The 271049-nt window shown below is 33.1% G+C and overlaps 5 protein-coding genes and 1 long non-coding RNA gene across 10 annotated transcripts; 4 read left to right on the top strand and 2 right to left on the bottom strand.

Moving 5' to 3' along the window:
• Positions 1-463: 463 nt before the first annotated feature.
• LOC110995602 lies at positions 464-12531 on the bottom strand. The gene is made up of 10 exons (XM_045631380.1): positions 11865-12531; positions 11610-11788; positions 11049-11139; positions 9303-9459; positions 7787-7934; positions 6576-6720; positions 5637-5790; positions 3572-3707; positions 2790-3112; positions 464-2529 (listed from the first exon to the last, which is right to left on the bottom strand). Exons 1-9 carry the CDS (start codon positions 12168-12170, stop codon positions 2791-2793), a joined length of 1638 nt encoding a protein of 545 aa, XP_045487336.1. The 5' UTR covers positions 12171-12531; the 3' UTR covers positions 464-2529; position 2790.
• A 904-nt stretch (positions 12532-13435) lies between these two features.
• On the bottom strand, positions 13436-14715 carry LOC110995598 (transmembrane protein 147). Its single transcript, XM_022262846.2, has 4 exons — positions 14531-14715; positions 14304-14445; positions 13927-14049; positions 13436-13849 (listed from the first exon to the last, which is right to left on the bottom strand). The coding sequence occupies exons 1-4, from the start codon at positions 14605-14607 to the stop codon at positions 13502-13504; spliced, it is 690 nt and encodes a 229-aa protein (XP_022118538.1). The 5' UTR covers positions 14608-14715; the 3' UTR covers positions 13436-13501.
• A 14773-nt stretch (positions 14716-29488) lies between these two features.
• LOC123689786 lies at positions 29489-39610 on the top strand. Its single transcript, XR_006750674.1, has 4 exons — positions 29489-29610; positions 33409-33762; positions 36905-36965; positions 39482-39610. It is a non-coding gene; the product is annotated as an uncharacterized LOC123689786 (long non-coding RNA).
• Positions 39611-49723: 10113 nt separating this feature from the next.
• On the top strand, positions 49724-184675 carry LOC111001509 (silk gland factor 3). Of its 4 annotated transcripts, XM_045631479.1 has the most exons (8): positions 49724-49812; positions 121933-122095; positions 137182-137247; positions 178383-178430; positions 182652-182872; positions 183094-183430; positions 183586-183968; positions 184052-184675. In XM_045631479.1, the coding sequence occupies exons 1-8, from the start codon at positions 49798-49800 to the stop codon at positions 184286-184288; spliced, it is 1470 nt and encodes a 489-aa protein (XP_045487435.1). In that variant the 5' UTR covers positions 49724-49797; the 3' UTR covers positions 184289-184675. The 4 variants fall into 4 exon arrangements, with proteins under 4 accessions (XP_045487435.1, XP_045487436.1, XP_045487437.1 ...); XM_045631480.1 differs by lacking the exons at positions 49724-49812; positions 121933-122095 and adding an exon at positions 126856-127014; XM_045631481.1 differs by lacking the exons at positions 49724-49812; positions 121933-122095 and adding an exon at positions 127021-127140.
• Positions 184676-186082: 1407 nt separating this feature from the next.
• Positions 186083-194031, top strand: LOC111001507 (syntaxin-1A). 2 transcript variants are annotated; one of them, XM_045631466.1, is made up of 8 exons: positions 186083-186242; positions 187252-187362; positions 189530-189623; positions 190640-190885; positions 191594-191667; positions 191991-192128; positions 192461-192571; positions 192699-192843. In XM_045631466.1, the coding sequence occupies exons 1-8, from the start codon at positions 186207-186209 to the stop codon at positions 192813-192815; spliced, it is 927 nt and encodes a 308-aa protein (XP_045487422.1). In that variant the 5' UTR covers positions 186083-186206; the 3' UTR covers positions 192816-192843. The 2 variants fall into 2 exon arrangements, with proteins under 2 accessions (XP_045487422.1, XP_022127123.2); XM_022271431.2 differs by lacking the exon at positions 192699-192843 and adding an exon at positions 193695-194031 and having other exon boundaries at positions 186089-186242.
• A 5006-nt stretch (positions 194032-199037) lies between these two features.
• On the top strand, positions 199038-250505 carry LOC111001510. The gene is made up of 16 exons (XM_045631463.1): positions 199038-199091; positions 205406-205517; positions 233780-234198; positions 234896-235102; positions 236417-236521; positions 237027-237195; positions 238300-238410; positions 241757-241858; positions 242686-242838; positions 243164-243311; positions 243821-243966; positions 245410-245514; positions 246403-246492; positions 247204-247314; positions 247814-248043; positions 248451-250505. Exons 2-16 carry the CDS (start codon positions 205472-205474, stop codon positions 248595-248597), a joined length of 2289 nt encoding a protein of 762 aa, XP_045487419.1. The 5' UTR covers positions 199038-199091; positions 205406-205471; the 3' UTR covers positions 248598-250505.
• The last annotated feature ends 20544 nt before the right edge of the window (positions 250506-271049 follow it).

Here is a 271049-nt window from a genome sequence, read left to right as displayed (position 1 = left end):
CGTACCTGCGTGAGCCATGTCTCCTTCCCGCTCGCACACTACGCACTTAGTACCCGCCAATATTTAAAAAAATCGCATTAAATACCATTATTTTTTGGAAAAGAAAATGTTTTCATGGAGATATTATTTTACGGAGGAGTCGCTTGTACTAAACCTGTTTATAGAGAAAACTGTTACATGTATAAAAAGCTTTTCTTATTTCTTTGTGGTATGTAGAATAATGGTTGCAATTTCATATCATAGCCATAGACAACATTGGTAAAAGTCACCTGGGGACTTAGTCAACATACCTTATCAATAGTGTATGTAGAAAGTCGAAAAATTTATATGAAAATATGTCGACGCGAGCTGTTATTAAACCCTCTGATTTCACGTCGTTATCTTTGACTAGTTAACTATTTTTTTCTATTGAATATACTTTTTTCTCCATTAATTTTAGGTAAAGGGTAAAAATAATAAATCATAAGTTTTGGTGTTTGTATTATTAAAAGTTAACAATGACTATCATTATACATTATGGTTTTACATTTCTTAATCTAAACGACTCTTATTACTAACAAAACAATAACAACAACTTATGTAAGGCCACATAGTTCATACAACATTATCTATGGTACAAAAATATAAAGCTATTTATAACAATATTTAATATATAGTGTCTCTGCCATATATTTAAAAAACAATATCTGTAAGATGACACAATAAGTAAAATTGAAACTGACTCAAGGTTGAAATTAGTTTTATATATTTATTTATTATTCACTTCGAAGTTCATTTGGTTGAATTTGTAGAATCTTTTTCAAGAACTGTTTTAATAAATAAAGTGGAATAGACAATTTTGAATATACAAGTGGGTCCGTCGTCCATAGACAGCAATGCCATAGGGTTCACGAATGCATTTTAAGACAACATAGGGGTGGTAGGTTTTTGAAATATCGTATCCTACCACAGATATAGACGCAAATGTAATAAGAACGCCATCTAGTAACAAATTCGGGGTCCTATCTGTCTGATATATTAGATTAGACTAGATAATTGTTTTTTGTACAGGGCAGCTGCAGTTTCAGCACAAGTAACGATATAGTCTGTGCGAAAAGAAAACGTCATGATTTGAGCTGTCTTAAATTACCTTTTTTGTTATGTTGGCAGCATTACGTCATTATAGTTCGACATAAATCTTGATACTTGAAAAATGTATCGAATTCTAGAATGTTAATAGTTTGTATAACCGCCACGCAGTTTTCTTTCCGCAGATTCTACATGTATTTTATATTAAACGTATGTTAGTACTTCAATTTTATTCCAAATACACATACATACAAACATACATACATATCAGGGTGTTCTTTTACACAAAAATATACCGCTACGACTATTGCGATAGTACGAATTCGATTTTACGTATTGTCCGAGGCTTCTGCCTTTTAGTGCACGACTCCTACAATCCCTTTCACATCTGTTCAATATTTATTCATACTAATATAGAGGTAATGTCTGGATTTTTATTATTTTTACCAATAGAAAACCACGTTTATGAGTGTCATATATTAAAAAATAACGATGGTGGGACAAAAACGCCTCGTCTCGCAGGTCACAAGTTCGGCGCGCTTGCGGTGCGATGCCGCGCATGTAATTTGTATGTAGGATGACGTTGCAGCACCGCTGCGGCGCCGCACCGCAGCTTTACCGCATCGTGTGGCCGCGCTCTAACCATGATGTATTGAGTTCAAGTGAAAAGATGCCCACCTAAGTCAGTCACACATGTGAAATTATATAAAAACAAGTCTTTCGCCGTGTATGTCTGTCTATTCGGGATAATACCAAGAATTACTGCACGGACTTCATTGGGGTTTTCACCAATATCAAGTGAATGTATGAGGTAGGTATATCATTTTTCAAGGTCACGAATACCAGTAAAGTAAGTTTTTAAAAACTCTTATTCTATATCTACAAGACTGACAAGTTGCATTGTACAAAAATTTCCACATTTAATACAAACTAAACAACTAAACAAGACTGATGTTACGTTTACATAGACAAAACCTGTTCTCTACGGTATAAAATATCGTAAAAAGTTTCAGTTGACCTGAGGTTTAACCTGCGATTCACTTTAGGTGTGAATCACTACCGCCAAACGATGTATGGGGATGGTCACGTGACCTAACTAATGAACATGTATTTTTTTATTATATACTAAAACGTTATTACGGCTATAGACAACACGTAGACGACTTCTGCATTCCACAGGTTAAGTTTGATAAATAATGTTAATCGAGTTTAAAACTGATATAAAACTTTTGTTAATACGCGTACACCAAATGCAATATTCCCATTCAATTGTTATTTGAGTCGTACTTTATAACGACAAATGCATAATTTATTTTATTGTAGATTTTGATCCTTCGTTGGGTCACGTGACCTTGAGTTTAAAGTAGAAATTTCAAACACCTGACACTCCTTGTTGGTCCCGCATAAGGAATCTCGCCGCACATGGGCGATTGGATTAGTCATATGCGTCAGGCATTCTCACTGAAATAGCGAAAGTATAATTATTACAAACACTTTTAAAAAATCTGATTAATGCAAAATTAAATGTTGAGCGGTGTTTTGTTTTAGAATTTAGCGGGTCCAAATCGGTAGAATTAGTTTATTTAAATTAATTTTACAGATTATATATGTTTATAGGGGATATATATTAGGATCATAGTGTCTATACTGACTGAAAATTATGTCATAAAATAGAAAAAAATATAAAAAAAAAATTAGAAAAAGTTATACAAAATAATTACCTTATATAAAGAAGAGCTGTTCCGTCAAATAGGCAGGATTTTCACGCACGTATGCGACCAGTTCCGAAGCTGCCTCTTGAAGTACTTGCAATTCCTTTTTAAGCTCGGGGTTTTCGGGAGGAGATTGGGGGGCTTCGACAGAAGGAAACCGGTTAAGGGGGGCTTCATTTGAAGATCGATTTTCCTCATTGGGGGTCTGGACAGAATCGGTGGGGAAAAGAGATGGATCGAGATCTCGAAGCAAGACTAGCGCGTCTTGGGGCAACTGATAGCTGCGGTATGGGGTCACTGTGGGTACTACGTCCACTTCCAGACCGGATACACTGAAAGTCAACGGATATAAGATATAAATTTTGAACCTATTTAAAACCGATAAAAAACTAATTTCATAATAATAATAATACGACTTAGCGTTTAATTCATTTGAGTACTCTAAGTAAGAAGTAACGGGAAAGATATAAATACAATATGAAATGTATGTTTTTTAATATTCTGCTTTTTTGCTCAAGACAAAACACAAAAGTTTAACAATATAAATTATTTTAAACAGCTGTCGATATCTTACATTAACGATAATGGAACAGAAACTTCATATTATATTTGTTTTATAATATTTAGTTAAAATGCGTATGCGCGTACGTTGTTTATACGGACATCGATAAGTCGTTAAAAACAAAACTCGAATTGAACTCCTCCTCGCTTTTAATAAGTAGGTTAAAAGACAATTAACACAATTTAGTAATTACATATTTATATTATATATTAAATAAAATATTACTCACGTGATCTTATAGAACTTGCGATACTGCGCGGTACGGTGCGCAGTTTCGTTGAGAAGCCGCAATGCGAGCGTCACCAACTCATCAGCACCATGTGGCTGACGGTACACCGCAACACTGCCTAGGAGTGGATGTTCAGCTATTTGGAAAACTTATATTTAATAGTATATATTTAAATTTTTTTTTGTTTTTACACATTAAGGTGAGACGATTTTTTGAAACGACTGACGTATACGTATACAATGACTGTGCGCGTTTTTAAAACAGTAATTTAGAACAGTCTATGTAAGTCAAAATCCAATTCTCATTTCTAAATCTCAATCTCAATCGCATGACGGACTAAAGTTGCACTTAGTACTAAGTTCCGACTCTGAATCTTAAGATAAAATCCTATACCTCATAAGCGTAGTAACGTACACATATTTATTTATTAACACTTCGTTGCAAGTATACAAAAAGGGATACTTGCAGTGAAAAAAGGAGACCAACTTATCGCTTTCTAGCGATCTCTTCCAGGCAAACAGTGTGAGAAAAAAAATAGATAAAGATGAGCACAACTTTTAAAATTCTTAAGACATCATAAAATTTAAATCTGTTATAACGACATCGAAGGGCCTACTCATAGTTGGTCGTAAAAACCGATAGTCGTAATAGCCGACGATGTTGTTATTAAGAACCTGAATTAAGAAGAATAGAATTCAGCCGGGACCTTTGATTTCGGTCAATATAATTGGGATTCTAAACGATGTCGTCGAAATCGATTTTGACTGTATTTATTAAGGGAAAATAAAACTATGAATAAAAACTTATAGTACAAAGCAAATTAATTAAATGTAAAATTGACAATAACAGAAAAGGACACATGAATTAAAGTCTACATAGGGGGGCAAATGAGCCTGCGGGCAAAAAGGGCAGTCATCGCAGCCCATAGACACCCATTTTTAGTAGATGCGTTGCTGGCTTTTGAGAGAGGAGTACGCTTGAATTTTGAATAGTTGGAGGTCGTATCTCTCAGGGAAGACCCCTACCGGGAGTCGATTCCACAGTTCGCTAAACATTTTAATATTATTTAAAACATTCATCAATCACAATATAAGTATTTGATATATTTCAAACGTAGTAGGTAATGCTAGTACAATAAAGAGTTACGCCCAAACCCAATAATTAATCCATAAGATTGAAAACAATCTGAGATTCAATTACGAAACAATTCAATTACAAAAAATGAGCATTCCAATAACAAAACCTTACGAATACAATCCATTTTTGGCGATGGATACAATGCAATCTCTTCTACACTCGTATTTGATAATCAATATAAACCTAATAAAGTAAATAAAACCGTACAAATAACATTTAAATATACATGTCTATGTTAAAAACATATCAAATAGCTTTTTTATTTTTCTTTAAACTGGTGTAAGTTAAAATCTTAAGATAGAATATTAGAACAATTAAACTGTCATTTTCATACAAAGGTCTATCCACATACACCGATCCGACCTACCATGGATGTCGATTGGTTAGTGGCACACTTTTATCAATATTTAAGATGTCTATCCCCGATTGTCAAAAATGGATTGGGCATTGGAAGAAAGAGAAGTTTGATTTCCATATTTACTACTAGCGACCCGCCCCGGCTTCGCACGGGTGCAATGCTGATACTAAATACACTATAGAAAATCTGTGAACGTTGTATATAAAAATGTGGGTTATCCATAAGAGATAGACATATACCATCACGGACTTTTCTGTAGACATTTTCAATGTGTACAATACTTAGTGCATTATTTTGATAAAACTCGTAGAGTTCAGCCTGCGTTTGCAATATAAGTGGAAAAAATGTAATTATTTACGACATCACATTAGAAACCTCAAAAATAACAGTACTTCTTCACTATTTAATGGATGTTATTACACATATAAACCTTCCTCTCGAATCACTCTATCTATTTAAAAAAACCGCATCAAAATCCGTTGCGTAGTTTCAAAGATTTAAGCATACAAAGGGACATAGGGACAGAGAAAGCGACTTTGTTTTATACTATGTAGTGACAAAGATACTCACGCGTAAGATCCCCTGTAGCCCGATGCAGGTGTTGCAGGGCAGGAGTCTGCAATAACACCAGTCGTGTATCAGGTGACGTCACAGCTCGTCGCATCCACTCACCTGCAGCACCTGCGATTGTCGACCAGCGTTCGGGACAGTACACGTCATACACCTGGAAGATTTATTTTTGTATTTATTTAAATCACTTAATAAAAGATAACAAACAAGATGGCAAAATATATACAAACTAAGGGAGAATTGAAAATAAAGTTAAAATATATCTTGCGCTTAGGGCCTCTGTTAGGCGAGACTATTATCCAGAAATCACTCATAACTGAAGAATTAAATCAACTCATTTCATATAAAATACCTTTTTAAAATGAAATCTTTTAATATATACTAAAAATTGAACAAAAGAGAACTCAAAAATGAAAAATAATAATTACATTAAAAAATTTCATCCCCAATGAAATATTTAACTAAAAATGTTTTTTATTTGTTGTAAAAAATATGACTCTATTATGAAATGGTTAAGGCTTTTTTAGATTCTATTAATTTATTTTTAATAAGGTTGAGAAGAAGTAGATAATATTATGAAATAAAAAAAAAACACGCCTACTTTTTGGACGTTTTTGACTAAAGCCAGTTTCTTTACGATGTTTCCCTTAACCGTACGATCAATTGTTAAATACGCATAAGGTTCGCACCTAGGAATTCAAAGATAAGACTCGCACGCTGAGGTCTAGGCCAATACTGCTTTAATATTATAACTTGCCTATAGGATTAGTACATTATTTGTATTTTTCTATTAAATGAGTAATAAGTTACTTAAAAATAATAATTAATTAATATAGTAAAAAGTTTGAAACCAAATCAAAAAGAACTTTTTTTGAAAATTGAAAGCTTTTCAAATTGTTGACTCATACTGTAAGTATGTTAAAAGAGTCAATTTATTACCGGGTCATCAGTGACACGAGCTAAGAGCGTTCTTAATGCGGCTGCAAGCCTCATAACGTGCGGGCAATCCCTTGCGTATACGAGCACTACGCGACCGCGACACGTTCCTGCCGAATTCCGCTTCCATACTGATTGCATTATCCATCTAAAATGAAAATCATTCCTTATAAAAAATATCTAAAATTAAAAAAAAAAATTTAGTATCATAATTATTGTCAGTTTTTTATTTCATTTAAAAAAACAGAAAGTTATTTACTTAATAATTATACAAAAATATCGCTTAAAATGAACAATAATTATGATACATAATTGATAATTGTATTATTGTTATATAAAATTTTAAATTAAATAAAGAAACAAATTAATATCTTTGTTTTTGTTAGATTAAAATTATTTGTTCCACTAAAATTTCTTGACCACTTGACAGTGTCATTAGAACAAATATAAGTTTAATTTAAATTGTCATCTTACTTTTTTACTATTATTTTATCTTTGGTTCAATGAGATTCTTAATACAAAGGAATTTCAGTAATTATTATTTACAGGAAAATTAATTTAAATGTACTTGCATCAAGCCACATTTGTCCATAACAAATTAATTATTTTCAATATTTTGTAAAAATTAAAAACCTAAACAAAATTTTAAAGTTGAAGTTGCCTTCCATATTAGAGACAGAGGCATAAAAAATAAATGAAGAAATAAATCAAGCTATCTCTTATAAAACCCAATTTTAAAAGTAATCCATTTGTTAAGTATGACATTTGTGTGTAAATTTGCATAACATTTTTTTTCCATGATTTTATAAAGAACATATCGATATTTCAAAATTATATAGTTTAGGTTTAAAGACATTTATTCTCATAATAGACATTAGTCACTTACATGAGAACACTTATAGGCTAACGGTAGAATTTGAAAAAAAAACACTTTTTACATTTTTGGAGTCTATTATACCGCAGTATTCCCCCAACGCTCAATGTTTTTTTGCGGTAATTAGTTCTATACTTAGGTAGAATTAAATTATGAGGGCGTCGTGAACTGCGCTTTTGAATTTGATTTATTTTAGTGAATGTAATGTTAGTGTGTATGTAGTCATTTAAAATTTTATAGATTATGAAGCTGGTATTGTATTGAAATAATTGTTTTATATTCATCAGTTTTGTTTCTGTGTAGATTTTTTTTATTATTATTTAAGCATGTATACACTTACTGCATCCAAACCCGTTTGCTTTCGATACGGCGACAAACTAGCCCAAGGGCAACGGCAAGTGTAACAGCGAATGCAAGAGCTCCACAGGTGATCCATAGCAGCCCACTATTGTCATGTGTAACAGGCACCGGATTCTCTGGTTTATGCTCTGAAATTTTTTTACAACCACATACAGTCAAAATCTGTTATAACGACATTGAAGGGACTACTCATATTTAGTCGTTATAACCGATAGTCGTGGCACGGTGCGGGAATGGGTCAAGAGACAGTCCGAAGAAACAACCGGGGCGACAACTAGGATGTTCTTGCCCGACCCAGAAGCTGCGTACAAAATCGAAAGGACCAAAGGGTTTAACCCTATAATGACCCAAATTTTGACAGGGCATGGAGCCTTCGCGGAATACCTCCACCGTTTCAAAATAAAAACGAGTCCCGCATGTGAATGCGACGAAAACACAATACAAACGGTGGAGCATCTCCTAGTGGAGTGCCCCATATTCGCCATTCAAAGGCACGATCTGGAGCAGACCGTGGGGATGCGGATGACACGCAATGTGCTGCCCGACATCCTTGCGGGGCACAGGACGGCCCTGGAAAAATTTTGCGAGCGGATTCTGGGGAGGACGGGAATATTCAACGGCGCCCGGAATATTGTTACGCCCTGTAATTAATTCAAAATGACCAAAATGTTGCAGCAAAAAAAGGACCCTGATAAGCAAAAGTCAGGGGTGGGTTCGCAGCTCCATTATAAAAAAAAACCGATAGTCGTAATGGCCGATAACATATTTATTAAGAACCTGGGACCATTGATGTTGGTCAATATAACCGGTATGTTGTTCTAAACGATGTCGTCGAAAACGGTTTTGACTGTATTATATGTTACAAAAATATAACATTTAAACCCTACTGAAACACTCTCAAACATGTTTAATATATTTTTATCAAGTCTGCGGAAGGAGATCCAGCGATTATGCGAAATATGATTATTTTCTATGCGTTTCGTTCATTGACTAAAACTTTTTTTTTTTCAAGTATCAAAATTACTGTCAAACTATAATGATCTAATAGCGTTGTCAACTTATGAAGATCATTTTGCACTGCAGCCATCTCCAATTCCTCATCGGTTAAAACTGTAAAACTATTATATCTTTGACATTCGCTTACGTAATATATAAATATATATACGCAGAATAGTAAAAATTCCCGAATAGGCCCACTATTCTTAGGATTGTAGATGATAAACGTAAAATTGATTTACCCTCGATTAACTGACGATTTTGTTAGAATCCACCCTAAGAGAACTACATCGGAACTTGCATACAAAAATGGTTTTAGATGTTCTGTTTGAAAGAAATCAATATTTAATACACAGAACATTAATTTAACAGGATAACAACTGGAAATTTTTACTATACGTATTATATATATCTATATATATTTGTTACTATACGTATAGTATAACGCAACAATTACTTCTACAAATTTTCCTATTTTGAAATAGTTTTGTGGAACTAACCAAAGCTGTACTCTGTGATAGAGTTAAATATCGATCCAGTTGTCCAAGGTGCCAAATGTTGGAGTCGCATCCGATAGTCACCATAGGGCACCCACAAAGAGCACACTACTTCAGTTTGCCTTCTGCCTACTACAGTACAATTGTTGGTTACGTCTATCTGAAAAATATTTTAAAACTTCGTTAGAATTTTGTATCTATACCTTTTTTAAAATTAAGAAAACATGTTAAACTAAGTCGATCGCTTACATATTTATACATGTTTTAGGGTTTCTGGAAAGCTTAAAATATTAAATTTTACTGAAGAAATGTTTAGGATATCATATTGTCGAAAGAGATTTTCAGTAAATAACTTGTTAACTATATGTTCGGGTTGTATACAACTATGGATAATAATGTATCAATTATGAAGGGTTGTAAACTGCAGCTATTTCTGCATATGCGAAAAGTGGTTAATGTCTTAGTAATTTAATGAAAGACGCTATCAAATCCTACTATTTCATGCGTATCTGTAACGATATTTATTTCGATACGAATTGGAATACTAAAGAAGTGTTGATTGCGTTATGCCACTCTTATAATAAACAATTATATCTAATCTATAACAGCCAAATCTCAAAAACAGAGGCTATCTGTGAAGGGAAGAATTGAGTGATACAGTCTGTATCGGAATAAGGAAGGAAGGTTTTCTTGTTTCTAAACTTTGTGCCAGTGAAAAAATTGTATAAAACTTAGTATTGCGTATATATTAACTGTGATTAACAAAACAATTTGTCTCCAATTATTATGCAGTAGAGTGTGTGTCGTTAAATGACGTAATCACTCACATTAGCGTTATTACCCACGTAGGAGCTATCAATGATCTGACCTTGATAGATGATTATTAAATTACTCCATACCAGAACAGCAGTTAAAATATATCGCAGTATGCTGCTAATATACTATATTAAAATCCAATTCAATTAACACATGAATATTATTTAGATATTTGCTGTATTATTTCATTTCTTAGGAGAATTTTTTTATTTTGACTGAGGGTACTTTATAAAGACTATATTTTTTTAGTTTATTTATTTTTAAGCTATTGCATAGATTTTATCGCGGGCTTTGAGCGCGGCGACCGAATCAAGAAATTCCGTAACGAAAAAAAACCTAACACTGATCGGTGACGTAGCAAGCGCGGCCGGTGCAGCCGGTACTCGTGAGAGTGAGACGGACTTTATAGGGGTGTCTGAGTGTGGTAGAGTGGTAGATTGAATTAATATCAAAGATAAAACTTGCATTAATATCATAGAAAAAATAATTATATTTTCATCAGTTGCTAAAAAATGCTATGCAATAGCTTTACCGCGGCAATCACCGAGTGCCACACGTTCATTATTTTCATATTGTTCACAATTTACTATTTCCTTTATAGCCACTATTAGTTTTCTAAAGCATTGAGGAAAAAATTACCAAAATTAATTTTAGCAAAATAAATGATAATAAATTATCGGTTAAACTACAAAATGGATAAACCCACAATCATCAATACAAATGTATAACATGTGTTTAAATGTTACTCTTTTATGATAATATACTATATAACAGTTTTAGAAGAAGCCCTTTATTTTATTTTATCTGTTTTAGATTGTTATGAGTATTACTATATTTTTTAACGAATACTTATCAAACAGAACTGGCAAGTCACAAACATACAACAATAAAATTAAAAATAGTATGTGACTAATTAACATAGACAACATTTACCGGAGGTTGACCAGTTGAGTTCCCAAACAAATCCATTGAATATTCTGAAGCTGGTATGTAGCTCAGGAACCAGTGAACAGTCAGATGCTCACTGAAATATAAATCTTATATTGCACACAATGCCTTTATTTGGAATGAGTCTAACAGTGTATTTATATTTTTATCACATTATTTTCAAAATATGTTGGTTAAGAGCCTATGTAATAAAGCCATAGTATTTTAGTATATAAAAGTACTTTCGGTCACTGGCATTCTGAGGGCGAGATAAGAGAGACACACAGAAATGTGACGAGAGAGAACTATGACTCCTGTATATATCTAATGTAATATCTATGTAATTCAATACATTTTTGACATACAAAAGTCGGAGTTGCGCCAACTGTTTGTATGTTGTATGTTTCGCTTATGAATTTTACTGTGATTGATAACATTTTTTAATTTTTCAAATAACAATACACAATAGCTCAAGTCTTAGCAGTTTCTGGGTATCATGGGCTCTTAAAAAATATCAGCATAGAAGAAGTTAATAAATGCAATAAGTGGTATAATTTGAATACTTACCCATTGCTTTGTGTATTGACGGGACTTTGGCTTTCTGTAAATTGTTGTTTTGAATATTCATTTTTGGCATAAAAAACATAATCACTGGGACTGGTACTGTTATTTCCATGATGAAGTAAGGTCTTTATGTGATAACAAGTGCCATTAAATATTAGATCCAAACTTGTTGAAAAGCACGCCTGGAATATTTATAAATCATATGTAAATAAAAACTGCAACGTTTCTGTAAATATTCATTCATAAGCTTAAACTTACATTTGTACAGTTGAGATCCATATCCAATCTTCTTCGAAAGAATGAGTGTTGAGGACCTCTCATCATAAGGCTATATTTTTGGCATTCATTCTCTGACCTATTTTCAATATACCTTAAAGTGAGTTCCCAACTTGTCACCTCTTTATCACTCTCTGTACACCAATTAATATTATAACGTCCTGCAACATCTTTGCTAGGAATAAAAGTCAATTTTGACTCGGAATTATTGCTACAATTGATATTCACATATTCCGCATAACTTAGGAACCCGTTCAACAGTACAAGTACCAGTACCGTTATTATCATTGTTTTATTAAAGATTCAGTCCATAGTAGATGAAGATACGTCTTCACACGAGGTCTAAGAAAACTTATGCTTAAATACAGTAAGAAAGCCCGTGTTAAAGGTTATCAAAAGGAAAATAAGTCATCTAAATCACGGACAAAAATACATAAAACGCCACATAGCATTGGAACGAGGAGAATCCTTTTGTATATACGTTCACGCCTAATTCACCGCCTTTTCTATGTTTTTAGAAATCTAGAAGTAATATTAAAATTACTAAAGCAATTATCCTGTTTATTTATTTGTTTTAAGTTTTCTAAAATTAAAAACACTACACTATTAAAATGTAAACAAGATTTGTGAATAAACTTCTGACAATTGACAAAACGTTGCGAGAAATGAGAATTGACCGTAGGTATGGACACAATATAACTACAGAACATGAGAGAGAGAGATTTCAGATTAGGAATACATCGACGTTTACAATGCGATACATTCTCTACGTTGCGAGAAATGAGAATTGACCGTAGCTATGGACACAATATAACTACAGAATATGAGAGAGAGAGAGAGATTTCAGATGATTGCGATACATTCTCTAGAATCTAGATTCGATGCTTTGAAAGTATTGATATACTCGATGTATTTATGTTTTATTATAAAACATCGAAAGGATGATAAAGCTACCTATAAAAATTGAACACTATACAAGGTTACATACAAATCATACAATAAAAAATACTGCAATGTGCTACTGAAAAGGCATACACTTAGCATCTATCAAGTGTCACATAAAATCTATCAAAACGAGATTAGGTTAATTTCGATTATTCTAAAACTTTCAATTTGTGTTTATATTTTTACTATTGTTTATTTTTATTAATAAAATAATGATAAATAAAATAATAAATTGACGGTTTTTATTTCTAAATGAATTCAAAAATAAGGAAAAATCAATTTTTTATGCAGAATCACATCCCCTGTACAACTATTCGTTCAACATGACCAATCAACAGAAATATTGTTGGTTACATTTTTTTACCTATTTCCATAGATCACTCCTATTGATCATAGTGTTTCACTGAAAATAATTTAGCATCCTAATGATATATAATGAAACATTAATATAATCAAATCTATGATTTCTATTTTAATGTTAGTGTAAATATAAATTCAGTGAGGAAAAAAAGGATAAATATTAATTATTATATATTAAAGAATTTTTAAGGAATATTATTTATTATGTTAAAGTAGCATTTCACCTTACACCAATTTAAAATAAAATATCATTCATTCACACACTCTAATTTAAGAGTTCTACATCAATTAATAAATAATGTACTATAAAACTATTACATTCCAATTTGCTGTGCCAGCACAGCATACATAGCTAATGCTGTTAAACCAACTGCAGATGCATGTATTGCTCGAACTGCCAACAGGGTCCAGGCACTTAGAGATAAAACACTTGCCACTGCTTCTTCAAACAAATTTCTATATGGAGACAAAGCTAAAAGGGCCATAACAATTGGGTAGTGTTTTTTTGGCAAGTCACTTCTTGTCCACAGCCATACTAATGCTGCTGTTGATGCATGTTGTAATAGTGCTACATTTGATTCAGCACAAGATCGCACATATTTCCAATCAAATTCAGAACCACGAGCACCAACCCACAATAGAACACTTCTTGTGACAATTACCTGAAAATGATTTTAGCATTTCTAAGTCACCCTTTATTTGCAATATTTTTACAAATTATATTGTAAAGCATGATTACCTCAGCACTTGCCCATCCAATTGCTGCAGTTAAAATTTTTGCATGACCTTTGCCAGGTACAGAACTGATTGCAAAATACAAACCAAGTAGATCAGCCAAATCAACTGTGGCTTTCAAAATTTCCTGAAAATTAAATAAGCATAATAAGTAAAACAAACAGAATCTAAGTGCTGTCAAATAGGTGTTAAGTTTTTAATCTGGTCTTTAATCCAAGATTCTAATTTATTTCAAGGTTTTCTTTGTAAGTAAGTATTGAATATATATTTCAGAATCTTAAAAACTGTTCAACTTTCAATACTCTAATTAAAAGAAATAGGATGCAGGCCTCACTTATCCCAGTAAAAAAATTGAAAACTAAAATTTGTAGGAATACATACTAAGAAGACATCATATTCCCCAGAAGCATGAGTGTTATCATAGTCTGGAAAGAAAGTAGCAAGAAGTAACATTTTACAAAGCTGAGTAAATATGTAGAGCCCTCCAGCATAGATACACTTCGAAAAGGTAGCATATTCTGATCTGAAATGACACAAACATCAAATAAATTTAGACAAATTACTTTTATTTAATTAGGCTAACCTTGTTATGAATTTATCATTCTTACATTCCAGAAAATTTGTATGCCATATGATATGGTGCGTAAACCAAAGCCAGACAATTACCGAAATGGTATAAAGTCATTATTTTATCTGTACTAACTACCACTATTATAAATCAAGTATTTTTTGATTACAGCTTGTTATTACTTGCCGCTCGTCTCCCAAAAGCTCAAGATTATAAGTACTAAGTAGGTTGTTCAATGTTCTGTCCGATCACAGATGTCTTCTTCACATACCTGTCATGTGTCAACCATCAATGTATTTGAGTTTGACAATAGCAGATAGCAACTAATAGTCAAGAAACAACAACAGTCTCTCTATTTTATTTGTGGGCATCAACTCAGATCACAGATTGTTCTCAATTATTAAGAAATTAAATTTAATATGTACATATTTCATTTCTGAATGTATATAAAAAAATATTTTTAATAGTTAAACGTATAAGTCAAAACTGTTAATTATATTCTCAAACCCATGTCCTACTTATTATGATACTTATAGGAAAAATATAGGTTACCATAAAAAAAATTGAAAAGAAAAGATATAAATAGTTCGCGTAAAAAACCTTTGACATTGTCTGTAAGCCTATAATATTGATTATAGGTTTATTGACAATTTGCAAAAAACTGTTTCAAAGCATAGCTATTAGCTTCATGACATAAGAAAGTATGGAGTAAGAAGTAAATGTATGAATTATGGCATAAATTTATAAATAGGCTATTATATATGAATATTGAATCATAGGCCCCAATAGTTTTCTATTATATGTACAGTATAGACAGGACTCCATTTTTGTAATTTAAGAATATCATATTTAGTTTATTACTCCAATGTTGTTTATGCCTTTGAGGTGAGAGGAATTTTTCTCTTTGATGTAATATTAAAAAGAACCTATAACAAAAAAAAGATTTAACTTCAAGGCATGAATTATAATGGAGTTTTTCTATATATTATTTCTATATACCTAATGCATTCGAATTTAGATTTAAAAGGCTGTAAGTGTATATGAGTTTTTAAAATTTTTGTTTACATTATGTGTTATCAATCATTTATTTATTATTGTTTTTTGTATCGCAATACCTAGGTGTCCTATTCAATAGTCTTAAACAAGCCTGGTATATAGCTACATATTTAGGGACCCAAAGAAAGGGATGCAAAAGAGGGGTGCGACAGCAAAGGGGTAACTTTTTTAACCCTTTAGTTTTTACAGCACACGCGCAAAAGGGGTCATGAGTTTGTTATCCAATAGCAAAAAAGAGTTTTGTGAATTTAGATTTTATTTGTCCGGAGTATAGTTGGTTCTCTCCGAGGGACCCGAGACAGGCTCCGTTGGACTGCAGTACTTCAACGACTGTCATGCTTACAACCTGTCTGTTATTTGCATAATAATTATACATTTATCTTTTGTAATGTACTACAAATCAGTCTTGAAGAAATTAGTTTGAATGGTGGAGTGTAGTGTGGATTTGGTGAGTTGAATTTTTTTCACTTTGTTTAAATTTTTTGTCAAAAATTAACGTTCTGTATTCATTTGTATTGTATAACTTTTAAAAGGGTATCTAAATAATAATTAAAATGACTTTTTACTTGTGTTTAAAGTACCTTGTGTTTTTTTGCCATTTAGAGCATATGCAGGTTTGTTTCATTATTGCTTTGAATTTTTAATCTAAATTGCTATACAGTTTTGTTTGGTGGTCTTATGTATCCACCAGAACTACATTGGTCTGTATTAAATTGTATTAGGATTTCTATTTTATAAACTAAATTGAGAATGTAAGATAATAATAATAACAAAAATCTACTGGTGCCAATATATTGTTCAATACACTAATAAACACATATTTAAATGATTATTTAAATAGTTTATATATTTAAGCTAGTTTGATAGGTTTCAAAATAAATAGTTATATAAAATAACTGTTTACTTTATTGAATACATGTAAAAAAATATTTTTCCCACAATTATTTTTTGTTTAAATTTCTAAGTACTAAATAAAAATATGTACATGTTTTTTAGTACCTGGTTCATATTTATTTATGAAATAATTTCGCTACAGTGCTATGAAAACTGCCCAGGGGTGTTGGGACAGGAGGCTGCTCACCTACTTGCCTATTATATTCAGAATTGATCATGAAATACAGACATCTGAGGCCCAGTCCTAAAAAGACAGTAGCGCCGCTAATTTATTATTACGTAATTAAAGTTCTGTGTTAAAAATTCTGTGTTGCAATGCTGTACGCACAATTATTTACTAACATATATATGAAAACGGGGCAATAAAAACCGATCATCTTTACGATTGGACCTTTTTTTCAATAGAACGGGGCAAACGGGCAAGAGGCTCACCTGATGTTAAGTGATACCGCCGCCATACACTCAATACCAGAGGACTCGCGAGCGCGTTGCCGGCCTTTTAAGAATTGGATCTGTGTACAATTTTTTTAAATGTAAATGATTTCTACTCAAAATATTTTTCAATCGAACGTTTTAGTAATTGCTAGAAGGGATATTGAAAATTTGGATGTCTCTAATCCAAGGCCAAAGAAATCAACGGCCATAATATCTCGTATAGACAAGATTTTCCAACGCAAGATTTTAACAATAAGTTGTATAAAAAATAGAAGTATTCAGAGTATACGGCTCACGTCAACCCTCCATTATAGCTTTGTCCACTCACAATGGCGATAGAGAATAAAGAATCGAGGCCATTAGGTAAATTTCCTTATTCATTTTTTTGCGTGACACCCTCGCAGCGTGTAAAAAGCGGGGAAACTGTTATTTATCATGTGGAGATGCTCTCGAGATCTCAATCTTGAGATGGCGTGAGTTTTTTGTTTAGGTTAATCCCTGTCGTTCAAGGATAAAGCTTGGAAAACCGTGTAATTTTTGGAAAAGCTTACAACATTTCCACCGACCTCAATAAAGTTACTTACCAATCCAATGCAATTTAATATTTTTAGTTTTTGCAACCTTGTTAAACAATTTCTGATATTTCGTGAATAGGTGTGCTATAGAAAAATGATTTCAATTTGGGGAAGTTCGTGAGTCGTGCATTATTCGCGTCACGCACAGTGCAGGCGAGTGCGGCCGGCGGCAGGCAGATAAGCGTGTATTGAGAAGGTCCGCGCGGGGGTCTTATCGGAAACGGCTTAGCGTGACCCCATGCAAACTCCCTAATGCGACATTCCTCACCGGCCCTCTTGCACCCTCCGGCGATCGATCTCGATGCAAAACTGTCCTCTCGGTAGGGAATACTAGTTTTGTTACTTTCGTCTAATATCCCCTTATTACTTTAACTTTTATCTACGTATTATTTTAGCAGTTTCGTGGGATATAAACTTAGTGATTAATGTGGCTATGAATTGTCGGTCTCAAGTTAGATATTATCTGTTATTTGCTGTTATGTTATATTCAAAAGATTCGGAGATTTCGATATAAATTTTTAAGTGCAGACAATTTAAGAATAAGCAATTAGCAAGCAGTACAAAATAAGATCGCTAAAAATTTCATAATAATTTAAAGAACCCGATTTGTAAGCGCTCTACCATCGTTTCGTAAACATTATATTCTCAAGAACGAGCTTCATTCTTTATGTATAGGATACCGACGAGCGAGCATAGAATATTTGGTGGCTGATCAAAAAGTCCAATTTGGTTTTATATGCCACTGAATATTGAGCGACGGGCCCGTATATTTTCCAGACGGAAATCCGATAGGGAATGTAAAGTGTAATAACATTATTACTGTAGTTTTAGTATAGCATCAAAGGCATTATAAAAAAAGGTTTGAAGGTGTTACATGTAACTAACACATTATTTGATGTACTTTCAAATCGCCATAATGTTTATAGTGGAAGTAAATCCCCTTAGTTTCGAGTCCTTCTCCGACTTCGGATTAGAGAGGTTTGATATATGGCCGCGGGTGGCGGTAAATCAAATTTTGATTGCTATTTTCTTTGTGGAAAGTCGGAGTTGTCCGTTGGGAGATGTGGTGTAACGTGGGTTAACCGATCCCAGGACGATCAAACTTGCTTTATGTGTACGCTACCGCTATTCGGAAATCTTTGTCATTTTTGAATCCGAATTTCAAAGTATAGGCCTACATACATACATTGGCTGTGTTGTAACTTATTACTATTATCTGTGAATAAAACAAACAAAGATAGGAGGTGTAATTAGAATTCCAAGATACTCTTTGGAAAATTCTAAACATTTTTGTTTGCAATAAAGTTACACTTAGTGAACGTAGCAAATTGATACAAATTCTCTGGTTTACTTAGGGCTATTGAAATCAAATTTTGTTGGATAAGTAGATTTGAGTGAAGTCGGATGAATCGAAGCGGTCGCGGCTCGTGTGATCCAATTGTACCACTCGGCCTTCGGAGCTCGATCAAATTCCGACCTTTAAATATTTGAAATGGTAGAGGGTGGTAGGATGACCGAGGGAAATATTATTACACGTGTTTTCTATTTTGGAGCAATTTATGCATAATTGACACGATGAAGGTTTTCTATAGTTGGAACTTTAATAAACTATGAACTACTGAAGTACTGAGATCCTTTAATTAAAATATTTAGATCTACATGCGAATAATAATAAGCGTGGCTAAAGGCTAAATCACATGAAAACTTAGGCTTATCTTCTACTCTATATTATGTAGTACTCGAATAAATAAATAGATATTTAATTCCGAAATAATTTTCTTACCTTTATTATAAAAAATCGTATGTGATACGGGGAGGTTTTAGAAAACAGATAAATAATACTTTATATCAATTGAATCGTATCTAAACGATAAAGGTTTGGTCTGTACAAAAGGTGTGGGTAGGGAGTTAGGGGGATAAAAAAGGTTCCCGAAAAATTCGACCCTTTTTATACTAAATAGGCAGCTAACACGGCCTGAGTGGAGTTTCAATAGATGCTTTCTCGGCGGAAGAAGCGACCTGTAAAAAATCGAGGAGTTCGCCCTGTTACCTACATATACCTACATATAAACACTACGTGCCTCTCTGATCCTCTCGCATTTCCTTTTATTTTTTACGCGTACCCTTCGCTGAGGGATGAAAGGAATTCTTTTTAAATTGGAAATGTTTTCTAAGAGGATTACGATTTGTGAAGGTTCGCGACGATTTTTGTTCAAAGGCTCGTGTTACCGAATAGATTTTCTTGTATTTGCTATAAAATGTCGAAATATTTGACGGTAATTGAAAAATCACTTTGTGTCTGTCAAAGTTTTAAACCGTAAATTTAAAACCGTGCCCGCTCCATTTATTAAATAACACGTAATAAAATGATTGTAGCTGCCCAATTAGAACCGCTCATATTTCTATAGTCAACTAATAATGCCACACACTCCCACGACACGATAATCCGAACAAAAAATATAAAGTAACAATCCAATATGAGTGACCATTACTTCGATGTACAAAAAAGAAATTGCTGACGAAGCTTTGTAAAGTCGTTTATAAGTGCAAAGAAAAAAGAATTATTTTTGCACAGCCAAAAGCATAAATGTAAAGTGTGGAACGATTATCCTGGCAGTAGTGCACAATGCAGGGGATTAAGTTTAAATTTTCACATCGTTTCCGATCCCCTAACATTGGACTCTGCGCAATTTGAGAGATTTTATATTTATAGACCAAGACACGATCACTTATTTAGGTAATTTACCTATAGGTATAAAAGTCATTAATAAAGTATTGAATATTCTCTCAGCTAATTTACTATACAATAGTCATATAAAACCTACACTTAGGCAGGCATGATATAAATAAAATTGGTTAAATCAAGATTATTATTGAAATTATAAGCACGATGCGAAAACTGTTTAATTTGTTAAGTAGCTTAGATGGTAAAGCATAATATATCGTAGGTATATCCAGAAGTTTTAGGTTCGATTCTTAGTGAAACTATAATTGCTTAGGAGTAGAAGGATGATCACGCATTTGGGTATGATCAGTGAAACAGACGTAGAAAGATATCTAATCCCGGCCCTATTTAAGGGTCACAGGAATTGAAACATCAATAAGTAATATAAGTAATCTAATTTTAAAATGTAAATTTATATTATTAACAGAAAACGATATTGAAGTATTTTCAGATAATACCTAATCCATAGCTCTTGGACTATATTAGATTTAAACCAGTAAAACCACGCGAGGGTGTGTTCGAGAAAGAAATATTTTTCTAATATTATCTACATGGGGAGTGGGCCGTCCGTCGTTTTAAATTGTAATAGAGTTCACACCACACGTCACAATACTCGATGCATTGTGACAGGTGCTCAATTTACTTCCTTCGAGGCACGTATAAAAACACGGATGTCTATTTAACTAACACTAATTTAATGGATTACAGATGTCGTATTAGGTTTTTATGGAAAGCTTATTGAGACATCTGTCAATCGACCCGAGTAACATGTCCTGTAAAAGGAATTTTATGTGATAATAAGCTCATTTTACTATTACGGCTACATCCTGGAGAACCATTACTTGCATGATGGCGGTCGTTACAAGATATGATTTTGAGTCCGCGTGTTGCCAGCCATCAAAATATTTTATTCGAACATAATGCTGAAGCAGCCTTGATTTCCTTTTAATGCTTATATTAAAGTTTCTTATATTCTCTTAATGGTTCTAATACACGAGACTAGGGATTTTGGTATAAGTGAAGTGCGTTACTAATATTGAAGATTTTACGAATTGTATGTACTTCAAATGTTTCGACAATGAAAGTGTTCTCTTTTTAAAGTAAAAAGTAATAAACATAGATCACTGATTAGCAATAAAGTGGATAGGTATTGGGTTATTAACGCAACTGCGAAATGGCCGCGAGGCGTGACGCACTTAAAGTTTTATTGTTGTTTCACGGCGGATCTACAGCACCAACTGCTCTCACCGAAGATCATAACGTCACGCTCATTTCTACACGTGTAAAAAGTATTAACTGACAAACTTTATTATTCCTTGATATTGTCCGATTGCCTTTCACAATAAAACCACTGGCATACAACGAAGCGCGTACTCAGAGCATAGCAATGTATCGTAAACTTTAGGTTTATAATATTGATAGGATGGGGATACTCCTACATGATGAAGAATAGCTATAGGAGTGAGACGGATGAGTAAAGGGTTGTGGACACATTAGCGATAAGTGATGGATGACCCTCTAACTCGGCAATGCCATTAAACTAATCATGTGTGATTTACTCTATCAGAAACTTGATATAATGACTAAGACATTACTTTGCGCTACAAGGCAAGTCTTTTGTGATGCTACATTTTATATATTAACATTGTATGCAAGCCATCTTTGCTCCACTCGGTCTAAGGCAGTGAATTCAGTACCAACATTGTGCATACATATTATCTACGTTTAAGTTGAAATAATATATACCAATTATCAATGGCGCTACAACCTTTGTCAAGTCCCATAGATCTCTATCTCTGATCTGTGATCATTTCTAGTCTTTTTTGGGTCTAAGTCATGCCGGTTTCCTGACGATGGTTTCCTTTACCTTACGAAAAGTGTTAAATGTATGAGAATGAGAAGAATGTCCATTAGTACACAGTCAGGAAACGAACCCCAGGGTTGAGAGTCGCACGTTTTAACCACTAGACCAACACTGCTCGAAGTTGAAATAATATAAATAGGCGCTTTACATCTCAGTTTCGAGTCAGTTAATAACAGTCATAATAAAAAAACGACAAAAATATCTTATATGTTCGGTCAATAAACGACTGATTTAATTAATTATTATTTTTTTTTTCCAATTACGTCTTTTATAAAACGACTAAGTATCACTGTGACAAAGATTTTTTATTTGTAGTTGCATCTCAAAACCTCTCATGTTTCTACTTATAATATTTTATCTATGGTAATTCGTTAGTTACATTTACTGTGTAAAATGACGTCACCTATTTATCGATAAATAATCCTTAGTACCGAGTGACTAAGTAGCCGTGTAACATGATCCAATAGGCAGCTAATCTATCATTTCCATTATCATAAAGAAGCGTTAAGAAATATCTGAAAGCGAGGTCTTGATAAATACACCAGTGATGACTTGGCGCTGTTCAGCCGTGCGAGTCTGACTACGGGGGAGGATGTCACAAATTGCCCCACACAATTTAATTTTACGTAAATTGTTAGCAAATCAAACTGGGAATGTAAAGAAAAAAGAGAAAGGATTTCGATTTGGTGATTGCAATCCCACTAAGAGAAGTTTTAGCCTCGTGGCTTGACTGTAACACCTGATGTCGTCTGTTTAAACTCTTGGTTTAATTTAAATACCTATGGGTATTAATATTTGAGCAGAGTTGGCCTAGTTCCTTTTCTCGGCCTAGTGGCTCCAGTGTGCGACTCTCATACCTGAGGTCGTAGGTTTGATCCCCGGCTGTGCACCAATGGACTTTCTTTCTATGAGCGCATTTAACATTTGCTCGAACGATGAAGGAAAATATCGTGAGGAAACCGACATGTCTTAGTCCCAAAAAGTCGACGACGCGTGTCAGTGTGGAGGCTGATCACCTACTTGCCTATTAGATTTAAAAATGATCATGAAACAGATTCAGAAATCTGAGGCCAAGACCTAAATATTTACTTACGGTGAGAAATGTATCTTTCACCAAAAGATGGTCGTAAAACTTATACCTACCGGAATGTAAATAAGACAGTTTTTGTCTACGTATATTTATCTCGCTGGAGAGTGGGGTCTGCGCAATCCATTAGAGATGAAAAAACACTTGAAATTCAGCCACTCATACAATATACATCGCGGTTGAAACATACTTTTTGTGGACACGCTCAACTGCTTTTTCCCAACGTTTTTACCTGTCATACATTAATATTTAAGTAAAATTTTGTTTGTTGTTGGTTTTTAAGGTGCTCTTACAGGGTTCATACGTCATACTCGTATCTATTAAGTTATCCAAATTTCATAAAAATCTTCAAAGATAATGAAGTAAATTTTACGAGCACCCAATATGGAATACAATGCCAACTGAACCTAGTATTTTAATAATAATTAACTTAAATAAAAAATAAGGCACAGCTCCATACTCTTATTATTCTTCGCATAAAGGTACATTTGACCCCGCGTCGCCGAGGGATTTTGTGGTGTCGGAAAAAATTGATGCGACTTATCTCGCGTGCGTGTTTTAACTTCGCTCCGCAATGTTTCTTTTAGTTTATGGTTTATTTATTCTCCAAGATGTGTTCAAGTAGTCTTTGTTTTCATACTTTCGTTAATAAATAACTGAATAAAATTGCGATTTAATTTACCAGTCTCTAATAGATTGTTAGTCCTTTCCATTATTACTAGTTCAAAATTTCTGTGAGGAATATTGATTATGACCATTACGTAATATTTAATCAGAATACATTGACTTAAATTCTTCTATTATTTCCTACCTACCCTAGTGCTGCATCGATCCATAAGTCCATCTTAGCATTCACTGCACCTCGCTTATTACGCATTCAATGAATAGGGACTATTCGGGGGAAGTTCCAACTTGTGTCAGCGAAACGTGCTTATCGAAAAAATCAAACACACCCAATATAATGAATGAAGCTTTATGTGCAGTATAGGAATGATTCTTCATCATTAAACTCACTTTTTACTCATTATAATTGTAATCTACGCTGATACGAAGCATGCGTTATGATATCGGATTGCGGTCAACTACGTGGCTGGGCGTCCGTGATCGTTTAGCTATAACGAATGGCTGTTAATGCAGTTTTATGTGCATGGCGCCTATGAGATATCGCAACCCAGCTCCTACATACCTACCGCTCCATACTGCCGCCTACATGCCCATGTCTCGACGGAGAAAAACTCCCAGATAGAGTTCTCATAAGCTGATTAAATACGCGTGTTGAATTCAGAATTTTATATTACCTTTGCGTTCATTTTAAGATTGAAATCGTATGTTTTATTCCATACAATTTCCGTTTATATAACACTTGATGTTTTAATATGTAATATTGTATAAGTAATAGTTAGACAACGTGAATTTTTATGTTTTTATGTGTATTCGCTTCCCGTTTGTTGTATATAAACTATTACTGTATAGATGAAGATTAAGATAAAAAAGCAGGAATCGCAAATCGTTTAGTGCCACACTATTGATCGGCAAAACGAGCGGACACAACAACTCCTCAGCCAACGTTCAACAAGATCCTTGAACAGATTGCGTCTCTTTTTTATTGTATCAAAGTATGAAAATAGCAAAAAATTCTATATAACTGTATTCATCAATGATCGCGATATAACTTTTCATAGATTTTAGTCGTTTTTTATTTATTTCTTTAGCAAAGTATTTATAAAACAAGATGAACCGCCATTATAACAAGCAAACCGTTATACTATGTTACCATTTTGCAATTATGTTGGTCATTAAACTAACATAATAACCAAATAACATCCTTTTTATTGCAATGAATACAATTAAAGTAGCATGCATAGCAATTCTTTTGACGATGGAACTAATTAAAGGCAATATAAAATTCCTGGGTTAGAATCTAGATGATATTTATGCAGTGTATGGAAGCGGGTCCTTTGCGGCGCCGACGTCACCTGTCATCCATCAGTCTGCGGGCTGTGCATGCGCATACCGCGTATATTCGCCTACAGCACACATGCGCAGATGCGGTAAACAAATTCAAATTTAACGGTATCGTGTGGAATGCAAGAAAAGTTTGCATTCCAATGTAGATGTCCGGAGCCCGGATCGGTGACGGTTGCGAAACATAAAAGGGATACAAAATTTGAATGGAATGCCAGATGCGGGGCGAATGATTATAATGATAATTGCCTAGGTCAGTCTCCAGGGCTGTAACTAAAGGTGTGTTTATCACTAGAGTAAAGTTTAAAATAGTCAAATTAACAATTCTCAATAAAATAGTAACACCGCTTTTACAAAACTCTTATGTGATTGAACATAAAGTATTTATTATAAGCATTGACTTTATTTGTAATTTTGACGAATCACGACGGCTCCAAAATAAAACAGCTCCTGAAATATGTGGCAAAAAATTTGAGATGGAGCCGTGATTCGATAAATTTACCAGTTTATATTATACATATAGGCATTTTTACAATTAGAGAAATTTATTTGAAAAGAGAATATGTAGAGATTTTTGTAAAAACTTTGTTTAAAAAAGTTGTTTACTCACTCGGATATTAGAAATATCTATAAACCTAACATCAAGATTGTTACCGTCTACCTTGTTATAAGAATTGAGCTTCATATGAATACTGACCTAAGTTTAGTTTGTCATCAATATGCTGATGAAGCCGGCTCTGCGCTGTCCAAATTAGCATACCTATTCAGAGGCGCCGACCGACCCGTTTCTATCGCTACCTTCAAAGGGAGCTAAGAACAATCTCGTTTAAACTCAACATTCTATTATACAGTGCTGAAAACTGTCTATGATGAAAAAATACGATATAGTATACACATTAATCAAATAAAAACGTTTTTCTTGGCAATTAAATGAAACTATGTTTTTAATTGCGTTTAAAATTCAGTCAACTTTCATGAAATTACTGACAGATTTTAAAAAAAGAATATAAAATTAATCAATAGAATCGGCGTTTCCTTAGTTATGGATCTTAGTGAACAAAACTCTTTTCTAAGAACTTTCAAAATTGTGTCTATGATGATGAATGACAAAACAAATTCGGCAGTTATTTCTATATATGAAATTATTGTTTTTTAATAATAATACAACACACCAATTAAAAAGTCAATATAGACATTGGTATTTAAGGTTTAAATGTTAAAAAAAGCGGTCGAATTATTAAAACTATTCGCTAGCCTTAATTATAGATTGGCTGATGCAATTTCGAACTATTTTTAGCATAATTAGCATGGATAATACCAGCTGTGTCAGCTTAACAAAGAAATAACTGTACTTTTACCACGGTACAATAAACTCGTGCAAATATTCTTTGTTCTCGTGAAGTAATCATATTTGAAGCGCATTATTTATCATTAATTAGGAGAAAGTTGTTGCCACTTCGCAAAAACACATTATATCGTTTAATGCGAGCACGTAAAGGGCAAAACAACGGTAATTATCACTGAATATATTCTTTGTTTATAGTTATTATTCCTAAAATAATTATAGAATAGAATTTTGAGACTATTAAGAATTCATGTTTATGTTTTGTCCATTCTATACAAGTTTTTTACAATTTTAGAAGTGTGTTTATTGTCCAAATGATTTGTTTAAGCCCACATTTATGTAAATGTCAGAAACTGCCATGTGTATGAGTAAATAATTATAATAAGTATATTGTTTAATTTAAAGGTTATAGTATTGAAAATAAAGTTTTGCGAGAGTGTATTAGTGTTTTACTATTGAATTAATAAAAGAAATCAATTGTATAGAGGTAGTTGTGTGATTGTGAAGTCCGGGGGTCTCTCCCTGTCACATTGTAGGGACCCTTCGTCTGGTCGTCTGCCGAATTGCAATACATTCTATAAATGTAATTGAGGTATTTTATTTATTTCCAATTTTGTATTTTAAAAGGTAGGTTCTTAAAGTGAGCATTTTGTCATGAAGATTCTATTATAAGCATGTTTTTTGGGCTTACGACTAACATTTTTTATTGGTTTAAAATCATTTCAACAATGCCATTATGAACATTTTCAAAAGTAAGTCATTGAGCTTTTTTATTGATTAAATATAATTAATCTAATCTGTACTCGTTTTTATTATTTTTAGTACATATTTTTAATTTTTTCCCCTTCATACCACGAGCGATATGATATTGAACTAAATTTTGTATAATAAAATTTAAGTACGCATTGTAACGTAAAATCCTTATCTATAGAGTTGATAGACAATAAGAATTCAGGAAATAAAAGCAACCAAACTGACTCTACAGAACTGTCATTTAATTGGGAAACAATATCGAAAAGTAATTGTAAAAGTAAGCGCGCGGTGTTTGCTTGCGGAGTTTGCCCGCGGGGTAGTTCTCGGGGCCACAATTTAATTACCAAATGGATTGTTATGTGACCTCTGAAGCATGTACACTTGCTAACAAGCTTCTTGTACAGTTACCTAATTGCTTTCTCTAAAGATTCAACTTTAACAGAGTTACCTTCTGTTTGAAGGTTTATATTTATTTCTCAAGGAATTGCTATTAACAAAAATCATAATAGCTTTTGTTAAAGCTACTTTACAATTAAACATTTCCTTTAATTCCTTTTATCCAATCTGAAATTCCCGAATTAAATGACAATTTTTACACAATTTTATCTACTTGTTTTAAAATATTATTTAAAAAACGTCCGTCATACACTTATATGCGTGAAGGGAAAAAAGAAAAGACATTTCACAGATAAGGTGATTTAATAGAGTGGCGGAGATTTTTGGAAGTTCTTCTCTTCCGTTCACACCCTTGATTTGAGAACTGTGGTTAAATTTAAAATTATGTATTTATTTTTGTCGTTTATAAGTGTACATTACTACCTAAATGAATACATGATTTGATTTGATTTGCTGCTTCTAAGTCTTATTCCTTCCTAAAATACAAACCTAATATTTACATCAACAGTTCTCCTATATAAGAACAATGTAACAATGGTTTTACTTATAAATTCAATGCTTAAGTTATGTCGAAATTGTATGGCTGTTAAGCTAAAAAATAGTTTTTATCACCCCGAAACAAAGGTGGAACGTGTTTTAAGAACTTAATAAAATTCTTCTTATTCAACTTTCCAATACAATGTACGGACAATTGGTTTTCCACGCTAATGAGCGAATAATTGATACTTCAATACATCATTAATATGCATGAGGTTAATGTTATTTTGTCGTTGGCTTGATGGACGATGCCAATAGAACAATCGATCTACGTAATGTATGTCTTTATCAACACTTTCATCACCTATTGTTTAAGCATTTTCTACAACCTATTTAAGTGATGAAGTACCAATAAAACACTTCCAGATCACTTACACTGAAGTAAACAATAATTATATTTAATTATTACATCAATACTTTGACAAATGATTTCGAGTCGTTTCCGACGTTTATAGAAAGTGTTTATGTAATGATATGCGTATCGACGTTATAAAACACGATTGCAAATACGACTACTATATTATTTGAACTAAGAATTATTTAGGCGATTTCAGGAAATAAATCTTTAATTCTAATGATGAAGGAGCGGCCTACCATGTTACGTTCTTATAAAAAGGTTAACGATGTTGGTAATAGTAAAGAACAATCATCCTCCCTCGTTATTTTAAACAATTCAATAATGAGGCCCGCGGGCCCTGAACAAAGGGAATATAGGGTCTGTTCTAATGAGGTATGGGGGGAGAACGGTCAGATCAAACACTATTTGCTCTGGGCTACCTATTACGATGGATATTGTAGAACTTAAATGTGGAATAGATTTACGAAAGTCATATCATATGAAGATCAAGTCATATTAAAAACAATTTCATTCCTTTCGTGTACAGTATATATCAGATATGTAATCAATAATACTATTTTGTTTTAACGAATTCTTTCTTTAACTAAAATGCGGTTTAAAATCTAAGTTTCTATATAAATGAACCCCCGTTTTAAACTACTATATATCTAATGTAATCCTAAAAGTATTATCTATAAGTATTAACCCTAACTCATTGGGGCGCTGTACATATTAGCATACGCAAGGTGAGCCTATCCGCGAATCAAATTGTAAAATGACACTTGATACTTCGCTCATCCCATTGCGCAAGTCTGACTCAGCATCGGCCAATCACAGAGGCCTGTATGTAAATCGCATGTAAATGTATATTCAAATCAGTTTAAAATTACACCGCGCATGCACGGGGCGACGTTTTTTATTGGCGTTTGGCTTAGGGTTATGTTTGGGCTGCTTTGATCGAAGGGATGTACCCTAACCCTTTGCAACCCTTTTTTGGCAGATGTTTTTTATTCGGCACGAGAGCGTCACTGGCGTCGCGTGCGCTTAGAAAGTGATTTAAGTCACGCGCACCTGGAGTACTTTTTGTGAGCTTTGACGTGTGTATTTTGCGAGACTTATATGTGAATAATATCAGGCGTTTTGTATCATATGTAAGTAGCAATTACGATAATGTGTTTTATTCTGATGTGTTAGCTAACAATTTAACTAATTTCCTGGCAATGGGGCGGGCGACAGCTAATATTGGCAAAGTGGCGCGTCCGCAAAGGAAGGTGCGGTATTTTATACTGCAAACAATATAGAAAGCTCAAGAAATAGACATGATATGTGTACATTTTATTGGTATATTTTATATACTGATTGGCCGACTTTCCGACAATTGTGTTTGGTTAGAGATAGTCTGGCTCATGTTTGTAGTCTGTTTTGAATGAAAACAGACTACAAACACAACATGCGTTTTAAAAACAGAAAATTTACTTCAATCAAAATTTATTAGTACAAAATTAGTTATGGTTAATAATTATACGTAATGCTTCTGTGACTTGATCTGCAATTTTTATTAAGAAAATAAATATGGCGTACATTCTTGTATTATTTATGTAAATATTGTTTAAAAACAAAATATAGTGACGCAAATTCATAGTAATGACTTAAATGTCTCGGAGCGGAAATGGATGAAGCCATTGTGCACACCCTACCGTGATCTATGTGTGAGGGAAGCGACCACCGACTATTTCAAACTATTATGATGACGTAACACTTTTATTTCTATAGTAGCAGATAACATGCTAAAACAATAATCACCTGATGGTGTTTTCCATATGATTTTTGATGTTTTGTATGATGATTTCATATTTTAAAAGAGTACCGAGAGGTGTTACGTAGGCTTTTTCTATCGGCCTTTAGGATCTGTCTTCGTTGCCGATGATGTCTACCGATTCAAAATTAATCCCGTGGAATAAGTGACCTTATATTAAATAGTAAACATATTTTTATAGTTTTAACCGTTGCAAATGTCACAAAAATCTTCTCCTGATCTCAACTGGTTTAGTTTTTATTGCTTTACCTTACTCTTAAGTAAAATACTTAGTCCAATTTAACATATTTAATTTAAAAACAATTTAAAATTTTATATACATATGTTGAATCGACACACCTAAACTGTGTAATTAGCATGATTTCATTTGTATAAGTACATATTATGTTGCGGCCTAAAAAGGGCTTCCGAAACAAGAAAGTTTCAGCTATCCCAGTCCTGTGCCACCTCCTTTCTATAGTTGCCTTTAAATTTTATAAGTACCTTAGCTTGTTTAAATGATTAATACTATACTTTTCTAAGTATCCATATTAATTTAGTATCATAGATAATCTTTATGATTATCCAAGTCGAACTCCTGACTAGCTGCTTCAAAGGCCACCATCGAGATAGATAGAGAAAGCTTTGCATTTTTTTAATCGAGTGATAGAATCAACTTAGTCCAACTGGGAAGAGTCATATTTTGATTACTACATTTAACCCAAATAGTAAAATAAAACATTAGTAGAAATTCGTTTCAATTCGACTACCTACCTAATATGTGTAACTTGTGGGTAAGACAATTGTTTTGAAATTCGATATTATTTTTTATGTACGCCAAAAAGTGCGTGTTTTTCCCTATTGACAATCACTTAGCGACTATTTTATGTTACATAAAAAATGTGTAACACAATATTCATCTCAATTTTCTGTTTCCTCTTTCCCTCATCTTTGACTCTAGTATATGTTACTTACATTTCCAAATTATTGCTTCTAATTTTCCATCCACCTTTTTTAGAATTCAGATCAAATGAATAACTAACGAATAAATAATGAAAAAAGCAATAAAAATACTAATAATTACTAGTGTGTACTTGAAATCGTATATGTTATTTCGATTATTTCACAAGTAAATCTTCAATTAGCATAACTTCTAGTTTCGATTCCCAACAAGTAATGCTTAGGGTTGGTAAACAGATAAACTCAAAACATTACGAAACAGCTAAATGCGTATTGTTGTTTTGTCTAAATGTAAAAAAAACATCCTCATTAGCTCAACCTGAAAAAATCTTAATTTTTTTTATGTAAATTAGATGATCTAGTAACTCGATATTGGTAGAACAGCTCCCCAATGTCTCATATGTCTACATATTAAGAAAAAACGAAAACAAAGTATGATCCAGTATATTTCCCTCAAAGGCAGTGGGATGGGGGCCGGTAGGAGGCAACCCTTTCCTCCGAGAGGCCATCTATCACGGAGCGAAATGTATTTTAATCCACTACCCTCGCTTCATGATATGTGAAAAATGACTCTCACTCACACACTCCCATGATATGTGTGCTTTTAATGACATCGCTAAATGTGCAAAAAATATACTTTGCTCGGTAATAGTCTCGGGTGATTTAAAAAAAACCTTTTTCAAAATTGAAACTCCACTATGGACTTATATGGTATTTATATAATTAGGAAATCGTCTATAGGTAGGTAGTATGTTCATTTCAACAAAAAATTTGATTTGTAAAGAATTAAAGAAAATCTTGTGAACCAAACTAATTTGTAATATTTATCCAGCTCTAAAGCAGTTTTCTGAATTTTCTATTCTTCATACAAATATTAAAGATATGTTCAAGTTTAATAGATAGAAACGGTCTCGTGAGGCCGCCGGATTCCTGTTTCCATCAATCATCCACAAGTTGTGCCCTCGCTGAGATATGAAGGCTCCACTAGAGCCAGTCATCACCCTTTGGGAAAACTCGGGAAATTCGCTTTGACGTAAAACGAGGGAAAATGCCGTTTTAGTGGCATCTATGCATGACTTTATGATTGACTGCCGAACGCGGTTTTTTGATTTATAGTTTTGCAGCGGACACGTTAGGCCATAAGCCGACTAAAATAGTAATATTTATGGCTCCCAACAACATAACCGTGAATATTTCATGAAGAGTAACATTGGACATAAAAAGGTACTATTTTGCATTTTACGATCACATCTCAATAAGAGCAGGGTCTGACCCCGGGGTCGGGCGTATGATAATAATATTGAATGTTTTATTGCGTAGCTATCTCCAGGATTACTGAAACATCTGTCCCGGAAAATTCGCTCTCGTCGCGTGTGAGGGTAGATAAAAAAACTGCAATAACGTGGTGTCATAACAAAGACTATGCCGATAATACTATGATTAATACCCGGCGTTATCTCGAGAGTGCAGGCTCGCCGCCCTCTCGGCCGCGGCTCAAACGATCTGCCATCTTCGGACTCCTTCAACGCATTCTCAGTTTTATCTTAAAGACTTTAGACTTATAGTCGCCAAGCTAGCGGTTAAGGTATTCTGGAACCCAACATAAGAGTAACGGATTTCGCATAATGCATATTATATTCGAGGGAGGTCAGCGAAGGGGATGTCAAATGGAAGGGGGTAGGAGGGGGAGGGTCAGTGCGAGGACCGCGTGACCGCACGTCTTTTGCACGCGACAACCTCTCAACATTTTTTTATTATTATTGCGCTTCGATGGAATTTATTTCGAGGGTCCCTGATATAATAGACACGCTTGTTTAGTTTGCGATTTTGAATATTTTTAAATTGTGTGGAATATTTAAAGTTTGGGTATGGAATGAGGGAAATATAATAGCGGTTATAATTGGTTTTACGGGACATTGGGTCGTGATTAAATAAGCGATCGATGGGGCCATAAACAATGTTAATGTAGGCTTCAGCGGCAGGTGCCGTGGAATATTGCCTGCGTGCCTCATAATTAATTACGGGAGCTGAGAGTCCCCTTAGCTTTTGGAAAGGAATACGGAATACAAAGAAATATACTTTTGTTTACTTAAGCGACACATGCAACGTCAACGAACTTTTAAACCTTCTCGATTATAACTAATTATAATATTTTGCTTCTTTAGAAGATGGTTATTTTATTTTTTATTTTCAGGTATCAATAGACCGTTGCTGACCAAAACATCCGAAGAAAATCACTCTAAAGTCACTTATGTGAGTATTAAATGTGTTTATTTAAATTAGGTAATTTCCATGTTTCATCGATTATTTTGTTAATTCCAGTGTGACAAAGGCGGGAAGAGGGCTAAGCGGAACAAAATGAACATAATGAATATACATCTGTTATGATACTATGCTCGTTATTTCCAAAAGTTCTACTTGGAAATTGACAAAATTTTACAAGAGATCTTATACATTCTTGAAGAAAAAAAACATGGTACTGTTCTTGAAATAGAATCAGACCCCAAGTCATATTCAGAAATACAAAGCCAAAGGACTGTATATATTGGTAAGTATCATTTGACGACCATTAAACTATTTCTAATTATAATAATATGTCCATAGAACGGTCCCTACAGAAACGAAAGCTTACGAATTATTCAAGAAATCAAAGGGCGGTTTGGTTTATTTTCTAGCTAATCTTTTATGTAGTTAATGCAATACATTGGAGTGAAATAAATGTTTGAATGAGCGCGATGTTTAATTTTAAATGTACAACTAATTTTAATACTGTCATAGTAATTTACGATACCTACATATTTAAATTAAATATTAATTTAATAAATTATAAACCTATTGTTATACGTTTAAAACCTGTGAACACACAACGACGATCGTAGATCTTTTCTTCGCTTCAAAGTGTGTGTAATGTCGCCGAGCATTCTCTACGTCGACCATTTTACTATAAACTCTCTTTATTCATTCAGTTCCCCCCATAACAGCCCAAGTTTAAGCTTGTCGGAGAGCGCGGGAGATCAAGATATATTGGTGATGGTTCGTACATATTTCTGCAATTGATTAGGCGGGGGCGGTTGTCATGGCAACGGGCTGCAGTAGGGTCCTTCTCCCTAGATCTACACAACTCATTGTACAGTCAGGATCCACTTTATTCCATATTGTGCTTTAATATTTGTTGTTAGAGTGTAAAATTACTTGTAGGCATGCATTCACGAAACCCCTTTATGACACGCGAGATCTTGTAGTTATTGTCTTTCTCTATGCAATTTAGATTGTTTATTTCATCATAGATCTGAGCATCAAATGCTGAATTATATATATATCAGGAATTTTAAAGCAAATATTTTTGAATGCAAGATATTTCTCTCATTACAAATGCAAGAAAGGTCTTTTACTTTCACACTAAAGAGTTGCTCCTTAGTAAGTTAATTATTAGTCGTATATTAACTCTACAAAAAAATATTACGATATCATATGTATGGCAACATAATTTAAAAGAAACGATGTCTCAGCCAATTTGTCACGTGAAGTATCCCCGTATTGCAACGGGCATGCAATAAACATACTCAAAGGGGGTACTCCGAAGTATTTCAGTATTGGCAGTGCGCGAAATACCTGCTATTAATTGAAATGGTCTGATTAGAAGCGCGATTGTCTCGTGAAATACGCGAGGTCGCCGGTTAAAGTTAATTTCTTCAGCGGGGTAATCCGCCCTCTAATTATTACGACCCCACTCTGGGAGGAGGCACCCAGACCCCACTTGGGGTAAATTGATTCCTTGTGACTAAGCTTCACTACGTGATCATTTATTATAAAGAAACTTTTAATTAATACTTCAAAATTAATTAATCTTGAGTAACAATTCTAAGGTCTTGACTCTGTATTTACAATACCTAATTCATAGGTTTTTTATGATTAATTTATTTAAAAAAGCTTGCTTTTGGTTACTTAATAAAATACAATATGGGACAAACACGTATAGACAAATATAACATATACGAAGAGATATAAAAAATTTAAAACTAAAGGAAAATCGATTGCAAGTGAGTTGAGAGCAACTATTGACATCCAGACATAACTATGTAAAAAAAAATTACCTAGGGTTAAATTATAATACTATAATTTTTCTTGTTATTATATCTGTAACTCCATGAAAATTTAATATGTCTGTAAAAGGTATAAATTATTTAATGATAATAGCTTTTACAATGTTAGCATGTCTTATTTTTATTTACTAACTTTTATCTAAAGAAATGAGGACCTAGGTCAACAAACTGAAGTGTCAAAGCCAGCATAATTACCGAGGGTGTGAGACGGAGAAAACTAACAAGAATTTAGTACTTCTATATCTTTCGCCGTTTCAAAACATCTCGTCAATGAACGGGACCCTAAAGTCTTTTATTAAAATTAAATTACAAATAAAACATTACTTACTGATTACTGATAACTAAATCCAAATTAATTATAAATTGGATATTAAGTACTCCTACACCTATATTTCGCTTTGCAAATTTAAATTCTGTGTTCGACCTTCAAACTTTAACAGTGTCAAAATCCATTAAATTTTGTAAAGCACGGGAGTCAAACTTAGTGTTCAGTCTTGGTTTTGTATATTTTCCTATTAGCCCAAGCTCATCGAATACAAAATTTCTGAAAATCTATGAATTCATTTTTGTTTATGTGCCTCTGATGTGTATAATGAATCAGAATGCGCTGCGTGCGAATAGTACAGTTGGCACCCCTCAGTATTCATCTCATCAGTTTATGCAAATATGTGTAAATGTGTGTAGGGCGGGCAGTGCGGGGCGGGCGGGCGCTATCGACCGGCGCATGCATAATCACTCTCCCCTCGAGCAACCCTCACTAATCACCTCTGTTTGTTTTGCCTACGTATTGCGAGTATCGATTTTTTGAATTGCAATTTTGCCTCAATACATAACGATTTATTTCTTATTTGGTTCTACTTCAATACGATGTTATATTATTAAATTATTGTAATATTAATATTAACAATATTCCCACTTGGTGTCAAAAGTATTGGCTGTAAATCAACTACATACAACAGATAATGATATCAAAACAAAACCTAGTTTCCAGTTAAGAATTTAAGTGTTGATTCGTTCTCCAAGTATAAGTTAATTTATATTAACGTATCTAGTGTTGTAAAGCTCTAAATAAAGCACAAGCTAAAGTTAAATTTAATTAAAAACTGACCACATCTTTATTAGAAGTTTAACGTCTTGGGTTTATGTCTCCTGAACAACATTAAACATTATCAACGCTTTTAAAATGAAATATTGTATGGCGTTATTAAATGCATTTTATATCCATAATAAGCTCGTTTATTTTACACTTCAATTTATAATATTAAACTACAAATTCTTCTTAATATGTATAAATTCGTTCGTAACATATATTTCATATCTTAACCCATTTATTTTATTTGTTCTTGCATTTTTTTTTGATCTAACATTTATACAGCCATTTGTCATATACATTAGATGTATGAATGTCAAATTATCATTTTAATTGTAATGATAGTTTGACATTAATTAGACAGATCTTTTGAATAAATTAATAATAGAAAAAGTTGTTGTTTTCTCTTTTATCTTTTCATCTGCTTCGTCGATATTAGCGTAACGCAACAGAATATTACTGTTAATTAAGTACATGAATACTATTTATTATTTCAGCTTTGCGGTATGTGCAGCTATATTCTTGCTTATCAACGGGTACATCATCTCTGATAATTAGGTGAGTATAATTATCCTCTGGGTTCTCATATTTAGTTAAAGTAACTAAATAACTACATACGAATTCGTTATTTTGCTACTTTTAAAAAACAATTATTAAGAGTGTATGAGGTAACAAGAATCACCAAGCAATGTTTTGCAAGCAAATTCCCATCTGCGGATTTTTCTCACATTTTAATAAGAAATTCAGCGTTATTTCATAAACCTGTCGTTTTAATGTAGTAGTTATCTAAAGTAGTATGTATTAATGCATAACTAATGAATCTTTTATAGTAAATTAACAAAAACCTACTAAAACCTTTTCAGCTGTTCACTGTAGTCTTAAAAGTATGTAAGGTATGCATTTATTGCATTGTCTCAAGAGTTACGTTGCGGGGAATGTTTCAGCTCCTGGGGAGTTTTGGGGAGGAATGGGGGGCAGTGCATTCCGCCCGGCCAATATTATACGGGCCTAGTTAGCGCGCACTGATATTAAGAATTCCACAAAGTAGGGTAGATCGGTGACAGAGCTAGCCAGCCCGTTAGAAAATTCAAGTGTCTTAGTTGGAGTTGGTATAATATTATAGTTGGCTCTGGTGCCTCCAATGAGCACAAATTTTTCTTGCACTGATGTCGTGTTATTCGAATGACTAAATTTAGAGTTGAGAATAATCTCGAACTAAGATTGCGTTTTTCACAAGATGTTTTTGACATACGGGAGTCACGCTTAACGCAAGTGTTGTGGTAGAGCTGTTCCCCTGTCTGTACACACCAACATATACATACAAACTTGTGCTCAAAGTAGCCTCAGTGCAGTCTGAATAGAGTCAGCACTCCTGTTTAAACCGATGATAATTTATTTATTTGTTTAATACTCTTAATCGTTTATCAAGATACAATCTAAAGGAAACCTCATGTTGAATTACACGAAGTGAAAACAATTTGACAGATCTCGTAACTTATGAAAAATCCTATGAAACCAAAGTCTGAATTAACTTTATACACGGTTAAGTCAAAATTGTCACCTATAGATACAACATTCAGCCATGGATCATACTAATCTGATAAATCTGAATTTGATGTTACGTCTTGGGTTTAACATTGCTCTGTGGAATAAGATTGGAGCTCGGGCACAAAGTTGGTAATTGAAAAATCTTTGCAGTGAGCAGCCTCTCATTCCCCTTGCCCCTCTAGCCCCCTCGACGCTACAACCGACTCAAATTAAACAGCACTAGAATCACATATTACACTACTAAACTTTCATTTTGGTCCATGTGTTGGAATTTCTATAGCCTTATGTACCCCTGGTGCCGGTGTAGGTAGTTATTTTCTTTCTAAGAACTGGATATGTTTTTACAAAGTTTAGGAAATTGTACGGTATTGTGCAAAGGTAGTAGGCACGGCATTTCTATTAATTTCTTATAAAATATTTTTATTACATATAATTAATGCCTCCCATTTTATGTTATAGTATAAAAATTATAAAGCTGAACTGGCTTGAGCGTTGTGCACCAATGTACTTTTCTTTCGCTCTGCACTTTGTTCTTACGATGTAGGATGGTATCGCGAGAAAAAGGACATACATTAGCGCCATAAATTGACGGCGTGTGTTAGACACAAAAGGCTGATCACCTCGTTGCCTATTAAGCAATGAACGATAAAGACATCTACGGCAATACCTAGGAGTTGTTAGTTGCTTTATTTTTAATTATGTCAACTTTCTCCTCACTTAGTTGTAAATCTTTCTACAGGAAAGTTATTAGTCAGAAATATTAATTTTATCAATTAATTATCTTTTCAATATATAGAATTTTGTTTAATTGACTATTTCATATGTATTAATGGTATTGTCACGCCCTGTTTTTGATATATTGTGCTACCTTATCAAGCTCGTGTAAATATAATACTAGAATCCTTCATGTTAATATAAGCGCGTCAAAATACTTCGTAACTTATCATGAATAAATCTGGAAATGTTTATGATGTTTTGCATAATTAGTAGACATACCATTAGATATTGAATTATCAATCAAAAAAATTATTTAATGTACAGTCCTTGTTCACATACTAAGATTAACTTAGAACAAAGCTTAGATTCACACAAGGCCTTGGGGGTTGAAGTCCCTCGCTTATCTGTTAATACTAATTCCTACTAAGAAGACTCATTAAATACAACCATAACAATTTTAATCTTCAAATCCTGTAATAGTTATGTACTTTAAAGTACCGTAAAAGTCCTGTTACGCCTACATCCATAGGTGGGTGAATTATATAATGTCGCGGCCCTCCCTGGGGGGGTATTGGGTGAATAGTGGGGGAAGTAGGGGGTTGGCCATTCGTCAGCGCTCCGCAGAAATGTTTTCATTTTTATTTCATAAATAAGGGGCAGAATCTCACCCGAGCGTAATGAGGACTGCAATAACGCTGAAAATGCTCTTTGTGTATTTAATAAAGTGCAATATATGACGTGTACTATGCAGAATATTGTGGATATGTAGATATATACATAGGCTTATTATGATTTTATTTTTTTTCTAGATCCGGAAACCAATATTTCAAATGGGTTGACGATGAATGTGATAAAAGACAATGAATGATGATGAATAAGCGGATGCAGAGATTTCTCTCTTCCATGACCCTTGACAGGAACTTTATGCATCTAAAAAGGTACTGTTTAATAGTAAAAGTTTTTTTATTTTTTTTTATAGAACAGGCAAACAGGCAAACGGGCAAGAGGCTCACCTGATGTTAACGATACCGCAGCCCATGGACACCCTCGATGGCAGAGTGCTCGCGCATTGCCGGCCTTTTAAGAATTTGTACGCTCTTTTCTGAAGGACCCTAAGTCTTATTCTTTATCATTAATATCGACCGTATATAAGTTACCATAATTAATCAAAGTATGTATTAGTTTTTGTTAAAAACCATGTCTGACATATATGTCTATAAACCAGAGTCTTTACACCAGACCTGTACCCCAATAAAAGGGTGCTCTTAAAGAGAAATAAAATTTTCATATTTGTATCACCACAAAGTGCCCCAAGCCAAATCTAATATGAACATCAATTGAGCTTCAAAATCTTGTATGGAAAGTCGCCGCGGGTCGGCGGGTCTCCCCTTTTGATTACGATGTAAACAACTTACTACATTCCGCAGCAAGTGTTTAAAATTGGGTTCTTAAAGCTGGCGTCGCAGCCGGCGGCGTCCCGGAGCAAAGGGCGAAGCGATCGTCTCCCCACCGACATATTGCAAACATATTCCTCGCTTGAAATTTATTGTAAATCGCGACGGGCGGGGATTTGAATCCCCTGTCAATAAAGCGAATGTATTTCGCTCCGCTACACGCCGCCGTTGCTTGCCTTCGCTTTTTTTCCGCCCGCCCTAAAGCCTCCCTCCATTTCCGATTTTATTTATCTAAGGTTTTCCATTTCGACGTAATTGTGTGAGTTGTGCGATTGTTGCTAAAGTGAATATTTATTTGGGCCCAGTTTGCTTTCCATTTGCGCTGTTCGTCATACGTAGCGATAGTTGTGCTGCAGATTCAATTTGTGGCGGAGACATGTGACCGCCTGATGACGTTATCAATAAATGGATCGCTACTGACTGCTCCTTATATTTTCTTACAATAAAAATATCATATAATTCATATTAAACAGGAACTTCTATGCCGTACTTATTGCTTTCTCACGTTCGGGTTCAAGTTATCAGCACGATATATCTACCTTAGAGAGAGTAGAGAAGTCGTTTATACCTGCGTAACAGAGTTTAAAAATATACACCAAAATCTGTACTTATCTATTTATTAATAAAAGTACACCACTTCTTATATAAGGCATTTACTACAGTATGTTACAAGCTATTCTAAAATAAACATGTGAGTTTTAAATAACTCAATTTTTTTAAATAAAAACACGCTACAAAATTTTAGTTTTTACAAGTATCTTTTTCTTTACAATGCGGCTTACGCAATAAATAAAAATTATTATTAACAATGTTTTTTTTTTAATTCAGCCCACTACCGAATACATTGAACTCTAGATAAGTAGTTAATGTACTTGATTTGGAACCTCCTTGAAGAATTTACTTCAGCATTACTTAAGTTAGTAAAAGACGACGCGAGCAAATGGATAAAAATAATCTAAGGCAAGGGCAGTACAATCAGCATTAGTCAGAATATATTTCGCGTAAATCTTTGACGGTGGCATTTTATGTTTATCGTAAAAAACGGTGTGAGGCGAGTGAGCCATAAATATAGGTCGTAAACCACCCCCCACCCCCTCGCGAGGAAATTCCACCCACTTACAATTCATTGGTTTAAGAGTAGAATATTATGAATAGTAACAACTATTAAAATAGCAGTGTTGGCCTAGTGACTCCAGCGTGCGACTCTCATACTTGAGGTCATAGGTTCGTTCCTTGGCTGTGCACCAATGGACTTTCTTTCTATGTGCGCATTTAACATTTGCTCGAACGGTGAAGGAAAACGTCGTAAGGAAACCGACATGTCTTAGACCCAAAAAGTCGACGGCGTGTGCGTGGCGACGGGGCAGGCACTAGAGGCTGATAGCCTAAAAATTAAAAATTTATCATGAAACAGATTCAGAAATCTGAGGCCAAGACTTAAAGCGGTTGTAGTGCCACTGAAACCATATTTTTAAATATCTGTTAAGTACCACTGTGTACGTCACACTTTTCATACACGTATCAAAGCCAGAAGAAATTACTACAATGTCCAATCTTACTAACAATATTGCTCAATCACCGAATAGGAGAATAAACATTAGTGGTGCAAGTATAAAGTGTTCTTTGAATAAATATACTTCATAGACGCCTGCGTAAAATGAAATGACTGGCACATTAGTGAATGAAACTAAATGTTATGTATGTAAGGGTGATAAATTTGTCTCAAAAATCCTTGTCCAATATATACTCAGAAAGTATTTTTTTTTTTATAGAACAGGGGGCAAACGGGCAGGAGGCTCACCTGATGTAAAGTGATACCGCCGCACTAATGTAAAAGTAATTGGAAAGACAAGATTTTCTGATTTAATAATTCAACTTACAGTTGAGATATCTATGTGGACACATTCTGTAGGAGTCATATATGTAATGGTATATAATGTTGAGATGTATTATTAATGTTACTATTCCGTCTTCTCAATTTTTACTGTAACTAGTGAACTACATTATCATGACGCATTCATTTCGAAGTTGTTGTATTATAAAGCCCCTGTTTTATGCCATTGGGGTAAAGTTTTATGTTTGCATGATCAGCTTTATTTGTATTTATTGTTTTCGACATTAGGGAGTTTGCGGCTAGCTACGGGATTCTGCATGATAAATTTTTAGACAATTTCTTATTCTGTCTCAATAATTTCTGTAAGGCCTAGCATATTTCGAGTTAAAATATTAAGACTAATAAACAGATGATTATTGAATAATATTTTGTGCTTTATCACAGTTATTTCAATATAATCCAGACCACAATGTAATTTGAACTGTCTCCAAATATAGCATATGAGTTCTGAATTTGTAACCGATTCATGAAGTTTTTCAGTATTTCTTTTACTGGTAATGAAGTTATCCATAATATTGTTGTGTATACTATTTTAGATAATATAAAATTAAATCGATTTAATACATTTTTCAGAAAATAAAAATGCATCGTTTGAAGGAAATCACAAATATGAGACTCGCCAATTCATTTGGATGACGCAACAATTTTATTCAAAAGGTAATGTACGCTTTTTTTTAATTTCTTAAGTACCTTAAGTACCACAGTGTAAAACTAGAAGCCGATGACTCACAGGAAAATGAAAATATCGTAAAGAAATTAGCATCTCTTAGCTCTAAACATCAGGTAGTCAGGAATAAACGGCTGATCACCTAACAAAATTAAAAACCGTGGTAATCCCTTATCTGAAAAGACGCCTGCAGATTATTTTGTATAAAAGTTTTTGCGACCTTGAACAAAGTTTTGCTTCACTAAATTAACATAAAACTACATCTTCGACCTATCGGTAGACCTTTTACAGGAACCACATTATCTATATTTAACTTTACCTATTATAAGGATATTTCTTTACATAATTCCCAATCCGTTTAGCTTTGTATCATAAAATGCGCAATATCATCACATTATGGTTGACGCATATGACCTGTGGTTAGCAAAACCACGTTGCGATTGCCTTTAGATCCGGATACAATGATATAACTTCACCCAAATATTATATTGCTCGATTTCTGTACTGAACAAACTCTATGCACGAGTGGAGGAGGCATAGACAATCAGGTTTTTGTCGACTCTTTTGAAAGAAAAAACACACTAGGATTCCCTGAGTTAATGTGGGCAGCTAGTCTCTTCCATTTGACATATTAATTACTTTTATTTACTTGACGTAATCAATTCTACTAAACACAATTTTATGATTAAACTACTATTACACAAGAAGACTTGCTTTCGGTGTTAGAACGGGAGAGGTTTAGAAGATGTTGCTTATCTTTGTTAGTGATTGTATAAAGGCTGGAATTGATAGTGGTGAAATTGAAAGAGAAGAAAGTTTTGGGCTAAAAAGTGCGTTTTTGGTTATTTTATATGTGAGTGTGCGTTGTTTATTTGTTAAAGTGTTGATCGTGAGTCATGAGTGAGTTGATATTTTAAATACAACTTAACCTGTCATGTTACTGCGCATTTAACACTCGCTCCAACGATGAGGGATAATTTCGGGAGGAAACCGGCAACCTAAAAAGTAGACGACGTGTATCAGGCACAGCAGGCTGATCACCTAATTGCCTATTAGAAAAAACAAATGATCACTAAAAAGATACAGAAATCTGAGGGCCACACCTTTAAAGGTTGTAACCCTACTGGGGATTATATTTTAAATATATGTGATTTTTCTAGCCTAAGTTAAGGTTTAAAGTTCTTGTTTAGTCTAGTAGCTTTCCAATGAGCTATGGAAGTATATTTTATGCACCTTAGCAATGATATTCTTAATTTCTTTTTGACAACCCTGCTTCAATCTTGCGAGTTTTGTCATATGTGCGTTAACAGAAAATCAACATATTTAAATGTCTTGCACTAGAAATTTTACGAATGTTCCAAGAACATCCTACTGTTAATTAAATAAGGACTGTATAGATAGGAATTACACATTTAAGTATATATTTACATTTCTTCAGTTGTACCTCATCCATATTAAATGTTTGAATGTAGTCCGATTGAAGACGATTCTCTGTAAGACAAAGTGTGTTATTTCTCGCGGCTCCCGTGGGGTTTAGGGCAATCTAGGGGGTGAGGGCTTCCTCTGTATAGAGGGGGTGTTGTAATATTTTTACGAGAGAGTTTTATTGTCGGCGCGCGATAAATTTGTCATCGCTTTCGGCCCCGCTGAGAGTTGCAACTGCATAAGCGGAGTTTTGCATTGTTAGGGCTTGACCAGACAAATTTGTGTGTCCCAAACTAGCTTATATCTACTACATCACACACATTAAATGTGTTCATTACGCTCTACGTTTTACTTTATTCTACGCAGTTTCCGTTATACTCACGATTTCTGCTTATAGTAATGTGTAATTAATAGAAATTAAATTAAAAAGTCTATAATTATTACAATTATAGAGAATTTTTTGTTTTGTCAAGTTATTAAATATTATTTATACGGTGTTATTATATTTTTATGCTAGTATTAATAATAATTAATTACGTAATATTTGTTTTATAATTGTAAAGACTGTGGTATATAACCTGAAAATATAAAATAAGGCTGAATTTTGTATTTCCATTGACCCTATTTCATTTCAAACATAGAAACTCTATATGTGATTGCTTAATCATGCATTGCTCGACGCTTACTGAGCCAACATTTTCATTTCATTTGATTCCTTATTTTTTCTCGCCTACTATTTCGATACATAGGTATAAAAAGATTTGCTTTGAATAAAAATATGGTTTGTATGCTCCTGCAATCTCCCACTTAGATATGATACGGAGGGTGTATCTTGTTCATGGATATTTTACCTTATCTAACTCCAAACTCCCTTACGCTACTCTGTTTAAGTAAAAATTTTCCTTCATAGTTAAGATCACACCCAGACGTTAGGAATACGTCCTGTGCCTTATAAACAAAACAAAGCTGTGGCCTGGGAAGTCGTTATCTGTGTCGTGATAATTAATTTATATAATAAAAGACACCCAGACAAGTCGCATTCTTCTTTCTAATCATGACACACGCCGTCGATTTTTCGGTCTAAGGCAGTTTCTTCACGATTTCCTTTACCCTACGATTGAGTTACATGTGCAATTGGAAAACCATTGTACACTGCCATCGACGTATTCACGATCATAGAGTTCTGAAGCACACATAGGCCAGCACTTGTCTAGCGAAGAAACAACAGAGGAATAGATAAAAACTGCCTGTTATATAGTTTAAATGAAAAAAGAATATATTTTGAAGGACAAAACCGTCAACAGCTGTTTCAAGTCTATGAATACGTAAATATTTATAGCAAATAAAATAAATTACATTGACATTTTTGTGTAATTATATTCTGATTTAGAATTTTTGTCAATAACATTTTGGTCCCTTTTTATCAAGTTGAATTTTGACATGCGAGTTATAGTATGCAGATATACACAGTAACCCAATATAAAAATCTATATTCGGATTAATAAATATTTTTTTAAATTTATTTAAATAATTATAATTAAAGAATAAATATTCAATTATTGGTTTTTTTCGCTTTCTCAAGCCAAGTATATAATCGAACTATTTGCGTACCTACACACTTATGGGGATTTCACCGAAACAATTGCATTACAAATATTTGTAAATCGATTATAATTGTTCATTCTTTTATTTTCAGGAAAGGATGAGCAGCTCGAAGATGGGATTTGGTTACAATTTCTAAGGGTAGCAAAATTCTATAATAATAATTTTAAATTAATCTCTACGATGCGAATCGCTAAAATCACCTGTTCATACTAATTACACTAATTAACTACTAAGTTTGTTAGAGATATACAATCTTTGGATTTGCGTTGCGTTATACAATACATATAATACGAAGTATTTAAATAAATTTGTTTTGAAAATATTTAGAATTTTATTTTATAACAAATTACATTTATAAACAATTTAACATTAATTAAATACTCTTCCGCCTCTTTCTCTAAAATTGTGATTATGCGATCACAGAAAGGGACTACCTTGAATGCGTTGGAGTTTCACCCTTTCGCTGTTGAATGGGTGAATCACCCTATCTACATGTGTCGCCCAACACGATTTGCATCGTTCCTAGTAAAAATAGCGAAAGAGTTTCCAATTATTGAAACACCGGCAACGCACTCGCGAGCCCTCTGGCATTAAGGGTGTCCATGGGCGGCGGTAACACTTAACATCAGGTGAGCCTCCTGCCTGCTTGTTCTATAAAAATAAAAAAAAGCGTCTCTCTTTGTTCTATTGAATAACTATGTTTTCTTTCTAAAAATAAAGAAAACATAGTTATTCAAGTGGCGCGGCTAAACAGGCATCTACTGGACTTGAGTACCGTTTAATAGTCCGCATCTCAGTTAACATCGGGTAGGGTAGGTAAACTTTATACGGTTCCTGGGTCATCGGGATTCTTTTAAATAATAAGAGGCTTTTAGTTTTATGTAGAGGCTACGGCCCAAGCCGAGGTTCGAGTCTCACAGGAGACGCCCTTGCGCAAGTCCCGGAAACCACACCCTTTCAGGCTGAGCTAAGCTCACCAAAACAGCCCGTGCTGAGCTGTAAAGGCCCTTAAGGCCAACAGCGAGATTCTATTCTAAAAAATTTGATGTAGAGAATATTAAATAGCCGCTTTCAATAGAATATAGGTAGAAATAATGAAATGTTATTAATAATGAATGCAATGTAACAGTCGAAGAAAGTGCGTACGTTTAGCTATACTTTCGGTGCATAACTCCGGCGACTTAGGATATCGCCACGCTTATGAAACAAAGAAAGACTGAGTGAGCAAATTGTACAGCCTTGGCTAGTACAGTCTGTCCAGTACTGTAAACACTGAATGGAAAATTGTAAATATAAATACGTTAACTAAATCAAGGGTAATTTCTAAAGTAAATGATAATGAGGCACGCTAAACAAATATATTTAAGTGTTTTGAATACAAGTCGAGTGGTGGTATTGTCCGCAATGACTGATACCCTGATTCATACTCTAATAAATTATCCTGATAGATTCATAGACTAGTTCATATTTGACAGGTCAATTATTCCAAATTTTTCTAGTTAGCCTTTCTAGTAGCTACATACCAAGACATGGAACATTTTGCTATAATACCCCATAGTAACTGCTATTCCGGAATAAAAACTGATTTTAAGTTTTTTCGGGCAGTTTTTCCCTAGAGTTCAAGACATTAATACAAACAAAATACTCGAATTTACCCAGGCGTCTTCAAGATTTGCCTTTAGCAACATATTTTGCAATTCACTTTTATTTATATTGATTATTCGTAAGTAAATGCGAAATTATTGCTTATGCTATAATGATTACCAAATTTATATCTAATCTATAAATCTATCTTTTTTTTTAGTTAATAATTTATCGGAAATCTTTTGTTATTATTAATTTTTACTACCAAAATTCATATAATTCTTTTCAAATCTCTTATTCAACAATTTAACTAAAAATATAATATTTAGTGCATATTAAAGGCTTAATTATAAAAAATTTATTTGTCAATACATTTCTATTGTTTTTAAATATTACTGCTCTTTGAGACAGACTACGTATACGTAGAAGCTGAGATTCAAAAAGAGCGTACCAATTCTTAAAAGGCCGGCAACTCGCAAGTTTTCTGGCATTGAGAGTGTCCATGGGCGGCGGTATCACTTAACATCAGGTGAGCCTCCTGCCCGTTTGCCCCCTGTTCTATAAAAAAAAGATTGCATAGGATTAAACAAAATAGCAAAAATAACTGTATCTTAGTTAATACTTAAATGATTATCGTATATAACAGTTATAAAAATACTCATTATGTCAAAATTACTGTATTATTATAGTAATAACATACAAAATTCGAATAAAAATATATATATTATTATATATAACAGTTTTATTAAAATATTTAACGCTTAGTCTGATTAAAACTATGAAAACGGTATAATTCTTGATATCATCAACAAATATCGAGTTATTTATTTACGATAACTTTCGCAGTATCGGCTCGGTTATCGCGGCTCAGTCAACAAAGAACATTATTTTTAAACTAACGCTTACTAATAAAATTATTGTGCTAAAGAGGCTCATTGATTTATTTACGCTTTTGGACGTAATTTTCGGAAAAATAATAAGGGACAAAGCGTAATTTTGCTTTAAAATAGCTTTTAACGCTCGTCGTTCAACATTCTGTGTATTTACTGCTACAGGTTCAGATAGCATGTGTAAATTTTCCAGCTTTTATAATAGGTATAGATTTTTTTACAATCACTCAATATTATCGATTTATCTTTCTGATTCATGTTCCCACGTAATTTGTATGAAATAATGTATTCGTTTTTCATCGAAACATAAATCTTGTCAAATGACATCACGCTGACAAACAAATTTCTATAAATAAAATATTATTGAATTTACGCAATACATATTGAAAAATTACTATCAAAATGTAAGTTTTGATCTGTATTAAAATATTTAGAAAGTTTTTATTTTTTTATCTAAACTAATATTATAAAGAGGGAAGATTTGTAACTAATTGGCTCAAGTTCTGGACTGATTTTAAATTTCCTTTCACCATTTGAATGCTACATTATAATCTAAATTTTTATCTAAATATAGCAGGCAAGCGACTTAGGCAGAAAATTAGAAAACAATGAAAAATTCCTACTAAATCGTTAATATTTTGATTAGTCAGCACCTTGATAATATTATATGTAATAATAACTACAATCGTAGACTATCACGTAGAAAATACTTGCAAAACTACTGCGCAGAACTTGAAGCCAACTTGATAACAATAAGAATTTGTAAACATTTCATTTTGGGGCTGTAAAACACAAAATCCCTTTTTTATTTTTTTTATAAATTTTATTTATATTTTATACAATTAAAGCGTGCAAAACTTAAACCCCAAAAACATTATATTTATATATTGTATTGTATTGTAAATCTTATCGGAAAATTTTCTTAAGAATTGTTTATCTAAAGAGATTTACGTAAGCGTATATTAAAATAACAAGTTAATAGAATTCATTAGAGTCGCAAAGGAGCTCTTATATGACTTAATAAAGAAACATTTTGTATTAATTAAACCTTGTTTCAAAGAAATGTTATACAAAAAATAATCAAGATAAAATCATACCAAGCGCAGTGGTAAAACTTTCACGCACTTGTATTCGAATCCCGGTACAATCCTTTCTGTGTTCACTACATGTTTTGCTTACGGTATAGAAAACTTATAAATATGTCCCAAAAGCTCACACCAAATAAAAGATCTATTTAACGGTTATAATTGCTATTCTATACCTGTAGGCTTTTAGGCTACATCTTTAGAATGACATTAATAGTATTTCATATGTATATTTCTATAAAAGATTGTTGCATTAATATTTCAGGCAGGGTTTAAATCCTATACAAAAATGTTACGTCAAACAATAATAATACATCAAACTCAAGTTTAACGACAGTTATACACCGGCTAGTCAAACAATCGCAAATATTCATTAAAATGTGTTATAAATTGATAAAGATTATCTTGATGTAGGGCCGATACGTCGTAAGATGTCCAGTTAGTTGTGAACCGGGTGTCTGACTCCATGTGAACGACACACACGCGCGTTTTGTTTGTGTTAGTGCCTTGTGTAATACGACATGGATTTGAGTCAGGTAATATTTATATATGTTCGAATATCTCTAGGAGCCGTCACACCTAGTGACGATAAAAGGATGATAAAAGGACGAAAATTTGTAAAATTGTTTTACAGTTTATTTCATTTTAAGCCTTAATTTATTTCTTGGTACAGTTATTATCTAATGAACCTATATATGTATGAGTATGTATGAGGAACCCCTCGGGTTAAGGCCTCATGTAAGGCTTGCTATCTTTCTCTATCCCTAGTTATTTGGAACCATTTGGACCCGCGATTTTTTTGATGCCATACCTCATCGAGCGTACACAGTACTGATATTTAAATTTACATACACAATATATGCGAGTTTTGTGGTGTAAAATCATGAACTAATACAGATAGCAAAACTTGTTATAATGCAGTTAATTTTTATTAATTATTTATTTAATAAACTAAGCGAATGATTCAAAAATGTACTATTTTTCACCGCACCATTTTAAACAATTATAGGTACTTCTTATGATAAAAAAATTGCTATAAAAATAAGTAAATTCGATAATTATAATTTTCAAAGTACTTTTAAAATATGATTTTAATTTGAGCCTTTTTCAACTCTTGCAACTAATTTATAAGCTTTTCGGTTAGTTCTGTCGGATACATAAAATCTTAAAACTGACTTTATTTCGATATAAGCATTATATTGGATTCATTTACTTATACTCAAAGAATATAAAAGTTACATTTAGACTTCCCATATCGTCTTAACAACAATAATATTATATATAGATAGCTTAGGTGTGTGATTAGTTGTGCAATTTAATGAGTGATAAGTAAATCAGTGGCTCTACAAGATTTTTAGATTTGGGCCTCAAATTTATACATAAGTTTCATAATCAATCTTATAGGCAAGTATTATTAACCTCCTGTGCCTGACATTCATTGACCGAACGGGATGGAGACTCGCTGTGGACGCCCTCTGCCCTACCTAGGGGTTATAGGTAATAAAGAGAAAAGAGAAAAGAGAGCCTGACATTCTCCGTCATCTTTTTGGATCTAAAGCAAGTGTTACGATGGTTTTCTTTACCGTTTAAACGAATGTTACATGCGCACATATAAAGGTAGTTCATTGATGCGCTGGGAATCGAACCTAAGACCTCAAATGAGTCGCACGCTGATACTACTAGGCTAACACTGCAGAAACGAAGAGTCAAAATACTTCCTACAAAAACTAGGGAGAAAAACTATACAGTCCACTTTTTACTCGTTCTATTTTATGACATTTGATGTGTTATAATATTCTGTACAAAGTGAACATGTGACACTTCTAAAAATACACATCTTATGCCATACAACCCATTATGTATAGTAAAATGACCAATATACGAATTAAAAAGCAATGTATTCTCATGAATCGCTCATGTTAATGCTAATAACTAAATATATTAATGAAACAATGGCCGGTTGATCGCTTTTTGTTATAAATGTTAAATTCATTCTCGTTCGGAAACAACACGGCACAACACAAACTTACTTATGTGATAATTGCTTCAGCGTTTCCGGACGTTCACATTTCTGTTTTTGTTTATAATTTTGTATTGAGAATTTCAACTTTTTGTCACTAAATGGGCGGCCTCATTCAATAGTTTATCCCTTATTGAGTTCTTGTGTCGTTTTATGGCTCGGAAAATATTGATTTGTTGTACGTTAAGTTAATGGCTGGCTTTTATCTTAATATTAATTTAGATTGCACAATTGTCGTTTTGTAAAATGAAATTAATACTTTTGTTAGATTAATAATGGCGTTTTGTATGTGTGTAAACACAAAATTAAAATAATGTCTACCAAACTTTAATTTTGAAAATTAACAGCGAGAGATAGCATCAGTGAAAAATTAATCATAAATTGATTACATTTCTTATTATACATAAAATTATATAAATAATATAGAGATATGATATGCTAAATAAATTAATATGAGCTAGAGAGAATCTAGATAGATATTATCAAAAAATTTTTGCGTCCCATACTAAAATCCAATAATAAATAAAATGTCTTGTCTCTTTTTAACAAAAAAAACAAGACAAATTTGTATTAATATACCCATATACCATACTATGTTATTAATTATTTGTATCACGCCTCCAACTAAAACGTTTGGTTTCACTAATCAATGCAAATATCAGTTTTATTAAGGATAGCAAAAACAAATAGAACAGAACCAGTAAAATTTATACAAAACACTTGTCGCTCGTATATTGAAAACCGATTGAATTTTCGCATTCATACCAACATCGTGCCACTGAAACTATTACCTTTTGACCCGTTGATCCTAAGACCTCCCGGTTTTAGCTGCTACACATACAATTTACGTTAAAGAAAAGTCTTAACTTACTTACTTAATGATAATTATAAATAGTAAACTTGCTTAAAATCGCATCTTTCCGAATCGGACATATTGAAAATTCAAAACCATTTATTCGTATAGGTAACACAAACATACATGACAAAATAATTTGTCAATGAATCTTGCCATATTTTGCACCTACTGGTGCAAGACTCCGACCTATCGGAGTAAGTATTAGTTATAGAATTGGAAGTGCACTTATGAGTATGCTTCTTGGCGTACTTGACTACTATAACATCTGCGTGAATGACACCTCATATATTATACATGGTATATATTTACAAAAAATAAAAAAAACACGTACCTAAGTATATCATTGAATACGATTTTACGTATGCTAAATTATTAAGAATAAACAATTTTAATAAAACTGTAAGCTTCTAAATGCGAAGCCCACAGTAAAAAAAACTATTCTCCGTCTAAATTCTAAAGCGTAGTTAATAAAAAAAGAATTTTGCTTTCCGCATAGTACGCCGCCACTTTCCTTGTGACAAATGAAATGTAATTCCTCTGAGTTCTTAGATGGCTTTTGCTATAATACCGGCCTGTTTACTTAAAGTATCCAAATTACTCGATAAATCCATCCAGACGTTATCTATGTATCAACTGATATGTGCTCTTAATAGATGAATGCAAAAAGTATGTATTTAGTCGTAAAGTATCCGCTTAAGGTCTCAGGCGTACGGCCTGAAGTTTATCACTACGCCAATTAAATATTTCTTAATTATCTATTTAGTATTTTTTACTTTGGCAACTCACTATCGTTAAGTGATGAAGATAAGTGTGAGATGGATATGGTATCTTTACAATTTAAGGAAACCATCTTCATTTTCCAAGCTATTTCAGGTTGCTTTTTACTTTATTACTAAAACTGATTGATTAGTTAACTGCTGAAAATATTCTTTATTGTGGCAAATTATTTGATTCCCTTTATTTTCATTTTTGGTTAAACTGTCATCAGAATAAGGCATATAGAAAAAATAAAATTCGCTAACTTTAAATGTAATATTACTAAATCATATATATTATTTGTTTTAAATATTGTTTGTTTTTAAAATATTGAATATTTTCTAACTTTAAAACTATTTAACATTACATTTAAGTAATCTGTCCGTTGGACGTAATCTATGAATAGTCGGAAGTTATTTGTTAATATGCAGATAGGTCAATTAAACTATGATATCAACAGGTGTGGCACCTGACCCACATTCGACAAACAAACAGATATCAATCATGTTTGTATAACGATAGTGCATTTCCATCGCGAATACTCACGCACTGTGCGAACCCCGATAGCCTATCAATTCATGGAGAAATATCTGGGTCATTTAGTATTTAGATTACTGTCATCTAGGTAACAGTTCCTATTAAGACGCTACGAATATGAGGTATTTCTTAAATAACTTTATAAACGCGATTTTATTAAAGAGATGAGACAGCGCTAAGCCAGACGTACGTAAATATGTATTCGATTTTGACGTATGTCAGTTATAGCTTGCGTTCACTTGTTTTTGAATAGTTAGAGAACATTTACAATAAAAAAGTTTTATTTAGATGTGTAATATTTGCCTACACCTAGGAAGATATTAGTTTTGATTATTTTTATATTTTATTTATATATATTATAGAAGAGGCTTTATTCTATTTTTAAGTATTTCACTTTGAAAGTGATACCTGTATCTTATTTTCCAAATTAAACATATTTTTACTCTTTGTTATAACGACGCTCTATTGTTCTTCACTGATGCGCAATAAAATGCTCGAATGTATAAAATTTAAAGAGTATTAGCAATGCATGAATCACGCTACAAGATTAGCTATCAATGAACTTTTTATATGTTTCTACATATATAAACCGGGATATAATTTTTCATATAAAAATAAAGTTCTATTCACCAGCATGGACGTAGTAAGGCCTGTTTTAAGTAGGTATTTATTTCCTTGAAATACAAAACTAGAATTTTTTTAGTTATCTATTCATTTATTAAGTTTTAAAAGCCTAGCCGCTTTATGCTTTAAAAATTATAATATATATAATAATTTTTTTTTTCAAAAATTATGTTAATTACTCGGCATATAACCATTTTATGTATAACACTTAAATAATACATCGTTAGGAAAACCGGCTTACTTTAGACCCAAAAGGTCTAAGGTGAGCAGCCTCTTTGCTTATTATACAAATGATCATGAAACAGACACAGAAATCTCTGGCCCAGAAATTAAGCTTAGACCTTAAAAGGTTGAAGCGCCTCATATTTTTTTTTATAAATCTTTATAGTACATAATTAAATATATTTTTGGTATATAATCTTAAAAATCTATTTTTAAAGGTATGCATGTAAAAAGTTTCGTCGGAAAACGTTATCAAAGGATTTAAAATAAAATGAATAACTACGAATTGTAAGAGATAGTAAAATGTCCGTCCATATCAGAAGGTGTGTCTATCGTGCTTATCTCTTATCATTCCTCTGCAAACATTTCGCTGACCTACTCACTGTGTTTCTTTCGGATATTATTTATATTAATATTTGAAACGATAAATATAGGCACCTAATTATAATATTATAATAAAATGTAACTTAGTTTAGCAGTTTTAAAAACATATAAATAAGAATCAAAGACACATAACATATACATATCACTCTTCGTTATGTTGCAGTTATGTAACGAGTTAAAATTTCCACTATTTTCTTTTACATGATAACAAACATACAAAATTTGGATCCTTATGTTTATAGAATCTACTTTAAATTTCTTCTACCTTACTTTAAGAATCTTTATTTCTATTACAAAAATATTACGCAGCCACATACAGGTACCTATTATTAAGCTCTTTGAGACACCAACAATGAATAAAAAAAAAATAATTAAAAAAATATCATACCAATTTACATACAAATTAATTAATAATATTACACAATAATTTATGGCCAGTCATAAAGCACGCCAAACGTCACTTTGTTGGCATTGTAATCGACGCAAGCTATTAAATAGTGGCGATCCCTAAACGTCACCTTGCAGTAGTTTGTACGAAATTTGGCAAGGCAATGTAGCTTGCTCGCCAATTAATGTATTTTCTTTTGGTATTAGATTACTATGGATACAAGGTACCTTTATATGTAGGTATAAAGTATTTTTTTTTAAGAAATATAATGACATTAATTAGGCGCAATAAGCACAGTGAGTAAACATAGTATTTGTAACATTAATTATTGTGTTACGTTGCCTACTGATTAATTGTTATAATATCCGCATTACGCGCTCGTGCATTGTGCATTGCATACCATTATCTGACCATCAGCCCCCGGAAATAGCACTTGACTATCATTTCATTCATCTGATAGGCAATTTAAATATATGTGTGTATACGGGAAATTTAAATGGCGTAATTAGTTTTTACCTAATAAAATAAGTACAAAAAAATATTTTATTTTTAGTTAATTGATAATCCATAGGGTTTTTAAAGGTATTATTTTCAATTTTTATATTAAATAATATAGTCAAAAAGAATTACACCATATTGTTACTTTAGACTCTTACATTTTTATTTTAACGTATAATGACTGTTATCATTAATCTGTGTCAATTCTAGGGAAAATTATTCATCTGTCATCACTGTCTTATAGATTATGTAAATTTTAATGTTTAAATATGTAGATGTTCTAATTTTTCATTCCGTTGTTCCATTTCATTCCTAAGGGCTATAAGAAGGCCAATAACACTGACTTGTCAAGATATAACTTGCTTGAAACTTAGATTCTGATTGAAATATAACCGTTGCCAGTTCTAACTTCTAGGGAAATTTATTCATCTATCATCACTGTCTTATAGATTATGTACATTTCATTACTTATATATCGCGGCGCTAAATCGTCTAGACCAACACAGTATTAATATAAACAAAACTCTTCTGTAAAATCTCCACAGCATAATTTAAATTCCAACGACAGTGATACAAACACTTAATTAAATGAACGACGATAAAGAAATTCAATTTGCATACTGCGCTTTGCAACGATTACAATATAACGTGTCTATTATCATTCCACGATCAATCAATTAGCATCACTTTGGCCGGTCCCGGTGTGCGCATTACCATACACATTACCATTTGAATACTCAGGTGGGCAGGGGTGAAGGCAATTAGCCAGGTTTGATGCTTGTTTATGATACATTGCTAATTGTTCGCACTTGTTTGGTGTTAAGGGGACCTTTTTGTTACATAAGTTTATTGATTCTAATGGTTTTAATTACGATATATTGTCAACTCATATTTGATATAGTTTTTAAACGATAGAACTGATTATAAATAAACTGTAAGACTTTTAGAAAGAATAGGGATGAGACTGAAAACTTTAAGAAAAGTACATATTTCCAAAAAATATAATATATGTGTAATAAAAATGATAACCTACTTGGTCAAGGATTAGTTTATTGCGTTTGAAAATCGAGAAAAAATAGATAATCATAAACATGTTATTAAAAAAATATCAACTACAAACCGTTTTATTGAAATCATAATATATGGAACAGAGTCTTTAACTATTATTGAAGATATCGGACACTGAGCATCTAGTGTTAAGTGAAACGGCGTCCTATGGAAATTGACAGAAAGCTCGCTAATGCATTACCGGCCTTTTAAGAATTGGTGCGCGACAAAAGGGCATTCAACGCTCAGCAAATGTACGTGTGGAATGTATTTGATTAATTGACAATATTATTATTTAAAACATACTGTTCCTTAGAACGAGTCGAACTTTCGAACGGGTTTTGTGTATTGTATCTCGCGCCATATCGTAAGTTCTTAAATCAAGTTATTATATCAAGCCTTTAGCTTGTCACTAGCTTTAGCGCGGTGGTGTCGCAGATTGGCGCTTGCGATTGATTTGAGCCACTTTCTCGCCCTTTATGGAGCTGGCGCTAGACGACTCCTCTTATAAGGTTATGTGTTGTGTATGATTATAGTACTTCTACTAAGGCTAATCTTACGATTCATTATTAGGCTTCTTCTTCTATCTCTTCTTCGCTTCGCTTTTAAATATCGCGAAGGGATCGCAGAGTGTGGCTTTAAGTGTGGCTTTAAGTTATGTCGGAATTGATAAATTGAGTTTGCGGTCTTCTCTTTTCGATATTTTTGAGTTTGACTCTTTTCTTTTTGACCTTCATAGGTTTTATAAATTCCGTTAAATCCTCTACGTTTGTTCAAATATCAAATTTCAATTCGATGTTTTGAAAAGGTATCACATTTATTAAATAGGTATTGATTGAAAGCCTGGTAAGTCATATGTAATGTTTATTTATAGAAATTACATACGTTTAGTTGGAATTATAATGACCACAATCGTATGCAATGTACTTAAACCATTTAGGGCGATATAGAAGCCATAGTGGAACGCATGTGCTGAATCATAGTGAGAGATATGTATGCGCGTGCATTGTTGAAATAGGCTTTACTTGTCCAACTAGTATCATAGACTTAGTGGAGGGTGGAAGGGGATAGGCGTGCCTCGTAGGCGGCGCGCGCGCTTCGCATTCGTCCGCAATGCGTTCTTAGTTTGAAATACTCGCTTCTTATTGGTCCTTGTACAATTTTCTTGAAGCTGACGCCGCGTAGGATTTGATTAATGCAATATTATTGTATGCAAATGCGAGGCTGCGTTGCTTATTATTCATTTCTAGAGGCGATGTTCCGAGAAATGTCTCAAACTGGTTGTTACTTGTTAATGAGTCAACATCGCTGGTTTCTTGTCGATTAACAAACGTGATGTTATCTTATAATATGACTTTTTATTACCTAATTACTTTATAACATGTATTTATTATTATAATGACAAACTTGGTATATCTTCAGAAAAAATAGGTAATACCGATGGGTATGCGATATTCTTGATAGCAAAGTCCTGTAAATGATCTAGCCATTGGTAAACTAATTTTGGGATTTCTTCGTTAAACACAGCCTGTAATGAACCTTTTTAAATCTGCCTTCTGGGCATTTCAACGTAATACGGGATTGAACCGAGGTCCCTTTGAACAAACGATTGAAACTATAGTTTTTATTAATAATCAATGATTAATATATTAATCGTATAAATATTTAGGATTTTAAAATACAAATTAAAATATGGCTACCTAAAGATTATTGGTTATTATTATCTCTTTGAATAGGTTTTATACGAAATTATAATGTAAAATGGTAAAATATTTAACAAATGGTATCCCTTGTACCAAAAGCTAAATTCGTATAGGTCTATTGTTTATTTTAATATCTATTAATTGCTATATTAGGAACAAGATTGAAGCAAGAGTAATATGTAAAGGAAAAAATATTCAGTGCCAAAAATAAAGAGATATTTATAGATATTTTATCCTATAAATAAGATAAGAATCATGTTGACGAACGCAATGACAGTCTAGTTACGGTAATTGAAATCGATGTCTGCGTATCGCCCCTATATATGTATATCTTTAATTTCAGAGTGAGGTGCACTACCCATACTAAAACATCATGTGAAAACTATCCTTTATGATATGAACGTGTTTAATGTTCAATTTATATTACGTAACATACGAAACGTTGGGACATGTAAACTAAATATCAAAATCGAATTTAATGCGTTCTGTGTATTAATATATAAAATTGGCATACTTATTTCTCTAGGATTGGTTGTTACATTTCTGTATCTGCTTCATGATCATTTTAACCGTTTTTAAAAATCCGAAGTTGGCGGTTATCATTTCATGTATTTTTGGGTATTTTCTAAATCTAGCTCATTCTTAATAGTCATCATAACACTTTGGACGTCCAGGAACAGCTGGTTCAACACTACATCATCAGGGATCACTTAAATACCATAATTTGCCCAAACGAAAGAAGCTTTAATATTTCTATATGTAATTTATCATCATGAATAAATTACCTGGGGTAGTAAAATTAGTTTCTTTTACTTTTTTTTACTTTCATATAAATAGGTTCCAATAATTAACCGAAAACTATACAATATACATTATATATAACACAGGGAATCTTAAATATATATAGCTGAATATTTGCGTCCTAGTAGGTAATTGTAATAGTCAATATTTATTCCAGTCTCAATACTCAATTACTTTTATAGAAAATATGTATCAATTTAACAAACAATGACCCTTAATAAATATCGAATGGGTCACGTTTGGTCGTTTAATTCTATTAATCGAACGGCGAGTGTCTACTAACTGATACTAATTATGTTATTTCTGTTTAGAAGCGTAAATATTATGATAAATTGTTTGCTTCATTAATGAAATTTCCTTCAAAATGCCTAGCTGTCAACGTTGGAAAATATTAAAATTTTAAATGACAAAGATTATTTATTAACTTTTCCTATAAACAATATAACATTGAACAGAGTCTTTTCTCTTAAATGAGACTGTAACGTCCGAACCCAATAACTAATCCACAATCTGAGATTGAAAACTATCTGAGATCAGACCGTGACAGTCGATCGATTTCCTAACTGCATCCCAATAACCAAACTCTATTTGGCGACGGACAGAATACAATCTATTTGCCGTTTACGCTCATATTTGATAAAATAAATATAAACCAAATAAGGTAAATAAAAGCGTACAGATAATATTAAAATATACAAGTTAATGTTTGAAACATTTCAAACAGCTTTTTAAATATTTAAAAAACGGGTGTAAGTAAAAATCTTAAGATAGGATATTGGCACAATTGAACTGTCATTTTCATACAAAGGTTTATTCACATACACCGATCCGATCTACCATGGATAGCTTGGTACAACAGATGGCTATTACAATCCGTCGATTGGTTATTGGCACACTTTTACTCCTTATGTTAAATATCCTTTTGTTTTATTTATTAGTTTTAAGTTAGGACAGATCTTGATGTATTGTCAAACAAACAAAATATCTTTATTCATCTAGGTTTTTTTTATAGAACAGGGGGCAAACGGGCAGGAGGCTCACCTGATGTTAAGTGATACCGCTCTAGTACTCTTATGAACGTCAAAAAGATATCGTAGAAGTTAACGAGTATATATAACAAAGTTCTCGGTTTACCGACGGAACAATTATTATTTTTTTATTGTAGGCATAGACAGGTCGCGACAACGTAATTTGATTTGCTATCTTAAAAGAGTGCCAAGACTTTTTTTACGCCGGCTTTTTCTCTCGGCCTACACCATCCTTCTTCTTTGCCGATCGGTACGGATGCCCATTCAAATTTTATGATGTGGTATAAGTGATACCTGTATCTTATATTCCAAAATATAAAAAAATATATTTAATTTATATATAAAAGATGTAATATGTATTTCACTTAACATAATATAATTTTCCTTATGAAATCGAGACTAGTTATTGATATTATACTTTTTAATCACATTCATTTGTGTCACCATGATGGTCTTAACGGAACATTGAAAGGTTTTTGTATGATAACCAGTTGAGTGCCGCTTGCACACACAAAACCTCCAATTGGTCTTCAATGGCCGCTTCATTCATACCTTTTGATTTGAAATACAAAGTTTTTATTTTGTTTTCTTGTTTCAACTTACAAAATACATATTTAGCCAACAAAAGTAAAATTATTTATTTATATATTATACACGGCAATATCTGACATTGATCAATAATTTAAGAGTACTTATTCATAAGCATTGGAGTGGTATTGTATCTACTTGAGCAGTCTTGGACTGGACTTTGTATGTGTGTATTTAACTTTCGTCCGGTAATAGAAAACATCGTGAGGAACCAAAAAGTCGCCCGTGTGTGTCAAGCATAGAGGGCTGATATAGAACAGGGGGCAAACCTGATGTTAAGTGATACTTGCGTATCAGAATAAAAGATCACAAAATAGATACAATCCTGGGACGCCAAACTATTTTTTTTTGTATCTTAATGTACGATAGCGAAATAGAACCTTTACTTACATAACTGAAACTTAATACCAAAATAATTAAAGTACAAATTTAGGAAAGTTAAAAGATAACTTTCCTAAATTTGTACTTAATTTTTTTTAAATTTTAATTAAAAGTTCTATAGTTTTTTAATTCATCATCTGCCATTCAGTCTTTCGGATTACACTGCGGAGAATGCTTCTTGGAACTACTCAATCTGATTCCGTCATCCTCTTTTAAACTACGTCCATCTCGAATCACGCTGAGTTTCAACCCTTTGTTGTTGACAGTCCAAAGTGCCGCACTACATGATTTAAATCGTAGTTATGGGAAAAGGGTTCAATTAAGCAGCTAAAGGCATCTTCTCAACAGGTGTCTGAAAGGCTGTATCTGACTTAATATTCTGTGTAGGTCAGGTTTACTAGCCATAAAGTCCAGCAAATGTTGAACACAAAAAATTATACAACTATTGCTTTATAACTCACTATGTGTTCAACAAACTAGACATAGCGACTAATTATGATAATTAATGAATTGATAAGACAAGTATTCGCTATTAATGTAGGCTACAAAAAATTATCAAATAACCTACTTTTAATAACATACGAATTAATTAAATGTTGTCAATAATTGCATCTATTTAGAATTGAGGTCGACTTAATATTAATGCAGTGTTGGCCTGCGAATGTCTTCCATGAGGTTGTGTTTAACCCCCGTCTGAGATTTAATTGAAGGTAATGATCATGGATTTTTTAAATAGCGGTTACTTAACGATTAGTATAACGTTTGTTTAGCTTAGAAATTCTATTGAAAAAGGCGTATATTAAAATCCCATATGTTCACAATCAAAATTGTATACTGCAGCGCCATCTTTCAGGCTGATTTTTGAATCTAATGCGCTAGCCACTCAAACGCAAATAATAAAAATAATTCAAATCGGTCGGTCGGTTTAAGATGAGTTCAGTGATATACACGCGTACAGTATAATTATACATTTACAAAGATATTATTAAACTTTCTTTAAGGTAAATCAACAAGATTTTGTAGAATAAAAATCGCGTATTTCACCTTTGTGCATATAATTGAAGGGAAGATCCAAGGATGTAGTACGCACTTTCTTCTATCGTCTTGTGTGTGTGCTAAATCATTGTGTATTAGATATTGTGTACGAAGATGCTATGAAAAGATGGAAGGACAAAAAGAGAACTCTTATCATAAAAACTTTTAAACATAGTATTTATTTTTTTAAATTTTAAACTTGTATTTCGTTAAATCAATAATCATTAAAAGTACTAAAAGGGTAAATACCTTGTATTTCGACGGTATCATGGCGCTGGAGTAAATCTCATAATTTGTAGGCGTAATGTCCCCCAGTGGCATTAATTCAGACATTCCGACCGTCGACGGGACGCTGTTTTTTGCGTACGCGCAGCTGCACCAAATCGAGCCAATGAGTAATTAATAAAGGCAATTTTAATACCTATTTAAGTATTATAAAGCTAGTTTGAATACTTAAAATCTCCATATTTTTCGCATGGTATAATATGTCAAACTTAATTAAAATATGTATTAGAAAGGCTTATTATATCGAGAATGCCCTAGGTTCTATTTTTTAAACAATTGTTTCCCGCTGGTTGCAACCCTTTGTTCCAAACTCAATTGGTTGGTCACAAGACTTAAATAACCTGTTGTTATTAAATAGCATAGCAGTAGAAAATAGCAGATATACGTATAAAATTGCTAGAGCGGGCTTAAAAACAAAAGAAAAATGAAAAACTCTTAATATTAACATTCTAGACTTCACATTTAAAACAGATTAAAAAGAGTTCTAAAATTGAAATTCAAAAAAGTTTTTATTAGCAATGTTTCTAACTGGCCAGGTACATTTTCAGTGTTATCTACGTATATTAATAAAAAGTAAAGTAAAACAGATTTATGTGTTTTTAAATTACTTTACTCGAGTGTTTACTAAATTAAGCTTAAAGGCGAATTAATACAATATAGTTTTTGATACAACCTGTTATATGTATTTTTGCTATTATCTTTATCTATTGTTATAAAGTTGGAATTTTGCTGGATTTTTATAAAGCAAACGTAACATAATATTTTGTAACCACACCATAAATCGAATCATAACTGCGTCATATTTGAGAAGAGCCAATACAATTGGTCTCATTAAAAAATTGTTTTTATTTTCATACTGTTCATTTAAATTTTCTTTCTCTGTGGAACCACAACTGAGCGCTTGCGACATTTTCTGCACCACCACCATACCTTTGTATATGTAAATCCCTTCAAGATGTACGTATCTTCGAAATTCTTGCGAATTCCTAAATGCCCGGCAACGCACTTGTGTGCCTTCTGGCAGTTTGAGTGTCCATGGCATCACTTTACCTTAGATGAGCCTCTTGCCCGTTTGCCTACTATACTAAAAAATCAAATTAGTAAGCGATTCGCTGATGCTATTCAGCCAGAGGGTAAAGAGACGGCATACAAAGTTTGGCCACCCGCACTTTTACCGGGAATCCAACAAAATGTTTTGCGAGTTTCCTCCAACCACGTTTGACCACCAACCAATATATTACTAATTTATACAACCATTCCGGTCATTCCAAAATTAGGATTTTCGATGTTTTGCCCAAACATTGTCTGTCTGTATTCGCTTCCTTTGTGTTGACTGACAATTTGCCACAAAGAATATTTTAACATTAATTAATAATTTTGTGTAATTGAATGAATGAAGTGTAATATTAAAACTATTTTAAAATATGTAGTTGAATAAAAAATAAAACAGAGGCGCTACAACCTCTTTTAGGCCTTGGCCTCAGAATCTGTTTCATGCTCATATTTAAATCTATTAGACAAGTAGGTGATCAGCCTCCAGTGCCTGACACACGTCGTCGACTTTTTGGGTCTAAGACATGTCGGTTTCCTCACGATGTTTTCCTTCACCGTTCGAGCAAATGTTAAATGCGCACATAGAAAGAAAGTCCATTGGTGCACAGCCGGGGATAGAACCTCAGGTATGAGGGTCGCTCGAGTTAGTTTTAGCTAAAATAGTTATGAAAGCCAATTTTATGTTTGAATGACATTTTTAGAATTTCAAAGTGATTTGTTTCATTTTGTTTATAGGTAAAGTGATAGTGTGAAATTGGGGTTCAAAAAATTGATGTATGAATTAAAAAGAGCCAGATTAAATACTTGCTGACACAGCTCTACTAGTGTAACATCACTCCAAGCCTGCGAAAGTTCATCTATGCTCACTCTTACATAATCACATTTTATATAAACTACTTATATAAACTACTACTACCTTGCTAGTAATCATTAAAATACTTGAAATAAAATATTTAATAATTTATACTTCTCCCATGGATACTTGATCATTAGCAAAATTAATGGATTTATTTATGATATACGACGGTTTTATCTTTAAACGATACTTATAATAAGCTTAACATTTCCAAATGTATCAGAAATAATTTTGATGGGAGCGAGTAATATTTTATTTATTTCTGTTCAATCGAGCGAAAATATTTTATAATTATCTATATTTATTTCACAGAAAATTATTACAAAAGCTTAAAAAAAATTAAATATAAAAGGAAATTGATTGTTACATTCCTGGGAATTGAACTAAATGCTTTTTGCTTTCTATAATATTATTGAAATGATACAACAAAGGAAATTATAAATGTTTTTGTATAAGAAATTATTAATAATTAATGAATTCCCATTAAATGTGAAATCATTTTATTCTTATTTATTAAATTTATTTGTTATTTTAATAATGAGAGATTAAATATATAAAAACGAAGCTATCAATATAAATGTTGTTTGTACTACGTTTGTACGGATCCGTGTGAACTGCACCGCTACTAAGACCTCCCTCGGATCCGAGAAAAGAGGACTTAATGTGTTAAAATACCAGCTACATCAGCTGAACCTCCTGCCTGTTTACCCTTGATACACAAAAAAAAGTCATCGTCCCAGTGAGAATATATGTCTACACGGTAGGTTGTATCATAATACTTCCTCCCTGTTTGGTTCAAATAACTGTGCTCTTAAAACGCTGCCTTATTTTGTGTATAACATGCCTAATCTTAATCACGGATGGTGTATGATTACAGGTATTGCCAAGCATCCATTACAACCGGGCACTGTCTCTCACCGACCCTTCAACAAATTGCAACACAAACAATATAATTGTAAAAGAGATAGCCGGAGAAAGGAAAGGAATTGCTTCCTTGAGTCTTTAGATAGACCGAAAGTCGATTGGAGAATGTTTTAATGAGTTTCAAGTGAATGGTGATTTCAATGGCATTTTTGTTTTCTTCATTTGATTTAAAACCCTTTATAGTCGTTCAATAACAGAGTTACGTGTATATATTACATAATTAGATGTGTGATATTTTAAAACTGAAATTTTATTTACAATTTAAGTGCCTTTGTCTCCGAAAAACACAATCAAGTTGAATTTAAAGTCCAAATTTAAAAAAGAAAAGAATTTAAAAATTTAGAGACACAAATGATTAATAAACTTACCTAATATGATTTACATTCCTAGTTGACAGTTGCGTTTTTTTATTTTGTAATTGCCTTGATGCGTGCTCTTCATAAGCCATGTTTTGCATGTAACAAGATTATACGCCTTTCAGACGACTACGTATGTTACTAATGCGTTTATATTCGTCAAAGAAGTTTTACTTAGAAATGCTAAAACAATGATAATAATTGAACAACTTTTGCTAAGCTTTCAAACTTCTAAGACATATACACGACGTACTTATATATTGGATGAAAATCTGACTTTAGCTGCTAAGGAAAAAGCATTAAAAAATTCATGTCAAGAAACAAATATTTTCTTGGGATAGATTTTCCATACAGAATTTTTTATATTGATTTTTTTACTGAACAGACCTTTGTCCACAATCCGACACGTTATCAGAGATGCTATTGGCGGGAAAACCGATGTTTTAAACCTTAGAAACTATTAAATGGGGCATGAGCTACTCGCTGTTGTCATAAACAATACAATACATGTAGTGCGGCTGAAACCTTATATTCTTCTCGATTAACGAAGCTTAAAAGAGGATGACAGAATCAGATTGTGTAGTCCAAGAAGCATTCTCTGGAGTGCATAAGACTGAAAGGCAGGTAAATTATGCCTAAACAATATTCGTTTATTAACAAAAGGATAATTAATGACAGTATAATTTGAATTGAATCATATTAGATAGTTTTTATGATATATAAATGAAAATGAAATTAATAATTTTTGAGATTTCTTGTGACGAACTCATACACGACCTAAGAGCACGAACACTGCATTAGAATAGATTAAAATACCGTACAGCAAATTGCTATAAAATAGTGCAGCTATCATTAAATAGAGAGTATAAACAACGTCGGAGTTGGTATTACCATAATTTCGCCCATACGCGGGTGCTTTATTGTGATTAAACTAAATCCAATCGAGACTGCGCTCGACTTGCGCCCGCGCAGATTTAGTGATGTTGGCACCTTATCGATAAGTTTCAAATTCAAATTCAAAATTTATTTATTCATGTAGGTAACAATGTACACTTATGAACGTCAAAAAAAGAAATATTAAATGAATTTAATTTTACATTTACTGCCAGTTCTCAAATCATTACATTACATTCATTGCCTGATGAACTATTTTTGAAAAGTAGTCTAACTTAATCAATTCAAAATATTTTAATTAAAGGTATACAAAGAAATGCTTGCCAAAACTTGTAAAAATCAAATCTCATAACACAGTTCTACCGTAAAAAGCTGTGAGATCAATGTAACACTGTTTAATTTTTTCAATACCTGCTTAGGGGATCTTCTGTCTTAATTTATTACGTAATTGGGTAATATTAACTTGGCTATCGCATGAAAACATGCAGGTATCTTTCAAGTAATTTGTACTTGTATTGTTAATTAGGTTGTAAAAGGGACCTATACCACTTTTATGTTCGTCTGCCGTGCCTCCAGAAATGCAACATACGTTTTAAATTTTGAATCTATTGTAATTACATTTTTTTAAACTTTCCATTACTTACAAGTCGCTTGTCGCGTTTTACTATGAAGCTAGACTTTGACCCTTTGGAAATTTCAAACTGTTACTTTATTTTGAACTCAGCCCCTAAACAATCTTATATTTAGTTAATAAATTATCTTAAGTACTTAGCCTTAATGTCTAACTGTCTGGTAAATCGAATATGTAAGTTGCAGTAGTTGCAAAAATCAATATAAAAGAGAAATTTAATTAAAAATTAATATTGGATTTTGAAAGTATCGATAACAAATCGAACATCACTCGTTGTGATTGTCTTGGTCGCAGTGGTGCAGTGATTGTCTAATGACTAACATTGCGCGGGCGCAGAACCACTGACCTGCACGTAACAAAATATACGTGACTATTACTTATTTGCTTAAATCAATGTGCACTTTGTGTATACCGTATTTAATTTATTATATTTTAATATCCAGCAGACAAAGTCCCTTTGCGTACATAGATTTTCTTGTTTAGATTTACAACTAAGCTATGACGGTATATACAAAATTTAGATAAAACATTTGTAAAGTAAATAAAACCTAAATATGTGATAGTTGTCTTTAACACAGATGTCAATGCATATATCACCATTGATTTTTTAGAGAGACCCTAACTTCTCTTTTTTCCTTCCTAGAAAAAATATTCTTCATTCCTCCGGAACACATTTTAGTGGGTGTGTTGCCGGCCTTTGAGGGGGGAGTAAGTAGTCTAACTTGTTCAACTAGTTCAACTATTTTAGGTCATATATCTCAGGGAAGACTCTCCCGGGAGTCAATTCCTCAGTTCGCTAGTTTGCAATTGAAAGAATTTTGATTTTAGCTAGGTTGCTTTAATTATCGATCGTCGCTTCCATGACTAAATATTGATGACGTAATCGATTAACTCGAATGAAACAACTCAAAGTATACTATTATATTTAGAACTTCCTGCACCAAGAAAATATTTCCTATAATAAGCTTTCATAAATAACCGAACCCTATCATGATAGTTAATGAAGAATGTTCAGTTGAATATGATATAGTGCAATTTGGTGGACAGCGCCGAACGTGTTATTACCATCCAGGGAACACTACGCGGCCGATACGCAAATCAACCCGCGCAGATAAATAATTGCACCCGTGACCGCTTCCATTATCTGTAACTATACACAATTACTGCCCGTCGCCTTCACGCTGCACACCACTGCCTGTCTTCCACAACGAAACTTTTTTACCACACGATGTACATTGACGGTTTCATACAGCCAGGCTTACAAAACTTCCTAATGAAACGATAATGGTCATAAAAGCTTTGAGACCACCACGTCGCGGTACCTAGGCTATTATTCGTGAAGCTCATTATAATATTAATCAATACTCTCTCATCCGTGGCTGGTATAAATAAAATCGATGCAGAATAAGGTTTTAATGTTAGTTGTGCAATACTAATACCGGGTTAATCTCCTCAAATAATAGAGGACAATATTGTAACGACATTATTGTATTTTCAGTCACGTATTGTTTATACAGAGCCTCTTATTAGAGAGTATTTTAATTTTATAGGTTTTTGTTAATTATATTGAGCTCGGTAGCCTCACCTACCGGATTATACTATGGATGCATGTCGAGCATAACAGATATGACGACGTATATTGCTGATACATTGGTATAGGTCCTTCAACATATAGGTGCAACTGAAAATTTGATATCCACAGCCATTTGAGATAGAATATATATTTTTTAATTTTCTGTTAATTCTCACACCCGCAACCACTGAGGCTTTAGTTTTAATTTTTTCCTTTAGTTTAGTCATAGTATACAAAACATAACTATGTACTTATGGTTTTCTCTCCACTACTTTACTACTTACTTTCCACGCAATGGAAGGCTAGATTTCTATAGTTATTTTATAGGCACTAGGAAAGCTCACAATCTATAGCATGTAAAACCGCATAACATTTATTTATTAACACTTCGTTGCATTACATAAAATGAAAAAAAATTAAACATAATTTAATGAAAAGCAACTGGTGGCCTTATCGCTATAGAGCGATTTCTTCCAGACAATCACTGTGAGTAAAGGAAAAAACCTGTGAGTAAATTACATAAGGTAGGCAAGAAGTGCAAAAATACATATTACAAATACGATAAGAAGGAAAAGACATACTTAATAGAAACAAAAAGAAATAAAAATAAACTAAACTGATATAGGATACAAAAAAAAATTAAAAAGTGCACATGAATCATGATATATTGTGAAGGGACAAATTATTATTGTAGGAACTAGAACTATTGTAGCCGGTACATAATTCCTCACACACGTAATATATAAGTAAGTCAAATTATGATTGTTTCAGCACCCATCACGCTTTTTAGTTGTGGTACGCTTGCAGTGCCTATATAAGACATTCATTTGGTGTGGGGGTTACATGAATAGCATTTTGTACTAGGTATAAAGTTTGTACTTGTTCCTTATATCGAATCAATTAATACTAGAAAGTGATAACCGTACACCATTAGAAACGTTAAGCTCGATAGTTTGGAGAAAGGACAAAACTGAACACTTTTTCTTTCCATCTGTCGAACAGATTTTACACTTACATATTATTTAGATTAGAAGTTAAGAGCAGAGGATGATAAAAAAGACATAGAAACGTGATTTTCAAATGTCTGATGATTTCGGAGCACTTGCCTTAAACGTAAGATAATAATATTATTATCAAAGGTTATTTTTATTTGTTTTTGATTGTGAATTGTTAAACAAATGCAATATGATTAAGAATGATAATTTTCAAGGCGTGTTTGAATACTTAAGATAACATTTAATATAGAAAAATATCATCAACAGGATTATAAATTAAAAATTAGTTATTATTTTAATGTTTTGACATTTTAATACATTTCTAAGTCTTTTTTATCATTTATAAAGTTTGGTTTTTATTACTCTTAGCAGTGCAAGAGCCGTTCCATGTCCTGCCGTTTAGTAATATAATTACCAACGGTTTGATGAAACCTGCTGGTAAAATGTCTTTTTTTAGTTATTGTAACATTTTTGGTTATTAATTAATATCTTTTTAGGTTCTCTTCAGATTTAAATGATTAACCTCTATGATAGAACGGATAGGAATGGAAGGAAGAACAGTGTAGGGAAATCCGCCAATTTCTCATTTAAAAATTATTCCGTAAACTATTATCTTAAAAGGTGTAATTGAGTTTGTTAGACTAGAGTCCGATTGTGAGCATTAAATAATAGATGGACTATGCAACACAAAATTTTCCACTTCCGACTAATAAACACTTGTAAAATACAGATGTAATAAGCAACTGGACCTAAACAAGCTAACATTCATTGATTCACTATTGGTGTAATTCCTTGCCATATTGTTCTCGCTGGAAAGCTTTCATGGCTTATTAAGGCCCTGCTTGATGGCTAGAGCGAGAAGAGCGTATCAATTCTTAAAAAGGCGGTAACGCACTCGCGAGCTCTCTGGCATTGAAAGTATCCATGAGTGGTGGTTTTACTTCAGTTGTTAGTTAGTTAACTTTTAGTTAACTTCAGATGAGCATCCTGCCCGGTTCAATAAAAAATGTCTGTTTTGTATGTATTAATTCTATTAATTCAGAGAGCGATGATTACAAGTACTGTTAAAAATTTAGTTCTAACTGGTGCCACGGTGGAACCCACTTTCGTGAATATTATTTTTTTCTATTTAATAAATAGGGTGACGCAAAGAAAAAAATAATCATTAGCTGTGAAAACTTGAATTTGGAATGTCTAGGCAAAGAGATATTTGTGGTCGGTCGGTGAGGTGAGGTTGAAGTGGCCAGTACGACAAAACGCCAATTACATATGTAAGGACCTAATATATAAAAGGATGACCTCAAACTTATCTGTTGTGTATATAAGGATAAATTAACACTTATACCTAAGAATAAATAATACAGTTGCAGTGGAATTTTACAAATACAATAAAATATTCGTAAAATTCCACTTCAAGAACTCAAGGTCGATGTTATTTGTTAAAAATATTTATTTAATTTAAATCTTGAAAGGAGTCAACAAACGTGATGATTTCAACGTTGAATGGTGTCTGTCTTGTGTGTTAACCCTATGTTGTGTGTGACTTTAAAACAGAAACAAGTCCTAGACGATATCTTGAAATTCTAGAAACAACCGTTTCGACCATATTATGTATCATTTCGACCACATTAGTATTGTGCGTTACCATGGTTACCATCTTTTTAGATGAAAAATACTTGATAACAAACATTATTCAGCTTGTTATGACTTTATGTACCTTCACTCTCATTCTTTGGTCTAAATTGACCGGACTACATAGTAATGGCAAACTTAACCAAAATAATAGATCAAAATATTAAATTAATTAATTCTCTCTTTTTGGCAAATTGTGTTTACGATGCGATGAAAAGAAACAAAGCTATAAAGAACAAAGCCACGGTATCGGCTGTATGAATATCTAAATCAAATAATATCGTTTTAATTGGCAGTATATTTCCAGTTTCCTTTTGAGGCGCTTACAGGTAATTCTCACACATTTGAATACATAAGTAATATTGACATAATCCTTCAATGCAATTAAGATAATAAAGCTGTGTATTCCAGAAATTATTTAATATTTCCTACTGTTAATTGTATATTTGCCTCTTAAATATTTCTATTAAAAGAAATCAGCGGCGCTACAACCTTCTTAGATTTGGGCCTCAGATTTATATATCTGTTTCATTATCATTTAAACAGCCTCCAATGCCTATACACATTGAATTACTTAAAAGATTTTTATGAATATAATCCTTATGTATTAGTGTAGTATTACTTTTGAATAATATATTTGACTACTACTCTAAATTGGATTGAGAATATATAAGTACTTCCTCATGGATTTGCGTCAAACTGCGCGGGCGCACAAGCTTAATAAATAAATTGTAGAAGATTATCAGCTCCCAACACGGCGCAAACTTGCAATAACTCATGTTCAACTCGCCTAGTTATATCCCACGACGTTAAAATATGGTTATAGTCTGTTTTTAATTAACTAGCTGATACTTGTGACTGCGTCCGCGAGGGTAAAAGGTTGTTATTTAAATCATTAATTATCGTCAAGTCCTCTAACATTTAGTAAGAAAACGAGCGAAACCACCCTACATCCATCAAAAGTCAAAAATAATTTATTCATATAGGTAACATAATGTACACTCATGAACGTCAAAAAAAGAAAAGAAATATAAAATGAGTCTAATTTTACATTTACTGCCAGTTCTCAAATCAAGGGCGTAGAACGGAAGAGAAGAACTGGAAATAAACTCTCCGCCACTCTTTTTAATCGCCAATTTTTTTTTACACAATGTTTTTAAGGAGCTGCAACCATTAAACCATGTTCCATATGATATCTTGAGTAATAAAGAATAATAAAATAAATTAAAAACACAGATTTGTCCTCTATCAGCAGGAAGCATGGCGAAATAGGAGCACGCACTTACATACTCGTGAGAACAACATGCAAATACGTAGTATGAACAATTAGTATCACCGCATACACGAATTCAATTACGGCCAGTCACCACAAGTAACACCCGTTCACGAGTATGACGCATGGCCAGCCATCGGCCCCCTCGCTATATTTTAGGGAGAGAGACAACCCGACGCATGGACGCCGCCACAAGCAATGACATTTAAGTGAGCATGAATCATACACATCACATCAAACTATTTATCCCAATGAAAAAATAACCCTTTAAATAAGAAGTACAATAATTATATACTAAGTTAAAAATATCATATACATACTTCTTGATAATAACTAGACCCCGTTATCTCACGCTAAGTTTGGGGGCATAATATAATAATAATAATAAAATTATAAAAGAAGGTATTTTTTTCATGCAAACTCAGTATAAACTGGAACTTACAAACCTAGGTTTGATTTTCATACCATTTGCGTGATTAATGATGACCCCCTACCAATATGTTAAGTTGTAAATTATAATATATTAATAGTTAATTATTGTATAAACAATAGGTGAGACCTTATTATTACATAATTTATTAATATATCCAGACTTCTCTAAATCTATTTGACGGATAGGATACCATAATCTTTATTATGGATTATCATACGTTTCAATATGTATAAATATTGGATACAAAACGTCTCCACCCAAACAGGTTAACAAAGTAATAGCAACCTAAATTATTAAATGTAACTTTATAAAATCCCAAACCAGCTCCTCGCTTCGTTCGCGCAATTATAATACTTCAACTACGCGTGAGAAGGCCCTTTTACTGCAAAATCTAAATATGATACACACAATTATAACCTTACACACATCGTAATAAGAACGACAACAGCAGCAACAGTCAACCAAGTCGGGAGGCCGCCGTAGCACAAATATTATTTCTAAGAACATCCACGACCCGCTTGTTTATGGACCCACCTGTATCGCTTTTATCAATTAATAGTTTTCATGCATTAATATTAATTAAACGCAATGATTTGAACGGAAATTATATAGATTACATTGCAAATTGTAAACGTATTTTATAGCCACAAATAAATTCTCTTTCGTTTTATATAAACAACAAATTAAGAAAGTATTTTAAACGGCCGCAACGTGAATTCTTAACCGACAAAAATGCGTATAACAAGTGAACCTGCGGTAGGTGGCTGCAGTTAAAATTCATTTAAAATCCACCGCTGCAAGGCAAAGAGTGCGTAAATATGAATGAAGACATCTCGGTCGGCCCCACAGTGCGCATGGGCATTGTGCCCCACAGTGCGCAGCGAGGCTCATTAATACAATTAAAATGTGGTGTCGCACGCCATGTAAAAACTACATCCCTTCCGCGGAGCTCATGTGGCGATCCACCAAAGGATTTCATGGCTGTCATGAATTTTGAATCACTTCTACTTCAAAAATACTAATGAGTTTTTAAAAATAGTTTAATTCACCGCTAAATGAAAATTACATGCAGTGACAGAGAATCAGGGCGGAGTTAATTAGGTCCGATGACCCGTACCGGTAACTAATGCTGTTAATTGTTGATAATTGCCGATAACAATCAGTGCTGGAGCCTCGCGCCGTCCGGCCGGCATTTCCTCGATTACCATGCGTACGCGTTTTTGCGTGCGTCAATTACGAGCAATCAGTATGCACGCGGCGGACGAGAGGTTTCCTCTCCTCTTCCCCCCTTGAACCACTTTTTGCCCACCCCTTCGTGGGAGCCTGGTGCTTAGAATATTGTGTAAGATGAATTTACAAGAATGCGTTGACGGTATTTATAATTACAAAGCTCTTAATGAATTATAATTACGTTTTTGTTTATAACTAGACTATGACTTGCAGAGACGAAGCAACATTGCAACAACAAAAAAATATAAAAATAACTTAGCCTCGTATTGGAGAGATATAGTTTATATTAATAGCGAGTGGCACACAACGCCACTAACAAATGATAATAAATTTGGCAATCATCTCACAGATCGGAGAGCGTTTCATCGAAACAAACGCAAAAACGTCAAACATTTAGATGATGCAGAGTCACGTCGCCTGCGCATCAATATTTCATTTATTCAAAACTACCAAAAACTCAACCATTGAATATTCGGGCGAGCGACGCGACGTGTTTGCATCTGAACGCGCTCGCTAAAAACTGCATTCAAACGAGCCGAGCATTTTGCGTCAGGGCTGACTATTTAAAAATTTTACTAGACTGAATCTATTAACTTGCCTGTCATATTTCGGCCATGCAATGTGAAGAGTGATGTGAACTTGGAGAAACTAATCGTGGTTGGAAACACAAAAGGTGGTCGTTCACCAAAACTGGTGGAAACAGATCCGGTCGAGATTTTTCCATGCATGCACTACGACACTCATATATAAACTACCGACAAGGGGAGAATGAGCAAGGGTATATCAGCTATTTTATTTTCTAACTAAAAAGATAAAAATTTAAAATACAAGAGATATTTTTTGGTCTGATCTTGAAATATAGATCATGCAAAACCAGCAGGTATGGCAGAAAAACCTTTTTCACTCCTTACTTATGGAAGACATTTTTGATTTTCAAAAAACTCAGATTTTAGTGTCTTCCTAAAGTATTTATGTTCATAATCAGAGTATATGTTAAATACGTACCCACTGCAATACATTACTGTCATTAGATACGCAAATGTTTGGTCGAGTTGTAAGCACGGGGCACGTTAAGGATTTTTTAATCCTGTGAATTTATTTCATATTCCCATAGAAGGATGAAGGTAACAACCCTACCCCCTTCCCCCTGGGTTTCAGTGCTTCATTCACACGGCGCAGAATTGACCGCAATTAAACCAAAAGCAGCGACAATCACATTGAGATTTTTTCTCTGAGACCGAAAGAGCGCACCATCTTAACATTTTATTGAGTTTTTGCCTCCACTTGTTATTGCATACCATTTATGTTTTTAATAAAATCTCATTTTATGAATACTCCTTATCACAATAATCGACACAATACTCCAAAATTTAGGTAGCTCCAACCTATCTTTGTAACTTAAACGGAAATAAATTAAATAGAGAATAGCAATTATATTAATTGCCACTATTAAGCAAAACTATTGTTCTAATATCACTACAATGTCTACTATACGTATACTACCAAAATCTATACATTATATTACATTTACACTTAATTATAGTATAGCAAACGAACCTACGAAACGCCCAAACAGGGCAGTCTTCGCAGCCAATAGACATACAATTTAGTGGGAGCGTTCCCGGCCTTTGATGGACGTATATAGTCTTTATTTAAAATAATTAGAAGTCGTATCTCCCAGGGAATGGTATGGTATGGGGTGGGAACTGAGAGTCGATTCCACAGTTCGCTATTACTATGTTCGTCATACGCCAATACTAAAGTTATTCAGTTTCTTTTGTGCAAACCTTCGTGTATGAACCTGTACTAACCAGAGACGCATAAACATTAAGAAAGGTTGTATAGGGAAAGATAAATAAAATTAACTGCTATAAGCGACTAAACTGTTTACATTCTTTCTTTATATAGAATAATGTTATTCAACCACAAAATTTAGCACGATATCTGACTCCCGTATGTTGAAATCCTGTTTTTGGTTTACGGTAGTCATACATCGTAAAAAAACATACATCTAGCAACATAAAAAAGGAGCTCTGTATATCCAAAGTTGCTCCCTTCACACTTTGAAATCAATTTTGGGAAAAGAAAAATTATTTATAAATAGTTTTTCTTTTCGTGTTTGTTATAACTTGTATTTAATTTTTCTAACATTTATTCATTTCGAACTTGTATCAATGTACATACATTGCATTGGCGTGGCTTTGTAAGTGAATATTATTATGTTTTTAATTTTACCTTTACTAATAGAAGAGTTCAACTCATTTATCCCATAACTCTAAATGTCTCTTTTAAATTAATCTTTATTTTACCTATGTTTTTGTTTCGAGTCTGTTGTGTCTACCTGCATTTTTGTTACTGTATTTGTTTTTGAATTTTTGTATAGGTACCTTCTGTGCGTTCTAGTAATAATTATTTAGTCTCTTGTAATGTTTTTTTCTCAGTAAGCGAATTTTTTTTTTAATTCCTATGAGAAATAAAGTTATTCTAACCGTATTTTTATGTGAAAGAAAGAAAAAACATTTTAATACATAATTAAAAGGATATTTACGTAAAAAGAAAATTGGCAGCTAGTCTTTTTCTTTTGACATGATATTAACATTACTTGACTATGATTAAATTTTATAATTAAACTATTTTTGCACAATGTGTGTGTTTAACATATTAGAAAAATTATTATATTGTTTTTACTGTGTAGATATATTACTCACGAATAATTTACGCAAATTGCACTTTAATATTTAAATACATTCACAACTGTTGTATCAATATGTATCTGATAGCCTATATTGGGGACAAAATCTGTTATCTGAGATGGCTATACAAGGGCTTGCCGCGATGCTTGGGAAAATTGTCAGGAATCTCAACAAAAACTGATGTATTACTTTCTCTCACATATCTCGAAAACCGTAAACTTTTCGCTTTATATTATAATTGCTAATACCCTCCAATATGCGTGGAATATTTATAAGCCTATGCCATCATTTAAAAGAAAAATACTTTTTTAATACTATAAAAGCTGTGTAATTAGTATAGCTGGTACATATTTAAGTCGACTAAAATAACGTTTTATTCAAATAAACTTTACAGTTTTTACTTTTTATTTAGATAGCTAACAACTTTTGTAAAAATTACAAAACTATATGTATGTATTAAGAAAGACGCCGGACAGATGTATTAGGCCTGTTCTTAGTAATCCTCGAATGACATTGTCACGTTCAGCTATCGTCAGTAAACCGACTTTAAAGAGACCCGATTTTACTTTATTAAAAATGTTCAAGTTACTTTTAGTTTTCCGGCATAAGAAGTCGTTTGTGATCAACAAAAACGTGGCCCAGAAATAGATTTTTTTACATAACGGGCTCTATGTCACAGAGGGCTGACACTTTCTTGCCTACAAAGATGTTAGTGATATACAGGATTAGCTGTTTGAAGCAGAAACTGATACCTGTATATGTTAATAGCGAAACTAAATTATCATGAACGTTTTTATATAATTAAATATGAAATAACTATTATGAAAATATATACAGACAAATCATTCAGATAGTTCAAAGAAAGTAATGCAGATACATGATATTGTTTGTTGTAACTAGAGCTTACGTTTTAGCTGCCTAAACACTTTCACCATCCATCAATTGCATACTGACTTCTATTTGAGCCTGCTATGATATTATGGTACGAATAATGCCACAGTAGGAACACTGTTATTATAGAAAGTCTTATTTTTTTATATAAATTAATGTTAATTAATGTTAAATAAATAAATAAGTATGTATTTCGTATGACGGGTATTGCAAATTCGGAAGAGTTGCTACATCTGACGCAGTACAATATGCTTTTCAGGAAACCCACGGCCAACCTCCAGTAATGGAGAGGCACTTGAAGAAGAAGACAAGTAAAGCCACTGCAGAAACATTGCTATCATAGAAGTCTTATTTATTTAATTATGCAATGTTAAGGAATAGTGATATATTTGATTTGATATATGTTTTAGTAGTACATAACTAAGAACAATAAACGCTCATATAATAGTAGAATTTTGTCTTTCAACTTATCAAAGCCAAATTAGTTAAAAACCGTTCTATGGTTATTTTATTTACCAATAGATATACAAATTAACAACTATTTGAAAGTATGTTCTAATTTAATTGTCTTTATTATTTAAGTTGAAGCTATGCTGGAAGCATTATGGTAATGATATAATAATAATAATAGTGATTATGGAGTAACTTTTATTATCGAGCAATAGTCGTTAATTTGTATATCTAGCAACTTTGACAAATTAAACCATTCGTATTTACGGTTTTTAATTAATTTGACTGTGACGTTATTAAATGGCAATGGCAGGTGACACTAACACCATTGATTCAACATATATAATTTTTAATTTCGGCATTCATATGAATGAAAAAATTACACAGGTAGACCACCTACTTGCCAATTATAAAAAAATACACGAAACCTAAAAGTTTGTAGCACTTCCCGTTTTATATTAAAAAAATGTCTAAAAGCTTATGCAACGTATAATCATTAATAACACTTTGTCAATCTATTTGTAAATTTTGAATAACGTATTTCTATAGGTTCATGTTTAATTCAATCGTTGGATGAGGCGCACGTTAGCTTCAAACTACATAGAAATGATATCATCAATAGATAAAAACAAACACGCGGATAATGTTTCCCAGGCGACAGTGCGACCAATCTGGTGAGTGACCGGACCTCATACATTTTCATAGAGTTAGCGAAAAACGCGGCGACATCTCGCGGTCGTAATTGATGCTGTTCCCAGCAGTTCTCTGAAGCCGACTAGATCAATGAATACCCAGCGATGACGTAGCATCACTTCGTTTCGCGGACAACGCGGATGCTGGGAGTTTATTGTCATCAGCCCGTGCAATTCATTAATATTGCACCTGATATAAAAGGCTGGTTCATATTTAAATGGATGTTTTATTTCATTAAGGGTCTGTTTCACAATGTCCGGATAAGTTCCAAATAAGCTATTTATTACTTAATGGTAGGATAAACGCTATAGTTGCGTTTCACGACTGTCAGATAGCGCGAAATTTCTTCGGAACTTTTATCTTTCGGATAATTTATGTGTTGCATAGCTATTTGGTACTTTATCCATACATTGTGAAACAGACCCTAAATATTTTTTATAAGTGGTCAACATTTTGTAATCTCTAATAAGTCACTAACATTTGAAATATTGATTTTTTATAAAAAAATTTCGCCGGGAAATGACGTTATGGACTCGCAGAAATAATTTTTCTAACGTTCAGTTGTTTTTTCTTTTTTCTGACAGTTAATACAACCAAATAAAATAACGTAACTGTTCCATCCATTCACACGTCATGCGATGACTAAGGTTATAGAGATTCACTGTTTTATATTGATATTATTTCATAAATAGTTTTTATAAGAATAGCATAGCAGCGCCTTTGGTATCTGGTATCATAAATGATTAAAATGTGTATATCTCCTGATTTTTATATGATATGAAAAACATAATATATGTTTATGAGCTATAAAAATATTCGCAAAGGTAGCCAACAATTGCTGTAGATTCCCACGGTGCCAAAACAAAATCAGTTATGGCCCGCTTTTTGCTCATGCCGCGCACCTGCCGTTTGTCGAGACTTGATCCTTGCTCTACATTTCTTCCTCGAATTTTCGCACTCATTTAGAACTTTCTCTTTTCAATCTTGAGGCGACGTTGCCCTTAGCTTAATCCTATTAATCTTGAGAATAGCCTACACATTTCATGGCTGGCGTAAAGACCGCATGAAGGAAAGAAGAGAAGAAGAAGCACGTGAGTGTATGTTGAATTATGATAATAACTGCCGCCAGAAGACACTTATGTTTCACGCACTTCGAAATTATGTTTTAATCGGGCACTAACCGAATCAGGTGCTGAGCAAAAACTCTATGTAATATTTATTATAAATCGTAAGCATTATTTTGCAAATGCATAGTACAAATATAGGTAATTACTCTCAGTAAACTATCGGAGTTTTTATCAAAGCGATTGAGTTAATTTTCGCAATCGGCCATTGACCCGTTTCTCTGTCTCATTATTCAATTAAACTGTATATAATCGCTTATCTTGTTATATCGCAAGCACATTATCGTGTTAATAATTCAGCGCGTATATATTTAAATATATTGCTAATATTGTATATATCGTTAGAGCGCAGTTTTTGCGGGTGAAACTGTATGTGACATTCCTCTTGTAACATTAACTATAAACATTTGCTAAGTGCTTGCTAATGAATTATGCGTTTTTTAGCGTCTGTCAATCATATCTATCTGGCGACTAAGGCGCCAGACTTCTCTCAGGGCTGCGCACTTTCTTCATCTACCTGTGTGTTACACGTTGCAACTTTTAATACCAGAGAATGTTCTAACATACTCCTTTATAACTTTTAGACAGATGTTTGAGTTAATCTTAACTGTTTTATTATATGCGTGACGGTTTTCTCTTAAAAAGCGCCACGTTGTAATAATCCGGAAAAAGACACGCAAGTGGCGACAGCCCATTCCTTGGCAGTCCGAGTAGTAGACACCTTATAACAAAATCGGAAAGCAGCTTATGAGAAAATTATGTACAACCCTGAACATGACATGTCTATGTATTAATATTTTCCGGGATGCAATGCCGATGCGTCCGCGCATCTTGAGCATTTGATGAGAAAGTTTACAGTATGTTAGCGCACTTGTTTTTTATTAAGTGCAACAGTTTCTTATGCACAACTGTGATGACTTCATGGAGATTTAGGTTAAGAGAATATCCTTGATTGGACGTCAAGATTCTATAAATTCAAAATAAATTTCTCCAAGGGGATTTTTTATTGGTGTTTAATGTGATACAGTGGTTTTTAAACTTTAGTTTTAGGCCATATGCATGAAGTTTTAAGTTTTTTAAGTAAATATCAAACATAAAATTGTAAGTACCTACATGAAAACCATAGCCGTTGAATTATATAGCAATAAATTGTATCATTACAATACATGGGTAACACTGAAAATGTTTAGAACTGGCCAGTTAGAAACTTTGCTGATGAAAACTTTTTATGAATTTCAATTTTAGAACTCTTTAGTAACCTAATGTTACTACATTAGGTTACTAAACTACTACTGCATTCTGTGAAAATTGTTCTGGCAAATCTAAAACTTTTGTAACACGTGAAAATGAAACTAACGCGAGAAAATTTTCGGTCAATGATTTATTATGACTTTCGTTGTGGGCTTACCAACAACCAAGATATGATAGGCTGCGATTAGCATTTCATCAATCAAACCCCATCTCGCGGGCGTGGACGTCAGATCTCATCATTAACAGCCTCTACTGAAGATCAGTACTGTGCGACGTATGATAGAGGAAGATAAGAGAGTGACCAATCAGCAGATACGGGCAAGCCTAGGCATTGGTATGAGTTCAAAAATATTACACACATTTATGCGTCATGAAGCTTTGTACCAGATGGATTCCCCATACTATAACCGATGACCATAAACACCTTCGCATGGACTGGTATCGGCAAATGTTAGATAACTTCAACGGCGGTGACTCAAATGCTCGAAGCAGGATCAGCTTTATAATGCTTCAGCGCACTCCGCAAAACGGAGTCTTGAATACTTGACTATGGAAGATATAATGAGTCATCCACCATGCAGTCCTGAACTGGCGCCCTGCGACTTTCATTTATTCCCAAGAACTAAAGATAACATTCGAGGTATTCGCTTTACGACCTTTGAAGATGCTGTGAAAGCGTACGAAAATACCATAGAAGATGGGAAGTAAGAATGGCTTTTCTCAGTGGTACCATCAATTGCGACGATGTGTAGAGAGGAACGGAGATTAATTCGAAAAACAATTAAGGTATCGGTAGAAAGTTGCCGCATTATGCCGTTTTTATTTTCTAAAGTGTAGTTAAAAGAGTAGTGGGTTGTAGTATTTTGTGACGACTCATTTAATATTGTCATTAATTAATCATTCAATTAATAGATTCGTTGCCCGTGAAGGCCTGGCTAATTAAACCAGCCTAGCCCCTTCTAGAAGCTCAGAAGTTTCCTGGGCACGTCGCATAATTCGCGGAACGAAGCTGCAGGCCTGTAAACATATTTAATTTCATATAATAATGATATATCGTTGGAAAGAGGTTAATATGTTTTTAATAACTGAAATGCTTCCCATATGGCGTAGTATGACTAACATACTCCATTCATCGTTTGTATTTACATATACATTACAAATACCGATCGGCTGCATTTGAATTTTAAATGATAAATACTATGACCTCGCGGGGTTTTTTGCCGTGTGTTATACATTACTGCTCTGAATTAAATATTGTACCGTTTATATGTGTATTCAATTATCATGCAATACTGGTGAGTCAATGGTTAAGAGACTTTCCTATCCAGGGTAGGCAAATCACCAGTTGAACTAGCAGATACTGAATTACTAGAACTCGATATTTACACCTTAATTCGGAATTTGGATTTGGTATTTATAAAGCTCTGATAAGAGACCTATGTTCCTGCTAAATGGCTCTATTCCGGAATAATTTGCAAGGCCTTAGAATCTAAGGCGCTCGGCTGATGGCCAGTCGGCGAAACGTCAGATCACTTCCCACTGGGTGGACAGAACACCTGGTGAGGGTGACTGGGAGGAAATGGATACAAAGAGCGGGGAATCGGTCCTACTGGAAATTTAAGGGGAGAAACCTATATCTGTCAGTAACGTCAATAGACTGAAACGAAAGAAGAATATAAGACTAGATACGGTAGACAACATTTAATAGATAACAAATAAAAAAAACTGTTATAGATGTAAATAATTTTAGATTTCACTATTTTAGTTACCTACTTAGCAAATAAATCATTTTTAATTTAAAATTAACGAATCAATATCACTTTGAAGTTGACTTAACATGTAAGATTACGGATTTACGAATATTTCCTATGGAAAAGTAATAAAATTATGGAAATATCAAGAACACATATTTTTTTTTGTCAGGCGGCATCGGTCATAGCATCTCTCAGTCACGTAAAGACTTAATGATTTTCATGAAGCGATGTATAAACTGAACTGTGGCAGGTGACATTAAGTCAGGGTTTATGTCACGCATTTCTTCCCTACCATTTATACATTGCTCAGGGAATTAATAGCTATGCTTTATGTGTGACCACGAACGCGTAATGTACTGCGTGAAGTATAAGTTGTCGTGGTTAAAAAGTATAGCGCGTGGTTCCCACGGCCCGCAGCGGCCGCCATTAAAGGTTCGCGTCGCACCGGGGCCGTAATTAAACCGCAAATGAACGTTAACATTGTGATTTATAGAATTGCATATTTTAAATGTGTATGTGAGAACACTAATCAGTTATTTTTTGCAAAGTCACCTCATCTAAGCATTTTAAGTAATTCAAATCAGCCTTAATTGCTTACTGGTAATATGTTAAACAAAATATTTTGTCCAATGAAAACAGATACAAAATTGTGTACAGATAATTTTATTTATTTATTTAATTACAAGTAATCTAACACTTATACATATTATTATAATACAAAATACTAAGACAATATAGAAAGCCAAAACAGATTATATAGATAAACAATTTATGTATAAAAAACCAGAAAACAAGCAAGTGAATTAAAAGACAAAGATACATTAAAAATAAAACAGAAGAATAAAATTAAAAAAAACTTAAATTTGACATTTTAAAGCAGCAAATAAATACTAAGAATTTAAAACTACTACTTAAAATATTTTAATGCCTGAAACGATTCATTAAATCACAGACAGAAAAATTCACTCTTTAAAACATTAAAAAAATTATTTTTACTTTGTCTACGATGGCGACTCGATAAAAAAGGTGTTAAAATTTAAATTTACTTTAACACAATTGTCTTGTTCTTATAGTTTCAACCATAAGTGACAGAATAATAGCTATGAGAACTATGATATATTGGGTAGTGGACTTATCAGTTTAAAAACAATTGTTCTTAAGTTTCTATCAGGTACCTAATCCGCATTTTTAAGCGAATAAATATTTTCCAATAGGAAATTACTAGTAAAAACGTAATTTGCCGTTGAAACTGTGATTACTACCATTTATTATTTATATTCACAGTTTTTGTCTGCTGTTGCTTGAATACTGTAGAAAATGTAGTATATGTGACAAGGCATACTGTAATACATTAATATATATACACAATAAATTAATCACAGTGTGAGTAGAATTAAAATATTAACGAATATGTAGTACACGGTAGTTCAAGTGAAAAGTTATTTTAATAATGTTTGCTAGTACGTGCGCTACATATAATATCAAAAAGGTGGCTCATCAGGACCCACCAAACTAACCACTACTAAACTAACTAACCTTTGTCGTCTCGTAACTAATGTATTTAATTACGAGACGACAAAGGTTTGAATATGATTAAAATCACAGTATTCTTATTTCATAAATATACACAGGCTATAGCTTACAGAAGTTATACAATTTACACAGTGTGCACAGAGCGGCATGATGCGTTGCAGATTCGATAAATAACGCGTGATACGAACCGTTGCGGTTTTTTGTGAATTTCGGGCGAGTCGGCCGCTTTGAACAGCGAAGGAATCTTTATTAGCACCTACTACACTTGTTTGTTCTTAGAAGTATTTGATACTCGCAAAAAGTATGAATAAATTGCGAACGCAAACGCGATCAAAGTGAGGGGGAGAAAAACAAATGGCCTTTATACTAAGTCATCTTATATTATTTACATATTTCTTTTAATTTGTGTTTCTTGATATTTGACTTCTTTAAATTAATTCAATTTAACTTAAAAAAATCTACGTATACGCCAAACAAATTGGTATAACATATAAGTTTTTCTAAAACATCTATAGGACTGTAAGCACGTTTTAATTAATCATAAAAAAATATTTATAAAAATCATTCACTATGAATACAATTTCTTGTTATTACTGTGCAAAATATAAAAGAGGAAAAGTTTACCTGATAAAAATGTAGTTCATTATTGTCTTTTATATACAAAATTGCATAGCGAGCGCTTGGGCGGGCGGCGCTACTCTGGGCGGGCTGGGCGGTTGCAGGCGGGCGGGTGAGGTAGACAGGGGGGCGACGGGCACCTGCCGCAATATCCTATTTATGAATAATGTTTTATTCTAACAGCGTGCGACCCCGCGCCTCCACTCGCGTTCCCGCCAGGGTTGGTAATGACTACCTAACTATTCAAATATCTACATTTAATTAATGTGAAGGGATTAAGAAAAATATGGTAAAACATATTTATAGCGGTCTTCGGTAGGAGTCATTTATTTTTAATTCATATTAACAATACTAACCAGAAAACCCTTCACTAAATCGGTATACTCGCAATATATACAGAGGACCATTACGAAAATAATATTTAAAAAGCTATTATTGATAATAATAAACCTTTTTTGTAATCTAAAAATTAACTTAAAGATGGACTAGAACGCTTATTATATTACATTGTTGTAAATTGTATAATAACTGTAACGGATAATTAGTAATAATTCTATATATAGTTACTTAACTCATGCATGAACAATCATACTTTATTTTTCTCTGCTTTGTGTTTCATTTAATGTGTACCACTTTCTCAAATATTACTTAAATCAAGGAGATATCGTTATTTCATTGGTTCAACGGCCTATCCTATTGTTATCAATAAACTTAACAATTTCAATCATCTTATCAATAATTTAACACGATTCATTAGCCAAAGATATTTTCACAAAGATATAAACTTAATTTTAAAAGTTTCATAAACAGGAAGGCTCCCATATGCGACACAATTCCTTGGAAAAGCATTAAATTTTCATTCTATAGTAAAATTGTCCAATTTCTTTCGCGTTCCGTTTTCTGCACCTCACATTATTATGATTTACTATAGCAGTTGCAACGCTGCAGACCGTTCCCCCTCCCACTTCCCCCCCCCATTTCCCCCTGGGGGGGTGAAGAGTCAGCTTCGTAATAAAGCCGGCCATATTTCACACTTAGCGCGTAATGAGCGCGCGCCCAAATAATTGGATCACGTACATAACTCATTATTACCTCGCACCTCTACGAATGTATCATTACTTGACCCCCCCGTCCTCTGAACCCTCCCCCCCGTTCCTCCCTCCCCGCTCCCAAATAGAAGTTGCAATGCGAATGTCTTATTGTCTAAGTTTGATGATAGTTAGCGAAGTCACTGAGACAAAGAGTAAGTCTAAATATAACAAGTCACGGAATCAATTCAATATGTGTAACACTTTATTTCCTTGCACTTTCTAATATGTAGATTGTAGTTGATTAAATTCGTCGATCGTTAATAAATTTACTTTCAATTGTCTTCTGAAAATTTTGTTCTCATTGAAGAAGATAAAGATACCCTTGAGCCATAGGATTCAAGTGTTAATTAAGATTAAAGTTGGCGTCTGGTAGCTTATGCTTACCTCGCTCAACGAATAAGAATCGCAATACAGCGAGTAAAATGCTGCCAGCGTTAAAGGTACTGCCACAGGGACCGAACTTTATAAATATGCTTCAGTTTTCTATGTATCCATATATAATTGGTTTTATTATAACTATGTAGCTTAAGATTTTTGTACCCGTAAAGATTATATTGTATACTAGCTGACCCGGCAAACGTTGTTTTGCCATGTTTTTGTGCCAAAAAATTAAAGTTTATAATTAACAAAAAAAACATAAGTGATGATTGTAGAGGGGTGAAAATTTAGGGTTGCATGTATTTTTGTATGGTGTATCGTAAAAAAATAAAAACGAAAAATTTTGTCTAAAAGATAAATAAAAAAATTTAGGGGTGGACCACCCTTAACATTAAGGGGGATGAAATACGCCCAATACGCACACAAAATTTCATGAGAATCGGTCGAGCCGTTTCGGAGGAGTTCGGTTACTAACACCGTGACACAAGAATTTGATATATAGGTAATATGTAACAGGGCTGCTAATATACAATGTGTACAGTTACAGTAAACATATACTTTATAACATCATGTGTGCGAATTATTAAAATGTCAAACACAAAAATATTACAGTCAAGTTAATAATATATATATAAACAAGCACTGCGCACACGCAAGTAACTTAGTGTTATTCAACTCTGACATTTGCGCCGCATATTCATAAGCCTTTAATTTCACCCTTTTTTCCTATGAATATGTAAATGGAAGAAAGTTCTCGCGCTTAGTTCGTAGCTACTGTAATTGGCCGTGGGCGCGCCGTTTTTGTTACACTAGTGATGTGCTTTTAATAGGGCTTGTAAAAACGTCTATAAAATATTAAATTAAATTTATGAAACATAGGGCAAACGGGAACGAGGTCACCGCCCATGAATACTCATTGCTAGAAGACTCGTAAATGCGTTGCCAGTCTTCCAAGAATTTGTACGCTCTTCTTGAAGGACCGTCAAATTGGTTCGAAAATACTTCACACACACACATTGAGTTGTAAGGTATATTAAACAACGTATTACGAAGCGTAGGATGAAACAGCCTGTTCTATATAGTTCCATATTTAAGTTAATTGTAGGCCATTAAGAAAATGATACTTTCGAAGAAAACATTTTACATTTTAAATGTCGCTTCTTCCTCTTTCCTGTTTACAACATTTGATATGTCAAGGACAAACAGCTTACAAATAAATTATCGATAAGGGGACATGCCTAGTACTTATTCCATTAAATAATTGTGCCTGTGTTAGCATGTGCTGCGATAAATTCATCTGCAACTGGAGCGTGCCGTGTTGTGGATTTACGTGCTATCTATATCGTTATCACGATAGCTCATTAATTACATTAATTTGTATGAAGCTGGAGGCGCTAAACGTAAAAGTTAAATGTCGAAAATAATATTCATTAAATATTTCGATAAATTCTTTTTTTAAATTGTTTTATTTTATTTATTTCTTTAACCGAAGGTTTTCTTTTGATTATTATATGTGCAACAGAAACAAGACACAGAAATAACTAAGCCTTTTTATTTACTAAAACTAAATAAATGAATAAATCTAACATGGATAGCTTGTATCGACAGATGGCTATTACATACGTCACATTATGTGTTCGAAGCCCATTAATGTACCACCCAGGTTCAAATCTACGACCTTTAGGAAGAGAGTCCAAAAGTCAATAGACCAACAAAACTCTGTAAACCAAGAGGTCATGATTATGATTGACATATAATCCAAATTACAATTAAACCTGCCTTATCAGGAAGTAATTTCTTTAACTCATAAGAGAAAGAAAAGTGCAAAGATATTCGTTTTACAATAATAGATAATTAATACAGTGCACCGGGCTATTAGTTGCGCCTGCTCCGGTGAAAGTAAGACAAAAACTGTGCCGTTAGCCGAGTTCAAGGTGTCCTGTGAGGGACGAAACTCGGGGGGTTTGAACCTATTGATTATTGATCTATAAATAGATGACTTAGTAGCCGTCATGGTTCAAATCCCATGACCAAACGTAGCCATTTTCTTATTGACAGAACTGGGTAAGATTTTAAAGTCCGTTAGGATTCAAAAGCTTTTAAATTTTTCAATAGATTTTTAACTTTTTTTTTGCTATTTAATGGGCAAGTAGGTGATCAGCCTCTGACACACGCCGTCGAATTTTTGGGTCTAAGGCATGTCTGTACTTCCTTACATTGTATCTTTAACGGTTCGAGTGAATGTTAAATTCACACATAGAAAGTCCATTGGTGCACAACCGACACTGATGCCACCAGACCATCACTGCTCACATCACTTTTTTGCTGAACTAAATCTAACTCCGAAACGTTTAAGTGTTCCTTTTTAATTCTTTATTTTACAAAATAATATATGTGTTGTTGTTACGTTAGAAAACCGCTGTTCTTTGTATTAACGCAACCATAGCAGTCTTGTTTAGGAGCGCGAAAAATGCATGTAGAAGTAGTTTTTTAATTTAGAGTTTGTGTTGATTAGCGTCAGGTTATCTAATATCTGTTTGGGTAGACTATTTATTAGCCGCGGTAGCAAATACCTCAACGTTCTCTCGCCATATACGTTATGCTCTCGATGTACAGAGTCGAACTTGCGTTACCACTCTGTAGTCTGTTCGTCGTGCTCCACTCGTTTTTTGTCACTTCGAAAAAAAGTGCTCGACTAGAATTCTTTTATTTACTTTATCTATAATTGGCAATATTTTGCAGTGAATCTACTTAACGAATACAATACAAAGTTAAAGGTGCATTTGTTAACAATATTGTGATTGCAAATTAAACATAAGCAAATTCTTTAGCAGCCGACTGTCCTAATATCTGGGTGGGATGTAGGTATGGTATGTAGGTATGGTATGTGATGATAGGAATATGTTACAAGATTTATTAAAACATTCGCTATACTCGAATGTTGTACTAAAGTATTCTTTACTAAGTACTAAAGAATTTAACATCGCGATAGCTAAATGGTCGCTACAATGTTCGTAATTAATGAAATCCATTGTATATTATTACAATTATTTTAAACAAAAAATGAACGTAAATATAGGGTCTGTTTAAATAAAACAAATGTGTGGATAATGTAAGAGAAATTTATAGGTAGAAAAGGGTTAATGTTTCCCGAGGGAGGCACGATGACCAAATGATAAGATACGACTCGCGTGAAATAGATATTGCAAACAAAATAATGGGTTTGAATATTTAATAGTATTAGGTTCTACATTCATATATAACAATTTAACACAAACACCTGAAATGTATTTCTCTAATCTATTTTAGTATAATTTTTTTACAGAATTCACCATAACAATAATTCAAATTATTTTTTGATCGTACACTAACGTTTGTAATTATTGCGAATGACACAATGTAAGAACTTAATAGATTTGTATTAGCTTGTAATGGAGCATATTACGAAGATCGTGACGATGAATACAAAGATAGCAGTGTTGTTTTAGAGTGAACATAATAGGTGGTCCTATACCAGACGATTCATACATGTAAAAAGAATACTGACAAAGGACATAGGAAGCACTAGACGAAGTCTATTAATTTTCAAAGTGTGTAAATCATTTTCATACACGAATTACACCCGAATTTTTTCTATTTGGACGTTTTATCAATATTATTTAAGCTGTAGCCAGCTTTAATATACGATTCTTACATATTGTACAAACTGTATGTAACTAATAGATATCTGAAAACATATTACACGCTGGGAGCTAAAAAAAGAATTTTTGTAATAATTTCTTTGCAACGTAATTTCAATTTTTATAGTGAAAAATGTTACACAAATATTTTTAGTTAAATTAATAAATAATAAAATAAAATAATCGTTGGCACGTTAAGACTAACCTTTAAGGCATATTTATGTATCTGTTTCATGGTCTTTTGTCAATCTAATAGAAAAGTAGGTGATCCTTCCATCGACTTTGGGTCTATGACAAGCCGGTTTCCTCAAGATGTACCGTTCAGCGAATGTAAAATGCTCACATAGACAGAAAGTCCATTGGTGCACAGCAGGGGATTGAACCTACAACCTCTGGGAGTCGCACGCTGAGACAACTTTTTTTTTCGTGGAAATGAATACCGTCCCGCGGCATGGTTGCCTGGTGGTGAAGGGTTATGTGGGACTCGCTAATGTGCATGCCCACTAAAACCCCACAGCGCCACCAACAATGGCCCGAGGTAGGACATGGTAACAGCTCAGCCTTGTCCGCATCTAGCCACGCGATCAGCCGTTAAAACTCACGGTCCTCTGCGACTCTGAAACCACTAGGCCTACACTGCTAATGCTGCGCATCATAGTTTAAAATTTCTCATATGATTTATCATTATTATGTCAGCATCCTCCAAGTGTTGAAGTCGTTTTTCGAAATGTAATATATAATAATTTCGGTTCGTAAGTCCCTTGAAATATGTATATATTTACTATGATGATAGTTTACATAGAAATATTTCAGATATTGTAATTCATTTAAAATCGCTATATTACAAGCAAAAACTATTTCTATTTTAACATATGTCTATTAAGCTAGTGACATTAAAATTATGTTTAAAGTATTCGTTAAGCTTTTAATAATTATTTTGTGGTTTTTAATGTAATTTACTTAAAGAATTTAATGGCGTATTTATATTACACGCTTATATTCATCTGCTTACAAATGGTGACAAGACAATAAACATATACTAAGGCCCTGAAAGCCTCCAAATCATAAGAAACGTCAGGCATAAAACAATGCGATTCTCACGGAACAAATGACGAACCATCGCAAAAACTTACCAAAATGTTGGAGCGGCCGAGAAAATATTACCGGCCACGACTTGTTTATGGGCCGTTGATAATATTGCTTTTTATGTCATAACAGATCATGCATGCGTTGATATCTGATTTTCCACATTGAGGCTAGTAGGGAGCATTGAGCAAGACTGTCCGATAGTCTAACGTTCTGCGACGTGTTAACACCCCTCTTTCATTTAAACGCTTAACAGTAAAGAACAACTCGTTCGGACCGTTAAGAAGTCCATGAAATTCGGCTCAAGGATAAAAACAAACCGCGTCGGCGAGTGAATCGAAGATCGTTATATAATCAGTCGAATTCACTATTCGCGGGCGCTAAAAATGCGCTCATTTGACGCATCCATTTGAATTTGTTACACTATTTACCATAGTTGATACTGTGTTATCGGCTCTGAGGTAGAAGACCCACGAAAGAGTTCTTATATTTTAGGCAAACAGTCTGACAATGTCACTGCCCAATGGCGGTGGTATCACTGAACATCAGATGAGACTCCTGCCCGTTGTTACATAAAAACATTCTATGATTTTGAGTGACGTTTTGGTTGCATGTGTTGTGCAGAGATTTATACAGCGTCATATTAGCAGCTCGGAAGATGCGTAAAAACTGGTCCATTCATATGCACGGGGAGCCGGCATAGAGGGGGGGGCAGGGGGGGCAGAGCGGTCAGTTTTTGCTCGGTGTCCGGCGGACGTTCCCCGCGTTTTATTTGTAAATTGGGCGCGCGGCGACCGCCGCTCCTAACGAGACGACAGAGCGTCATTCAAATGCACGACTAGTTTTTGTCGCCGCGCATAATTGAATACGAATAGCGGCCTCGGAATGAATCTAATGCGGGATGTAATGAGCGGCGCGCGCGCAACTTGGCGTCCTGTCGCGCGGACTCACGGTCGCTTGTCAGTCGCCGGTGGATAGATTCCTCCTATCTCCCAGATAATTATCCTACAGGATGCTGCTTAATTAGCGTCTTATAATTCAATTGATAATCACTTGCAAATATTTCCTTCATGTTTTGTCGTTTAAATCATCTTCATTATGGATTAAATGGCTTCCTCGTTTCTTTTATATTCAATGTGTGTATATGGCTGTGCCAGCATTCTTTATTACAAAGATTGTAAGTGTCGCAATGGTTTGGCGCTGGTCCAGTAACTAAAGCTTACAAAATGCCTAAAATTGTACTCTTCCGCCGTTATATTCTCACGAATCTGTTAATAAAGATATCTTGTTACTTGGTTTTGATTTAAAATCTTTTAAATTTCTGTATCTGTTTTTTTATAGAACAGTAGGCTCACCTGATGTTTAGAGATATCGCCACCCATGGACACTCTCAATGCCAGAGGGCTCGCGAGTGCGTTGCCGGCCTTTTAAGAATTGGCTGTCTATGTCTGATACACGCAGTCTTTTTGGGTTGATGGCCATCTCACTATGTTTTCTAACACCCTACGAGTGAGTGTTAAATGCAAATAGAAAGTCGTTCCTCAGGGATGACAGTCATACGATTCAAGAAATACAGATTATTAACTGCATATGAGTTTCATCATCGGACGTCGAGGCAGAATATGATATTTACAAAGACGTTCCATAACTGAGTGATTTTTAAGGCAGTTTTTTCCGCGTACCACCATGTGGAACCAGCAGCCCAATGAAATATTTCCCAATCAATTCGATTAAGCGTCCTTTAAAACGAACGAATTCCTAAAAGGCTGGCAACGCACTCGCGAACCCTCTGGTTATGAGAGTATTCATGAAGGCGAAATCACTTAACATATACCCGTTTCCTGTTCCTTATGTTCTTTTAAAAATGTAAAAATACATGAATATATTATGAGAACCAGTGTGCTAATTAAGCAAATTAATGTTTGTAGAAAAAGAATAATTTCGACTTAATAGGACAATAATGTCTTGTGTTTATTAATAAATTCAAGTTAAAACCCTTCATATGAACTCATAATATAATTAAAAAGTTGGATTATGAATATATAAATCCATATAAAATGACGACTAGTTAGAAATTAATTTTTATTATCAATTTACGTTTTTCTTTAAAAACATGTTCAGTATATAAATATATGAATTATATATCCGTAAATGAGTTCATACAAGTATGTTGCAGTGCAACAAGCAGAGGACACAAATCATGTGAACATGTGTCACTAAAGTGAATGGGTGAAGTGATTAAGTTTTTGCTGGCTGAAAGCCAAGTCGCGGGTTCAGTGCAGGAATGTCAACTGTGCTAGAAATTCGTAGGAGTATTCTTGTTCAATTGACGTTTAAAAACCACTTATCATACTTATGGGAAAATATTAAGAACTATGTGAGTCGCATAGTAAAAAAATCATAATGTATATACATAAAAGGTCTAGGTATGTTCTTATATTTGTCGGGACTGCAATGGATAAAACATATTCTTTTTTTATTTAAATATAATTTAATACGTTAGCTATATTCGAGAGCTTTGTATGCAAGACAATATCGAGAAAGCGATATACTAACAAATGGAGATTAAGCAGCCTTCAGACAAGCTAATTGCGGCCATTGTGCTGTTGAGAGACAGTTTAATTTTCACAAACGATTCAGATTGCAATCTAAGCTCACCGACTAAATTTAGATATCTATGTTCTAACTTCCTAAATCCTTTCATTGTTAAATTTAATTGTTAATAGCGTCAAACTTTTATGTAAAAACTTATTTAAAAACGGAAAGTTTTTGTTTGTCATTTGATGTTACATTCAGTAATTATTTTTTGATTTTACCTTATTATACCTATTGAATGGACTTTGGTCTTTAGCATTTGTTTTCAACACATAAATATACAGTATTTACAATATCCTTACCCTTTATTAAAAACTCGCGAGCCCTCTAGCATCGAGAGTGTCCATGGGCTCTGTATCACTTAACATCAGGTGAGCCTCCTGTCCGTTTGCCCCCTGTTCTATAAAAAAAAAGAAAAAAAAAAGAACCATTGTTTTGAAGTCTCTGTGGTAGCATTTACTTGCTGTATTGCTATAGGTACTTATTCGTTGAGCGAGGTACTCAACCACCAGGTGGTGGTGGTACCAGGTCACCGCTACTATCTACCAGGCCCCAGGCCAGGCCCTCTACGGGCCAAGATTACCTCAAAGGAAACAAAAGGACTGTTCGAAAGTCTCTGAAATTGTAACCGTTTATTTCTGGTGTTCTGCGGCCGTGACAGCTTTTGTGATTATACGAGAGAAGTCGAGACTAACGTTTCCTACCTATTATGATAGTAGTTTAATGATAACAGAACCACATTCCTTACTTATCTCTATTATAACTTGGACTAAAGATTTGTTACCATGGTAACCATTATTATTCCAATATCTACTTTAAATAAGGCACTTTTATGGTATTAATTCCATTAAGGGCCTGTTTCACAATGTCCGGATAAGTTCCAAATAAGATATTTGTTACTTATTGGTATGATAAATCGTATTTTTGCGTTTCACGACTGTCAGATAGCGCTATACGTCATGAAATTCGAAGTATCTTATTTGGAACTTTTATCTTTCGAATAATTTATGTGTTGCATAGCTATTTGGCACTTTATCCATACATTGTGAAACAGGCCCTAAATATTTTAATAGAATATTTTATGTGGTCCGTTTGCAGGATTAGTAAACGGTTTCCAATATTGCGTTGATGTGTGAAATTCTCCATTCCCAATAACGTGGTCTGCAATCATTGTAAAATAGCTCGGAACGACGTAACTAAACTGAGTCTGTTTGTATATCTGTTAATTTATTGCCTTATTTTAATTGAGTGCTGCATCTGAACGTCGGCTCATTCAATGTAAATGCGATTTTAAAGTAATGGCCTCGTCAATTGACTCTAAGACCCCTCACTTCCCCTCTTATCTTCATACGGGCTGACCAGCTTAGATTGCAATTAATTTTAATTTGCAATTCATGCTTTATAAATAACTAACGTTTCATATTAAACTCGAGTCGAAATACGTTTTGATTTAGATTTGTGACTCCAACGCAGTGGTATCGTAACTCCATGAATAGGACTGCAGACTGAAGCCATGGCTGCATAATCTTTTTCCTCGTATGGAAGTGATCACAATAAATTCTACACGTTGACCACAATTTATTTATTCATTAATGTAGACTTTTTGGTCTAATGTATTTTTTATAAAGCATTTCGGATTTTTAAACGACAGCAAAAAAGCAGTTTTTACAATCGGCCGCTGCACCGGTTCAGTCACCGGGAAAAAACAGAAAAGCCCGCGTCGGGAGGGACATAAATCGTCGATAAAAAGCCGCCGTCAGTTTTTGCAATTTCTTGTTGCGCGTAGTTTTTGTTTGCCCTGGACAAACGTGTGTTTTTGTTAAGACAATGCTCTCATCATGCGTCTGCGCGCGCGCATTTGCATGCGGCCAATCGTCTCGCGGCCACACCTTGCGCCACGCCCACTAACGGCCCGCCCCGCGACTCGCGCGCATCTCGTTACGTTAATTTCGTCCATTGTTGTTCTCACACGATGACCGCGAGTTCCCATCACGTAATCGGCAATTCGCTAGTCATCACTTGTTATATAAGTTTTTGTATGCTAATCGAACATGTATTAATGAAAAACACAATATTTATGCCAAACACATTGCTAAATGATCACTCAGCTCACATGAGTACTTATGTTAATTTTTGCCTCACCTCTAAAGGCCGACTTCCTATTCGCGAGCCGACTGACATTGATGGTGTTAATTGACCTGCCCTGTTCCATAAGAAAACAGCGTCAGGTGTTAAGGATTTCTTATTATAGTACTTTATCTGCTAAGTGTTAAAAAAAAGGAAATTATATTAACCCTAATAAATATACCTACATATAACATATACAGTAACTGAATAATTATAAAATAATTTTACTTAAAAACAACAGTTTAAATCAACTTATAGAATAAAATATATTAATAATTATTTTTAGAGCAATACTTTGTAAGTCAATCTCAAATGTACTAAGATGTTAAAATGTTTAAAAAAAGTATGAATTATATAAATCCGTATTTACAAGTTATCTTTAATAATATGTACGTATTTTACATATAGGATATGATGACGATTTACGATATAAAACAACATATTATTATCGATCATGTAATAAAAAACTTGGATGATATTGTAAGTAATGTTGATTGCAAATGTGGGATGTTGAGGGAATCCGACCCTCGGTCCTTATCGGGATCTCACCGACATGAACACGACTCATAAACATATTGCCACTCCGATAAATAATAAAAAATAGCCCCATTCCCCTATCCGACCAAAGGGTTACCCTTTACCCACATTGAAGTTTAGACCTTATTCGTTTGAGTTTAGGGTCGAAGATTGCTGGCTGGATTTTTGGATGCGCCCGGTGCCTGATTCACAGTTGACAGAAATTAAATTGCGTACCTTTGAATGGACATGCGGGTGCCAGGGCTGCCTATTGTGTTCCAATTTATTTGTTTACAACCAAAAATAAAAATATGCTATACGATTGTGGTTGTGTTCTTATTGATACTAATACTCTGTTGTATGTGTATAATGTTTTGTCAACTACACTATTTATTACGTACGTATTTAAGAATCTTTTTAATATTTAAAGAGCTGGTGCGAAAATAATGAACGACTCAAATTTAAGAGTCTTTGGAGTACCTACTCTAGGGTCGTGAGGTTCAGTGCACGAATTATAGATTTAAGTTAGCCTAGTAGATATAATCAGTGACCTTGTGGTTTCCTCACTCAACAAATAAGTATTACAATACAGCGAAGAAATGCTGAATTAAAGGTACTCTCCCAAAGGTACGAAAATTTTTTTTTTTTAATTATAAAATATTATCATTTCGTAAAATAAGAATATTGTAATTACTGTACCTATTATTTAGCTATTCATAGGGGGAACGCTGCCAGTATCTTCAGAACCTTGCCTAAAGGGACTCCTTTTAATAATATTTTTTAATTATTAAATTTTAAAATAAGGTATATAAGGTATATTTAAATATAATATACAGCAATGACTATATATTGGTGTCATTAATGACTTAATAAGAAAATATGTAGTTCAGCGTTTTGAAAATTAAAAGTAGACAGCCCTAAAGATCGGAGCCTTGCAGTGTTAACTGAATAAACATCCTAAACGTTCTTAAATTGACCGCATCCCTGACGCATCTGGTACTGCGGGAGATTCTATTAATTTATCGTTACATCATTGATTGATTATCGACACGCGATGCGACGAGTTACGAGAAAGGTTTTTACAGCTTTGTCATATTTAAAACTAATGTACTGGGTCAAGGAGATGCTTGCTGTTTATAAAAAAAACAATACGGTAAGGGTAAGACAGTATAATATCAGTTCATATTAGGGGTGGTAAAAAGACAACTTCTGGAAAAGTGTACTCTCCAAATAGATCACATCTAACTTAACATTGAGATCGGCCAAACGTCTGTGTGTCAAAAAAAACGCTTCAAGATCAAATGCTAAATAATTAGTTGGTGAGGACTCTCGTGGAGAAACATTCGATTAGGGCCATCGCCACGCCTAATAAAAGTAAGAGAACGTAAGTGAGCGAAATAAACATTGGCTAGTACAAGTATCTTGTACTAGCCTATGTATAACGCAATAATATATGCAACGATTCGTATTGCGTTGCATAGATTATTAGTACTTTTTTCAAATTATGTTCGTAGGCAATTATTTTTACCTTTATGAGAAGTAAAGGACGTCAGTTTAGATATATGGGAAATCTATTCTTAGAATCACTATTGATGTAGTATTGTTATACTCTTTATACACGACTTGTTGAGAAGACTCTTTTCTCTTAAGTTGTCTGAACTTTATCCGCGAAATTTTGTTCCGTTGGTATTGGGAAGTGATGTGGGGTCTCTCTGCATCTTCTACCGCATTTATCATGGAGAGTGTTCAGTGGAGTTATTCAGACTAATACATGCAGATGAGTTTCATCGGCATTTAAGGCAGAATACTACAATACCATCTGTATACCTCGACTTCCGTCATTTCACTGATTTTTCACCACTTTTCGACGATTCACGATTCCATTTTTGTCACCACTCTGCCAATTCTTAAAAGGCCGGCAACGCACTTGCAACTCTTCTGTAATGTAAGTGTCTATGGGTGGTATCACTACATCCTGCCCGTTTGCCTTCTATTACACGAGAAAAATATTTTTCAAAGAAATGTTTGTACCATATGGAGTTAATAAAGCTAAATCAAATTTATAAGCATTCTATGAAGCATAATAAAAAGTGGACAAAAAGGCGGTACAATTTCGCGATTATCCGCGCCGCTCGGTCTCACGCGCCCGCGCCGGAAAATTAAATAAAGATCCATAAAGCGTTAATGCGCCTGCGGACATTCGTTCCGCGAGGCTCATTCGATGCGCCCGCGACTCATCTTACATCGTTCCCGTTCTCACTGATAAACTACATAATCATTACGATTATTATTTAATACAACCTATATGTTGAATGATATAGCACTGTTGGTAAGTATATAGTCGATCTCATTTTTTTTTCTTCTTCTTTCATTCGAAGGTTGTCATGTCCTTTCAAATTTAAATTTTAACACTAAAAAAATGCGAGAGGCCATTGCCCGTGGGAACACAGAATCAGTTATCGTAGATCAACAAAAACAATAGCTATAATGTATATATTGATTCTGATATAAGGCTATAAATAATATGTTAAGTTAGTATAAAAATACGTAAAAAATCATAATATGATGTAATGATTATACAGACTGTAAAAAGACATGAGAGTAATATTGGTATAGAACAGTCGTTTCTGTGTTTACTGCACAAGTATGTACAGACTGTCGTTAATAGAATTGACCAATCATTTTATAGCGTTAAAAACATCCCTCAAATATTAAAGACAATTATTTTTGTCTAAATTCGTAAACTTTCTTGAACTTCTTACAGAGTAAGATATTAAGAACAAAATCTGCTAGTATGGATAGCGTTTGTGGTGGCAGAGGGTCAGTGATCCTTACTAGGAATGACCTAGACAGATAGAGAAATAGATGCCCAATATAAACTTGGGAAGATGAAAAGTGATACCAGAGGAAGATTGGAAAATAGTAGCAAAAGTGGGAGAAATTGAAAAATTCGAAGGAAGCCTTGACTACTTTGGAACTAGTATAAAATAATTAAAATTGGCGCCTGGTAGATAGTACAGATGACGGAATGCTGCCAGCAGCACTGCTACAGGGACCAGAATTTTTAAATCTATTGTAGATTCGTATTTTTCGTTTTTTAACTATTATTATTACTTACAGTTAACAATATTCTTAAACAACATATTAGAATATTGTAAATACTGTATACTTGTGTATTGAATATATAGATATAAAAATCTTTAAAGAACTAAAACTTAAAATATACTCTAATGATGTATTTAGTACTTTATAGCAATACATATATATACAATTTTCTTTTAATTTTTATCCATCTGCAATCAGCCTCTTGGCTTTGATCAGATTTTATTCAATGAAGGCAATTAGAGAACGTAAATCTGATATTTTTTAATTCCTTTAATTCGTAAACAACCAGACAGCTCCTTTAATTACTAAGCACTTGGCCTTTATTTAGAATTTAGCACATACATTTTCTGGAAAATTAAAAGCATTATGTGACTTATTTGGCTATTTAAATGTCTTCATGGTGAGCTGTGGGTGGTCATCGCAGCAGGTGGCGCGAGCCAGTCGGCAGTCGCGAGCGTGCAAATGGGAAATAAGGCCACGCGCGCCTGCACATTATAATCCCATTTGACGCACGACAATTGTTTACGCACCTCATCTACATCGCACGAGATATTTCTTATTCTTTTTTGTATATGAGTAGAAGATTCAATCTAATAACGGTTTAAGTAATTTCTTTTATGAAGATTATTCGGAATTAGCGGTGAACAAAAACATTATAATAATATTAAAAATAATAGGTACTTACAGTATATTTTACCTTGAACCACTACACCACAGAAGATAAATAATATATTCATAATATCTATATATAAACTTTAAGAAATTATAAGGATAAAAAAGTAATGGAGCCGGTCATCTTTGTAAAACACGATGTAATTTTTAATGTAATTAAACAGTAATATCGCTATAAAACTATATATCATATATAGCTATATATATCTTGTCGTGGCCGCAGTATATAGGGACCGCTTTCCATATTTTTGTTTGTACATCAATTAGTACCATGTGTTTGTAACAATTCTATGGTCTATGTATGATAAGCAGTATCTATAATATTCTTAATATATATAGTTGACCGGTACAATCTAAGCGCCATCTTAAATCTTAAATAAGCTTCTGTACTATTGCATCCCAAGAGTCTCATGAGTTACTCCAAAGGACTCTTTTATATTTGAGCCATTTATAAAGAATGCTTTTAATTTAAGAAAAAATATTAATGGCAAAATTCTATGTAATTGCTCAATTACAATATTTTAAGTAATAGGCAAAGAAAATTACATTCAAGTTGATTACATCCGCGTCCGAAGCATCAGTCAGCGGCGTGTGCCGTATCGTCGAACGTAATTCTATTGATAGCATCAGCTGGGACTCGAACCCGCGGCCCCTATTACTATACGGTGATATATGACTCGACATGTTAAACGTATAAATTATAGTTATACTTTTAATGATATCTGTTTATATAACCATTCGCTTTATAATATTAGTTTTTATTATGAATAAAAGGGCCCTGAAAACAGGGCCAAAATTAAACCTACTACTAGCAATGATTCGAATTTATTTATTTTAATTACATTAAACTAGAATACACATTACACTCTGACACCGTCTCGCTCGAACGTTCACACAACATAACTATCGCGCTATTCCATATAAGTCAAATGGAATCGATTGAATTTTTCATTATAATTAATAGATTTTTATATATGTTTTTATCGAGCAGTAAGTGTGTTAATTTCGCTTTGTTTAAGGACGGCGCGTAAAAGGCGATACGTTTGTGAAACTGAAACGTTTCTCTTGACTGGGAATGTTCGACAAAAAGCGTGTCGTGCTGTTAGAATAGTTCAGGTATTGTGGTAAATTTATTAGGGGACGGATCGAGGCATCGCTGCCAATTTACTAATCGTAACTCATCTGCGATAACCGTTTTGCGGCGATGAGCTCGACTTGCATTGTTCCCGAGTCCTGGATTATCGAGAACCGTCGTGCGGTAATAAGGTTAGATTGCGCTTCAAACAATATCGAGTGATGCGGACATTGACCCCTTCGATCGCCTTATGAACGTTTTCATACATTACTTATATTTTAATTTATTCACACTAACTCAACAACCAACCAAATACGTGTTTTGTTCTATCTCATAATCATACTATCAAATATATTTTTACGTAAAGATAACAATAATCATCTTTATTTATTTTTATAAATAATTTGTTAATCTATGTAATCTGTTTTGGCTTTCTGTATTGTATTAGTGTTTGGTATTATAATATATATTAAGTATGCTGTTAGATTACTTTAAATAAATAAATAAATAAATTTTCTGCACAAAACTTTATACATGATAAGTTACAACTATTTGGTAATGTATGTAAATAATTGTCATTCTTCTTTTGAGGGATAGTTATTGTTTATGTGAGACTGATGCCTGCTAAAGGTTGTGCACTTGTGTTACAGGTCATCAGGCCTCCACCATTTCGGATCGACAAAAGATAATGAAAGATATTGACTAACTTCCGCCTTTTACTTAACTATGTACCCATATTTCTAGATCAAACACTGATTTTAAAACGAATATGAGCATATTAAATAGAAAAGCCGCAGTTTTTGGGGTAATATTCGCCGACCACTTGTAATCAGTCACTTCAAACAAATTTGGCGGAGACAAATTAGAATGGGCATATTACCGAGGGCATATTCATTTGGCGTCAACGAAACTTTAATAGTCTTTGCTAAAGCCGCACGGATAATTGTTACTTGTTTTACAATTGCCTTGATTAATTCAAATAAGCGATGGAACCGATCCCATTATTCTTTAAAATTGCTAATTAGAATCTTGTGGCGTCGGAGGAGGAAGTTTGTTAGAATCGCTTCAAATTTTTTGAAGCGATTCTAACAAACGGTTTGTCTTTGAAATTTTAATAAAGAGTTTTCTAATTGGGTGACGGCCACGAAGCTTACTGGTTTTGAATAAGAATAATTATAAACTGCTTCTCTCCATACGAAGGATTAAAATATTCCAGTTGGTTCCATTAAAATACCATTCCCATGTATCGTGACGTCTGGTGGCGGCGTTGATAGTGACTGTGCAGTATTGACCGTTCCCGCCGGTCGGCTTCTCACGGTGACGACAAACTGATTGCCCACCAATTATACAATTGCTCACTTTACAGCACTTTACTGGAACTGTCGGCGCCTGGGAAATGTTTACAGATGCTCCCGTTTTGTCAGACCGCCTCCTTATTACACTTACCAGTGGCATACCTTTGATTTATAGCCAATGATTATCTTTTGTTTTACAATAAGATAATTAAGTTAGACTTGATTTAGGGCCTGTTTCACAGTGTCCGGATAAGTTCCAAATAAGCTATTTGTTACTTATTGGTAGGATAAATAGTATTTTTGCGTTTCACGACAGTCAGATAGCGCTATACGTCATGAAATTCGAAGTATCTTATTTGGAATTAATTTATCTTTCTTTTTAATTTCTTTTTAATAATTTATGTGTTGCATAGCTATTTGGCACTTTATCCATACATTGTGAAACAGGCCCTTACTCTTTTAAATGAATAAAAAAGTAATAAACAAATTATTGCCTAGATACGCCGACAAGGAAAACAATATAAAAAATTGTGTTTCCGCAAATTCTTCATCATTATAATAAACGTAGCATTCGTGTAATTTGTGTAACTATTATTTTTTTGTGAGTTACCAAATTATAGAGTTCCTCAAATTGGAGGCGATACAAATGGAGCCCAAAACCCACAAATCAGTCACAAATAAGCGGGACGCAGCCGGGCCGTACGCAAATTGTTTAATTGTCGTGTCGGGTGCGCGGGCGCCGCTCTATGGTTAGAGGCCATAAATCTAGCATGATGATCCGCGAATTATTAAAAGACGCCGCCGTCGGCTCCAGCGCTATTCATCTAAACAAATGTTAGGACATTGAATACAATTGGCGTGGGCCCATTGTCGTTCGCAATCGCAGCCGGAACCTCGTACTAGCTTCGCATTGTGCGCTTGATTCATAGCGACCGGAGCCCTTCCTGCTACACTCGGCCTTCGGTATATCGCGGCGCGCACGATCTAGCTATCGCGTCATCTGCGTGAAATATTCCACCTCGAGCACAATGCGGAGCGCCTTGCCACATAGAGCGTCTCCCCCGCACTCGAATGACTATGCGAAACAATAACGACCTGTGCCCGCGTAATTCACACCGCAATCATCATGCAAAGTGGCTCCATAGAAAATGGACTTAAACACGAGCGGGTAAGAGCTCCCGATGCTGGAGTGATATCGCAATTTGAATGCAGCGGCTCGGCGCGGGCGCAGGACAGATACGCATCGCCTTGTTAGCGCTATCAGATGCCCGCTGTAATTGGCACGGAGGCTGCCTTCATACACGACGAATAAACGCTTTTATCAATTTTAAGTATTCCACGCGGCCCGTAACTTTAATAGCCTGAATTAGGAGTTATCGCATGCTGTTTGTCTATTATTATTCTTATTCTTATCCGGGCTATTCTTTTGTTTTATTTATACGTCCTGAATGAATATTTGTTTGCTCACAATATCCTGCATTAAACTTGCTTCTATCTGAGTATAGATACCTTAATGTCAACCCCTCAAATCGACGGGGCATTTATCGATGATATCAGCCCATTTACGCTTGTGAGCTGACAGTCTGCTCGCTAATGGTAAGTGTCTCGTATAGTGTTCCACATTTGAATACAATGAATCCGATACAGCACTTCTACATTCTGTAATTGTCGCCTCTGTGGTGCGACGACACCTGGAGCCTGGTTCCGTATCCTATTAAGGACACACAACACGTATTATTGTTGCTAACATTTAAAATCCCCTTAAACAATAGCCGACAGATAAGCGACAATTTTCAATGTTAGATACAAACCCAATTTACGCCCAAACCCAATAACCATCTGAGATAGACATCTTAATCCAAATATTGATAAAGTGTGCCAATAACCAATCGACGGATTGTAATGGTCATCAGTCACTAGCTAGTATCCATGGTAGGTCGGATCAGTGTATGTGGATAGATCTTTTTATGAAAATGACAGTTCAATTGTGCCAATATCCTATATCTTAAAATTTAAACTTACAACAGTTTTTAAAATAATTACAAAGCTTTTTTAATGTTTTAAACATAGACATGTATATTTTAATATTATTTGTATTTATTTACTTTATATTGTTTATGAAATATGAGTGTAAACAGCGAAGAGATTGCATTCTATCCGTCGCCAAAAATTGATTATTTGGCTATTGGGATGGAGATAGGAGATCGATCGACTGTCACGGTCTGTTTTATTGTTAGATTGTGGATGCATTATTGGGTTTGGGCGTACAGTATATCAAATGAATTATAGTTTTGCCATGTTTACATTCATGTCAGTATGTCGCCACGAACGTTTAGCTGAGTTTAACACAGTGGCGCATTTACATATTTTCAAAGGCTGTGAAGGTTTTACCTTCTACAATTTTCATATCCTAGAATTTAATCACAAAATTATACAAAAATCATCAAGTTCGTATCTATAAGTTGATAGAGAAGCATTTTCTGCAAGTTTGCTCTATTTCACTCGTACAAAGTGTAAGCTGAGGATGCAGAGTTAGTTTACTGCTTGGGGGGCGGTTAGGTGTTTACTCTTCACTCTAGAATATTACGTTTAATATTAAGTTTGCTACACCGAATGTACAATTACAAGTTAGAGAAAAAATTCGTCGGCAAAATTTGTTGCAGACATCTATCTGTAAAACATCAGAAAAGCGTCTTGCAGATTTTTTTAATATTCCTATGAGGAAGCAAAAATATTCGGTTCCCAAATTTGCCGACTTAGGCCCCAGCCTCAGTCAGCTGGTGAATTTGTGTTTAGTATAATTGTCATGTATTTTAGAAAATATAGACAGTAACTGATATAATATACCTACTCTCTACAATATACTATAATGTGCTATATTTTAAACCACAGACTTTTAGGTCTGGCTGTCAGATTCCCGTATTTATTCCGTCATTTCTAATAGGCAAGTCAATCTTCTGGTCTGACATACACCGTCAACTTTTTTTTGATGCTAGTTTCCTCATGATGTTGTCATTCATGAAGTCATGATTCTGTTCTATGATGTGGTATCATATAATAACTATGCTACGTATTGTTTTCTCGGAGTTGTATTAATTTTCAACATTTTAAGTGTTAATTCATTATGTATACAACGATGCGACAATGAAAATAGCCGTCAATTGACGAAGGCGCCACGCCGCGACACACAGACCTCAGTATTATCTTAACTGCGATCAAAATGATGTTCGCTAGATAATATGCACATATGAATCCTTGAAACTATTTTGCGATGATTTGGACGTTATCCCACCCGGCAAAAAATTCTTACCTGTAATGGAAAGGATCCCAAACAATAATCACATTAGCATACATAAATAAAATTATTTTATATCTAGAGCGGTTTTAGAGTATACACCAAAAATAGACTTCAATTCTTATGCAAGTTTATACATTACATATTTATGTATTTATCAGTTCTATAACACCGTGTATGCGTAAACTATACAAGAAAATATGACACAAATTTTACACGTACGAACATCAGTTATATAAGAACAGTAAGCTAGCAAAGGATAAAATCAGAAAGGCCATCACAAACTGAAAAAAATATAATAACTAGAAAAAAAAATATTGACTAAATCTAAATATAATCTTTAACGTCATTAAGAGCATGATAAATAAAGATACGGTAAGTTAGAAGAAAGAAAATATGTGAATATTTTTATGAATACATATTAGTAATCAAGTTGTAAGAGCGAGATAGCATATTCACTGGACAATTAAAAGTGGCAGATAAGCGAGCCGTAGGAACGTATAGAAGACATATAATTTTACAATGCCTTTTTACCTAATAATTAATTACAAATCCGGGTTGCGAGCAAATTAATAATAAAACCCCATTTCATGCTATTAAATTATAGTCCCAGTGTTTTATGTCCCTTTTTAATCTCAAACTCTGGTATGATACACGCAAATGGGCAGGATCAGATGTAAAGTGATACCACCTATTGCCACTTACATTACAGAAAGCGTTAAGCAAATGCGTTACCGGCCTTTTAAGAATTGCCATGCTCTTGAAGAGCCCTAATTCGAATTATTGGTTCGGAAATCAGTGGGTTGGGTAAGTTAAAAAAAATTAAGACCTACTATATTTTTTTAAATATTTGCCCAAAGTACTTATTCAAAATATATATCTATTCAAGTGTAGAGTAGTATCTAATAAGCATATCGTACAGTAAATGAGTTAATCGCGTCTGTCTTCATACATTTAACAAACGCCGCCATGGCCTTGACCCTCATACAGCTGGCGTGAACCTTTATCTAGAGGACTCATTGACGGCATATTTTACTCAGTATACGTTTATATGTAGGCCTTGAATAAGCGTGAATACAAGGGAGTTTAATAGTTAGCTTATGAAGTATTGATTATAATATTGAAATAATAATAATAAAAAAGTAATTAATTTATTATACATAAAATATTTTCTATTATTGCGCTTGAGATTTATAAGTCAACACCAATAGTTGACGCTATTCGATTAATATTGTTGTGTGAAGTAATGAAGAAATGAGTGTATTGAGTGGCGCAGACAGCTAGCCTCGGGCAAAACGGAGGCGCGTTTAAACTGCTGCCCGCAGGCGACGCTACCTGCGCCGGCGCACCTGCCTTATTGCAATATTCAATTACCGGTCTCAAACTGTATATTTTAAGTTAATGTTGGCAATCTAAATTATGACGAATACGATACATTTCTATATGTCATCATTACTAATGTAATGAATAATTTTATTCCCAGAAAAACTTATCAACGTGGCATATCAAGTCATAAACAAGTAATGAATAAACAATGCAATAACATACTCGAAATTTCACGCCAAAATAAATGTTTAAACTTAAATTAGTTATTTTCATTCGTATTCCACTGAGTTAGGAGTCATTTTCAAATGACGAAGCGGGCGATGAAGGTGGTCGGTCGATTTGAGCCGAGTGCTATCACGATTTGAATACGCGTCTGTGGGCGTTTGCGCACAGGTTGAGGCATCGCCGTATCGAAATGTCGGACTCTGATTAAGCGTTTGTTTATTGCCGATCGATTTATTGGCAACTTCGGTCGAGTTCAAAGTTCTGCTCGTTATGCAAAATCGAGGCAATTATATCAGATTACACGGGGGAGTTTAATACTTTTTCTGGACTTTAACAGTTCGCTTTAAACCCCTTTTACAAAGTAAAAAACATTTTTGTAACTTCAGTATGCACTTACAACTCGCTAAAGATGTTGAAGTGAGATGTGGTCTATTAGAGGGCACACCTGTCCAGGAGTTGTCTAATTAACCGCCACCTTAACTCATAGTTTAATATGGGCTTAGGGGTCGGTCTAGGAAAAATGAAAGGGGGCCAGGAGCCAACTCATTCGATGTTTTTATAAAACCGTCCTGAGGAAGTCAAAAACGGTGGGGTGAAGCGTGCTTCTAGAGTAGCATTGTTGGAATGGGGATGACGGAATCAGGTGTAGATCCAAGGAGCATTAGTAGAAGACTGAAAGGCTTAAGCGGCTTAGGCCGCTAACTAAGCGCCATGGCGACGTCCTTACCTTTTTGAAACCTTCTTCCTTTTTTGTTTTTTCCTTCTAGAACCTTTGCGAAGTAATTTAACTACCAAACATTTCAATAGAAATTGTTTGGATACGTAGACAGCGACGTCGCCGCTGAGTTAGCAACCTTACTATTAAATGATGACACGGTATATTTGAGACTTAAGTATTCAGTAAGATTATGTTCATTTAAAACAAACGACGACATTGTATCCCTCACCGTAGCGTCCATATGTCCTTCCCTCATTTGGAGTATTTATAGCCGTTTATTAAAGCTAAATGAGGCTTATCGGTAACAGTTAAGCGAATGATGTGGGTAATTGTGTCCGACCGGCATCGACAGGGTTATGATGGATGTTTCGTTGTTAAACAATTAGCTTTGCGCGCCCAACCGTGGAGATTTTTAATGCAATTATTTAAAACAATGTTAATTAAACATCTCTGAGTGCACTTTACGATGTCATAAAACTCAGTTGTGGCGCCGACGCAGGTTTGGTTTAATTCTTCAATGTTGGTTTTAGATATTAATTAAAATCACATGGGTAAGTACTGAACCACGTGTATTATATATAAGCGAGGTATAGGCTTCTGATTCGGTATTAATGGGTCTACCATCTTGATTAGAAATCCTAGGTCGCTGAGTCACATACAAACTGGAAATTTATTAATCAAATTTCAATGATTCAGTTGAATCACATGATCACGTTGAATAGTCAACTCTAACGCCTGTTCGGAATTGCGACCAGCACACAAGATGAAAGGTAAGAACCTCGGGAAAGTTTTTTTTTTATCGTCTTAAGTTATTTCCAATTCTTATATTAGTTACAGTTAAATTAAATAGCTGGAGTAAATTATTTTTAATTACAAGCTTCCTTATCTTCTAGGTAATCTGATATTTTATAATAAGCTTTCCGAGAGAGCTTCTGTATTATAACTTTCTTACATTTATTATGTGAAAAATTTAGCACATCACTTGGTAGTTTATTATAGAAGCCCTACAACAGTTTGACCTACGAATAATTTATTAACTTTATGGATGCTATTTGTGGGAGTTTGTTCTTACTTCTAGTGTTATAAATATGATTGTCATATGAATACGCATTATATCTCCATCTCAGCTAACAAAAATGACGATACGACTTTAGAGAATCAAAGTAAAATTCTTAATAACCTTGAAGCCTAAAGTTGACTTAGGAATATTGTCTGCAACAGAATAGTTGCAATGCGCCCGCCTCGCCGTGTGAACCATAAAACATATTTTACGAGCGGTCGATTCGGACTTGATTTCATTAACTACGCTTTACCCACGAATAATATTATCCTTTTATCACAAAAAAGACCTTCAATGCGAACAACGCATAAAAATATACGATTAAAATAACAAATTAGTTCATTATAATATTTTTTCGGGTCTCAACACTTTAACAGCTCGCTAATTGCAGATGTAATCCGATTTATACACAAATAATAAAAATATTATTAACTTAAGTAATTTAGTTAAAAGCATTTTGTTAATTTTAATGTTGGGAATGCAATTATGTAAAGTTGGTAAAAAATACCAATAAAACATTGAAGATTTAAGAACATGTATAAATTTATGGTTAAAACAAGTTTTAATTATGAATCCAACGGTTTACGTGAACACTGAGGAGTCGTGACCGGGCACCGCGGCCCATGGGCGCAGCGGAGGCATGAGCAGCGCATGTAAAGTGCCGATTTAAATCTGTTAATAGTTTTATTTCGATTGTAATCTCCTTTATTTATACCCTAAGATGTACAATATTACGTCTCATTATTTTGCGATGATATTAATTTTAGCTGGAGCGCCTTATCGCCCATCGGCCGCCGCCCGCGCGAGTGAATTCACTATAGCCTTACTCTGCCTCAACTATTATCTACATAATATTTATTGCAATATTAGGTATGAGTATCTGTGTATCAATCGAAGCCAATAAATTGAATACTTCACGTACATTAATTAATTTTTAATTTGATATGGGATATGAATTTCCTTTAATTCCTACTAAAAACGTCAAGAGGATAGATCGGTTATATATCGTTATTGTATAATGTTTATTTCTTTTTATTATATATATGTGAGCAGATAAATTGGAATTGATTAATATTTTATTAGGCTATCTATATTCAAAATACCATATCGTAATGACTACGTCGCGTAGAATTAATTAAGCTTAACTATATTATAATTCCAAGAAGAACTAAGAGCTAAGAGCAGTGTTGGCCTAGTGGCTTCAGCGTGCGACTGTCATCCCTGAGGTCGTAGGTTCGATCCCGGGCTGTGCACTAATGGACTTTCTTTTTATGTGCGCATGTATCATTTGCTCGAACGGTGAAGGAAAACATAGTAAGTAAACCGACATGCCTTAGACCCAAAAAGTTGACGACATGTGTCAGGCACTGGAGGTTGATCACCTACTTGACTATTAGATTTAAAAATGATCATGAAACAGATTCAGAAATCTGAGGCCAAGACCTTAAGAGGTTATAGCGCCACAAATTTTATTTTGTTATATTATAATTCCAGCTTTGATTACTATAAGCGTACAGTGTGCATGCAGGCTCTATTGATGCAAGCAATATCTATTGTTATATATAAAGCCTTCTGTTTCGTCGTTTTATTCTTATTTTTTGAAGTTATACTTCTTTTGGTGCGTCAGGGAAAAGCTAGAGAGTAAATTTTTGCGATGTTAATGTCAAAATGTTTTTTGTTATTTTTAAATAAACTAGATAATGCGTTATTAAAACTTTTAATGTATTAAATACCTTTTTTCTATTGTTAGTGTCATTATTTCTATAAACGAATTTAATTTTTGAAAAAATATTTATCTTGTAACGCCAACTTATAACTTTTAACGCATGTAGATATGTACACACTTTTTTTTATTATAGTTATTATTATTATTGTTATTATTAATAAATTACATAAAAATTGTTTGTTTTGTTCTTTGGTGTAGGATTAGATCTTGAGTATAGGCTTCTTCCTGCGTAAATCTTTATTTTTATGTATAATATTAATGTATAATATTAATCTTTGATCCAAATGGAGTCTGAGATGATCTACATATTTCCCACGGAGTTAATCTGATTTACATGTGGGGTTGCAGTACCACAACACGCACAAGATAAAATTATTCTCACAACACTTACGTTTTACGTGTGAAAGTGTAACTTTCTATCTGATTAAAAACAATTAATCAGAACAAATCAAAACATTCAAAATCTCGAATTTAAACAAAAGTTTTATTTAAAAATTAGGTGGTGGATGCACTGCACAGGCGGTTTCGTATTTTTAATGCTCAAGAAAAGAGCTTACACATGTTTAAAAGGCCGGCAACGCACAAGGCAGCCCTCCGTTATTGAGGGTGTCCATGGGCGGCGTAGTATCACTTAACATCAGATGAGCCACCTGTTTGCCCTTGTTCTATAAAAAACATATGTCATGATCGTGATAATGACTTTAGAATTATTGGAATATCTCACTCAATAAATCAGCTATAATTTTCCACAGATTAAAATTGCCATGTGGAGGTTCCTTCAAATAATTTATGAACACATATTTAATTTATTACGATGGTAATAAATTATTCTGAATGCGAATTATTATCACAATAATTACAAAATATACATAAATATCGCGTAAATTATAAAATTGAAGAGAACGTCAGTCACAGTTTATTTATGTACCTACTTCGTTGCACAAAGTACAGTACAATAAAAAAAATAAAAAAGTATGGCACCTGATAATCTTATTGCTTTTGAGCGAACTCTTCCAGTCAACCACTCTCAGGAAATATATTTAAATTAAATAATAATGTTAGAGCGAAACTTCATAAGATTTACAATCACTTAGACATAAACAATGGAACCAAACAAAGCAGTTAAAACATGTAGACAATGATGAGGACAGTAATAAAAATGGACACTTGAATCACAATACTTTCAGTTATATTAATTATTACGAATGATATGGTCAGGTTATGCTTCTACAGATTGGTTTAAAGAAGATAGAGAAAGAGGAAAGCGGATAGGAATGGGAAGTAAATTCCATAACATCAGTACAGACCTCAATTTAGATGAAGAATTCATTAAAGGTCTCGAGTGGATTTATTTATTTATTTATTTATGATGGATTAAAACTAATATTTTATAATTCTTTGTACATTTGTTTATTTTCAGTATATATGCGAAATTACAATTATAATGCATACTAACTTACAAACCAGAAATGTATTAACTTAATATATAAAAACTTGGATTCGTCTCGCAGTTTTTCCAAGCCTGTCACAAATCACCTTTCAGCCACATTCAGTAAGCACTGCTAGAAGCATTCAGTCTGTTCTACCATTCAGTTCAAAGTCGAGATTCAAATCCAGTAAAAAATGCAGATAGACGTTGGGAGAAAAGTAATATTTACGCCAGTTTAGTCGTGAAGTTATATACGGAATTGGTGACTGCAGGCTGAGGACAGTTTGAGAGTTTAGCTCAAACAGTAGTGCATACATCTAGGATCTGAAATACTTTTCGATAAATAGTACAAAGTGGATAACCGATTACTCTGTAATTCAAAGATTCCAACTCAACAATAAGCAGATAGGAAATGGGAAAACAGTAATATGTACGCCGGTAAAGTTGCCTTAAAAACCGTTGAAGTAAGTTTTCTAGCAATCTCTAACAGTTTATATTTTTCTTCATAAGGCATCTCCATCCATATTACTGAATTTGACTCGAGTACACTACTAACCAGTGGAGCATAAAACATCAAAGCTTAATATTACCGAACTTTTAGTAGAGACATGATATCGCAATAAATTAGTATGTAGTATTGACACTGCTGTGAGGCCGGCCTTGCCAGTTTTGGCAGTGGTCAATGTCGTTTTGCAATAGGATGCAGCGGGGTATTATTAATTACAAAATGTCCTTTCAATTCAATAGAAAATTTCCTGCAATAGTTTTAACGTGATTACTAAAATATACGCAGACATTTATATTTCACATAATAATAGTTTCTGTGTAGTACATTTGAGAATAGTTGTAATTTTGTATACAGAACAATGTCTCTTTGGTCCGCTAGTATCTATGTAAGTAGAAAATATAGATGTTTTTGTAACGAATGAACACTAAAATTGGACCCAATTAAATCTATTTCTAGAATAATGTATTTCTCAGCCAAGTTTGGCTGAACGTTATATTGTCCAGAATATTTGTAACATAAATGGCCGGCCGTGAGAAGCCAAGACAGACCGCTATTAAAATCGTACCAGTCAATGTATGATGTTGATATAGCAACTATTAGTAAGTACAAAACCCATACAATTTTTTAATAGCTTGCCAAACTATTTACAACTTCCTCTATTCCATTCGTGTATAAATCATTATCTGCACCAAATATGCTGGTATCAAATTATGTGTATGATTGAATTTAATTAATAGATATCACAGGTGCAAAGCCTTAATTACCACAGTTTTGTCAGGACAGTTGCGAAATTGAAATATCTCTAAAAATCTATCAAAAATACATATGTATTAAACATACTATATTAATACTAGCGGATCCGACAGACGTTGTCCTGTCTACACGTCTTTAATTTCAAAATTTCAATTTTTAATAAGCCATTTTGATGAAAATTATTATTCAAATGTTATGACAATATCTAACGATCCAGCACATGGTCACACACGATATAACACAATGATAACAAAACTTTTTTTAAATTTCGGGACAGACTAAAATTAAAATTCGAATATTATTTAGAATTTGACACTGCGATGGTAGCGCCGTCTGTCGGATCCAATGTAAAACATTCCAAAATCAACAACAACTAATAAATTGAAAATTAATTAAAAAAACATTGTCCAGCGGACAAAATTGTGAATCTAAACCATTCCCAGATCCCCTTGAACACACACAAAAAATTTCGTCTAAATCGGTCCAGTCGTTTAGGAGGAGTTCAGTCACATACACACGCACACAAAAAATATATATATTAAGATGACTCAATGACATGTCGTGTCAAGATAGCACTTCAGACTTTAGTAAATTACTTAAAAGAAGAAAATCGGAACAGTTTGACGATTTGTTTCTAAATAGATTTATGAGTGTGCTATTTTGTGTACTAGTGTATTTGATTCTTATCTTTAAAACATATATAAACGTAATTGGCGGGGCACATGGCAAGAGGAATAGAAAAGTGGAGCAAGACTTGCTAGGGCTATAGATTATAAAGAATCTAAAAAGAGGAAGACGATTTAGAAGGTGTATAGACCACATTAAGGAAACAACAGGAAACAGGGCAGAGAGTGGCACAGTGCAGACAGTAGTGGCAGTATCTGGAGGAGGCCTTTGCCCAAAAAAGAATAAGATGATATAAAAGCATCTGAAGTAGAAGGCTATTATTAATATTTGTTCTGAATCACTGAACGACAATAAACTGTGATAAAGGTGTAGTCAATGGTACTAATGGTAGATAATCGGAGTCGCGTTGCGCATGGCAATGTTGTGGCCAGGTGCGCTTCCGAGAGACGCTTCCTTCCCTGAATCACAGGCCATTAGGGCTGTTGCGATTGACCAACATTGAAAAAGCAATTAGTCTCCAGAATATGCATGTTCAGGCAGTTTTAGCAGAGTGTAACAATTCTTACTTATGAGCCCTCTTGCGAAGTGAGTTTTTATGGACGGCGGAATCTCTTATTATCAGGTAATCTATCTCTATTACTGTTTTGAACAAAACCTTTGTAACAATAGTAACAAGTTCTGTGCTCTTTAATATGGCCAGAATTCAACTTGCGTATCCAGCCGTAAAAAAAGTGTTTCATAAACGTGAAAAGTGAATTTCCGAAACTCCCAATGAGACGGTTGATGGAGATGGCCATCGCCAATCAAATATAAGGTAACATAACCACGCGAGGAAAGAAAGAAGATTAAAATTAGAAAAAAAAATCCATAGACTTTTAAAGTAGTAGTAAAGCATTTAAAGTTATCAATACATTTAATAAGACTATTCTAAAAAGACATTGCGCAGCCCTACCCTCTGGCAACTCTATAGTCTATTGTAATAGACGCACGCGCATCCCATACAGAAGCAATCTACGTTCCGGTCACACTACACTTTGTGTTAACTTCTTAAATTGAATTGATCTTATCAAGCGATCAATAATAAAAAGACCATTATGTTTTTCTTAATACAATTGCGTGTTGTAATGATTCAGAAACATTTAAACTATATTCAATAAAAATTGTAAGAATATAAAATATTAAAGAATAATAAATTTTATTAGGCAATTATAAATTTAGTATTTTGTGTTTCGATATAATACCGATGAGGTTTATATTTGACTGAATGAATGACAAAATAGAGGGAGTATTCTGAATGTTTAAAATAAAATGTCTTCTTTTGTTTAATCTAGTTAAGAGGATAATTTCAACGGAAAATGTTTTCGATCAATATATCACTGAAATCTATTTTTGTAACTAAACAGTAATGATAAAATTAACACATAAAAAGCTTGACGTTTGTGAAGGTGTTTACAAACGTCATACGGACTGTTGCGACGCCATCTTGCCTAGAGAAGCGTTTTGGCGGGTTCTTGAAATTGTATTTATTTAATTAGCATTTTTAAAGCTTAATAGTATGATAATACATTTTGTGACAGTTCAACCACTATTAAATAATCGTAAATGCTTACCATTTAAGATTTTATACCACATTAATAAATCAAATTGAAAATATAAATTTTCAAAGAGCATATATATATATAGTGTAGCAAAAAACAAACACAAGCTTTTAAACTATTTTTTTTCAATAAAGAGGTTTTCAAAGTAATAACGAAAATTTGTCACGTATAATGTAATACTCAACGATTGTTTTACAATATTGAGTAGTTTCTCGTAACTCGCAGTTTGTTAATATTGTAACCGCGCGTGCCTGTCGCAGATTGATTCACTGGAAATACAATAATTTACCTCTAAATTGACCTTGGAAAAATTACCTAACTAAAATAATAAGAAAATAATATTTTTTTGTGGCAATTTTAACATCCACATAAATGTATTATAATCATAACTCCATGTTCACTAATGCATTAGTATCCTATCTATTAGAATACATAATTAATTCTTGTGATTTTCTACAAATTTATTTTCCGCGATGCCGAGAAAAAATGATCCTATTCTGATTTTCGTTATCTACCTTTTAAAGCTAGAATGAATCATTTATCAGCAATTAACTATCTTCCACAGTATGCACAATTGATGTTCTATCGGGTGATTTCCATCCTAGTGCCAGGGTTACATAATATCACATTACTACATGTAGGTAATGTTTTTTGTTATTTTGTAAATAAGACTTTTAGTACCTACCTCCAGTAGGAATTTCCTTTTTATTTTACATACTAGGGTTGCCTATTGCTTGTTAAGCGATAGGGCAGTCCTTTAACTAGTAACATGTGTAACCTATTTGTTATATTTTTGTTTAGGGTAACCGAATAAATGAATAAATATTTATCATTTCAAGTCAGTAAACATAAAATACTGAACCTTTTTGCATTTATTTTTATTTTGGTTAGACATATGTGACTTTTAATATGTCTCTGGTTCCCTTTACAAGTAAATAACTATATCCATATTGATTAATCAATATTATTCGTCTGTTTCCCGGAACAAAGAGCGTGACAACAATACATAATTGCTAACAAATATAAGTTAATATGTCTGTTTGTAAGCTAATCGCGTGTGTTATTAAATCACTCAACGACACCACGATGAGTTCTTCTTACTTTGACGATTCCCTAAATTATTCTCAAGCGGAATACTAATTTGATTAAAACATTCCTAGATCTATTAATGAGATCATAGATAATAAAACTTAATAGAATTTTTGATGGATATGTGACCAATTCAATTCATGTTTGTGCTGCAGAAGCGGGCTATTCGGGGTATTTGTTGTGTTTCTCCGAGAAAGTCGGCTCAGAATAAGTTAAAGCAATAAACTAATATGACACTATCTGGTCAATATATTCTTGAAGCCTTATGTACAAAAAACTTAAACGATTTTAAAACAAATGGTGACTTTCATCATTATAATACGCCTTAGAACTAATTTGAGTATGGAAATTGTATTCGTTTTTACAACAAACTCCGAAGCGAAATTAGAGAATTATCACTAAATAAATTCAAAGCTCTCGTAAAAAGTAAATTAATCAATAAAGTCGTATTTATAATGGTCCAAATCCTTGGGATTGATCTGCTCCAGTTCAAACAATTTGTATTACTCAAAACTTGGCGATTATAAAGAGTGGCGAAAAGATTATTGCCAGTTATTCTTGCCCGCTCTACGCCCTTGACTTGCGAATTGGTAGTAAAGGTAAATTTACAATTGCTTTAATTATTTTTTTTGACGTTCATTAGTGTACTTTTTTACCTATATGAATAAAGATATTTTGAGTTTGAGTTTGACATCGCAATATACTTAATTTCAATTAGTCAATAGGCAATAATCGCAAACTTTAAAAGAGGGTTCCGATGTAACGTTTGGGGGTAAAAGTAAAAGTAAAAATTCATAAATATTAATAACCAATCAGCAACAATGATGTTATCGCCTATGCAAAAATATTAATCGACAGTGACCGACTGTGGCATATAAAAACTGTCCATCTGTTTATCTGTGGTCCCGTTACTGACATTTACCTTCACCTTTCCTGTTTGCCCCCTTTGTCACGCAAATATACAAACACACATCATTCATTTGCACTTGATATTTAACACTTAATTAGTTATATCATTGCATGTCACAAATATTGTAGAAAATATTGCCAGGACACTTTCATTATTTTATCGAAATTTTTACTTCTCTTCCTACTGGAACGGAAGTAAAAATTTATGTAGTCTAATTACAAATCTTTAAATGAAGTTATTGCAATTTGAACAAATACTAAGTTTTTTTTGGAAAATATTTAAACGTATGTCCTGATTTAAATTTAAACTATACATTAAAAGTGCTTTCTATACTTATTATTTATAACCAACATTATATTTGATCAATTATAATTTTAACGTGTACTGTTATTTAGTACATCCCAGCTTCCCAGCAAGATAAATATAGCATATAATATTTTCATTAATAATACAATACATACTGTATTTTACAGGGACTATGCAGCATTCTAAATATGAGAGAATTTTTTAAATCAAGCGTTTTGCCAAAATTAATGTTTTATTTATAATTTTAGTATCGTATACTCGCTATCCGGATATAGGTTTCTTATATTTTCTATAGGGCTAACGCAAGGCGATTTAAAATAGGTCGTTATTAATTAGGTTAATTTCGAAGCAAGGCACGGTATGAATACGCACGTTAAAACCGAGCAGGTGTCTTAATTGACGTCATCGTTTGCTAATTTTTTATGCCTTATAAAGTCAGAGGGAAGCTGTACAGGAGGAGAGAAAGGGGGCAAGGGGACAAGTTTGTTTGCGGACGCGAGGCCTTTTGTTTATTCTCGAATGAAATTTTATTAGTTCTCGACAAATACCCCACATTCTTGTTTCAGAATTAAACTGAAATGCTTTTGCGAGTTTTATAGAGAGAGGTCCGTATACGGGTACTGTTTATTCTCATCGACATTTGTTTGTTACCATTCCCGGAGGATCACGTTGGAAAATATTGTTTTACAATGTTTGCATTGTATTGCAATATTATCAAATAGCTACTTGGTCAAATCGCTTGCTGGAATATAGTCTAAACAGTTGGTTTATGAAACATTCAGTACAAATCTTTGGCTGTTTTATAACAGACATTATAACATGATATGCTGCCATAGTTTCAATGTAACGTGGCTGTTACCATGGTAACCAAGGTAACAGTTATCACGGTTATGTCTTTGTTGTTTGCCGTATCTGTGACCACCTGACTCATCAATCAGATGGGTTTGACCGACTTATAAAAAACGTTGGCATTATTCTTACAACTTTCGTGTATTCTAAATATACTCGTGAATATCATAAGGCGAATTTTATTTACTGGGCTGGTCCCTTTGTCGACGTGTCGAGTGAAGAAAATTAGTTCAATTGGGTGTGTAAGAAGTGCAGTGAGGGAACTTCACAGTTATCAAATGAGGTGATGTGGAAACCGGCCCTGATAGCCACTAGCCAGGGGTAGGATATACTTCTCTTTACTTTTTTTTTACACATGAAATTCACATTGAAATTAAATTATTGTAATGTTTTCTTTTTTTATTTTGATGTAATTATTACATACCTGATTGATTATCAGCAATGTTTTGTTTTGATTTACGAGATTTAAATCCCAATAAATACGGTCAAGAAATTCACACATTACTGACCTAGAGCACGTATAAACATAGTACCGACAACTTAAGTATAAATGGTATATTTTGACCAGTTTTCATATAAGAGTTATAACATATTATGGTAATAAATTGAATGCATAAAACGATTAAATTTTGATTTATTATTTATATTAATATGATTACAAGATTTAATGAATTCAGCTAACATTGCGTACAAGGAGTACAAAATTAATATTTTATTGTGAAAATTTAAGTTTGATTATGTGTGCAATGAAATATCAATAGAGTCCGGCGGCCGAGCGGAAGTCGCTCGAGCCTTATCGAGCCGCACATTCACTCAGCCCATCCACCGCGCCCCGTCCCCCCTGCCGCCCCCTACCCGAGACCCCCTGCCTCCTCCCGGAACCCCGCGAATTTACAATGTAGGCGACTCACACCGCGATGCTTCAGCGGAGGGCGGTTTTCCCTCGCGTCGGTGTGCGTACAATTTTCTCGCCTGTAAATTCTAATGCGAAGTGCGACGGCGATAAAAAATGAGTAGCTCCAGCTCTAGCGTGAATATATTAGAGCGAGAGGGCTGGGCGCCGCCCTACGCCGCCCGCCCGCTGATAAATATGTATTTTACAGCTGAATCCTTTGTGACACACACATTGCTCACTTTACATATATATTTACATAACATACAATTGGATCCTGACAATTCTCACCATAGATAACACTATTTAGATTCATACCGTGACGTTAAATATTAAACAGAGTATAACTTTTGATAAGCATATAATAATAACAGGTATTGTAGTTACCATAGTTAGACTAAGAATATAACGAAAATAGACCATAGTTAATTTGTTTTTTTATAATTAATGCTAATAGAATTTAAATTAATAAGATATAATTAATTTCTAACACCACTTGAGTACTAAAGAAGGGTTGCTAACAATATCTAATGGCTAATTAGTTCCGGAGGGGCGCTAAGTGGTGACATAGAGGCTATAATTGCAGCAAAAAACGTTAGAACTTGTTTTTGTCGCATGTGCGTCTTTCTAATGCGACCCACACCTGTGAGGCACGAGACCAACGTCGCTAAGGGTTTCTATTCACTTGTAATTTAAACACGGGTATTGTTAGGTTACTTTGAATCTCTCTGATGTCAATAAAAATTAGATTTAATATGTTGGCTGTTGATAAATCCTTTTTGATACAGTATTACATACAAAAGCATTTAAAAAACAATACAATGTATAACTTTTTCATTTTTAACTCCGCATTTGCTTGACCACTACAAAGACATTGTACAACTTTGATGTCGCCGTCTCTTGTGCCCCAACGTGGCTTTTATTCTGAATTTTAAAAGTCATGAAAATTTTTTTATTAGTTTAAAAAAATGGCGGCCAATTCGTGTTCACTACTCTTTCTTCTGAGTTAACTATTAACTTGATAAGATTTTCTTTTCTTAATTAAAATTCAAGGCAATGTATCATCTTAAGACAGTAAGGCGAATAATAATCGCTTACGGCCTGAACGTTTCGTGTGTAATCGTCCTTAATAATATCAACCCTTGCCGTGTCACGTGGTGGTTATTTTTTATTAGATATACCTGCCACGATCAGCTTACTTAAAGGGTGCTATCGATATTAAATCAATTATTTTATTCACATTTTCACCCTACGCATTCTTCTCATTCTTAGAACACGTTTTTTCTATTAAGCGAACAATATTAATTTTGCTTCATACAAGAAGGTACATATAGCTGCGTGTATAACATTTATATGTTTAAATATTTTCATTACTGATGTATAATAATTAAGATGTATAAGATAAAAATGCTTATCTGTATCTTTTTTTTATAGTATGTTATGCACTTCTTGTTAGAAGTGATCGCTTGTAATATATAAGTATTGTATAAGTCTGCCCATTTTCTTAAAAACATATGTTATCTGAATGTGGTAATGGTGATGGTACATATAGCAAATATGACTCTTTCATAAATGGTCCTAGGGTTGAATAAGCCAATTTTGGCCTAAAAAATATCTATAATTTAATGAATTAATTGGAGTTAAAAGACTCAAAATCAATTCACTGCATGGAAAATTTATCATTAAACATAAAATAAACCAACGTTTATTTACAGCGAAGCAGTGTGTCCCGATCATGGCTGCACTACCCTGAGTCGCGGCTGCAGCGACTGCTTAATTCAGCCTGCCCATCTAATTGTCTGCCCGATTGCCCATCACCATGTCTGCCCATGCGCCCCCACTCGCCGGACTCGCCCATCGACTGCACCTATGCCGCAGGTATTGTTCAAGTCCATGGTAAGTGTTCAGTTTTGGTACTGAAGTTAATTAAGTTTGCAATGTACCGTATCAGGAAGCAGCTGCAACACTCCGAAGGTCAACAGCAGATCTGTAGGTCAGTTACTTGCATATAATTCAAACTGGTTCAAGTTAACGGCGTTCAACAAGGTCAATTTGTTCTTCATTGTCATAAATATCATTTATTACTGAAGCGTTTATTATTATGTTGCCAGTCTCAAAGGATTTAACAGGTATTTGAATTGAAACAAAGCTCATTTCAAAATAGGTAATATGCCACTGCCACTTCATTCTTCAATATTTTTATTTATATTTTGATAAATAGATAACGAATATCATATCACCTACATATATGTTTGTCTCAAAACTTAATACAAAATCTTTGAAATAGACCAAAGAGCTCCATTCTATGAAACAAATTTCTGATGGCAATAAATATTGAGATAACACAGAAAAATTGTTTCCAAAAAGACAAAAGACTGAAGAATATTTCCCAGCTATGAACAGTTTTAATTCAATAGTTTTTAGTATTTTTTTTTACTTTTTATTTATGTTTCCCATCGTTTAAATGTTCCCTAACAAACAGCAATTGATTTTATCATAGCAAGTCGGCTTATATTACCTACTCTTGGATAATATAAAACAAAAAACCCTTTGAAAATCGCACCAGTACTTTTTGAGTTTTTTCGTCACAAACATATAAACCTATACTATTATTCCTTATGAAGAAGACTGTGTAACTTGTCTTGGAATCACACCGTTAAATTATGTTTTAACATAGTTATTTTTACAAATATAGGATAACTATGAAAAACGATTAAAGAAGGATTTTTGGAACTGAAAATAATTTGGGTGACAGGGTCAAGATTAATTGACACTTCTGATAGTACACCCCAACCCTTACAGCAGCCGGCGCCCGCGCACAACTGGACAAACCATCTGACGATACACCGATATAGGGATCTAGATATATCGCTGTGCTCTGCGGTTCCACTCGAATTAATTCGGTCAAAACGATGTCCTATGGCCTAAAACTTTTCTCGGTAAATACTCTTATAATTGCAGAAAGAAAAAAACAATGTTAGAATGGTGTTGCGTAAAAATGTTATAATGGTGTTGCCTACTTGTTTGTAGATATTAATGTTACACGAGAAATTTATCTTTTTCACGCCATTTGTAACAGTATTGTAATTTTAAACAGAATCCTATTTTTTAAAATATTCTATAGTCATCTGGGATCTATATATATCCAGTTCATCTGGGATAATGTAGGGTTCTAATGGTGAAATAATTGTTTAAATCGGTCTAGTAGTTTCGGAGGTAAATATGTATGAAAAACACGGTATTCAATGCAAACAAATAAACAATCATATCTTTCCTCTTTATATTTCATTGATATAAGTAGCTGTACCTAACTTAACCAATTATTTCGCCAGGATTCTAACTTTACATAATAACTTTAAAAATAATGATTTATTATATTTTACTCAGTGTGACATGACTACATACATTTCTTATGAGCAGGACACAAACGTCCAACCCCACGAATAATTAATTAAGAATGGCCTTTTTATCCATTTCAAAATAAAAACATATTTACTTTAATTGTTATTGACCACATAATAATATAACTATTTACGCTTTCTAATTCGAATGAATAAAAAACATGTGCATTGAAATATTTTATTAAATAAGTAAAAACATATTTTAATAAATAATTATCAATAATCAATAATACATATAGTAATTATTTATTACACGCAAAATAACGCTACTTAACTGGTCTAGGCGAGAATAAAATTGGTATAATGTTGCCATATTTTATATTAATAAGGATTATTTATGTTTACTCCTATTTCGATATGAATGCCATAAGTGGAATTTATTTTTTATCGTATAATATTCATTAGTTATCGAGACTTTGGCTGTGTAAAATAAAAATGTCTGCCTTGATGACAGCCTTGCATTTTATCTAAACACTCTAAGCTGTCACAACAAAATTATATATTGAAAAGCTTTGACGACAAGAATATACACCACTCTTTGGATAATAATTTGAGGCTACTCCTTTGTTGCCCCGAGGCCACCAGACTTTTAAATCTGGCATCAGTTTCTTCATTCATATATCATTCAAACAGATATATACATTTAATAGATTAGTTTAAACGTTCTTAAATATTTGAACAAGTAGAATTCGACCGTTCCATTTTTAAAAATGTTCGACAAGTTTGCGAAACGGCTCTTCCGGTGTTTAAGTGTCTTTGTTGTGTCTAATTTCGGTTACTGCTATAAATCTGCATTCGGGGTGAGGGGAGGCCAGGTGCGGGGGCGGCAGATGTCACGCGGCTGACCCACATCTCACCTACGCATTATCAACATATTGGCACGCTTCATTTTTTTGTAGGGCACACTTTGAAGCTATCGTTAACCTTTTGCAGGTATTGTCACAATCATTAATTGTATTTAAATTTTAAGACAAAAGACTGAAGAATATTTCCCACCTATGAACAGTTTTACTTCATTAGTTTTTTTTTTTACTTTTTATTTATGTTTCCCACCGTTTAAACCAACCCTGACAAACAGTATTATCAACATATTGGCACGCTTCAGTTTTTTGTAGGGCACACTTTGAAGTAATCGTTAACCTTTTGCAGGTATTGTCACAATTATTAATTGTATTTAAATTTTAGTGCGTCTTTATTATCAAGTCTATTTTCTTATTTTTTTATACATAAACGGGCCGAAGGCTTTTCCACAATCTCATCTGAAAGTGAAGTGGCCTTTAGAAGGGCAAGCCCGTTCAGTAGGTACCTATTTAACTGCCGCTTCAATAAACCCATAATAAACTTTACAATTTGGACATGGATTAGATACAAAATTTGATTAATAATTTTAATCTGTGGCAAAAATTTTTTTTCGAAACCACTCTAATAGATAAGAATAGAAAACACAGACACAGACACAGAAAAAACTATTGAATAGATAATGCGGTAACGTATTTTTGTGTTTAAGTTATTTATTATTGTGTTTCCGTATTTCCAATTCCAAGTTAAAGCATCAAAGAATTTAACCATGATCCAGGGGAAATAATTTGTAAAAGAAACCTCTCCAAACTCCTTTGTCAGAATAAAAATAAGTCTGCCCTGGTAGTCTAAAGGTCGATATTTAGAAAACTATTCTTTACAAATTTCATTATAACACTAATCGTTTACTAAAGAAACGGTTTTCTAAAGAATTTCCCAATCTGAAATATCTTAAATGGTGGACTTAAATGGTTTCGTAATTGTTACACGGAAGCCATAACCCAAAAAAAAAATCTGGCTCATCTAACGTTAACTGATACGTGCATGGACACACACTGCCAAAAGGCTGGCAAGTGCGTTGCCGGTATTTTAAGAACTGGTGCGCTCTTCTATTCTTCTATTCTATTCATTATCTTAAAGGACCCTAAGTCGAATTCGGAAATAGATACTTAAGTTGGTAGATGTTTCTACAAAGAGACATTATAGAAAGGTTTTACCAAATTTTAAATTTAATAATTACATTAAAGGAACTGGCGAAAGGCACTACTAAATGTTTCTATATTGTGTCCCTTGATTTTGCTCTTTGATTTATGTTCGAGAACTTGAATATTTATTTATTAAGTCAATCTAAATATACTTCGCATCATAAGTTGCAAACTATAATAATATTATAATAATAATAATAATAAATAAGTCTTTATTCATTTTAAATTGGTACATTTTTCTTTTCATAGTGTAAGATTTGGGAACCCTTTTAAGTAAATATACCTGTTAAATAAATAGACTCAATTACAGGCTGACACAGGTTGCCCTTAATAACCCACATGAAGTATTTTTGAGGCATCATCCGCATCCCTATAACCGAACCATGTAGTACAAAATGATCTTAATCTCAATGGAAAATATAATTTTCTTAAGCTTAAGCATTCTTAAGAACTTAACAATTTCTCGAAACAATACCAAGTTGATGATTCTTTCCAGGAGGTGTTTAATAGGTGATATCTCTTTTAATGTGCAAGTCGAATATAATTATAATTACTATATCAGCCACGAGGATTGCTGAAAATAAATAAGTGGGAGTGTGTTGGTGTGTATTGGGTTCAAGTTCAGGCGAGGCCAACGACCCGCGTGACGTCACACGTCTTGTCTACCAGCCACAACCGCCTACACCACATTCAGCCTCTACTATATACTTTCGCACTATACCCCAAACAATCTTGTACTCAATAATCTGTAGTTATCATAAACCAAACCTTCGTCGCTTTTAGAGTATTTTTATATTCTATTAACTTTCATTTGATTCGTATTAATGGCGTTTATTTTAATATGATTATTATTTATTTATTAGTAATCATAACGTATAGTTACATTGATAATTAACCTAAAATATGTAAAAAGCTCTAAAGTTTAAATTAAAATATGAAAAAGAAAAGTCTGTAGGTATTGTCAGCGTTTTGCATACAATTTAAGTAGGTAGAGCGATAAGGAGTGTAGAACGTCTGCGAGAGGGCGGCGGAGCGGGTCGTATGTAAAACGGCTCGGAAAATCCATAACGCGCCGCGGAAAACCCTTTTAATATACGGCACGTAAATAAGCGCGGGGGCGGCGCGGTGCGGGGCGGCGCACCACGCGCTGTGATTGGCCGGTCGGGCCCCGCCCCGCGCGCGCTGAAAAACTTGCGGAAAAACGGTGCGAGCGCGCGCCAGTGCCTCTCGGACTCGCTCGGTGGGCGGACGCCACTCGCGCTAGAGACGGCGCGACCAAGGACCGGCGGCCGCGGCCGCGAAATGCCCGCGCTGGCCCTGCGCGACCAGCCGCTTGACTGCTCCCTGCGCCTGCGCGCCTCCACCACACCGACCTGGCGCGACCACCCCCACGGTCAGTCTCTGTTCTCTCCCCTACTGTTCGTTCGCGCTACTCACTTAAACGCCCGTGATAACTGATAGTGCTAGTGATCCGTTTCGATGCATCAATTTCTATTTGATTATCATTCGCTGCGCACAAGTAAGTAGAAGATTCATTCATTTTTATCGGCGCGGCTCATGGATGTGGAAAAATACGCGTGGTGGTTCCCGTGCGCGTTCAATGTTTTGAAGAATTGCTAAGTGATTATTAATTATTTACTTCATATAATGTGAGCAATCTTAATCTATTTCGGATAATTTGCATTAGACAATTTACTATATCGCACTGGCAACATATTTCCAATAAAAACATTTAAAGTGACTTCAAGTTTGACAATAAATTTCGACTTTTACTAGTTGGTCTATCACCATAGAAATCATTCCATTTGTAGTGTTATTTCTTAACCCTGCTACAAGTACCAATATGTCAGGTGCGTAATTGATAGCACACGTGGTGTTCACATAAAGATGTGTCAACAAGCCGATAAGCCGGAAGGGTTGTCCCCTCGCGATATTAACTCGCAAGAATCCAAAACGTCTTTGACCTGTACCCCGTGGGATCATTCAATTTTTCGTAATACGAGTAATGGTACTGATGGACATTCAACCCTCGCTATGTCTTTTGATGACAGTCCTTTGATAGTGCTGAATGCTCACCCCCGACAAACTTGCTAAATTATATTTGTCATTTACTGCTCATATTAATTTAAAATAATTTATGGATAGAAAAGTTGATATGAATATTAAAAATGCATTATAATTTTGAATATATGCACTATTCTATTATAAATTGTTTGGACAATAAGTTTAGTAAGTATGGCTAAGATAATATAATATAACAAAATTATTTACATTAGACCGTGAAAATTACAATTAACGTAGTGCCTACTTAATTTGATCTACTTTCATACAATTAATCAGTGGTAGCATAGAAAGTAATGACTGCAACATAGTTAAGTATTTATAGTTAAATTATTTATTGCAAAACTAATATAACAAAAAGATTTTTCTAAATGTTGTCTCTCAATAAAATCTACTTCTCTTAATAACGTTGACTTTAAAATGCAAACAACAAGAAAAATAGATGAATTTTTTAAATACTCCTAAATTAGAAGCAAACGTCAGAACATATGACAGATATGCTATATTTAATAAAGCCTCTTTTGTCTTTGTCGTTGTGTGTATTAAAAACTTGACTGCAAACGTCAACAGTATGTAAAGGTCAAAAGCAACCCATGGGACGGGAGCCCCGAATTTGTGTTATGATTATAGTTGATATCAATTACCAAATATAATCGACTTATGTCCGGTGTATGAGAGAGCGGTGAACTTTGCGGGATCACGCGAACTTACCCACGCACCTGTACACGCATTTCGATAATAATAAATAATAATAACAGTTCTCTTATTATAATTATGCCATGTGTTCTGCCGCGACCGCTATGAACAAATTTATTGTGCTACTTAAGCTTATATTCCGACAGTGAAAACCAATGAAGAAACTTAGAAACTATATTCATTGACGTTCCAGCGCATAATTAACATATAAATAACATTAAAATATGAACTAAATTGGTATTAGTTAAATAGCGATGCTAAAGACAAAAACAAATAATTAACATTATACTCTTTGATGTTTGAAACATTATTTTATAAAATATATTGTAACATGTCTTTGTAAATACTATAAATATAAATCTTACATATCGGAATAAAAACATGTACTTAATAATACACGTTAAAAGTTCTGTAGATTTTTACGAGTTATTAATTTCCAGTAACAGGCTTTTTTTATAATAACCAAACACTTAGCCTTTTATTTTATGCTTTAACATTAAGAAATTATTCAACCCAATTATCTGTCGTAATATGCATTTGCTACTAATGCAGTTTTTCATCGATTTTACAAGTATTCAATATAACAATTTTACTGAATAAAACTAATATCAAAATGGAATCATAAGATGCTAATTAACAGACAAGTAATTTATATTGTTTAGTAACTTGATCATTAACATATTCAAATTGTTGTTATTTTTAAATATTTAAGTAATTACGGAGTAGCGCATATTATAATTTTTGAAGTCGCGACGGCCGGCGCGTACGCAACGCGAGCATTTATAAAGTATTTTTGAATAATGAGAGCTGATTGCATTAGCATATTAATAAAGCCTCATTAAAATAGCTCAGCATAATGATATTCATAATGATTGTTCTGTTTCATTGTATAATGGGGTTTTTGTTCACGGTTCATGTTAAGCGATCATAAGACTGATCTAAAGCAGTTAAAATTTAAAGTTCACTGCGATTATTCTGTGATGAAACCACTAATATAAGATTTGCGTAGTACACTATACCGCCAACAACACTCTGCAAAGTAATTTGAATCTTAAATGTGAAAAAAAAGAAACTATAATTTATAATGTGCAAGTGTAATTATTAGAAGAGCGAATAAAAAATTAATTAGTGCACAACCAGCCGAAATTGTTTGTTAAAATGAAAGCTTGCTTTTTTAAGTATTTGGATAATAAAATCTGTTTTCATTAACAATTTATCTGCTTACATAATATTTATTTGACGTTCATAAGTTTACTTGTTTACCTATATGAATAAAGATATTTTGACACCATTTTGACACCATTGACACCATTGTAAACACTCGGATTTATCGGAATTTAGTAGGAGTAAAGAAGAAGGGAAATGAGCCTTATATTGTTAGGAACACCGATAGACAAAAGACATATATGACAATATTCATAATAACTTTTATTAACCAAAGACATCTTACATCTCTTCCATAAGCGTTTTAGATTTGATATATTATATTATGTCTTGTCCAAGATTTGTTTACAATCAAATCTCAGTACTAACAAAAACTGACTAATAATCACCAATTGTAATAGTTTTGTTTATAAGCCGTTAGCCACAGAAATGTGAAGTAGAAAAGTAAATGAAGAGAGTTCTAAGAACGAGTAAGTGGAGGAAAGGCAGGACAAGCCACTTGTTAACTCCCACGAAATTCCCTGCAATTATTCAGTTATTCCGACGGGGAACTTAGACACGCATACCAACTCATGTGGGCTTGAACCGACAACAATAATACGACCAATTATCAATAAATATTGTTTAAAACAAATGAGCGTTAGCCTTCATCACAGGTTTATAACCTCACCTGGCAGAATTAAAATCGGCTTACATACACAAATATCCGTCAACTAATGCATGGAAATCTTTACTCCATTGCTGTTCTGGAGCCATGAAAAATGTTTAGTTTCTTCTAACATGAGTACAATACCACATCGACCTCAGATGATCTGGCACCCCTTTACTATTAATATTAGCACAAAAAAACTCGAAAACATTCGTTCTTTTAGAATTACAGTTGAATATATTGTTGTCAAAAAAACATATAATAGTACTACGTATTTTCCTTTAGGTAATTTGCGAAATTCTGTGGTTGCTGTCTCTGTTTAAAGCATACAAATTATAGAGACAGCTATATTTTTGACCCCATCGCGTTTATTTAAAAGTTATAGTGAAACAGTATCAGGATATAATATATATAAATAAAATTGTACAATTGTAAATTTTTAATAAGTTTTTGAACGTATTAGATATACATACTCGGTTTCAGTTAAATATCTTTTGTGATAAATTACATCAATTAATCAAATGAATTATTATTTATCCTTTAAAAGTATCGAAGAGATTAACGGTAATTTTATTTACATTTAAGATTCTTAATTATCATTTAGTATCAATGAAACTATTCTAATTGCGGAGAAAATTATTGGAACGATAATATAGAAACTAATTATAAAGTCTTTAAGAACGCCATTTGTTTTTATATGTATAAATATTGTACGCTGAAGAATAGTTGGCCGAGTGGTGCGTGCGAACTTCATTCCTGAGGTCGTAGGTTCGGTTCGGGATCGGATGCACAGGCTTGGACTTTCTATATTCGCATTTAACACTAGGTACGTCATATTGGTCTATGATATATACATGTAAGAATTATCAACACGATTTCAATCTGAAGCTAAGACCAATTTAGGGTAGTAGAGCAATTGAATTATTACTATTACCTATAATTGTACGTTTAAAATAATATAATTGAATAAAATATATCGTTAGTACTGACATGTGCGTCTTCCGGAGTTTCACTTTAACATATAAAACTTATGTTATGTAAGTGTTAAACCAAATAAGGTTTTACAGTTAAAAAATAATTACACTGAACGATTTCTATTGGGTATTAAATGAAGCGGTTACATTTACCTATTTTTTTCGACACACTTTATTTGGCTCTACGTTACAATAAAATTAGTATAAGAGAACACTTAAATAATTAGGAGGGCAACGGATCACGTTATTGCTTTAAAGAAGTGCAAAACTAGAAATGACATAGAATAAAAGGTCTATAAAAAATCGTATTTGTCTTGGGAAGCCCCACAGAAGTGATAACTGAATTTAATCTCTGTTGAACTATTCATGTCGCTTCAGAAAACCTTATATAAAAAAATGACTAATATATTTTTTTATAATCTCTTTCAAAAACGGTGATAGTTTGATGTTATATGCAGTCAACAGTAAATGTCTAACGCACAATAAACCCTGAGAAGAGAGAGGGGAAAACGTCTCTCCAAAGTTCGACTAGCACTGCGGGTAAGAGTGAGAGACAGGAGAAGCCTGCGTACCACTGCCGTATGCGTAAGAAAAAGGGAAGCTAGACTAGCGCCATAACGCGTTACGTAACGAAGCGGTCTACCCTCCCATAAGAAGTTATAAATTCAAAAGAAATAACGAAAACAATTTTAGGCTATGTAAAGGACACTCTGAACACACTCTCCAGGTTTTTCGACCCATATCACTTTCTGAACTTCTGTTTTTGTCATCTTTAAAGTGTGACACCAAAATTTTAACAATATCTAACGAACCTACCAGATATACCTATTAGGATTAAATAATGAATTGTCAATTAAATAAATAATTTATTGATTTCTGTGTAACCATAAACAAAATTATTTACCGCAAAGTATATCTTGAATATTTGGTTTCAGTTAGAATGGATAAGGAAATAACACAATGTTTTATATAGAATGCACGCTGCGGCATACACTGTGTGAGATGCCAGCAAATTCCACTTTTTAGACCTACTGGTTTGATGATGGGAACCCATCTGCATACCTACCCACAGTACATATAAAAATCAGTGAGAATACACCCAATTTGCAAAAATATTTACTCGACTCTTCGCTTTCTACAGACTTAAGAGTTTGTTATTGTAGTACTGAAGACTGTCACGTGGACAAAACCTTATCATGCAGATTCTACGAAACAAAAACATCTCTTGTTTCTTTCATGTCGTCGCCTGGAGTTGTCCTTCGAAGTTAATTACAACAGGTAACATAGGAAACCGCCACAGTACGGGGTACGCCTATTTTATACCTAATTAGTTAGTTCTTTAGATTCTTTGAATATTTTCTATAAGTCAATAGTTTCTTCTGAGTAAACATTATGTTTACTCTTGACATTTGTTTCTTTATAAGATTGAAGTAAGTAAATTATTACTGAGCCAATTCAACTTAGGATTCATAAAGAAAAGAGCGTACCAGTCCAGATTTTTATTCACAAAATGTGAAGTGAAATCGCGTTTGCTATAATTAGAAACAATTATATTTCTATGGGTTATTTTTAAAACTTTAGTTTTTTTGATAATATTATTATAACTGTTTCAAAATTAATTAGCCACTTTATAGTTTTTGTTAGACACACGGCATAATATGTATAATATCGTTGTTGCTCCTTGTGTGAACTTGTGCCCATTACTGTGTCATCGATTTTCGTATATAGGGCGAGTTACGTCCGCCGACGTCATGTGCGAAGGTCTGCGTGACCCCAGCCCCCCCCCCACATGTTGAGGTAAATTAGGGGGGTAGTAGGCTGAGACGCAATTAACCAGAGGTCAATCACCCCACGCCTTACTAGGTGTTTACTGTTTCCGACCGACACATATGCAGACTTCTTCCGTTTAATAAATCGAGGATGTATTAATTTTCTGGATTATAAAATTGGACTTCAACAAAAATGCTCGACATGGTTAAATTGTTAGGTTTGCGTTCTATTAAAATAGGTTTAAAATGATTTCTATATTGCATTATATGCAAAGGAAAAATTGAATTTGGAACTTAAATACCTCGCAACTTTTATTTAAATTAAACAATTTAAATAAAGAATTTCTTGCTACTTGTTATAACTTGTCGATCAACCGATTTAGCACATCAGCGCATTTTTAGTTTTTACAGAGTGGAGAAGGTTCTATAAATTCATTGAGAGTAAAAAGTTTTCGCTCATTAACAAATTTTATGTAGATTACTCGGCAAAATTTTTTGTTACAAGATATAACAATGAACGTTATGTTTTGTTAGATATTTTGATTAACAGATATCGTTGTTCATAAGATTATATGCCCTTGATATCGTTAAAATTCAGACGTATTAAAAGATTATTCAAATGATTGTTAAAATGCTTTTCATTGTTAGGTATATATACATTTTATATTTTTTTGTATGTTTAACTGTATTCGCTGTAATAAAAAATGTATCACCTCACACAAGATATCACAATAAAACTTTTCGATTTAAAGATAGTAGTCTATAAATATATAGCACGAAGTTAGGTGAATGAGAATAAAGCGTATTAAAGTGAAGTTTGGAACAATACGGGGGCAATCGCGGGGTCGGGCACATTTCGTTTAAAGTAAACGAGACTGAGCGCGAGGGTCGCTAATAGAATTGTTGCCTCACTTCAAACGAATAAGTAATCGTCCCAAAGAATTCTCATTCGCCCGTAATCGCACCCGAAAGATAGCATCGTATTAAAGGATAGGGAAATAAACGAGGAAGGGTGGCGTTTAGTGCGCGGCCATCATTCACTGGGGCCGCAGTAAATCGCGTCGCGTGAAATAGTGCGGCGCTGGACCGGGCCGCCTTAGGGACCGGACGTAAATCCAAACAACGCGAATTTAAATCCCATTAAGCCGTTTATGATTCTTGTGGTGGCTGGTTGGGCACGCACGGGTGCGCTGTGCATGCGGAAATTGGCGACTGTCAACGCTGTCTGGCTCACGTCCCACGTGCCCGACTAATGAACCGTGAACTATACAAAGTCTGGCAAACTGCTTAGACATTCGAACGTTCTATATGTTTGAAGGGGGGGGGGGATTGAATTGCAAAACAAAAGAAAACTCGGTTCGCTTGATTGTGATTGGTCAATAGCACCTATTCTACAATCACATACACTAATTTTAAAGAAGAAACTAGCCAGACAATGCAATCGATTTTCATTTAATTCTATTTTTGGACATACTCGTATAACTACAGGTACTAGACAGAGCAAAACAAATGCAAAGAAAACTCTATCGCCTTAAACATTATATGCAGTATAAATGAACCCAACCTATTTAAGAAATTTAATTAACTAATCAAACAATTTTTACTATTAATTAAAAGCTAAATAATACAATATTAGCTTTTATTTGGTAATGGAGAAGTTATGCTTTCGTTATGGATTCAAATCATGTTCTAAAACATCTTTGCACCTTTTGAAATGAAATACGCATTTTTCTACTAAGATCTACTAAGCCGAACATAAAGAATCGTATCTTTGATAGTTTTAAAATTATTATTGCAATTGTTATATGCAAGGTCAGGGCACACGACTGCACAGGTGCGACAACTGCATTGCGAAGATAGCATCTCCCCTGGCTTCGTTTGTCGGGGTGCTTCTGTTATAACGGGACCTTAATAAATAGGTTGACCTTTGAATTGTGCGGTCAACGATCCCGAAGCCACTATATAATTGATTTGTTTCAGTTAAGCACGATAAAGCTAAGTGAGACACGATCCGTCATTTTTACAGTTTTTAACGCACGTGGCGAAAACGCAGAGGTCCCGGCTTCCATTTTAAATGGCTGTTATGTTGGTAGATAACAGTGTGGGCCATAATGCATAAGACGTTCTGTCTATGTGCATTTAAGACTCGCCCCAACGGCACGTCTTAAACCTAAAAAGTCAGTGGCGTGTGTCAGGCACATAAGCCGATACTTGCCTATTCGAAAAACAAATAATTACAAAACAGATATCACTTGGTGGCGCGTAACTGATCTTCAAACTCATACCTAGCAACCTTAACATCCAGAGTGTACTATTTTAAAACATAATAATTCTACAGTTAAACTTAATTGAGTTATAGTATATATAGTAAATAACACACTTTCTTAAATTTATTGAACCTAATGCATTAACTAAACGCAAAGCATTTGTTACATTGTATTATTCCATCGTTTAGATGACCGAGTTGCGTAAGAGATAGTGTGAATGAAGAGGCAAGAGTGTCGGTAACAGTTATCGTTAAATCTAGATGGTATCACAGGTATCGGTGGCCGGACAAACTTGCGCACGCACCGAGTACTGTGCGCTCGACCGAAACTATGCATTCGCGCAGTCTCGCCAAACGAATAATCTACGAGTTGTAGACTGTTGTTCAGGAAAACGTATGGTCTTTGCAAAGTGTTATATTATATGCAATTGTCATATGTTTCTTGTCTAAAACATCACCAACGTTAAGCTAAAGTGCGAAGGCGACGACCTGAGAAGTCACATCGTCACAGTATTCTGGGTTTAGAATTTAAACAGAGAACGTTTAGATTTTAGAGGTTTAAACCAATGACAGTTCGCATTTGAACTCTACAAATATTACAGCATTAATTGTCGATATTTTATATAAGACATTATGGGCTTTTCGATTTTGTACGCATGGGCGTTTATTTTTTAATATCATGATGACTGATGATACATCCAGACACAGTTTGACTTTAAAACTTAGGGCCTGTTTCACAATGTCCGGATAAGTTCCAAATAAGCTATTTATTACTTATTGGTAGGATAAACAGTATTTTTGCGTTTCACGACTGTCAGATAGCGCTATACGTCATAAAATGCGAAGTATGTTATTCGGAACTTTTGTCATTCGAATAATTTAGGTGTGGCATATCTATTTGATACTTTATCCATACATTGTGAAACAGGCCCTTAGATAATTTAACATTGATGATGTTTTGATGACAGATGCCATTGAACATGTTGACATAAGCCATTCAATCCCCAAACTCACAATTTATAAAACCTTTTTAATTAGGTATTGTATATTCTATGAACTTTACCAGTTATAATATGTAAATAGATAAATATGTAAATACGTGTTCATAGATAATATTTATTCTGTCTAGTCTCTGACAAGAAACAATATTCCACATTTAAATTAATGTGAAATTATTTGAAATGGTCTTATCTTGTATATTAAGACTTTTATGCTCAATTAAATATGATTTATTGAGATTTTTGCAATGGTTCGCTTAAATTTGTATTAAAATTCTATTAACCATCAAAATAGGATGTGTAACGGAAACATAAAATAATAATAACACTAACACCTCTTTCTCTATCTCTTTACGTAGACAGCTTTCTGTTTTACATATAATTTTATCTCAAATTAAATATTTAAGAAATAAATATTTAATTTGAGATAAAATTATTTATTATTGCGATAATATCGCTCTGGATAGTACCACCAGACTCCAGGATTATAGGTTTAGGTAATTCAAATTTAATGACGTGGTTATACCTTGATAATCTTATGTTCCAAATTAAATGTATTTATTTTAATATATTAGAAACAAAGAAGAATAAATCAATGACGCTACAACTTTTTAGAGCTGGGTCTGAAATTTCAATATCTTTCATTTGTATCTTGTATAGGCGATAGGCCAGTAGCTGTCTGTGCCACACGCCGTTGACTTTCCGGGTATATCTCGATGACTCCCTCACAATGTTTTCCTAAACCGTACGAGGGAGTCGAGGGAAACTCTTTTGATGCACACCCAGTGATCGAATCTGACGTCAAGAATGAGAGTCGTTGAAGTCACTACTGTCAATTTAGCTAATGACATTTGTTATTTGGCTTATTAGATATTAAGATTCCGAGCATTTTAAGGTTCATAAATAACAAGACTTACTTCAGACAATTTGAATAATATAAATCTTTCATACGTATAGTTTTTTATTATTAATCGTTATTGCAGTGTCGGGGCGTGGCGACGTGAGCGGCTACTTCAACACGCAGATGGTGCTGGACCTCAATGGTGACGGTAAGTTTTTTTTCTTAAATATTATGCTGTAATTTTAGAATTAAATTTGAATAGGGGTACGAATATAAGCGACCAAACGATAGTGTGATATGTTTGATTAAGTTTAGTCTATGGTATCGTTAGACCAAACGTAGACTTGTCATTCGATCATCATTCCGTTTGACCAATCACACTTAAGCGAACCACAGTCTCGTCTTTTACTTTAGATTCGAAACCTTATCTTTATCGGCGTTAACATCCAAAACAACAATTAAAAATTTCAAAATAAAATGTTTATATAAGGTTGCACCACCTTTTTCCCATAAAATGTTACAGAAATCTAATGTAATTTTGATAAAGAATCGTCATTCAACCAATTATACACCAACCAAGTCGACATGACAGCCAAATTGTGACCTAGAAAAGAAATTCTCCACTCTTTTGCGTTAATTTATCTATTAAGGTTACTGTGAAAGTACAAACATATTACAATAGAAAAGGTTATCAGATATAATAGAAGCCTATCAAAATAATTAATGTCATGTTGTTATCCACGTAATTTGAATAATAAGTACGTGACCCGACCTTCCTGAGCGCGCAGGTGTTTTGTGGTCGCTACTTGCCGGTTTGCCGCTCAGCGCGCGTCAAAAAAGAGGCGTAGAAATTCGTCTGTTTCATGCTTCTTTGGAGACATGGAACATGGACTCTAAGAAGCACATAAATAAATCTCAATGACAAACACCTTTCTGGTTTTCGCTGTTGGTTATTACTTAGCCAGGTATCGTAACATTATTGTAACTCAAATAATATCTAGTCATATATTTAAGATATTTGTAGTATTGATTGATGTGGATAGTATTTTATAAAATATATGTAAAAAAGTAATAAATAAGTACTTGTCTACTCTTAGCACCAACTAAACAGAGGCCGTTTGGCTCCCAGTAACTTAGCCCTAATTATCAGCTTGTCCAACGCAAGAAACGTTTTCGAAGATCCAGTTCAATGAATCGATGCGATCACCGAAGCACAACTCCGCTCCGAGAGACAAACGATTTAATTGAATTAATAAACTCCCTTTTTGCCCGCGCCCTGTGCACCGAAACATTTCTAATTTTCATCTAGGCTGGTTTTTTGTACGCGTTAATTACGAGATGAATGGAGTCCGCTCGCGGAAACGTTCTGCGGGGCGGACCCCCGCCTCTGGGGAAAAGGGGGGTAGGGGGGCTCACAGTTTTTGTGACGCGCGTTTCGTGGAACTGCCCACAGTCCACTGTCGGTTCGAATCGAACACCATTCGATTGCTTTTGAACAGTTTGATTTAAACTTTTGTCAAGGGGAATGCGAATCCGATTCGATTCTTATACATTTTGAAATGACACTTTTTATTAGTCTCCAGTCCCTATTTCCTATAAACTAACGGTTTCGGCGTCGAAAAGCTTCCTCGTCTATTATTATTGGGTCAAACCATGAATAAACAAAATTCCTTTCACGACTTATATGAATGTAAAATGGTTAATTAAAATGTGGAAATAGCTTCTCAGTCAGGTACACATACTATAACAATTATTTGTTTTTTAAGTAATTCACGCACATACTCATAGACCTACTCGCCCCTACTTTTCCTAACTCCTTACCTATCAGCTGTTATGTTACAAAATGCTAATGAAAAGGTTATTACATACGCACAATTTTCATATGTTTACACTACAATATACTACATTATGGTGTATATAACCTACTTCTACCTACATGGATGCGTTGACAAGCATTGAAACTTCCATCCATATTACCATTGAAAGGTTTCCTAAAAGGGTTTCTATTTCAATTTAAATACAGTTATACTGTAGGTTCATTTATGATAACGAACAAATTCTGAAACCGTTTCAATCACGCAATTTAGGATGTACACAAACTTATAGCATATGCTAAAGTAATAAAATAGTTACGAACCATATAACATAGCCTTGTTATAAAGTCCTCGAATACTTACAAACAATAATTTAACATATTTGTCGTTTAATAAAAGAAAAGTCCAACCCATCGCCGATCATAATTCCATCGGCGATACAAAACGTTTTATGATTTCATAAAACACTCTTAAATATGCTTGCATATTTCAATCAGTACAATCAAAACCAGTTTATGAAAATTAAAGTAATGATTTATTACATTCTTCATTATAATGAATGTTATCGTGCCGTCCGCAGTACGGATCGTCAGCGTCGTGTCACGTCCGCGCCGGCCGTGGGAGCCCTTTTTGTGTCCGGCAGTTGGACAGACATACATTCCAATATTTGTCGCCAGTCCTGCTGGTTACAATTTGGGACTATATAACATTTAGCGCGCTGAGCATCGTTTCCATACGTCATTGTAAACATTCAAAAATAAAAAGAAAATGACTTAAGTCATTTTGTCTATAAAAAGTTACGCAAGTTTTTTTTTTTAATTTGACCTAATCTCCACACAAAAATAATTATGAAAAGCATATTATTATTATATTTAACACTACAATAATTAACTTTAATATCATATGATAAACGCCAGTTAGAGCCACCAAGTTACCATCGGGTGTTTTTAAATTATTTAGGGCATTTGTTTTGTACAAAATAAATGTGCTTACGTGTTAAAAATGTTTAAAAAACTTCTAGATATATAATAAATCAATTACGTGGTCTTTACAAAAAAAGGTTGCGTAGTAACTAGTGGCTGACTGCCTAAGCGTTAATTTGATAGTTATATGTACTGATTTTAATTAAGTAACGTGTAAATAGGCAGTTGTGACAACTTGGTGCGGTTCGTAACTCGTTGTACGATGTGCACGAGCGAGCACGGTGACGTTGCATTTTATCTACAATATAGCCTTGCCCATAGATAATAAATTTGAATAATAATAAGTGTCTATGGAACATGCCAGACGTTATTCAGTGGAATCAAATTACCTTAGTTAACGAAAGTACTGTGTTCACCTAAATTACTTTTCTGTTTATGGTCTGTTATTTTGTTATTTATATCTGTTTAAATAATATTTTCATCCGCTCTAAAGTATGCCAACCTAGTTTTAATATTAAAAATTTTAAAAATATTAAAATTTAAAAAGATTTTAATTTAGTGTATATTATTCTAGTAAAATGGAATTTACTAGATATGTATTTAATACTGTCCAAATTTTAAAAGTTTTGCATGATTTTGATAGAGAATAGTAATCATTGGCCAGTATAAAAAATTGCATACCTTTGCCATAAGGGACAGGATATCATCCAGGTAGAAAGTGCGAGTCTGCGTTCAAATGCTTCTGCATTAGCAAATGTAATTTATATTAACGTATAGTAATTTGTAATATATGTAACAAAAGTATTAAAATGATTTTGTTTAATCTATTTTTGTATAGAATTTACTAAAGTCATATAGGTAAGTCAGTTTGAAGCGCAGACATTTTAGGCTTGTTAACTAAAATTACGTACGCGAACTTTACCTCACCGTGGAAGATCTGTATAAGTATCGTGCGTAGATGCATATTATATACAATAAAATACTATAAAAATACTTTTTGAAAATCGTTTATCTTTATGCAGGTGTATAAGCAGAGAAAAAAACTATTTATAATTCATAGAAATTTCGAATATTAATTATTTTGGTAACGGACAACGGTTGCGTTGGACACACATTTGCATGCGTCGGCGCAGCTACCTGCGAAATGCGCGTGGGACGTACGCATCTGCACGTTTTTTTCACTTCGCCACACGAGAACAATCAGAATATTTCTTTCAATTTCTATGAGTTTTTGTCGCGTTTTCGAATTTTTTTTGTAAAGCGATGTGTCGATAATGCGCTTCAATATTCAGCCGTTAGAAATCTTTGTCCGGCCTTTACAAAGTTTTTCTCTCGCATTTATTAAAATTACCTATAAATCACGATCGATACAATTAAAGTTCAACGGACAAGTAGATGTTAGCTCCATATCTAGACGCGTAAATCGAAGCTCTACAAAAAGAAGCGTGCCATGGGGTATCCTTGATGCTATTGTACAACGAGCTTTCTAGCGGAATTCAATTTAATACTTTTGACTACGTAAAACAAAAGAAGTGCGTTTGGGACTCGTGGTATGACCAATCACTATCAAGCGAAACAACGATTTCAAGTTTCGTATAAATTTGCGTATATCAGTCATAGCGTGATTTATGTATGGAGTCCTTATACTAATTCCTTGATATCAACATGGTAATGTAATTTTACTAAATAATTTTATTTCGTTTTTCTACCGACAAATGATGAGATTTAAATAATAAAAGAAGAAATGACTAAGTTCGTTGAACGGCCCACAAATTATTGGTGTTCCGGTCTAATAGTTCGCTCGCTAGTAGTTCACGCGACACGCGCCAATCTCTACTATTATAACTACTGTACCATGCTAAATATACATATAGAGTTTGTATAGGGTTTATCTGTTATAATTACTGAGCTGTGGAACTTTGGTTAAGAGTATATATATTAATTTAATTTTCAGATTTATATATTTGAAAAAGTCCAATTAAAAATTCGGCCTTTATAATGAGAAACAGTTGATGATTTTTTTACGTAAATTAACTTAATTAATAAAAATTTTCGAAATCTTTTTCACCATAAAAACGCCTTTAATATAAAAAAGTTATTTGGGTTTCTACAAAATTTATAAAAGCATAATTAGATAATCAAAATTAATTAATGTTCGCATCAATCACTAGTTTAATAGTGCAATTTACCTAATGTTTGCACAGATCTTAATTCTTAATTATTCAAATTTTAAATTAGGAACTCATAAACAATTCTATATCTAGATGAAACGCTGAAATGAGTATGTATTCTGGTACTGGTAAATAAATTACTGAACGATATATGTGGTGAATATTAGAAATAAAAACTTGAGTGCCTTGTAAAAGCAACATTATTTAAAATAATAACCATTATTCTTCAAAATTATTTTCTAAATTATAGTGTACTCTTAATAATAATTTCTATTATTTTACAATATTTGTGCTACAGTCGTTAGTACAAAATTATACATTCACTTTTTTTTTAATTGCCTCTGCACAAAGAGACAATTAAACATTACGATTAAGCATAACTTAAGACTAATAATTTATTTAAACCTAACCTAATCTACTAAAAAGGATATTTAACATAATAAAGTCTGCAACAACACTGCGTTCTAGAAAAAATAAGACACTCTGTTCTTCTGTGCTATTTTTTCCACTTACCACTTTTTTTCGTTAATAACTAATTCAAATATACAAAACTATTTTTAACCTATCATAATTTAAACAATTAACATTGTTTAAAAATAATTTACGATTTGTTTAAAAAGGAAGAGCTGTATATCTTGTCTCTATATATATTAATCAACTACTTAGATGTTTTCAAGTAAGTAATAAATTATTTTTTTATTTATTTTGAAATCCGTAAAATGAGAACGCTTTGTAATTTTCTGAGATATTGCAAGGAAATGCGGGCGCGGTCACTGCGTATTATGAATAGTCATAAAGATCAGAGATAATTTTCTGCGTCTGTTATGATATATGACTAGACCACCAGTGATATACAATCTATGGTGTAATTAAAAAGATTTTTAAAAATCGAACGGGTGTAGAATATGGTCCGGTATAATTTAGTCGGATTTCTAGATGTCATATTTTAAATTATATATACTCGTCATTGTTGACGGTGATAAAGCAATGTTTATGTCTCTCCGTTTAAATGTCATTGCTTGTGACGGCGTCCATGCGTCGGGTTGTCTCTCTCCCTAAAATATAGCGAGGGGGCCGATGGCTGGCCATGCGTCATACTCGTGAACGGGTGCTACTTATGGTGACTGGTCGTACTTGAATTCATGTATGCGGTGATATTAGTTGTTTATACTACCTATTTGCGTGTTGTTCTCACGAGTATGTAAGTGCGTGCTCCTATTTCACCATGCCTCCGGCTGATAGAGGACAAATCTTTGTTTTTAATTTATTTTATTATTCTTTATTACTCAATATGTCATATGGAGCATGGTGTAGTTGTTGCAGCTCCTCATAAACATTGTGTAAAATAAACTTGGCGATTAAAAAGAGTGGCGGAGAGTTTATTGCCAGTTCTTCTCTTCCGTTCTACGCCCTTGATTTGAGGACTGGCAGTAAATGTAAAATTAGAATCATTTAAAGTATATTTTGACGTTCAAAAGTGCACATTATGTTACCTATATGAATAAATGATTTTTGATTTCATTTCATTTTCGGTTGATTACTGATCAAAATACACAGCGTCGTACTCGTTATCATGGCTACCATGCTTTTCATCTGCATGCTCCTTTTTATAAACGTATTATATTCTATAAATAGCCTAAAAGAAAAGTTTTGGTGAAGGATGACTTTTCTGTATTGATTTCCCTGTTTACAACTTCCTTAGCTCACTAGTGAAATGTTATTTTGTTGGACCGAATTTGGATGAATTTTGAAGCGATTTAAATTCCAACCGCCACCTTTTTATGTATACATAAAAGGTGCGAAACAAAATTTGTATAAATACCACTGAAATCGTAGACCCAAAGGTGAAAATGGCATGTATGAACTAACAAAAGATTTGCATACGCTTAATGGTTGCTTTTTGTTATCTATTGTCAGGAATCCGAAAATCAATCATGGTTTAGAGTGCCCGTTGCTTCTTTTGCAAACAATTTATTACATTTTTTGCGCATTGTTAGAAATACTTTACTATGGTTATCATTTACCAAGACTTTTAATCATTATTTATGGCTTTTGTGTGACATTTAAAAATTCTGTCGAAATGGCAGTAAAATGTTATAATTTAAATTATATATTCCCGCTTTTTTCTCAAATGTCAGAGACCACAGATCTCCATTGGTTTTAACATATCTCTCTCGCCACATCCACTTTACTGCTACTTATCCGTTATGAACTTTTAACAAGTGTGTCCAACAAGGCCCATCCAAATTAAAAAATGTTTACATGTTAACTCATGCTCTAGTACTTTAATAAAATTAGCATGACAAGATTTGTAGAATATAATAGCCGTATGAACAATAGATTTGAACAAACAACTCACTTATTTTACGATAACGTGTATCGGGTCTATATGGGTGTATGCATTTATGTATGTGTGCGTGTGCAGTCAACCCTCAAGCAGGTATTAATGAGTGAGAGGAAGCCGGAGAAAGGGTCTTTCGTGGAGTAAAAAACAGCAAGTGCACTTAGTAGAGCGAGTGCGGATGCAAAGTAGTTTTTTCTAGTCGCATCGCAGGTCACTCGACTTTCTACCTCAGCCATTTCTTTTCATTACGTATTCCACAAAGAAGTAAATAATAATGCGTTTATAATTACTATTTAATGAATGTTATTTATGTCAAAACTGTTTACGACGAAATTGTTTGGTACAACGTACAAGTTATATCAACCAAAATCAAAGGTCCCGGCTAAATTCTATTGTATTAGGTACTTAATATTGCATCGGCTATTAAGATAAAATATTGGTAGTCTCTTCGATGTCGTTATAACAGATTTTGACATATATATACATTTTGTCAAATATATTTCAATTAATTTATCAATGTCAATATATGTCTTATATTAATAAGTAGTAGTAAATAAATAGTAAGTAGTACAAATAATAAAAAAAATAATACATATATTGAATTATAGTAGATTAATAATCAAGATATCATATTTTTTTATTTCTTGTTAATCAGAATGAGGTAAGATTTCTAACACAAAGCTGTGATCCGAACGACCACAGAGTTGAGAATCTAGTTCCTACACCAATGCCGCTCAGTCAGTGCGAAATATACTGTAGAAATGAACAAAATGAAAAATTTGCTACTCCCGTATCATCGGTCATTAGGATTTGCATAAATTATTACCACAGCTTATTGCGTGTGAACAAGAATAAACAATAGAATAACCATGTTTGAAACTTACATTGTTTTTATAGTCTGTGTTACGCGCTGCTTGTGTCAACCTTTAGATACAACTTGGCTAAGCTTTTAAGGCAAGATTAAGCGTGATATTCGATGAGAAGAATGTATTAAATTTGATAGGCTTCATTCTAGTAAGGTCTCGTTTCTGTTCCTCTCTTAGAGTCAAGGATTAGCACAAGCATATCACATGTTTGTTAAATCATAGCATGTATAGATTTGTTTGTTAGCAATAAATACTTGCTGGAACGTGTTGATGTAGTTGATGGGAAGTTTTGAGCCGAGGACGGAAAAATCGACGGCGTATGATTTGCATACTATGAACAATATCAAGAATACAAATACTAAAATCTATATCTAAACCTAAGGTTATGCCCATTGCATGCTAAGGAATGTTTTGTTGTTAAAGGCTACATAGATTTAAAATAAATATAGTATGTATGCTATAATTATTGCAGGCTTAAACTTTAAACTGAACTTGTCTAATATATCATTAAGGGTCTGTTTCACAATGTATGGATAAAGTACCAAATAGCTATGCAATACATAAATTATTCGAAAGATAAAAGTTCCAAATAAGATACTTGGCGTTTCAAGACGAATTGCGCTATCTGACAGTCGTGAAACGCAAAAATACTGTTTATCCTACCAATAAGTAATAAATAGCTTATTTGGAACTTATCCGGACATTGTGAAACAGACTCTAAGTCACCAAAAGTGACATTTAATAAAAGCAATTACCTTATTATAAGTTAAAGGCTTGCTTTGTTTCAAGTGCATAAAGATTTTTTGTGGCATTTAATATCAATGGTTTCCGCAGCGTACGTGATATGGGGATTTTAATTGGTATTTTTTACACCTTGGCACACAATGGCATTTTCATGGATCCTAACTTTCTTGAATATTCCATAGCCTATATTTATTTAAAATAATATATGTGATACGACCATCGCATTATCATTACCATTAGAGGTTAAAGAATTTTCGAAAAACTTTGAAGGCTTGTATTAAGTTTTATGGTTCTTTATTAAGAAAACCTCACCTCAGAATCGTATTGCTAAATCATAAGACACCAGGTATTTCTCGAGTTTGTAACCTAGGTAATTGTGCGTGAGTTTCCTACTCATTCCCTCATATTGTGAGACGATATAACCATCCCTTTTTGCATCGATTACAATAATAAATTGAATATGGTCTCTAAAGTAAAAACTGTAATCGAACTAGTTCTTAGTTTGACTTACATACAGAACTTAGAGATATCACACCTGTCGTATCGTAACTGTCTCGTCACCAAAAGTGTATGCAAAACGTTCAGGCCGTTCCTGGAACTGTCTACATCTGCATACGACACATTATTGCCATATACAAGCTTACACGTGTTATGCACCTATTGGTGGACCTCACTACAATTATAATAACAGTGCAAGATTAAGTTTGTTTATTTGGAAGACGAACACCAAAACTTGTCTATTTTAAACATCGGAGAGATTCTTGCCAGCTCCAGTTGCTTCATTTGGAAACTTTGCGTTCGAAAAATATGAGTTGTCTATAATTTATCCTGTATAAGAATATATATAATTTATCCTGTATAATTATAGAAATAGTAAATTTCGCGCCTTTTTACTGTAAGTTCTTCTTAGTTAACTTCTCTCTGCTGTGTGACATAATAAAAACAGTTTGGTGTACTCGATAACTTTTATTACCCAAATCCACCATTGTAACAGAAAGTGTACATAGATTACATGAATTTGGAATTTTGATTTGACTCTGATAGGTATATATCTTTATTTTTATGTTTGAAGCTTGATTTATATATATAAGTTAAATAAGAACTTTAGTGTAGGTTAATATGGTGGATAATTATTTCTTTAATACACTTAATTTTGAAATTAATTTAATTGAAGTGTAGCGACTGTGAAGCAGACTTTCTTAATTACTCCAGGGATTCACTTTTTGTGTTTGCCACTGAATTCTATGCGCAAAACCCTGAAGAAGGCGTGATTCCAGGGCTCGAACATTTAACAGGCCAAAATGAAAACATGAAAGCGTAACAAAAATATAAACTGATAATAATATTAAGACAATTCCTCCTGCTTTAACCTACAAGTGATGATGACATTTGAAGCGGAACTAATGCAATCGTTATGTTTGTCTAGTCTAGAATGAAGGGCGAAGGTCCCCGTTAGATCCCGTTAGGTCTCCCCCTGTGACCTTTAGGTTTTTTAAACATAGTGACATCAAGCAAACAAGGGTAGGACAGTTGATTGTGACGCGTGGACTGTGTGACGGTACATGGCCTCTGGTGAGTTTTTACCATAGATTATATATTGATACCACCGATTATTGTCTTGAAATGTTGTATTTGGTTATCATAGACAAACTAGGTATAATTAAGGTGTACTGTTACACGGTAGTTTGTATTTATCTTAACGTAAAGAAATCAGCGTTTTAGCGTATACCCATATATTAGAGTTCGTTCCGTTCTTCATTGTGAAATTAATAAGTTTTGCAACAATACTCTTAGGATAGTTTTATTAGGAGGACCGTAATAGGGTAAATGTTTTACAACGCAACGCAATTACCAATATTGTAACTAGATGAATAGGAACGCTTGACGAACTGTTTTTTAACGGCACACAAAAACTCTATTATTTTTTCCTTTATCAAATTAGGGATGGTTCAAAGAAGCAATTACGAGGGCTTTTGTGTCGGGGAAAGCGATCGGAGATGTTGTCGGATTGAGACGTGCTCCTAGTCACTTTCTAATTTATTGTCTTCCATAAAACATTAAAAAACAAATAAACAAAACGTAAAAATTGCGAGCCGTTAGCCGTTATGCGTCGTAAAAGCTTTCGTTTGAATACAGCTACATTCGTTTATTATGATGTTTACTGCCTTTCGCCGCACCTCACAGGGCACAGTACATTTACTGTAAAAATTATAACTACATACATTATAGTCACTACAAATACTTACGTATGGACTTATTTGTCAATATATTATGTATATGACAATAGGGAGATAATATAAACAGTATATGTATCAGTCACTTGAAAACCGAAGATTATATATTAGATAGATAGATAGATTCGTAATTTGTATAGCTACACTTGAAAACTACAATCGTACTTTTAAATCATCTATAATGTGAGGACTATTTTAGGTAAATGGCGGTCTAGTTAAATTGCAGGGTTGTAACTCGGTGAGGGCTAGTTTGACCTTTGGGTCCCGTTGGGCACCTGCGCCCGTTAGGGTCCCGCTATGCATGCATTAACCCGCTGCCCTGCAATGCCCTTTAACGGCACACTCGAATGTTGACATAACTGTTAATAACGACACAAAACAAAAACATCTATTAATTATATCGCGTGTCGTCGATCTTTAGGTGACTTCCAATCAGAGAAACTTTTTATGTACCCGAGTACTGAGAAGTGACAGGTCCTATTGTATTTGTTACGAGTCATCCATTGGCACCTCTAGTGCTCTCGATGTATGATATCTTCGTATCATAAAACCGGAAGTTAGAATACAACATCAAATCTATGTTCATTGCATTGGTGGATCAAATACTCGAAAATTATTATTTTCCTAAAAATAGGATGAAGAAGCATGTTTTAAATAACAATAGTCGCTTGATTCAAATAAAATTAAAACCAATGGAGGTAATCAATTCAACGCATATTTTTTTGTTTCTTTGCCAATTGGTTAAACACGTCCGCATTACGTTTCGTACAAAAACGGACAACAATAATACGAATTATAAAATGTATAGTGGTTGCGAGCAGGTGCCACGGTTTCCATTAAATGATAATTGAACATTTGGATTTGGGAACATATCAGATTACAATGAACCGTGCATCTCATCACGCGCGGCGAGCGAGCACGCGCGCGCGCCGATTTGTTGCGGTCACCGACGACTGCGCACCGCGCAACGCTCATTAGAAGCCGATCAATATGATCAATACAACTCGATGAAGAAAAGTTACGTTGAATGTCATTGCTTGAGCAGATAGCATGTTCAAATGCATATCAATAGATCTTTATTCTAGGAAATCGCATGGTCGATTTAACATGAAACCATTTCAATTAGTAGTCTTAGCTAGGAAGTTGTTCTTATATCTCTCTGGTACCTGCCATCAGAGCTCTTTAGCATGCAGATCTATTGGTTCTAATCCTGTAACTTCACATAATTACTACTAAATTACTAATAATACTAAATTAAAAAACTACTTAAACATGCATTTGTCGCGCTCCTAAACAAGACTGCTATGGTTACATTAATACAAACCACAGCGGTTTTCTAATATAACATATTGTAATATAATATATTATTTTCTAAAATAAAGAGAAAAAAAAGCTAATGATGATATGCGTCCCACTATTAGTAAAGGAATCGAGAGGAATCAAACTTGTGCACCATAATATCTCATCACCCGGAATATAATCTTTTTGCTAAGTATTCATACATTCCATCAGAAAGCTTTCTTCTTTATCTCGGAGTAATAGTTTTCTCGACACTGCTGGCGACCGACCTATTTGTGAAGCGTATGTAGGTAGTATACTGTGGTTTAAAATGTACTTAGTGACGTATAGTAAGAAGTGTTCTGCTAATTTAATAAAATATATTTAAAATAAATCTTTGCGTAAATGTTTTAATAAAGTTTAGCTGCCGTAAGGTGTGATGAAGTTTACGAAACCGGCATCATAATTTGATCAATGTACAATCTGCGTACTATCGGCGCTTGCGGTCGTAATTCTCATTACTAATAGCCGATCAATGTGATTAGGTATGAATTTGAGAACCGTTATATAATCAGACCAATTCTTATTAGATTTCAACCTTGCTAACGAGTGAATTAGAAGAATAATGCATTTAAATTTAGAATTCCAACTTCAAAACAGAGCAACACCAATACGAATTTTTATAAATAAATTGTCTATAGACAAAGGCATAAACTAAAATAAGAAAAAAGGATATTATGTAATTCAATAAATTGTCTAATAATACTACTTACAGTATCTTTTACGAAGAAGACACTCTCTTCTTGTTTACTATTTTCTCTACTTTCCACTGTTTAGCACTTAAAACTAACGTGCATTTACACGAATTCAGTAATTCGAATACATTTGTCCTTTTTAATATTGAGAAGACAAAATCAAGAAGCTGAATGAAAGCAGAGCATTAAGATACAGAACCTTTGATGGGAACTTTACGATAGATATGAAGTACTCGTATATGTTACCTATAGTAATGTTAGTTTTTGGCAGGTCAAATGTATTTCTGACACGTTAAATGCTATTGAAATCTAATCGAATAATGTTCATGGTAATATTTAGTTGAGTCTTTTCATCATCGGATTCCAAGGCAAAATACGAAATACCACTCGAGTCACCTCGACGTTCGTCGTTCCACAACTAAGCGTCTTTCAGACAGTTTTTGCCGCGCACCACCAATATGTGGAACCAGCTGTCCACTGAGTATTTCCGAACCAATTTGACTTAGGGTCCTGCAGGAAAAAAGTGTACCAATTCTTAAAAGGCCTGCAATTCACTTGCGATTCCCTTCTGGCAATATGAGTGTCCATGGGCGCCGTTTTACTTTACTTTAGGAGAGCACGTTTGCTATATATAAAAAAAATTAATGGCTCAAGTGTTCTAATATATTTTGACATATATTTTCATTTGTTTTTTACTGCAAAATTATACAAACCCAAATCATAAGAAAAATTTGAAATATAAAGATGTCCTTCCATACGAAAACAATGTCACCAAATATTTCTCAAAGCTGGGGTTTAAGATAAAAATAGCAATAGATATTGGAATTTACATAACAACACCGAGTTTAACTGATTACATTGGAGCTGTAATCCAAGTGAATATTATCGACGAAGTAAGTGGAGCGGTAATACGCTATCAGTACGTGATGACTAGTTTTCACACCCGACACCGCCTGAGTCAATCGTCTATACTCAGTCAATTACATAGCTACCGCCTACGTGACATAACTTATAATAGACCGCAAGTTTTATTATACTTAAATCATTGTTAGGTTTTATTTTTTATCCAGGGACTGGTTCTTGTCTTTGATTTGACATTTTGGTTCTCTTTTATTCAAAGATAATTAGGTAATTAGAGCCTTAGTCAACCACTATTTTTCTAATTGACTTACATGAAACATGACCAGGCTATAAGGACTAAAGTCTTTGCCTTTCCCTTCATAAATTAATATCATCATCTTTCTAATTGTGTGACTCTTTTAGATTTCGAACGGTTCTTAACTGAATTCACACCTAAATACTTATTTGAAAATCAACGAAATTGGAGATTTGTAAGTAAAACTAAGCTACATATGATGGAATGAATTCCATTCCAAATACCTATTATAATATTGGAAATAATTCCCATTCCCAAAGTAATTCTAATAAGAAAAACTCTAGTAATTCTTTTATAGCAAAAAAATAGAGCAAGTATGAGCATTCCAAAGATGAAATGAGTGACCGGATGTGTCGCGTGACACACTCCCGACACTCCCTCGCTTCCGCCCTGGTAACGACACTTGCATCTACACTGCAATTAGCGTCAATTTTTCAAACCTTTAACTGAGGTCAGTGGACAATTGAATGCTTGCAAGCAAACGACCTTCATAATTTGCAAACAAAAATGAAATATATTTTTCGATACAAGACTAATAGGGATGTTAGTGTTATTATTAGCTATTTAACAATATAACCGGTTAATATATAAGTGTTCAAAGGTGTATTAGACTAACTTAGAAAGAGGACATCTTGATATAGAACAAAAACTATATAGAGAAATGAATCTTAAGAATCATCGCTGCTCAAGTCAGCTATTAATTCCTACCATGCGAAACCTAGATTTGAGTAACGTTAGGTAAGGTTAATATTCATAAAGGAAAATAGAGATAATTCTTGTTAATAGTGTTTCTAATAAATCTTACATTAATTGGATTACATTATTCAAAATACAAAAAAAACATCTTAAATTTACTGTTTTTACTAAATTTTACTGTCTATCAAACGCCTTCAACGAGTTAAAACTAATTAATTAGGCTAATTATTATTTATACCACACGTCAATCTTCATACATTCACGGTTCGCATCGTTTAATTTAATAATTTTGATTTATAAAATAATAATTACGAACATATGAACACAAATTCTGTAAAACCTTACATAATACAGATTAATTGTCAAAAATAAATCATACTCAGAGTGGCTCTTCAGCAAATTAATTAAAAAAATTTATGTAGTTGCAATTATTATACATTTAATCTTAATATATATATTTCTTGTGTGCGTGTGTATGTGACTGAACTCCTCCTAAACGACTGGACCGATTTAGACGAAATTTTTTGTGTGTGTTCAAGGGGATCTGGGAATGGTTTAGATTCACAATTTTGTCCGCTGGACAATGTTTTTTTTAATTAATTTTCAATTTATTAGTTGTTGTTGATTTTGGAATGTTTTACATTGGATCCGACAGACGGCGTCAAATACCATCGCAGTGTCTAATTTTAAATAATATTCGAATTTTAATTTTAGTCTGTCCCGAAATTTAAAAAAAGTTTTGTTATCATTGTGTTATATCGTGTGTGACCATGTGCTGGATCGTTAGATATTGTCATAACATTTGAATAATAATTTTCATCAAAATGGCTTATTAAAAATTGAAATTTTGAAATTATAATTATAAACGTCTGTCGGATCCGCTAGTATAATATATATTTCATGAATTAACGGTTCGTTTCAATTAAAAAGGGAATGTATGTATGATTTGGGTTCAATTTATAGCGAAAAAAACAATATTTCAGATTCCTTGCTTTAAAAAAATGTAAAAAACTAAGTCTTTAAAATAATTTAACAAACTCAAATCTCTATCTTCTGATCCATTGGCAGCTTAAAGCACTCTTTAGCTTTAAAGAGACAAAACAGTTTCTTTATACGTATAATACAAAATAAACGCGAGATTTACATACAGTTGCATGTCAATAATATTTGTGATAGCCAATTAGCAGTAATCTGACGAAGATGACTCGTTCAACAGCCACACGTGTAAAGCTTGCCTCTCACTTGCATAGTATTTGATAGAAAATGATTAAAAAATTATCTACCGCTTTCAGAAAAGTTCAAGTTCCATCATTTTGTATTAAAATCCTGTTTTAAGCAATGGGATATTTTTAGAGCTGATTCGCGGTTGTTCTGAAATAATGTTCATATCTAACTGACCTTTCGTCTTAGAAACTATCGATTATAGGCAGTTAAACGGTCAGAAATTTCGCCTTTGTGTGGTGAATGGTTTTGACGGAAGTAAAGTCTAATATAAAAATTTTAAAGTTAAATTTGTTATATTCCAATCTACCTACTACTATTACGTACTACTAACCTTTTTTTATACTTGCGTAATTTCACGTTCTTCGATACTTTTGGATTTGATCCTCTCGGGATTTGTGTGCCGCGATATCACAGACTGCTGCGAGTATTTGTATTTGTTTATTGTCTTCATTTTAACATATTTTCGACCATAAAATAAAACTTTGGAAAAAGTCTGGGAAATTGTGCTATTCAGAAATATCACTACATATATATAAATACATAAAATTTTATATGTTATTTAGTGGTTTCTCAAAATATTCAATGCGTCAATTTATTAAGTCCCTGAAATGTTTGGGCTTTTACATTGCTGTAGAGTAAGCAATATAGTATTTTTATAAATTTGACGAATATTTAAATGACTCCTTGTGGTTAATTTGCTCCAGTTCAAACAATTTGTATGACTTAAAACTTGGCAATTAAAAGGAGTGGCGGAGAGTTGCTTGCCAGTTCTTCTTGCCTATTTATTCTGAACTCGTAGTTAATGTAAATTAAGAAATAACATCTTTAGAATAAATTTAACAATCTTTTCTGTTAGTAATTATATAAATACATGTAGGTCGCCCCTTAAGACGCACCTGTTTCTCAGTGTACAACAGGCTTTAGCGTTGTACAATCATAGCTAATTTGTATAAGTTAGGTTTGTATAAGTCAGGACAGCAGGTCTTCATACAAAGTAGCCTTCTTGAAATTGTCCAATTAATTCTAATTAGGTGTACGTTTCGGCAAACATGATAACACCTCGGATTAGTCGAAATATGTCTAGATGTGACGTCATTCCGCATTCATACTTTTGTAGTGTGCTTTGAAAAGTGTTCTAATTAGAAATACTAAGCCAAAAATTATGGCTTCCAAATGGGTGGTGGCGACTGCCGAAGAGCTGCTGCATCTGGCACAGGACGTTCACGAGACGTCCATCCTTCAGTAATGGAGAAGGCACCATAAGAAGAAAAAAGTGACGAATGTAGAAATGTTCATAACATACCATAAACATGTGTAGCTTCCTTCGTAGAGTCAATGCTGGCACCTTCGAAAACCTTCGGTCACGTGGTGATCAGTAAATAATCTTCATATGTTAGTTAACTCTGATTAGTTTAGCTAATGATCTAGCATTCACGTAATTTTTAACTGAGTATACAATTCTTACGTTTATCATAAGAAACAGATTCGTCTAATATATAAAGGGTAATAAAAATCATAATACCTACACTCATCAAAAATTCTTTATAACATAGGTCTAGTAGGTCAGAAATCTGTGGCCGCACCTCTTTGCATTGTGGCAAGCGTAGCCACAATCTAAAAGTAAATGTTTAATGTATCTTGCATCCGTTTTGTATTTTTCTGTTCCTTTTTTTAACTAAGATATTATGTAAAATTCAATTAATTTTAATGCCCCCGTGGTTGGGGATGTCGATGTGTGTGTGGGTGCAATCTGTTTTGTAAAAGCTCTCCGGAAAGAGCTTTCGGTAAACACTTTTCATTTTGAGTAATTCACGAAGGCCTTTTATCCCTTTTCCTAAAGGGTCTCGACCTCTGAAGGGCTCAGATAAAATATTGACCCTTCGCTTTTTTAATTCTAGCGCGTTACAATTGGACATTGAATATGTCCGAATACACTATTTAGACACCTGTGCCTGATTAATTGTGTTGGGCACAGTACACACATTTCTGTGTCGTTTTTAAAGTGATATCTATTTACTGACATCCATTTAGATCCTGTTCAATAAAAAAGTTTTATAAAATATTTACGCTTGTTGAATGTATCCGGATTATGTTTTTTCAACTGGATCTCCAGAAGGCCGTGAACACTATTTATATAGTTTTCTTACACGAAATGGTTTGACAGTTAAAAAAATTCAATACTAGGTGGGCCTAAGACCATGACTGAGCTATGTAATCAAATAAACATGCAAAATGGTTATAAAATAACGTATAACATACAGTTAGATAAAAACTGTTTGTAGAAGCTAGAACGGACGCCGGCGCACAATGCGAATATTATGCAAAGTTATTTACATATGACATGCTCGAGACGAGTGCTTATATAAAAATCTAATTAATCTTTTTTATATGCGGTAACTGATATAGCAAGTAATGTTCGTTCACTTCGAAAAACGTTTAATTTGCATGAAAGCTCATTTGAATACATTTTCAATCGCATTATTCAAATTTGAATTTCGAATATCGTTCGTCGTTTGCTAACTAAACTTGACGTTTCGAGTTTAAAGCTCTCATGGTCTTTCCAGCTTGCACCGATGTGTTTAATTTGAAAATGAATTTAATAAACAATATTGTAAAGCTCACAATATTGTACTTGACTATAAAATAATAACAATTAGAACGCACCCGCGGGGCAAAGTAACTCAGTTGTTTAATATGCTAATTAGCGTATTCTACTAATTATAATTATAACTTTGCCCATAAACATGAAAGCCGTTGATTATACCTCAAGATAATCGGCTAGTTTTTGTGAACGCTCCCGTACACAATTAGCGGCGACCTGTTTCGGAAATTTATTCAACATATTTCCATATAACATGCAAGTTTTGTTCTCATGTATAGCATTCGCAATTTGCCTATATACAATACACACAGTTTGACTACGTTAAAGCCTTCAATAACAAGTTGAAGCGAATTACAGTAATCAGAATATTAAACGATAATAAACTTTATCCAATAACATTAGTCTTCACACTTCTAAGCAGGTACTTAGAAGTGTGAAGGGGGCTAGTTAGGAAACTAGATCGCTTTTTCGTATTAAAAAGAAAAAAATAAAAAAATAAAATAACAAAAATCAAGTAAGACCTAAAGAGTGAGTATGAGTATGTAAATGGGTGTATGTGTCTCAGCCAAGTCTTAGGGTGAGAAGTCGTTACGTGAATTTGAAATAAGGAATTTCTGATGACAGATATTTCAGCTTTTTTATTTCTGTCACATGATAGTACGAATGGCCTCAGTTTAGTTAAAAGGCTAGGCTGTTAATTAAACGACTAATTTAACCAGTTGGCTGCGATATATGCATGTGTATTTGAGTGTGGCTGAATGTTCTAATGAATCAAAGTTCAATTCTTATACGTAAAATTATATCCTTCATCTTAATGCCATTTCTAATTAGTATTTGATAGGAATTTTATAAACTAGAAAAATTCTTTATAACATTTAAACTTAACTGTTTAATTAAGGGTATCTATAAACTAGTGTTAATAATACATTTATTAACACTAGTTAATAAATGTATTATTAACTATTAAAAATACTAAATAATGAATTTGTTAAATATATTACAGCCTAAAACCTAAATCCGTCTTCAAAAGTCACTAAATCTCTTTAGTGAAATTCAAATCTGTATTTCTATCATTTGTATGTATGCTAAGATGGCGTTTGCTCATCGTGGGGTACTGAGTCAATCAGAGTCTCCAGGGGTGCGTTTATTCCGCTTATCTAAATTTTAAATTGGGGTCCTTTCCCGCCTCTACAAGTCGCATTCCTAGCGCTCCCACCAATTCGACCGTAAGAACCCAATCAAGCTGCTATTTTTGTTGCGCACCGCCATCACACACATGACTTCGCTTTTCATTTCAGGGACCACGCCAATATTTCAAATTTTTTTTTGTTTTCTTAAAAGATATGCTGAGGTTTAAAAGCCCGTTAACATGTGATACTTCAGGATATTCACCAGACATGTGTGGATATCTAAAACTACTAAACCGAGTTTAAGTTAGACTGTTCTCTAAGTTGGAAGATGGGTCGGGTTTTGGTATGGGATGCCACCTGTTCAGACACACTGGCCCCTTCCAATCTTCATGGAACTAACAAGAGAGCTGGTGCGGCTTGTGATGCGGCTGAAAAAGCTAAAGTCTGCAAATACAGGGGTCTAGGCTCTGAATATGATTTTGTCCCATTCGGTGTCGAGACCCTTGGTCCGTGGGGTCCTAGCGCATTAAATCTTTTTAGGGAATTATCAAAAAGGTTAGTCGACATCACAGGAGAACGAAGAGCTGGCAGCTACCTCGCACAAAGAATTAGTCTAGCTATTCAAAGGGGGAACGCTGCTAGTATCTTCGGAACCTTGCCTAAAGGGACTCCTTTTAATAATATTTTTTAATAATTAAATTTTAAGGTTAGTTATTAGATATATTTTTAGTTTGTAATTGTATATAAATATTTATTAGATATAAAGTAATATTGTGTTATATGTATTACAATATCACAAGTTTGAAATGTATATGGCGACATCTAGTTGGAATATATCTTATATTATGTCGATGTTATTTTTCAAGAAAATGGTTTACATACACTTACAATAAATAAACAGGTAATTATTTTTTTCTATCCTAATAAATGGAGACAGTTTTAAACATTTTTTTTTAAATTATGTGATTATTTATTTGTTTGATGATGTACATATGTAAAAATATAAAATTAAAAATAAGGAAATAGATAAAACTATGTAGTTTAATTCCTAGGACGTAGTAACTAGTAACTCATATCTGATACATTGTAATTATTATAACATTCATATAAAGTGAAAAGTGCGTAGCTTTTTGTACGTCATGAGAATTAATGTCCCTCAACACAGGCGTGAGAAAATACTTCTCACAACTCTTCATCACCCTTCAATTACTATATTCCGACAGGCAAACAAAATTGTAAGTTCTAACTAGACCTATGCTTACAAGATAATATTGGGAATCGAGTTGGCAATCTGATTATAATTTCTAGTTTGATTTTCTTAAAGCCTTTAAAATAATATTATATAAAAATTATTTTAATATGTTCCACGCATATTAATTTAAAATAAAGTCTTACCAAAAAAACAAAACCTCAAGAAGGGCCGGGAACGCACTCGCGAGACCTCTACTATTGAGAGTATCCGTGGGCGCTATTGCAGTCTTTTACATTATAAACTAATTGCAGATCCTTAAACTTTTGACTCGTAAAAACTATGAGTTTATTGGGCATAAATCAAGAAAATAACTTATTGAAATTTTTTGGAGATATCTCTCCGAGGCTGTGAGGGCAAGAGTTATTTACTCATTAAACTCCTATTTACTGAAACTATTTGTGTAAATAACAAAATAATAAAAATAACAAAATACTTCACCTTCACGAAAGACTAAGAAGCTAACATCACCTCACCTGTTGGTTTGTGAGATCAGGTAAATATTAATTTACATCGACTATTACTTGTACATAACGTGTCAGTTAACACGAGCAAGCCAACATTCTTTTTAACAATAGAATATAAATCATTCTACTGCTCACTTATTCCACTAGCTCTCCGACCCAAAGAGTTCTCTGTCTTGTACCACACTAAATAAAATAACATTTTGTACACAATGTCTATCGCATACCTATATATCGCTATATCTTCGATAATTCAACATGAACAAGACGTTTAATGCACACAATCATACATATAGTTGAAAAATGTATAGATAAGCTAATTGGCAGACCCCCTTGGGTTTTAAACAAATTATATTCATTGAGATATGCCTAGATTTGAGAGTGCAGCTAGCGTGCTCACAGGCAAGAGGCCACAGCATGGCGCCCACGGGCGGCCGCTAATTAATTAATCATTCATTGTACTTGAACCGGTTCTGTTAATTGTATCTTCAATAATGTTTGAAGCTGTTTCATTTTATTAAAATATAAAAAGTTTAAAACCGAATTATCAATATTTATAAAGCGTTTTTATAGTTGTAATACAAGACAATTTCACAGTTCGGGGTGGTCTTGCGGATTTGCAGACTCCGGTTGTGAGATTCTGCCTTGTTATGGACTTCCACTTATCCTCATAACTAAGCCACATGCAACTACTACTATACACACTACTAATATCCTAGAACTGAACAAATTGAGTGCTCTTTTTCGGATCCGAGTGGAGCGGGGTCATAGTAGCGGTGCTCGGATCCGTGCGAGCGCCTCGTTTGTTTTTTAACCATTGCCATCGCTAGCTCTCGGATCCGAGTATTCGGCACCCAATGAGCTGTAGCTGTGGACCACTCAGATACGTAAATTGTTTTCATTTATAATAATAATAATATACATTCATACATATTTTCAAACATTCATATGTACTTAATCAAAATTCGCCATAAAAAGTTTTGGTTTCTGGCTATTACTTTGTATCCATTGTTGAAGCATTCAATGTGTTAAATAGTTCTTATTCAACTAAAAACCCTTAAAATCGTCATGATTAGAGTTGATTGCTGATGCCCTTTCCGACTACAGACTTGGATTTAAATCATATTCTAATAGCTGTATTTATTCTCTTATGTATAGTACTTACTGCCACTGGGTTTTATTTCACTGTTTTAATTCGGTGAGATAAGGTATTAAATTATTTGTAGTACTAATAAAAGATAAGGTATAAAAACTTTGTAATACTCTCGACGATTGCTTTTTGTTTTAAATTATTAAGAATAGCAAAATACAGAAAAGATTATCAGTATTAAATTAGTTAAATAATGTAATGTCTTTGTTTATAATAAAAATTAAACGTATAAAAAATTCAAAAGCTGTGTCGTTCGTATAAGTTGCTACAAGGCATTCGACCTGCGTTAATAATGTTTTTAATACATGACATTTGGCGCGAGCCGTAAATAACATTTCATATCACGAAAGTCGCGATCGAAACTCGTTATCGAAACCTTGTTAAAGTTTCAGCGATTGTATCGAATCACCAATATTGGATATTCAGCCTCTAAGCCATTGTTTCGACTAAACAATCGTATAAGCGATGTACGTAGAGGTGAGAATTAATGATGACAATTAGAGTACGTTGGAGCTAGTTAAACTCAGTGACTGTGATAAACAAACAAATAGTAGACCCTAATAACCTCTTTAAGGCCGCCGCTCGTCTCAAACGATACACAAATATTAATTATTAATGATGAATCTGATTAATGGATTATTCGTGAGAGCGGAGGAAAGTTATTGTTGGAAGTATTGCCTTGATACTTTCGTCAGAGACTGTCTAATTATATAATTTTTCCAATTATAACAAAAGATTAACTATCTCTTTCTTTGTCGGTAACTGAGTATCTTTCTTGTATCATGGTGTATAATTCAGAACGACGAAAACTTGAATTGATCGTGTCACATTTGTATGTATTGCGGTAGGATACAAATATTTCTTCGTATTTGTATCCCGTTTCCATGTAGTGATTCAAAACACTAATATGTAAATCTTTATATAGTGTAAGTCCGTTTGTAGAATTTTCATTTAACAATACTTTTGTATAACTATCATTAGGTATTACATCTATTACGATTAATTATTAACGATTTTAAAACTGTCGCATTGTGATGACACGCGGCGGAGATTCACTCGGCTTGTGGGATATTTTTTGCTCCCGTCAAAGGGTTGCGCACGCGTTGACGATTTCTATCTATTAAATAGTTATCATAGTTTTTTTAGTATCTATTTATTCGTCGTTATATTTAATGAAATAAATATAATTGTATAATTAATGATACTTAATACAGTTCTTCGGGTTGGATCTTTTTTATGCCACAATATGAATTAGACTAGTCGAAATAACGAAATTTAATTGCGCTCGTTCAATACTTATTAAAAATAAATACATATGTAATTAGTTTTGCGAGCAGTCTTGGACTAGTGGCTTCAGTGTACGACCCATCCCAAAGCTGTAAGTTTTTTTGTAAGTTATATGCGCATTTAACCTTAGCTCGAACGGTGAAGGAAAACATCGTGAGGAAACCGGCTTATACCCAAAAAGTGGTCGGTGTATGTCAGGCAAAGGAGGCTTGCCTACTAGATTCAGAAATCTAAGACCGAAACCTAAAAATATTATAACGCAATTTTTTTTAAAAAAAATTTTGTGAAGATATTTTTTGTCATACATTTTATGTGTCATTCGTACTTACATTTGATTCAATATCATTACAACGCCCTTAAAAGAGGATGCGACTATTATTCTAACAATATTAAACTGTACCTTAACGTATTTAATACCTGATATATAAGCATCTATTTAAAAAGTCATACGGCGACGTAAAGAGGTATTACAACACGGGCGGCCTTACGTTCAGGCGGCTCAATACAAAGCGGGTAATATCTTCATAAATCGATATTGCCTTCGCTAATAAAGCGATATTAATTATCTAGTATTCAAATCTGAGATGCTGCGCATTCGTGCTGCGCTCGTGACTGCCGCCCGCACCGGTCGTTGACCGCACACGACCATGATTCGATCACGTCGTGTACCCGCCATGCTGTGTTTACTACCGGTACTTGGGACTCATCTTTGGTTACCAGTGGTACTGGGTAAAAATAAGCCTTGCTTTAAAACTGAATCCCTAGTAGACTGAAAAAGTTACCTACTGATTTGATACTTATTAGTAGTTACTCTTCTCCTGTCTACTACAGGGTCTGCCACTCTAAAAGCCTGGAGCCTGATCACCTTTGTAGTTATGGTTCTTAGTTGTGGAAAAAATAAGCCCAGACAAGACGAAGATACTGCTATATATTTGAAACATTAGTAAAGCACAATACAACCCAAATAAAATTATTCCTTAAATAATAATCTACCAACGAACTCAGTTCTCTACCCCCTAAAACCACATCATCGATAACAAACATCTTAAATAGGACACATATAACACAATGTAAAAAATAATTTATAAACCGGATTAACAGACTTCCCTAATTGTTATCCGTTGAGTGAACTGATAAGTATATACAAAGTATAAAGTTCCCTGTTCCTATACTGTAAGAAATATTTTATATTACTGTCTCATGTTTTGGTGTTTTCTCTCCAATGCATATGCTTTCCCCATGCTATCTGAAACCTATACTGATTTAAGAATCGTATTGTTTTACCCTTTTACTCACTGTGTCCAGTATGCTGTTAGTTCAGTAATCGATTGTGAAAATGCCTCCATTGTACTGTTGAAATATAAAATTACTTGTCATACAGCAGATATCATCTCCCGATACCACAATGAGTCGTGGGCTATTCAGATTCCTTTGTTTGCATCTAATAACAAGATCACCGATATCGCTCGATTATATTTACCTTACAATAAACAGCTCTCACTGCGCTTATTAACCCAATTTAAAGTTACGATATTGGATATTGGTGATAAGTTTTTTAACAATGCATTTTATTTATACTGTTGTCAAATCATATCAAAATCATTTATTCATTTAGGTAACACAATGTACAGTTATGAATGTCAAATAGAAATACATTTTAAATGCTTCTAATTGTACATTTACTGCAAGTTCCCAAAGGGCGTAGAACGTACGAGAACTAGCAATTAACACTCCGCCACTCTTTTTTAATCGCCAACTTTTTTGTTTTACACAATGTTTGTAAGGAGCCATTAACCCAAGTTCCACATGACAACTTAAGTTATTAATAATTAATTTAGTTTAAGTTAATTACTTTAGATAAATAAAATAAATTAAAAACAAACATTTGTCATCTGCCAGCAGGAGGTATAGTTTTGTTAGTTTATTATTGCATTGTACAGATTTTTTGTAAGTAGTCTTGCTATCCGATGGAAGCAGATAGTCCGCTCTAGATGCTGTGTTGCTGATCACGACGCTCAGACATGAGCTGCCGACTAAAGAGAGAGAGAGTCTTGCATATGTTTCATTGATTTAGCCTCGATGCTAGACGCTTGTCATAATTTAATGTGCATTTTATTACGCATATACAAAGGCTCTAGTTTGAGATAAAGAAACTTAAATATTAGGGGCTCCTTCTTGTTTTAATACCTCTTCATTACTGAAGGTTGACCGACACTCACGTGAAGCGTGTCTAAGCTTATGCCATTGCAGCAACACATACGTAGTCACAACACCCGTTGTAAAACCATGATTTTTTCCTTCTTCCAACATGCCATTCCATTTGACGGGCTTAAGAGCTGTTAATTGTTGAAAACAAATAAAGATCTAGGACCAATCGTAATGCCTTCGAATATAAAATGCTTGGGTTACGATATATCAGTCACTGATCAAGATACTATTTTTCTTACATTTATATTTCTTTTTTTTATAACAGGAAGCGTTACCGGAATTTTAAGAATTAGTGAATCGGTAGGCAGTTGGTGCCAAATAGTGGTGTTTATTCTAAACTTTATTCTACCTAAATTGTTTCATATAAAACCCCTAAGTAAAGTTCTGCTCAATTATATTTGTTTGAATGAATAGTCTGCAAAGGCTTGCACTATACGGGCGCTTGCAAATGTCGCTGATTAAATCATAATAATTTCATAGAGTGTAGCAATGTCTTCCTTACGCCCTCGGTTTAAGGTGGATATTCGCCTGATGGCTTATTTAAATGAGCTGTAATTAGCGGATAACATCGACTAGAGTAATTGCAATATTGTTGTCACTGGAAGGCGCTTACGTAGCATTGCGTACATTTAATATTTTTAGTGCGGTGTCGGTGTCTAGCGGCGGAACTAACGACTCTTCATAAGTTTATTTAAACAACATACATGTCGTTGAATTAATGATGGTGTTATGTCTCGCCGGACGATGGCTATTGCCCAGCGTTGCGTGAACAAAGTCGTGATTATGAAAGTCATAGTTTTATAAAACTCTTGTCTTTCAGACTCTGCCCTGAGAAGCAGTGGCTTACAAGGGATGTAACCTAAAAATTCGGTCATTTGACGCAAATTATTAATATAAACGGATAACTTACTACTGACTAAATTTTTTTTGCCAACTTGGGATCTGATTGCATGGCCCCATAAATATATGATGTAATATTATGTTCAAGGTATAAAAACGTATGTTCTTTTTTATTGATATAATGTATGTGTTTAGTTTTTTGTATATCTTATTAATTTTCTATTTTATACGTTGGTGTAGCTTCTCAAGCATCAAGGTAGGTGTGTTTTTTTGGTGTTTTTCTGTACTTTTGGTTTATTTCTAAGAAAAATATTTACTTACCATACCTATTACAAAAACGTAACATACCATAGTGTGTTTAAAATTATAATAAATAAAAAATATTCTATAATATGTTGTTGACAATTGACTATTAAATATTAATAAAAAACTTAACGTAGCATCGTCAAAATTGATGTAATAAAATTATTTTGAACTGCGTGCACTTATAATAGCTGTTCGCACTTAAATAATCACCGTTACGTATCCGGGAAACGATGTGATATTTAATATGATTGCATTGTTCTCTATACTCTATGCATGCTTCACGTCATAAACGTCAATGTGTTGATGAGCTAGTCTATACACGTGTTGTAAAAAAAGCTTTAGTTAATCTCAAATTTCATTCTAAAACTTTTCAATTGTCATTGTCTTTATATAGTACCAATAACGTTATAAAATGCGTTTATGTTAAGTTATGTTTGCTTCGGAGTGGTCGCTGGGCACTCGGCGTTAACAAGTTTGGGGCGTACTTCAATCTCAGATGGGAATCGAATTTGCGCCCTCCGCGGCCCACTACACGTCTAGTGTTGTGAAGTGGCCTTTGAAATCTTTCACGCGTTAAAACGGAGGTAATCTCCTCGCCGGCCGGCCCTCCGCTTTGTTTACCTAATCATTTTATTGCTCCCTCCCGCCCCCCTCCCGAACTCATTCCCCGCGGCGCTCCCCTCGCTCCACGAATTTATTGGAAACATGTAATATCAGCCGCGACAGATGTCTGCAACCCTTGCCGCGACACAGCATCAGCCTCCGCCACTACACGATATTACATTTTATTGCAAAAAAATGAAATCCTGAGAAAATTTAGATCGCAAGCTGCGAGTGTTATGTTCTTTACCCTTAAAAAAGTGTGTCAGGGGTAGCGACGGGGCCCGTGGGGAGGGGACGGGGGGCGACAGGTCCCGCGCGTCTCCGCAGAAATCCGTTTTTTAGCACAAAACCGAAGAAACGGAACAATGCGTGACCCACTTCCCCCGGCGCCGTGGGAACGAATAACGACCGCGTCTCCGAAATCCTCGCGAATTGCGCGATAAAAAATGCATTACCCCATATTTTTAAGAGAAACGTAAAAAGCCGAGTGCATTGTTCAAAGCATATTGAAATTTAAAATGTTAGAAGGGTGAGATTTATGTCTAAAATAACGGTTTTAGCAAAAAATTTGTGGAATCAGCTGCGGAGTGTAGTAAAATTGTCGTTAACAAATCGAGCTAGGCGCGACCCGCGGTATTGGTTGCGTCATACTGACACACTCATCCCTTCACGGTTGCATCATCAGTATTAATGATCATATATTTTCTATTTGTTTATAAGACTTGCACATTAATATGTGATCTAAATAAGTTACGCTATAATATATCAATTATAAGCAATTAAGGGTTTTAAGAATGAATCAGTGAATTAAAGGTAATATGTGTTAGGCGAGTTCTCTGTGTTAAACATATATATGTACACCTTAAAACGTTTCTATCCCAGAGAAGTGCTTTAAATATAGCAAACGACGTAAAAATACATATTTTTTTATTGAAATAACAAGCATTACACAATATATTATACAAATTTAGGCCCCTAACATTCAATGAATATTTCTGCATATATTCAATTGAATATGATTTGCCGGTTTGTGGCTGTCAAAACATTTACTGTTTCAACAGGAATGGAATTTGTGATCGAGTTATATGCAATAATTAAGCTACGGAGTTCACTGCATTTAGTATGTAAATGTGATTAAAATCAAATAAAAACGTTTTGTGACAAAAGGGAAATACAGCTTTAAATAAATATTTATAATAGTTTGGAAACATAAACTATATAATATTTCTGTAACTAATTTATAATATTAAAATTATTTCAATCCAGGTCGAACATTGTTTAAGTTTAAGTTTAAGCAGTGAGATTGCCAGGAAAAGTTCGCTAATTAGTAGAATTACTTATACAGAGTATTTTTGTTAGTTTATCTATCAATAAATAAATACAAATGTAGTTTTGATGTCTCAGCTTCGTTAAACTAGTGTTTAGATCAGCCATTGTATATGTACTTTGTAGTCTGAGAGGTTGGGAGGAGTTCTCCGAGGTGAGGTATGGAGGACCGATGTAGGCGACGCGAGGCGGAGTATGCAAAGCAGGCGAGACTCCGCCCCTCCCGCCGCGCCTCGCCCCGCCCGCCGCACCCGACAATCCTAAAAAACGGCTGCCTCTCGCGAAGGGTAAAACTTTTGTCTACAACCCTTGCACGTGCGCTAACACACACACATAAAGATATATGCGTCTCCAATTGCTATTGTCAATTTTTTAACTGCGTTTTACATGATATTTTTATTTACTAATCACTGAAGCGACGGGTTTTTGCGTGGATCTCGTAAAACTTGAATATCTTTTACTATGACCACTTTTCTGTTTAACTGTTAAGTGTTTTTAAAACCTGTATCACGTCCGTGAATGTGAGTCGTGACAAGATTACATTGTTTAAATATACTTCTGTGTTGTTATAATTTATATTCACGATACCTCGATGCTAACGCACGCAGAATTATTCCGATTGCAGATGGAATCTCAATAACTGAAAAACTAATGAAAACTGATTAATATGTTAGAATATTCAATTAGGCATAAGCATATCAAGTTGAATAATAGATGATTGGCGACAAAAACAATAATCGTGTAAGGGGGGCGTAAGGAACAGTCGACCGACAAGACATGCTGCCGTCGCGGGCATAGCATTACTGTTATTTCACATTATTAGATTATGGCTGATGCGTTTTTAATGTCGATATTAAACTAGCGTCAACCTATACTCACAATTTGTTTGAATCACTTAATTTGTATGTCTTTGGGAAACAATTTGTGTTAAGTACTTCACACGTAATCATTTGGTGGTGAATAAAAATGACTGTAATAGTGTGTGTATAATAAACATGAACATTAGAGAAAACAATAATTAATAATGTCTAATTTTTATTTTGAAAGTGTAATAGTATAGTCGTTTTTGTATGTACAAAGGTAAGGTTTAAAATGGTTTATTGCTTTGTTTTTATACATATGGAAAATCTATAAATTATGATTGCTCATACGGCTTCTATATTAGCTTCCCATTCGTTTACTATTACTTCATAAATAAATCAGTACATTTAAACTGTTTAAACAAAAGCACTCTTTAGTATTGTTCTTCATAGCGTAAATATAGAATATTGGAATGATTCATGAGTAAAATGTGCAATGAAACACTAAAGTAGGAACATAAAGTTTTCCTCACAGTTTTCACGAATAAGGATAATGTATCAATATAAAGTAATCTAAGAATTGGAGGTGCTTATAAATCTGTCGTTGATTCGCAAGCTGTGCGGGTTACGGCTGTCGCGTTGCGCCCGCGCGTGCCGTTCACCTGTCGCCCCCTCCCCCCACACCCGCAAATTCCATTTCACCAACTCGTGCGTCACTCTCACTCAACGATCAAAGGGTTGTACGCACTTTCGATAGTCTGTTACCATCTGGTTACTGCATCACCTTCGTTTAGGAACACTGTATAATAGGTTAATTCGATTTTCATACAATTCGATTTCATTTTAATTGATAAAAAGCCAACACTTGGCACACTGTTAGGTACATCGCCAAAAAAAATATAACTAAGGCTATAGGCAAACATAACATACGCGAAGAGATCTAATAGTAAACAAAACAACTATTTGACAAAACAAAAAAACACTAGTAAAGAAAATAAACTTAAGAAACTAAACATACTTTAATAAAAAATATTTCTTGTATAGTTTTGAGTACATGCAATTTTTCCATCTGATGCATATTTTAATTTAACTTTGAAACATTTTTTGACACATGAATTGATTCAGGTACGAATTGCGTGCTTAGAATAACTGAGATTGTGTTTTTTAATAATGGATTAATGCATGATAAATCCTACGAGAAGTGAGGAGAATAAAACTAATTTGTTTTTATTTGTATTTTACTGAGTTTAAGATTTCAAAGGCATAGTAATGCAATGGAATGATTCTGATATAAAAATATGATTTGATCCAAAACTCGCCAAATTTACACGTCACAACACGCACATTAAATATGACAAAAACTACTAGGTACGATGTATATAGGTGTGAACCAAGCCAAACATATATATAAGTCTAAATAAGTCTATAATCTATAGCTGGTTATACTATTTTTATCTACAAAAATTTATTTAAAGCTACAAATCTTTAAACGACCTCAGTGTTCATCGTTTGTTTTTTTAATAAATTCAGTCCAGTACTGCCGAGTTTGAGTGAAAATAACGAATTCTCATGATATTTGCCATTACAGTACGAACAAGGTTCTATCTTATATAATCGTATATATAACTACCGCTTATAGGTTTCTTTACAAAAGCGCCAAGAACATTAGGGAATGTGTGTCAGTTCCATACGATCAAAGATGCCCCTTTGAGTGGACACCGCGCAAACCTTTCTTATTGAATCCGTTCAGCTGGAAAATCAAAACGTCCAATACGTGAGGCACTTCCGGCTTAAAATGCCACTCAAGTTGAGTGGGTTTACAAGAATTTGATTAGAGGAGGACGGAGGGCGAGCAAACAGTGGGCCTCTGCGCCCGGGGCGTCACACTGATGTTGGACCAGTCTGCCAAGTTGGTGTGTTTACACACCACATTCATAATGAGAGTGACCCCTGTCTGGTGCAAAGTCTGAAATTGGAAATTTCTAAAGTTTCTGTAATAAGGAGACCGAGTAGTCTAATTTACATTAAATACATACGTTATAGAATATTTAGCACTTTGAAATAAAATGAATAATTGAATTTGGCTGTGATTTTGTCAGCCGTTCAAAGTCAAGCCAACTAAAATGAAGGTAATTTTAGTTTATTTATATAAAACCCCCACGATGGGCTATGTCTTAAACATAGACAAGAAAAAAGCTTAGCGTATCCAAATTACGGAAAATATTAACCAATTTGTATTTATTTATTAAGTAAACAGTAAATATATATTATCCAAATGTAATATCTAATATTATACTAAGCGGATACAGCCTAAATTTAACAAGAACAAGAGAAAGTGTGTAACTAAAATTTCACCGACATAATGTCCATAATTTAGTTAAAATTTTGTTTGTATAAAACATTTGTGACATATGTAAGTTTATGTGTGTCTAAATACATGATAAATTTAATTCATTTCTAACCCTATCTGTGAACTGATTAACTTTATAGCCGCTATACGATAAATCAGTATAACTTTCAAAATACGGGTCATTTAATGATAATTTAGGTGCGAGTAATATTAACAGTGAAAGAGTATCTCGACGCCACGTGCGAGCAACTCCGGATCGTTCATCATCGCTTAAATTAAAATCGTCACGCGTGATGCAACAAATATCGCGAACAATAAATCACTAACCCTTTACCAACGGACCAATCACGACCCTCGTTATTTACATAAATTTACATAGCTTACCTGAAGGGTGAGTTTTAAATAGATTAGGGTTCATTTACATATGTGCTACGGGCTACGGATTGAGCTACGCGGCTACATATTAGTGTTTTAGATTTCAACGTCTCGCATATTTTAGAAGACTAATTTTTTACTACCAATGTATGTAAATTTTATAAATTTCTACGATGCCGCACCCTATAACAGATGCATAATGCTTATTTAAGCCAGAGAAAAATGTTTTTTTTTGAATGGCTTGCACTAGCAGCACCATGTAGTAGGATTTTATGGCTACTCGTTGGGATTACTATTTTTAATAAATGTATGTTACTATTAAAGTAAGACCAAAAATAGTAATTTACAAAATGTTAATTTTTTGTAGTTACGGCAACTCTTCACGAATTGAGAAGAGTTCTCAATTTTCGACGAAAGTTATTTTTGAAAAAATATTTCGTAATTTAAAACAATATCTAGTCTGTTATTATTCGTAACGTTACTTAAGAAAATTGAAACACACAATAGGAACATTAATGGCTGTGATAAGATATAAAACTTCGCGACAAAGGTTTATTTCACATTAGAGAGCGCTGCAGCTGCATCGGCTATTGATTAGCTCCCCCTCTCCACCCGCGTCTACCCCTCACCCCCTGTATCCCCCGAACACCCCCACTGCTAATGAGGTGCAGACAGGTCATACAAAAGACAATATGAGACTTTCTGTAATAGATGGTCATTTGTGTGTACTTTAGGACTTTTAAATATAAATATATAAGGTTTTATTTTTTTAGTTTAGGGTTCTCAAGATATATATTTAAATTAGAAACAAATTAAATACCACGATGTAACACGATATTTTTCGATTTAAAACATGAGGTCTTGGGTTAAAATGAGGACAAAATCTAGTAAATTCGAGTAAATTCTGATCGAATAAAAATCTATTATTTTGATTCGATATATTGCTTGATATATTATAAATGAAACTTAAACTACAGAAAACATCGATTAAACCATTAAGTGGTTCCCAAAAAAACACCTCAATAGATTTTTTTAAATAAATTCCTTATAAACAAATTAGAGTTAAATACGAGTTAAAAATATACAATTAATACAAAAAACTAAATGAAAATAAAACCTAACTTGTCATATACCTAACTTGTAATAGCATATAGCATTCTATGATAGCTTTAAAATCGTATTATATATATACGTGTATACGTATACAATAAAGTAAATATGCATTTAAAATATGTACCATGATAGCTGGAATAGTGCAAACATATGTAATAAATGTTCGTATAATGGCTAGTTTGACTGTTAATCTATTCAATTGTTATCATATATTCACACCTTATTAGCTATACCAGTTAGGTATGCTAATATATAAACATAAAAATTTAATAGCAGCACTCCATTATTATATCTAATTATATAATAATCATATCAATAAATAGAACTATTTAACTGTGTAATGATATTTAATAACTTTTATAATGTTTTGTTATTTGATTCACTTGTATGATAATTAATGCCTGGTTAGTAGACCGCTACTTTCAGTAAGCAGTTATTCTTATTATAGCATCCAAGTGGATCTATGGTGTAAAACCTTAGTCAACCATTAACATCTTATGAACAATTCCGCTGTTATAAGGCACTATACATACAACATCACTCATAAAATTTTTACGTCCTACAAAAAAAGCTTTTTAACATTGTATTTATTATTTTAGAACATAGCTGTGTACATACATTGAATTGCGAAATACGAGTAAGATAATATTGACATTGTAACAGACGCAAAAAGAGTAATAATAATAACCGAATGTAAACTTGAACTTTAAAGCGATTTAAAGGGTGAATTTTGAACGGGGCACAGAGCTCGAGGGAAGGAGGGGCATGTACTAGTTAACGAGATTAGTGGCACGCGTAACCCTTCATTCAGATACAATTGAAAATGCAAATACTTTAATCCAGTATGGCTGCCATTTCCCCCGATCTGAATACCAATCGATAACTCGCAATTCATTACTGCATTCGATAAGGCTCCCTCCGCATGCTGATTGCAACTAAAGATATGCTTAGGGCGGGCGGGCACAATGCGAGTACTCATTCTGTAAAGAGTACATTAGGAACAAAGCTAAATCTACTTTATTTACTGCCAAGAAAGTGTTTGAACATTGATTTATTTATTACTTAAGATTTGTTATGGTCAAACGTTGAAGCTTCTTGCTTAGTGATTTTTTAAATTCAAGAATTCAGTTGATAATTTTGAAAACTCTTCATCTTAGTGCGCTATAAGCCTTACATTCCATGAATTAATTCAATTTAATAAAGAATTAATTAAGAACTATGAAAATATTCATTGTAATTATATGACAGTCGTGTCAAAATATTTTTTATAAAATAACCGTAGACCTAATAACTAATTTTGTGCACAACTAAAGTACTTTTTGTCTCAATCTGTCAAAGACTGTTTCATTAAAGAATTAGCAGAAAAAAAACATTATTTTCGAATCATGAAAGAAACTGAAGTAATGAAGTAACATACTTTCGGTAATACAGTGTTATAAGACTGGTTTATTTTATATAAAACAGAGGATGAATATATATTTCACATCTTTGCAATGTGTTCTGTATACTATCTGTTCTGTACAAAATAATACCGCCGAACTAAAAAGTCATATTTTCCTGATAATATGTCTGTTAATATGTTATTTTTATAACATTAACCCTTTCCCTTAGAGATGTAAAGTATAGTCGTATATCAAGGGTCAAGGTGATAGCCCTCCGGGGAGAGTGGGGTGAATGTTAAAACACTTGTTAGCGACACTTATTGCTCCCGTAAAACATGAATTCGCGAGAGACATTTCTCCCCTCTGCCCGCCCGCCCGACTGACCAACTGACTATGATTTATGACCATCATGTTATGAATTTATGAATATAAATTATTTATAACCTTAACTAGAAATAAGTCTTGGACCTATCGTTCCATGAAATGTATTCTGTGAAACAAGTACCTGAATGGTACAAAGGTGAAAACGCAAATTTTAGAAAAATAATAATAAGATACTTTTGGGTTAGTTCTAAAATTAACCTCAATAAAAATCAACAAAAGAGCATTTAATAAAATATTGCCAAAAAACAATATTAAGATATGTGCTTCACTGACCGCAATCAAACAATCATTTAAATAACGCGACTTAAACAAAGGGAACCCGGAAACATCAAAAGAGTATGAATGTTTTATCCCAGAATTGTGGGCACAAGGAGCACATTTCTTATTCAAAGTAGCAATATATGTGCGCCTAAACAAACACGCGGCTGCAACTCAAAAGCCTCGAACCGGGACACATCTCCATCACAAAGTGCTACTTAGACTTTCAGTACCCATTGCCCACTTCACGAGAAATCGCCGATCGAACTTTCATGTTCTTATTTTAAAATTCAAAACGTTCCTTATACTAACATTTTACTGCAATACTGTTTTATCTGTATTTATTTAGGCGTTATTCATTGGAAGGTTTTGGAAATACAACAGTTTCTAGAACTTTCTAGAGATTTAACACCAGAATCTCTCAATACATAAAACAAATTAAATAAAAAGTTCCAGACATACACATAGTAAATTGTTGTCCAAATTAAATAATAAATATTGATGCGTAATTATTACGTCTCATTGTAAGATAATGAGTTCGAAGCCGATGAAGCCTGCTGTGCAGGAACGAGCTGAAGTTTAACCGATTTTTAACGTTTTTTTAATCGAACACGATATCGGAATTCGCGCATCGCGTCGGTTAGCCGAACCCGTCGTTCCCCTTTCATAGAAAAAATTAAACAGCTTTTAAACGTGCATCGCCGGGCGAAAGCATTAAAAAAATCCATCTCAGGTAATCGAAATAATGGCGAGACGCGCGAAAAAAATTCACTAAGGGGCGGAAAAAGAAACGGATTCGTACAAAAAAGTTTAATTTTTAATCGTGATGCGGGAATCGCGGCCCCGGCGCCAGTCGACCGCCGACCTTCGATCAGTGCGCACCCGCGATCTTGTGCGCTGCTACGTTCATATTCTTAACTGAGAGACTTTCAACCCTGTGCTTTTGCCGTAAACGACTTGTGCTATCACGCTCGCACGATGGTGCTTACAGCCTGCGTGCGCGCCTCTTCATCGCCATTCTGCGCGTACCGTAAGTTTCTTATAAATTATTAAGACTTTTAAAAAGCATTTTACAAAAGGATACATACATTTTGAGTTATTTACTACTTATTATTACTATATTTATTACATATTGGAATGTTTTTTTATAAAATAAATGATCAGACTTTGAGATGTTTAGTCTTACCTGTTCTACTTTAAAGATTTTTTTTACTATAAAATTTTAGTTATTTTTTAACATTGTACTTTTAAAAAATTATTGACATTTAGTATCCAAATGTGTAGTTAGGAGAAGTTCATACACTAAAATTGTATGCAGATGATTTTCTGCAGCATTTAGCATACAAACAAAACCTACTATATTAATATTTTAGCGCGTTATATTCAGCCTAATCTATATTAATAAGAAAATTATAAGATTACATGAGTACTTAATTCAACCCTTTAGCACTTTCCCCTTCCACTTGTCAAATACTTGTTTGTCGTCATTTACTTTAAATTTGTTTTTTATTTATTAACAGTTACTACTAATTTGATAGAACGCCAACAATTTGTATGATTGAAAAATGTTTTACCCTATAGTTAGCTATATATAGTAGCCCTTGTTCCTGGTATTTGTTTCAAGATCAAAATTCAAATGATTATTATTAACGCATGCACGCATATTAGTATTATAAAATATTTCTTTGGTTTCTTGATGGGCTACAACTGCAAAAAAATAAAGCCTGTTTCATTAATTGTTTAAATATATTGAAATACAAATATAGAGAGACGCATCCTATAAAAAAATCTGTTATATTGTCCTTGTGTTTATTAATTAATAACATATAAACATATATTTTAAGTATTGACTGTTCTTTAGTCTTGTGTAAAATAGTAGTTTTTTTTCCATTTTAATAAAATAAAATACGTTTATTTTGGAACATAAGATAATCAAGGTATCACTTATTCCACTTCATTAAATTTGAACCTGTAGGCATCCCTACTCATTGGCAAAGATGACAGAGGGTGTAGGCCGAGGGAAAAAGCCGGAGTAAAAAGCTCTCGGTACTCTTTTAAAAAGGCAAATCATCAAACAATACTTATTTTAAAACAAATACAGCAAATTAATAAAAATTAGCCTGCCCAGGACTAGTGCCAGGACCTTTTATCAACTAGATAATCGCTAACTTTATAGTAACCCTTTTTACACAGCTTTTTTTTATTACATTTCTTAAATTTGTTAAAAGGCAGAGATTAAAGAGCCTCTGGGATTTTATTAAAGAAGAGTATCTATTTTCCCAAAAAAGAATAATAGATAGTCTAGTACGGGGAAATTGCAGCCTGCGGTTTTTTTTTGTGCGTATGTTCTATTCTAGCATTCTTATCACTATTTTTGGATACATACATAATATTTTCATAAATATATACATTATAACAATAATAAATAATAATAAAATGAGATATGCTAGTTTTCCTCTCGAAGAGTCTCATGAACGATATGCAATTTAAATTAATGTAATACGAATAATTACCATTATATGTTTAATTACCATTGTGACGCCTTCTATAGGTATGTTACATACCTAATTAAATAATTCTACATATTTGACATTAAAATTTACTTGCACACATGTGAAGTCATATAGTGAGTGAGTATTGTAGTAAACCGACCTAACTATTAAAGTAATTAAACTTTTTAAGATTATTACCGAAATTCATTGTATATTTTTTCATACAAAAAAGGTTACCTTATATTGTATATAAAATTTATGTAAAATCTAAACAAAACAGTGTAAGTACTTAAATAGGCAATCAAATAAATAACACACACATATATATATATATATATATATATAACATAATTATTCTATCGATAAACTTAAAAAATGTGAAGACAGCAAACGTATAATCCCGATATAAAACGCATCTATTGTAATTTAAGAATGTTTCTTTAATATCTTTTTTAAATATTAGATTTGGCACAAAAAGCAAGCCTTTAACGTAGCGAATTCGATCCAGTAAAAAACTGATGACGATTCAATAAAAGAGTACAATGCATGTTTTTTACATAAATATAGTTTTTGCGGATCTGTCAGTCTATTTAATCCTACACATCCGCGCAAACGCAACTCTTCGATTATCTACCTGCCTTACTTTGATATCTTTTTGTACGGATATGTATAGAATACGAATGTCTGCACGTTACTTTTGGATTATTCGCATGTAAAGGATAGGAGAGGAATTTTGATCCTACAATTAGTAATACTTTTTAACGTCTTGTGTTTACTTACTGGATTTAATCCTAATCCAAATATAAAGTGATTAGTACAAATGATATAGGCCTCTAATCTTCCAGGCTAAGGGTAATTGAAGAGTCGAGATTTAGCGCGATTGTAAAAAACACTTTTACAATTTTAGACAAATTGAAGGTTAGCCCTATTTTCGCTTACGTCATGACTATGTCGTATATATAGGATTTGTTATACTAATCTTTGATTGATTCACTTAAAAATTATTCAACTAAAATGTCAGAATCAAATTTTCATTTTTGGTACATTTTAAAGTTAGTGGCTGGCCTTTGCCAAAAAAGGACACACAGATATCTAAATAGAATGAGATAGAAATATAAATGTGTTTAAAGGTAAAAGTATCTGAAATAAAAGGCTATTATTATTGTTCATGTTAATCAAACACTGTCATAAATTCTGTAAAAAGTAATGAGTAGGTACTTTGGTGTGTTATCACCGAATTTTTTTTAATATTTTTAAATTGCACATTTGTATTTTTTATCTACTTTATTTGTTTGTTTATCATTGTAATGTTTCCCTATAAATGTTGTGCACGCTTGTCATTGATGCACATGCATATATATTTAAAGAAAAACACTTTTTTAACGGATTATAGATATGTATTATTATATTTAAACTTATAATTATTTGTACATAATTTCAAATTTAAACCGACGTTTCGCGTGCTTTACAGCGTGCGTGGTCACGGTGACTGAAGACAAAGGTGTTAAATGTCAAAAAGTATTACAGCTGCAGAAAATGTTGTGTTATCTGTATTTATTTCCCCGGAGTTGGTATCGACTAAAAGATGTAGGGTTTTTGCAGAAATTGCTCACGGTGTCCTCCATTTTCGCGGGTTGTTTATTTTGAGATTTTAATTTGGATATTATTGGATCCCAGTAGTTATATATTGTCATGTGTTCTCTGTAAACGTTTATATGTGTTTCGTTAGTGTGCCATTTAAAATCAAATATATATTCTTTTTAATTCAAATTAGGAATAAAAAATCGATGTTATAATGTAATCATGAGGTGTGTGCGTTGTACAGCTTCGGATTATCGGATTAATTGACGGCGCGGTTATCCCTAATTAGCTGATCTGGTCAGCTGACACCGTGGGATTACCCCGCACTACCTCCGTGTACACATCAATATATCCGTTTACGATCAATTAATGCTCTTGTACCGAATAGGTTCTACTTGACAGTAGATTTACAATACTCATGCGCAATAATTATAAAACTGTTTAAAATGGATTTGATTTTGAATTAAACTTGTTATATTATTCAACACAATGTACATTTATGAAAGTCAATGAAAATACAAATTAAATGCTTCTCATTTTACATTTACTGCCAGTTCCCAAACGTCGTAGAACGTACGAGAAGAACTAGCAATTAACACTCTACCTTTCTTATAAATCGTCAAGTTTTTTGGTTTACAAAACGTTTGTAAGGAACTGCAACCTTTACATCATGTTACATATGACATATTTAAGTAATCAACTATACTAATAAAAATAAACAAAGATTTGTCTTCTATCAGCAGTAGGCATGGTGAAATAGAAGCACGTACCTACATTCTACAACGCGCAATAATCTAAGATTAAATAAAATCATACAGATCAGAGATCAGTCAAACTTCTTCATGCATGTGCATCAATGACAAGCATGTACAACATTTACAGGCTAATATTACAATGAAGAAGAAAATAACTTAAACGTAAAAAACAAACTAGATTAAAAAAATACAATTTAAAATATTTAAAAAATATTTATCTATAATAATAATAACTAATACATTTCTTCTTTGTAATTGTCACTGGTCACGGATTTATTATTTAAATTAAACGTGTCGTTCAACCGATAATATTGTTTATACATACGTCCAAAGGTTTTCTTATAGCTTTCTTATGTCTATGGCTATCGAAGCTAAGATAATCCCAAGATTAAGCCGAAGCCCGCGACCTCGCACAACTGAACACGCACTTAGTACTTATCCCCAAATTAGATTAAACACTTAACGTATATCTCTTTGTTTCAGAGGAATCCGGAGATCTCATCAAATCGCCCTCCCCGCCTCCCAGCCATGGTAAGTGTCACTGATTTTTTTTTAAATTCTGATTTACTAAAGAGTAGCTCGGTCCTTTTATTCATATGGGCTTTAAGGTCAAACGGAGACAGAAAACGGTGGTTGTTTTACATTGCAAATGATACCTTCACAACCAAACCTAACTTAATCTTAAATACACCACGGGACGAATTTATTCTCGATTTAATTAATTCATACTTAATGAAAGGCGACAAATATAATTAAATGAATGGCATGACTACTTTTAATATTTTAATATATAAAAATACTATACCAATAAAATGTTTTTATAACGATATTTGTAGGTGCTGAAGGATATATACCTTTATCGGGAATTATGTATATTTTTCACCATTTCAGAATGGCTAATTAACTGAAGCAGTTCCTATTATTTTATTTATAAACTTTTTTTATATATTAAGGCGAAATTAAAACATTAAAACACGATCATGGGGTTGTAGTGTAGTTAACTGCCACGTTACTTCCAAAATACATATGAACAATATATTTTTTGAGTTTTTTATACGAATTGCTCGCGAGATCGAGAGTATAAGCAGGTATGATAAAGGGTACAAGGTGCGAAAGACGGAAGGATTAGCGTCGTACGCGCAGGCACGCTCCAATATAAAAAGTGTGGGGTCGCATGTCGCGGCTTTTCTTAGAGAAAGTGCAAGGGCACAACCCTTCCTCGACACGAGACACAATAGTCGCACGCGAGAACATCGTATACGAAACAATAATTATGGTATCAAAAGCATTTGTTGTGATTACAAAAGATTAATCGAAGTTTTCTACCCACGTGTCAGATTGTTATGAGCTTTTAAAATTGTATGTATGCGTACTTCATACGGAGTGTACATGTATTTGAAAGAGTTTTTTGATTGCAAAATAGATGTTAAATCATAAGTAAAAATAATTTTAAACTTTTAGTTCAATTCATAACATCTTTGACATTTCGATACCTCCTAAGTATAATGAGTCAACTGACATTTTAGTAATTTTACAGGAGAGCCATTTTAAGGCAAATCGTTTATATTTTTGTGAAATCAAACTAATTCAGAATAAATTTAATATTTTTATAATAAAGATTGAAAGCTCTTTCTTTGGTATAACATGAATTTGCTGATTTTTGTTCCTAAATGCTATTTTATGTACATGACTTAGTATACACGGGCGGGACTCAATAGTGAAATGGTTTAACTACCAGTTATATTCATGTACGTTGTACATCAAAATCTATAGTTTACACCAACATATTATGGAATATGATTATCATTTAATTACTATCATCTTACTTTTGGTTAGTTTCGGGGTTTTTCGTCTCACTTAATAATAAAATATTGAAATTACATCACTTGACTCATTATACGGGGAAAGTAATTAGCTATGTTAGAATTTTAAACCTCAACGTATACTGGACTAATATAATTAATTGAGGCTTTTTCATTACTAATTTTATTTCTAATACCTTACGAAATTAATAAAAGCTAGGAAGAAGTAGACTCATTAACAAAAACAACGCATTTTTAAGAATTATAATGTATTTTTAGTTTTAACTTTTTAATTTTTAACCTTTTTGTTAATATTATTTAGCCTTACTACAAGTTTAACAATGCAACTAAAACAAATTATCAATGTAGTATCATTAAAGTTTCATAAAAAGTAACAAACATCAATAAAAATAATAGGAACTAAAAATAGGAACTTACGTTAAACAATATTATTAAAAATAATATAAATGTATAACAAAAATATATAAAAAGTTTAGGACGCTCAAAGGATAGCTTTAAACCTTATGGTTTATCAAAATAAATGAAAATTTTAAAGATTTAACGTATAAAAATCAGTCTGAATCACTGTCATCTGCTCCATTGGAGTTTTTTGAAATCAAATTATTAAAAAAAACAAATGATACTCCTTAGGAATCACCAGTGTCTTACAAAGATCCATGAAGTGTTTGTATGTACTTATTTTGGTAAATAGGAATGGGTCTGATAAGCTAAAGAAATATTATCTATGTTAAAATTCAACTCTCTTCGATTTCGTGTAGCTTTAGGTTTTTTTACACAATCTATCTACTTGTAAGCATCATCTTGGTAACTTGTTTTATAAAATAGCCTAAATGGATTTTCTGTTTTAACAACTACTTCCGTGACTTTGTTTCAAGGTATTTTAAATCCATCATTAGTAGTTGTCCAGTTGTTTATAAGTCCTTACTTTGATTTAAAGTCTTTTATTAAATCCTGAGACACTTCAATAACTTTGTATGGTTTTTCGTCGGATATGGTAAATCTAAAAGCTGTATACCATTGATAAGGCGTATAAAGCATTTTATCTTTTGTCTGTCTTTCAATTAAAGCATGTATACTGTCGCCTTCATTTTGAGTGTGACCCACTATTAGAAAGCGATGGCTAATATATATGTATACAAAACTTCGAACTAGCTAACAGATACATTAAGAAAACAATCCTATTTCTATATTTGCTTCCACGGTTGTCTGACCGAAACCGGTAATCTTTGACACCTTCACCCACCGTATCTTCTATAAACTTAAAAACACATATAGAAATGTAAATTGCACATCTCTTTGCTTTCTGTTGATGCCATGAAAAACAATAACCTTGTCGAGATCCCAGACTGAATATCGTGAGAAGAAAAGTTTCCGTTTATAATAAAAAGTACTAACGTTCCCGTGAGGTACATTAAGACTCTTTTGATGATCAAATGCTGCTGTATCTTTTGTTTTTAGCTTTCTCTTTTTCTTTTAAATGCTCTTCATGCTTTTATTTATCTGTCTGGGTAACTTGCTTGTTATTTTCATAAATGTGACATTGTTCACAAACACCTTTTTTGTGTTTATGAAAACCTATATTGATATTTGTATTAATTGATATATCTCGATACTGTCTCACGGTAGTCGCTTTAGAAGACTTCCCAAGAACATAGTTTTGTAAACCGATATTTTTGTAGTCTCAATATTATCTCCGTGACTGCTTGGAAGAAACTTATGAAAGGAGCATATTAACTTAAGTTGCATGCGCGCTGGCTGTCATTCATCGTATACTGAGCCAAAATAAACTTGTATCAATGCGTCCCTTCTCACGCCCCGCGAACACTGATACAACGTTATTTGGATCAGTATACAATGTACGATTTTAACAGATGTTGAAATTGATTTAGTATACGTGAAATTATCTCGGTAACTATAGTTCTTTTAAAAAAAAAATTAACACTAACGTGAAGATCATGGTTAATTATGTACGTTTATATAAAAAAAACCAAATACCTAAATTTGTTAGTTGACTCAGTATACTTAGGAGGTATCGATTTAACTTAAGATATATTTTAATTATAGATTATGATAATCAATATACTTTCTTAGGAAAAGTAGTTTATAGTTTAGTTTCAAATGATAGTTAAACTTAATTAGACATTATATTGTAGTCGTACATTCCAAATTGGTCTTCGCCTATACCTTCCCATCGTATTATCCCTGATGTATCTGATTAAAAGAAACAAAATCCAAAGTCTGTTTACATACAAATGCTACAAACGTTTGTATATAAGCGCATGTGCGTATAAAATTATTATAACTTTGCCGTGCAAATGTGTTATGTTGGCGCATTTTGAGTTAAAAAGGTTTCGCATTAACTATTAATTCACCCCGCTGCACCCGGTGCATTGTGATTTTTGCTGCGTCGCGTCCATTGTTCGAAATCAAATCAAAAGGGTGAAATTATATTCAATGTTAGGTACGCCTGTTGGATATCGATATTATGTATTTTATTCATTCAAGTAGCCTTTAAATAAAGTCATTATATACTTGCAATAATTAGTAGGTAAAGCGTTATTTTGTGTTTAGAGTATTATTAGAAATTATCCTCTCATTACAAAACACGCTTTACCTTTAAAGAGATATCGAGAGCTAGAATCATGCAATATTTAGCTAGATTCGACGTCTAACTGAAGGCTAAATCACTTCATTTTTATATACAACGTTCACAGATTTTCTGTAGTGTATTTAGTATCAGCATTGCACGCGTGCGAAGCCGGGGCGGGTCGCTAGTAAATGTCTAAAAAAGTTTTCATTGGTGCCTTGGAGGCAATTGTAAAAATATTTATAAATCGAAACGTATATTGTTCATATTTTTCGTGGTAGATTCTTAAGTATATTTCAAAAGCCAAAACAAAGAAATGTATGTGTGTGCTCCTGTTTTCAGACGGCTCGGCGAGCGGCGAGGGCGAGCAGAGTGGCGACGAGCGACCCCCCTCAGCTCCCTGTCGCCCCACTGCCCCACCACGCGCACCCCCTCATCCTGTCCACGCTGCCGCGCTGCTGCAGAGCGCCGCCAGCGTGGCCGGTGCAGGCAATGCGCTCGCCCAGTTGCAACATTTATTGCTTACACAACACGGCGCGCATTCTCTATTGCTACACACACAGGTATGCTATATACAAACTCATATTGTTTGTATGAAAAGTGATCCATTTGCAATGCATGAATTAGGAAAAAGAAGGGTTTTATAACTGTGACATCATAAAATAGTTCAGTATAATGTAATAAATAAATGCGTGCGTGACTCTAGAAATATTTTCTTACTTTCGTTAAAACATAGTTTTAAACTACAATCTAGATAATTTACGAATACTCTCTCTCATTTCAGGTGCAACAGGCAGTGGCGCAGGCGGCGGCGCAGCAGTTGCAGCAGCTGCAGGCACGCGCTGCCCCTCCCGCTCCACTGACGCGATCGCCGTCACCTGTATCACGTGGAAGTCCACCTGGAGCCGCAGCCTTCCTTACGCCACACACTCCAGGCCCGGGACGCGCCCGTTCCCCACATTCACACTCTCATTCACACGCGCATGCGCTCTCGCACGCGCACTCTCCTCTGCATGCGCATGCGCACAAACCACGCGCTCTAGACCCCGCCGACGACACAGCTGATCTAGAAGAACTCGAGCACTTTGCCAAAACCTTTAAACAACGTCGTATCAAACTAGGTATGAAAAAAAATTACTAGATTTAAACCTTATTTTCAAATGTGAAAAGTGAATCAAATAAAAGAAGTACTGTTAAACATTTCTTTCTCACTGTTATTATTATTTTGATATGATAAATTGTGCTAGTATTGACTATTTTATTTAATTGTTGACAGGCTTTACACAAGGCGACGTCGGATTGGCTATGGGCAAACTGTACGGCAACGATTTCTCACAAACCACAATCTCACGGTTCGAAGCTCTCAATCTGAGTTTCAAGAACATGTGCAAGCTAAAGCCGCTTCTACAGAAATGGCTGGAGGATGCCGACTCCTCGTTGCCAGGTAGCGGCGGGGCGGCTTTAGGAGCTGGTTTGGCAGAAGCCGTTGGCCGGCGACGCAAGAAACGCACCTCCATCGAGTCAGGGGTCCGTGTTGCCCTTGAGAAGGCTTTCCTGCACAACCCCAAGCCTACTAGCGAGGAAATCGCCGCGCTTGCCGACTCACTCTGCATGGAGAAGGAGGTGGTGCGTGTCTGGTTCTGCAATCGTCGCCAGAAGGTATAATTATTATGTACGATTCCTTAAAGTAAAATTGTTACTTAAAAAATTCAATCAGGTCTTATAAGTTTGCTCTCTTTCAGGAAAAGCGGATAAACCCGCCGGCGGGCGAGTCAGGTCCTGGTGGGGCCTCCTCACCTAACAGCGGATTGATGCCAGTGCTGGCCCATGGATTATCGCACGCGCATGCACACGGCGTGCTCGGCGGTGGCCCTCATGGGGTACACGGTCCGCATGGGGCGCACGGAGCCGCACACGCCGCGTTCCAGGCGGCCGCGATGCAGCCCCTAGCGCTGCTATCGCGAGCGCCGCGCGACTGACGCTCGCACATCATGTAAATACCGGCCTCTGTACATAACGGGCGACGTGCAGTGCGCGACAGACTTTAGCGACGATAATTAGTTCTAAAACTAAAGATTATTTATAGATATTGTACAGAATCTTAAAGTTCATGTTATTTTTTATTTCAATATTTACGTGACGAATTTTATATTGTATAGTGGCGTCTATTATCTGTGAAGTGTTTCCCGGCCGACGCGTCGAGTGCGGTAGGAATTAGGTAGCTGTAAGGTAGCGGATAGTATTGGATATATTTATGTGAGGCGCCCTGCGCTCTGTACAGAACTCATATCACTTAGCGCATCACGCGATGTAAGGTGGATGTGTAGAACTATCTATATGTTATAATAAAACATCATAGATCTCTATCTCTCTTCTTATTTACACCCCTCTCGTTCCACAGCATAATTTTTTTTGTAATAGTTTAATTGTGGTAGGCTAAAAGTATCGTCGGTGTTAACAACGGTAACTTCCAATAATACCTTTTGAAAACCGACAATGAATTTAAATAATTAAACGGTTACAGAAATATGTCTGCTCCATATATGGGATTTCAGGACTAAGCTCTGTGTTGTTACTTTTTGTTTTCAAAAATATTCGTAAAAATGACAGAAATTTTAAAATAATATTAAATAAAATATTATAAAATAATTTTTAAATTATTTTATAATATTTATTATTAATTTTAAAATAATATTATAAACATCTAAGATGTTTCAGAACTCTATAGAAAAATTAAGTGAATAAAAAGAATCATGTGAGCTTGTCCTAAAATTTCATATGTAGGTATTACCGTATCGAAATTTTTTTTTCAGTTTCGGCAATTATATTTTTGGAAAAAATAATACAGGGTCTAAAAATTATAGATATTCTTTTCTCTAATTTAATTTACCTTTCTCCCGACATGATTGAAAAACTAGACTTGCAACAAATACTACGAAAATGATCAAAGTGACATTAAAATATGTGATGTTGAAAAATCAAGTTGATATTATAATTATGTTATCTCATAATATTTAATGACTGTTCTGTTCGTGTATTTTATAGACTATAAATTAAAGTTAAAAAAAGTAGGCTTAGAAGAATTACAATATTACAAAAGTGTCTGAACAGGTCGAATACGGAACATTTAAAAGAAAAGAAAAGTATTCGTTGCAAGTCTAAAAAACATTATTTGTGTTAATATTAAATCAAAATATATGAATTCATAATAAAAGACTACAGAAAATTATATATATTTGTTTATTTTGCTGTACGACATCTAGTATTGTAGTATTCAAACAGTTCATCCTGAACAGCGACATCTAGTATTAATTTGTGAAACTACAATAGCACGAGGGTCCATTTTGCGTATTGTTTTGCAATAAATTAAAAGATGGCACATTGCATTCTGGACATAAAATCAAAATTTTAAAAATACTTTTACAATACTTAGACCGGGTAAACGGGTTAATTAATTAAAAGTTTATTTGTTTGATTGATTATTAGTAATACGAATAATAACCAATTTATTTTAAATTCTGCGCAAAATCATAATAGGGTTTATACGATTAGACTTTGCGGTTAATAAAACCTCAGTTTTTCTGTATACTATGGAAAAAAATTAAGTAATTAAACTGTATTTAAATTTTAAATAAAATAAAATAATTTCTAGTAGTGGTAGAGTATATATTATAAAATATATAAAAGACAATCGTAAAATCAGCAAATTTTCAGGTTCGTTGCCACTTTGACCTAGATGAATGCAAACATGTGAACTAATGCTTAGACTTCGCGCGCATACGATGCACAACGGGCAATTGAGTCGACCTTAATCTGCGCTATCGTTCACGTTATCAGTGCGCGACAAGATATCGTCGACACTTCACCTGTATAGTGTAAGTGGCTGTGGCTAAAACGATGACCTGCAAGGACCGGCTGCCGGAGTTACGACGTGTAAGTACCGCGAACTAATTCTCATAAGATAACTCAAAACTAGTAGGACGTTACTTGGCTGACCAAGAAAAATCTTAGTTTAAGGAATATCTAATATTTTCCTTAAGACACGAAATTATAAATATATAACCTTGGAAAAATGTGTATAAATATGAATGTAGGTAAAATGTAGTGACCTCATGTACACAATGACACTTCATAATAAGACGAGTACACAATATGACATATCGTTTATTCAATTTTGTTAAACTGTACTTGTTAACAATAACTTATGATAATACAATTGGTCTTTCTAAATAAGACCGCCTACTTCCGATTGCAAAATAAAAGCGCCCGCTTCGTATAGACATAATGTAGAGAAGCTCTTCTCACTAAATATGAATATTAAAATAAAAATTATTTAAACATAATAATTAAATTATGTTCAAAATCTTTTATAAGTAGTCTCTAAAAGTAAAAAAAAAATTATTTTTCTTTTAACTTTCCTCTTTAAATTTTCATCAACATCTACACCAAATTACTTTAAAATAAGAAATTTAAAAACAGAAATCAAAAAGATTAGTCACATACATATATGCTTACTTTGTCTGTATGTATGTTATATTCAAATACTTATAGTCAGGAATCATCAAGCTTTCTACTGATAGAAAGTAAATCAATGTACGATGGGTACAAATTCCATCTTAAAATAATAGTAAATGGGTATCGAATACTGAACCAAACCAGTGTTGCTACATCCTTATAGATCCTCCAGGTTTTTGTTTCTGTTTCGTGATCATTTGCTTTTCTGGGCAAAGGCAAGCAGGTGATCAGCCTTTTTCAATTGACACAAGCTTTCGACTTTGGGTGTAAGGTATCCCGGTTTCCTCACGATGTTTTAATCAATCCATTGATGCACAGCAGGGGCTCGAACCACAAGAATGAGAGTCACTTGCTCAAGCCGTAATACAGACTATTTCATATAAATCTGTGAAAATAGACAATAGATAACTATATATACCGTGTATAGATAGCGAGTTCTGCCGCTGCTAGTACAGAAAGCGAGCCATTCGATGTTGAGGGCGGGGAAACGTTGCCGCCGCCCGCCCAGCACCAACAGATACAGGAAATTATTATAGAGGTAACATATTTTATATAAATCAACAAATATATGAAATACATGTTGTAAGACTTTTTTTGAAGTGATTAACGCACTTTTTCCTTCGCTATCATGGTTCGATTCGCGCGAAGCTATTTTTCCAGATGGTTGGCCTTTAAAAATTAACAAAGACGATGTTACTTATCTGCCTCACTATGGAGGAGTTGGTTATTGTATAATATGTATGAGAGTAACACTATTTTTTTCGGTAAATTAAATTATTGATTAAATTGATGCTTACAGAAAATAGATATGTAATTAACAAAAACTACAATTAACAATAACTAGGAAAACTAAAGAACTAAAACTACCTGTACATGGTTCAAGTAAGACATTCGTATTTCCAATCAAAAAATTTTGATATATTTACGGCAAGGTAACTCTTAAACTATATTATATTATTGAAGCTATCTTACAAATAATATAATTGAAGCTATCAAACAAATGTCAGTTGAATATCCCAAATAACTTATTCATTAGATCCAATTAAAAATCAATAAATCCCCACATTTTGCATTTTTGTGGTTATTTCAAGTTCGTTGATAATGTATGTAACAATTCAAACAAACTGTTAGTAGATTCCTGATAACGATAGATATGGCTATCTGTGTTTTTCACGAAAATATTTGATTAGTTAAATGAGAACTCGTTTACATATATAACCGAATTAAATCTAGTTCACCTCTTATATACTTTTCCAATTCAACTAAAAGAAGGATTATAAACATTCTACTGATTTTAACACCAGATAATAAATAACGATAGGTAAACTATTAAAACAGTTATCAAAGAATTATAGACATGAAAAATGACTAAATAAGATGAAAATGAGCAATGTTTAGCGTTACTTGACGCTCCCAACGGGAGGCCCAAGCCTCACAGTGGGGCATTTGCATTGTTAATGGGGGCTACTCAAAATTATTAGGAATTACAAATTCAATTTTTCATTATATGTTATAAAAAAATTACTTAATGTTTTTTGTTAAAAGTTTCCTTGTTAATTTCTTTTTAAAATCTACTATTTAAGTTTTATAAGTTAATAATTATGTATGTAGAATATATATATAATACAATATTTATATGAAAGAAAGGCTAAGGGGGGGCACAAAAAAGGTTGGGAATCACGCTCTCGTGCGTCAGTACCCACGAAACGTTATATAAATAATGTAGTTATGTCCGTTTATATAAAACATATAGATTGAACAATAGGTAAACAAAAGTAAAATAAAATAAAAATTTCATTTTTTTTAAATTTGAACATTGCACTGCAAAACTAGAGCTAGCACATGTCACAAATTGCATAAAGCAGTTGATATGTACTTGAGCGAATATTATGATGACATCATTGAGATTAATGAAGCTGAATGTCAACAATCAACACTAAACTACATGCTCTCATATAAAAATAGCACTTTAACAAGCATTATTAAAATCTCTTGTGGCATTACTCAAAGACGCCAAAGACTGCGCACAGCGGAAAAAAGACTTTTGGCATTTCAAGTATTTCAAGACTCAATACAGACTCAATTAATATTTGCATAAAGAATAAGAACAACCTTGTGGGACTTTTTGTTTTGGATATAACGAAAAAGTCAAGGGAGATTTTTTTTATATAGAACAGGGGGCAAACGGGCAGGAGGCTCACCTGATGTTAAGTGATACCGCCGCCCATGGACACTCTCAATGCCAGAGGGCTCGCGAGTGCGTTGCTGACTTTTTATGAATTGGTACGCTCTTTATCAAGATCTAACAAGACTTTCACTTATAATAAAAATTAACAAATTTTAATAATGTTTTAATACAACTTCATCCTTTGTTTATATCATTCATTACCGAACACCACAATTTTCAAACAACGCTTATTAAGAAGCACGCTGGAGTTTCAACCCTTAGTTGTTGACATCCCACAGCACTGCACAATTTGGTTCCTTGTTTCTTGTAAATAGAACAAAGCAAAACTTCTTCCCCCATTCCATTTTTCCTAGACAGTTTTTAATAGGCATCTTCTGGACAGGCGTGCCCTCCAATTGGCCACATCTCACATAACATCAGGTGGGATTGAGGCCAAACGTCTGTCTACATAAAACAGATACGTATAATACAAGAAATACTGGTAAAGGCGGTATCTGCTAAATCATCGCTATTCCAGGTAGAGAAGACTCGCGCTTGGATCAATGATATAATACAGAACACTCTTCATATTCGGCGTCTGCACAGCGATCCTACCTACCATACTAACACCGGTAAGAATTCTCTATCTTAGTAGACCATTGTGGATTAAATAACAATATTTTCCCAAAACGAAAAGAACAATTGTATAAACGTGTAAAGAATTTTAACTAAGTATTGTGTCCAACATTGAAAGCTTCTATCAGTCGATGCGTATTTCTTTCTGGAAATTAAAATCTAAAAATAACAATCATTTACAATTTTCTAAATCTACATAGTAATAATAAAAATAATTAAAAATGAATAAAAAGAAATTTGAAACGAATTTAAAAAGTTTGGTCCCTGTCCCCATCTTTAAGCAGAATTTCCTCTCTATACTCATTCGTTGAGCGAGGAAAGATGCAGCTTTGGGGTGACCGGTACTATCTACCAGGGTACTTAAATCTTTAATTAGTGCACTAAAAACCCACGGCCCAGTTTTTTTCAAATTATTTCTTTAAAAAGCACGTTCAATCAATTTATTAGGTTACAATATCCGCTCAATGTTCGTCAAACATTTATGTATCATCTATATATCAATGCCGAAAATCTATGATTATTCACAAAATGCTAGTAGCTGTAAATTTTAATAACAAAAATTAAACACCTTTTTGCTAACACAAAGCCACCTTTAAGCAATATGTTCTAAGTATATAAATAAACTTTTTTAACGGCAATAATATTTATAAGTGTAATCAGAGAAATTATATTGGATTTAAATACAATATCTGTTCGCGCCAAGTATCGTTTCTGAATATCACTTTATTAAACAAATAAAAAAATAAATATAGTCTTTACTAACAATCTTCTAAGTTACATTTTATCTTATTTCTACTTTATACTTATTAACGAAATTTAGTTAAGGTAAATGTAAATATTATCATATTATTTCCTATTAGACTCCGGTTTCTTGATTGTCTTGCTTTTCAGCATAGGCCTCCCCAAGTGTTCTCCACAAAGATCTATCTCTTGCTTTCCTCATCCATATGGCTCCTGCCACCTTTTTTATTGACCATCAAATTTTCGTCATAAATCTCAACTCACGTTATAGTACTACAGGACCGGGTGGACTCATTGATAACAGCATCTAATGCGACGGGCTTGAAGGTATGCGGCGCCCTACGTCAGCTCGAAGAACGCTGCAAGTCGGCAGGATCAGCTGCGGCAGGGCGCATCACCAGACTACAGTATGCGGTTACTCGTAGATTATATGCTGATGCACTTGAGGATCACCATCGCGTATTGCAACTTCTGCGGGATCATCAATTACGCCTGTTGCATGACCAGATCAGACTAAGTGAGACATTTTTAGATGTTATCTCTTTTCCTTTCCTATTTGTTCTTGAGAATTTCGCTAAATACAAGAGTTTAATATTTTGAAGTTATACTGGGGCGTTAGTGGGAAATGATGAGAGTAAATTTTTACGATGCGCGCGCAACTGACACCCTGAAAGTTAGCTATAGTCGACTTTTTAGTTTTTTTTGTGATATTTAAATAAACATTATTTAACTACCAAATGCGTTATAATAAAACTTTCTATGTAGTACCTTTTTGTATTGTTAGTGTTGTTTTTTCTAAAAAAAATTGAAAATATTTTTATTTTGTTACGCCATAGAACTAAAACACACACACGTTTTTTAAAAGTTACGTGTGTCTTAATATGGAGAGACAGAAATGCTTACTGCAGTTTGCAGACGCAGTCATCGACCCACGCTCGCCACTTCCGGATTACAGCGATTCGATAACGGGGAATTAGTGAGGCGTTAATCACTGTACAGAGATTTTATTACTTCTACATACGCAAAATATTATTATCGGTATATCGGTGTAACCATATTGTTCCTTATTTTTAGTTTATGATATAATCGTGTTATTAGATTAATCGAAAATAAATTTGGTTAGTTCTGAATACTTACTGCATCTGTTCGGACCATAAAACTGGTTTTGTTTTTTCCAATTATTTGTCACGGTCAGTGAATAAATGCTTTTATCACATCTTTTCAGCAAATCTAAGTATAACAGACGAAGAATGCGAGCGGCTCCTAGATTCAAACAACATCTCCTTCTTTGTGGATAATGTAAGTAAATACATTTTCGAATCAAAAATAACTCTCTGTCTATTGATTCAGTTATCTCAAGAACTGTGAGAAACGTTGGCATTTCATCATAAATTTTCTTTAAAATCCCTTATAACATTTCAGAATAATTGCTACCTAAAAAAAAATCATGTCAAATAATTTCCCATATTAGAATAGAAATGTCCAGGCCTAAGCGTTGCTAAAAAGCGTTTGTTTTGTCGGCCTTATGACAAAACGTAGACTAACGATACCGTGCTATGTAACTGTAAGCATGGTAACAAAGACGTGCTACTTTAGTCTATGTAATGTGTTTGGTGGTGTAGGTAGAAGCAGAAACATCACAGGCGCGACTGGCACTAAGAGAGGCTGAGGTGCGACGCGATGATTTAGCCAGAGTGGAGGCAGCCCTGCAGAATGTTCGGGACTTGTTCGTTAACCTAGCACATCTAGTTGCCGCTCAGGTATATATCTGGTGACGTGGTAATAACATATATTTAATCGGTATTCAATCATAGTCTAGGGCTGTGAAGAAGTTTTTTAAATTGTGAAAGAGAAAACTCGCGGTGGTTTGAAATGCCTAAATGTTTTCAATTTCCCAATTTGTTTTGTATTTTTTTAATACGAAGGATAATAATTTTTTACTTACAGTAAAGTATCTATATTGAATAACACAATTAACTATCCTATTAGGCAATTATTATCTTTACAATTCATTAAAATAAAATATAGATTAACTTCTCTACTTTTTGAGATTTGATGGATTCTGAGTTCAACACTGACACAACTGTTACAGCAAGAGCAAGTGGACAGCGTAGAATATTATGCGTTGCAAGCAACTGAGCGGGTAGAATATGGCGGACAGGAGCTTCTTAAAGGGACAGTCTCCAGGAGAAAAGCGAAAAAGGTAACATACCTACAGTAAAGATCATCGTAAACTCAAACTAAATAATTAACTTTATATGTCACCAAGTACACTTTGAACGTCAACAGAAAAGATGTTAAATTGATTTTAAATTTACATTTCCTACCAGTTTGCAAGTCAAGGATGTAAAGCGGGCAAGAAGAACTGGCAAGAACTCTCCGCCACTCTTTTTTTGAATCGTCAAGTTTTCATCATACAAATTGTTTGTAAGGCAGAGCCGCCATAAATATTTGAACTGGAGCAATGTTTCGTATAAAAATCCTAAGAATTTTGGATCATTTAAATAATCTTGAAATTTATAGATAGCTTAATTATTATTAATTTACGTTTAACAAGATAATTCATGATAATTCTCTGACTCTCTAATTTCGCTTGGAAGTAGTATGACTATTTATGAAAACTTATTAAAATTTGACATGCGCGTCTTTTCAACTTCACGTGTCAGCCTCATCTTTTTTCCTTCACCGTTTGAGCAAATCTTATATCTTTAAACGAACGATGATGTTTTTTTTTCTTTAAATAACCAGTTCATATCCTTTTATTATACTGTCGGTAAGATCGAAAAAAAAATTTCATCATATTATTAGTATGTAATCCGTACTTAAATATAATTTACAAAAAACACAATTTATAAAAAAAATACCGAGCAAGCTCGGTCGTCCAGGTCCTGTTTATTATGCATGATACATTGCTGCATAGCCGAGATTCGAATGCACGACCTTACAACTGAAATGGAACGCTTCGCTTGACGAAGTTAAAAAAAAACTTTTAAAATGTATTTTAACATTGTTTGATGACTCGTACCAATGGACACGAACAAATATTTTTAGCTAAGTCATATACTTTGTGTTAGAAAAGTTTTGGCAGTGTTGACTTTAGCGTGCGACTGTCGCCCATCAGTTCATAGTATCGAACCCTGGCTGCGAAACCCTAATGGAATTGAATGTCTATGTATGTCACTTAACGTTCACCCATGTCTTACTTAGAACCAAAAAGTGTACTGTCAGGCACATAAGGCTAATCACCTACTTACCTATTTAAAGCAAAGGCTGAGGTGAAGACCTCAAAATTATCGAAAGTTATTAATTTTGGTTTTAATTTTCAGAAAAAGATTGGGTTAATACTATGTCTAACATCGGGTTTCCTCATCGTCCTCCTAGTGCTTATATACACGTAGAGATAATTTAAGAACTTATTTATTCAGCGACGAATACTTAATGTAAATACGCAAATGAAGCTAGTCATAAGTACATCCTATAGAATATGTTGCTAAATTAATATTAATAAGTTAGGTAAATGTCAGAGGTCAATCGCTATTACAACGCAAGTAACATGAATGACGTTAATACTAAGTTTATGTTAATTAGACTTTGGCATGTAAAGTTAAATATTATAGTCAATAAATGTTTTCATTAAAATATAAACTTCATATAGAAGTTGCCAAATAATATTGTAATTTAATTATATACATTTTTAAAGAAAAGGTATTTTATTTAGCCTATTTTTTAAATGTTTAGTAAATTATCATGTTTTTTTGTTAAATGTTCACCAACTTGCTGAGCAAAAAATATGTAAGAAAAAAAATGCAGCTGTTTTTGTTGTAATAAGTTGTCATAATAAAAATCAAAATTAAGATAATTGTTTATTTTTAATTATTCTCATGTGATCTATTGAAATATTTGCAGACGAAGGTGTCCATATTTTCATTTTCATTCATATTTAACCGGTAGCTGAAAGTTCAAGAAGTATTATGAGAAACAATAAATCAAACTACTTAAATTATATGGTTCTATGTAAATTTATCTAAATACAAATTAAATTCAATCATAATTACGACTCTAGTATTCTCTATTAAAATGACCATATGATATAATGCATATAGTTATCAATCAATATAGTTTTGCTAATTGAATGCTAAAAACATTTGATTTAAAAGAACAAAATTTTATTTGAAATTTATTTTGAAAAGCGACATCTGATGAGTAATTGCTTAAGTCCTGTCATTCAAGAAATTCATTTGGTTTTTATAGAAATTGTTAGATGGCAGCACTAGGATTCTCATTGGCGCGTTAAATAATGCATTATATCATAATTAACAGAAATCAACGCTATTTGACAAGTATTTATTAGTAACTTATAGTGATACTAGCGGATCCGACAGACGTTGTCCTGTCTACACGTCTTTAATTTCAAAATTTCAATTTTTAATACGCCATTTTGATGAAAATTATTATTCAAATGTTATGACAATATCTAACGATCCAGCACATGGTCACACACGATATAACACAATGATAACAAAACTTTTTTAAATTTCGGGACAGACTAAAATTAAAATTCGAATATTATTTAAAATTTGACACTGCGATGGTAGCGCCGTCTGTCGGATCCAATGTAAAACATTCCAAAATCAACAACAACTAATAAATTGAAAATTAATTAATAAAACATTGTCCAGCGGACAAAATTGTGAATCTAAACCATTCCCAGATCCCCTTGAACACACACAAAAAATTTCGCCTAAATCGGTCCAGTCGTTTAGGAGGAGTTCAGTCACATACACACGCACACAAGAAATATATATATTAAGATATAGGAATGCTTTTAAATATTTAAATGAAACGTTTTGAATTTTGAAATCCCGCCATAACGCTGCTCTATCTGTATAGTCCAGTCATTACGTACATTCAAAAAAGAAAATGAATTTGCGCTTCTCATTTTTTAATATGTTGTAGGGGATACCTAGAAAAGCTTAACTTGAGATTGTCCACCAAGCTTGCCTAGGAGCTTTCGCGGCCATGTTGAAAAAAGGGGTAAAATTTGTTTCACGGCAATAACTAGGCTATTCGATGAGATTTCGAAAATTTTTGTAGGACACTTTTTGTAGCTTTCTTTGTGCTCTACAATAACGCCCGAACCATTTTTAGCGTATCATGCATCGTTATCGAGATATCGATCGATAAAGTCAAAAATTTAGGACACAATTTTTGTTTTTTGCTTTTTTTTTCTTTGGGTCTTAATAAATATGAAAAATTGTGGAATTTTAACTTGTAGAGCATATTCAGACCTACAATTTCCTTCTTGGATTTTTTTATGTTGGACAAAAATTACGATCTCCAGCGCGCTGAAAAGTCGGTGAATCCACACTCGGCGTCACTTGGGCGTTATTGTAGAGCACAAAGAAAGCTACAAAAAGTATCCTACAAAAATTTTCGAATCTCATCGGATAGCCGAGTTATTGCCGAAAAACAAATTTTAAGCGTTTTCCAAGATGGCGGCGAAAGCTCCTAGGAAAGCTTGGTCGACAATCTCAAGTTAAGCTTTTCTAGGTATATGTTGTAGGGGATACCTAGAAAAGTAAAAAATTAAAAAATTAGAAGCGCAAATTCATTTTCTTTTATTTGCCTTTTTTTCGGAAGAAATGACTGGACTAGTAGGCAAGATTGTGACGAACTACAATTCGGGATTCTTTATTAAATTATTGATAATTATGGGGTGAGTTGATTTGTTAATGGTATCTGGTCGCAGTTACTTACAGGTATTGTTAAGAGCTACTTGAGCAACATCAGCAAGTGCTAGAAACTTCTCAAGTGTATGCTGAAGATGCGCCTGAAAGAGGGCCGAGATCAAGGATGTCCCATTCGCGATTTCACTGCACAATGTAAACATAATAAAATAGTTTTTAAAACATATTAGTTATTATAATTTTGGATGTTTAATAGGCGAATGTAAATCGATAAACAAAAACGGAGACGTTATACTATGATTGGAGAAACGGAAAGACGGTCTTTGTGTCGAGTCTATAGGTGAGGATCAGAAACAAGTCTTAGGGCGAAATTTGAGTCCCGATGTATTTGACGTATAGGAGGCGGACGTAGCGGTTAGTCTAAGTTTCTGAATATCATTTTTCTTATCTTAGAATCAAGTGAAATACGCCAATATAATAATAATAATAAGTAATGTTTTACATCAACCAACCAATGACAATTGAAGTAAATATCTACTTGAAGACTTTATAGCAAAGAAAAGGTATATAACAATAGCGGAGATAATAAAGTTAAATGAAAATTTAATTTAATGGGGGTTAATTTTGCTACTAAACATTTAGTTTACGTTAGTGATTGTTATTATTGTTTTGTGACTTTTAGGTTAATATAACTTTACATATTACTTACTATAAAGTTAATCCTATTATCCATTTGATTATGAAATTCCCGACTATAGAAATTTAAATGTCTGTGTACTCACCTGGCGCCGAATAAATCTAACAAGCCAAACAGTGGCCTACATTCTGCGATCGTCTGGAAAGAAAACATTCTTATTAAAATATTTAAAAATATATGTATTTGAGTCTACCGTCTAGATCCAGTACCTAGGCTATACACGGATGTAATTCTTAAATTAATTGTCAGGTTGTATCACACTTAACAGTCTTCTGTGCCATCTCTGATTTTGGCGACATTTTTCATCATCTTATTAAAAATAATTCACTTCCTTGCCAATATTGAAACTATGCGCAATAAAAAAAACGGTTTAAAGCCGGATTGGAACGCGCCCCTTTAAACCAGTTATATCTGGTATCCAATTATTTACTATTAAAAGTGTAAGCGAGTTTTACCTCTCTGCTCTTCGAATACACTCATATTAAAGCCGGAGCACGCATCGGGATACGGATCAATGACATTTTGAATACGGTTAAGTTTCGTAGTCTTTGGGAAGGAAAGGCTAAATAAGCTTGTTAAAAGCTAAATGTATAGACCACCGCTAGCAACTCCATCAACGCAAATTCGGCCCTACATGCTCACCTATGAGCGGGAGCACCCCATTTTCAGCCTCTTCCGCTTACCGAATACGTGATACGACGATGGTCGTCGTCGACGGCGGCGTTCCCTTGACGTTGCATAGATACGTGAGCATCTTATACCGCATTTACTTCAGAGTGTTCAGAGGAGTTGTTCGGATTAATACTCGCAGCTAAGTTTTATCATCGGACGTTGGCAGAATACAAAACGTGATGTGTACCGCGACGTCCGTTGTTCCACAACTGAGCGCACCATCATTATGTTTAAGCAGCTAAAGAATTTCCGAACCAAACCACCAACTTAAGGCCCTTCAGCTAGAAGGCGTTTCAATTCTTAAAAGGCCGCAACGCACTTGCAAGTATTCTTGGCAATGTAAGTAGCGGCGGTGTCATTTAATGTCAGATGAGCATCATGCCTGTTTACCTCCTATTATATTTAAAAAAACTAATACTTGTTAGCGAATTTTATCGCGCGTTTTTATTTTATATAATTCCTATTTAAATTACGGTTGTCGTCAACAAAAGAAAATACCAATACTAAACGGAATTCATATTCAGCGATACGTATCTATCCCAATTCACTTCCAGTTTTTCGATAACCGAAGACGCGTAATTAATCACTCGCTGCATCACGTTGAAGTGAGTTCTTTAGTGAATTGGTATAGATTCAGGTATAAAACACGTGCCTCTATCTTAACAAAAATTATGTAAAAGATTCGTTGGCCGGTTCCTATTATTCAAGGATTCTAAATTAAAAAGATATCTGAATACGCTCATATAAGTATGGCTTGGACCTTATTAAACATTCTAAAAAAGATAATATGGTCGCATATTTAATACCCATTTTTTTTTAGTTTGAGATAGCGGAAATGTCAGCGCAACACGTCACAAGATGCTTTACACGTAAGAACAGAAGAACTTACCAAAAACAGTAACAATGGCAGGAGATAGACAAATACTCCGCTTGACACAACACGACGATCGTACGACATCTTTCTAGAATATTTACGATACGATATAACCCGCTTATATACTTCAAATAAACAATGCATTTAAAGTCTTGTTTTCCATTGAAATACCGCCTTGTGCTATTTGCTATTGATGAGAGCGCAACTAATCATTAATAAGTACTATTGTTTACATTATTACACTATCATAGGAAAATATTTAAATGAAAATATGCACTACATAGCATATTGAAATGGAAAATCCTTTAGTAGAATGACATTCCATGTCTTAATAATAAAAAAGAAACTAAAATATACGTTTGTTTCAATAAATGTTATTTTACTATTTTACAACATAAATAAATGTTTAAGTTAGTTTATAGCGATTAAATTTTTGAATTGTTGGCAGGTATTTAATAAACACCTTTCTGTCTATCATTACCGAAACATAAATACAAATTAACACAATTTGGAATTCATTTTAAATATAAGTTTCTACTATCTTAACTTGTACACGAATGTTTCATAACGCACATCCGATTCCAATTTCAAACCCTCGCTTTATTTATAGTCTATGGGTCAAAATTGGCATATCCTGGATCGTATCGTAATCGTCCCTCGTGGTTCGATCAAAAGGCAGAGGGGTTAAGGGACGTGGGACGAGGGCAGGGTGAGATTGTGCCAAAAATTCAGTATCCGCGCGACGCTCAGCAAGGGAGCTTGTGTTGTGTCGTGTTCCGTCCTTCGATTCGCGGTGAGTCTTGATTTATGGGCTGAAATATTTATTTTGACAATACTGTTTTGGTTGTACAAATTAATTTATCATATCAAGATTTTTACGTAGCTTTCTAATTTCTCAGGATATCGCGAATATAACCTTTTTTATTTGTTTATTATTCTTCTTATTTATCGAATAAAATATAACAATCTAAAACAAATTACATCAATTATGCAAAAAACTTGTTACCAGCTTATATTATGATGAACTTGGCAACAATTTATGGTATCTTTTGCGCCGATAACTTATATTTGTGATATTGAACTTGCACTTAGAATAAAAGAGAAACTATTCGTATTTAATCTAGTAAGCTTGCTGCTTTTAAATATTAAAAAAAAAACTCACTAGAAAGCAGAATTTTCCGGTTTTACTTAGCTGTTACAAAATTACATCTAAATAGCGTCTTATAAATATTATGTGTATGGCATTATAATTAATTTCTTATTGTACTTATCTTAGTTATAAAGTTTACAGTATATATTTAGTATTATACTAAATTTTTATAGTATTTATACTTAATTTAAAATTAAATACCAAGTTGCCATAGCAGGATAAGGGATCCAACGCATTGCTTGTTATTGTGGAAATAATATCTATAGGATTATACTGGTAGTTGCGTTCAAAAATTTGCTCTTTCAAAGTAGATGATATAGATGAAGTTTAATATTTTCTAAAGCTTGCTTATATTTCTATTTACATACATTTCATAAAAAAACGATTATTACAGTGATTTAAAAAAGCAATAAAACCATCTCACGTTAATATATTCTGAAGTTCAAGTCTATCAATTTAGTATTGTTTCTGAATAGATCGTAATAACTCTTGGCTGATTTTATTTGAATGAATCAGATTTGTCTTAGCCAAGGGTAAATTTAAAATATCAATAAAAATAACTAAACTAGTAACTACATACAAAGTAAACAGTGTTAATTGTCTTCGCTAGTCATGACTAGTGGATAACCTAATAAAGACATTAACTTCTACATACTTTTTACCCTGTTTAAAGCATAAGCCCCTTCAAAAATAAATTAAATGGCAAATCTAAATACCCAATATAATGTGATGCAGACCTTTCATTTAAATTGTAAACGACCTTCATTAACATAGCGTTGATTCAGATGTAATCCTTGTTAATACCGTTCCGAGAGGTCCCCGGGGACAACAGCCCAAATCCCTCGCACCCGTTGACAATTTGACATAATCTGTGCAGCTGTCAAAATTGACACTTGCCCATTGTAAGTTGACGAGACAGTGCGCCAAAAAAATTGTGGTTTATTTTTAATCGACTTCATACCGACTTCATACCATACTGTATGACATATAATTATTTTTCTTAATTTGGACTCCAAAAATTTGCCAACGGGGAAACTTATAACTAGTACATATTGAAATGAATTAACACTTTAAACATTTGTCGGTTTGATAAAAAATACGGATTTTATAAACATGTATATAATTGTTAATAAGTTAGGGTTATATGTGTTATGTATATACATCCATATTTACCTACGTTACATTAGTTAAATAAATAATTTAGATATAAAAACATGTTTAAAATTAAGCTATTAATGTTTTTGGTATTTATGTTTTCATTTGTATGAACGAGGCATGTAAGGTAACATTTTACCAATATATCAAACTGGGATATTTCCGACAGCAACTTGTAATTTTACTAGAAATTTCAACCCTGGGATTTCACCCATACGGATCAAAACTACGAAAGTTAGTAGGTAACTTCTTCATCCTAAATATATCTTAAATTTTTAAATTATAAAAATTAGTATCTTTTTACAAATGATTAGCAAAATTAATGATTACATTGTAAAGAAAATACAAGCAAATTTTTTACCTAGTTTCTAGATTAAAGTTATTCTATTGACTTAAGTTTCTACAATACTTTTGTTGATCTTTCGTTTTATCCAGAAGTTTTTTTTTTTATATAGTGATACTGTCGCCCATGGACACCGATTCCAGAAAGCTCGCGAGTGCGTTGCCGACCTTTTAAGAATTGGTACGCTCTTTGCTTGTAGGACCTTAAGTCGAATTGGTTTGGAAATATTTCAGCTGGTTCTACAAAGCGATGATGAAGATGGAAAATGGAAAATGTAAATTAAAATCAGAATTTTTAGGTGTATGACTCAAAATTCGTAGTTCGTAATTTACGTAGTTATAATTGTATCTATGGTCAATATAGATAGTTCTACCTAGATGTCCAAGTAGATCAGTTTTGGCTTTGTTTTTTTGACTCTTTTTAATTATAATTTTAATTGATTAAATACTTTAAACTCTTTTTTAAGAATTTAAATCGTTTCATAGTAGTTTCCAATGGCTTGATGGATAAGTCGTTAAGTAGGATTTTACTAAACGTTACTTAAGTGCGATTATCTGCTTAGGGCTTCATACAATCCTGATATAACTTAAGTAACTTCAAAGGAATTTTAGGGCCGATGTAATCTTATGTCCGGATTTTCGATGTTTACCTAGAAACTAACTGATTATTTGCTTTTTTATAAGAGAACCTAGACTTTTTTACCCCGGCTTTTTCTCTCTATCTTCTTTGCCGATGAGTAGGGATGCCTACAGGTTCAAATTTAATGACGTGGAATAAGTGATACTTGTCTATCTTATATTACATAATAAACGTATTTTATTTTTTATTATATTTTGAGATGAAAGAACTTTGAATGTGCATGCAACATGGTGAATTTTAGGCGGTATCAGGTGAGCGATCTGTCTATTGAAGTTTTGCATGGTTGGTTTTTGGTTGATTAAGGTGTTGAATATGTGAACTTCCGAGGTTAGGAAACCAATATGAGCACAAGCGAAAATTGTGATCCTTGATTTTGAATAATTAACGTCACACCTTTATGATAAAATGTCGCCAATTAACGTCTCCTTTTTGTAAAATACAAATTTTTAAAATAATATACCAAAGTAATAAATTAAAGATCAAAGTTAGACCTTCAATATTTTGAAGCCAAACGCTTCTTAAATGTGATATTTTTCTACAAAAATATCTTTATTAAAAACCTTTTCTAAATATTCTTATAGACGCCTAATGTATCAGGGACGAGATCACAATAATCAGTACATCAACTGAAGTTTTACCTTTAAATTATAATAATCATTAAAACTATCCTACTATTATTAATCTTAATTATTATTGTTTTAGTTTATTTTATTTCTCAAAACAGGTTGCATAAATAAAATTTAACTCCTGGATTTTCAATACAACCCTTATGCTAAGGCCACTTTTTCCAAATGGTTTGTGTCTTAGATATTTTGTGAACAACATCCATCCAACCTTCATCCTGAAGGATGATATGGTGCGTACAATTGAGGTACTCAATAACACCACACCACTAATGGAGGAATTGACCAGAAGCTGACATACAAATCACAACTGCTATTAACATTCCCCTTTCAGCAGACTTTAACCTATGAACTGGTTTAACTTACCTTTCGCAGTCAGGATTTGAAGTTAAACTAAATTCCGTATATCAAAATATTTTATCGCGGTTGAAATTAACCTTTTGTAATTCAAATAGAAAAATTCAGCATGTCAAAAAAGATTATAGCGTTTTCAGCAGCCCAGGAACTACATTTCACCGTCAAACTTTTACAATGGCCGACTGGCAAAACTTTATATTTGGGGAATTAAAAATATAGCGTATTTAGAAAAATATCGGCGGGGACAAAATTAAACTCGGAGCAGAAGTTGGGGCGACCTTACCTTAATTGGTTTACGAAACAGAAAATACGTCTTTAAGCTATTTCAGCAATATCATCTGTATTTGTCACACAATTCACGTATAATTGTAATTTGGAATAGCTCCAATTTAGCAATTTGTTTCTAATTTCATTTCGTTTCCCTAAAGCGGGGTTACAAGTGAGGATTCGTCTACAAAGAGATTAGCTAAGCTGAGAAGCCTTTGCGAAGGTCGCGAGGCACGATTACACGGATTAGCTAAACGTTGGTTATGTGATAAGTTTAAAACGATCTTGACTCTTAACTAATGTTGAAATGCTGTTTAAATATGGAATGATTTACATCCAGTTTGTTGCGGGTAGTAAAATAGTTAATTTCCATAAATTTGTGTTCCCATCACAAATTTCGTCAGTCATAATATTTACAGAAAATGCAGACAATGGTAACAACACCCGATAGTCAACCAAGTGAGACAATTAAACCACCTCAATGGGTGATCTACACTGATTTAGCATTGCCATAATACTTACTCAAGCTTTTACTGCTGCATGGGTGGTCAAATAAGCCCTTTTTAGAGCTGCACCCCTTAGTCTGAAGTAAATTTTTCGACATGTTAATCACGTCTATAGGCTTATGCCCGAACCCTATAATTAATCCACAATATCAGATAGAAAACAATCTGAGATTGTTAATTATCAGACCGTTACAGTGGATCGATCTCCTATCTGCATCCCAATAACTAAACCAATAAGCCAATACATTTTTGGCGACGGACAGAATGGAATCTATTCGCTCTTTGTAGTCCAAAGGTGTATCCACATACGCCGATCCGATCTACCATTGATAGCTTGTATCGACAGAAGGCAATTACAATCTGTCGATAAGTTATTGGCACACGTTTTACATTTGCCTTTAAAGTAAAAAAGCAGACAGAAATCTGACGTCCCTATTGTATAGTAATACAACTGGATCATGATTGTTACTTTTGTTGGTTAATATATCTATAATATAACAGATAACACTACAATATATTTGTTTATTACTTATACTCGTTATATTATTTATTAACATTTCTTTGCTAGAATTGGCAATCTTATCGCTTTCTAAGAATCTTTTCTATTCACTATATCTATCTATCTATATTCCAATGTCACCTCTATCACAAGTGTCCAGTCTTGCCGTTATTTCGTACAATTTCCATTGCATTGTAACTATTGCAAATAAATTTTGTCTTGTATCGCCTTATTTATCAGTTAAATTAACGGCGAACCATCTACTGCACCTTTATTGCACTTGTTACAACTTAAGTGCGCCCATAAACAGCGCCTCTAAGTTGCGATCTAATCTCCTATCTTTTCTTTTGTGTTATTTTTTAAAATTATTTAAAACAAAACAAAATAAAGGTCAAAGTCGAATATATTATATATAAGTTCTAAAGAAAAGAACATCAAAAAAAGTAGCTGGCTGACACTGGCCAGTGTCAAGAGTCTTTCAGCCGAAATATGTCATAAATGCGATTCATGATATTTTACTTAATAGATGTATAATAAATACTAGCAGACTCGGCCAAGCGTTGCTGTGACTAAGGTTTTTATTATTTTACATAGTAGTAAACTATTCAAGGGAAACGGTAGAAGAACTTATGTGAAACGTTGGTTTTCTTAACACAGCGCCATCTGTTAGAATTGTATAAAATAATAAACAAATATTTGCAATAAAATAAAATTTCGACTATAATAAAAGATCTAAGCTATCCTATCTTTTAAGTTGGACCAGACTGCTCACGGTGTGTCAATTTAATTTAAAATCGGTTAAGTAGTTTAGGAGTCTATCGCGGACAAACATCGCGACAGGAGATTTATGTATATTAAGATTAGGGACAGTAAAACATAGTTTATTATAGATAACTACGTATTAGCATAGCCATATCATCGTTACTAGTAAAACAATATAGTAAACATAATCTGAAATAGTATAATTATAAGTTTATAATAGTGTGGTGGAACCACAAACTGGACGAACAACGTCGAATTTGAAATAATTAACTCAAATACTAAGGCAAATTACATAGGTACAGATCATAACAATATACTGACTCATTAAGTCATTACAATGCGCGATACCTTGAAACATCGACGCGCCATGGATAGCCGATGTAAGAAACGTATTTTAAAAGATAATTCTCATTCGTATACAGGTTGTATATATATAATTATTAATATAATAAAAAAAATTAGTTGTATTTAAGTAATATTTTTTTTTTGTTCATATTTAATATTACTCTTTCTTGTTATATCAGTAAGACGTGCAGCTAGTAGAGAGTTTATTAAAATGGGAATAAGATAATCTTATGTTTTTTCATATAGATTATAGTATTTTATAAAATAGTAAATCGTTTTTTAATTTTATACATGTTGAAATCTGATAGTGATTTTTAATTGTTGTAAGGAAATTTTCTGTAGTTTTAAAACATTGCGGACTCTTAAGATAATATATATTATGTATAAATCGGGAAAAATTGTCACTTATTAAACTAATTAGGCAAAAATTATCCTATAAAGACCAATATTTTTTTTTTCAGATGCAGCGGCCGTGCAGATGAGCCGGTATCTCCGTCCTGCTCGCACACACCCCTCTCCCCTGCACGATGCCGCGCCGGCACCCCCGCACTCTCTGCTCTCTTCTACTTATTGGTAAGTAATAGTTTAAGATACTGATAGTTAATACTCATATATCAGTTAAGTTTGATCAAATCAAAAAATAATTACCGTTGTCAAGTAAGACCTATCTAAAAGACTTGAACAATGAACTTGTCATTGCAATTGTTATCGCGGTGCGTGTTTTAAAACATCGGTATTAGTATTATTCCTTAAACAATAGTTTTGTGTCTATTGCTAGAAAAATATTAACGATAGTAAGCGGTAGACGGATGCAGTAATAATATGTTAATACATCAAGTACTAGAGGCGGAAAGCTTTTACAAAAATTAACTTTGTATAATTATATATTGTTAAGGCGTGTTAAATAAAACATTTTCAGAGAAACAATTTGTGGTTTATTTTGAATCCTCAATAATATATCTTATAAAACGACATTTAAAGTTCACTAATATCGCCTCCTCAATTATATCCCTTCATTTATCTCTCTACAAGTTTTTATAATAATTATCTTAACAACAAATCATCTGACTATCATCCGCCCTTGAACCGACCGCTGTGCCCTCTACCAACTTTCACTGACAACTTATGAACGCGCGAAGCGCGGCAATTTTGAATTAATGAAATGTCATTCCATTACATATATAAACAAATAAAACTCCGTGAAGTATCAATAAATGGAATATTTGCCAAATTCCAATATTTCAATTCCTGCCATTTTGAACCTTAAATTCAAAAGTACCGTTGCAATATAGCCCTTTAAAAATATAAAAAGACGCTGTCATTAGCAGCTTAAAGCAAGTTGTGGGAGAAGGCTTTGACGCAACGCCCGCAGGACATTGCTTTGTCGGGAGCTTAAGTTTTAGTAACGGCTTTATGGTCAGCCTCAATAGGGCTTGAAAAGATCTTTAGAAAACAGAGGCGAGCCTCTGGCGGTCGCTTTGGAAATCTAGGGACTGCACACTTAGCTCAGACCCTGGAGTGGGTCGAGTTCTAGATATCAAAATTGTTTAACAGTGTAACGTTTATATACTTCAAACTATGACCTCTTTCTTTAATGAAAGAATACTGTTACCGCCTGTGGTATGTTGCGAAAGGTCGAATGAATGCTTTGTATAAGTATCGCCATTCAGTTTTAGATCAAATCCTATGTTATTATTGCACCTTAGAGATTTCATCTCTTGCCCTTTGAGTGAAACAAAGGCAGAAATCTCAGAGGCAATTTACCTTTAGTTCGTAATTAGAAAGCATGTTTTTTTGCCTATGTTATTATAATTATTATTTTTTTCTTTGATTTTGTTTTATTATATTCAATTAGTTATAGTAACGCTTGTTTTAAGTTTTTAGTTTTTTTAGTTTTGTTAATTGTTTTTTATTTTTTGTACTCTACCCTCTGATGGTGTTTCTTTAACGTTGTTTCTCATTAGGGTTGCCTGGAAGAAATCGCTTGTAAGCGATAAGGCCGCCCTTTGCCTTATATCTTTTGTAACTGTTTATTTTTTTATTTTTGTTATGTGAGTTTTTGTATAAGGCAATAAAGGATAAATAAATAAATAAATGAATAATTATTTATTTTTACTTATTTGATCCTTATATTAGGAATAATTATGCTTAGAATAAAGTAAGAATAAGGAGATCATATTTTCTTACTTATAAACTCGTTACTATTTTGGCATAAATATTCCCCCGTTGTGACATAGGCAGAAGATGGCAACGTCGCAATTCATTGATAAACTTAAGAAAAAACAGAAACTTGTCTATGATAACCGTGTTTCTGTCAGTTTGACATTTCCATTCACAGTGCTTTTGATGATTGATCCGTGGTTTATATTGATTATTATAACGAGTTAAAAAAATCTGTGAGTCATGGTTTAGGTTATGCCAGGCTTATATGGCGGCTGGAATAACGCTAGTATTAACAGTTACGCCGACGTTATTCTATACTATACTAATAGATTTAAATTATTGCGAGTTTATTAGTAGACACTTTCCTTATTCTGGGTATAAAATTTTATTATATATATTATTTGTACCACTATATGGCTACATGATCACAAAGACATAATTAGGTATAAATCTACCTTCAGAAATAATTTAGTCAAAACTTAAATACAAGTATAATTTTTCTTAGAGAATAGTTCAACAGTTTCTTCGCTGTTCTACAAAAGTTAGTTAGAATAACACTTTTTTGTCCTGAATAAATTATAGCAACTATTTTCCGTAATATTTCACAAATATTATGCCCGGCCGAACGGAAGGACTTCGCTCATACGTGTAATTCGAATGTAATATATTGGCAAAATATGTAACTTCGGCTATTCAATTATTATGGTTTTCAGTGGGTATTTTGATCCCGATTTCTAGTTTATAGCATGATGCGATCATAATGTTTCTGTGTTTCGCATTACTGGATTAATAAAAAAAAGATTTATTCAGAGTCGTAAACAAATACATCATAGTAAATATATAATAATTATAGCTATTTGATAACATAAGATAAACTTTCCGCTCCTGTTTCAAGTTTTCAGGATGTTTTAGAAAGAGACTAGATGCCCACTCAAAAAATATTAAAGAAATAGATAGAGGAATCGGAGATAGATAGAGATCCCGATTACCCTGACTTATTCATATCATCACAATCATTTTAAAAATTATCATATAAACCGCATTATATATTTTACTTTTGTAAATATGTAAGTATTTACAAATGCTATTATCTTAGTAAATTTAATAAGGATTTTAAAGTTAGATAGTCCTACTATTTTAAAGTTGCAACATCAGACTGATTCTTGATATTAAAATATGAATTTAATAAAAAATTTAACGACTACTTACAAATATAATAAAGTAGTATATAGAATATGTATATATCAAAGTATTTATAAATTATAACAACCCAGTTGCGCTAAAACCCTGGCTTTAGATCGCATCCGTCTCTTTTGATCATTTATATTTCATAGACAAGAAATAACCGTTTACGACGACATTATTTAGAACAACATACCGGTTATATTGACGAAAATCAAAGGTCCCAGCTGAATTATTTTGCATTAGGTTCTTAGTAACTACGTCTTTGACTGTTACGACTATCGGTTTTTACGATCAAATATGAGTAGGCCTTTTGATTTAGTTATAACAGATTTGACTGTAGATGATCACCCTTTCGTCTGACACATGGGTCAAGACTTGGGGCAAGACGCGTTCCTCACAATGATTTAATTCATCACCCTTTCGACCTCGGGGATGACAATCGCACGCTGAAAGCACCAAGCTAACACTGCTCTAAGTATTCACATAGAAGCAATTAATCTTCATCAATACAAATTTCTCACGCCGAACTTATATAACAGTATATATCTGTATATCTGTTGAGGGGAAGGAAGGGTGTCAACAAACAAGAGAGACAAACATCGATGGAATTGAAATGAGTATTAATATTCAGTTCTGATATTACGAGTTTACGAATCAGTTCTGATATTGTATTTGCTGTATGAACAGAGGAAATCATAATAGTATTTAAATTTAACCTAATGTCGCCTCGTATTTCAATTATCTTGTGTAAAATTTTACAGTATTATAATCGCTTTTGGTTATAACTCTTTTCAAATCAAGGATTGTATAAGGAAATCAAATATGTATGTTTTATGTATTATCTTTAAAACGTATTATATATTAAAAATAATTAATATTCTTCAAATTTAACAAGTTATGTTTACATAACTAAACACTTATGCTTTTAATAGTAGCCAAAAATTATCCTTTTTGTTAAAATTTGCCTTATATATGGTGTTAATAAAATCTATAATAACAGCAAAACTGCACTGTTAACTGCAGTGTCAACGAATGACCATGCTGTTAAGTACGCGAAACGTCGAAGCATAATTTGAACAGTGTATAAAAGCTTTTAATTATGAAGAATAAATATCTCATGTTCAAATATTGCAATTATGAAGAGTAGGAAGACTTGTTTGTCTAAACCTAAGTACTTTGGGAAGAGTAAACACTTAAACGAACCCAAAAAGCTCGAACGAAGTTTACAGTTAGACGTATTGTTCTTTTAAAAATTTTTGGAGTATGTAAATTTTATATTCCATCTATAGGTAATATAGTCTGTCTACTTTATTGCATTATACTTATTTAAGTAAATTTATGACAAATTTATATGTAGTAGAAAAAAACTGATAAATAAATTATATTTTAAGTACATTATTATTACTCCTGGCTGAATAAAAGTGATGATTGTAAAACTTTTTTTTTCTATTCAAACGTGAAAACAGACAAAATTTCTCAATAAGGAAAAGTCAAACCTAATCATAATTTTCCCGATGAAATCCCAAAGGAGTATTGAAATTCAAACAATGTTACAATCAGAATATCAGCCCCTACTGAGCATGGCCACATAAGCTTTACGCACGTTGAGAGCTCCTTAGGGAATTGAGAGTATAGTACAAGTAACATTTTGTATAAGTGGAGCCATCATTGGTTTACATAAGCTGTGATTGTTTTTTTGATTGAAAACTTTCATTAAATACTCATGTTATAATTTAGGAAAACAGTCGCCATTTGGACTTGATTATTGATTTGAGGAACTTCGCATAAGATTTCATAATAGACTGAAGCATTTGTATAATAACATATAGTTACATAGTTTTAAAATTGAATCTCATATATGAATACATTAAGTTTACCAAATAATTAAAAATGATTTAAAGCTTATCGTATTAAATATTTCCCTAATATATGAAATTGGTTTGAATTGGAATAGTAAAATGACATGCTTAAAAGTTCGCATGAATCACCAATCAGAGAAATAAGAAACATACAGAAATAATAATAAAACTAATTGACAGCCAACATGCTCTATACATAATAACTATAATATGGGATTTAAAAAGCGATAAGTAGATATCGGAAGGGGTCAATTTCATGAAAATTTATTAACTTATTTACACTTTCTAAGAATAGTAGAGTGAAAACCTAGATCGGTTCTACGAAAGGGAATTAAACCTTTCATTACTAACAGGGTATCGGTAGTAATTAAATAACACTGGATATGATTCCGGACCAAAGTATTTATAGAACTTTTTTGTTGTACAATTATAATATTTCAAATATTGATGTGTTTTACAACAGTCTACTAACTTTACTCATAATGTGGTTTAAGTTATCATTATGTTTCTTTATTATTAATTTTTATCTTTTCGTTTTAGTCATTTATTTTTATTTTAATTCTAGTTATAATTTGTACATATAATAATTCAATTTTTTTTTTATTTTGTGGTTGTTTGTTTAGCTTTTTAGATATTATTGCTTATGTTCTTGTAATTGATGCGTATGGGTATGTGTGTAAAATTTGTGATGACATGTTTTCTTGTATTTTTAAGGCATACACATTGTTTTAGAATATATAATTTCAGATTAAATATATTTAAAATAAAAATAAAACATAGATAGCCCAGAAACTGGGTTCGATTTTCTATAATTCAGAATTTTAATAGCTGAAAATAAACGTTTACGGTTCTTCTAAGTCATTTAAATAAAAACAATAGTATGGTCTGCTTATTTACATAATCTATGAAAACAAATCCAATTATGTTTTTCATTAAAACTTAAACTTAGTCGTAATTATATTTTTTTTTTAATTACAATATTTTAGACGCATTGTAGTTCTGCTTGGCTGACGGACTTAATTTTAACCGATTTATATAATAGACGATTTAGTTGGTCCTACTCGTTGGCGATAAACAATGTTGCCAGACATTACACTAACAAGCGGATGAACAATTATTAATGAGCTCTATTCAGATGCACAACAGCTTAATCCTGTTAATTATTAGCCAGCTCCATCACTGTACAGATAGCACTGGCATTATAATTATTACATTAAGGATTGAGATGCTTTAATTCATATGAAGTCTATAGGATATAAATATTTTAAACCTCAATAAGAATACAAATAGCAATATCGTATAGTATAATAATTAAAAGCATCTTGCGTCAATGTACGAAAATGTGAAATAAGCGCGGTCAAAGTCTTCGTTTTTTTTTATTTAATTGGAAAATAAAGTTAACAACTTTAATGCGTAAAACATGTATATACGCATATATATATGAGAAAACACATAAATTAGAATTATTTGAAATGAAGATATGTAAAGGACTGGTTTTACATGTATTTTTAGTAAAGCGCAGACTAGCCTAGTGTATCGTCCCAGTAAATTTACATAAGCCTTAAGATAATTTATATTAATATTTTCATTTAAATTTATCTAGTATAAAAGTCGTTCAGACATGTAATGAATTCGGTGGCTAAATAGGCATCTCCTGGACAGAAGTGCCCTCCAATCAGTGGTTATTGTAGCTAAACGCAGTTATGTATAAAAAAATTCATTATTTTTTTTTACATTTAGAATTATACACTCGTATTATTTAAATCGACAAACTCATACACGTTTCTATACGATAAATAGACGATATAATATAATATATGCAACGGAAAATAAGCATTATCATTATTCTATGACTATTTTCAATTTATTCAACATTCAAATCTTTGTGACAAATTCCACTGCGCGTTTGAAAGTGAGACAAAGGGTTCTATTTATTTCAAATCTACTACATTCAATGTAACCAAGCCAATACAAAAGATAAAACGTTTCAAAACCATTTACATTCAAAAAACCCTGAAATCCGCAATCTCACACACGAACACATTATTGGAAATGGGAAGATAGTGCTGAGAGAAAATAGACTTTATCCCCTGGTAATACGATTCAAATAAATGAATAAAAGAGCTTTAATCCCGACAATCAACGCTCTCGTAGGGCTGCTACATTCGTAGAATACGTTACGCGTTTGTGTAGCACTCTGTAGCTATTCAATGTTTATATTAACCATTTATTTTTAACTTGTTATATTACTCGAATTGTATATTATATGAGTATGACATTTCAGATTCCAAGCATGTTTGCTAAATTAAAATGTATAGCACAAATAACATTCTCGTAAAGTCAAAAATCATTTCATTATGATCGTTTGTTTATTATTACAAGGAGGTATCCACTCAGGAAGTGAAACCTTAATTTTCCTCGTGTATGTTTGCCTAACAATAATACTACATCAATTAAAATATAATACATAACCAATATACGTAACTTTCAACTAATAATAATACTAATAAACCTGCTTTAATTCCATACTGTTAATACAATTTTTATTAAATCGGTGTTAGTTTTTTTTAAATATATGTACTCTTAGTCTACGTTTTTATTGTAATTTCCGTTTATTTTTGTTCCCAGTATGTACTACTTTTGGGTACAGGCCTCCTCCTAAACTTTCCATATGGATCTGTTGTTAGCTGCCTCTATCCAATTCTCCACAAAAACCTTAACTAAGTCGTCAGCCCATCGTTGTGGTCGTCCCCCTATCTTTTTACTGGAGGTCCCCTCCAGTAAGTGGCTTCGGTAGTCCATCTTTTATGCACTGATGTGATCACTTCGAATTTTGTGTACCCTTTTTATTTTTAGGATTTCCGCTCCATTGCTCTATCAGAACTAGTTACCTTCGACCTCTTTCCTCTTTCTTCTTTCTGTGAACGTCCAGATTTGTCTTTCGTAGACCAGGCCCATGCCCATGGGGGAATGGTAGTGTCCATGCCAGTGGATGTAATTTACTGATAGCTATTAGCCTATTATTATTCTTTATGTAATGCCTGCGTAGAATATTTATATAAAATAACTTGCAGCGCCGCTGGTGGTAATGCGCAAAAATATCAAATATATTAGTTGTATATAGCCTTAAATACTTTTCTCAACTTTTAAACCAAACCTAAAAAATCTTTGTAATTAGAAAAATATTTTTACGTTAGTTTTGTAGCGTAAGCAGCAACCCTAGTCTTCCCCTCTAGTTGCAAGAAATAAATGAGATAGCGGCGACACAAAAGAGGGATATTTCGGCAATTGCATGTAGACAGATAGTGTCCCCCGACACTCCACTTCCCGCTTAAATTATGTTATTCTGATGAACATAAATAATAGGAAACGATTCATTTTCGGTGATCGTCGGTTGTGAGTGCACTCGTGGTTTTTGGAATACAATATTATATATAGTATTATTAGTAAAGGGACCAACATATTACAGAGTCATTTTACAAGGCATTGATTGTGATTTACCTAAGATGTTTTTTTTATTAAATTTCGAAGGTGTTGAAATACTTATATATATAATAAATTATAATAAGTTTTCGATTAATATCTGAATCGCTTTTGGGTAAATGAATTATGCTTGTTTTATTATGTAAATATTAAAAATACCATCATTTATTTATAATTGAAACACTATATATTATATGTCCGATAAAAACTCTATTTTTTTGTTGATCCTGATCTCTATCTGAAACAGGTAATAATTCCTACGAGAGAACTTTCTGTCGTTATTTAACACTTGCCGTTTCAAAGAAATAATTCGTAGTAGATACAGGAATATGAAGTAAATTAAACACATAACTTTCACACAAAATGGTTAAATGTATAGCTTTCTGCACTAAAATATATATCGAAGAGACACTAGACCCTTGGAACTCGACCATTACTTACCCAGAGTGTCATAAAGACAACTGTCAGCTGTCAACTGCACAAAACTGTAGCGTCAGCAAACTCTAGGCCACATTGAAAGACATTTAAAAACATCCTTTTAAATTTAAAATTAAATTATTATTTTACAGGGAAACATTTTTATTATGCTTAAATATGCTGTTAACCTATTTTCTCTTTTAATTTTTAGGTCACAGTAATTTCTATTACTTTCAACTTAATCAAAATAACGCTAGGAGGCATAATATTATTAAATTACACGTTTCCATTAATATAATATCTCCAGATATCTAGAACATTTCAGAATGATCTTAAATTTTTAATGCATAGGGCATAAATTGCACTAACCTCGTTAACTCATATCTAATACACTTTAGCGCTTTTAAAATTAAGTTTAAAATTGAAATGAAAGTAGTAAGAAGGCTCCAATTAAAATGGAACTTTATGCTTTTGAGATAAAGTTGAGTGTTGTTAAAATGAAATGTGTACCGTAGAAAGAGAACAATATGAACAAATGTAATTAGAAAACATTTGTTATACGAAGTTATGTTTTTATTTGAACCATTTTATTACTTGACTTCTAAAGTGTCTACTATATCGTTAGCGTGCGATTCTCAACTATGAGTTCCTGCGACTGTATACCAATGAATTATTGGCGAAATTCGAAAATATATATTGTAATATTTTGTTTTGATTTTTGGTTTAAGCCTTAGCAATTTTCCCTTTATTATGTTTTCCTTTATCGTACACGCAAGTGAAGTTTTTTATTAAATATAATTTGAAGATCATGGACACTCGCCTTTTTAACTGTTGAACAATTTTTTTTCATTACTGATTTAATAGATACTTTTTAATACTACTATTATATCATATAATACTACTAAATTATAGGAATAGATCCGAATGAGAATTCTCGCCAAGAACAGGTTTCTTGCATCGGCTATCTACATACGTATGTATAGAGCATCAATGTTTCAATTGGTTTGTGACGTTTTACGTGCAATTTTTATATATCACTGGCTATCCCAGTATATAAGTTAATTATTTTAATACATATGTTCGACGTCCCGGTAGACAGCAAAAACTGTGTGCAGAGTGTGTCTTCTTTCCTATTTAAGAATATGTAAAGAATAAATATTGTTTTATTAATAAGAACGATGAAATTTCATACGGTGTACCAGGCGACTATAAACGAGAAGCGATTTGAGACGATGAGATCAATGCCCTATCTTTATAACAATGTGATATAGTGAGCCTTGGATACGCTTTGTTCCTCAATGACTCTCGAATATCTAGTTTGTATAACCTCTACGCATTTCACTTAAGGTACATTTTCTTTCACGTCGTACATGCCCTCATAATCTTGAAATGATTTATTATGTATTGACTAAATATTATCTTTCGTTTACGCGACTTGCACTTATATAAAAGACAATAAATAAAAATAAAAACTGGACTATGAAGGAATATAATTTTTTAAATTAAACACTTTTTGTTTTAATAATAGGGGCCAAACGAGCCTGCGGGATGGCCAAAAAAGGGCCGTCATTGCAGCCCATAGACATCAGTTTTTAGTGGATGCGTTGCTTGCTGTCTTTTAAGTAATAGTTATTTTTTTAACGGATTGAAGCAATGTATTATAAATTTATAAGATCTTTAGATAATTTTAAATTTTTACCACGTTTTGCGTGCTTTACAGCGTGCGTGGCGCTAATAAAAGAGTATACTATGAAGGGATTTCAATTAACTGCGTTACCGGCTCGAAACTGCTTTGATTAGCAGCTCATCCCCGCAGTAGAGTATAGAAACCGTAATAAACTATCAAACACAGGAAACCAAATTATTTATTATTAAAAAATTAAAAGAAGAATATTTTACAATAAATAATGACTAAATGGAAAAATATACAAATATATATGTTTGATTATGTTTTCTCATCATCTTATGTGTTTAATTTATTATTATGTCTCAACACTGTTATTCAATTAAATTGCGGCACGTCTTTCTTGCCTTTCTTAGGCAAGTCCATGTCTCATACAAACCCTAAGAAAGAACTAGAGATAACCAGATAGTCAGACGATTATTTTATTAAAAGCAAAAATTAGCAAATACTCATTTAAAAATATTTAACCATGGCTGCCTTTCTCACAACGGAATATTTCAAAAATTCAAACCACCGGAACCGAGTCAAACAATATGCAATCTACGTCTCCGTCGACGAAAATTACACTCTTTGTGCTTATAATAGAGTCGTTATTTCCTTAATCTCTTATAATTTCCATTTCGCGTGGATGAGAAAAGAAAATGGGCTATTAGCAGTTTTAGGAGTTTTGGCTTCTGCGACGTTACGCCTCTATAATGTTTTAATGAAGACATTTCCCGTCTCCGGTTGAGAAGTTGTCGGATTAACTCGCGGACACTTTTGAATATAAAAAAGGCTTATTATAAAAATCTACCCAGGAGAGATCTTTCTTTTAGTGCGACTTGGACAGTTTATATCTTTTGTGGCTTAACTCCTAGTACTTTATGTGAAGAAGGGTTTTATTTAACTTTCCCATTCATGACAACTATCGTTTAGCAATTACAACATAATGTAATATGGAACGATTGTTTGTATACACATAACAGAAAACTCGTTAATTCATTTAACAATATTGTGATTTAAATTACGTATAATGCAATTGAACATTGTTCGGTGGAGTTTTATGCGATTGGATTTAAGCATGTATTAGCATTAATTTTCTGGTCTGTAAATTATATTTAAATTATTATTGTATTAAAGTTACTTTATTTTTGGAACGTAGTCAACGCCATACTAAATAAATGCTTATTATGAAAACAGTTTACCGACATTAGTGAAATATCCTTCTGACGATCTTTACCAAAATCTGAACTGTTTGATTTCTTGAAGCCTCATGGCATCATGAGGTCCATGAGACTCTGGAAGCTTGCAGGACCTTACATTCAACCAATTTTCTAAATGATATTATTAAAATAAAATAATCCCAGAAACGGCTTGTTACTGGATAATATTATTTCATTTAATAAATATACATTTGTTGATTATGAACTAATCAAATCTGTGCGCGTTATATTCAAGAGACGGCCATATTCGTAAAAATCTCAACTTCGTGGAGATAATTGAACACAATCAAGCAACTTGCTAAAACCAAAATATCGCTTTTATATATGAGTTATAAACCACAATTTATATCACGTTCAGTATATGCGGTCTCAATATCAATGTGTTGGTGAAAAATCCACACAAAGTAGAATCTCATTACAAAGTTGTAACAGACAGCCGGGAACAAACGCGTATAATAATTAATTCAGTTCCGCATTGGCCGCTATAATGAGGCGAATTGATGAGGGCCTGGGCTATGAATATATTCAGCTTTTTACATTTCATTATGGACTTTACACTTAATAAAATCTCAGGTAGGTTGATTAAAGTGAGTCTATACAGGAGTAAACTTTGCTAAAATTAATTTGCATATCTCTGTATTATTCAATATTATGTCTATTTTTGAGTATCAGCATAATTTAGAGCTACGATAATATATCACGGGAGGTGCCTGTTTTGAAAAGACCTAACCGATACATCGTCTTGCCTCCACACAATCGATTCTCAGTTTGTCTCGGTGCATTAGGGATATTGAGACCCATAATTGTCTTAATTCAACTAACGGGTAGACGATCTACCCCAAATTCTCCTGCCATCACTCCTCTCTCCTATTACCAGATTTTGAGACTATACTACTATAAATAAATTTATAGAATAATTAATAGAGTAATAAAGATGTTGGTATTATATCCTAACCTACAAAGTAAACAGTTATTTTTAAATAGGTGAAGCCGAATGTTAACTTTTTTGTACATTTAGATTTTGTTTTAATAAAATCTGATGTCAGATTTAAAGATACATGTATTCTTGTCAAAAAAAAATTGTAAGAAGTTATCTCCACACAAGCATAACTTTCTCAAAATCGCAACGCGTGACTCATTGAAGTATTTCTCGAAACAGTTATGTTGCATTACCTAGGTTACGTACGGATTACGGCAAAAAAATTGTTTACCTACAAGGGCGCACTGCTATATAATAAACAACACAAATAAAAAAAAATATTACATTTCAATTCATACAAATCGAAGCTAAATGAATATGTTACACAAAATTACTTTTAAATTAATTTCTTATAATTCTTTTGGGGCATTGCATGTTTATTGCATGCACTATCTATCTATCTTTTTATTGTGATTATTGTAAGAACGAATACAATGTAATGTTAAACTAAACTGTTCTCATGCAAGTGATATTTTTTTATTTTTTGAGAAATGAAGTCTTTAAACCTAAAGATAATTTGCTTTTTTTACTAATTTGTTAAGTATTAGATCATAAACAACAGCCAAGTTATAAGTAAATTTGGAATCATTGTATATTTCATCTTATCGTAAAACATGTCGCGCGATCTCCCACAGGCCCTGAAAGCAATTATAGAGTGATATTAAACGTTTCGTGTTTGCATTTCGAAATGGGACTGAAACGCTCTGTTTATTTTCACAAATTATTATTATTTTGATGCAAATTAATATATACCAGCGACTTCCTTTGGTCTCGCTAAAGAGATTTAAATGTATTGTTGCTATAATTAATGTCACTAAGAACATATTGCCTCCAATTAAGCACGGCTATGTTTTAGATCAGCTATTTTTAGCTAGACAAAATTATTATAGAAACTACTTTCAATACATCATGTTCTCGTGTGATGATGTCTCCTAGGCTTTGCCGTAAATAAATGTAGAGATTTTATATTTCTGTCTAAAGTAGTTTTACTTCAATGAACAAGAAAGAGTGTCGTAGCAAAACATTTTGTAAGGTTAGACAAAAATTGCTCTCGTTACAAGCCATAGATCGTAAAACAAAAGTAAGGATCTAAGTTGCAAGTTGGAGTGCAGGAATGTCGCATTGCAACTTTATTTGCTTCTAGCTTTCAACTATTTCTCTTCGAGTTTATTGTCTCCTAGTACTTTGACGTCAATGTGGCATTTTATGTGTGCTTTGGTTTCACAATCCACTGCAAATAAATTCTTGAGATGTCGAATTTAACTGAATATAAATAAATCTATTTACGAATATACAGGAAAGGAGCGTACCAATTCTTAAAAGGCCGGCAGCTCACTTGCGAGCTTTCTCGCAATCAGGTGAGCCTCCTGCCCGTTTATACCCTGTTATATAGAAAAAACTCATCGCCTTTTACTCCCCAATAATAGCGCGTATGGCCAAATATTTTAGTGTTAATCATATAAATTCAGACGCATACCAACTTATCTACGTAAAATAAGCATAAAATCACAAACGCGTGATTTTTATAATATATTATAATGTAACTAACGTTTCTACTTAAGATTTACAAAATAACATTTGTATTTTATGTTCGAACACAAATCAAAGAAAACTAATTTATCCAAAACGAATAGAAAATACAATTTGTTAAGATTCCAAATAAGAATTAACTTACCTATCGTTGTTATTTATGTTCTCCGAAAAAACTTAATCTCCAGGAATCTACCGATATACTATGGAATCGCTGTTGCTATCCGGTAACAGATGTCTTAATTAAAACTATCTAGAAAAAGATAAAACCCAACAAACGAGTCTCCTCGGCGCGGATTTACGGCCGACATCACTATAAACCGACCGAATTGCGTTAACGTTTATAGGGTTGCCACTTACAAATAAATCGAAATCATTTGTTTTTAACACAACAGGCATTAATTGATATGGTCAGAAGCAGGCATGAATAAAGTGTTAGGGTACTAATGTTAAAAGCTATGAATAGACAATATCTGTTATTAAACTATATTTATACTTTCCAGTGTGTATTTTATCTATACATTCGACAGGGTATTAAGGAGTGGAGGATAAAGAATTTACTAAGTCATATGTACCTATGTACACTGAATTTATTTTATAAGGGAGGTTTAAATTTATTTAAGAACAAACTGGTAAGAAACTCTCTCACAAAAATTGGCGAATAAAGATTCGCCAATTTTTGTACAAGAAAATAAAATGGAACTGCAGCTTCACTTGACATATTGAAACGAAATGTCATAATAATAAAACTATGATCACCGGACAGAATAAAAACAGACTTATGTCATATCAAGAAAAAGAACATGTTAATCATAGCTAAAACGTGAAGTGTACAGGTTAAAAATGACTGTATTAATTATACTGTAAAATTATAAATATTTATTTAATTTGATTATATTTTTGAGCCACACGAGTTTGAGCACTATTAGTCAAGGAGCACCCGTCTTCATATGTATCATAAATTTAGAACTATTCTGACATTGTTTTATTTTTTTTTTACTATGCCATACGTTATGTCTAAACACTTAAAAATTAAATAATATCTTAATTTTAAATGTCAAAGTGACAACATAACAATATTAACAGCCAGTAAACTTGAATACGATTTTTGGTTGTTAAAAGATAAATATAATATGTATAGATAAAAATAAAAGATGTAGAATAAAAAAATTCGCGATTTATTTCTTTGTAAATTTATTAACTATAGTAATTTTATTATATATAGTATTAGCGGTTTGGCAACCCTATTCCTGTATAGCTAATGTATAGTGCTCCTTAATTCCGTTGGGTTGTATTGCGCTTCGTTTGACCCTTATAAATGCAATTTGGCTTGAAAGGGAGCAAATTGATCAGATTAATGGCGAATCTTTATAGCGTGCCTCGTAACTCCGATATGCTTGCAATTTGGAATATTGCGCTTCAGTAGCTCAACTAACTGCTACCACAAAATAGATATTACTTGATGATTTCATTCTATATTTAAACGTATTTTAGGAAGGAAATTACAACGGTATAATTGAGTAGACACTCCGAATAGTTTAGATTTATTATAACTGCTCTATGTAGATTTTTATTGAGTAATAATTTCTCCATAAAACCCTTTATAACTTTCTCTGACTTATTGGTTTTATTTTATTATTTAGAATTTTTAATAGATATAATAAAAGAGAACTTTGACTAAAATTTATTTTAGCTATTATCCATTTTTAGATGGAAAATATTTTTTTACTTAGTATTTTAAATTTTAAGTAGCTTTATATCAAATTATTAACAGCCGGCGTCAAGTATACAGTACCGGTGATCTGGTGCTATCCTCGCCCGACGAATAATTATCGCAATACAGCGAGGAAACGCTGACAGCGTTGAAGACACTGAAACAGGGACCAAACTTTTGACATTTGTTTTATATTTATTTTTATTAAAAAAGAAAATTGTTAAATCTGTATATTTGTTTTATTATAAAATAATATTTGAACACAAAAGAAAATATCAGAATTAAAAAAAAACTCATAATGTGTGCAGCGATGTTTGATATTTGTTACTTCTGTAGCGTAAAAATGTGTGACCTACATGCCACTTGTATCGAAACTTATATATGAAGTTTCCTGTCATTATAAGAATAAATTTATTAATGTATACGATTTTTATAGCCACATCTCTCTGGCTTGCTTATCGTAGCGAATTGCTACGTGGCACAGTAGTGTTAGTTACGTAGCGATCGTAGCACTGTGCCAAGAAGGTTGTATCCACTACGCACGTTGTCTAGCACTTGGTGCTACGTAATTGCATGTTAACAAGATAATAGTGTAATTATAAGTTAATTGGTGTTCGGTATATATGCAACATTGTTTTCATTATGTTTCATACAAATTTATGTATACACGTAAATATATAGGGTTATGTATAAAGCAAACATGTAACATTTAGAACGGTCATTTTCGTTGTATTACGAAACATAAATTCACGTCCTGTTTATACAAATAATAACTTTGGTGTAACAACAATGATAAAAATAAATATATATATATATATATATAAGTACTACGAATATACCCTTGGGCAAATCGACGTATTTTTCTTTACAAAAAAAAAATGCTTAAACCTTTTTAACTGGGCCTCAGATTTATGTATCTCCTGCATATTTTGTCAATCTAATAGGATCACAGGAGGCTGACACGCCGTCCACTTTTTGGATTTCAGGCAAACCGGTTTCCTCACGATGTTTTCCTTCACGATTCGCCTGAATGTTAAATATTCAAATTGAAAGTTCACTGGTGCACAGTGGAGGAGCGAACCTACAACCTCAGGAACAAGAAAAGCTACTAGTCCAACACTGCTGCTTTTCAAATTCCTTCTAGAAATGGTTCTTGGTTCATTCCCGGTGACTTAAGATAAAATGCATTTTTTTAATAGAACATGGGGCAAACGGGCAGGAGGCTCGCCTGATGTTAAGTGATACCCATGGACACTCTCAATGCCAGAGGGCTCGCGAGTTTGTTGCCGGCTCTTAAAGAATTGGTACGCTCTTTTCTTAGGACCCTAATATATTGGCTTCATAATAATAATCTATATTGGCTTCATAGAAATATAATATTTACCTACCCAACGACCTAGTAAGCAGTATAGTAAAATAATATTGATTGTAATCGAAACTTCTATTTGGAGTTTGAAGTCTGGGCCCTAGGATTCCATATAAGGGTGATATCGTTAGTTCGCGTAAAGTTTCAGCTTGGATGAGCCGAATTTAATCCAATTTGCCGGATCGATGGTAAGTAGATTGTAACGCTTACAACGGTTGTCTTGTAACCTCCCTCTCCCGGTCGGCGTACAGGGATGTGAGAATTCTACGCTTTATAATAAATGTAGCAAACAGCGGTCTTTATAATAAAAACTAAATAGGTTTATATTATTGTAATAGAATAAAATACTAATATTGGGAGGATGGCTTCGATCAGAATTTATTTAGAAATTACAATTTTATAACGTTATAGAAAGTGTATAGAGTGTTATCTTTTGGTTACGAATCAGTTATATTTGAGAGTTAGAACGCGTTCGAAAAAATATATGTTTTACTTAGCAGTCTTGTTAAATTCACATTATTATTTTTTCTATATTAAATTTTGTTATCATTGCCCGAGTAAGACGAGACTCCGTCATACAAAAACAGATCGTGCAAATTCTAAAAAAATCTTATAAAATCCGGCTGCGAACAGCGGATTCTTTAACTTTCCTTGACCTTTCTCCTACATTGATATCCTTAACTATCGTGAGGAATCTGGTCTTAGACCAAACAACAAACTACTTCCCTAGAAAGCTAAGGACAAGATCTGTAACGGCACTATGGAGATATTTATAATAATGTAATAACAATAAGTTTTCTATAGAATAAACATTGCGTAAATAACTATTTTCGTAAAAACGTTCATAAATAAATAAAATTGTCAATATTAGTGTACATTGGTATGATACATTTCTGACCCTTTATCCTGGTAATTTTGTGTCATTCACAATTGAATTCAATAATGTATCACAAAAGCCCCAAATTATCAACAAAATTACTCTGAAAAGTGGAATTAACCACCGACGTAAAATATTTCATTACGCCACAAATAAGTTCCATTTGGTAAATCATGTGCGAACGGCTTGACAGTTTGGGATAGATCGGTGTTTGTGGATAAACCTTTGTATGAAAATGACGGTTCAACTGTGCCAATATCCTATCTTAAGATTTTAACTTACACCAGTTTTTAAAATAATTAAAAAGCTATTTGATATGTGTTAAAGATAGACGTGCATATTTTAATATTATTTGTACGTTATTTGGTTTATATTGATTATCAAATATGAGTGTAAAGAGCGAAGTAATGCATACGTCGCCAAAAATGTATTGTTTTCGTGGGGTTTGGTTATTGGGATGCAGATCGATCGACTGTCATGGTCTGATCTCAGATTTTATTCAATCTGAGATTGTGGATTGATTATTGGGTTTGGACGATATACTGTGCATTCAGGCATATGATTTTATTCAAAGTATATTAATAACAGAACAAGATGAAGTCTTCAATAACTAAGATTTTAATATTCAGATTTCATATTGAGAGAATCGTTCGCAATTTCTTCAACTACACTGTTATTAATTTTTCTCCTGATTTATCCAAGGAAGATATTTAATAATCTGTAAGATGTAATTTGATTTGTTTATATTCAGTATATTTTCACTTTCCGAAAGATTAATTTAAAATTGTAGGGAGAATTTTATTTGTAATAGTCAAAATAAGCTTGTGCTTGATTTGACCTTTAGTGCGAGTTTCAACAATAAACAGATTCTGAAGGAGATAAGGTAAAAGTAATATCTAAATATCGTAAAACAAAATCGCTTTCCTCTGCCATTATGTTTATATCTTTTACATTATGCTTTTATGTTTCCAAGGCATGCGGGTAATGTTTAGTTACAAATTACTACCATATTTCTATTTAAAATTGGGTTTCAATATGCATAATGAAGTCTTACTTATCTCGCGCATTTTCTGTTGATGTTACCTTATAGTTAGCCAGAAAATTGCCTTAAATTTGTATTAAATTCATATGCATATTTACAATTTTCTTAACATACATAGCAAAAGTAATAATTAAAAATGAATAAATAGAAAATCAAAACAAATTTTAAAATATCCCCTTTTTTACTGTATATTTTATTATGTTATATTAAATAATATAAAAGGTCCCTCTGGTATCTTAACACAGCATTTCCTCGATTGCGATTCTTATTTGGTGGAAGCACCAGCTCGGAAGCCAGTGCTATCTACCGCCAACTTAAACTTTTAATTCCATATAAAAAAATCGATTAAATACAATAAGATTTCTAAAAGACAATTTAACAGAAACGTAATTTTATCTACAACAGATAATCATTCAGAGCATTATCAAAGCTAATATTCCACAATATTTGTTCGCCCTCATGCGTAAATCGCATAATGGGTATTGAAAATTTTTGTTTAGATGGTTCGCTGAAGAACCGCAAAAGCTAGTTAAGTTGTAAAGACAGCGAGTGAATGTTAGAAGTGGATCTGTGTATCGGCGCGCAGGACACTTGCTATCGACCCATCGCCTCGCAACGTGATAACGCTAGATACAACAGATTACCATTAATACAATACTTTGAATATATTAAAGAGGTAGAGTTTTTATTAAAGTAATCTTAAGTACTGAGCCGATAATAAGAATTTATTCCTGTCATATTTGATAGCGAATATATGATGTGCTTCCCGCTTCCAATGTAATGACAATGCTAGAACTCAATTTAAACTTATTAATTAATCTATATACAAATTATACATTTTATTACATTAATATTGTTCTGAGGGAAATTATAGTATTTTTATTTATATTGATACTAACTTAACGTGTTCCGTATTTTATGGACGCAATAACGATGAATATTATTGCCTTCTAAAGCCGTCTTTCGAATTATCGAAGACCTAGTAAATCACCTAAAAGATTCTGAGAAGTTGAAAGCTTCTTCGACCTGAGAAACTTTTTCGTATATATTTGACAGGATAAATTTCAGTCGTGTTTTGTTTCTATTAAGAATAAGCATATTTGAATATATGAATAGCTCTGATGTCTTATAAATCTCTATCATTGGGTCAAAGAGTGTATGATGTTCGTAATTGGGAGGCAAAATGTCAAAATCAACAAAGTAATTTGACCCTTGATAGCTAATAAACGCAAATTGTACTCCCCTCAATTTAAACGAACACAAATTGGGCTTTTGATGACAGATTTTACTACTTTATAATTACGATTTGTACGTAAAATATTTTATGGATGTAGTACTTAATGTTTCCTTCATCATATTAGGTGATGTATCCAATAATTTATTGGTTCGGAGAGTAGAACAGAAACCCACATGAATTGTGTGTGTTGATTATTGCAACCGCATATGCCATTTAAATATGATTTGGCACAGAGATAAATCTATGAATTTGTTCATCGGAATATGTTGGCAAAAGGACGGTTTGTAAATTTTATTTCTGACATAGGTGATCAGACTTCTGTCTGACACATGTCATTTCTTTTTATTTGAGACGTGCCGGTTTCTTTATAATGCCGTCTACCAGCAAGTGTCAGACAAACTTAATTGGTGCACAGCCAGGATGACGATGAAGCTATTAGGACAACACTGTTGCTATCTGCTGCTAACTGCTGCAAACAGTATGAAAAGATAGCAACAAACCACAAATATTTAGTTAGTTACAAACACGCCCAAAATAAAACCATTTTTGGACCAGACTAACACATCGTTTGTTAGCAAAGCTTTTACTTTTGGTGCGAAGCCATTTATACAGTGCAATATTTTATTATTTAACACAGACGATTCGCGGACATGCAGTATGTAATAAAAGCGATATCGGTAACTAATATCGCGGTAGAGAAAAGGGTTCCTGCAAATATTTGAGATTCTATGTAAGAATGTCTTATAGAAATCATATTGAACGGTATTTATTGATTTCTTGGGATAAACCACGATTTGCAGTAGTAATACTGATAATTTATAAATATTTTAAAACAGAAGTAAATTCGAATTTATTACATAGTTTATGTAGTTATATCGAATGAAATATATAAACTTATGTTATTAGGATTATGTACCGGTAGTGTTTTATATGTTCCGTAGAGTAGGTTTTAATATATAACGTAATGTAAGCGTCATCGTCCTTGTTAAAAAGAAAGATTTTGAAACTAACATTTATGACTTGTTTTTTTTATTAGATACAAAAACAAGTATCATAAATTATTGCTTAACCAAATTGACAAACATCAAATAAAAACAAATACTGAAGAATTATACAATTCACAAACTTAAATTAATATAAGCTCATTCAAAAGAATAAGAAAGTACATGAACTACAAAAGTCACGACTGAGCAGGATATAGTTAAGAAGTGTTTATGTAGATGACTTAACTTTAGTTAGTAGAATCGTTTGGAGTCGTAAGCTGTAAAGATGGACTTTATTGTGAATATACTTTAATTGTATACATCGCAATACCATTTTCCATCTTATTGGGTCAAAGTGAGGTTATTCAAATCTTCATTGAGTTAAGTAAATTTCCAATCAACGTACGGTTATAAACCTAGGAGCTACATACATAAAAAAACTATGCTGGCCTATAAAAAAACACACATATATATATGTTTTTTTATAGAACAGGGGGCAAACAGGCTGAAGGTTCACCTGATGTTAAGTGATACCGCTGCCCATGGACACTCTCAATGCCAGAGGGCTCGCCCGTGCGTTGCCGGCCTTTTAAGAATTGGTACGCTCTTTTCTTGAAGGATCCTAAGTCGAATTGGTTGGGAAATACTACTGTGGGCAGCTGGTTCTACAAAGTGGTGGTGCGCGGCAAAAACTGCCTAAAAAAACGCGCAGTTGTGGAACGGCAGAATACGAAATTCCAGCCTCGACGTCCGATGATGAAACTCAGCTGCAGGTATTAATCCAAACAACTCTCAACACTCTCCATGGTAAATGCGGTAGAAGATGCAGAGTCCCCTACACCACCACCCCCATCTGTACGCAAAATCTAGTTGTATTTAAATGCAAGAACAGGATACAAATTAACTGTTTAAATTTAACTAAAGACATCGTCTCCCTAAGGTTTAGAGTATTGTTCTTCAATGCAGTTGTTTCTATTGTACATTGTTATTTAAATTGAGTAGGTATTATTCCGAGGAAGGCTAATAAACTTACATTGCATAATAGTAAGGAAATTTATATTATCTATTTCGTAATCCTACAGCTAATCTAAATTATATACAACATAAAACCAGTATAGTAAATATATAGCCGAAGATGTATACATAATATATACAAAAAGTGTCAAACATTTACGAAAGGAAATATTTAATAAAAATTATTAAATACGTAATTATTCGGCTGTGCTGTGTGATGGTGTTAATGTGTAGGTATGAACGTGAGGGTGTGTATATTCAGAGGATTTAGCGCTATGTATATTGTTAGCATATTCCGCGATAGCTTAAACAAGCCAAGGCAAATAGTGGTCGTTGTACGTTCGGGCTGCGCGAAGAAAACTGAGTTAATTTTATAGTTGGTGTTGATGTGAGGAACGTGAAACAAAGCATGATTACTTTGATGGGCTAGAACATGGAAGTGCAATTGTTCTAGTAGAAAAAGAATTTATTTGTGATGATTTCATTTACATTGACTGAACTTTACCTCCCTTTTGTCTTTCTGAAAATTTAAAAATAACATAAGTAATTTGATTACGAAAAAAATAGTGAATCTTTTAAAGAAAAACACTTTTTTAACGGATTATAGATATGTATTATTATATTTAAACTTATAATTATTTGTACATAATTTTAAATTTAAACCGACGTTTCGCGTGCTTTACAGCGTGCGTGGTCACGGTGACTGAAGACAAAGGTGTTAAATGTCAAAAAGTATTATAGCTGCAGAAAATGTTGTGTTATCTGTATTTATTTCCCCGGAGTTGGTATCGACTAAAAGATGTAGGGTTTTTGCAGAAATTGCTCACGGTGTCCTCCATTTTCGCGGGTTGTTTATTTTGAGATTTTAATTTGGATATTATTGGATAGTGAATCTTGTCGATGCTTACGTCTAGCAATGACAACCAACTTGAAAATTATTCATTGTCAAGACGAAGATTTTTTAAAATTATTAATAATGGTTGTAGTTCATTTTGTGATAAGCCTAATTATTACATTAATGTACATATAAATTGAATTTTGATTATTCCCTCTTGAAATACAAAAGAATTTCTAAACAAAAGCTCTTCTAGTGTCCATTGATCTTAACTTTGATTTTGTGAGTGAAAGCAATTTGAATAAGATTTATTAAGGAGAATTGAGTTGAAAATTTGACAACAAATTGCAAGTGACTTTGAAGTGGAAATTACGATGGATGATTTCGAAAACAGATAATATTGTTACTGTAAACAGGGGAATATGGACTAATTTCGAATAAACTTTATAAATTATTTAACGAGGGTAGTCAATCGATGTATATGTTAGATGTATTTATAATGCTGAATAAATTTATGTTCATGTTGTGTTATTTTCGTTATATTTTATTTTATAGATAATTCCTTCGAGGAAACCAGAGGTTAGCGTTCTTAAAACTATACCTCATCAATAACGTATTAACTTAAACGTACTAAATACTTTTTTAATAATTTAGTAATAATAATAATTAAAAATTTATACATTGACAATTTTACAGCAAATATATAAAGTTTGAGCCAGTAGTCACTATTTTAACATTTATGTTAAAATAGTACTGATAGACTTGAACCCCACGGCCCAAGAGTCTGCTACAAAATTGAAGAAAAGATTTGAGAAAATTGAAACGAAAAAGAACGATTATTTAAACGAATTTTTTTTAATATTAGAGACATATTTTCCAGACAAATCCTATTAAAAAAAACACGATTTGAAGATATACCAACTGAAACGTATTTATTACTTCTACGCTATCTATCCACAATCATATAAAAAAGTATAAGTGTCAGTGGGTAATGTACCCTACTTTGTATTGTGACGGAATTGTCTAGAAAATATTTAAAAAAAAATGTACTCTACTACTATTCCCTCTCTCTACTATTATTCCCTCGTCGAGTACAAATAATTACTAAAATAGTTATCAAAAACTAGTTTGTCCTATAAAAACCGCAGAGCAGACTTTCCGACCGGACAACAAAAGTTGTACAAACGAAATTATTGCTTTGACCATTTCATGTTCTAATGAGTTAGGCAGTTGTTTTAGTTTTCCAAATCTAATTGTCTCGTGTAGGTATATATATATATTTAATAAGGGACACGCATGTGACTATAATATTAATTTAAAAACATGTTTACGAGTGTTGTTATGATAACTTTTTGTGTTTCTAATTACTAAGTATTTATATTGCTTTATATATATTCAGTATGGATACATATGAATACATTCTAGTCGTCTTCCGCTTATTAAGCCTGTGATACCCAACCTTGTGGTCGTGTGTTCAAATCCTGACTGTGTACCAATGCGTTATCTATTCGTGCATATTTAAAACTTGACATACCAAGACCTATTAAATAATTATACCGGCAGTGGACTATTATTAATAATGTTGTAAAATGTATACGCTTATTTCTTTAAAAGCTTCCGAGTTACTAGAGTAGTTTATTTTGTGACGCACACTGCGCAAAAGCGTGAACTTTTAAGAGTCAGTAAGATTAAAGCTTGCTGCCTTGTAAAGATAAACCGCAAAGTCAAGTTTAACTGCCGTTAATATTTTATTAAAGACCTTTCGTTACGGCGTTATCGCGGCGCCGTTATAAATAATTCTGTTATAAGATAAATGTATTTACGAAAATTGTATCAAAATAATGATTATTATGCTTTATTATATTAAAATTTGGTTTCTTTATAGAAAATATAAAGATAAAAGTTGTTTTTCAATACTCCACATCCAAGCACATCAATCGCTATATAAATATAACTTGTTAAAATCTTATAATTAACGTTATACAATTCTAATTTTAGCATCTGAATGAGTGCAAAATAACTCAAATGTCACTTTAACATCAGTTTTCATCTGCTAAATATCAAGTTTCGACAACAGCTGCGCGACAAATTCAAAATAGACAGAACCTAACAAACGTGACTTCTCACTAATAAACTGGTACTAATTCCTAAGTAAATAAGACTTCAGTAGATTTTTGCCCAAAGACGCCAAGTGAGCACAAAGACCAATAGTGCCCGAAGTACTTGTTTGGTCCCTAATCGCATCTTCAGTTTAAGATTCTCGTAACGATCCAGTCGCTGAGATCCAGTAAATAGTTGTTAATTGAGTTGGGGAGGCGTGACAGACTTACTAAACTCCCTTGGACTAGTACATTATGTATTGCACGGCTAGACATGTAAAAGTCCTAAACAAATTCTCTGTTATTTAACAGCTCTGACCTTTTGTAATTTCAAAAAACTTTCTTTTGGCATACAAGATTTTTCTACATGTTATTACATATACTATTATAATCATGTACAATATGCAACTAAGCATTGAAACAGAGAATAATAGAAATGTAATATAAGTTTCTATGCACTGCGGCTTCAATTTGAATAACTGTGCTGTTACTGTGACTATTCAAAAGCGTGTTTTAATTATATTTTCTTCACAATTAAAATATTTCGCCTTAACAAATACCCTAAAACGACAACCCAACCTTCATTGCTGTTCTTCATAGATTCGATCTTAAAAATCCTTTAAACTTTAGCTAATGACCTACGTGTTATTTTAAATTTCCTTAGCGATTGGACTTGGTCCGTTGGTCCGTAGTTATCGAGAAATAATTAACAAATTCAAATGTTATATGATAGTATTGTCTTTTATTAACATAAGTTTTACACAGTTAAAGAAAACACTTTTTTACGGATTATAGTTGTGTATTATTGTATTTAAACTTATAATGTCTATATTATGTCTAAATAATTATAAGTTTAAATACAATAATACATAATTATAATCCGTAAAAAAGTGTTTTCTTTAAATGTTTTATGAATTGAATAAAAGTGTAAAAAACTTTTATTTCAAAACCACTTCTCACAATCACTAGGCATTTACAAATTCTGTAAGGCCTTTTTATAGTGCCACAATACTCAAGAGTCGAAATAAAACATTCCTACGTCACCATAATTACGTCCCTAATCCCCTATTCTACATTCCTCTTGTGAATCCTGCGTCGCGTGACTGGAATAGTAATAATGCGTTTATATCGCGATCTGTTCAAGGATCAACTGTTTATTCCGTGAAGGGGAAATGGGATAAGATAAAATCCAAGTCCAATCTATTCTTAGCTAAGAAAATGGCAGATTATTATCATTGATCTTGAGGAATAGGGTAACTAGAGATCTTGAATTATAAGTTAATTATATATATCGCTAGTCGTGTCCACATGTTTTAGGGACGACACCGCTTTTTATATTTTCGTATGTAAGTTAATGTTGACATGTGTTTGTCCTAATTTTGTGGTCCAAATAATAAAAAAAAAATCTCTTAAGATGTCCTTTTCGCTTCCCAACTTAAATATAAATGTACGATGAAACAAAACGTTTCGAACGGTTAGAAAATTATACTTACCCAACCACATCATACAAAAACCTAACATATAAACTACCCAAAAATAGCACTTTCTTCCCCCAGCGCTATTTCTCTGTCAGAGGTCCACCAAGATCATTAAATACCTTAGAGTATTAAGCCAGAAAGGAGTCGCCTTTACGCGCGTCCCCCTCTGTCAAAGTACGAACCCGCTGGACATACCCGTTATATAAAACTGTTTCTCGACCCTTCCGCGCCATTCCGGTACGACGCTTGTTAGTGTAAAGAGCTCCGACAAAAATGACTGGATGCAGTGTATTCGGCTGTAAAAAAAGGTCTGACACATCGAGTGTACAAAAAGACAACGTGACATTTCATCTGTAAGTATTTTCTTAAGTAATATTATCGTATATTATAAGAATACGTGAAAATCAAATAAATATTCATTGCCGAGTAATGCCGAGTCAATGTTGCCAGTTTATTGCAAAGTTCCGCACTATGACGTTTTTTGTGGCTTAATTTTTTATTTGCATAATTTTTTTACTAACAGATGGTACTTACATAGGGATCATATTGTTCAATGACTTAAGTAAATATGCTTTACTATTGATTATTAGTTGTCCTGTTCGTGGATTCGCTCACAAGTACTTTGAAGGTTTACCCGACACTTCAAATTTTCTTATTATACTAATGTCTTTAATTAATGAAGAAAGGGCGTGAAAAATTATAAAAATTTATCACATGAATTTATCCTAATAATGGTTATTTTCCTAAGTTGGTAGTTAGCCACACCAACTTTAAATGTGTGCGTTGCGGTTACTCTTGTGTAAGCAAATTAGGTTTGTGTGCGTGTGTACAAACATTGTGCAATTTGTTTCTGTAGTAAAATTTTGTCTGTGTGAGTGCCTCGTCCCCCGCCGATGTTTTGGCAGAAAAATTAATTAGCATCGTTCGAGTGATGGCGTCTCCTTTCTGGCTTAATACTCTAAGTTAAATACTTGTGCGAATAAAATAAAAACAAAATTTTCACTATCGATTAAAACTTTATACATATATATTCACTAACAATGTTAAGCATCTTCTAAACCTGTCCTATGCTGGACAATGTAGTATTAAGGGTTGTACTCACTTTTATTAGTTATAGGGTAGTGTAGATTAGTGAAAACTGACGACCAACCTCCAATAATGGAGAGGCACTTGAAGAAGAAGAAGAAGTAGATTAGTGCGAGTTCAAGTGATTAGTAATTGCGGATGATTAGTGCAGGTGTGTAGTGCAAATACAGTCCAATTCGGGTTTAGTGAAAAGTTAAGTTAAGTAAATTCAGTATATATATATATATATATACATATATATAGTAATAATAGTTTAGTTAAGTAAATTCAGTTGTCAATAGTTTGACAGACACGTTGCGAGTGAGGGGGAAGGGAGGGCGCACGAACGTCTCTCGCAGTTCACTCGCAAAAAAGAAGCTTCTAAGTACTTACTACGCAGCCAACTTATCACCTGCACTAATCAGTTGCCGTCCACACTTGTTTTTCTTCTTATCACTAATCACTAATCAAAGTGAATCAGGCCTCTACAGTACCAAAAATCATTCATATTTCAAACGGAAGAACATACCCGCCTACGACACAAGGAATCCTTTATATAAAAGACAGCGCAATATTTTAATCTGTATTGCCATATTATAAAAAAAGATTTCTTTCTTTTACAGGCTTCTTCTCCTCGGTGTTCACTGAACCGAGTAGTTCTGAACCTTCCCCTGCGCCGCTAGACGCTGATATTTTCCGAGATGGTCCTCTCTATCCACCGCTAAAGAATCCCGTAGACAATCAAGACACAACCGAACTCAACCAAAACAATATAGAAGATGTATTTAACCAAGATGTAGAAATAAGAAACGTGAACCTCAACGAAAGACTAGAAACAGAACCTCAGAATGTATTTGAAATGTTTGACGAGAAAGACATGAGTTATGCTAAGAATCCTTTTGATTTGAATGATACAGAAAACGGTTTTATTGTAGCTCCAGGGGAGAATTCAAATGAAAGTAGTTTAGATGAAGAAGCTAGAGTAGAAGATGATAATGATAAAGAAAGAGTTAAGCGGAGTAGTGGATGGGAGAAATCGAAGGTAAGTTCAGATCATCTTTAAATTATTTATTAAATATTTTATTTTAATAATAAATACATTAAATATTTCTGAAGAGCTGCAATATCTCACCATTATCATATATTCATTTTATTTATAATGATATTTGCATTTCTATTTTTTGTCTAATTAATCAATCTGAATGTTACACGTGATTTGTAAAAAACGATTTATTATTACTGTCTTAATACATTAAATTCACGTGTTTGTAACTCTCCACCGAAACGGTTTTATAGTTTTTATGCATTAATAACATTAATATAATCAAACCTAAATATTTATTTATTTATTTTGGCTATAATATTTTTATTTTTGACATTTTGCAAAACAAACCCTTAACCCAAAACTTAATTTTTACCCTGCTACCTGGTGATATTTTAATAGCGATTAGTACAGTTATAATCTTTATCGCAAAATAACGTTTGCGATGTCATCTAATTTCTCGTTCATTATAATCTTTTAGGTTGTAGCGCCAAATTGGTGTGTGTTTTTATATATGAACAAAATTGTATTTGTATGTCTTTACTTTCTTTATTTGTGTCTTCATTGGATCTTTTACTGAAATCCCATAGTTGATAGCTAGAAAATCTTTTCATAGATGTATTAAGTTATATAAATAATATTAAAGTTTCTATCCCTATATAAAGTTGGTAGTAGACATCGTGTGTTCTTTTCTCAGACTCGGCGAGTAAAAACCGGCGATACAATCCTAAATATTCGTGGAGCTGTCCGCGATGCCATTGGCGATGCTGGTGCCGCTCCCGGCCCTAGGGCTTCGTCACGAGTGGATGCCTTTGTGATCAGGCCGTCGCCGGTAATGCGAGATGAGCCCAGAGATCAAGTGAGAGAGGCCGAGCCTCGCAGAGAGAGGACACAAGCGCCGCAGGTTTGTATTACGATCATTTTAGGTTTGGCCTAGGTAAAAAAAGAAATATTTAAAACACATTTCCGTAACAAATTTAAAACACAATTTTAACACATTAATGTATAATTAAAAATATGCATTAATTATATATCTATGCAATGGATTCCAGTTTCAAATGGAAATTAAGTTTCAAATAGTTTAAAGATAGTTTTCAATCTTACATATCCCAGTTCAAATCATTTTTGTCACGAACGAAAGCTAAGAATTGATATAAGTATAAATCAAAAGTAATCTACCAGAATCGAATAGAGAAATACAGCGATTTCGCGATCCCAAATTTAATGACGAAAATAGCTCAATTATTGTATTTTGTTTCTCTCAAATACAGTGGCTTAAAGGATTCAAATGTTCGCATCAAGAGCTCCACTCCCGACTTCAGGAGAACTCAATTAATTTTGAGAGCCCCTTATTAACTACAGCCTTCATTCAAATTGAGAGAAAATTGTAACTTCCCCGTTTTTTATTTGCTTCAATTTTCTTCGCAAAACAGCTTTTGTGAATTTTAAATTTGGTTTACGCACTTTGCGCTTCGTTATCCAGGTTTGTATGTTGTTTTTAAAATACTATCATGGAGGTTAAATTTAACTGCACACGATCTTTTTCGACAACTTTCAGTTTAATGTTTGATCAAATTCTTAAAGTATAATTAATTAATTTATAAAATAAAAAAAATAAAGTTTTTGATTGCAATATGAAATAATGTTATTCTAACGATTAATCCTCGGTAATTGTAATACCGAAAGTTCTGATAGTTATGCATCTTTAATCGTAACAGTTGACCCTGGGATCGCGCGGGAAAAATCCTTGACATCGCAGTAGGGTTGAAGCTATTGCTATAAGTGGTCACAGAGTACAGATGCCCATTGTAGTCTGTCTGTTGACAATAAAGGTCTAACACTTCATCTACACGGGACCAAAATGAAATTATTAGTTTACCGTCATTACAGCTTTACGACACAAGCCAATTAACGTGATAATATAAATTGAACCCCGATGATGGAGAGAGAAGTTTTGTGTTCCAGCAGAGTATGTAATAATAATAACCCTTTTTATTTCCTAATTTACAATAGTTGGTTAGTAGGTTTACTTAGATAAGGTTAGTAATATCTATATATATAATTTATGAATTAACAAGAACCCCGGTTTGGGTAAAGGCCTCCTCCATGCCCAGTTTTGTCGGTCCTGTGCTATGGAGTGTCAGTTTTTGCCAGCTGATATTTTCAGATCATGTTCTTAGCTGTCTAAGGGCTGTCTAACATATAGTATTTGTTGCAGCCTCAGAAGCTAGAGCGTGAACTGCTTGTGGAGGCTCACACACGCGCGCGGTTACTTTGCGATTTGGCGAACGTCACCAATCTCAAATGGTTTAAGGATAATGAGGTATGTAATCGTCGTAAAAATGTTTATTATGAAGTGGAAAGATTTTATTTTTAAAGTGAAAGAATTTTTAAAATCAGTTAAAAAGAAAATTTACAAATCTACGTTGTCCTTGATGGATTGGCTATAGAATATTTTCAAAATATAATCGGCGATTAAAAATTGTGGCGGAAAATTTATTGCCATATCATCTAGTAGTTAGTGTAAGTGTAAACTAGAAACATTTCATGTCTTTGGTCTACCAATATCAATAAATGATTTTTGACTTTAACCTAAAAAACATTATGGTAATGTATAAAATAAGTATAGTGTATACGCAAGGTGCGAAATTCTCAAAGAGGGTACTTACGGAAACTATTAACAATGGAGCAAAGTATTGAACAGTTTAATAGAAGAATATCTACAATCAAATCTGCAATAATAATAACTTCCTAAGTCGAGGAACACATTGGCGTATAATTTTTGATTAAAAAAAAAAGTTGGTTTAGACTATTGTTTCCTCCTACAGCAAGTCACGTTGGGATCGTCCCCTGATGGAGCTGACTCAGCCTACCGAGATGGGGACGCGGTGGAAATTGCCCGTGCGGGTCGTAACCACGCAGCCAGGTGGCGATGCTCGGGGCGCGACAAGTCTGGGCGACCGCTGACAGGACAACCCACTAGGCTTCTTATATATGGTGATTTTTTAGATCATTATCGCTAATGTTATCTTGTGATTGCACAAAAAAGTCATGGCGTGTGCGTTGCCGGCCTTTGAGGGAAGAGTATGCTTTTTTTTAACAATTGTAGGTGGTATTTCCCAGGTAAGACGCCCACCGGGATTCAATTCCACAGTCAGTTACTACGCAAAAGAAAATATCTAAGGCGAACTGTGGAAAACTTCATATTCAGATGTTATGTTGTATTAGTATAAATTAAGAGAAAAGAATCGTTGTAAAAAATCTTAAATGGTACTGTACCGATTTCTATATTAGATTAAAACATTATCATATATTATAAGCTTATAACTTACATAGAATTACAGATAGTGGGGTTTGCGACACAATATTAAATGACACTCATGTTATTGGACATTGTCGGAAACGAGAATTTTTATGAGTGTGGTAAAAATTAAAGTGCTCAATAAGCTCTTCTGTGCGATGATTGTTAACATTTTGTTTACGTGTCTAATTATTAACAAACATTTTTATATGTAACTTAACTACAGTTAAGTTAGATTAGAATATGAAAGCGAAGATGAGAGACAAATGAAAGAAGTTCGAGCCCCCCGTCACTCCGTCGGAGGTCGTGTATTAAAAAAAAACATAAACTCTTTAAATCTTTATTACAGTACTCAAATGTAGGTTATTAATATTCAAGTGAAACTTCTTTAGAATCGATGTAATTTCGAACCGGATGCACCGGATAAATCGAGTAAAAAGAGACAGACACATAAAGATTTAACCGGGGAGAAAATGAGATAGGTAACATTAAACAGTATATAAACTTTTTTACCAAAAATAAACAATCTCACCTCCCTGCTCCATCCAATCTGTAATTTTAGATCTGCAAATGAATCGTTTATTAAAACCTAAATATAACAATCAAATATAAAGTCTTTACAACTTTCCGAACCTACATAGTAATAATACAAATAATTAAAAATTAATACAAATTAAATTAAAACAAATATAAAAAGTTTAAAATATATTAAATTGTACGTCTTAATACTACGCTATTATTATCGAATGAAGTCGGTCATACGTATCAGAAAGAATTAAGTTAATTTTTTTCCTATACAGAACCAGTACGTTCCGTATATCTGGCTGTGGACGGGAGACGTCTGGACGCTGGAAACACCTGGGTGCCAGTTAGGGATAAAACTGTGCTGGAAGTTAGATGTGTCGCTGAAGGTAATATATATCTATTTATCTGCGGTATAAGAGACTTCCACAAAATATAAAAAGTGCAGGCAGCCTAGAAATATTTAAATTAAGATTTAATAATTAACATTAATCATATCTTGAGTGATCCCAGTTATCTACGTAAATGAAAGTCCTCTCAAGTTCTACTTCGCTCAGCCTTGAAGCTATTCAATGACCCACGACGTGATAAATTGTATCTTTGGTATATAAGTTCTCATGTAAGCGACTATTGTCTGTTATCAGAATAAATCTTTAAACCTAATATTTTAAGATACATGTCTAGTTGATCAAAATAAAACATACATCTGCTAACATGTTATTGAGGAACATGGATTAATATCGGTGGTTTCAAAGAACTGTAACCATAATGGATAAAATACCGAACTTTTCGTCAATGTTTTATGATAGGGCTGGGCCGACTTATTACAGCTAAATATGTAACGTTATAAAGAATATACTATATATCTTACTTAAAGGCGTGTTTATTATTTGAGTGTTATTTATAAAAATTATCTATTAAATTACGTGTATGATAATGATATAAAAGCACGGTGCAACGTATATAATGCACAATTAACGACTGGCTTTAAGGATGTATATATCGCAGTAAAGTAGTTAAATCGAGAGTTCATAAAATCTCTAGACAGTCAATTAAAGATCGATAATCAATGAAGTCGCTAGCATTTTGATTAAAAAAAAGCGGCATTGTAAATTTTAACTATCTGTCTGACCGAAAGCCAGCGTGTTGATTAATAATGTAAAACAAGATTCGGTCGGTCACGACAACAGCTTATTACTTATATTATAGAGTCTTTTTTCTGGCAAACTTTGGTGTGTGCGACATATACAACGATATCAACAGTTCTTTATTTAGAATTAATGATAAACAAAGCCTACTGGTATGATTTCAAAAAGTTCTCCATAGTTCTTCTTGTTGAATGCTTTAAATGACGTATGTTTAGCATATAAAGCATTCCTTGATAGCTTCTGTACACTGTTCGTTACAAAATATTGATAGGGTTAAACTGGAAAATACCAATTAAATAAATATCTAACCATAACCCAGCCATCATGTTGAATTTGGGCAGGTGACACCGAGAAACAAATGTAGAATCTACGGATTGTTTAATTAGAAGTATTTTAATTATACAATGTAACCAACCGCGGATGCTGAAATCGGGCTTGGTAGGCGTTGTCGCACCTGAATCAAATTCAGGAGTAGTGTTGCCCAAAATCGGTCTTGGTCTTGCAGTCTTGGTCTTGTTCTTGCATTTTTGCAAGACCAATACCAATACCAAGACCGCCTTATCGTAGCAAGACCAATACCAAGACTGAAGCCTGCAAGACTTGAGCAAGACAATACTTAAGCCTGCAATACTCTTGCGTCTTGCAGTTAGGACAAACTGAGATTTTGGCGTTATCAAATTTCTTTAACAGATTTAACTTTATCGCTAGAGAATTAAGGTTCAAGGTTGATTGGGAAAATGTGACGTTCTGCGAATAAACTATTGGTCGGTCGGTGTATTATATACCTACATATTTGATAATTTACCGACAAAGACGCCGCGGTTTGCAACAAGTGTATCACAGCATTTGACACTGTTTGAGCGCCGCATTCGCTGACAAAGAGTACGGACAGAGGCACACAAAATTGTTACGTATTTTGGTAGGGTTGGTACAGGAGGATAAAATTAAATGACCGTGAAGATGTCTAGCAGTAGGTAGGTATAAATTGAATGCTCTGAGTTTCTTGTACAAATACATTCTCACACTGGCTGTCGGGCGAGATGATAATTAATACCTAAGTAGGTATTGCATCTATTGAATTGCTAATATTTTGATTTCGAAATAATCATTGTTAATATCGGTAAATGATAGATAGTGAGTGATATACCTAGGTACTAAAGTGTGAGCAGCAAGATTGAAAATTGTATATGCCATGTCAGTGCTTTCGTTTTATTAACTTAAGTTTATTTTAAAAAAGCTCTCAAGTAAGATTTAGAGTTTACTATTAAATTACACACAATAAATTATTGAAAAACAAAAAATTATGAAAAATATATTAAGACTTGAGTAGGTACTTAGGGAATTAGTAGAAAAAATATTCTATCGTGGATATTTTTTAATACCTAGTTATTAAAAAGTGATAAACGTTGTGTTTACTTAATTTTATTTTTCTGTGCTAATGCCAACATTGACAATCCTACCAAAATAGGTAAAAATTTAGTCCTAGACTTTGTGTTGCCGCCGTCGCGTCGCTTTCATGTCAAAGGTCGCCGCCACTGCCTATGGTTCCAATGAATAAAATAGGTTTTCGGGTGCTCAGAACGGACGTAGATTATGTTGTCCTCGCAAGGAAGATTGTAGTCGTAAGGATATTATAAAAAATTTAGTTATAATAATATGCCTAGTTTATATTATTATGAATACCTATTATACCTTTTTGAAGGAGATTGCACTGCAAATTTGGAAGTGGGTGATTGTTTAAACTTGAAACGTGGAAAAACTCCAAATATGAGCGACGTCATATTGCTTTACGCATTTGGATTTAAAATCACACATTTCCAAAAATCGAGATTTGCAGTGTCGGTTTATCAACTTCTATCGTATCTACTCTAGTAGCTAGTAACCGCCATAAAAACAGCTGGCAACGTATAGTTCCAATAAAAAAGGAACAAAATAATAAACCGTGCAAATAATATCTATACTTTATTTTTGCGTAGGCACAAAACCTATCTGATTTTGATTCTGATACTTCTGTTTTTTAATCTTTCAAAGATTTATTCTATCCATCAAAGAATGCCGCATTTTTCTTTGTCGGTCTTCGGCTCGTGTGCCTTTAAATATGAGTTTTTATTTCAATTTCAGTCATTTACAATTGAGTTTCGCTTTGAGTCTATCTTATTTATTATTCTCGCCTATTTACCTAGCTAGATACTCTAAATTCTTATTGCTTTCGGAGTGAATGTTTACAATTTGACATGAGTGACGAATAAATAGCAATAAGCTAATAGGTATTTATTTACAAGTCTTGCGAGACTTGCGAGACTCTTGCTGCAAGATCAAGACCAAGACCAAGACTGAGAGCGCAATACCAATACCAAGAACAAGACCAGGTGTATTGACGCAAGACCAATACCAAGACTGGTCTAAGTCTCGTCTTGGTCTTGCATTTGGGCAACACTATTCAGGAGATACTAGAGAAGACTAACCATAACCAACCAGCATGCATGATGAATGTCATGAAACAGTAGCAAGCGGAGTTCTGTGGACTCTGCGCACCCCTTCGAGAAAAAGGCGGGAATATAAATGAATAGATTTTATTTATGTCTAGGTGGAGTACCCCCACCGGAATTAACATGGCGCCTGTTGGCCCTTGAACCGGCGCTAGACCATAGGCCGTATTTACGGATACAACCCACTAACTATTCTATGGGTAAGTGACTATACAGAAAAGTTTTGTCCGTACACTATATATTATGGCTGTAAATAAAAAAAGAATGACAAAATAGGATTAACAGTATGAAATAAAGTATTATTGAAAGTAATCCATATAAAAATTGGCCTGAAAGCACGTTATAGAACTTGTATAATTATTAAGCATATGATATGATATCAAAATAAATTTATAAAAAATCCATCTAAGTCTGTCTAAAACTGTCGTGGAGTTCTATTTATTCGGTCGTCGAAGTATAAAATATATATTTATCATTGTTAAATGACACGAAATACTATGTATTAAATGTTAAAAACTTAAAGCTTGATATGTACGTCACAGGCAACGCTATTTATCGGACCGTTTTGGCGGGTTCTTGAAATGAAAAATATAATATCAATACTTTACAGTATTATAAATAACAATTTGTATGGGTGCTATAGTCCGTGAATAAATAGCCCATACACAGGATATAAAATATTATTGGGTTAAAATTTATGGTCCAATTATTATTTGGTTTGGCGCGCAATTTCTATAGTCTATAACTGTATGTTCCAATTTTTGGCTATCTGTGGACGCGTTGAGCGTTTGGCGCCATTCATTCCATTACCATTTATTAGATAGAGTTGTGTGTTCAACTGTACATTACATTGGTATTAAAACACATTTTATTGAAATTACGTCATAACTGTTTCCTATTATATTTAACTTAAAACTTTTATGACTCGTTAAGTAAAGTTACACATAATTTTATATATCTTATTAAACCGTAGTTAGTCTTATTCTTACGATAAGATAATTTTTTAAGACATCACCATATTTTCTAGATGGTATGTACTGGTCTCGTGTGGTGGTGACTGCAGCTAGGGAGCTTCATAATGCAACCCTACAATGTGAGGCAAAACAACGAAAACCGGGGAAAGACAATAGCACCAAACATTTTGATGTTATGACTGCTAAGTTAGAAGTTCATGTCACTTGTAAGTATCATCAGTTTTTTAAAACCAATTGTGTTAGTAATTTTGTTAATTTAAAGAGCGAAACATCCCCGTCAGGGATGCCTCAATCTGAAGTCTATTCTATATCTATATTTATTAGAGAAATAATGGAATGATTAAAATATACTGTCTAGTGCAAAAGAAACAATTTTTGTCTCATAAATTATTAAATAATTAATTTTAATTTAATATGTATTTTTTTATTAAAATCTAAGCCTACTTTACCAATAGTAATTATTTTACCAATTTTATGTGTATTTTTACCAAACCCAACCAGAATTCAAAGACTATAAAACATCCCTTAAAGATCCACCATCATTCGTAATATCTCGCTGGCCTGGGTTCGGTGTGTCCCTATGGGCGGGCAGTCCCGCCGCCCTACGCTGTGACGTTGATTCCAATCCTCCCGCTCGCCCACTTTGGACCAGGGACAGTGATATTCCACTGCCCCAGAGGTAAGTTATTGAGACCAGATGCACCATTTATAACGTAAAATTTTTGAATACAATAGACTAAACAATAATTAATTTTGCAATATGTTTTTTGGGCTGTGACAATATCAACCGATAAAGCAAAATAGTTTCTGCATTTCCTAGTTAGTTAAACATAATAGTCGTTCGATCAATTTTACAGTTTAATCCATGTTACTATGTAGCATTGTGACCTGATATTATTCATTGTGTATTTACTTTCAAGTAAAATATTCAGTTACAAAATTAAACGGACTTTAGAATGCGCGCTTGGCCTAAAGCTATTTAAATATTAAGAAGTCTATGATCTAATCAAATATTATGTAATTCCAACAATATAAATCAATGGATAACATGCTTTTTATAATAAATAATACAAAAGACTTAAAAGGACAAGTTAACCAAAGTTGACATATTTAAAAATATTTCATCACCTCCTCATAATATGTATTTTTTTGTATTTATCATTAAGTCTTATATAAAATTATATCCAGTTCTCCTGCGCCTACGGACAGCGCGGCTGGATCGGCAACCCTACGTTGGGCGCGATTACAGCCATCCCATGGTGGATGGTACCAATGCCGAGCGACGTGGCTTAACACAGAGTACTCGTCCATCGGATACTACCTTAATGTGCTTTGTAAGTGCATTAATTTGTTCATTTATTGGTTTTCTATAGGAGAAACGGCACACTTAAAAAAATCATCTATTCCGTGTGCCTTAAAAAATTTGAGTTTTACACACCAAACTTTGTTGTTCTATACAATAGTTCTTGATCGTTTTTAGAAAGAGTTCTGGAAAATGTTTTTTTTACGTAAAATGACGGATTATATATAGCAGAGCAATTCTACTGGATTCTTATTGAAATATTAGTACCTAAGGTTTAATAAAAAATAAAGAATATAGAAACGTAAAAAAAATTATGTTATTTCTTACATTTTACTGAATTAAAAATAATACCTATCTCACCACTCTACGGATTTTATTATATCTAAGCAAATCAGTTAAAGGTCAGGTCTGGACCAGAAATCTTTGCTTACTTACAGCAGCAGCAGAGAAAACTTGTTTCAACAAAATTCCAATATTTTATCATACAATTCCATTTATTTTAAATAACATTTATTTATATATTAGGTACATATTAAAAAATATAAATTAAAATAATACCTAACTGTTAACTAGACACAAGAGTTTTATCTTTTAATATGCTAAACGAAGAGATCTGCGGTGAACTTTAATTGATTTCATAAAATCCGCGTAGTTCCGTTGAATTCAAAGTCACGAGTAGTTCAAATTATTACATAAAATAAATTTTTAACATGGCGATACATATATTGTCTTTATACGTAACCATCTAAATAAGCTTTCTCTAATATAAGCGCGAATTTATTACATACCTACAAGACTCGTAGTTTCGGTACTCTTTAGCATTCATTGTATCGATGTTGTTCATAAAAAAACTATTACATAACGGTATTTCAGACACATTAGTACATATTGTATAACATAATTTGCAATATTTGTTCGACTAATTTAACTTTAATCTTATGAACAAACAAACCCATATAAGTTGTGTTAGTTACGTATTCAACTTCGACTGTATGCGTAAACAAATCTTGGAAGGAATCAAGTTCTGTGATATCGATTTTGTGGTTTGCATATGTTTGATAATATTACTTGATGTTTGTACTTTCTGTTTTATTTGTCTAACCTGGATAAGCTTGAAGTCGATTCACACGGGTTTCCTCATAACAGTTGCACCAAGGGAAGCTATAGACCGAACAAAGCTTAGAGATATCACTAGCAGGGCTGCAGGCAATTTCCACCTTCGGAAATAAAGAAAACGACTGAGAATTGTACATTTGGAATATAACAATTTAAGAAGTATCAAGTAGCGGATATCAAAGTTTAAATTCACGACAATTTTTAAATCGTATATTCTACTGATATACTCGTATGAGCTTTTTACAATTTGTACAATCCAAACTTCATAGTTTTCTGATTTACTTAAATAAATAATCCTTATGTAAACTCTCATAAAAGTCGATATATCATTGGAATTTCTCCAATATTACATCTGCAGCCCCTGATGAATCAATTCAAACGTCGACGGAGTCAGATGAGGAGCCTGTACATCAGAAAGTCGAGGTGCCGCTTGGAGGAAATGTTCAGCTTCATTGTCCCAAAGGTACGTATTTTAGAAATATTTCTCAAAAGTTGTCTTAACATTTTTCTTACAAATTAGTAGCTTTTATTACTCTTGCTAGAATATTTTATATATGCCTTAGTTTTCTTTTGGAGAACTTCCGATCTGATCTCGAAAATGTTTCTGCAGAAACCCTTCATCCTTTAGTCGATACCAACTCCGGGGAAATAAATACAGATCATATAACTTTTTCTACAGCTATGATACTTTTTTGACATTCAATATTCATTGAAGATCTTTTGTCATCAGTAACTGTGACAACGTACGCTGTAAAGCACGCGAAACGTCGGATAAATTTAAAAATATGTTAAATAATTATAAGTTTACAATAATACATAGCTTCAATCCGGTAAAAAAGTGTTTTCTCTAAATCCTTGATTGTTTTAATGATAATATAATGTCAAACTTTGCGAAAAATTAATAATAGCAGTAGGCTTTAACCCAAAAAATCGACAGCGTGTGTGAGCTGCCTAAGGCTGATCAGCTACTTGCCTAGCTCAAATGAAACAGAAAAACTGTTTTGGTATTATATAAAGCTTGAAGAAAATATTACATTCGATTAAAGTATAAACGAAAATCATGGATTAAAATGTAATTAATTACACAATGTCCAATTAGTGGATTAATAATGGACTCAACAATAATTACATAGTATTGTATTTTGCAAAATATCGATTTGGTTCAGTGATTTTAATATAATATAAAAGCATATAAATCTCGATCTAACATACATTAGCGAATCTTTCGAATAACGTGTAATTTATTTAGGTCGGTTTATTTATTTAGGATGAAGGACTCTGCCCCATTTATATGCTCATATATGAGATGATATTACAGATGGCAGGCTCCTTAAATGCAGATTTATTGCAGGTAGTGTCGGTTGTTGGTGGCGTCGTGTAGTGGGTAACGCGAGTGATAACTGGGCCCCGGCTGGGTCACACCACGCCCATGGAGTGCTTGGTAAGTTCCATAATGGATATTTTCAGTTTTTTATTTATTTATTTTTTATTTATTTATTACATTACATTGTTGATATTCGTTCTTAAATACAAAATACAATGATTTTTAATACTATTCCCATTTAAGCTATGCCTTGGGCCAATCATTTAGAGTACTTAGTACTTAATAACATTTGAAGTGATGTTCTCCGCGTTAATTTCAAACTTATGATCTAGGTAGTCGCCCACGCTATAAAAGCACCTTGCCTTTAAGAACCCAATCACCTTCCCCTTGAAAACATTACATGGTAGCGATCTATAGCTTCTAGGAAGGTGATTAAATATTCTTACGGCCATGGCGTAGCAATTTTTAGAATATAGAGTGGTGCAACATGCAGGCACCCGCAGCCGAGTTGGTTGGTTTTAATTGTTCAATTAACATATTTCAAAACACGTGAATGATATTTGTTCGTTGAAAGTTTGAAGACGTTCGTACGAAGAAAGTGCATTGACAATATAGAGAAATACCAACTAAATTTAAAATCTACATAAATGATGTCATTATTTGGCGTTTACGTCTTTGTAGAATTAAATAAAATAGATTCATTAAAATCATTAAACGTGTTAGAAACAAAGAAAATGAATTTAAATTCCATTCGGTTAATCAAAATTGACACTTTGTGATATCATAAAATTATGCTTTCATTTATTCTTGCCGCCTTTATTCAAACAGGTATATCAGAGGCAATGTGGGAGGAAGGTGGCGAGTACAGATGCGTAGGCGCACGAGCCAGTGAGCGCGCGAGACTACGAGAACTCAAACGAGTCACACTGTCTGTTACCGGTAAGTATTATTTTCAGAACACTACATCATGTTATGGCAAAATTTACATGACCATGGGGAGACTATATCATTATAATTTTCACAACATTTTTTAACCATTTATTACTCTATAACGGGTTACTTATGATGCAAAGGTATTTTTTCCAGCCAGTTCAACTTTTATATATATTTACTTCACGGTCCCTGGGAGATACGACATTCATTTTTTTTAAACGGAGCAAACTCCTATCTCAAAGGCTGGCAACGTATCCACTAAAATGGGCGTCCCTCAGGCTTGTTTGTCCCTCCATAAAAAAACCTAAGAGACCTTTTTTTATATAATTCCTTTGAAAATTGTTAGTTAGCGTTTAAAATAGTAAAAATTAGGCTCTTTCTTTCTTCTCTTTATAATTTAATTTAGTACTACACTGCCAAATAGGATTCACCATTAAGTGAAATAACTACATTTTTTATATAAATGTATGTGATAACATTATTCTTGACATTGTGTCCTGATAAGGCGGTGCAACAGCAAAGAACCTTAACGCTGAAGTACTTGAGAGCGGCTGGCGTTTAACTTGCGGGGTCTGTGGGCGTAATCTTCGCGTTACCTGGGTGACATCTGGCCGGTCTCAACCAGCCGTTCTAACCCCAGATTTGGCCCAGCATTGTTGGGTTGCTGTCCTTATAACACCCGACCCAGAAGAGGTCTGGTGTGTTGCTGTCTCGTCTAATGGCGGTGCTGTTGCTGTAAGTATATAGATTAAGATACCTAAAAAATAATATAATGTAAATGTATACGTTAAATCACTAATAAAATACTATGTTAGGTGAAATAAAGATTCAGTTGTTTTATTACTTAAATATTTTTTATAGTTTTTAAATTTTATAATTACAAAAATTTATAATTATATTATTTTCGTAATTTATCATGATTTTGTTAATAAAGTCTTATACCCTCTGTCTTCTTTGCCGATGAGTAGGGATGCCTACAGGTTCGAATTTAATAAGTTTATGATCTTATGTTCCAAAATAAACGTATTTTAGTTTTTTTTAAGGTAACGTTTTTATTCAAACGTAAATTTTGCACTATTTTTAAAATTATTTTTTTAGTAAGTATCTCTAGGCGAAGAGTGACTTTTAATTATCTTTAACAGGTATTTCCTAAGCGTAGCCTTGCTGCATCACTATCGCCAGCACGCCATGCAGTCAGAGCCTTACATTCAGGGAACCATGCGATAAACATGACCCCGTTAGCGTTCCTTTTAACAGTCTCCCTATACCTTTTACTACAAAGTTATTAATTACTCTGTTCTAAGACCTGAGCGCTCGATAATGAAACGCTATCGCGTTTCAATCGTCCTGGGAAATTGAAACCTGTGTATAAATTATAAGGTCACATTTTGAATGTGCTTAACAAGTGACAAAGTTAAAAATTCTAAGGATTTACTTGAAACGCGATAGTGGTTTCACTGGTTTCACCTGGCGTAATATTCTAATAGAAACGGCAAAAGTTTCGTACCAAATTCGTCAATTCACTGATAATAATAATAGGTAGTTCCAAAATATTTATTCAATTATATAATAAGTGGTTTGGAACCACCTTTAATTATACTCAGGCATTTTTGTATCGAAATTACCATATTTTTACTGATAATCCGTGGATTATTGTGCAGATTGGAAATTTAATAAAATTCCTTAAACTTCCTTAATTTTGTTAAATTTCCACTTGCAATTGAATGTGCTAGTCATATGTCGTGATACGATTAATGTTAATCTTAGAATTGATGTCTGTAGGCTTAGTAGTCCATGTATATCTCTTAGCCGCTCTAGTAACTATCTCTTCTAGGAAATCGTGTTGTCGCTTATCCCAAAACAAAACCTGTAATATCAATAAAAAAATTGTACGTTATGTCATTACCACTGAAATGTAATGAGAATTAAAAAAATGACTTTTATACAATTTTAACGACATCTCTCCGAAGTCTGGTCGAGTATTAAAACATCTCTTTTACGCCAAAATTCGCTCTGTCAATGTATAATTGCCAAAAACCAATGTTTTATTAACACACGAAATTCCTTTTTATTACTTTAATCTAATTGTTCGATGGTTGTTAAATTTATACTCGTGTCTTGAAGGTAGGGTTTACTAAAAATCTTATTCATACTATTAGCGCTATCTATATATATATATGTCTGCCTACGAACTTTTCCGCCTACCTTTCATCTTACGCGTCTGAAGTTTATCCATACAAATTCGATAGCTAGAAGCAAGTCACGCTTACAGTAAAAGATTTAAGTCTAGCGCCCAACCACTCGCTTTGTCATTGACTACGCTAATATAATTCGAATATTTTGTCATATGCGGCAACATGAGTTCCAACCCAAAACTTTTCCCATTTCCTTTTTCATATAAATGTGCCAAATTGTTATATTTTTGTTAGAGACGTTATATTGTGATTTTTTTCGTTAGAAATTGAATGGAATTCAAGTAAAATGAACACCAAATATGTAAGGTATAATCGTAGTGTATGTAATATTTGATATTTTATATAGATGTCAATGTATTATAGCTTAATGTGGCAGGTATAATTTAAAGCATTCGATATTTGAATAAATTGCTAATGAAGGTTTTATTCCTTCTCGCTCTATTGTTTTTGGTAAGTTCTATCATTTAAGAGTTATGATGCTGCGTCTGAATTCCGTCAAAACTCATGATCTCTGAAGTTCATATATGAATTGACGCGTCATAAAACTGAAGTGATCACCCTCAGAGCACTCTCAAAAATGCAATATTTGACAAATTTGTAAATTATTATTGAGGGCTATGTGAATATTTCTAAAAATATAGTTATCCTGCCACCTGTATATTTCGATGTCAATTTTATAAGTGTGTCAAGGCGCCATTTTGTATGAAAGCGATTTGCTAACACAATTTTTGCAACAATCGTATTGTTAAGAGAATATATCAATTGTTCAATGTTAAAATGTTAAGTAGAACCCTTTCCGATTTCATACTTCATTAACGTGTAAAGTTTGCAGTAAAAGTAAAAAAAAATTAAAATAAAAAAAATATTTTTACAAGGATAATAGAGGTTCCCCTAGTAGAGGTCCTACAAAACACAACGCAATATATACTATGTATAGATGTTAAAGAGTAAGGAAGGTATATACATCCCTGCCGAACATTTGACTCCGTATTAGTGTTACTAGAAGAGTATTATTATTATAGTAGGATTATTATTCATCTATAATATGCATCGTTGATGTACCGTTTTTCTGCAACCTTTTAATACCAAGAGGTCCGAATTTCTTGTTTTTTATTCTAAAAGTCTAAATACATCCTAGTCTAAACAATTTTTTTTTAATTTCATAAATATATGGTATTTGTTACCACAGATTATTACATGGAAGTAATCATTAATTTTATATTTTAAATGATCGACACCAGCTTCACATCAATATCTACGTTTGTCTCCAGGTAAATTTTGTACTAAATTCACATATAAGTAAGATGGTTGAAGTTGCCTCTTCAATAAGGTAACCACAGTTACTTTTACTGCAATCTATATTATAACGTCTTTGCATTAAAATCGTTACAACTTGCACAGCGTAGCTACAAAAACAAGTTAATTGGTGTTGTAGATGTAGTGCGGTAAAACGATAGGAAATGCATTATTCTGTCAGTCTTGTGTCCTATGCAATGCTTTTCGCCGGATAGCTGAAACTATGTGAGAAAAGTGCTAGTAAAGAAACAATTGTGCTCTTTTACGGTATAACGCGAATTCTACTACGTAATTATGAACTTACGTAAATTAAAAGTACTTCATGTCAAATATCTAAAAGAAGAAATGCTATTTTTATTATTCAAATATAAAAAAGTTTATCGTCAAAATAGCTTGTTGCACGATTTATTCAAAACTTAAGTATTTATACGCCTTTGATGGCATTTGACAAATTTATATATAGTATTTATTTGCAAACATCAATGCAATATGTATTTTTAATTCATTCGTCAGCTTCAAACCGTTGCATAGGACCAAAGAAAGTCCACTTATTGTTGTAAAGAATTGTGATATCATTGGAGGCGCGGGGAAGCTTATAAAAATTGTTGGAAGAATTTAAAACGATAAATAAGTTAGAGTTAGAAGATGTATTTTTATACTCGCAAGTCAATTGATATATAAATTACACCACAAAAATAATAAAAAAACATTAAAGTTCAATTGAATTGACTGTAATTGTTTAAACGTCTTCTGACTGAGAAAAATGTCTGATCTTAGCTAATTTAAAAGCTTCAACTCAATATGCCTTCTTTCTAGTTAGACAAAAAAATACTCCATGACTTTTTCAGGATCACCTGATGATCAAGAGACCACTTTCCAACAAAACTACAATTGTGGAAGTCACAAACGATTCTTGTTTCGAATGTTATACATATTTTGCGTTAAGTTACTTATTACAAAATCTAAAAGACATACGTGGTGTAATTTATAAATATAAAAAAGGAGATTAATTTGTACCTGGATATGTTGAATGATCCGTCCACCGATCGATAGATTTAGACCCTCGCTCTCGACTCTTGCATACCATAGATCTGCGGAATTTATTTACATTTTACGGTGAAAAAGGTTCTCGTGTTTTCTAACTTAAAGTAAAATGCAGCTATATATTAAAGAATTTTCTCTGGTGTCTTTTGTATTTGTATGCCAATCTTAGTTGGTTTTCCATTGACCAGTTTAATGGTCCCATTTTAACTAAAGCTACAGTTAGAAAAGTTACAGGTACAGTTAGCTAAAATATTTGCGAAATTAATACATACTTAACGTGTTTCTAGACATACAAAATATGTAAACATACAATCCTTATCCACCGTAAAATATAAATGAGGTTTGTTAACTCGCTTTTAGTAATTTTCCTCTTTCGGACTAAACCTTTTCAAAGCGATCCCTGCGCCTCTTATATCATTATTATATATGTACCAGCCAAGCTTTTGTGTGCTCAGTGGCTGGTTGGAATTAAAACATCGAATCAGTTAGAATGTTTTGTACTTAGCGTCCATTGATGATGTTGGTGCCAATAATAGATATATTTACATTTTATTATACATTTTATTGATTTGATACTAATGTACATACCATAAACATTGCAATGTATGGAAATAAATTATGGAAAATTATTTGTTTTATTTTCTCCCTACACAGTTTTAGTAAGGTGTCACCTATATAAACGAAACTAATATACATGAATAAAATGGGAAAATAGAACGGTATGTTGAAAAAAAAACAGCTTTTATAAAAAAATAAAAAAAATAAAATAAAATACGTTTATTTTGGAACATAAGATCTTCTAGGTTTCACTTATTCCACGTCAATCAATTCAAACTTATAGGCATCCCTACTCATCGGCAAAGACAGAGGGTGTAGGCCGAGAGAAAAAGCCGGCGTAAAAAACTCTCGGTACTCTTTTAAAAAAGCAAATCATCAAACAATATTTAAAACAAATATATCAAATTAATTAGAGGCAGCCTGCCCAGCACTAGTCCCAGGCCCTTTTATCAACTGGATAATCAATAACTTTATAGTAAGCCTTTTTACACAGCTTTTCTTTAGAAAAAGTATAGTTCGTAGAATATCCTATAACAAACGATTCAGTTGTATTTACTGCTGTAGATTTTCCATTTGGTATGACAATCAGGTGGATAAAAAAGTATTCCAATTTTCCCGGGATTATTCAACTAAGGAAATATTGATATCTACTTAAGGAATAACATCAACACTCCTTACCCAATTTTGATATGTCAGGGTATCGAATGGAAAAACATTAAGAAAATTCATTTTATAGTAAACGATAGAAGTTGTTATTTTGCAAAGACATCAACATCTTTTCTTAAGTTGCTGAGACTTAATCTTCAATGAAGGCATAACATTGCCGTCTAAGTGTGGGTTAGCAGATAACGCATATCAATTACAATTGAAACATTTTTATTTCCACTGAATATTTTCTTCGTAGAAGCCAGTGTACTTGCGAAATAATATCTATTGGTGTGTGAACTTACGAACTCATCTTAGGCTTAACTACCATTGCTCTTCATTACATAACAGTAACATTTGTTATGAAAGGGTTGTAAATAGTATGTAGGCAATCGTATAAATAATATAATCCCTATATGGATTTCGTTCAAAGATCGAAGCCAACTACAAATTAAGGATACACAATTACCCTATATCCTCTATCAGTCTGATTCACTGTATTCTTTCTTTATAGTATCTTCTGTTTCCAACCTGTAAATGTTTTGCTGAACACACGACCTCAGGTTTCAGTGTTGGCCGCTTCATCCAGGTTTAATAACAATAGTAATACAAACGTGACATTTGAAATATATTCAACAAACTTTGTGACGCCGGAAATCTACGAAAACCTAGCGAAATTCATATAAAATAAAGGAACAATGGTTGGTCTGCATGTGAGAACTTTAGACATTTCCGCCAGTGCCTTGCTGACTGTCTTGACTTGTTTGGAGGAGAGCCAAGAAATATACTACCTAATCCTCGTAACTTAGTCTGCTTTTGGAAACGTGTAAATGAGACACATTTCTGCGTGTTTTATTTAATTTTAAGGTAAGCTGACGAAGGTTTCACCAATTATAGATAACAGCGGAGCTTTGAGTCAAATTAGTGCGCAGGCTTTTAGTTTCCAAAATACTATCTTTCATATTAACGTTAATTTTAAAATAATTGCTTCGTCGTGAGCAACTTGGTCAGTTAGGATAAAAAAATAAAATGTTCATTACCCCCAATTAAATTATTTTTATAATACATATAAAAATACATAATGTTAAGTCAATGAGACTAAGCCTTAAAAAAAGTGTTCTGCACATGAAACTTTGATATAGATTTCCAAAAAAAATCACTTTTATAATATCTATTTTATGTGCTATTCTTAATATGCATTTTAACTGCATCAAATATACGGTAGATCTTGTCTTTCAGCCTTCCATTTTAAGCAAAAATCTTAATTCCTTCCAACATCAAATTCAATAACGTTTTTAAACAAAACACGTGCACTGCTTGCTATGGATTTTCAAAAGTTGTAGAAACATTTCTCAAAGAAACTTGTTTTCATATAAATATAAACGTGAGCCAAGTTAGCTCATTGGGGCCGGATGTTTTAGGAGGTCATCGCCTCTCAAACTTCTCATTTTATCTAAGACAAATTTATAATAATAAATTGTTGTCACTCAAATCACGTTTTCAAAAAATTAAATCTTCGTGTTATAACTATAAAGGTTTCTTGAATAGAAAATGCATGAAATTTCTACTGTATATAGACAGGGGTGCTACGTTGGAAACTAAATTTGTATACAAATTTGTCGACACGAACTGTCATTTTCATACAAGTCAAGTTTTCGACGTTCTTCTTTCACGAACTGATCATCCTAACTAAACCCCAGATGTGGTAAGTTTTAATCAAAGTAAATTATCGCCTCTTTTATGTATGTGTTGAGATAAAACACTTGGTAGGTACCAGTTTAAATAAACAACAATAAAATGGAAATAATATGCATTTGGTTCTCGATTACATTTCGATCGAATAATAATATCCACTGTAACCAATTCGAATTGGAAATCAAGCGAAAATCACGCATTGCATATTGAAAAGTTTGTTAAAGCTAGATTGCTGTCGTTTTATGATTATCTGTTGAATATAAGTTAAATTTTCATCGCACTGGAATTCAAGGGTTCAAAGTTCAAGTTCACAAGCACCGTAATATTAAATTTAATCAACGGCTTCAGAACTCTTAGTAAGCAGGATTACAGGGAGAGAAACAAAATAAACTGCCCTTTTCGAAACTTTGGGGATCTGTTATCTCAAGAAGTATAAATCACATCCACCATGATATGTACCGAGATACGAAGTCGGAAAAACTGCGGGCTGACCGGGTAAGTTCATTCATCATGGCAGATATTATACGTAACGAAAAAGTCATTTACAACTTTGCACTTGAAAATTATTTTTACATTAGACCATCGTTTTTATATTAAAGACTGTCTGTAGAATTTAAATCATGTTAGCGCATAATTAATACATTTTATGTAGTCCTGAGTAAACAGAAACACACAATGTAAAAAGTTCTCTGTATTAGAAAAACAATATTCAATAAGTTCATATAATGACTAACGTATAAAACACAGATTCACTTGATATATTACATAAATCACCAAAAATGTAGCATGAGAAATTTTTATGAAACGTTTATTACTATTTCCCAATAATAACGATTAACGGAAGGAAAAATCAGTACCGGAAATGGCTACTTAAGTGAGGCCGTAGAATGGAAGTGTTTTGCGAGATATTCTTTTAAGAACAAATAACTGAGAAGCTTTTAAATACAACCTCGATACTATTGGTTTTCTTAACACTGTATACCTTTAGGTCATTGAAACGCCATGGCAGAATAATTTACACCGTTATATAATACTGCAACATTGCATTGTTAAACTAAGTTTATTTGTGTAACATATATTACAAGCCTCTCAAACATATTAGTAGACGAATAATTATAAACATTTTAGACAAAGAAGAAACCAAAGAGCTGGCAGCTCAGATAAAGAATTAGCCTAGCTAAAAGGGGCAACGTGAGTATCTTAGGAACCTTGCCTAAATCTAATTCTTTTTTTTAAATATATTAGTTAAATTAAAAAGTTTTAGATAAATTATATAATATATATTAGAGTGTCAAATCCCGTAATTTTTTGTTTTTAGATCTATATTGTATCGATAAATACCGATACCGTACTCAAAATCCATACTTTATGTGTAAATAAAGAAAATTAAAAAAGTGTTTCAGGCTGTAATACCATATTTTATTATACAGTGCAAATGTCAGTAAGCTCTGGCCATTGTTCGCGGAGTGGTGCGGGCAGTGCGCCAGCACTTCCATACTTCCGCTTGGATACTAGTCGACAGTTATTGCTAACGATAACCAATGCTTTATTTTACCACCTTACAAATTTTTAACTATTTCCTGTTTCCTTGTTAGCATGTGGAAAGATATCTATAAGCGATTCATTCTTCTTTAGGCCCTTGAAATTGCATAAAGCCGTATGTGGAAGTTTTAAATAATTATACAAAATTATATTAAAAAAAAAGATTTTTTTTATTGATTTAACTATGTAAATCCGAGTAATAAAACCATCTCTTTTTGAAATATTATTGCTAATTTTACACTAGCATTTATTATTTATTCACTGAATAAAATAACAAAGTTCAGTAAGTTAAAACCTATGTAGTATAAGATTTGACTTAAAACAGAAGCCATTATAAACTCTCAAACTTCTCATTTTATCTAAGACAAATTTATAATAATAAATTGTTGTCACTCAAATCACGTTTTCAAAAAATTAAATCTTCGTGTTATAACTATAAAGGTTTCTTGAATAGAAAATGCATGAAATTTCTACTGTATATAGACAGGGGTGCTACGTTGGAAACTAAATTTGTATACAAATTTGTCGACACGAACTGTCATTTTCATACAAGTCAAGTTTTCGACGTTCTTCTTTCACGAACTGATCATCCTAACTAAACCCCAGATGTGGTAAGTTTTAATCAAAGTAAATTATCGCCTCTTTTATGTATGTGTTGAGATAAAACACTTGGTAGGTACCAGTTTAAATAAACAACAATAAAATGGAAATAATATGCATTTGGTTCTCGATTACATTTCGATCGAATAATAATATCCACTGTAACCAATTCGAATTGGAAATCAAGCGAAAATCACGCATTGCATATTGAAAAGTTTGTTAAAGCTAGATTGCTGTCGTTTTATGATTATCTGTTGAATATAAGTTAAATTTTCATCGCACTGGAATTCAAGGGTTCAAAGTTCAAGTTCACAAGCACCGTAATATTAAATTTAATCAACGGCTTTAGAACTCTTAGTAAGCAGGATTACAGGGAGAGAAACAAAATAAACTGCCCTTTTCGAAACTTTGGGGATCTGTTATCTCAAGAAGTATAAATCACATCCACCATGATATGTACCGAGATACGAAGTCGGAAAAACTGCGGGCTGACCGGGTAAGTTCATTCATCATGGCAGATATTATACGTAACGAAAAAGTCATTTACAACTTTGCACTTGAAAATTATTTTTACATTAGACCATCGTTTTTATATTAAAGACTGTCTGTAGAATTTAAATCATGTTAGCGCATAATTAATACATTTTATGTAGTCCTGAGTAAACAGAAACACACAATGTAAAAAGTTCTCTGTATTAGAAAAACAATATTCAATAAGTTCATATAATGACTAACGTATAAAACACAGATTCACTTGATATATTACATAAATCACCAAAAATGTAGCATGAGAAATTTTTATGAAACGTTTATTACTATTTCCCAATAATAACGATTAACGGAAGGAAAAATCAGTACCGGAAATGGCTACTTAAGTGAGGCCGTAGAATGGAAGTGTTTTGCGAGATATTCTTTTAAGAACAAATAACTGAGAAGCTTTTAAATACAACCTCGATACTATTGGTTTTCTTAACACTGTATACCTTTAGGTCATTGAAACGCCATGGCAGAATAATTTACACCGTTATATAATACTGCAACATTGCATTGTTAAACTAAGTTTATTTGTGTAACATATATTACAAGCCTCTCAAACATATTAGTAGACGAATAATTATAAACATTTTAGACAAAGAAGAAACCAAAGAGCTGGCAGCTCAGATAAAGAATTAGCCTAGCTAAAAGGGGCAACGTGAGTATCTTAGGAACCTTGCCTAAATCTAATTCTTTTTTTTAAATATATTAGTTAAATTAAAAAGTTTTAGATAAATTATATAATATATATTAGAGTGTCAAATCCCGTAATTTTTTGTTTTTAGATCTATATTGTATCGATAAATACCGATACCGTACTCAAAATCCATACTTTATGTGTAAATAAAGAAAATTAAAAAAGTGTTTCAGGCTGTAATACCATATTTTATTATACAGTGCAAATGTCAGTAAGCTCTGGCCATTGTTCGCGGAGTGGTGCGGGCAGTGCGCCAGCACTTCCATACTTCCGCTTGGATACTAGTCGACAGTTATTGCTAACGATAACCAATGCTTTATTTTACCACCTTACAAATTTTTAACTATTTCCTGTTTCCTTGTTAGCATGTGGAAAGATATCTATAAGCGATTCATTCTTCTTTAGGCCCTTGAAATTGCATAAAGCCGTATGTGGAAGTTTTAAATAATTATACAAAATTATATTAAAAAAAAAGATTTTTTTTATTGATTTAACTATGTAAATCCGAGTAATAAAACCATCTCTTTTTGAAATATTATTGCTAATTTTACACTAGCATTTATTATTTATTCACTGAATAAAATAACAAAGTTCAGTAAGTTAAAACCTATGTAGTATAAGATTTGACTTAAAACAGAAGCCATTATAAACTCTCAAACTTCTCATTTTATCTAAGACAAATTTATAATAATAAATTGTTGTCACTCAAATCACGTTTTCAAAAAATTAAATCTTCGTGTTATAACTATAAAGGTTTCTTGAATAGAAAATGCATGAAATTTCTACTGTATATAGACAGGGGTGCTACGTTGGAAACTAAATTTGTATACAAATTTGTCGACACGAACTGTCATTTTCATACAAGTCAAGTTTTCGACGTTCTTCTTTCACGAACTGATCATCCTAACTAAACCCCAGATGTGGTAAGTTTTAATCAAAGTAAATTATCGCCTCTTTTATGTATGTGTTGAGATAAAACACTTGGTAGGTACCAGTTTAAATAAACAACAATAAAATGGAAATAATATGCATTTGGTTCTCGATTACATTTCGATCGAATAATAATATCCACTGTAACCAATTCGAATTGGAAATCAAGCGAAAATCACGCATTGCATATTGAAAAGTTTGTTAAAGCTAGATTGCTGTCGTTTTATGATTATCTGTTGAATATAAGTTAAATTTTCATCGCACTGGAATTCAAGGGTTCAAAGTTCAAGTTCACAAGCACCGTAATATTAAATTTAATCAACGGCTTCAGAACTCTTAGTAAGCAGGATTACAGGGAGAGAAACAAAATAAACTGCCCTTTTCGAAACTTTGGGGATCTGTTATCTCAAGAAGTATAAATCACATCCACCATGATATGTACCGAGATACGAAGTCGGAAAAACTGCGGGCTGACCGGGTAAGTTCATTCATCATGGCAGATATTATACGTAACGAAAAAGTCATTTACAACTTTGCACTTGAAAATTATTTTTACATTAGACCATCGTTTTTATATTAAAGACTGTCTGTAGAATTTAAATCATGTTAGCGCATAATTAATACATTTTATGTAGTCCTGAGTAAACAGAAACACACAATGTAAAAAGTTCTCTGTATTAGAAAAACAATATTCAATAAGTTCATATAATGACTAACGTATAAAACACAGATTCACTTGATATATTACATAAATCACCAAAAATGTAGCATGAGAAATTTTTATGAAACGTTTATTACTATTTCCCAATAATAACGATTAACGGAAGGAAAAATCAGTACCGGAAATGGCTACTTAAGTGAGGCCGTAGAATGGAAGTGTTTTGCGAGATATTCTTTTAAGAACAAATAACTGAGAAGCTTTTAAATACAACCTCGATACTATTGGTTTTCTTAACACTGTATACCTTTAGGTCATTGAAACGCCATGGCAGAATAATTTACACCGTTATATAATACTGCAACATTGCATTGTTAAACTAAGTTTATTTGTGTAACATATATTACAAGCCTCTCAAACATATTAGTAGACGAATAATTATAAACATTTTAGACAAAGAAGAAACCAAAGAGCTGGCAGCTCAGATAAAGAATTAGCCTAGCTAAAAGGGGCAACGTGAGTATCTTAGGAACCTTGCCTAAATCTAATTCTTTTTTTTAAATATATTAGTTAAATTAAAAAGTTTTAGATAAATTATATAATATATATTAGAGTGTCAAATCCCGTAATTTTTTGTTTTTAGATCTATATTGTATCGATAAATACCGATACCGTACTCAAAATCCATACTTTATGTGTAAATAAAGAAAATTAAAAAAGTGTTTCAGGCTGTAATACCATATTTTATTATACAGTGCAAATGTCAGTAAGCTCTGGCCATTGTTCGCGGAGTGGTGCGGGCAGTGCGCCAGCACTTCCATACTTCCGCTTGGATACTAGTCGACAGTTATTGCTAACGATAACCAATGCTTTATTTTACCGCCTTACAAATTTTTAACTATTTCCTGTTACCTTGTTAGCATGTGGAAAGATATCTATAAGCGATTCATTCTTCTTTAGGCCCTTGAAATTGCATAAAGCCGTATGTGGAAGTTTTAAATAATTATACAAAATTATATAAAAAAAAAAATTGTTTTATTGATTTAACTATGTAAATCCGAGTAATAAAACCATCTCTTTTTAAAATATTATTGCTAATTTTACACTAGCATTTATTATTTATTCACTGAATAAAATAACAAAGTTCAGTAAGTTAAAACCTATGTAGTATAAGATTTGACATAAAACAGAAGCCATTATAAACTTTCGATATACGCCGGTAAGTAAATTTGAACTCATTTACGTGACTCTTACAATGTACTATTATTTAAAAAAAGTAAAATATAACTTAGCCAGATGCGTGCAGCGGAAAAGAACTACCAAAAACGACTACTGCGCATTTGTATTTCGCAGCACCCTCTCATAGGACGCGGGAACTATGTTATTCTAAATACTTAGTACATTGTGTGTACAGGTTGCCAGGAAAAGTTCGCTCAAAAGCGATAATACCGGCAGTTATTTTTATTAAATTATTTTAATTGTATTGTATTACTGCAATGTAATTTATATAAATATCACGATTTGATGAAAATACAATTCTTACAATGGTTTTTCTTTAATATAATACTATTACGGAAACAATGCAAAATAAGTTCTCACAGATTCACCTTCATAAAAAAAAAATATTTTTCATATACCAACTAACATAACAACATAACACTTACTGTTATATAATTATTAAACTAATACTGTACAAGAAAACACTTTTGGTTCCAAGATAGGCAGGTTTTTAAGGTTTTTAAGCAACATTAAAATTTACTTAAAAGAAAGTGGTTAAAGATGAAAGTGCGTATTTTGGGTAATTTATATGTAACCTGCATTGTGTATGATGTAGTGTGGTCGTTGTAAGCCAGCATTTTACAATTAAATATTTTTAATCATTAGAAGTTTTGTTTCATAGCACAACTTTGGATTTGAATAAAATTTCTATGACGATTCAATCGCAACATTTAAAGTTTTAACGCGAATAGACTTTTGGCACATCGCCCGAACACAATATACGTCAGTTCTGTGTCAAGAGGTGTTTTATGTCTTAACCTCAGAATGAATGATTGTGGGAGCTCCACCGGGCAGCACGTAAAAGCCTTTTAGCTTGTTCTAGAAAACCTATGAGCTGCTCGCGTCTGTGTGACGTAGTGATACCTATTTACTAAAATACATATATGGATGTATCCTATTGGAATTTGAAGTATTTAGTTTTTGTATTTATAACTAGTAAAGTCTAAGTAAAACATTTTTATTGAATTTTTCACACAATTTAAACACATGTTTACCAATTGTCCTGTGTTTTAGAAAATATAGCTTGAAGCAGATATTGTAGATAATGTGGTATTTTTAATCAATAAATGAACATAGTAAGTTTGGCTAATATGGCCTAGCGAAGGCAGTTTTAAAATAAAAGCTATGAATCAAAATCAAATGATCTAATGTCAAGTGAACTCATAGAAATATAAAAAAAACATTTTTATTCTAAAGGTGTTTTTATTCAGTACTGTTCATGAGGTAAGGACTAATGTACCTAAAATTGCATAACCATCAGGCAGCGTTTATATTTGTACAGCTGTTATGGTTAAAATCGTTTTCATAGCACAACCTATCTTTTATTCTACAGGAGTTGAATGAAGACTGAATTTCGTATCACCTACACATATTTGTGTCAAAAAGTGATACATTTTGAAACAGACCAAAGAAAGAACAAGAATTTTTGGAGACATCTCGACAACTCATCGATGACTCCAAAAATTCTTGCAGATATATTTACAGATTCTGTAAATATATGACACCCAAGTGACTATTTAGCTAGGAACAGTTGTTTTTATAAAATTCAATTGATATTTTTAGTATTTTTCTTTACTAATTATTTATGTTTCCCACCGTTTAAGGTAAGCAGGGATGGTTCCCTGAACTTCCACAAATATTTAAAATTTATAAAATTGGTCCAGCCATTCTGAAGTTTTTAGCGAAACAAACGAACAGCAATACATTGTTTTTGCGAAAATGATAATTTTAGTAACAGTTTGAATACTCAATGTAGACTACAGTTTTATAAAAAGCTCATTTTAGCATTTGTTCCTTATCTCCTTATTCATAAAAAACTATTCAGTATAATGAACTCATTTTGCTACTCTTTCGTCTCTCTCTATCAATAAGTGTTTACACTGTCATGAAGAGAGACACAGTACTTTAGTTATGAGGAAAAGAATTGAAAAAATATTATAATATTAATATATTCCATAATAATTAATTAAATCTTTTATTTCTTTATAAGTAAGGTCCTTACATATGAAATTGGCGTATTACGTACTGGCCACTTTAATCACGATGTTCTCCTCTATGGTAAGGAATTCCAAATTCAAATTCATACAACTATTTACTCATGTATTTGTGCTTCGATGACCGTCATTCATTTGTTTTTTTCTTCTGTTTTTTCAAAATGGAAAACTTAAAGTATCGCATTATTTACGAGTACGAGTTCCGCCGTGGCACTAGTGCTGCGGAAACGACTCGAAGGGTGAATGATGTGTATGGCGGTCATGTTGCAAAAGAAAACATAGTTCGTTTTTGGTTCCAACGTTTTCGTTCTGGAAATTTCGACCTGCAGAACAAGCCCCGTGAACAGCCTGAGACCCAAGTTGATAATGAAGTATTGAAGGCTATTGTGTTTTTTTTTAATTTAACTCTGATGGGGCAGTCCAAATCGCCTTCACAGATTTAATTGATTCCCGTTCGATTGTTTTTTTTAGTAAAGGGATCAATGAACTACCTATGAGATGGCAAAAGTTCATAGAAAACAATGGTTCATACTTTGATTAATTAAATATATTATATTTAAAAATATTCGACTTTTTGTTCATCCCATACAAAACGCCAATTTCATATGTAAGGACCTAATATATCAAATACATGAAAAGCAATAAAAGTACAGGTCGAGAACTCGTGTAACATAACTCAGAGACGCACAATAAAGCCAAGTTGAACTTAGCACACAATATGACAATGTTTAACTTGTCGCAAAGTGTGGAGCAGAAAACTTTTTTGTTCAGAGGCTTGTTTGTATTGTAGATGATGATGTTGTATAATACCGCCCCGCCGCCCATGGCCACATTGTCAGAAGGCTGGCGAGTGCGTTGACTTTGCTTTCGTTTTTGTGATTATCCAAGAAAGTCTGGAGTCTTGAACCATTTAGCACATACGAATGGTTAATCGTGGTTCTGGGTTTGTTTCTTGGTGACACACATAAACCATTCATGCACACTGAGTACCAAAGATAAACGGTGGTAGACCGCGTGGATGTACGCGTTACCGCTCCCCATCTATAGCGAGGGTTGGTGGGGCAGTGCGGTTTTAGTAAGTATGCACAGGTTGCGAGTTTCACATAACCCTAAGCTTCAAGCAGTCATGCCGCGCTTGGTATGCCTAATGCATTTCCCCACTTAAAAAAAGGTGAAACAAGGCAGGCAAGTCAATCTGGTTCAGGTATTTTACAGACCCAAAACTGGTGCTATTAATTAGATGGTTAAGCTTCATCAAAATATGTTTGAGAAAGCAATTTTGCAAAACTTTATGAAAATGAACTCAAAACGAACTTTAATAGCAAAGTACCTTTTTCTCAACTACCCAGACGAAATCGCATCAGCTCGTAATTATACCACAATTTATTTAATAGGTACATTAATTTGTGGAATCGAAACCTTCGCAGCTAATTGTAACAGAAAGTCCAAAAGCTGCCTGTCAAAAATGCTTATTTTCTTCTCAACGTTTTGTCAAAGGTCAAACGCCAACTTTTACAGCTTGCTAGCCAGTGGACTATAATATGTGTATTTAAATTTTTAGGAGTATATGTATGGTATATGTGGTGTATATATTAGCAATCTTCCCAAGAGATCAAAAATTTATAAGAGAGTGAAGCTTGAGAACCTAACAAAAATAGTAGGGCCCTACAGGGGACCTACTATTTAATACTAACATATAAATAGTTAATAAATAAATAAGTACGGAATGTTTGCGCCAAGAGACCTAAGGTCCTACGGGTAGGATCAGAGGTTGAAGGTGGTGACTTTATCTCAAAGCTATCGGGTAGGCTAAACGCGATAATTAAGGTCTTGAAGGAGACTAAGATAAAGCGAAAAATGAATAAGACAATATTCACATTTGATTTATTGTTATAAAACAATATCATAAATAAATTAGCGGGTGGTGTATGAGAGCAGTTGGTGAATGTTCAAGTCAAATCTGAATATCTTAAATATCTATTGTGAGAATGTAAAGTGCAAATAAGTTTAATTATTTTTCAACAAACGCATATAGCATCATGGCGTCTCATTTCGCGTGTCACAATCGAGCGGAATGTACAATCGTATCGTCATTCATGTCTAAATTTATTTAATTTATTTATTAATAAATAGCAGACATTGTGCATGTGTAAAACCTGATAACAAAACGACCCCATAGAATACTGTTTAGGATTTGATATTTTATTGTTCAATGTTATAATTTAATTAATAATAAAGTAGTTTGACAATGTATGATGGTGTTTGGTTATTTTTGTCAATTCCTAAAAATAACATGTGTGTACTTATGTACATGCATTTGAAGTTATACTTCTTTGGCGTAATAAAATAAAAATCTTTCCCCTTATTCGACATTTGTAAAAAAAACGACGCCAAAATAAGTATAACTTATAAAAAACCTAAAATCTTGACTAGAGCTAACTTCAGGGTGTCGGTTTTTTGTGACGGTGTGCGCGCGCATCGTAAAAAATATTTTCATATTTTTTTCGAATTTCGAATCAAGATTCGAAATGTAGAAACAGACGATAGACGATAATAATAAAATATTGCTTATAATAAACTCGAAAACGTTCAGAAGATTAAAATAAATAGATATTTCCAATTTCGAGAACTCATTACCATAAACACGACTATAATGACAATATAATTAGTAAAGTGTCTTAATATGGTGGCTGCAAAATAAAAATATGGCTTACTCTCAGACTATTTTATGATAATTAGATTGGTTGAGTGTGCTGATTTACAGCTAGCACCCTACCATTTGTTATGAATTTTTAACAGACTCTGAAGTTAATCACTTTGGAATTGTATTACAATTTACGATTATAATTTTCTGAAACTAATATTATCATCGTTCATGCTTTTTTGAAAATTTATGTTTATAGGTTACTGGTAAAACATAGGTTTCTGTGTTATTGATGCAGTTGTATCTTAGAAGCTTACTAAATACTATCTATATATATTTATATATTATATATGCCAAAGGAAATGAGGAAATATTTTAGGAAGCAGTAGCAATTTAGTTTTTTTCATATTTAGTATTAATTGTTTTCAATTACCGCTTCCTTTTCTCTTTATCAATGTAATGTGATTTTCCTTTGTATATTATCTTAGTGTTTTCTTATATATTATGGAAGTGTTAGCTGTAAGATTAATTTCGAACCTATTCGACTTAGGGTCCTTCCAAAAGAGCGAACCAATATTTGAAAGGCCACCAACGCACTGGCGAGCCTTCTGGCAATGTAAGTATCAATGGGCGGCGGTATCACTTAACTTCAGGCGAGCCTCCTATTTTCCTCCTATTACATAAAAAAAAATGTTTATATGTGTTAGAAATGTTAAAAAGAATTACGAGAAATTTTAAACAAATGCCAGTTGATCTGATACACCAATATTATTATATATTAATATTCAAGATGAAATCCAACAGTAAACGAACACAATCATTCCATTAAAAGTTTTGTAATATCGCGATCAATAAGTCTCCTGCTTGTGAACAACTAATCTTCAAAACTTTTCTTAACTAGTATTAGTAACTTGATATTAATGTATATTACATTTATTTCTGTATTGTACAAAAATAGTTATTTAAAAAGTTCTGATAAAAATGTACAAACTGGAAAAGTAAGCTTATTCTTTAAAGTAAATAATTTCACATTAATAATCATTTTTATGATATCATTGATTTTCCACAATATTTTAAATTTTAAGTACTCAAAGCTAATTCTAACAAACAAATATACAGTATTTACAACTTTTCTAACCTACATAGTGATGGTTAAAAGTTATAAAAAGAAATTTAAAAAAAAACAATAGTTTAGTCTGTGTATTCCGTTGAGCGAGAAATGCACCAACTCCGGGTTCACCGGTACTACCTGTTAATTAATTAAAAATGATTACTATAGAATGTTGTTATGTAAGACAACATTTTCAGTCGAATATTATAACAAAAACTAAAATGTTCTTCTTTTGAGAATTTTTCACTTAAAGAGTTGACGGGTTTTTACTTTTACTGCGAGTGTCAGCCACCAATTGATCAAACTTTAAATTCTTTGAGGTTCACGGCAATAAAAACTAGAATATTGGCATGTAAAAAATATAAAGTCTACCTTTGTTCAATCAATGTGTCCAACGGCGACCGCAATCAAATGCATTCGTTCTATTTCACTTTTAACATTTTTTAACTGGCAACAATTTATTTCTGTTGTAGAAATATTCACAAAAAGCGTGAATATTGTTTTTAAATCATTTACGTATTAAACGTTCTAGAGAAAACTTTTAGTATCATCTTAGAGATCTAAATGTGGAGGGACTGGTTCTTCTGATTAAGTCAGGATATGGAAAATAGAAAACAAAAGCTTGGTAATAGAGGTTACATATATAAAGCAACTATAATAAAAGCAAACAAAATTTTCACAACTGATTTAAAACTTCATACATTCAGTAATAATCTTAAGCTTCTCAACCAGTCCTATGATGAACCCGAGAGTATTCAAATTCTGCAACAGTAGTTATTTATAAAATTGCAAGTGTTGTGTAGATGAATGTAGAATTTCGTCAAGTATCTGAAATAATTAATATGTCAAATGGAAGAGACTAGCTGGCCACGACAGGGGAAACCTTGTAGCCTTCATCTCTTCTCAAAATAATGGATATAATGTACGCCATAGTTAAGTAAGAGTGAATGACTGTTGAAGCATCTTATGTATTAACTAAGGTACTCTATTTTCTTTTTATTTTATGAACCGAAGCAGTCCTATGATAAAAGTTCTGTTCTGTTCTTCCTGTATTTATTGATTTTAAGTATTTGTCTGTTTTCCATTTAGAACTGTTGACATTTTAGGAAATGCCTACGTCGTGAGTATTGAAAACGCATACAGACATTACTAATTATTGTTTTTTTTAATATTTTTAAATCATAATTTTACGAAATAAGACATGAAATCCTAATTCTATGAGTACTAAACGAAATTAATTTTAACTGTGAAGCTGACATTCACAAAAATGAAAACATTATAAGTACCGAGTTTTCACTTAATCAAATCCCTCAAATGGTTATACAATTTTTATTCTTATTTCAATAAAATAGGACCAAAAATCGCTTGACTGGAGAACCCCTAAGCCACCGCCATAAAGACGTCACAGCGATTAATGCTGATACAAAAACAGCAACAAAAGTATCACGTATAAGTACACAGGCCCATATAGGGTTGTCACAAATAAATTAAATTTGAGATTTCTCTAAAGCAAATGAGCCTTGAACAGGGCATTAATTTGTCGTCGTCGTTGTCATTATTATTGCTTTTTGTCAAATGATGCTTTAAAGACAGATCGGTCTCTTTTTTTATTAATTAAGTCAGTAATTGAATAGTCGAGGATCTGTATAATTTTTTTAAAATGTGTTTTTAAAAAATAATACTTATTTTTAATAATAAAATTTTTCATAACATTAATCCGTTAATAATATTTGTTAAAATGATCCAAAAAAACTTTAAAAAAATACCGTTCTACTGCAAGAATTTCAATCTACAAAAGTGAAAACATGAATATTCTTACACGTATATAAAGACCCTCCCAATAAATATTACAAAAAAGCTGCCTAGTTTTGAGTGCAAAGGCTTGTCAGTCCAAAATTCCGAAGACAGAGCTTTTTGTGGCGGTACATGGCGACATATGGCTAGCAGCAACGAAAAGGCGTCTGTAGAGACTCTGTGACAGCCCTATTTGAAACAATAGGGCATTGTAGTCCCCGCGGTTGGGTTATCGCCGGATTACGCACAAGCGCGACTCTATCTCTGATGAACCAACTCTCATCTTTTTTCATTGTTATGTACTCCTCTCCTGAGTATACATTCAGATGTATGTCTTAATTCCTATTTGCTGTTGGCGAATTGTTCTGTATTGTAATAACTAATAAATTTGAAGAGTTGTTACTTACCGAATTTAGTTAGTTACCGAATGATCAATAGCACAAATTGAAATATAATTTATTGATATAGGTACAGTTATGAATTTCAATAAAAAATCCTTTTATATTTTTCAAGTCAGTTCTTAAATTCAAGGGCGTATATGACGACTGGAAGTACTGGACCAATAAACTCTTCTACTCTTTTTAACTGCCAAGCTTTATTTACAAAGAACGAGATAGTAAGAGATTCTTCCTTGTACCTTTAATAGTCAGACCATAATTTCAAACTTTAATAGTTTTATTAACACTTTATCGTACATATTATGTAAATATAAGACTTAAAAATGTTATTCCAAACACAGTTTTATTTCAATGTTTTATTTGAAAATATGATCAACAATTAAAGCAAGTAGACATACATATAAGACAAATGTAGTGAAAGTTATTTTCAAACTTATACTTAAGTCTATACTTAACTAATAACACTCTATGGTTGTATTGACTTATTACTTAATTCATAAGCCACATCCATAATTTTGTCAAGCATTATAGCTATTTATAATGTAATAATAATGATAAATAGTAGAAAAATGTAATATCTCCAAATTTTATTGCTGGTATACGAATCTATACGAATTATCTAATAATTAAATACACAAAAAAATATATGATAAGGCTAGACTAATCATTAAGACATATATTCCACGATTGCCTTGAAACTTCGGTTGTTCTACGCTATTTTATGACAACTACAAATTGTGCGTTAAAAATTTCGACTTTCAGCTTTGACATTGACACACGTCAACTTAAACTCTCAGATTATGTAACTGATTTGACTTACAGGAGTCATACTTCGCACTGGACTATGCATATTACAGAACGCATGCTTACCGCATTTTTTTCAATTATTGCAGGCGAAGTCAAGTGCACTTGAGACAATCTAGATGGATTTCATAGTGAATTTAGAAGTATCACGATATTGACTCTGGTATATACAATACGTTAAATTCCACCGCACACAAGTATTAAGGTCACGCTCTTCTGGATTATTTATTCAAGGATATTTCTATTTTCACAACATCGCAACGGAATCAGATCGTTTAGTACTTTCGCACACGATTCGCAAAGGCTTGTGTCTGAAGCAATATTTAATTTTTGGAAAATCTTCGAATATACCATATAAATATATAAATACTGCTTACACTAATTACTTAAAAATTAAACAAAAACATTCGATAAATAATTCTAAGTCTGTCATCTAAATAAGCCTGTCATCTCTAAGTGAGCTTCACTACGCCGAAAACATTTTCAATTGTTTACAGTGCTTAAAATATTGCTTTAGTTCAAGCCTTAGCATGTTCACTAGGTATGTAATTTTTTTATATCTAATAACCGTAACTGTGAGAAAAGTGTGATTTTCAGTCTAAAAATAAGTAAATAATTTATATTTAAACCACGTATCCATTTTAAATCCTGAAATCAAATGAAGTGAATATAAACCTTTGAATCAGCAATGTCGTAGGTTCGATTCCTGGCTGAGCACCGACGGACCGACCGTCACACCGACTTTCTTTCTATTTGCTCATTTAACACTCGCTCGTTCGGTGAAAAATCGGGAGGAAACCGGCATGTCAAATAAAGAAGGGTAAAGCAAAGGGGCTGATCACCTACTTACCCATTAGATTGATAAATAAAAAAATAAAAAATTTAAATGACAATCATAAAACAAACACATAAATTTGAGGCCTAGACCTAAAAAGTGTTGTAGCACCACTGATTTATTTATTTAAACATATGAATCGTGCGCGTAGGCACTAATGCTCGTTAAGCCCTACCATATGCTAATGGGTTCGCCTTTTTTAAAATGATTTCTTTTCTCCGGAGACTCCATCCGAGCGCTGATTACATCGCTACCGGATTCTAAGGGAAAATCTACTTTTTATTCTGCAAGGAATCGTAGTGCCTAGTTGTACACACTTTTCTAAAACTAAACCATATATATTTTCCAAAAATTAATATCTATATAAAATAGCCGCCTTTTTAAAATATTTGTGAGTATTTTAAGTCTTTCAATATTTTAAAACTTAAAAGTTACGTTTAGATAAAATTATTTTATTAAGTTCAAAAAGTTTATTCTAAAGAAACCTAG

This window comes from Pieris rapae, chromosome 15, assembly GCF_905147795.1.
Source record: "Pieris rapae chromosome 15, ilPieRapa1.1, whole genome shotgun sequence".
In the NCBI taxonomy this organism is placed as follows: domain Eukaryota; kingdom Metazoa; phylum Arthropoda; class Insecta; order Lepidoptera; family Pieridae; genus Pieris; species Pieris rapae.
Note: the sequence above shows the minus strand (reverse complement) of the source record. Positions and strands in the feature narration are given on the sequence as shown.

Excerpts from the sequence above, each read along its gene's own strand:
- LOC111001510 (XM_045631463.1), top strand. The coding sequence starts at position 205,472 with ATGCCGCGCCGGCACCCCCGCACTCTCTGCTCTCTTCTACTTATTG. Across the intron at positions 242,839-243,163 it reads GTTAGAAGTTCATGTCACTT|ATCCACCATCATTCGTAATA; the intron begins GTAAGTATCATC and ends CATCCCTTAAAG. Across the intron at positions 245,515-246,402 it reads TCAGCTTCATTGTCCCAAAG|GTAGTGTCGGTTGTTGGTGG; the intron begins GTACGTATTTTA and ends GATTTATTGCAG.
- LOC111001509 (XM_045631479.1), top strand. Across the intron at positions 122,096-137,181 it reads CGACTGCACCTATGCCGCAG|TGTCGGGGCGTGGCGACGTG; the intron begins GTATTGTTCAAG and ends TCGTTATTGCAG. Across the intron at positions 183,431-183,585 it reads ACAACGTCGTATCAAACTAG|GCTTTACACAAGGCGACGTC; the intron begins GTATGAAAAAAA and ends AATTGTTGACAG.
- LOC111001507 (XM_045631466.1), top strand. The coding sequence starts at position 186,207 with ATGACCTGCAAGGACCGGCTGCCGGAGTTACGACGT. Across the intron at positions 187,363-189,529 it reads TACAGGAAATTATTATAGAG|GTAGAGAAGACTCGCGCTTG; the intron begins GTAACATATTTT and ends TCGCTATTCCAG. Across the intron at positions 189,624-190,639 it reads TACCTACCATACTAACACCG|TACTACAGGACCGGGTGGAC; the intron begins GTAAGAATTCTC and ends CTCACGTTATAG.
- LOC110995598 (XM_022262846.2), bottom strand. The coding sequence starts at position 14,607 with ATGACTTTATACCATTTCGGTAATTGTCTGGCTTTGGTTTACGCACCA. Across the intron at positions 14,050-14,303 it reads GGGAATATGATGTCTTCTTA|GAAATTTTGAAAGCCACAGT; the intron begins GTATGTATTCCT and ends TTTAATTTTCAG. Across the intron at positions 13,850-13,926 it reads TTGGATGGGCAAGTGCTGAG|GTAATTGTCACAAGAAGTGT; the intron begins GTAATCATGCTT and ends AATCATTTTCAG.
- LOC110995602 (XM_045631380.1), bottom strand. The coding sequence starts at position 12,170 with ATGATAATAACGGTACTGGTACTTGTACTGTTGAACGGGTTCCTAAGT. Across the intron at positions 11,789-11,864 it reads TGGATCTCAACTGTACAAAT|GCGTGCTTTTCAACAAGTTT; the intron begins GTAAGTTTAAGC and ends TAAATATTCCAG. Across the intron at positions 7,935-9,302 it reads TATCACAGAGTACAGCTTTG|AGCATAAACCAGAGAATCCG; the intron begins GTTAGTTCCACA and ends AAAAAATTTCAG.